This window comes from Rhamphochromis longiceps, linkage group LG5 (genome assembly GCF_057381845.1).
Source record: "Rhamphochromis longiceps isolate RC_006_pf linkage group LG5, R_longiceps_female_GT1.1, whole genome shotgun sequence".
Lineage (NCBI taxonomy): Eukaryota > Metazoa > Chordata > Actinopteri > Cichliformes > Cichlidae > Rhamphochromis > Rhamphochromis longiceps.
Genome location: NC_140561.1, coordinates 22102338 through 22346832, shown reverse-complemented (window position 1 = coordinate 22346832; position 244495 = coordinate 22102338). Strand labels below are relative to the sequence as shown.

Here is a 244495-nt window from a genome sequence, read left to right as displayed (position 1 = left end):
TATCATTATCATGCCTAGGTGTTACTAGTTATTTTCCCCTCGTGTTTCCACTATGTTAAGTCTCCCCTGCTTTCATGTATTTTATGTCTGTGGCGTATGTTGTCAGTCCAGGTTGTCATGTTTATATCTCACTGTTTCCTGTCTTATTGTGAAGAGGTCTGGTGTGTCTGTGTTCATCGTGTTCAGTTTTACTCTCCCATTGTCACGTCGTTATGTTCATGTGTGTCAGCTGGTTCCCCATGTGTTGCCACTTCCCTCATTATCCTCCTGTGTCCATTTAGTCTGTGTGCTCTCAGCCATTCTTTGTCAGGTCGTCTGCTCATCCATGTCTCATCTCCAGGTACCCATGTCAGTTCACTATGGTTAAGGTTTTTCATGTTTTGTTATTAGTTCTCCCAGTTTAGGTTATTGTTTAGTTTTCACCTATGCCCTATTATTTTGTACCCTCGTTGCTAACCTCAATAAACGGCTTGTTTTGTTAATCCACACCACGTTTTGGTCTGCGTTTGAGTCCTCCTCTGCAACACATACGGTCTGCCCCAGCCAGACCGTGACAGTACGACCTGACCACTATGGACTCAGCAGACCGCGAGCTTTACGAGCGTCGGGAGGCAGCCTTCGCCCAGCTGGAGGAGGAGCTCCGCTGGAAGCCGTGGCGTACCCCCGACTACGAGCGCATTTTCCACGGGACTCGGCTAGCTCTCGGAGGTCCCAAGAGCTGCCGAAAGTCCCCGCCTGTTGCGCTGCCTGCATCTAAGCCTCGCTCGCTTCAGGTGGGAGTCCTCCGTGTGGCTTCAGGTGCTCACGCTCCAGCCTCGGTGTCTCCGTTCTGTGCACCAAGGGCTCAGTCGCTCGCTCCGCCGGCTTCCTCCGCTCGAAGGAAGCGGCGCGCCCGTCGCCACAAACTGGACAATGCCGAGCTCACGGTGGTGAGTGAAAATGACTTTTATTCTCACGTCCCGTCTGACATTAAAAACAATCGGCTCACTTCCGATCCATGGGGAATTTCCCTTATGGATGACGACGTGGACTGGGAGGATCCGTTTTGTTTTACTCCCTCTACACAGGGAGGGATGAAAAGCAATTCCCGCTCGCCTAAGCCTGCACATAGGGTTAAAGGACAGACTGTTAATTACGTTACCAGGACAAACACACTCAGTTCCACTTCCGTCTGTTCAGGTTCTGTCAGTTCAGGTTTTGTTAAGTCTGGTTCAGTCATCCCCAAGTCAGCTCACTCTACAACTGTTAACCCAAGGATCTCGAAAACTATTAAAACAAGGACTGCTAATACTAAGACTGCAAAACATGAAGTGGACGGCGGGTTCATTTTTGATAGATCTATTTTTGTCGACCCTGAGCCTGCCGTTTCTCGGACTGTTTTTTCTGAGCCCGCTCCTTTTCCTGCTCGTGTTCCTCCTCCCGGGGCAGCTCGGGCCCAGCGTACCTCTGCACCCGTACCAGTTCCTCGGGTGGGGGAGGCTGAGGCCCAGTTGGTCCCTGCTCTGGTTTCCAGGCCGGCTGAGGCTCTGTCCCTTTCTGCACCCGTACCAGCTCCTCAGGTGGGAAGGGCAGTTGCCCAGCCGTTGCCGGTGCCTGTTCCGGTCCCCAGGGTGAGGTCAGCCAGGATACAGCCCGTCTCCGCACCCGTACCTACTCCTCGGGTGGGAGTGGCTAGTGTCCGGCACGTGCCTGCACCCGTCCCTGTTTCTGCTAAAGGCTCAGGAGAGTTCAGTCCACAACCATCACCACCATCACTACTGCATGCTTTTCAGTCTATAGCTCAGTCATTAGCTCTGTTAGCAGCCCAGTCCACAGTTCACTTTCCTGTGCCTCCGTTAGCTCAGCCCTTAGCCCACTGTGCTGCTCAGCCAGCTCCCCATTGTTCAGCTCAGTTATTTGCTCAATCACCTGCTCAGCCTTTTGTTCAGCCAGTAGTCTCGGCACCTACTGGTCCTGCCACTGCTTCTGCTGGAGGGCCCGAGGAGCCCGTCCAGCCTCATGCCTCGTCTGCTGGAGGGCCCGAGGAGCCCGTCCAGCCTCATGCCTCGTCTGCTGGAGGGCCCGAGGAGCACCGCACCAGCCTCATGCCTCGTCAGCTGGGGGTTCAGGAGAACCGCACCAGCCTCATGCCACGTCAGCTGGGGGTTCAGGAGAACCGCACCAGCCTCATGCCACGTCAGCTGGGGGTTCAGGTGAACCGCACCAGCCTCAAGCCACGTCAGCTGGAGGGCCCGAGGAGCCCGTTCAGCCTCAAGCCACGTCAGCTGGAGGGCCCGAGGAGCCCGTTCAGCCTCAAGCCACGTCAGCTGGGGGGCCCGAGTCGCCCGTCCAGCCACCTTCAGATTCTGCTTCTGTTTCGCCTGGTCCAGCTTCAGCCCGTGCTTCGCCTGCTGCGGCTCCAGCCCGTGCTTCGCCTGCTGCGGCTCCGGCCTCCGAGTCGCCTGCTGCGGCTCCGGCCTCCGAGTCGCCTGCTGCGGCTCCGGCCTCCGAGTCTTCGTCTTCGCCTGGTCAAGCTTCGGCTCCGGCCTCCGAGTCTTCGCCGTCGCCTGGTCCTGCGGCTGTGTTGCCGCCGCCCAAGCCGCGTTTTGCCCCTTGGAATCGCCGGCCGCTTTCCGGGCCGTTAGCTGGACATCGTTACCATCGGGGTCAGCCCCCTGAACCTTCGAACTATGACCTGCTATGCCGTCGGCCCCCGGGCCGGCCCCCTGATCACATGGACTATGGCTTTCTGGACCGTCACCCCCCGGGCCGGCCCCCTGATCACATGGACTATGACTTTCTGGACCGTCACCCTCCGGGTCGGCCCCCTGAGGAGTCATGAACTGTTCCCTGCACTCCTTTGCTTTTGGTGGACATTTTGGTTTTGTGGCCTTGTTTCTGGCCCTCCGTCCTGGGCCCCCGCCGCCCGCCCTTGGTGGGTTGTCTTTTTGTTTTGTCTTTTCGGGGTTTTGGGCGTCTGGAATCCGCCCTTGAAGGGGGGGCTCTGTCATGATCCTGGGTCTGCTGACCCAGCGTTTTGTGTTTAGTTTATGTAGCCTTCAGGTTTCCTAAGTTTATCATTATCATGCCTAGGTTTTACTAGTTATTTTCCCCTCGTGTTTCCACTATGTTAAGTCTCCCCTGCTTTCATGTATTTTATGTCTGTGGCGTATGTTGTCAGTCCAGGTTGTCATGTTTATATCTCACTGTTTCCTGTCTTATTGTGAAGAGGTCTGGTGTGTCTGTGTTCATCGTGTTCAGTTTTACTCTCCCATTGTCACGTCGTTATGTTCATGTGTGTCAGCTGGTTCCCCATGTGTTGCCACTTCCCTCATTATCCTCCTGTGTCCATTTAGTCTGTGTGCTCTCAGCCATTCTTTGTCAGGTCGTCTGCTCATCCATGTCTCATCTCCAGGTACCCATGTCAGTTCACTATGGTTAAGGTTTTTCATGTTTTGTTATTAGTTCTCCCAGTTTAGGTTATTGTTTAGTTTTCACCTATGCCCTATTATTTTGTACCCTCGTTGCTAACCTCAAACGGCTTGTTTTGTTAATCCACACCACGTTTTGGTCTGCGTTTGAGTCCTCCTCTGCAACACATACGGTCTGCCCCAGCCAGACCGTGACAGTTTTGCGTTGAATTCTACTTTTAAAAACAGGCCTGCAGCCTGAGAGCAGTTTCTGTTGGGATTATGTTTCTATGAATGTACCCTGAATGTGAGGGTAAAGATTTTAAATTCAGCTCTGGATTTAACAGGAGTCAGTGAAGAGAAGCCAATATTGGGTCAATATTGTGTCTCTTTCTATCCCTTGTTAGTACTTTCTCTGCATTATTTTGGATTAACTGAAGGTTTTTCAGGTAGCTTGTAGAACAGCCTGAAATAAAGGGTTTCAATAGTCAAGCCTAACTTTTTAACATGTTTTTAATTTTAGTGATGCTGCTAAACTAATAGCTAATACTAATAACTTTAGTGAATCTCTGTTTCTGCATCTCATACCATCATCAGGTGAATGTTTGATTTGATATGATAAGAGCACTGTGTTACTGTTGCAGATATTAGGACAGCCAGGCGTGTTTATTAGTTATTAATATTAAGACCAAGCGAAAAGACGCCATATATGAGTATAATTGTTATTTGTTGTAATTTGTTTTAATTGTACGTTTAACAATTAAAAAGCATCTTGTAGTGACAGGTCTTCGTGACTAATTGTGATTTTATATTTTATTTTATGGAAAGTTAGATGTGGTTTGCAGTGCTCAACTAGAGTGACTTTTGTGACACTTCTGTTGCTATAATTAAAAAATAAATAAAAACAACAAATACAATAATTTTCTTACAGACTGAATAATAAAATAAAATAAGTTATTGGCAGCTGTATGCTATTAAGTTAATGTAAAAAGTATTTACAGTAATTTTACTGCAACTTAAACTACAGCAACATAGTTACTGAAAATAATTTGCTGTCATCCAGTTGCCAGTGAGTTAATGTAAAATGTACAGCAACCTGTTCACAGCGTACAGATGAAAGAAAGCAATCCTGCATAAATGTACACATTAAGGAATGCCAAAGGATAGGTGATGGACTGACTGAAAAACACGACAAAACAGTTGAGTATGAGTGTTTTAAACAAATTCAGTCAATGATTGTGTATCCAGTTTTGGCCTCCGATGATAAAGGAAAGGGCAAAGAGGAAACACGGCAGACAGGCTGAAATTCTCTGAGCTGATGGAGCTGTGCTGGTAAGAGGTGTGGCTGAAGGATCAGGAAATACTGGCATGGCAGCCTCACGAGGAACATAATGTCATTACTTGTAAGGGTGTGGATGATAAAATGTTTGAGTCAAAGGCTTCTGAGCGGTGGCAACACTGTTGTTGACATAGTAACAGCAGTATGTTGATGGACACACCACAGGCATCTGGTTAGTCTGAGTGTTCGGGTATTGTGGTGTGGGCTTCTGGATTTACAGGTTTAAGATGCTCGGCAGTTTGAGTTTGATCCTTTGGAGATACGAGCAGTTTGTTAGGGAATGGCAGAAAAGTATATTGAGAAAATACTAGAAACAGGCAAGTGGGGAACTTATTGGACTTGTGATCATTTGTGGCCACAGGTATGGTTACAAAAACCACAGTCATGGAGGAGGGGCAAGAGGGTGAGATGGGGTTGTGGGATGGAAAATTCCAGGTCCCACAGGGAATTGTGAGAACAGAGGAAATGGATATTGTGGATACTATGGAGAGGCAGTTCACGTCTGGGAAACAAGACATGAGGCCTAAATGAGAATTCAGGGTAGGGAAGTGCAGGCACTTCTTAGTTTACAAAGCTTGCAACGGTACCTGAGGGAAGCTACGGATGTAGTAGGGAATACCATAAACATGTGTGATAAGTGTGGGAACTACGTATTGTGGAAACACTGGGAACTGAGGGTACTGAGTCTGCCGCAGGACCTGACCACTTTCACCAGGAGGTGCGATTGGTGTTGTAGTAGGGTTAATGTTGGGTCGCAAAAGGCAAGTAACCAAAAACTCACCATCCGCTCATAAAGGAAGGAGTGAATATTCTTTATCCTGCAAGGAAATAAACTGAGTAAATGTTTGTTTACAATGTTTGACCACAAGAGGGCCCATCACACCTTGATCTGTGAGCACATGCATCAATTAGAAGGTGCAGTAAATATCAACTGTTCAGAAAACTGTTTAACAATAGATCCACAGATGCTACACGTGTAAACACTCCAGTAGTTTTAATATCTGATTATTAACCATTAATCTTTTTTTTTAATCTAGTGAATCTAAATTCAATATTATCAATGCATATTCAATATTCATACACTAAATGAAAAGTGTTTGATTTAGAATAATTAGAATATTAAATATATTCAGACTTTTTGATTTGATTGATGTGGTCTGCTGGGTTTTTATGATCTATTCCAAATGAATAATTTACATTTTAAAATTAATCATTAACAAATCTTTTGTTTAAAAGTAAACAGTGAGTCGCCGGACACACCACCTTTAATAAGACAGATGTGAGATGGTATTTAGGCTATTGAAACTTACCAATTTAAGTCACTCTGATGGTCACATTTGAATGTCAGCAAAGTTTTAGGCTAAACATCAATCACACTGCTGCAGGTGTTTGCACAGCACCCACTGCATCATCATCACAAATCATCACAAAGTTTGAAAAACGATTGAGAAACTGTCACTGCAACATACAGCAAATGGAGGCAAGGCATCACACCTTTAATTATTATATAACGGTGCTTTTGTAAAATGATTTCAAAGGTAATCTCCAGAACCACCCCCTTTTCAAACTGTTGACCAATCATTCATTGCCATGTCAACCTGTAGCGGGAGAAGTCTTTGTTGTGTATGATAAGCATGTACTGGACTAATCAGCTCTGTTATCCTGTTTTTTGTGTTTGCGCACCACTGAGAAATACGACATTACGACATATGCATTGGGGCTACTGAAAGTAGAAATAAGAAGATTAAAATATTTATGGGAAAAATAACCATCGAGTTTGCGATTAAAAAAAACAAAATGTAGGTTTAAAAAAGTTCCAAATTCAGCAGGAAAAAGAAAACTCAGAAAATTTCAAATGTTTCTGAGGTTTTTTCTTGTAAATGTGCCTTTATTTAATCCTGAATTTACCACTTTGTCTCTGTACAATTTTTTTTCTTGTCAATTTATGACTTTTTGAAAATTTTGAGTTCTTCCCAATAGATTCCTTTTTTCTAACACTGGTAGTTATATCAAACAATTCAAGCTGAATAATAACACAACTAAATGCTACTAAGTTTAATTAATTCCCTTTTGTTCGGGATAATTACCCACACCCATGTCTAAAATCGAATGTTTAAATTCTATTCTTTTTTTCACCTCTTCTCAAAATCTTCTGTTTCTCGGTTTTTCAGCTTTACGTAAACCAGTTTTCAGTGATCTAAACATCTACTAAAAGATTACATCCTTACACCTCCATGCTGACTGCCATTATTATGATTTGAACACAAACACACACACACACACACACACACACACACACACACACACACACACACACACATATTTGAGGCAAAATCAATAAAAGTAAATTTGGTATGATGTAAAACATGGTTAGCACAAAATTTATTCTTTCAATTTCTAAATTTATTGTTGATCATATTATTCATATAAATTCAAATTGATTTACAAACAAGACAGTAAAAACATCCAGTCGCTGTTGGTACACTAATCAGATGTCAACAGATAAGAGATGGTAACCTGCTGAATTAAAGGTCATCTGTCCTACATACACAAATAACACTGACAGAACAAAACATATTAGACCTTTATTATTATTAAATACTCATATTATTCACTAGGAGAAAAAAATCTGACTCAACAGATTTATTTAAGTGAAAGTACCATCATCTTCTCAAAAACATAAAGATCACATAAAAAGTGACAAATTTCAGGTCATACTGACTGTATTTTTGCATTATCAAACCCACCCATAGTAAACAGTTTTTACTAAAAGAAATATGATAGTTTATGTAAAAGAAGTTTATGTCCTTAGAGGTCTGTGACATCGTCATCTGACCAGTAATGCTGATGCATCACTGCAGAGAATTCCTCTCTCATGTATGCAGCAGCTTTAGACTCACTGCTGCCATTATTTTCAGATGCAGCACTGGGTGACTGTACTGGTTCTTTGGCCTGGAAATGGTCTAGAGATGCCGAAATGGACTCTGTGTCCATCCAGCCGTAGCTGATAAAAGCTGGAGGGAAGGGTTTTAGACCACCGTCTTCATCATTGGTGCCCATTGTCCATGAGGGAGGCGGAGGTGTGAACAGACTCCCTGCTACAAGCTGTCCGTGGTGAAAAGCATTGTCAATGCTGCGCCTGAGGTTAATAGGAGATGGGGGCCGCATGTCAAACTCTATAAGTGAAAGAATACACTCACGTTCACCAACTTTTTGCCACAGCAATGCTGCCTGAGAGTCCGAGCTGCTACTACCAGGATCAGACTTGTGCTCTGATATTTGGGTGGATGTTCGATCATCATATGGGGACATTATGTTGTTGCTGATACCTGCTTTTGACAGGTTATATTTGGACCAGTTATTTGGCATCAGGTCTTCCCAGCTTTTATCTGATTTTTTTAGTGGGACTTTCCACACAGTGGCTAACACCCTATCCCAAAAGCTTTTATCCTCCATTCTTTTGAATGCCTCCACTCTGCTCTGCACATGATCACCCCTTGTGTGACCCTTAGATGGAGTCCAGAAGATCCAAGATCCCAGGACAAGCAAAGAGAATCCCCAGGCTAACTCAAGGAGTCTCGCCCAGAACTGACTCAGCCACCAGCCCCAGCCAAAGCGCCTCCAGTTTCCCAGTAGCCCATAAAGCCAGAAGAGACTATACATCTGAAGGCTGCAGCATAGCACCCCAAGGAAAGCGCACCCTGCTATGACTCGCTTTCCGCGCCTCTCGGGCCTCTGTGAAGGAGCCCACTGTGGTAAAGAGGACCTGAGAAAGGGTTGCAGATTGGAAAGGGCCTTTGTGAGGATCCCCAAGCAAAATGGGAGGCCCCAGCAGAGGGAAAGGGTCTGTAGCAAAAGAGGGACAGCAGGGGTTAAAGTTAAAGAGTATAGATCGGCTACAAATAATGCAGAGCAATGAAATATACCAAACCCTCCAACCACCCATGGGTGCTGCAGCTTTAGTGGGAAAAGTAATAAATTTAACCCTTTCAGTGTAACCAGAGCGAGAGCAAGCTGCACCCACAGAAGAAGCTGCAGAGGAACATTATGTAGCGCTGCCAGAGTGGCATGAGACAGAATCTGACGGGTACCATAGGGGTCAAGTATGAGGAGGATGGTACGCAAAGAACCACCCATGATTAGGAAGCTATTTGCCAGGATCAGGGTGTAACAGAGGGGCCGAGGAAGCGTACATGCTCCAGCCGTCCCCACAACTGCCAGGCAAGCCATCAGCAAGAAAAGGCTGGCAGACCCAAAGACGTGCAATTCCCAGGCAAACGCCAGTGTGCGCCTCATGTCGTCCCAGAGCAGACTGGTGCCATTAAAGTTTTTAAGAACAATACACGGCCCAACACCCAGCACGCAGGGGCCTCCAGGTTCTGAAGGTTTATAATTTATCATGGAAGTAAACGCACTGGTATGGAAAGGAAGTTTAGGGCGGTCTCCACCTGAAAGAAAGAGAAGATTTTATATTTTTAATTAAAAATAATTTCATGGTGAATTTTTACATACTGTACTGTTAGCCCGATTACCAGCATAGTTGCACAGCATGCAGTGTCACAGACAGCTACATCGAACCAAAAGATCCAATATCAATCACTTTTACTTTATTTGCTTTTTAAATAGATTTAAATTTGATTTTTCATACAAAAATGTGAAAAGAAGGATATAATTTTATACTAGATCTCACTGTGACCACCTGACAATTTGATGCAGTTAAAGAAAAACGTCAAGTAATGCACTATGTGCGCTACTTCACTTCCATATCACAGCTTTACTTACGAGTTGGGAAGTTGTGTTTCACAGCAGAGGTATGACTCTCTTGTAAGCGCTCTGCTGTTATGTGGCCGCCTTCCAGCAGAGCTCCCTCTGAGATTACGGGTGCACTGGGGTGAGTGTTTCCTGTAATTGAAGTATTAGCTTTGTCAGCTCTTTGGTCCAGAGGCCCTGAGTGGTGCAGGCTGGGTTCTGTCCCCACTATGATTCCAGACCCAGAGTGGGTTTCTTTGCTCAATGGAGTGACAGCCTGATTGATGAGTTGCTGCAACTCCATGCTGCCAACACTATACCGGCTGCCTTCTACAGGGCTTTCTGATTGAAAGATTACTTCCCTGGCCAAGCTGTCCAGGCTGCTGTTGTTTCTGGCTCCACTTTGAGTTGTTTGGACTGAGCCAGAGTTGGATGGTGAATGCGAAGACTGAATAAGGCTTCCAAGTGAAGAGAGGGACACGGTTAGTGTCACAAAGAGCAGACGCCCCATTTTTGACAGCCAAGATCTGTAGAGAAGACAGAGCGAAAGCACTGAAACACGTTTCCATGCATTCAGGTTCCTGATGTCCCTAGCACTAAAATTAACAGTCTAAAAATATGCTTTACAGTTTTTCTGAAGCTAACGCAAAACTTCAGCCAACCAAGATAATAAAAAGCCTCTTTTAATAAAAAGTTCCTCTTTTGTTGCCACACTTTCACAGCAACTAAATAATCAAAAACTGCTTTGGTAAACACAAACATATGTACTAAAAATATTTATTGATGTCAAGATGGCTAAAACTTGATTTTACCTTGAAATAAACACTGAAACACTTTCTTCACAGCCATAATGGGGAGGTAAATGATTATTAAATATATTTAGATTCACACAGACGAACTTTTATGTTTCAGTTCTAAATGACAATATTTTCTACGTGTAATCTGGAGGATGTGCACCCTCTACAATAAATGCACATTTGAATCAGCAAAATTACAACACAACTTTGGAAAAACTGTTCACAATATGAGTCAGTCGGACCAAAAATATAAAGTAGCCATTTCAGTAATAAATCAGGCAGTGTAAACAATAGGTATCTAAATGCAATTAGAAAGACTAGAAAATGCTGTGAATCCAGAAAAACTCTGAAAAACTGAAATATTTTACCCCTTCATAGTTCAGTTATGATTCAGGCAAACACAAGTATAAAACACACATGACAACACATCATTCAGCTGTCAAATCAGTCTAACTCATTGACTTACCTGCGATCAAGTCTTATTTTCTGCTTTCTTTTTAGTGCATCACAGGTTGTGCTGCATCTCTGGTAAAAGTATGTGTAAAGCCTGATTTCTGAGGTGATACACAAGGTGCATCACAGTGAGCCTTGAACATACTGACTGGCGCGCTCACAACTAACTAACGGCTTATTGCACCTGCTGGTTACTTGGCAACTTTCCATCACTATGTCGCTAGTAAAACAAAGACCTGATTACCATGGCCCATTTCTGGAGAAAAAAAGTTGAATAAATAATTCCTGTTTATTGTTTGCAGTGTTCATAAATGAAGGATTTTAAAATGAAAATCAAAGTTGTAAATGACCGACTGTTAATAACAACCTACAAGCCTTCTGTTTTGTTTTAATGGCAGCTGTTTAAAGGTAAATCCTTCTCAAAAGGATTACATTAAGATTCTTACAGTGGCATAAAGTCACCTGCAGTGATAAGCCAGTAAGTCACGAGCCAAGTAAGCTGTTTCATGCCAACTTACTAGCTTATTATTTTTCCAGAGTGTGCATGTGAAAGACTTACGCTTTATGATCAAATTAGGAGAGTGTTAGTCACCACTCAGATGAATCCTGTGGTCTTTTCTCTATCAATAATGGATCAGCTTTCTTTCCTCTTAACGTCCACCATGGTGATAGTGTTCGGGCTAGATTTTGCTAAACAGGCAGATTTTCAGAAACTAGAAGATGTTACATTTCAAATGAAGATTCACCGCATTATGACTTTCGTTTTTTCCATGAACCCTCTTAGTTCCAAGTCATCTTTGCTGACAGCCCCAATTTAGCCTCAAACCATAAACGTAACCCTGTATTTTGGAGAAAAGCCAGTATATATTATACTGGAAAAAATAGTTCTGTTGCATATGTTAAAATAATTTTGTCCCCTTACTGCAAAGAATTTGGACATTTTCTTTTTAAATTACATCTTCTAGGATCATTGCTTGTGATGAGAGACCTCAAGGGGTTAATTATAATAGACTCAGAATTTGGGTGTTTTAAAGTCTATAAACAGGGGTGGACATTTAACAAGAACCTATCCTTAACCCTAGATGTGTTGCCAACACCCTGGAAGATGTTAAGCAGTTAAAGAAAAATGTACACATACTACATAAACGCTGCCATAAGAGAGCCCTTGTAGAGTCAGAGATAGTCTGCAGCGAGTGTGGGAATTAACTCTTTCCAATCCAGTGTGTAGAGGACACAGCCTATGCACACAGCGCATCTGTCTAGGTCCACCTTAAGAAGGGCAAGAGGCAGTTTGTTGTGGAGGGAACAGGGGGAGGCCCTCAGTAGCACATGCCTGGCTCTTTAAGGCAGACTGGGGAAGTTAGAACAAGTTAAAGGCACATGCATTCATGTTTACCAAGCTTCAGGAGAACCATCCTGGAAGAAAATGTTTGTGTTCATTTAAAGTCACGTATCTTGATTTCCAGAGTCAGAGGAAATAAATTAAACAGTTAATAATAAAATAAAATGATTAATAATCAAAAACAGAGACATCGTAACATAAAAACAGTTTGACCGAAAATAATAATTTAAGTAAGGAATCCCTACTAAAATATTTTAAAATAAAATAAATAACCAAGGCCAATTAACCACATAATGTGGCCAATATCTATCTAATTTAAAACTATACAGATCCTACTTTTCTGTAATATTAGAACAGATATCTAATAGTATGACAATGATCAGTCATTATTTTGTCTGATTTTTAAATTAATCCTCAATGAAAGGAGTGGTATTGTAAAAGGCTGTCTATTTATTGCGATCATTCAAACTGGGTATCTGTGTATATAGGTTCTATCATTTCAATGCAAATGACCCTGTTTTAATCTGAGAGACTGTGATTATCTTGCACTGCCAGATTACGGTTGACCCACCGTTACAGATGAGACATGCCCTACCTTTAACTACACAAATGTGGTTGCACTTCTCGTCCAAATGTCATGTAAGTTTTCATAACAGTGCTGCTCTTGCTACCGGGATGGGAGCTGCAGTTATCAGCCCGTTGGTTGGCAGAGCAGTGTGGAGAGCAGCCGCGTTGTTTTCGGGGCCTATACTTCCGTCATTTTATGTCTCACTTGGTAAACAGTGTGTGGGGTTTTGTGCGTGTGTCGCTGAGTGGTGTTTTTTTGGACATACGACGTGGGATTTCGCCGCATAACTAAACCTGCGCTTTGCTGGAAGTGGTAAACTATTAACACAACCCGGAGCTCAGCGTGAAATAAGCAGACGTCAGAGAATCGGCCAATGGTTAAATTTTATCTCCGTGTAATCACGGCATTGTTTTGCGGTATTGCACAGCTGCTAAAATGTGCTATGTAGCCAAGTAAATGGTATGCTGGTGGTAGCTGTTAGACGTTTATCGGCTTTTTGGTTTTAAACACCGTGCCTTGGCGGAAACAAGAGGATTTCATTTTATTTAAGGTAGCATGACAGGATCCAGAGCAGCCGAGCTAGCTCGCTAGCTAACGTTAGCACAGTGGTTAGCCAGCGAGGTGTTGCTGTGTTAAATACAGTTCGATAGCCTCTATTATGAGTAAAACTATAGCCGTGTTGTATAAGTTACGGCATAAATTATATTGGTATTCAACAGTGTAGAATGCAGTCGGCGGTTGCTACTCAGTGAACTATCCATATGGGTTGTGGCAAAACAGCGCCTAGCTAACATTGTTAAGCTAGCATGCTAACAACTAGCTGTCACATAAACTGTCAATATAATGAAACCAGGCACCATTGTTGGTGCGTTGCTTCATTACTTCATTGCTATTAAACCCAGTTAATCGCTCATAGTAAACATTTAGGTTTACCTTTCAGCTAATCTGTGATTGCAGTGTTTCTTAATTGTAGGAAAAGTTGATTTAAGCAAAGCACAGTCATTGTATTAGCTCCAAGCCAAATGCATTTAACATAGCAACCCTAACGTTCCCAACCTTACTGACAAACATTTAAACTGCATCATTGTAGTTGTATGTAAGAGAGAAAAGCTGTCTCTCATCATTTTACATGAACATTGCAAATGCAGCTTGTTTAGGATGTAATGGATGTAACTGTGCTCTTAGAAGTGTAAAAGAAAAATCTCCTTTCCAGGTCCAGTGACGATGAACGAGCAGGAGAGTGGGGTGGTCTCCTTTGACGAATATGTGCGGCAAAAGGCCCGCACTGTGCCTCAGCACAGGATGAAGGAGTTCCTGGAGTCTCTTGCCAAGGGCCCAGAGGTGCTGCAGGAGTTCAGCCAGCAGGAAGGGGCAGCCACCAGTACAGCCATGGTGTACCATCAGCAGGGTGCCAACTGTGTTTACACAGACAGCACGGAGGTGGCAGGATCTCTCCTGGAGCTGGCCTGTCCAGTAAGACACTTTATATTGGGTGTTGAATTATGTTGTTTGGTGGTTTGCAATTACATGTAAATGTTTTATAACAGGTACAGGTGACCTCAACAGAGATGTCACCCCAGCTGCATCAAGGATCTGAACAGCAGCTTCAAGTGCAGGTTAGTTTCTTCTTGTTTCAGCTGCTCTTGTTATTGGTCGGATCATCTGCCTCCATCTCACCCTATCTCACCCTATCCTCCTCTTTCACACAAACTCTCAAAGTTTGCATCCACACTGCTCAACCTGACCTGGCCCAATGATGTATTCATTTCTAATCATATCCATCCTGGTCACTCCAAAAACAAATCTGAGCAACTTCAGCTCTGTGACCTGCAGTCCCGCCTTGTCTTACTGTCAGTGCCACTGTCTCCAAACCGTAGATCAGAGCAGGTCTCACTACCGTCTTTTAAATTCTTGTTGCTATCCTTCTGTCACAAATCACCCTGCCACTTGTCTCCATCCACTCAACCCTGCCTGCACTCTCTTCTTCACCTCTGTTGTGCACTGTTTGTTGCTTTGCATGGTTGATCCTAGAAATTTAAACTAATCGAACATGATGTCATTTGCAAACGTAGTCCACAGAGACTCTTCCTGCCTAACCTCATACAAAAACATAGTGTGTTTAAATTTTATATAGCCGATTGTCCTCTCAGTCTCAGCACACCACAATTACTCACTAGTGTTTGTGTCATTACATAGAGACCAGAATATGTTACAAATTATTAGTTACTGTTTTAAAAAGCAGTGCGTTATTTTTGCATTACTCCATAGCATAGCCTGATACACTGTCACACATATGAGAATGCATCTATGTTGACATTAAAAACCTGAGGCTACTAAGGATGTACCAGTCCAGCTTTTTCCCTTTCTGATCTGACACCACTGCTTTGACTGTGAGTCTCTGCTGATGTACTGATTTGATCTCAGTGTTGGATTAGAAAGCTGTATTTCTCACTGTGAGGAAGAGATTGAAATAAGGGTGGGTAATTATAGATTCAAAATTTATATCATGATATTTCATCAGAAAATTTGTGCTAATTTTGGTGATATAGAAAAAAAAATACAAAAATTTTAAACACTTGCAGACAGCAGCTTTTTTTGTAAGTGTAAGTACATGAAGTGCACTCTCTTACTGAAATGAAATTTGAAATGTGAATCTGTCAAAACAAGATGGCAACAGCATTACATACAGTGACACAGCATACGTCAAATGTAATCACAAAAGTAGCCGAGGTAGTGTTTCCATGTAAGTCTGTATAAACATATAAAATAACTGCTTAACATTTGAGTTTATCAATAACTAAAGTAGCTTAACCTCAAACACCTGCGCAGTATTGTCATATAATTAACCTGAAAACGTTTTTTTTTTTTTTTTTTTTTACCCGGAATGTTTTATGTTGTTTTTTGTTTTTTTTTTCTTGGGTTGAGCTGTTTAAACACCTGCAGGTGATTGATTTGGTAATTTCTACCCACCATTGGCTCTTCCTGTCGTAGTAATGCTTAGTTTGAGGCATTTGTTTACTTTTGGGTTACATGTCAGGAGCTGCGAGGCTCTCCTCAAAGTTTCTCCACCTTTTGCAGGAGTGGTTTTCTGGAATATTTGAAAGGTAGCTCCCTTTTTACTAAATCTATCAGAGGCTGACATGTTGCTGTTCCTCTCAGACATGCCTGGGTTTTTCTCCTAGTCCTACATTTGAAAATGTAAATGTGAGACATTGCTGTAGCCAAACCATCAAAATATGACACTCTTATAGCACATAAAATGTGTACTGGTGTTGTCTTTATCAGCTATAGATGTGAATCATTTGTATGAAATGAGGTCATACTCCACTTAAGTTTTCACAAGTTTTGAAAAGGGTTAGGGTTAAAAACAGGCTATAAATTTACAGAATTTATGGTATTTATTATTGAAAAAGGGAGGATATAGAAATATATTCTTGTTCATTTAATCTATTTGCACTGGACTGGAGTCATTAGGCTGCAAACTGGTGTCATTTACAGGCGTTGTACTTTCTTCATCAAGAATGAGACAGCTGGAGTGAAATTAACTTTAACTGACTTGATCACATTTTAAATTATAATTATATCATAAGTTTAGTAAACACTCCTAAAAAGTGTTACACAAAACTTTCCATCTTGCATGACTGGACAGAGCATAATGAGAGTGAAAGTAAACAGGAGGAAAGTTTCCAGTTAAATAAATGCTTCTGCAGATGTACAGATAGAAGTTGTTGGTGTAGCAGCATGAAATGACCCCAAACCTCCCTCCATGCTGTGTTAGCTGTGGCGCTAACTGCTGCTGTTATCTGGCAAACAGAAAACATTGTAGAACTCAAAGGAATGGATCCCATACTGACCCAAAAAGTTGGATCGAGTATTGGACTGATATCCAATCCAAATATCAAAGCAGTGCCTTCTGAGAGGCTACAGTCAGGCTCACTGGAAGGAATCCCTTTCCTACTGAATACAAACAGAAGATCTTTCACTTAGTATTTAAGTATGCATACAGAGCCAACAGGAAATGTGAAAACCACGCAAAGGAGCACTTTACAGAAAAATGTTGTGGTCACAATGATTCTTCAGTAGGAAAAGGTGCAGGTGGAAATGGAGGATACATTTCTGACTGGTTATACTGATTTGTACCATCACATTGTAGTCCTTCTGTGCAATAAAAATTAAAGCAATGTAAATGTTTTTAATGTAATTGGAAAGAGGGTGTTTGCTTTTTGTTTGCCTGTTGTGCAGATAATTAAAGACCTTGTAGCACAATCAATGAAATATCTGTTTGATTAGTAGCAGAAGTTAGTTCTATGAAGTATCACAAGCCAAAAAAAAGATCAACTTTCTCTCAGGATTATGGTTGCTGTTTCATGCTTGTTCAATTCACATTAATGTAATTAAAACAGGATCGGTCACCTCAGACATGGGTGTATCTTACTGAGACTTCAAATGTATAAACTTGAGACGCCTTATGACTTTGATGACTGTTGTGTTGTTCATAGCAGAAATGTCAAAGAAAAGTATTTCAGTGTGTTTATGATTCATAAGGTTGCTTACAAGTCTGTTTGTTTTTCTTACTCTCCCTCTGTGCCAGGTTCAGATCCAAGAACAGCAGGGCCAAACAGTTGGTCAGGTTCTTCAGGTGGCCCACCCCTCTCAGCAGGACATACAGGGAATCTCAACAGCCCAGCTTGTGCAGGCAGGAGAGCTCACAGAGGAGCAGCAACAGCAGGTAGAGGATTAACTTCAGTTACGTCTATCAGGTTTTTCCATGTTTCCCCATTTAAACAAACAAACAAAAAAAACATGTTTACTGTGTTTCACAGATTCAGGCTCAGTTGGTTGCCGCCGTAGCTGGAGGACAACAAATCCAACTGTCAAGTGGCCAACAAATCCAGTTGCAGGGAATGCAGCATATTCAGTTGCCTGGGGGACAGCAAATTCAACTTCAGGCCGGCCAGCAGATTCAGTTACAGGGTGGGCAACAAATCCAGATCCAGACCATTGAGACCATGACTCCTGCTCAGCAACAGGACTCTACCAGGGAGGCAGAGCGGAGGCCCAGCACTATCCCCACTGTTCTCCAACCAGCCAAGAAGCGTAAGATGGATGTCCCCCTAGCTGTTTCGTATGCTGTTCCACAGGGGCAGCAGGTGGCTACAGTTTTAGCCATCCCTCAAGGCCAGCAGCAAAGTTATGTGTCCCTACGACCGGATTTGCTCACAGTTGACAGTGCTCAGCTGTACAGCACTACAGGAACAATCACAGGTCCCCAAGGTGAGACCTGGACCATCCCTGTGTACTCCACTCCACAGCAGCAGGGTGTAACTCACATTGCTATACCACAGGAGACGTATAGCACAGTGCAAGTAACTACCGCCAACGGCAAGGACAAAATGTCCCCAAATTCCACATCGAGGTCTGCCGACGTGCATTCGGCCACCACTGCAACGCAGGAAGAGATCGTGCAGACCCTCTTCCCAGCACAGTTCATGAACGGCAACATTCATATCCCCGTGGCAGTGCAGACCGTAGGAGGGACATACAACACTACACAGTCAGTGCAAATATGGGACCCAAATCAACAGCAGAGTCAAGGGGAAGATGGACAAGACCAGCAGCTCCATCTGCAGGTTAGAAAAGACTCCGTCTTACAGTTGTACTCTGGTCCTCGATGATTATGGCTGGAACTAAATTTGCCCTGTGCAAATGTAACAGAACATAACTGATAATTGTTGCTTTGGTCATAATCATGATGGTGTTTTCAAAAGTTCATGTTTATTTTTAGCCTTTTTTTCCTTTCTGAATTAAGAATGTGAACTAGTTTAACTAGGACTAGTTAATACTACTAATCATAACAATACCATGTTACAACATAACAGTATTATCATACTATGAATTACCATCATGTAATTAATAAGATGTGTTTAACTCTGCTGCCATCTTTCTCAAAAACCTTTTTTTTTTTTTTTTTTTTTTTTTCCTTTGCTCTTCTACTGCAGGGTCAAGTAGCCACTGAAGCTCAGGGCGAAGCACCCACAGAGATTCTGGTTCCTGTGTGTCTAAAGCCAGAGGAAGGGCTGGAGGTTTGGCGCCTTTGGGTGAAGAGAAAAAATGCTGAACTAAGCAAACGGGAAACAACAAAGCTTGCGCCCATAGGACGTAAGTAGGCCTGTTACAGTTGTCTCAGTAACAGTGAGCTCTTGCTGAAACCAGAGGAAGTCACAACATTTTGCTGTTGGCACTCTGTAGTACGTACTGTTATTCTTAGTCACCTAGAAGTAAAGTCAGTTTTACACTGCTTCTCCAAACGTAGTGTTTTCTGGTATTTCTGCGTTCAGGTCGTCAGCCCCTGCGTTTTCAGGAAGATCTGGTATCCAGTGCAGTGGCGGAGTTAAACTTGGGTCTTTCCCTGATGACTCAGGAGGCACGAGGATCCGAGGACGAACAGTTTGCTCCCGATGTCCTGTATTATGTTTTCTTGTGTATACAGAAGGTTAGTATCTCCATACTCAACCACAAAAAGGCAGGAAGAATAAAACTAAGGCTGAAATTGCTTTTCTGTGTTGTTGTTTTTTTTTTCTTTTTTATAGTATCTTTCTGAAAATGGACGTGTGGATGATATTTTCAATGATCCATATTACACTCGATTTTGCGAAAGTTTACACAAAATCCTGCACGACTGGAAACCCACTGTGCATCCTTTAGGTAAGGCAAAATCCACAATTTTGTAATTGTTTTCGATATTCAGGCAGCATTTACATGTCCATTGTCGAGTGTTTACATACATCTTTGACATTTGGGATCTTTTCTGGCATGATTGTCATAGCAACAATCATCAGTCATTCACAAGATTAAAAGAGCTTCTGTTGCCTGTTTGCATTAGCCATGCTAGCTGCACTTTACTAACCTTATGCAGTTAACAGCATTTTTTTTGGCAAGGACGAGCTAAGCAGCAGATCGACGATTTAGTTCGGGATCACATCATCCTGTTCAACATGACGGAGATGCGCTGAAGCCTTAAACACATGCATGTGAATCCTGCCGTACTCATGGTATGTTTTCCTCTTAGGTTATATCATCCCAAGTCACGTGACAGAGGAGATGCTGTGGGAGTGTAAACAGCTTGGCGCACATTCACCTTCCACATTGCTCACAACTCTAATGTATTTCAACACTAAGTGAGTAACCATTGAATGGCCCTTAGTCTTTTATCCTCTCTCTAATCGCTCAGAGTCAAATACCGAATATGGTACAATGTCGTATTTGTTGCAGGTATTTCCACTTGATAACACCTGAACAGCACATGAAAGTAGCTTTCTCTAAAGTCTTAAGACACTCAAGGAAGAACCCAACTAACGCCAAGGACAAAGCAACCAGTATTCGCCTTCTCAAAGGGCAAGGCCTACACAGTGCTGGACAAAAAGGTACTCTCTTGCTCAGGTCGTGATTAGCTCAGTGTTGGATAGCAGAAATGCCCGTTGTTGACCTGTTGCTGTGTACTGCATCATTTAGGAACCGATGACATGTATGAAGAGCAGATCGAGGATCCTGCGAATCCTCTTCGTTGTCCCATCAAACTTTATGACTTTTACCTCTTCAAATGGTGAGCAGCACTTCAGCTTAGTAGGATTTATGTGATGATTACTCTTCAGTTTACACCCCCAGACACATGCTTAACTTTCTTTTCCAGCCCACAGAGCGTTAAAGGACGTAACGATGCGTACTACATGACTCCAGAGCCTGTCGTTGCACCAAACAGCCCGATGTGGTACTCCTCTCAGCCCCTCACAATTCAGCAGGTGGAACAAATGCTGTCTCGCATCATCGTGGTCAGAGAGATCCAGGAGATCATCTGTGTTGTTCCAGAAAATGTGAGCTAGATTGAGGACTTGGCTCACAGGAACTTGTTCTCCAGATTGTTGACTATGCAGTATCCATCCTGACTATTATCATCAATGGCCATTAAAATAAAGTGGAACAACTTCTGAGGAGAGTATCATGATTATGCTCATCAGATCCATAAATTCTTCTCTTCTTATTATCTCTGTTTTTGACCGGTGGGTTGGACTTCTCGTTCTCTTGGCTGCCTTTGTAAGATATCACCTCTGTAACTTTTGAACCGGCAAGTGAGCAAGACTTTAGTCTCTTCTCAGCTGGGCAGAGATGATACACGTTCATGTACAAAGTCAATCTTATAAATGATTAAACAACTGTAATCTTTTCTTTCTTAACCTCACAGGCTGTTCACGTCTTAATTCTCTAGTACCACTAGTAATAATCTTAAGACAGTTACAGGGACCAGTGCTCACAACTTTTTTTTAAAAAATACATTTTGGACCATGTATGATAAGTTTGAATCTGAAATACTTGTGCCTGTTTTTTCCAAAACATAATTACATGATATTGCTTGTGGAATAAGTTAAAACTCAATCATTCACATGGTTAAGTGCTACAGATCGGTGACAAATTGAAGGCAAAACCAGTGTGTTTCAGTAACTTGGTTGCCTGTGCTGCCTCTTTAACTCAGCTGTAGTGAAGGACACAATTTTTCTTTATCTAGAAGATATCCTCTAAATGGGTATTTTAACCATGGTAGTGGCCATGTTGGCCCAAACTCCCCCGCAGGGCACTTTTTGTTTAAGATCTGGTGACTCCAGAGGTCATAGCCTGATTCATAATTTCATAGCTCAAGTATTTCAACCCCTTCCTGCATCCTGGGAGATGCCACTCGTGTCAAAACTGAAGCATTTTAACATAGGATTAATGTGAGCTGAGACGTACTCCCTCAGCATAACTGAGACACCATATACTGTTGGATTTTTTTCCCTTTAATTTGTCACCTATATCTGTATATTGTAGTCATTCAGATTTTTCTCAGGATAAAACTAACATCTGAAACACCCATCAAGGATTTTTGCCAACGTATTCCTTCATGTATGTGTGTATAGTAGGTTATTAAACAATATATGCAGATGGAATCTTTGTAGTAAGTCATGTCAAGCTGAAACATAATGATTACTGTCTTCTAAAAAGAAAAAGTGAGCTGTGGGTCTTTTTAATAATGACGCATTTGAATGGTTCTTATTCAGTTCCATAGCATCAGTTTTTAATAATTAACACATTCTGTTCCACATCTGTCCACTATCACACGTATCGGCGCTGTAGTTACACATCCTGATGTTCTATTCCACATTTAAATTACATTTAACAGGGTTGGACTGTTAAACGCTGAACAAAGCAAGGAGATGATCACGTTTGTTTTTTATCTGGGAGAGTTATATGCAGTCGGCCCAGTGTTTGGGTGAAGTATTTCGGTAGCGGGCAGGACACGTTGACGTCAGCTTGGCTGCTTCCTGGCAGCGTCAGCTGTCGTGCATGTAAATGAAGGGGGAGGTGCCGAACCTTGCTCTGTTCAATCCCAAGTTTTCCCAACACACGTTCTGGTAATTTCTGTGGAAGGAAATGTATTATTTAGTCATCATTTGTGACAAAATAGAAATCAAACTCTTATACATGTTAAAAAAGAGACTGTAAACATCTTACCTGTGGTGCCAGTTTGCTCCAGTGGGAATATTTGTGGTCACCAAGAATGGGACACCCGAGAGCAAAGGCCATATGAACCCTCATCTGGTGCTTCACTCCTGTGAACACAATGAAGCAGAAAAATACCGAACATGTGCCCAGGCAGGTTTTTGGGATGATTTCCTTTTGTTCACATGTGCACTGTTACCTGTAAAAGGCTGGAGTTCCACAAGGCTGCAACCACTACTGCTGTCCAGGACTCTGTACTTGGTCAATGCTGGATGAGCTTGGCGATGACTTCGGACTTTGGTTACACCATCACCTTCATCGTTCAGTCTGTAAAGAGGACTCAGAGCCATCTGAAATCAAAGAAGTTGTTATGAGACTGGAAAATGCACACCATTATTTAAACAATAACTAGTAATTTACTCAAATGCTCTGGACAACAAACCCAAACTAATTTAATGTGTAATAAACATACTAACTACTAAGCTAAAAGCCGTACATACAAGGATGTTTAAAGCAATGATCATACAGAATAAGAGGCACCTTGTAGTGTGGCTGAGGACCTGTGACCTCTCTCTCTATGATGGGAATATCAATCAGACCTTCAGATGGCACAGGAACACCAACCGTGATAACCCTGAAAAGGAACAACATAACTAACATGCAGTGGGAATATTAGCATGTACATTATTTAATTAATCCTTATCAGTTTCCCCTACTCACCAGTACTTCCTCTCCACTTTGTTATTTCTATTCAGAGCGAGTACGTGCTCCACCACTTCATCCCTCCTGGCCAGCAGGAGAGTTCCCGTTGAGTCCTTTTCTAGACCCAGACAGGGAATGAGCTGAGAATCAGACTTGATCTTCATCCCATCCATCATTTTTGAGAGAACAGGAAGCACAGAGGTGATGGATGTGACGTCGGAGTCATCTGGGAGACAGCAGCAACATTACATTTGTGGTGCCAGTTAGACATCCCAGCTTCAGTGTGATAGCTGACATTTTTATGGTCATTCCAGCTGTTCTCAGTAATGATACTGCATGTCTCCTAACAATAACAACAACAATAATAATAATAATAATAATAACAACAATACTGAGCCTGTTTAAGAACACCTTAATATGTACAACAATAAAATATAGTCTCACCACATAATTTTTCATACACATGTTTAACTGTTCATTAATACAAATATCTAATTAGATAATCACATTAATTTAGCATGCAGGCATCAATAATGGTCAATAGTTCAGAGCCATGATCAGAATGGGAAAGAAAGGTGATTTAAAAGACTAAATGTGGCATGGCTCTTGGTGTCAGACAGGCAGGTTTGAGTATTTTATAAAGTTTCCCAATCATCTTTCGGGTTCACACAGAACAGTACAAATGGATGATGTCAGACGATGTTTTCTTGGCACACTCTGTGCCCTTTAGTACCATCGTTTAAACACCACAGTCTACCTGAATATTGCTGCTGACCATGTCCATTGTAAAACACCATGTTACAAAGATCTCATATTGTTTTTTTTCTTAACATTACAATGAGTTGATTTTTATTTTTATTTCAAACTGAAAATAAAAACTTTTTCAAACTTCTTGTCAGTGTAATCAGATTAAAGAAGACAGCCCAGTGTTGGTTTACCTGCCACAGGGATGCCGTAGGGTTTGTTGACGATCACTACATCCTTGTCCTGGTACAGCACGCTTCTGTGGAGGTGTTTGGCGAGCACGTTGGGGTGCACATTTTGTAACTGTACACTGAACCGTTTCAGCTCCATCACCCTCCTCTGCTGGGCAGACATGGGAGGCGCTGTCTCTCGGGTCTTCGACTTCTCTCCTCGGATCTTACGGGCCAGGTCAACGGCTCTAACACGGGGTTTGTCATCTGCGTCGGAGCCTGGAGTGTGGTTGGCAGCGGTGCTCTGACCCCGGGCGAGGGGCGGTGTTGTCTGCGGACACTGGCGGCAGGTTGTCCGGGGTTTGGCCAGACAGAAGAGCACATCCAGGCCGGAGCTCCGGTCAAACACACGCGCTAGTCTCCCACAGCTGTTCATCACGGCACTGAGTGAACCTCACAGACCAGACGGCGCACACGAGCTTCAAAACACAAGCATGAACTCTGAAGTTATTAAAGAAGTTCCGGGCCAAGCCTTTCAGAATAAAAGCATAATTTCATCCATTCATTCAAATTAAAATAATTCCGACATATTAGACACTATATAGATAAAACCAAACGACAAACGATATAACTATCCGTTTAAATGCTCTTAAACATAACAAATACACACTGCGTAAATGTAAAAAAGCATTCCGGTAATTTCCGCCTTTCTCTCAACGGGTGTATTTGTTAACTACGCTTACACGGCCCGCCAGGTCACAACTGCAAAATATTATAGCTTCTGGCAAGCACCGCCCGCCTGGTAGATGAATAAAACTAAGTCGATCATAATTTCCGGTTGTTACAAAGTTGCATGTTGTCTGCTGTGGATTTTTGTTGCCATAATGCAAATACAAGCACCTTAGTGATCTAATGGACAGCAGATGCGCATAGCTCAACCAAACCGAAATAATTACCAGGCTTCATTAAATCTCAGACAGGAAGCTGATGGAGTGTTTTTTCTCCTAACGTATGCTTTCTTGGTAAAAGCCTGCAGCTATGAAGATCACAGACGGTGTATTACGATGTTTCAGAGTGGCCAGGACTCATCGGAAAAACGAAGAGAAGGTCAACTGCGTGGACTACAGCCCAAATGGTGAAAATGTGATAACAAGCAGCGACGATGACCGCATACTGCTGTATGACATGCGAGATGGAAAGTAAGTGGCAGCCACTGTAGACAGTATACTGTATATGATAAATAAGATCCTTAATGTGACTGCATTGTGTTCTTATGGTGTCCTTGTGCTTTTCTCAGGTGCAAAAGCAACCTCTTCAGCAAAAAGTATGGAGTAGACCTCATCCGCTACACGCATGGAGACACAAATACAGTGATCTACAGCTCCAACAAACTGGATGGTAAACACTTGACGCCATGCACAGCAATGCGAATACAGTTAGTGGTCCATTTTGGAAAATGAAATATATTTTGGGATATTTTTCAGATACCATCAGATACCTTTCGCTCACTGACAACAAGTACATCCGATATTTCCCAGGTCACACTAAGAGGTGCGTAAAGCAAACACACAACCTTAATCAACCACAACTGTAAACATGTAGACTGGTATTCAGTGAAAGCAGACAGTTATATAGTATGCACCCTATATGCCTACTAAGTAAATGGACATGCTTTTATTTACTGTAACCAGACTAAATAGAATAAAATGTAGTTGAGTGGAATTCTCATTTTCTACCTTTCTGGAGCTTTCTCCAGTGTGCTCATAAAAATACAGAAATATACACTCAATGGTGACTTTATTAGCTAAACCTGTTGAACTGGATTTTAGTGGAAATATCTAATCAGCCAGTGTCATGGCAGCAACTCAATACATTTAGGCATGGTGAAGGTGATGTGCTGAATTTCAAACTGAGCATCAGGATGGGGAACAAAGGTAATTTCAGTGACTTTAATGTGGCGTGGTTGCTGGTGCCAAACGGGCTGGTCTGAGTACTTCTGATACTGCTGATCTGCTGGGATGTTCCCACACAACCAACTCCAAGATTTACAGAAAATGATCTGAAAAAGCAAAAAATTCCAGTAAGCAGCATTTCTCTGGGTGAAAATTCCTCGTTGGTGACAGAGGAGAATAGTCAGACTGCTTTGATCTGAAAGGAGAGAAATAGTAACTCAAATAACCACTCGTTATAACCAAGTTATGCAATAGAGCATCTCTGAATGCTCTCCAGACATTTCTGTAGCAGATGTGCTAAAGCAGCACAAGATCACACTGGGTGCCACTCCTGTCTGCTAAGAACAATAAACAGTAGTTACGGTTTATATCGCTACAATTAGACAACAGAAGAAAAACGTTGCCTGATTGAATGATTCTCAATTTCTCCTGTAAGTTTGAGATGTTAGGATCAAAATTTGGATGAAACAAAGCGTTGCACTCAAATGGCCTCCAGAGTCACAGATTTCAGTCCAACAGAGCACTTTTGGATTGCAGAGGAATTCAGATTCTCATTGTGGATGTGCATATAGTGTGCATTCCTGAAAAGCTTGTTCCTGTCTGTCTTTCCTTAAAGTAATTTTACATTCAATAAAACATTAGCTCAATCCTGATCAGTTAAAACCAGTTTGTTTGGGTTTCAGGGTTACTGCTCTCTCCTTGTCTCCGGTGGATAACACATTTATCTCTGGGTCACTGGACAAGACTATCCGGATCTGGGACCTCCACTGTCAAAACTCTCAAGTAAGTAGTTTGTCACTTGATTGAAAAGTTCCATTTCTTCTGCCATTTGTACACATTTACAAATGTGTAATAACAGCTACAGTAATAGAATAGTGTGCTTTATATTGTGACACAAAATACTGCCTATTAAAGTGCTGTTGATTAGTAGTCCCTGAGTAGTCTTGACCACCAGAGGTCTCCAAATCTCTCTTGGATCTGCTCAGACATAATAAATCTATGGGTAATACCAGAAACATAACCTTGCAAAAATATAAGGAGTAAATAAACACCAAATGGAAATAAACACATAAATATGAAAACATGTGATGCAGAAAGTGGTCATTATTGAGGATTCTTTTGCATATTTCTTGAAAGTTACCAGTTTATGTTGCACAATCTCTCTGATTTTCAGGGTTTGATAAATCCACTGGGGACACCTCTGTGTTCGTTTGACCCCGATGGGCTGATATTTGCTGCAGGAGTGGATTCAAAGACAGTTAAACTCTATGACTTTCGTGCTTTTGACAAGGTACAGCTGAGTCCATTAAGGGTTTTCTGTTTGTGTTCACATGCATTCTTTCCAAAAGCCTTAAATGAAATTCTTAATTATCTGAAAATCTTCCCGTTGAAGGGCCCGTTTGCCTGTTTTGAAACGAGGTTTAATCGCGTTTGTGACTGGACTGGACTCAAATTCAGTAGTGATGGGAAGCAGATCCTCATATCTACAAATAAAGGGATTATTGGAGTCTTGAATGCTTTCAATGGATCTGTTCTGCACACTTTTTCCGTAAGAGACATATTGGAACAAAAATACGGAATTGCATCTGTTTTTATGTTAATATAATTATTTTCAGATTACATGCTGAAGCCATCCCTGTCTTTCCTCATTTTAAGGGCTACAACAACAGTAAAGGCATCTCACTGGAGGCCTGCTTCACACCTGACTCGCAGTTTGTCATGATTGGTAAGCTAAAAAAAACCCTCAAACTTTAGATTTGAGCCTTTTCCTTTAAGCTTCCTGTTAACACTCTGGTTTTTCCAGGCTCAGAAGACGGGAGAGTTCACGTTTGGAGCACAGAGAGTGGAATGAAAGTGGCCGTGCTGGATGGGAAGCATCCAGGACCCATCAGTGCGCTCCAGTTCAACCCCAGATTCATGACGTTTGTTAGTGCCTGCTCTAACACGGTGAGAGCAAGCCTATCTTACCAGTGTGTCATTGATCTCCTGCTGGAAAAACTGCTTATTGTTCTCATTTTGACTTTTTAAAAATTATTTTCTCAACAGACTTTTTGGCTCCCGTGTGTTGATGACTTGTAAAGGCACCAAAGGTCACCATCATGGAGTGAAGTTGGACCTTCCTTTACAAACATCATGACCAAGGAATATTTTGGAAAAATGTTATGTTGTTTCTACCTTTTTTTAAAAAGATGTTTCATTAGCTTTTATTTGCCTGTGTTTTTAAAAAATAATAATTGTGCTTTTATTGATGGTTTTATAATAAACTGGTTTAAAGTTATATAATAAAAAATCTTGTTTTTTAAACGTTGTCCCTCATCCCTCCTCAAACGTTTGCTAGGAATTATCTGAATTCCAACAAGTGCTTTTATTATTATTATTTTTCCTTTGTATTAACGAACAATATTAGAAGTATAAGTGTAAACTGACAAACACTAACAAGTGAGAGTTTTCTGTGTGTGTGTGTGTGTGTGTGTGTGTGTGTGTGTGTGTGTGTGTGTGTGTGTGTGTGTGTGTGTGTGTGTGTTTCCAAATCCTGTGCTTCTTTACCCTAGCTTAGATCCTCGTGGCGCAAATTCAACAAGGTGCTGGAAACATTTCTTAGAGATTCTGGTCCATATTGACATGAAGACACAGAAGTTGGATATCAGTTGGAGATGGTTTACGCTTCGTGTCACGGCACATTATCCTGATTGAAGCAGCCATCTGAAGACCACTACACTGTGGTGATAAAGAGATGGACGTGGTCAGAAATGAATGACGATGCAAGTACCAGTCTACTTCCTCAGCCTGTCTGACCGATTCTGATGCTCGGTTTCATCGTGTAGATGATGTACACATGTCTAAATGCCTGGAATACAGTGGGGCAAAAAAGTATTTAGTCAGCCACCGATTGTGCAAGTTCCCCCACTTAAAATGATGACAGAGGTCAGTAATTTGCACCAGAGGTACACTTCAACTGTGAGAGACAGAATGTGAAAAAAAAATCCATGAATTCACATGGTAGGATTTGTAAGGAATTTAACCGTAAATCAGGGTGGAAAATAAGTATTTGGTCACCTCAAACATGGAAAATCTCTGGCTCTCACAGACCTGTAACGTCTTCTGTAAGACGCTTTTCTGTCCCCCACTCGTTACCTGTATGAATGGCACCTGTTTGAACTCATCATCTGTATAAAAGACACCTGTCCACAGCCTCAAACAGTCAGACTCCAAACTCCGCCATGGCCAAGACCAAAGAGCTTTCGAAGGACACCAGGAAAAGTATTGTAGACCTGCACCAGACTGGGAAGAGTGAATCTACAATAGGCAAGTAGCTTGGTGTGAAAAACCAACTGTGGGAGCAATCATCAGAAAATGGAAGACATACAAGACCACTGATAATCTCCCTCGATCTGGGGCTCCACGCAAGATCTCATCCCGTGGGGTCAAAATGATCATGAGAACGGTGAGCAAAGATCCCAGAACCACACGGGGGGAGCTGGTGAATGACCTGCAGAGAGCTGGGACCAAAGTAACAAAGGTCACCATCAGTAACACACTACAACGGCAGGGAATCAAATCCCGCAGTGCCAGACGTGTTCCGCTGCTGAAGCCAGTGCATGTCCAGGCCCGTCTGAAGTTTGCCAGAGAGCACATGGATGATACAGCAGAGGATTGGGAGAATGTCATGTGGTCAGATGAAACCAAAGTAGAACTTTTTGGTATAAACTCAACTCGTCGTGTTTGGAGGAAGAAGAATACGGAGTTGCATCCCAAGAACACCATACCTACTGTGAAGCATGGGGGTGGAAACATCATGCTATGGGGCTGTTTTTCTGCCAAGGGGACAGGACGACTGATCCGTGTTAAGGACAGAATGAATGGGGCCATGTATCGTGAGATTTTGAGCCAAAACCTCCTTCCATCAGTGAGAACTTTGAAGATGAAACGAGGCTGGGTCTTCCAACATGACAATGATCCAAAACACACCGCCCGGGCAACAAAGGAGTGGCTCCGTAAGAAGCATTTGAAAGTCCTGGAGTGGCCTAGCCAGTCTCCAGACCTCAACCCCATAGAAAATCTGTGGCGGGAGTTGAAAGTCCGTGTTGCTCGGCGACAGCCCCAAAACATCACTGCTCTCGAGAAGATCTGCATGGAGGAATGGGCCAAAATACCAGCTACTGTGTGTGCAAACCTGGTAAAGACCTATAGTAAACGTTTGACCTCTGTTATTGCCAACAAAGGTTATGTTACAGAGTATTGAGTTGTATTTTTGTTATTGACCAAATACTTATTTTCCACCCTGATTTACGAATAAATTCTTTACAAATCCTACCATGTGGATTCATGGATTTTTTTTTTCACATTCTGTCTCTCACAGTTGAAGTGTACCTCTGGTGCAAATTACTGACCTCTGTCATCATTTTAGGTGGGGGAACTTGCACAATCAGTGGCTGACTAAATACTTTTTTGCCCCACTGTAACTGTTATACGATTGGCTGATTAGATATTTGAATGACTTAGCAGTTAAACATAAATGTAGGCCCCCTCACACATGTGTAGCTCTAACTGATCCATTTCCAGTTTTCAGACTTTTTCCATTTGTCACACCCCTAAAAGGATCAGTCAACGCTAATGCACGATTCTCTTGAATCTTGAAAGTGAGACTTTGCTTAAGTTTTATGTTTCAGTTATGGTGAACTATTCTTGAACTCTGTTATCTAACTCAAACCTGTTGCCTCATCTAAATACAGGGAGTCATGTTAAACAAAGCTCAGTTTAAGTTATCCAGCTTTTCTTAAGTAAAGAAGCTTTTCTTAAGCTGAATGGTGATTTACATCTTAACAACATTCAAATTAAATAATGCTCTGAATCACACTGAATTTATTTACATATTTTATTATATAATTTGCCCCTGTCGGAGGAAGATGAGGCTATTCTTGTCAAGGCTCAACTGAAGAAGCAGCACACTGGTGTTGGCCAGAGGGGCCGATGGCGCGATATGGCAGCCTCGCTTCTGTCAGTCTGCCCCAGGGCAGCTGTGGCTACAACTGTAGCTTGCCTTCACCAGTGTATGAATGTGAGAGTGAATGAATAGTGTTGTAAAGCGCTTTGAGGGGTCCCGAAAAGCGCTATATAAATGCAATCCATTATTATTATTATTATTACAGTCGTTCTTCCAGAATAACCCGAACCGCTTTCTCTTCTTTCTCAGACTTTTCTCATTTCCTGTAGATTTTTGTTCTGAACTCTGTCATCTCTCTGAAAAGTGCTTCATGCTGCACATCAAGTTTCTTGAACCTTTTCTCTCGTTCTTTTAGTGTTTCCTGCTTTTCTTCACATTTTTCTTCCAGTTCTTTGTTTGCCTCATGCATGTGTTTCTTTGTTGTTCTTTATGATGGGTGGCTTGTTACTCTTCATGTCTCTTCTGTAGTAATTGAAATGAAGACTGTATGTCTTTATGACTTTTCTCCTGCCGTTGCTTCTGCTTCTGCTTTTTGGTGTTGGCTTACTGGACTTTGTTATAGAGTGCTTGTAAATGGCTGTTTTTGGTCACCACTTCGTGGATTCGTCACTCTATATCTCTGCATATTTTCTCAAGTTCAATTTTATTTCCTTCACTTCATTGTAAAATACTTGTAATTCTGTATTTTGTGTTTCAAACTCTTGGAGAATGTGCTGCGTCTCTCTTTGGGTTTCTTCCAGTTGTTCCTTCTCTTTTAGCAGGTCTGAATTTTCTTTGTGCGCTTTATCAATCATTACTTGTAATGCTTCCATTTTTTCCTCTGTGTCTTCAAGTTTGCACTGCATCTGTTGGTGACCTGCCTCCTGTTCTTCCTTGTCTTTAAGCATTCGTGTGTTTCTTCTCAATGCTTCATCAGACGTCACTTGGAGGCTTTCATTTCTCTTCTCTGTCTTGGAGCTTGCACTACATCTCTATGTATTTTTCTTCTGTGTCATAGACCTCGTAAAACATTTCTCTATGTTTGATTTTCCATTTTTTAAACTCTTTCTCCAGTTGTGTATTTCTTTCAAGTGCTTCATCAAACATTACTCGCAAGCCTTCATTATTTTCCTCCATATCTTGGAGCTTGCAATGCATTTCACTGTTCTTCTCTTCCAGTTGACTTTTCTCCTCCTGCATTTTTGTGATCCTGTTTTCAAGGTCTTGTTTTTCCTTGTTACAATTATTAAAATCTCTTTTGAGGGCTGGAAATTCACTCCAAGGAGGAGTGATGAGGTGTTCCGTTTGTCTTGGGTGACGTTGTCTCTGAGACAGTTTGGTACCTTGATGCAACGACTCTGTAGTTTTCTATTTTATTTTACTTTATTTAGGTACAAGAATTACCAGTAAAGTTTCAATCTCTATTTTATCTTTATCTTTACCACACTCTTGGAGCAGGAGGCTCAAGCTTTATTCCCACCTGGTATCCAGTAAGGGTCCTGGCTAGACCCCCCATGCTAAAACCAAGCCCTGGAATGGCACAACTATGTCCGCAGCTCGTACACAAGCATTTCACTACATGTTGTCCTCTGTATGATTGTGTATGTGACAAATGAAGGTTGTTTGTTTTGCTGAAACAATAATGGAAATAGATATTTGTTTTATAATATATAAATATTGGTTTGTTGGGGACTATTTTTAATGAGTATATTTATTGTTAGTGTATTTTATTATATAACACACACACACACACACACAAATTCTAAGCTAACTTGTTATTTAAACACAAAGAAGCAAGTTTCCCTTTTCACCAGCCATCTTGTGACCCATGTTAATGGTTGGTCGCATATTTATTTTCAGGGATCATCACATCATAGAAATGGAAAATGTAGAATCACCAGTCAAATCTGCTGAGAGCAGGTAAAATGTGACTTTGCCACAGAACAGGAAGTTGAAGTCCTGGTTCCACTGCAGTAGTAAGTAGTATCAGAGGGTCGTTCATGGCTTTTTGCTCTGCTTGTGTTAAAGTGGTTCCTGTGGTTTTCCTGTGACGTTCCTTAAACTGGAACATCAGCCTTTACAAAGTCAGACTTTCACATGTGTTCTGCACAGTCACAGTAATCCTCTTCATCATGGCTGGACACCTTCTGTCAGTCATCCTCATGTGTAAGTTAAACCTCTTGTAGCTTTTCGATTGAAGATGCTAAATCTGTAGGTTTTACATTTTTCATGGTTGTGGATTTTACGTTGTGTTCTTACAGCAACTTTTGTAACTTTGTGGTGCTTCTATTTTTTTTTATTTTTAATCAATAAACTCACGTGAGGAGTCCCAAACTAAAACTTTCTCAGCAGGACAAATTCCTGTGATCTTGAAAAGACAGTTTGTTTGTATTAATGAGCCATTAATACATAATTATAATAATGGTTATTAATACGTGCATTTAGTATGTTGTTAACAAATTTTCTTTCCAACAGCTTTTGTTCATGAGATTCAAGCACAAGGTGAGTTCCTGATGTTCCAGTGTTCAGATTTTTCTGTGACTGCATATTTGTTCTTTACTTAAACCAAAAATTACCTATTAGATCAAAAATTTCTTTACCTCTGATTTTTCAGCTCTTCTTCCACCAACACTGACAGTGAACACAGAGGTGATCTCAGAGACGGACTCGGTCACGTTACACTGTCAGGCACCAACATCTGTTTCAGTTCATCAGTGTTTTTTCTACACGGTGAGCAAAAGTACTTCCAAAGCCTTCTCATGCCTGCAGAATTTCACTGCAACAGAACTGCTGTTAATGTCACATCACAGTTCACCTGCTGAAGTTAAAGTGAGATGTTTTTACACTGGAGACCTTAATTCAACATCTGCTGACAGTGAACCATCCTCCATCACCATACAAAGTGAGAGACTGCTCTTCCTGTGACTGGATAAGTTATCATACAGTGTGTTAGACGTTATTATCTTTATAAACCTTCATGTTTTCTTTCACAAAACTTTTTTAGGAGTGTTGTTCTTACATATTTTCTTACACCACCAAAGACAGCACGCAGGAATCTAAACATGACCAGTTACAGTTAATTACAAAATGTGTTGCAGTTCAGCTTTTATGAACACCAGTATTGTTATTGTTGTGCTGGTAAAACATACAATATTCTTGTATATTAATGGGACTTGATTAATCTTCATGTAGGTCAAACACCACAGATGAGTGTGCAGCATTTTAATGGGGAACATGTTCGGTTTGTTTGCTCTCTGCCTGGATCTGTGAAAGATGATACAAGATGTAATCTGTACTTTGGAGAAGCAAGTCGTTTAATCCTCACAGTAGCTGTCGGGAAGAATAGCAAGACAAAAAACAAACAGCGGTTCTGCCAGTTTTATGTCTCAATTGATGATTTTTTGAGACATCTACATTTTGTTCAACAAAAAGATGCCAGCTGTGATTACACTTTGAAAAGGGAACCCAGGTCTTTGTCTCCTCGCAGTGATCGATACAACTTAACAGGTAAGTCAAAGATAAACAGACTTTATAGCACAGATGCTACTTTAATACATTAAAATGATGAAAATGACTAAAATAAAAGCATTCAAAGTATTTTTCTCTAAAAATGTTCTGCGTTTGTTACTCGCAAAGTTTTCATTTCGTTTCACTTTGTTTATTTGGACCCTCAGTGCAAATAAATAGAACTGAGCTTTGATGTGAAAAAGAGTACGTCCAGACTTGCAGTCTCTTTGAGCTTTGATGATATTGTCAGCATAATAACATGCTTACAGTAGAAATGGGTAAAGGTTTTTACACTGGATACTCTTCCTGACACAAAATATTTTGTTTTAATACATAGATATAAAAATATGAATATTTGCTGATAAATGATCAGAATTATAATATTTTTCACTGTCAGATTCAAAATTGAATTGAATCGAATCGACTGGAATCGGGGATCAAATCGAATCGGGACCTTGTTTAATCAGAATTGGATCACTTGTAGAAATCAGTGATGATACCCAGGCCTAGACACTACCAAATATTTCAGTATAGGTAAAAAATAGTCCCTCGTCTGACACTCCCTTTGGGACAGATTTAACATTTAATAAAATAGTAAATGTGTTTTCAAAAATTTAAATCACTTTTGAATTGATTGCAGTATTAACAAAACTTTTATTTATACACAAACCCATTTCCTTTTACTGTAGCTATTCTGGAAAGTGAATCACCAAAGATCAACAAACCGTCATCTATCATGTTTACAGGTAGGACACACTTAACAAACAACCCAGAGCATCATCACACATCACTTCTTTTAAATGTCTTTAACATTTTATTGAACATTTATGGAACAGAATCAAGTCTCAACAAACCCAGTACTTTAACTTCTACCACTTCAGTGAACTCACTATCAGGTAAATAAATTACTCACGTGGTAAAATTAGAAAATATTTTTTCTGTATTAAAGTAAATCTGCTCAAATGAAAGATGAGACGTTTAATTTTTGTGTTATATGTTATTTTTCAAACTAAATATTCTGAAGACTGGAGAGTGAAACGATGTCTAACAGTTCAAATGCTGTTACAATACTATGTTTAACATACTTCTCCTTTAAATTATAGAAAAGTACTTTGTAAGCAGGGCTATAGCTGGTGTTGAAAGGAAGTTACTAACTTTGCAGGCACTTCATTATAAACCTGATTGATGCAAATGACCAGATACATTTTATCTGTAGATATTTTTGTGTGTTTAATATTCATTATTATAATTGTTTCCATTCCCTAATAAGTACTAGTTTACCATTGCATACCAAATAAAAACTAATACAACAGTGTAATGTCAACTGACCAGCTGATGACAACATTAGGACAGAAGTGTTGATTGCATTGCTAAACAGAAAACACAGTTTTTAGTTTTAGAATTATATGTTGTAGTGATTGTGCAAATACCAAAAAAGATGCAAAACCACTCAAATTATCTAAGACATGGAAAATATACAGTGGGTAAAATAAGTGTCAGACATGTCACCAATTTTCTAAGTAAATATATTTCTAAATGTGCTACTAAAATGAAATTCTCGCCAGACATCAATAACGACCCATTAAAGCCCCGCGTGGAAAACATCAAACCAAAGATTCCATAAATTAAGTTCAATTAAATTATGAGAAGTGACACAGGGAAAAAGTACTGAACGCGGTAAAAACGGGAGGTGTAAAAAGGCATGGAAATTCATGATGCCTGAAATTAATCAGTAATTAGAAAACCAAACAGAGATGGTGTGTAAAGAAAAAGTGTCTTGTTTAGTAAGGTGTCACACAAGAAGCATCTCATGGTGGGTAAAACCAGCGAGCTCTCTCAAGACCTTCAAATATTGGTGTTCAATAGTTATTTTACCCACTGTATATTATTTCAAACTGAATGTGCAGAAGCACAGAACCTGAAGAATTGAAACCATGCTGTTGCAGCTTTAAGTGACTGAACACAAATATACACCTCTACATACAAAGCTAACAGGCCCAAATCAATTTTCTTTTCCAAACAGATTCAAACAAGAATGATACTACAGGGAAAGTCGAAGGTAAGAGACACTGCGTAGACTTCCATAATATTACTTATACTTTCACTCAGTCCATGGTTACTGCTGCAACTTTGTCAGATAGCAAAGTATCTTGTGTTTGAGTTACAAGTGAAATTTGTTTGTGGCTTTCAAAACAGAGTCATTATGGAATTTGGCAGCAGCTGTGACAAGAAATGGAATAATTATGGGCATGATCCTACTGGTACTGGGGCTTCTTATACTCAAAAGAACTGGTGAGAAATACTTACTTCATGTGCTTAGAAAAACAATTTTTCAGTGTTCAGGTGACACATATTGAAGCACGATTATAGCATTTTCCATTTTATTTTGCCTTCAGCGTATCAAGCAATGTCAATAAATAAACAAATATATCATTAGATTGCTTCAGAATCATCAAAATTAAAATAAAAAACAACTCGGTTTTACACCCACTACCAGTGTCATCATCAAAACTTGTTAAACATAATTTCTTGTATTATCTCTGAGTATGACCAATGTGGAATATGTCATGTCTCTGTAGCAAAATTGCATCTATGTATTATCTAGATCTAGAGTAACAGCACCCTAGACAGACCCTGGATTCTTAAAGATTCAGTTCAATTCAATTTTCTTTACATCATATCAAATCACAACAAGTCACCTCAGAGAATAATTCAGAGAAAAACCTGACAGTCAGTTGACCTACACGGACTTACAAGAGCAATGTGTGTGTGTGTGTGTGTGTGTGTGTGTGTGTGTGTGTGTGTGTGTGTGTGTGTGTGTGTGTGTGTGTGTGTGTGTGTGTGTGTGTGTGTGTGTGTGTTTGTGTTTAATGCTGAATGAAAGCAATAATTGTTGAATGTTATTTTCTTACCTGCAGTTGAGGAGAACCTAAACGTGCAACAGATGAAAAATGAAAATGTAAGTGAGAGCTGGTACTAAATATGTTTTCTGTTTGGCTTAATCATCGCCACAGACTTAAAGGACTCTTACATTACTGTCTTTATCTTCTAGTCTGACATTTACCATGTGTACGCCACCATCTCTGAGGAAACAGATGCACCAGATTCACAGGATACGATTTAGAGCATGCTGATGCACACTGAAACATTTTGGTGATTTTGTCAGTAAAGTGTATTTAAAGGGTTTTAATTCATGTAAAAGTCAGAAACGTTTTACAGGTAGTAGATATTTTTTGCAAATAGTTTTGTTGTAGATTATTTTTTTCTAAGGATAATTGGCATGATCATGCAGTTTTCAGCTTTTGCATTTTTAATAAATGCTTTTAGATCTTCATTATTTTGTTTTAAGTAACTGTAATTTGGAAGATGATAGTCATAACATCTGAGTCATTTCCAAACTTAGAACTGTGGATACTGTTGCCATATAATAAGATATGCTTCTTTCCAAATTGTCCACCTTTTAAACAATTGCTGCTTTTAAAAATTAGCTAATAGACAATGTGTATTTATTTTAATGGTGTCATTTGCATTTCAAATTGTGTTATTCAACTGTTTTTTAAGGTGGAGTGTATTTGTTTTGTGTTAATACAAACTAAAGGGGAAAACAACATATTAAACGTGTATCTACAAACTGTCAACTGACAACACAAAATGTTCTTCCAAAACCTGCCTGGAAAAGGTCAAAGGATTTAACTGCATGTCCTTTTCAGTTTTCTCTTGGTAATGAAAAAAATAATCCCGTTTTGTTTTTTTAAAGTTATATTGACACATTTTGAAGTAAAGGATTTTGCCTAAATATTAAAAAAGCCAATCTTGACTTCAATCGCAGGTCTCAGAAATTGTGGATTTGAATGTCCAAAAATGTATCTTCCATTTAAACCCTGTACTATTGCCATGTCACACTTTGGAATGGAAAACCATATTCAGTGAAACAAAAATATTTATTTTGTTTATATAATTTATTTTTTTAAAAAACATAAATAAACCTACTAACTGTACTCAGTAAGTACCTGTTGTTTCTTAATTTTTTAACTTTCTGCACATGGATACTGTGTTCATTACATATTTAAACATGTATCACAAACACTTGCTACTGTATTATTGATGGAGATTATACATACAACAAATCTTCCCAGACAATCAGGTAATCCACATCACTTTTCATGTTTACATGAGCAGCCTGAAATTCCTCTTTTAAAACATCTGTCACAGCCAGAGAGACTTTCACCATAGATTGTGCCCCTATACAACTACAGTATATAAGAATACAGTGGCTTGCAAAAGTATTTGGCCCCCTTGAACTTTTCCACATTTTGTCACATTACAGCCACAAACATGAATCAATTTTATTGGAATTCCATATGAAAGACCAACACAAAGTGGTGTACACGTGAGAAGTGGAACGAAAATCATACATGATTCCAAACATGTATTCAGACCCTTGAGTCAAAACTTTGTAGAACCACCTTTTGCTGCAGTTACAGCTGCCAGTCTTTTAGGGTATGTCTCTACCAGCTTTGCACATCTAGAGACTGACATTCTTGCCCATTCTTCTCTGCAAAACAGCTCCAGCTCAGTCAGATTAGATGGACAGCGTTTGTGAACAGCAGTTTTCAGATCTTGCCACAGAATCTCGATTGGATTTAGATCTGGACTTTGACTGGGCCAGTCTAACACATGGATATGTTTTATTTTGAACCATTGCATTGTTGCCCTGGCTTTATGTTTAGGGCCGTCGTCCTGCTGGAAGGTGAACCTCCGCCCCAGTCTCAAGTCTTTTGCAGACTCCAAGAGGTTTTCTTCCAAGATTGCCCTGTATTTGGCTCCATCCATCTTCCCATCAACTCTGACCAGCTTCCCTGTCCCTGCTGAAGAGAAGCACCCCCAGACCCTGATGCTGCCACCACCATATTCGATAGTGGGGATGGTGTGTTCAGAGTGATGTGCAGTGTTAGTTTTCCACACATAGCGTTTTGCATTTTGGCCAAAAAGTTCCATTTTGGTCTCATCTGACCAGAGCACCTTCTTCCACATGTTTGCTGTGTCCCCCACATGGCTTGTGGCAAACTGCAAACAGGACTTCTTATGGTTTTCTGTTAACAATGGCTTTCTTCTTGCCACTCTTCCATAAAGGCCAACTTTGTGCAGTGCACGACTAATAGTTGTCCTATGGACAGATTCCCCCACCTGAGCTGTAGATCTCTGCAGCTCGTCCAGAGTCACCATGGGCCTCTTGGCTGCATTTCTGATCAGCGCTCTCCTTGTTCAGCCTGTGAGTTTAGGTGGACGGCCTTGTCTTGGTAGGTTTACAGTTGTTCCATACTCCTTCCATTTCTGAATGATCGCTCGAACAGTGCTCCGTGGGATGTTCAAGGCTTGGGAAAACTTTTTGTAGCCTAAGCCTGCTTTAAATTTCTCAATAACTTTATCCCTGACCTGTCTGGTGTGTTCTTTGGACTTCATGGTGTCGTTGCTCCCAATATTCTCTTAGACAACCTCTGAGGCCGTCACAGAGCAGCTGTATTTGTACTGACATTAGATTACACACAGGTGCACTCTATTTAGTCATTAGCACTCATCAGGCAATGTCTATGGGCAACTGACTGCACTCAGACCAAAGGGGGCTGAATAATTACGCACACCCCACTTTGCAGTTATTTATTTGTAAAAAATGTTTGGAATCATGTATGATTTTCGTTCCACTTCTCACGTGTACACCACTTTGTATTAGTCTTTCACGTGGAATTGCAATGAAATTGATTCATGTTTGTGGCTGTAATGTGACAAAATGTGGAAAAGTTCAAGGGGACCGAATAATTTTGCAAGCCACTGTATATACAATTTGTAAGCCTGTGTATATGTTGCTCTGTGACTCTTATCTTTAATTTAGTTGTTAGTCTTTTGTTACGTGCTGTGACAATAAAAAAATAGGGCTCACCAACTACACTTTTTATGACTAACCACAGAAGACCGTTTTAGGCTAGAGGACATCATAATTAAAAGATACAGAGAAAATATAATGTAGCTGTTACTACTTGTACTTCGCAGCTGCTGCAGTTTGTTTGCAGGGCACACTTGGCTACAGGAGGCTACATTACACCTTGTACATTATACATTTATTGTATTGTTGTTGATGATACTTGTGCAGTGTATGGCTGTGCCCCTATAAAACTACAATATATCAGCCTGTGTATATGTTGCTCTTTGACTCTTATCTTTAATAACTTTAGCAGTTAGTCTTTTTTACGTGCTGTGTGGCCCAGAGGCTTGTAAAAATAGTCAACATGCAACATACAACTACACCCCACCTCACCAACCAGCTGCAGTTTTTTGATAACCTCACAAGACCATTTTAAAGAATATGATGGTGAAAAAATACAGGAAGAATAATGTACTGTAGCTGGTTGCACAGCTGCTACAGTTTTCTTGCAGGGCACATTTGGCTACAGTACAGCTGGTTAGATCCAACCAAGGTTGAACTGTTAAAGACACTCATATATTACCTAATGTCAAGCATACATCAGGTAATATATGACAAAAAGTAATACAGATTCCACAGAAACAGAGGAACGACCTGACATTTACATTTACTGACTCACGTTGTAGGAAATGTTAATTTCAAATATAGCAGAGTATGTAATCTTTCATTGTGCTGCTCTGATTCCTGCTTATTACAACCAAACTACCACAGTTGTTCCAGGTAATATACCTTCTTATTGAGAGCTTAGTACCACTTTAAAGCCAGCATATAAATATTCTCATGCACCTCATGCATAATTATTTAAAACGCAAAGAAAGAGCTTCGCAGTTTGGATAAAAACACATTAAAATCAGAAATATTTCTACATGCAAACACAGAGTCAAACACGCGCTCTTTCTTTCATTCCTGCATAAACACTGATATGCACACATTTCACAGTAGGAGAACCAAAAAATTAAAGAACAGCTAACCTACAAAAATAAGTTTTCAGTAGTCGTTTAAAACAAACCACAGATTCTGCTAACCTCAGCTCGTCTGCAAATAGTAGACAAACATTCTCATCTAGTCATCTTAATTTAACTCCCCGTGTGGTGTGTGATATTAATAATGCACACACAGGACCTTTCAAAAAGCTGCTATTTGTGCAGCTTTGTGACCTGTATGTGTTGATGAAGTACTGATACCCCCTGTGGTTTTCCTGTGAACAACTTGTGCACAACAATTCATGACCTTCTGCATAGCCAGGCACACAAAAAGATCCTACAAAAAACACACATGTAAACTAAGACCTTAAATAAAGAGGGGAGTAATGGGGACACAACACTCAAAACATTTAACACAGAAACACTGGTAACAGAGGAGAACAGGGAAACAACCTCAAGGAATCGACTAAAAGTAAACTATAAAAGTCAAATACGAATGAAAACAAACTAAGCAAAAGCCTAATATTAGACAAACCCAAACTTGTGAAACTACAACAGAGCAGGTCAAAAACAGATTAACAAACAGCAACTGAAAGTCCAAACCTGACATTTATGGGTTCAAAATCCAGGATCATTCCCTAGTGAGGACCCACTCATGGCCACACTCACTGAGGAAGCCGGCACACAAGCCCAATTTGTATACCCTTGTGATTTTCTATGTCCTTTCTGAGCCTTGTTTCAATTATTTTGTCCTTGTTCAAATTTTCAGCTTTTGTCCCTGTGGGAAAGAGGAGCTATTCCATCAAACCTACCTTTTTAAGCAGCGTGGTTGGGCTCATCTCTGATGGAGATGACACAGCGTGCACATTGGAGGTAGAGAATTTGTTGCTCAAAAATAAACTCACCCTAAAGATCCTTAAAACAAAAGAACTCAGATTTTATTTTATGCAGTGATTATTCTGTCTTAAATGAGGATACTTCGTTCCTTCCACCTAACATCTTATGAAATAATTTACAGCCTGGTTATAGTGACTCCTACAGTATTGTGACCTGTGAGTTGACCACTTTGTTATTTTTGAAATGCCCAATATTTTTCAAATTGATATTTTGCATGATGACCAAAAACCATTATATTTCACCAGGATCATTCAATTTGTACCTGTGTTTTTTTACCTGTGTTTGTACCTGGAAATTTATTGGACTTTTCAGAAATGAAATTTATTTTTTATTGAACTTTATGAATTGCTAAAAACTGTGGTCTGTTTTTACTGTGGTCATAAAGGGATTGACATGTAGCTGTAGCCCATCTGCTTCAAGATCCAATGTGTTGTGACTTCAGAGATGCTCTCTGCATCTCTTGATTGTAACAAGTGTTCAGATCATCTTGACCATGCTTTGCATTACTTGACAGGTGTGCCTAACAAAGTGGCCAGCAAGTGTATACAGACTGGAACCATTTGGTTTAAATAGAAAATGTGCAAAATGGAGACACAAACACAGTGGTCTACAGCTCCAACAACCTGGATAGTCATCTCTTGTTGCCATGCACAGCACCTCAAAAACAATTAGTGGTCTATTTTGGAAAATGAAATATGATTATAGGATTTTCTTTTTCCTAGATACCACCCGATACCTGTCGCTCACTGACAGCAAGTGTGTCCAATATTTTCCAGGTCACGCTAAGAGGTGAGTAAAGCAAACACTCAACCTTTATCGAACATAATGGTAAACATGTAGAGTGGTATTCAGTGAAACAGACACAGCTACATAGTATGTACCCTATATATAAAAAACCTTACCTACTGAATACATACATTTATTTACTGTAAGCATTTCAAGCCTAGTGGCTCCATACCAGACCAGGGTAGAATTTTCACTTTCTACTTTTCTGAATCTCTTAGTCCAAATATGCTCATAGAAATATAAAAATATATAGTCACTGGGGACTTCATTAGGAACTCCTGTTGAATGGGTCTTTAACGTAAATATCTAATCAGCGAGGATACAGTTCGCACAACCAAAAATGGACAACAGAAGAAAACGTGTTACTTGGTTGGACTCTCATTTCCTGTTGAACATTCAGTTCAGTTTAATTCAACTTTATTTATACAGCGCCAAATCGCAAATAAACACCAAATAGAAAATAATCACATACAGATAAAACACAGAAAGTCGTCTTTATTTATGATTCTTTTGCATATTTCTTGAAAGTTAAGAGTTTCTGTTTTGCACCATCTCTCTCTCTGTCACGGTCCTGGGTCAGTGACCCAGTGTTTTTGTATCATTATTGTACTTTGATTGTTTTATCTTTTCTAGTCTTTTGGTTTCTGTTTTCCGTGTTCCATGATTGCTGTTCCCTCCTAGTCAAGTCTGCATCTGTTATGTTTCCTGTTTTACTTTGAAAGTCTGTGTATGTAAATGTATTGAGTTTTGCTTCCCCTGTCTCGTCTTGTCAATTACTCCCAGCTGTGTCCTCCTTCTGTGTCTCATTCCCTCATTATCCCTCTGTGTATTTAAGCCTTGTGTTTGCCTCTGTTAATAGCTGGTTTGTCTGTGTTATTTCCCTTCGTCAACCTGTGTACTTCCCTGCGTGGTCTCCTTGAGTTTCCCTGCATCTCCCTTTCGAGTCTGTTGTTATTAGTTGTTTCCAGTTTAGGCTTTCCTCAGGTTCTGTTTCATGCCCACTGCATTTCTGTTTATTTCACCTCCCTAATAAACTCACTCACATCTGAAAGCTGCCTGGGTTTTCTGTTTGTGTTTACCAATCCAATAGTGTTAACAAAAAGATCAGGCCTAGATGAACAGATTTATGGCGTTCTTCAACACTGATCACAGATGGCTGCATCACATTTAGGACACAATAATTTACCAGCAATGGATATCAATAAAAATTTTATAAATTAGATTAAACGACTAGTAAGTCTGGTACCAACTGGTGATAACAGTGATGATTCGTTGGCCAGTCAACTTGTGGCGCACATACCTGCCCTGTACTATTGCACATTATCTTGGGTGGGTGTGTATGTGTGTGTTAGTGTGTGATTATATTATTATGAACATGTTATTACCTTTAGAGTAGTCCAAGTGTAAAACATTAGCAGCCCAAACAAGAGGCAAATTAGCTGAGGTAGGTTCTTAAAATTAAAATACCTCTATCAAGAATCATGTTAGTAGACTCTGAATCAAGGTAGAGAGGATTTTGAGAGGTGGCCAAAGTGTCATCATTTCCATTCAGTGCAGCACACAGACCCCAGGACTCCTCAATCTCAGAAGCCTTTCAAAGACCAAACACAAGCAACATATGATCAATTATTAGACAGTTGTTATCTTAATTGTCTTTTAGGATCATTGTCCTGCTGCGTAACTCAAGTGAGCTTCAGCTTCATGGCACAAACTGATGGCCAGACATTCTCCCTCAGGATTTTCTGGTAGAGAGCAGAATTTATGTTCGCATTCATTAAAAGTCATCCAGGTCCTGAAGCACCAAAGCAGCTCTCACCTTGAGTACCAAAGTCGTGCAAATGACCTCTGGTTTAGGGGACTCCCTCCTTCTACTGCTGAAGTAATGTCATTGTTTCCTGTATTGTTACTTGATTGAAAGTTACAGGACTAAAAAATAACCACTACAATCAACAGTGACTTAACAGTTAACAATGTTTTTTATAAGCTATTAAAAAACATATGTTCTTCATTTCCAAGCAAAGTAAACTTATTAATGTAAGTCAGGAAAGCATGTGTGTGTGTAGTTGAAGGATTCCCCCATTCACAGCATTATATTTTGGGAGAATATTTAAATGAATAATACAAAGTAATATTTGCTGCATGCAGTCCAACATGAAATTTAACCCTGAAAAAATTGTATTTTGGTTAACTGTGATAGTTAAAGTTTTTTATTTATTTGAATTCAAAAGGGGAAATGTTATCAGAAAGAGTGCATAACTGACGGGTGGATGGACTGAACTGAAGTCTGTTTCAGTGTTTTAGTTGTATTTTTATGTATACATCTCTTCATGTCTCAGCAGAGACGCAGGGACAACTCTCCATCTGACAAGAACAAATGTATCTCATTAGACAATTTATTAGGTACACTTTGCTGGTACCAGTTTGGACCAACTTTTCCTCAGAACTGCATTCATTCTTTGTGTCATAGATTCAGGAAGGTGCTGCAAACATTCTTTATAGATTTTGTCCATATTGGTGTCACACAGGTGCTGCAGTGTATTAACTGCACATACATGAAGAGAATCTCCCATTTCATCACATCCCAATGCTCTAATGGACTGAGATCAGGTGACTATGGAAGCCATCTGAGTACAGTGAACTCACTGTCATATTCAAGAAACCACTTTGAGGCATATTTGAGATCTATGACATGGTGCATTATTCTGCTGGAAGAAGGAGATGGGTAAACTATTGTCATAAACAGATGGACATGGTCAGCAACGATACTCACACAGGCTTTGGCATTTACACAAGGGCCAATAAGAAGCCCAAAGTGTGTCCAGAAAATATCTACCATACCATTATATCACCTGCCTGAACCACTGACACAATGTAGCATGAATGTTACAGCAGAAATCAAACCAGACAAGACTTTTTCAAACTTCTATCGACCAATTTTGGTGAATTTGAGTGAATTGAAGCCTCAGTCCATATTCAGAGTTTTCTTTTCTTCCCAGAGTGATAGCTGGTGTGGTCTTCTGGTGCTGTAGCCCATCTGCTTCAGGGTTCAATGTGTTGTGAGTTCAGAGATGCTCTCTTCATCTCTTGGTTGTAAAAAGTTGATCCGATCATCTTGACCATCTCTAAGAGCTTGAATGCAGTAGCTGCTATTGAATTAGCTGATTAGTTATTTGCTTTAATGAGTTGTTAAACAGCCATGCCAAGTTATTATGTCTGCTCTTCTCTTTCTTACTGTCTTTGGACCAGTGAAAACTCTGATATGGTTCTTTTCTCCCTTTCTAAGGAGTCCTTGGCCCCCATTTTTTTATGAAACCAAGAAATAATCAAACCATAATTGGAAAGATATATAAACAATTCTATATACTACTACCAATAATTCTTACTTCTAGTAAGATCAAACTTTCTCTAAAGTAAAGAGTAATAATAGAAATAATAATAAGATCCCAAAACTTGCTGTTTTATAATTAAGTATTGCATTACATAAAAAATTAATTTTCTTTTTTTTTTTTTTAAATCCTTCTGTCGATGTTTATTTGATGTTCATATTGGAGAGTTTAACAGTGATCATACAGCACTATAGTAATAATTTTGGATGTTATTAATCCCACACTGGGGAAACTCAGCCACATGAGGGACAGGAAGAAAAAGAGATTTAGAGACATACTCGAAAAATAAAACAAAAAAAAGAAAACTTGTGTACAAAAAAGGCAAAATTATATAAGATCTACAAATGTTATTATATACAGTAAAATACACAGAGCTTTTTATGAGTACATAAAGTGCAGTGGGAGAAGAGACGCAAACAGATATTTGTGTTGTTACTTTATTATTCTGTGAGAGAAGTGCACTCAGCTTTTTTCTGTTTTTATAAGTGGGTCATTTTTTTTTTTTTTTTGCACATTAACTGTGTCTTTCTGAAGTCGAGGAGGGGGGGGGGGGGGTGCTGTGTTAAATAATGTATAGATGCTTGGGTTCTGTACTCACCACTGAGTGAATAATGGATGATCCTATCACAGGTAACCTCACAGGTACACACTAATATTTCTCTCACCCACCTCTGTGTGTGTGTGTGTGTGTGTGTGTGTGTGTGTGTGTGTGTGTGTGTGTGTGTGTGTGTGTGTGTGTGTGTGTGTGTGTGTGTTACTTTGGTGAGTTTGTTAGTTCCTACATCCTTTTGTTCAGACCATTCAGGGACACTTAATGTTTGGATCTCTTCAGTTTACACCTCTTCTGTCTTCTCATCAGAAACCTCATATTCTCGTGTTTTAACACTTAAGGTTGCTTTATGTAGCTGCTCTATTCTCCCTGTTCACCCTTTCATTGGCTTTTGGAGCTAACCTTGCAGATCAAAATATACTGTGAACACTCGAGGCCCCCACCATCTAAATTTTTAGTCCAGGAAACAATGTTGAAGTGTTGCGGTCAGATTCTTGCTTGGTGTCACATTTCTGTGACCAGGTGGCTGGAATTTGAGATCATGCGTCTGCTGCAGCTGATCAGCCACTCTCTGATCGAGTTATCAGTTGCCATTACATGTGGCAGCATCTGAAAATGTGGCACTGACCCCCGACATCATGTGTGGTGGGTTTCTGCAGAGCCCTCCCGCAGGTTACAGTACAGGACAGTATGTGACCTGCGAGACGCTCCCCCGCCGAGACTATTAAAGTTGTGGTCATCGATACGCAAAGAGTTTTAGATCAGTGGTGAGGGTGGCATATCCCCTGACAGGCACGTTATTACTCATCAGCCACAGTTCCGCAGATTGTATTTCAAGTGTTAGGAAGCTCCTGAGTCACCCTCAAGGCGTTTATGTCACTGGTGCGCGTGGGTCCCTCCGTCTGCCATCAGCTCAGCCTACCTGCTGAGCAAGAAGAGCAAGGACACACTGTGACCTGGACCTGGTCCTTGTTGGATGAGAGGAGTGTGAAGCGGTGAAAACTTACTGCCAAAAGATGTCTCACCAAACTGGAATTATTGGTAAGTTGTTTATTTTTTTAAATGTAAACTGTGCCTTTAAGTTTTATCCCAGTTTTCCCTGAGCTCAGTTTGAAAAGCTTTTTAAATGCTTTTTTATTAACAGACTCTGAGCTACACTGCTGCTAATAACACATCTTCACATCTTCTGATGTTTTTCTGCAAAAAAAAATTAAAGATTGTTCTCAAGTGATCGCTTAGCTTCTTTAGGCTAATTTATCCTGTTATTATAAAAGTATGTGCTAACATTTTTAATCTGTTCTTAGTCATTTAAAATTTCTCTTCACCTTTGTGATGTCAGTGCTAACAATGTTTAGCACATTCAGGCTCTTATAGTTGAATCTCATGCATACATTGCTTTTTATGTGTGTTATGGCTTTTGGTAATCGGAGCGTGAAGGTGGGCAGGCTGACGGAAGCGAACCTCTCTCACCTTTCTCACCTGATCTTGCATCATTAATGAGAGCGCTGTGTTTGGTAACCATGGCAAGAGAGAAGGAAAGTACATAACAAACAGCCAAAGTTTGAGTTTTCTGTGATGACGCTCTGTCCTTAGGCTTTTCAAATTGGGGGATTTATCGACGATGGTCGATCAGATCCTTCAGTGATTCTTGGGGGGCACATGTTTGCTCTCTGAGTCTCTGCAGGTGATGGTGTGACCGTCTGGCAGTGGATCAAATTTTTTCCCTGAAGTAGAGTTTCAGGTTGTTACTTGGTCAGCTCTGTCTCACTGGCTTTCAACCACCCATCCTCAGTTTTGACTTGTCTGCCTTATATCTGGTTACTTAAGCAACATCTGAGCTGAAAGATTTTTTGGCCCGAGCGAGGGGAGGTGCCATCAGAATCCTGAAGATTATTATCAGAAACGGTAAAAATGGAATATTTGTGGCATTTTACAGTATTTGATATAAGTGAGCTTTCATTAAACATCTCCAAATCTTGACTTTGTTCACTCTTTTCTCTCTGCAGAGGAATTGGTGCTACATTCATACAAAGAGCCAGCCCGGAGCTGGGACAAGGATTATGACCAGTTCCTGCTTCCTTTGCTCACGCCTCTAGAGCCTTGCTACATCCTCTACCGCCTGGACTCCAAGAACGCGCAGGGTTATGAGTGGATCTTCATCGCATGGTCACCTGACCAATCACCAGTATGTGTGCAGCACATTTACGAAACCATCACTGTAGACTGACATAAAAGTAGGACAGTGTCCTGTGGAAAAATCAAAATAACTTCATGTTTAGTGGCAAAAATGTCTTAATATTAGTTTAAGTTGAGGCTAAAATCAGTTTATGCTTATTGTTAGTGAACACACATTGAAAATAGATTTTTTTTTTAAATATAATTTAAGATCTGTAACATATCTGATGTGTTGTTGCCTTCTCCAAAAATATTAGAATCAGAGATATTATGTTTTTTAGTTTGTTTTTACATTTTGTTTTCAATTCTGTTTTATTTAACATAGTTAACAGCAATTTATGTCTTAAAAAGGAAAAAAACAGCTCAGAGATCATCTAAAAAGTAAGAGAAAGGCTGTCTGATTTTATTCTCTTTTTAGAGAATAAAATCAAACTATTACTTTTTACTTAAATATATATATACAAATAATCATCTTTAGATTTTATTTACATTTACAGTTTCTGATTTAATGTGATCGTGGTTGTGAGCCAACATCTTAATCTCAAATTTAAATTGAGCACAGAAAGACTTTGTAGCAAATTCATGTAAAAACAGCCTCTGCACATGCTGAATATAACTGTTTGAAATGCCATACATATGTCAGATTTGTAGGTTATTATCCCAAAATTATTATATAATAACAGGTTGGTACATTTTGTCTTATGGATGTGATTTTTTCCAGTGGCAGAAACAAGCTTCCATACATAGACAGGATGTGTGCAATATTGCCCACACCATCACTTTGGAGTGCTGCAGGAAATGTTTCACTTTTATCTTAATTTTTTAACATTTTTTAATTTCTAAAAATTAATCATAATAAAAATAATAATAAAATGCTAATAAAATGATCAAATAAAAATAATATGATAATAAGAATAAAAATCATGTATTATTCCTAAACAAATTACACTATAATTAGTTCAGTAAGAAAAACAGCTGAAAACAGAAAACAAATCCCACATGCTAGTGCAGGACCTCTCCCCCACATTAACTCTGATCAAATCAAAACAATGGAAAAGAGTTTGATCGCTCAAGTTGCCCTTGCTAGTGAAGAAGAAACTACTTTTTCTAACAATGTAACTAGAACTTGTTAGAAAAAAACAATTATAATATCATTTTATTATTATTATTACGTGACAATAAAAATGACACCGTTTAGTAATAGATTTCTTTTTTCTTTTTCTTTAATTACAAATTGTAATCAAACTCAGTTATACAGGCTGTTTTTCCCCGTTCACAAATACTTTATTTTTGAAAAGAACCACTGCTACAGAAAACCAGTAAAACTGTGTGAAGGTTTTTTGTCGCTGTGTCTGTCCTGGTGTTCTCCAGGTGAGAATGGCAGCACGGTGGCACGGTGGTTAGCACTGTTGCCGCACAGCAAGAAGGTCCTGAGTTCAATTCCAATTGTGTGGAGTTTGCATGTTCTCCCCGTGTTTGCGTGGGTTCTCTCCGGGTACTCTGGCTTCCTCCCACCGTCCAAAGACATGCAGCTTGTGGGGATAGGTTAATTGGATAATCCAAATTGCCACTAGGTGTCAATGTGAGTGTGAATGGTTGTCTGTCCCTATGTGTTAGCCCTGCGACAGACTGGTGACCTGTCCAGGGTGTACCCTGCCTTTCGCCCTATGACAGCTGGGATAGGCTCCATCGCCCCCCGCGACCCTGAAAAGGATAAGCGGAAGTGAATGGATGGATGTTTAATTACAAATTGTAATCAAACTCAGTTATACAGGCTGTTTTTCCCCGCTCACAAATACTTTATTTTTGAAAAGAACCACTGCTACAGAAAACCAGTAAAACTGTGTGAAGGTTTTTTGTCGCTGTGTCTGTCCTGGTGTTCTCCAGGTGAGGCAGAAGATGGTGTATGCAGCGACTCGTGCCACACTGAAGAAAGAGTTTGGAGGAGGTCACATCAAAGACGAAGTATTTGGGACGGTGGAGGTCAGTATGGTCCTTCCTGCATAATAACTGATGGACTGCCACTCACAACCAACCCATTGGTGTCTCTGTGTTTCTAGGAAGACGTGTGTTTCCAGGGATACCTTCGCCACAGGTCCTCCTGCTCCTCCCCAGCTCCTCTCACAGCAGCTGAGCAGGAGTTACAACGAATTAAAATCACAGAGGTACAGACAGGCTGTCAAAGCTATATGACTCTTATAGGTACGTGAGTTATCTGTGCTCATCCTGTGTGTGTTTTCCTTGCAGGATAAAGTTGTGTGGGTATGTTGATTTTGTTTTCATTATGATAAAAGAATTCAAGTATGTTTATGTTAAAACTTTATTGTATAGTGATTTCAATACTGTTTCTTTTGTCTGCAGGATGAACGCAGACGAATTGGGACTCCGACAGCGAGAGCAAGGGTTTGTGAAGTCTTCGGCATAGACATAGATTGTTTTTTGATTTTGTTTTTTTGGCTGATTTAGTTGCATTTCATGTGAGGAAGAAGCAGTGCAAATATGTTTTTCCCTCCCCTGAAGGTAACAATGGAGTTTGGCTTGGACAAACGGGCACAGACTCTTCAGGGTCTTGCGTTTCCTTTACAAGAAGAGGCCAAACGAGCTCTGCAGCAACTCAAGCATAAACGCATCAACTATATCCAGCTGGTGAGCCCCCATAGAAAACATTTATAGCTCATTAAACAGTGAATATTTACATGTATACAGTAAAAAGTATACAACATATATTTGATAACAACATCTAAGGGTGTGTTTTTGCCAGTGAAACTAACTGCACGTGACTTGACCCCTCAAAAGTAATTACATTTGCTTGCGTATGTTGTGTTGCAGAGGCTGGATGTAGACAGAGAGACCATCGAGCTGGTTCACACTAAACCTACAGAAATCCACGAACTTCCCTACAGGATTCCCACAGATTCACCTAGATACCACTTTTTCATCTTCAAACATTCCCATCAGGGCCAGCAGGAGGAAGCTCTGGGTCAGTAAAAACTCACTGAGTTCCTCACGCACTGTCTGTGACTTGTAAAGCACTAATTTGGTGCTATAAAAGTGAAGGGCAATGAAAGTAGCTTACAGAGTTCACACATATTGTTTTAACTATCATCACCTCCACTTTTTTCAGGATGTTAGTCTCTCCTAACTTCTTCTAATTCTTGTTGAGTGACACCATGTGGTTTGCCAACCACAAGTTAAACTGTACATAAAGACTGGCTTTAGCTATTGTGACATCATCAATTGGTTTGGGGACCATTATTTTGAAGCTTTGAGGTCATCCAGGTGAATTTCTTTTAGCTAACACTAGCAAGTTTAGTTAGGCCTCAGTCACACAGGTCTAGAGACTGGTCAGTTCTCCAGGAGGCTGGGAAAAAATGCATACTCTCCGACAGGTTGGTTGTTGAGTGGCTGCTGAGTGGTTGCTGGGTAAAACTGGTCGCAAAGTGGGTGCTACACCAAAAATGTCCTTGTTATTGCTTTGGTCCCCCATAGTTTGCATGCCAACTCATCTACAACTACTACCTATATGCCTGCCTGCCTGCCTGCCTGCCTGCTTGATTGATTGATTGATTGATTGATTGATTGATTGATTGATTGATTGATTGATTGTAAACACGAAAATAAAAATTACAAAAATATTACAAAAATAATTAACAAGTGTGCACAATACACATATAAAAAGGGCACTGAATTACCATCAAGAACACTGCACCGCTCAGCTTATTCACTTCACAAATAAGTGTTTCTATAGATACTGACAAATCACATTTGCTGTATAATGTGAACTCTGCAGTTTCCTCAGGTCTGTGGGGGATTTTATCATCTTTCGCCTCGCTGTTTGGTTCTGTTGTTTATGTTCCCTGCTTTCACTGGCCTGATTTCAAGTAACAGGCAGCTGTGAAGAAGCTCTGATAAAGCCAGCACCAATAAGCAGACACAAACAGTTAGAATTATGAACATTGATGACCGAGCTACAGATATAGCAGCTATTTCTGTCAGCGGCTGGGCCAAAATGCTAAAAAGATTTGAGTGTTAACTTGGACTTGACTAGTCCAGTCTCCATAACAGCTGCAAATGAACGCCTGTTTTGTTCCAGTACACATGTAAATGAATTACCATTGACAGTGACAGAGGAGATATAAGCTTGTGTGTCTCCTTTTCATGCGAAACCTATTTAAAAACATTGTTTGTTTTATATAATCAGCTGCCGAGCTGTTAATCTAGTTTGAACCTTTTGTACAAGTGATTTTTATACTGAACAAATGAGCTGGAATTATTCAGTTAGTTACTCTGAAAAGCAGTGTGGGGTTAGCCTCATGTGTGCTTAATTATAGGATGTTCCAGTCGGATCTACAATATGTAACGTTTGCAGCTATCTAGGCCTGTGTCTCTTTTTACTTAAGACCCACTATGGTCTTGCGCATTTTCATGTCATGAATGATGCTTATGTACAAATGAGGAAATCAGCACAGTACGTCATCTATAACAGAAAGTAGTGAAGTAGCTAGTGAAGCTGATTGTGTGAGGCAGAAAATATCAACAGATCAGCTTCATCTATGTTTCAGTGTTTATATACTCGATGCCTGGGTACACCTGTAGCATCAAGGAGCGGATGTTATACTCCAGCTGTAAGAACAGGCTACTGGACGAGGTGGAGAGAGACTACCAGCTGGAAGTCACTAAAAAGGTACAGCTCTCCCACAGAGACGGTGACAAATAATCTGTAGTACCACTGTCACTGTGTAAACTGTCTAATGACTGTCTACTCTCCATACCTGCTTAGATGGAGATAGACAGTGGTGATGGTCTGACAGAAGACTTCCTGTATGAGGAGGTGCACCCCATGGAGCACACTTTAAAGCAGGCATTTGTCAAGCCCCGTGGCCCAGGAGGGAAAAGGGGCAACAAACGCCTCATCAAGGGTGCTGGAGAAAACGGGGAAGAAAATTAGACATTACACACATTTGCATAACACAAGCACACAACACGATATCTAAGAATTGACTTGTTATTTGATTTGAATTTATTCATGTCTCTTAATCTAATCCTTTTTTTTAAAGGGGATGCATCATCATCATGAAACTGTAAATTCTTGTTAAAAGTCATTTTAAATCATGCAGCAGACATTATAAAACTTACATTGCATTGTAGGTTTTCACTGTGCAGCCTCATCTCTGTGTAAAGCTCTAAAAATAGACAATAGCAACATACAATAACATGTAAAAGTCTTGGGCCACACGTCATTTCTTTAGATTTTGGTTGGAAGGAGTCAGGCTTTCTGCAGGTCTTTTATAGTTTTTTTTCTCTCAACACTGAATGCTTTTTCAGTTATTTTGCGTCCAGTCCTTGACCATTTTCAGGAGATTTTTTTTTTTAACTTATTTGTTAAAACTCTTAACACTGACCTATGAATCATTTGAATCATTCAAATATATAGTTAAAAAAAACTTAAGGAGTAAAACAGTTTTGTTTTACAACAACAAAGAACTGATTTCTTTAGTTCAAATCTATGAAAGACGTCAGCTCAAATAGCTTTTAGCCAAGATCTTGGCTTATCTCAACATAGTGTGCAGTGTGTCTGTAAAAACGCTGATAAAGCGGAACAAGTGGAGGATAAACGTGGCTTAAAAACTTCTTTAAAACTATCAACAGCAGATGAACAGTCTCTGAAATTCATGTCCTGAAGAAGTGGGAAAAAATCCAACAAAGACCTGAAACATGACCTGAGAAATGCATCTGGCCCTTCAGCTAACCCTTCTACTGTTCACTAAAACCTCATCACAAATGCTCTCAGTGGAGGGACGGGCATCAAGAAAGGATTCTTAAGGAAGGGACACAGGGAGAAAAGGCTGACATATGCCACATTACACAAGAACTGGACAAAAATCAGTGACAACAGGTCTAATGGAGTGATGAATGTAAGTGTAATATTTTGTTCAAATTATTGATACGTAGTAATGAATAGCATTATGTTTATTGTTATTGGACATGCATAATGAAATTGGATGCAACAGATGTAGAGAGGTCGGGAGAGAAGTACAACAGCTAAGGGTCTACAGCCATCTGTAAAACATGGTGGAGGCTCTGTCATGGTTCAGGGGTGTATTTCAGCCAATGGTGTTGTAGATGTTGTCAAAATGAATCCCAGAAACACCAGAGATGCAGTAAAAGCATACCTCAATAGAAAAACACAGTGGATCACTGCCAGTCATGGATTGGCCTCTCCAGAGCCCAGACCTGATAATTATTAAAGCATTGTGTGATGATGTTGATAGAGAACAGAACAAAAGGCAACCAACAAAGAAAAAAGCTAAATGTCCTCCAGAACTATTTCTGAATACTACTTAAAGAAAATACAGAAAAGAAAATACTAGAGTTTAGACTGTGCTGAAGATTTTCGAAGTTGGTCACATAAATTATTGACTTTCAAGCGCATTATAATCATACAGACATTGTTTTTGCCTTATGTATCGGGGCGATTGTGGCTCAAGAGTTGGGAGTTCGCCTTGTAATCGGAAAATTGCTGGTTTGAGCCCCGGCTTGGACAGTCTCGGTTGTTGTGTCCTTGGGCGAGACACTTCACCCGCCACCTACTGGTGGTGGTCAGAGGGCCCGGTGGCGCCAGTGTCCGGCCTTGCCTCTGTCAGTGCGCCTCAGGGTGGCTGTGACTACAATGTAGCTTGCCATCACCAGTGTGTGGATGACTGGTTGTGTGAAGTGCTTTGGAGTCCTTAGGGACTAGTAAAGCGCTATACAAATACAGGCCATTTACCATTTATATACCCCATTTCCGTGTATGATTGCACATTTCAAATTTAGATACACCAATTTCCAAGCAAAATATAAAGAAAAGGGGGTTGGCTCGAGATTTTTACATAGTACTGTAACTGTTGGGGGTAGCCTCTCTGACATTGGTCATTTCACTTCAAAGTCTCAGCTGCTGCCGTCTTGTTTTGTAGGGTTTTAAAAAAATCTAGATGTGTCAGTCTGAGAGGATATTCCACACTCATCTGATCGACTAACTTGTCGATCACAGGGTAACTACTCCCTACAGCATATTCTGCTTTATCGACTGTTTTACTCTGCATGTGACTATGAGCAACGTGTAGTTTCAAAGCTTACTGGAAACTAGCAATCAAGATCAAAATCTCATCAGTGGCTGCAGATCAAGAGAGCAGTGAGGTCATTTTCTCATTCGGCTCTCTGTCGCCCCCTGCTGACCATTGGAAACAGTGCAGACTATAATGAGCTGCCAGTTAAACCATATCTGTGTTGTTGTATACAGTATGAACTGGACTGCTCTGCTGGTCTCCAGAATAAAGCTGGGGGGGGGGGGGGGGGGGGGTTAAGGGTTAAAATTTTCTTTTACTCTCCACTCTTCTCCTGCCTTTTTATTTCCATCTTCTTTGATCGCCTGACTAATAATTAGTTCAGCTCATCAAGATCTGTGGGGGAAGTTACATGAATTTCTTTGCTTCAGGGTGGAGTATCCTTTACAATACACTACCCAGGCATGTGCTGTGCCCACAGACCACGCTTTAGCAGACACAAACTCATCCACATTATTTACAGTTGCCTTCATCAGTGACCTGATTGAGCTCTGACTAGGATCAAATGAGGGCTGTTCTTTTACAATGGTTCTACAATAAAATGTTTTCTGTATTTTCTAGTGTGTGTGTCCTCATTTCTTTCCCTTTAATTGTGCACATGTGTTGGTGATAAAGGTCATGCAGGAAAGCAGCAGCAGGGGTCACAGTTCAGCAGCAGAGGTCAGCTGGTTGTATGTGTATGTGTGCAGCATGTGTGTGTGGGTGTGTGCGTGCGTGTTGGTGTTTTCCGGGAATGCGCTCTACTCGGAAGCATTCAGCTGTGCGTTCTGCTGCTTTTGTATCTCATAGGAAACTGAGTTGATTTGAGCTTGTTTTCTTGGAAAACTGGTTCAGAGCTGAATAGCAGCTTTCATGAGGTCATTATCTCTGCACATGGAAACTGTGGGGTACATTAGGATGAACCTGTTTGAAGACATACTAATTTTAAGCACATTAGCTCATCTGCAAGAGGGAAGGCGTCACACCTAATTTTCTTCATGATAACATAACACATTTAGTACAGAAATAAAGAGCTGAAGAATTAAATATTAACATGCTGCAATGTTTGGACATAATCTTCACCGAGTGTCATACAATAAAATAATAACTACAGTCTGCACACTTAAAGTTGGTATTGCGTAATATCACAGTCTTGCGCAGAATAATTGTAAATAAACAATATTTCCTTCGCGCATGACAACAGCACTTATCAACAGCAGCACTTATCAACAGCAGCATGGTAAGCTGAACATAACCGGAAGCTTTCAAAATAAGAGGTTGACTTTGTCAATACACGCTTTAATGCAGCCAGTGTAGGGTGTTGGAAAGGTTACTTTTAAAATGTATTCCACTACAGATTACAGAATATATGCCCCAAAATGTATTTTGTAACGTATTCCGTTACGTTACTCAATGAGAGTAACGTATTCTGAATACTTTGGATTACTTAATATATTATCGTGCTTTTTACAACTACATGAATGTACTATTTCTGTGTGATTTATTACTATTACTGGAGGTCCGCGGCTCCTAACCATAGTAAAGGGACCTCTGGCTAATACGTCCGGTTCCGTGTTGGGCTCATAGATGAAAAATAGCTTTACTTTGTTATCTGGGTCAACTTTGCTTGCGAGAGACAGAGAAAGGCGTTGAAAGGCTGCTCCAACGGAACTTATTGTTTCGGAGGAAAACACGAACACGGTGTAGCCTACAGTCGAGTCTTAATAGCATACTTAGAACTGGGCTTGTCAGGCACTCTTCTTGGCTGCAGTGATTATTATTATATTTACATGCTTCCAGCTCCCGTTTCTGCTGAATGACAACTGTTACTTTTCCACTCTCCTTTTTCTCCCTCCTCGCGATCACAGACACATAACGGGTATGGCGGTCCATTCTCCCTGCAGCACGGACTACACTGCCCATGAGGCAACATTCTTTAGGGCGATACCTGTAACACTCTGCCCATTAGCTTAGCACAACAACAACAACAACAACAACAACAACAACAAAAAGGCGCTCTCTCACCCAGGAAACACACACTCGCAGAGAGAGCGGCACCCTGTAACCATGGCAACCATAACTTTGCCGCAGAACATAGCTGTCAAACAAAACCCAAACAGTCCTGACCCGCGACAATATAAAACAGGAAAATACCGCTGTGTAATCCATTTATTTCAACAATGTAACTATATTCTAAATACCACATTTTTAAACGGTAACTGTAACGGAATACAGTTACTCATATTTTGTATTTTAAACACATTATCCCCCAACACTGACCAGTGATCTGTTGTAATAAAGGCTACCTTTAAAATAATTTTGTTACTATGTATTATATGATAACTTCCACAGACTTTGTTTAATTCTCAACATTTTTATTATTTACAAAAAAATATTATTTATAATATTATAGGGTATAATCAAATTAATCAATTTTCCATTTAAAATCTACAACTTTATTTATAGTTATTATTATCATGGTACATGTGGTGTTATCTTCTCAGCATTTTGAGTTAGAAGTCTCAGACCAACCCTAACCCTTATGTAACTTGAAATTTAGAAATTCTAAGTCCATTTTGACTTACGGGCACAAAAGACAGATATACAAACAAATATGTGTTTTTCTAAATAAAGAAAAGAAAACGTCAGTGGCAGAAGCAAACTTCTATGGCTGTTATTTCTTAGCTTTTTTTTTTTAAATTGCACCTGCAGTGTTAAAAGATTAAAACTAACTAATTATAACATTAAAAAAAGAATCAAAACGAAAACTAAATCCTGCAAACGTGACAGCAAACAATGAGGCCATTTAACAGCGCCCAGCTCGTTGCGGTTCCGATGCAATTCATCCCGTTTAGTTAAGAGTTGAGAGGGTCTTTTACATCTTATTTTGAAAGGTTTGGCGGAAGTTGTGCTTATTGACGGAGCCCGACGCAGAGGTTGCCAGCAGCGGGCGGCTCTTGCGTCCCTGCGGGCGCTGAAACACAAAACCTTTCTTGGAAACAGATTCCGGGAACCTCTGTCCGGCTGAACAGAGCTGCTGTCTCCTCTGCGCCTCACTCAGTGAGGGGAGCGCTTCAGTCGCACATCCAGCGCTCAGCACGCTTATATATATTTGAATCATTTTGAAGGACTGAACCGAAAACTTTGGAGGACCGTTTATTATTATTTTATAAATAATATTATAAATATTCACTGCAGGGCTGTTTTTACACTGGTTTCAATCCTTGTGGTTTTTCCTGATTTGAGGTAAGAACATTTCTAATATGATTTGGGTAATTATGGGTATTTTATTGCAGTATGCATGATTCAAAGTAAGGTACAAAATAAGGTGAAGAGACGAGTTATTATGAACTGGCGCAGTATAAATAAAGCTGGATTCAGCGTAACTGAATTGGCACATTTACTTGAGTTGTGCGTGTGTGTGTAAATATAGATGGGTGTCTTTTTAAAGGTGCTCTTTAACCCTGTGGTGAGGGGACTCTGTTTGTAACCTTAGCGGCAGGCTTCACTGTAAATAAGCACAAAGGTTTTCTGACTGATCACTTTTCCCGTTGTCCTGATGGGAATGGTCACTTTCATGATTATAATGCTTCCATCAGTAGGGTGGTGGAGTGTCGACAGATCTCCAACCAGCTAACACTACGGGGAGATTTGGGACAGACATATTTGACATAAGCAACTCAATTCGCATTAATTAAGGGAATATAGTTCAGATGATCTCTTAGTTCCTACATGGTCATCGTCGTCTCCACAGGTGTGCTGTCAGTCAGCAATGGTTGTACAGGCGGTGACCATTTTCCATCATGAGGAACAAAGAAAGTCATCCTGCTCGGATCCTGCCCCTTCATCCTGGGACCCAGCAGATGACCTCCGCTGCATCACCACCACCTTCCAGTATCTGCAGACTTCTGGTACGCCAGCCACATTTAAACACTTCTAGTGTCAGTGTCCATGTGGCTATTAAAAAACAAAAAACAAAAACACTAATAACTGAACTGTCTTCTTCCACAGGTTGGTACTGGGGTCCCATCTCAGCAAGTAAAGCTCGGGAAGCTCTCCTCACAAAGTCTGAAGGCACATTCCTGGTGCGGGACAGCAGCCATCCACAGTACATGCTGGCTCTGTCAGTGAAGACTCGCTGTGGACCTACCAGCGTGCGTATAGAGTACAGCAAGGGCTGTTTCTGGCTGGACTCTGTCTCCCCTGGCCTGCCTCAGCTGCAGTCCTTCCCAGATGTTCTCAGCCTTATACAGCACTACACCAGCTCAGGCCACGCAGCACAGGACCAGACATCTAGTGACATTCACCCCCAAATGGAACCTGACCCTTCCCAGCACGCAGCTAAAGACAGAGGAGTACCCCTGAAGCTGAAGCACCCGCTTCACAAACTGGAGGTTTTCCCTTCTTTGCAGCACCTGACACGCCTCACCATCAACAGGCACACTAACTGCCCCAACCAGCTGCCCCTCCCAAAGCCTCTGCTCTTCTACTTGCAGGACTATCCTTTCTCTATATAATACCTGCCCCTCAGCGACAGGACAGTCAGACTGGAATATGGTCGCGTCGTTGAGCGGATACTGTGAATCGGGGACTCTTTGATATATTTATGTATAATAAACCACTCTTGACCTCACTGCTCATGAATGAGCTTATTCTTACTGCACTGCTGCTGGTATTCTTCAATAAATATTCAATTATTTTTACATGCCGACCCCAGCTACTGTGAAATGTGCAATGCCAATATGTGAGTTGTTTTCTTTCCTTCTTTTTTTGATAATGTGGCCCAGTGAGAAGAAAGCAGCTCCTAAACCAGCTGTTTCGAGTGTTCTTCAATAAAGCAGCCTCCGCTTATAAATAATAAATCAGTGAAGAAAACATCTACTCTGTGCTTTGTTGCTCTAGCAGAGATGACAGTAATAATTTGGGGTTTCGTAACTTAAAAACAGTTTTTCTCCAGTGGAAGAGATTAAAACTCCAAAATACACACAAACAGATGTGTAAACTGCAAAACAAGACAAAACAACATGTGAGACAAATAAAGGAACCATGCAGAGTCTGTACCCAGAGTTCTGCTGTCAATTCAGTGTTTGCATATAATGTGATGTGGACTTCTTTAGTATTCACAATCCTGACAGAAATCTGATATCTTTCATTTCCAGAAAGGAAACATAAACAAATCAAATGCTCTTCAACGAATGCAAAAGCCAACAAAGAGGGCCTGTTTGTAGCTTGTAGAAGAGGATTATAAATACCATTTCTGAGAATTAAATCTCGGAAATGTTTGTTTTTCCAGCTGTTGTGTGTGTGTGTGTGTCTTTCCCTCCCTCCCCTCTTCTGAATTACTGGTCACTTGAGCACACAGATAAATGTGAGGTATTACTGTTTTCATGGAAGCGCATCTGAGCTCGTTTCCACGAGTTGGAACTGAGCAGCACAGAAAAAGCCTCTTATCAGGATTAGAGTAAGTGCTGCGGTTATTAATACACTGCTGCACTGCCAGCTCACGCTCTGTTTGTGTGCCTTTCAGCTCCAACCTGCCGCCGAAAGGCTTAAATCGTTTCTCAGGCCACAGTTAAATGATCGGGATAAGCAGAATAAAATCTCTATCGAGATCACATTGATGTTTATCAGAATGAGGCTCCTTCATTGGGATTTACTGCAATATTAAATGAAGCCATGTGCCATTTAAGAGCTATATGCTGATACAGGAGGAGAGCTCAGGTTGAAGTAAATGTTGCAGCAGCTCAGTGTAGAAATACTTCATTACAATTTAAAAGTCTATTTAAGTAGTGACTAAAGTAAATGAACTTAAAGGATCAGACCATTAATACTCATGAGTCAGTCTACAGCAAATTCTTACTGGCAGCTGGATGTCAGTAAAGTTACTGTAAAAAGTGACAGTAAAAACTTTTTACAGTAAAAAAAACCCTTCTGTAAATGATGTAATTGCATTTACAATAAAGTTGCTATAATTTGATTTTACAGTAATTTTTCTGTCATTTCTATATGCAACATTACTGTCATTGAATAAAGATCAGACTTCTACTATACTGTACTCTATAATCTCTTAAATCAGACTTTATAAGATGCTCATGTTTTTTGTAGTCTTTACAAAAGTGTATAACAGCATGAACACAGTGCTGTCATGGAAAAATGAGACTTCATCCACTGACATGAAAGCACTGATGGGCTGAACTTTATCTATGGATCTCAAAGCTGTGAATCAGATTTATTAGAAGTGATCACAGAAAACATTTTGGCACGTCACCCTTTTTCCTGCTTCAGTTTCACGCTGTCAGGCGTGCCTGTGGCCTATTGAAAAGGACATTTAGTCGATGCATTGACTTTCATGGTGCGTACGCCTAAAATAGTTTAGGATTATTTAAAAATGTTGCAGCGTTACCTATCAAAAATCAGTTAGCAGACTAAATCCAGGTAATACTCTAGAAACAAAACTGAAAGCCAGCAATTGATTTTTACTCTAAATCCAACAAAGGTAAAAAAAAAAATTAAGACTGATAAGGATACCGATATTTGATCATTTTAAAATTACGATATTCGGAAATATCAGCTGGGATTGTTTTCATTTCAGACAAACAGATTTCCACAACACTTACATGTAGTTATTATTTACTCATTTAGGCCTTGATTATTCTCCATTGCAGACATGAACACAGACAGCTGGAAACCCGACAGCCAACTAGCCATTATTTATTATACTTCTCTGAAGTCCACTTAAAGTCCATGACCTTGGGTGCATGCATAGTTGATGCGCTGTAATATAAACAAAAAACAGGCAGGTACACAGACAACCACACTGACTCTCGTATTCACAGTCTGATGAGGAAATTTACGTCACGCTGACCCTAGTGGCTCATGGACATGGAAAGTGTAATCCCACCTTTACTCTTTGCCCCACTGCTCGGATCACTTTGTTGTCGTTGTTTGCAGACTTCAAAACAGGTGTTTCCAACAGGAAGTTGCCTCTGGTGGACAAACTATGAAACATCAACACTCAGAACCAGGTTGAAGGGTGTTTCTCGTGTCTGTCCTTTAATTTTTACAGTGTGTGTGTGTGTGATCATTCTCTCTGTTCTTCCTATCTTGCATTTCCATATTCATTATGTTATGGAGTCCAATATATTCACTATCCCCCCTTTACACCTGTCCAGAGTATCTCAGCTTTACCTCTAACTTTTTTCCAAAATGTTCAATCTCAGCTGACCCACTGATGTACTCCTTTCTGATATTGCTCATCCATAAATACACAAAAGAGGTAGAGGGGAAAATCCATGCAATATAAACTAATACACAGTTTTTATTTCACTCCCTCTAAACTTCATAGTATGAGTGTAACATCCAACGACCTATGTTGGACATGCAATCTAGACATGCAAACATTAGCACATGCTACTTGGAAATATAAGCAGGTATAGAGCTCAGAAGCTCAGATATGGATAAATTTGATAATACCCTTATTACCAAAATTATGTGTATTGGTAGGCTGATCAGTCCCACCCACAGCATCGAAATACAATTTAGCGGTGATAAAAGTAAGGGCAATCACAGTTGCAAGAAGAATTCTTAGTGCATGAAAAGACACATCCTCCCCAAACTTCAAATATTGGACCAAAGTTATATTAGAAATTGTATCACCTGGAAGAAAATTGTAAAGAGTCGATGATGATGATAATGACAACTCAGGCAGATCTTTGTAATAAAATGTTATTAACAATGTTGATGTTGCAGTTTGAAGATATAATTGCAGGTGTGAGTGTCAGTTCCTGCTTGAAATTTTTATAATGATGCTCTCTATTCAAGTTTAATACAGGAAATGCAAATTTCAATAACAGAAAGTAAAATACGAAAAAAAAAACCCCAATAATTATATGGTACTCTGTCCCTCCTTATATATAACATATGTGTTTAATCTAATATATAAAAAAAGCTAATATATATGTTATTTTTATGTTGCTGTATACAAGTATTGATTAAAACAGTGATATTATTATTGTTGTTGTTGTTGTTGTTGTTATTGTTATTGTTATTGTTATTATTGAGAAGAGTGGTGTTGTACTGTAGTACATTGTTGTGCGGTCCCCACCCCCTCACTTCCCTCCTGTTAATCCTTCATAGCGGCGCACAGTAAAGAAGCAGCGGCGGAAGCTAACAAAGCACTACTTGGGCTTCATTTGAGTAGATTTTTAACTAATAACTTGGTGAGTTGGAAATATTTTCAAGAATCCTGTAGCTGTTATATTTTCTAACACTTATTGTGGGTAATTATACTATTGTTCTGACTATAAATCTGTGTCTTCAATATTTCGCCTAGCCTAGCTAGTGAGCTAACGGACCGATAAAGTCATATAGACTTCCGTTATGCTAAGCTAAGTCTAGCTATCTAGCCTAGCAGGCTAAACCGGTACCGGTTTGTTACTGAAAGGAGAAGCAATGATTCCGGCTCAGCAGCTTGAAATAAACAACAAACACGACCTGAGTACATTATATCACACGTGTTGTACGCATTTACTGTAGCACCCCCGAGTTATGTTGTAAACATTCAAATTGAGCTTACAGGACACACACATCCGGCTAAGCTAACGCTCGATGATTAGCTAGCTTCAGTAAACACAACATCCTCCTAGACTAAATCTGGGTCAAACACCACTGCGGGGGTCCAAGTTATATTTCGCTGACATACATTTGCATGTTAATACGGCCAGTGTTGTAGTGATGGAATAAATGTTTGACGGGATATGTATGTGTATTTTTTTGTTCGAGCTTGATGCCGGAGAGGGTCAGAAACACCGGAGCGGAAACGTAACATCACAGTAGAGGGCTTCACTGTATGACTCTTAATTTGTAAGCCAACTATGTCGCGATGGGCCCTTGACAGTATGTACAGTATGGCTGATCAGGGGACCATGAAAAGCCGTGATGGTGGTGATATTGTCGCAGAAAGCTGCACAGTTAGCCCCGGTGTTATTTTGTTTGGACTTTGACAGCACAGCTGAAGGTTGCTGGCAGTTCATCGTTTATCACAGGCATAGTGTTAGAAAGTTGGACAATGCTTCAGTGTAATAAAATAAAATTACCCACTCTGATATAGATGACGTTCACGTGTTTTAATCAATCTTCTATATTTTTTCCTGAAGCTATGGCAGCAATCAGGAAAAAGCTGGTCATAGTGGGAGATGGAGCCTGTGGGAAGACCTGTTTGCTCATCGTGTTCAGTAAGGACCAGTTTCCAGAAGTCTACGTGCCCACAGTGTTTGAGAACTATGTTGCTGACATTGAAGTCGACAGCAAACAGGTAAGCAGTATTTATTTCTTCCCAGAATCGGTGTTTTGTAACTGGAGGACTCTAGTGGCTGCACTCATGTAATGCTAAACCTATAGACCAGGGTGGGCAGTTAATTTTCACAGGAGACCTACATGTTAGATCTAGTCTAACCTGCATGAGTTTGAATTATTGAGCAGATTGAGTTCTGCTTATTGGCAAAATTAATTGTCTGACCTGCCCACCTGCTACCGACTGTGCACTGCTCGAAGATATTTCAGCTTCTAAACACTTTTGGCAGGTCGAGTTAGCACTCTGGGATACAGCAGGTCAAGAGGACTATGACAGACTGCGCCCGCTCTCCTATCCAGACACTGATGTCATTCTCATGTGTTTCTCCATTGACAGCCCTGACAGTCTTGGTAAGTAAAAACAGAGGAGACTCAGCAATGTTGCAGCTCATTTTTAATTTTAAATTATTATGACTAAACCACCAAAGGCTTTGTGGGAGGGGGAAAAAAGACTATTAAAAAAGGGAGGGGATAGCTCAGTAGTTAGAGTGTTCGCCCCATGATCAGAAAGTCGGGGGTTGAAATCCACCGAACGGCTACCTGAGTAAGGTACCATCCCTGCACACTGCTGCCTGGGCGCTGGATTGATAGCTGCCCACTGCTTTACTGAGTGAATGGGTGCAGAGAAGGCTCTCCTTGAGTTAAAACCTCTGGAGATTGTTTTGAAATCTGAAACTCTTATGTGGGCCAGTTCTTTGTGTTTTCATTGGTGGTTAAAGGTGATTTTTGAACACCTTCTAGTTACTTCCACCACCTAGTTACCCCTACTCTATTTAAGGTCTTTGCCTTGTGTAGCACATAAAAGACAAATTCAGGATTCAAATATTGGCCTGAAAATTCAGAGTAAAATGTTTTTTACTTTCCATTTGTTTGTTTTACCTGATCAGCTTCTCTGTTAAACCTAAATGTTTAAATACAAGGGTTTCCATTAAAAAACTGTATTAGAAAAAATAAGATGGTAATACAGAAGAGGCAGGAGTTACGCGCTATATTATTACTATATATATTTAACAGTAGCGCCTGCGTTTTGAACCAGTACCTGGGTAAGAAGGAGTATTGACAATAATGTCACAGCAATCTTGCCAGGAATAAGACGAAGTGTACTAGAGGATACTGGCTTTTAGCTGCTCCCTCATTCACATGGTGTCACCACAGTAGGTTGCCCCCCATGTTTGATTTGGCAGATTCACCGGATGCCCTTCCTGATGAATGTGTAAACCAGGGCTGCCCAATCCCAGTCCTCGAGAGCTACTATCCTGCAGCTTTTAGATGCATCCCTACTCCAACACAGCTGAATCAAATGAATGGCTTGTTATCAGGCCTTTGCCAAACACGATGGCATGCTGAAGAGGTAATCAAACCATTTGATTCAGCTGTGTTGGAGTAGGGATGCATCTAAAAGCTGCAGGACGGTAGCTCTCGAGGACCGGGATTGGGCACCCCTGGTGTAAACCATAACACTATGGAGCCACTTTTTTTTTTTTTTAATATATGTGTATATTTATTGTAAATAATGGCTTGAGCACTTGCAATACCATTGGTAATGAGAAAAAAAGAGTTCACTGTAAACAGACCCGATGGAAATTCTTGAGATTTGGTCATAGCTTGAATAATCTAATATTAAGAATCAGAAACATAGAAAACAGCTGTTGGACACGGAGTAATGTTATGACTGTCTCCCACCATGAGTCTCAGTTTGCTCTCCTCTGTACATCACAGTGGACGCACATTTATCATGTGATCTGTACCATTACAGCACACCTTGTTCTCAAGTTTCTCCATCTAAAGTATCTGCTCTTCTTGATTCAAGTCCACACCACCTTATCTCGCATACAGCCCAGAGCTGCAACTTTTACAAGTTAAAAGAAAAGTCACTAGCAGTGATTTTAAGTTAAGACAAATAATCGTTTAATTTCTGCTTGCTGCCAAATGTCAGCATTTTATTTATTTTTGCATTGTTTGCACTAGGGCTGCTCGATTATGGCAAAAATGATAATCACGATTATTTTCACTGAAATTGAGATCACGATTATTTGACGATATTTATTTAACCCTTTAAGACCTACCATAGAACCAAGTCCACCAGAGCTTATATTATTTTTTTACATGCTGTAGTGCCATTTGTGGGAGCATTTCAAGTTGCTATACATCAATACAACTGTTATAGCCCATATTTTAATAATATGTATGCATTAAGTCCATAGTAATTACATAAATTGCAAAAAAGTGCAATAAACTACAAAAAAAATTGAAAATCGTTTTTGTTTTGTTTACATATATTTCTACTTGGAGAAATTTAAGAGGTTTATCCCTCAAAACTTTAAATACAATAAAGTTGCAAAAAAATAGTTTCCCACCACAGGAAATTTATTTTGAGTGTCTTCATAGTTTTATTTTGGAGATACAGCAATTTTTATATACTGCAGGAAAAACAAAAAACAATCCTATGATGCAAATTTGCAAAGAAAACAGCATGTGCATCATTTCACTGTGGGAAGTGTTACGAACAGCTGATAGGAACGGCAAAGCGTGTTTCTGGAATATTATGTTTTTGTTCCTGCAAGCGCTTTTTATGCAATTTTTGCAAAGCTATATGTGGAACGAAACCGTGACCGAGGACAAGCTGATGGCATCAGATGTAAGTACAACTCCTCCGGTTTCATATGCAAAACAAATTATTGCGCTAGCTTACACGGTTCAGATTCTACAGGGATTTAAAAATAGTTACGCAAAACGGAGCGTGCTGCTCTGACCGGCTTTAAAGGGTTAACAATGACTTTAAAAAAATAATATAAAATAGTGTGCAACACCACTGAAGTTTTTTTTTTTTTTTTTAAACTCTCTTTTCAACCAACGGCAGTCACTCTCCTCTCCAAATAACTTCTGCTTAGCTTTCCGAGCTTCCCTCGGGTCCTCTTAATCAGCGGTCTCCAACCTTTTTTGCGCCACGGACCGGTTTATGCCCGACAATATTTTCACAGACGGCCTTTAAGGTGTCGCGGATAAATGAGGGAGGGGCTAATAATCGGCTCAGTCATTTTTAATGATCGTTGAAAGCCCAGATCGTAATCGTGATTAAAATTCGATTAATTGAGCAGCCCTAGTTTGCACAGCAAAACATGTTAAATGACATCCTCTTAGCCTATAGGAGTCTGTGATCATTAGTGTTTTCCTGCTGGGTTACAGAGCAACAGTACGGTAATCCATTAGGAAAATAATCAACAGCCGTGTGTCTCTGCTTTGAATGCTGCTATATTTGTCTCCTTATTCAGAGAACATCCCTGAGAAGTGGACCCCTGAAGTGAAACACTTCTGCCCTAATGTTCCCATTATACTAGTGGGAAACAAAAAGGATCTGCGTAATGATGAGCACACTCGGAGGGAACTTGCCAAAATGAAGCAGGTAAAACTTAACGCCCTGAGCAAGAAAACAAACAAACTTTGTCAGTGAAAGATTTTTTCCTAACATTGCTTCTTGACCTTTATATTTATTTTAGGAACCCGTTAAACCTGAGGATGGGCGGGACATGGCTAACAGGATTGGTGCCTTTGGATACATGGAGTGCTCTGCAAAAACAAAGGATGGTGTGAGGGAAGTATTCGAGATGGCTACCAGGGCTGCACTACAGGCCAGGCGGGGAAAGAAGAGTAATAAATGCGTCCTACTGTAAAAGGAGGCATGAGGACTGCTTCCTGGAGGGGGAAAGAAGGAGAATTAGGTCAAACCTACCCCCAACACACCCACCCAAAAGACTGTTCTCCCCAGTTTTTACTAAAGATGTAATGCTTTTACTTTTCTTTTATTTCTTTATTTCTTTTTGGTCTTAAGCAAAACTAGTCAGGTTCTGTCAGTATTCAACTTTGAAGTTATGGAAAATACTTTTTTTGTACTTAAACATAAGTAAATTTGCCATAATAATCAAACCTCCTTTATCCACACGTTCTATGTAATCAAAAAGGTCAGCGGGGGAACCGTAGTGTCAGCCTGCCAACTGCAGTTAAGTGCTAAAGCCCTGCGAGCTGATCAGAGGAATGTTTCCACAGCCAACTAGGGTTGAAGTACCTGCTCACTGTGACCCGTAGTCCTTTAATTATTGACAAACTCGTGCACACAAAGTCAAAATTTGTTTGTGTTCTTCATAAACAAATCTGCATTATGATCACATGCACAATGCGAGACTGGAAAATCTTTTTGCTAAAATGCAAATGGAAACTTAGTGTTTTGTGTAATAAATTACTTTGTAAGAATCTGGATAACTTGCATCACTTGATTGAACACTGAATTAAACTGAACTAATGAATTAAAGCCCTGCCTAGGAACAGAATTCAACTTTATGCAGTGGTGAGGAAAATCAAAGGCCAGCCTATGCTTTAGGCTCCTCAGTTTATGGTGAACATTTTGGATTAATGCGGGCCACTCTTTGGCCGTTCCCCTGTGAGCTGAGCCTGAGTGCACACAAGCATGTCAATGAATCCCATTAATAGTTGTTAAAAAACTGACAGCCGAGATGTTTACTGATCAGGACAGTGAATGTGAAAAATAAACCTGCCCAGACTTTCTGGGGGTCAAACTGCCTCTACCTTCACTTTTTGTTCTAAGCACATATCAGTAATCATCTCTAGTTGAAGGTGATCTTTTTCCTGAATGAAAACATGAGCCAAAAGTAGTTTCAAACTTTTACTCAACATTTAAAGCAAACACAATTGAGAACCCCACTTCTTTGGTGTCTTTTCTGTTTTACATGTAAGAACTGAATTTTTGATTACAAATAATAATTATTAAACCTACTGAGCTTTATAAACAGTGAAAACAGAGGTATGTAACAAATATACAGTTAAACAATTCATTGGATGCACATAGCTAAAACTACTGCAGTTTCACTTATCAGTGTATTAAATCCAACCTTAATAATGCAAAGTTCTGAAGAGTGTTGAGCACTTAGTTTTGTCCAGGACTGTTGGATTCGACTGCATTTATTTTTAACTGGGTGAAAAACATTCAAGCTAAAAAAAAAACCAAACATATAATGGAAGGAACAACTTTGGTGAAGTAAAAATCTATATATTGCCAGTGAAACTGATGCATGCTGGATTAAATTTATTTAACCAAAAAACAAACCCATACACTCAATGTTTGTTTAAATCAACAACAACCCTTTGTGCAGGCTGTAACAAACTGGGGGAAAAAACTGGCAACACAAAACATCTGCAGCTCACCATCAGAAAATCTATAATCATCAGTTCAATAGTCATGCGTTCTTCTTGGCGGGAAGTCCTGAGCGGGCGAGAAATATCGGAAGAACAGCCAGCGCTCCTAGAGCTACTGCCACCAACGGTCGGTAATAAAGCCAGCCAAACCCAATAACGATAAGAGACAGCGAGCAGGAGACGCACAAGGCGAAGATCTTCAGTCCAATGGACACGAGCTCTCTAAGGACAGGAACCCAGTCCACTGCAGGAACACAACAGACAGGAAGTATGAATAATAGAAGCAAGGAAGGAAACTCACAACTGTACAGCAGCAGGGTTAATTTACCCAGCGTGTAGATGATTTGCATGCTCAGCTGGATACCAAGGAACATGAGGGCCCAGCCTGCAGCCCGGAGTCCCCAAGTCTTCATGCTGTTAAACTGGTGCTCCCTCGCAAACACCTCCTACAGATAACACAGAAATACGCTTTACCCAGATAGACACACAGAAAGAGAATTTAAACCAACAAATGGAAATGAAGCCCACGCTGACCTCCGCAGAGAGCTCCTCCAGATAAAGGATCTCCAGAGTGTCTCCTGATCTGGTTTTAAATGGCAGCAGCTGCTCCCCTCTCTGCATGGCAACAATACTGACCTGAAAAACCGCATGTGAAGCAGAGTTAGAGACTTAGTTTTAATCTAATATAAATACATAAATGAGCAACTCTTTTGACAATATTTGTTCCTGCTCATATTTCATGGTAAACTGAACATTTGTTTGTTTGGGGCTTTTGGTTGGAATATAATAAACGGCACATTTGGCTGAAGAACATACATCTTTTTCCTCAACAAAACAAGTTTTTTTTAATAATCCCATAAATGTAAGCAGCATGCCAAAGGAGACCAGAACTGTCCTCATGTTGATCTACTAAACTTTAAAAAAAAAAACAGCTGTGAAAAAGTTTTACCATGATTATTTGGTGCCGTGTAAATTTACTCATTTAACAGTATAGTACATTCTATATGTTTACAGTATACAATTTTTTATTTCATGTGCAGTTTTATAGTAGTACACAGGTACATTATAGATAAAAACAATCAAGAAAATATCCCACGTCATTCTGTTATGGATAAAACTTAAAAACAATATTAAGTTTCCATACCTCCACCAAAATATTCTAATAACTACTCATAAACAGTAAATGTTTGAAATACTTGATCATATATTTGACTATCCAAATTCTATTTGTATTAATAATCATTTAAAACACTACTTAAATTGATTTTTATGAAAGTTAATGATAAAATATTTTATTATTGAATGTTATAAATAGCAACATAAGAACATCATGTAGGTTGTGACCAAAGACAGTACATAAAAGATGGACATAGCTGTAGTGAAGTCAACCTCAGGAATAAGGGTTAGAGTTTACTGAGAATATTGCATGCTCATGACTATTATGTTCTACTGAAGATTTGATGCTAGCAACTGAGACCATAAACTTATTAGGAAAATGTTTACTGGGTAACAGTGAAATGAAAAGTAGGGTCACTTTTCCATAAACTTCTACACAATCAGACTTTGTTTTTAACCAGGAGTCTCCCCCTGGTGGCCATCAGAAAGAATGCAGGTTTAAGGCACTGAATTCACTTTTCAGATCCTGAAGGTACATCAGTCTCCTATAAACAGACTACAGTCAAGACCCAGTGCAAATGTAGGCAGAGAATGTGTTAATCAGACATTTGTAGCTTGTACCGTCTGAGCAGGGCCGTGGCGTGAGTTGTCACTGCTCAGTCCAGCGAAGGAGAACCTCACCCGCACGTCACCCACCTCATGAATTCAAACAAATTCAAAGTCAACAAGTGTGGAACGCATAACATATAACAGAGTGCAACACTGAGATTATTTGTGAAGCACTCACGACTAGATGCTCACCTCTGGCCTGCGTGGATTTGGAGTGTGATAGAAGTAGTCATCATGAATAGAGAGAAAAGGGTCCAAGTTAAAGACAGGAAAATCCCCCAAACTCAGTGTCTGGAAGTTATTTATCTGCTCCACCAGGCCTGATGATAACCAGGAAATTAACTGAGTACTAAAATCCAAACACATGAAACACAGCATATGTGTAGTGGCTGTGTGTTTGCTTAGACAAACCTTTAGACAGAATGAATGGCCCAGTTCGGACTTCAGGAGACACCACCATCACACTCTCAACAGCCATGGCACTGAAACACAAAGACTGAAGTGAGCATGGACTGGATGCACACACAAACACAAGAAGACCATATTAAATATGTTTTAGTACCTCGGGTTCTGGTGACCAATCTCCTTATCAAAATTACGACTGTTCACCAACTCTGGCTTCCACTCAGTGTCTACAAAAAAGGAGTTATAAAATATAACCTCTATGCACAGGCTGTGCTGTTACCAAAGATTACAGACTGCAAAAAAGAAACTCACTGTAGGTGTATGTAGTTTCTGTTTTGGTTTCACCGTTCTCCTGGTAATCCCTGAATTAAAACGTACAGTCAGCTGCATTCTAGCCAACATGTCCACACCCAGTCCCACCCTGAGTGCTGACAAGCCTTACCTGCTCTCATGGTACTCCACCCACTGATACATCTCCACCTGCCGCTTCAGCTTCACTGCATGCACCACCACTTTGTAGTTGGGGTCATACAGGGGCTGCACAGACACATCAAAATTTAACAGCAACAAACCAGATGAAAACACTTACCTGAAGACAACAACACTTCCACCTCTACTAATAATTATGATCAGCTGATTGGTGCATGCAAAATTCTTAATGCTGGATTATTAAACACGACAATGTCAAAGTCTGACAATGTAATGAGTACAATAATGCATTACTATAAACACAAACAAAAGAATTCAAGTGAAACTATATGAAGCTTCAGTATACAGATTAAACAATAAAACATTAGCAGAATCAAAACAAGGAAGCCAACTGGTGGCACATTTAAGTCCACAAAAAATAAATTAAAAATAGAATCAAATACTAGCAAAAATATTTACATGTTGTACAACTCCTGAGGTTGTGTATTAATTTAACATAGATAAATACAACACTCTTTCTCACTGTCTGAGTCTCTCTCAACATTACCTTCTTTTGTCCTCCTCTGCAAAGATATGAGGGTAAACACAGCCAGATAACAGGCACCACCGCCTGTTTATCTAAACAAACTAAGGCAGCCCTGAACTTTTTAGACATCACCCAACAGAGATGCACGTGAGAAGGCAAACAGCCAGAGCAGAAACTCTTTAACCTGCCAGCCCCATGGAACAAAGTCTGCGTGATGTCCAATTGCATCCATGCGAGAAAAACATACATAATCGGTCACAGAGTTCAGAGCAAGCAAGCGGTCGTCCGCCCGAGCTGATTCCTCACCTAAACTGAAAGGAGTATGTTCCGACCCGATTCCCCCAACATTGCTCAGTTCTCTGCAATGGATCAATGGATGGATGTTCTTTTACCAAATGTACATACAAAGGTTATTAGGTTTCTATCACATATTTAAACAAATATGTAAATTGAGCTGTAGGGAACAAATAGTTAACTGAAATGACAATGAAAACTAGACTTGGAAAAAAACTAAAGCCAACTAAAATAAAAATAAAACATCTTCCAGAGTTGTCCTTTATTTTTAGTGTACTTGTCAGTTTGGTAAAATTCTGTTATCACAGAGTGCCTGATGGGGCATGAATACACATGTTGAGCTACACTCTGGATGACATTACCGTGAGTCAACAAAGAGTTGTGTTTGTGTAATTCCTACACTGATTTTAATTCATTACATGAAAAGATTAAAAAACACTTCTTATCAAATGCAGTGTGCTACACACACTGCATTTGCTTGAGTGTGTAGCTCAAGCAAATGCAGAATGATGGAAGTTCTTAAAATATCTGGATGTTCGATATCTGAGCACAGTTTCGGAGGCCTGCAGAAACCATAATTTTAGGGGTAGGGGACGCTAAAACTATACAGAAGGCACAAGTTTTGAAGTGCATCTCCACCTGAAATTTTGTCATGCAAATCTGTGACAGTCAGGTTAAAGGCTCCAGACAAATATCCTCCATATCTTAATAATTAAAAGACTGAAACTAATACAGAACCTTTGAACTTCTCTGTAAACTAACAGAAACTGAACTCAATAAAAAAATTTAAAAAAAAGCTAAAACATAATAAAAAATATACAAATCAGGGACACCGACACATACACGCTAGGGCAGACCACTGTTCAAAATACAGGCGAGCTCACCTCTGCAGTATGCAGCTTCGCAGACAGGTGAACTAAACGGCCGTTGTTTTGTGTGTCGAAGCTGATATACGGCCCCAGTGATACAACCTGGGAGAGACCTTCATCCAGGGACTTTGCTGTTTGCAGAGTCCGTCCCTGCACGAAGAAACCATCACAGATACAAAGTGCTGTCTTTAGTCTACTGTTAAATCATCGTGACCATGATGATCTGAGCTACTTAGAAGGAAATGTTTCCTACCTCATTGGTGAAGAGAACATAAATCGAGAGGAAAAACAGTCCCACACCAACAACTGCTCCTCCTGTAGTTTCACTTAAACGCTCCAGAAATCCAGGGTTGGACTTTGCAGACACTCGCTTGTGTTGGTCTGGAAACTGGACAAACATAAGAAAAACCTGAATAAACACGACATCAACAATTGGGCGACAGAACCAAGTTTTGGCTTCTCATTAGTTATTTTCTATATTCAATCTTTTAGTAATGACATGACCGTAACAAGACATAACCAGTAACTTAACAATAAACTGTCTTTTTAGTTTATATATATAATTATACACCAGGTGTTTATCTGAAAACATATGATGGTTTAAATACATGAATCTTAGAAAGCGAAGACACACATTCCTCTGATTTATTACCACTAATCCGGTACCAGCCAACTGCAGTTCTGGTGAGAAGTTTATATCTACTCATCATGGACATGAATGTAATTTTGAGCTTTTTGCTACGTATTTGAACTGTTCTGCTTTCAGGATGTAATCATTGTACAACATACATCTTTACTGACTTTAAAAAACAAGGATTGGGTGAACAAAGTTGGAATTTATTTGGGATTTTCTCTAATCCACACAAGGTCAAATATATACATAAACCCCCACCAATATTTGGTTAAATGTCTCTTGGTGTGTTGCACCTCAACCAGACACTTTTGATTACTCAATAAGTTTGTGTTATAATTCTGGCTGGGTATTTGACCATGCGTTTTGACAAAATTGGTAGAATTCATTTGAAACAGTCGGTTTCCTGGCATGGACATGGTTTTAAGCATAGTCCACAAATTTTCAATAGGGTTGAAGTTGGGGCTTTGGGGAGGCTATTCGATAAGATTAATGTTAGCCTGCTTTATCCATTCCAAACAGTCTTTGGTGTCTGCTTAAGATCATGCAACTGTGTCCAAGTTTAAACCATCTAACTGTTGATTTTGAGGTAAAGGTAGCCCTCCTCCTTTACTATTCCATCTACTTTGAACCAGTACTGCTTGCAGCAAAATTTGTTGTTTAGAAATGAGTTCAAGAGGCCTTCTTAACTTGTGTAAATCTGCAGTTCTTCTTAGATCATTATCAAGCTCCCCTTTCTTCTGGTCAATCATTGGATCGCTGTCCATTTTTATGCTGAGAAACTAGCATTTGTAGTTGATCTTGATAACCAGTGTAAAGTTAATAGGCCTTGGTTTATCAATTTAACAGACGCTGAAGATTCTTCAGTATCAAAATACAGTGAATGTATATTTATACTTGAGCCCGTAGAAAATCTAAATTATTTTCAAGCTTGTGCACCTAGTTCTTGGTTTTAAAGTCACCACCCTGGAAAAAAAAAAGAACAGTTCAAAGAAATCATTAAAAGCCCAAAATTATGACGTTCATGCCCGCGATGAGTGGATGTAAACTTCTGGCAGTAATTGTATGTGTCCCTACATGCAGCCTGTGGTCCCAAGTCGACTTAGGCGTGAAAGTGACACGCCCCTTTCACACTTCCTAATTTAATTTTCATGTCTGGGCGAAAAAATTAAGACTAAACGACGACTCACCGCTGTTGCCATTGTACGTACCAAATTAGAGCATTAGAAATGATTCGTCAGATTAAACTGACTGAAAAAAGGCGGCAGTTGAGGGTCTAACGCTGCAGCAAAGTTGTGTTAACTGCACACATAAATCCGGAAGGAGTTTACATTTATAAAGTAGAACCAAAGACCATTATTCGAGCCACCTACTGTCTGTGCTGAAGACATTTCTCTACTTTCTCGACCGCCAACTTTCAAGGAACACGAAGATGCTAGCAACCACAAACTGACACGCCAACGGCCAGTAAGCTTTCACTTTACTCTGGAGTATCCCGAAACTCGCCCAGAGAGGCGGACTATGTGAGATAATAAACTGTGGTTCCCGCCCAACTCGTCGGTTGCCCAAGTGATATTAAGCGATTGCTTTAAGGAAAAAAAAAAACAGTTCCGGCACCGACCCGGAAATCTTTTTTCTCGAGGCTTCATGGGAAATGAAGTTGTTTTGGTGACTGTTGTCAATAGAGACGTGAGAAAGAAAAAAAATACTAGAAATGTATTAGATATTTATTGATATTTAATTTGTTTTAACAGTTCAGAGGAAATAGTATACTGTAAACATATATAGAATGTACTATACTGTTACTGGAAAGAAAAACAAGCAGGCTCACTGAAACCCACATACAACATAAAGGAAAATATTGAAAAATATTTATTATATTTTAGTTTTATACAGAACATGAAACTTTATGGACGGATGTTGTTCATATTATGACACCTAGTGGTGATAAACAGAAGTACCTCAAGAATATGCACATTTGTACTTTTTCTCCACCACCTGGCATTTAGTTTCTTTTCAATTTATAACCACGATAGCATATCATTAATATAGCTGTTTGTTTGTTGCTTGGTTGTTTTACAGATTGTAATCATATTACAAGAAAGCAGCATACTCTTTTTCCTTCAATAATATAATTTTTAACAAAATAAAAAAACAAAAAACAGAAAAACAGACACAGTAATTTGAAAATGTGACTTAGTATCATTACAACAGTGGGATATATTATATGTATAATAATACCTCAATCTGCAGTGACTGAGAAGCTCATAGAGCCAATCTCTCTCTATCACACACACACACACACACACACACACACACACACACACACACACACACACACACACACTGCATAGATGGGTCTTAAGAGGATTATTGCAAAGGGGAACACCAAGCAATTGGTGTCACCTATCATCATCACACCTGTTTCTGTCTTACTACACACAGACCCACACTCATAGACTGTGACAGGCTGCGGAAACAAAGCACTGGTACTCAGTGAGGATGGAGCAAGAATATGATATTATCGTGCTTGGAACTGGACTGAAGGTACGAAATTTATATTTGCTGTAAAATCTAAAATGAAATAATCTCTTTTGAATCTCTCTATATATATGATTCTGTTGGTTAACAGGATTTTATGCCTACTTTATTGTCAGTACAAAGCTTGAACCCCGTGAACTGAGCAGGCCATCTTTTGTCATGTGGTCTGAGGTGGAAATGTTCTGAGCTGACCAAAACCAGAAACCCCGCTGTGAGCAAGATATATATTTTCTGCAAAGTGCTAAAAAAAAAAGATGCCTCACAATAACTGCGACCTTACCAAAACAGTTCTCAAGCAGAGGCACAGTCCTTTTACTGAGCACTTGCAATCATGACTTCTTTCATTTCCTCTTTTCGCTCTTGATTCAATAAGTGATTAAAGTCTGTAAGTGACTGGACTTTCTGCCATGTTTTTCTCGCTTTTACTAATGATCCACGTGCAGACTTGTTAAGCTCTTGCTGGCTGCTAAGGAGGATTTATGGCAATTACCTCTTTAGTCTAGTCCTGATCTGTATACCTTAAACTACCAGCTGCTGATTCGGACACATTTGCCCCTCTGTTTTCTTCCTCATCTCTTTCAGGAATGCATCCTCTCTGGTTTAATGACTCTAAGTGGGAAAAAGGTTCTCCACATTGATAAGAATCCTTATTATGGAGGAGAGAGTGCATCCATTTCTCCCCTTGAGGAGGTGCAGGCAAACAAATACAAAACTCATGAGCATGCATGCACGTACCTTCATTTGAACACTGCTGATAATAAGGTGTTTCCTTTATTTGCAGCTGTACAAGAAGTTTAAGACTCCTGGTCCTCCAAAATCGATGGGCAGAGGGAAAGAGTGGAATGTTGACCTCATCTCCAAATTTTTTCTTTCCACCGGTGAAAGTTTACTGTTTATTGGCAGGTGTTTGTGCAATGTCTTGCTGATTGTTTTGATAGAAATGAGCATGCTTTAATTTTTGGGTGCTGTGGTTTGTGCAGGTCAGATGGTAAAAATCTTGTTGCACACCGAGGTTACTCGGTATCTGGACTTTAAAGTCGTAGAAGGCAGCTACGTATACAAAGGAGGAAAAGTGCACAAAGTCCCCGCCAGTGAAAAAGACGCAGATGCTTCAGGTGCCAAATCAAGTCATTCCACTTTTTAAGACAAGTTTTCAGACGGCCATAGCTTTATAACGCTGAAAAAAACATATTTTCAGATCTGATGGGCATGTTCGACAAGAGGAGGTTCAAGAAGCTGCTGCTCTTTGCTCTGAACTTTGACATAAGAAACCCTCGTACCCACCATGATGTGGATCCTCACAAAACGACCACAAGGGAATTGTTCCATCGCTACGACCTGGGACTTGATGTCATAGAGTTTATAGGTCACGCCATAGCCTTGCACAACAGTGAGAGGTCAGTTATAGGAACTTAAGTGAAACAACACTGAAAACAGATTAGTAGGCATGATTTAAACCTGTCTACCTGCCGTCCTCGCAGTTACCTGGACCGGCCCTGTGTGGAAACCATCAGTCGGATCAGGCTGTACTCCGATTCGCTGTCCTGTCGAAACACCAGTCCGTACCTCTACCCACTGTATGGTCTCGGGGAGATACCACAGGGTTTTGCCAGGTCAGGTTCTCACTAGTTCTTTGATTTATGTTCATCAACAGTTTAATTAGTTTAATTCGACTATTTTAATTCGAGTGCAAAAATCCTAGATATTTGCACTCTAGGATTCAGTGCAAGTATATCATCATCAGCCTCCAGCAAGCATGACCTTTAGTGGATGTTCTTCCACTGAAAGTTAAAAGTGGCCCCTTTTTTAAATTTCCATATTATCAGTCAGTCAATCAGTCAGCCAGTCAGCATGATTCACAATTCAAAATTAATCTTATTTATCATATACCAAGCCCCTCAGTTCATCCTTTAACAAAGGCTTCCTTCCACGTCCCTTTAAGAAAACTTTCTTCTGATTGGTTGCTCCTGCAAACAAAAGGTTTGAGCAGCAGGTGGGTGGGGCTTATCTTCTCAAAGCTAGAGCTGCGTACCTGAAATGATCACATTAGGGAAATCCAGTCTTAATGACAACATTCAGAGCCAAGAGTGGGAAAAACTTTATAAAACCAAATATTCAGAGATGCTGATGTCTTTCTTTTAAACTTTTCTCATTTTTAATGTGAGCATGTGCCATTATAGCACTTTCTAGCACACATAAAGAAAAGCATAATAAAAGCTGTTTAAAGGAAACGTTCAGACATTCATGCTTGCACTTATAAGATCCAGTCCTCTTTGTGTTTCAGACTGAATGCAGAGTATGGAGGAACGTTCCTGCTGAACAGGGCAGTGGATGAAATTGTGATGGATAGTGGCAAAGTGAAAGCTGTGAAATCTGAGGGGAAGGTGGAGTAGACAAAATTAAGCCCTGCAGTCACTGTCCAGGAGGCATTTGTACTCCCACTGATGTGGTCTTTTTTTCTCTCCTTCTAACAGCTGTTCCACTGCAAACAGTTAATCTGTGATCCCAGCTACGTTCCCAATCGAGTGAGGAAAGTGGGGCGTGTCGTTAGGGCGATCTGTTTTCTAAATCATCCAGTTAAACACACTCATGATGTCAGCTCCTGTCAGATCATCATCCCTCAAACTCAGCTTAACAGGAAGTCAGGTACTAAGTTATACTACCACAATATCTAACATGTACAAAGTTGAACCCTCTGACCTGCTCTTCCTGGATTTGCTCCTCTACTACTTCCTCCTCCATGCAGACATTTATATATCTGTAGTGTCCTTTGCGCACAACGTGGCATCAGATGGGATGTACATCGCCACAGTCAGCACAACTGCAGAAACCACCAACCCAGAGAAAGAACTGCAGCCAGGACTCGAGCTTCTCGAACCCATCGTGCACAAGTTAGTGACACTCTGAAGACTTAAATCTGACAGTTTGTGTTTTTGTGGTGTGATTTAATTCAGTGCAATTCCTTCTTGTTGAATTCAGATTTGTGTCTGTCAGCAATCTGCTAGTTCCAAATGAAGATGGAAAAAAGAGTCAGGTAATGATGGGGTTTCCCCAAAACTAAAGCAATGACACGACTGAAAATAGGATGGTGGCCTTAATTTTTTTTAAAATCTCTTCTGTCCTTTTAGATATTTGTGTCCCGCTCGTATGATGCAACAAACCACTTTGAGACTGAGTGTGAGGACATCAAAGACATGTACCAGCGACTCACAGGGACAGAGCTCAGCTTTGCAGGATCCAGGCACCAGTCTCATAACTCTGATGACGACTGAGGACAGCTTGATGTCAGCAGCTGGGAGGCCGTAAATGTATGTGGTGTATAATCATCATTCATGGATGATTATATGCCACAGCTGTAAAGCAGAGGGTGTGATGTAGGGTGTAGACTGAACAGAGAGTGTGCTACGTAACTGCCTGACGTCTCTTTTGCCTCTTAATTTGTTTGCTGTAATTTCTCTCTCGTGTGAAAATCTGCTAAATAATGATGTTGCTACTTTGTTATGAGAGAAGGTAATACACCAATATGACTTTTCTGCTGGATAGTTTTTACATCGGTTGTTTAACTTTTTATTTTATTTTATATTACTTATCAAGTTATATTGACTAAAAAACAGAAAATGTCGTGAAAGTATTGAATGTAGTGTCTACCTTCACATTCAATGTTTGTTTGCTCTTCAAATTCACTTATGTATGGCTGAATAATTTCTGCATAAGGAAAAGAGGTCGCCTAACTGGATGTCAGTCAATCAATCAATCAATCAATCAATCAATCAATCAATCAATCAATCAATCAAGGCTTTATTCGCCACATGCAGGTTGCCCTGCAGTGAAATGGCCTTACACACACACACAACACAGACATCACATGGGGATACAGGTCAGAGATCGGTAGCGTTACAGAAAAAAAAAACAAAAAAAACACTGAAATATACACTACAATAGGAAAGTACAAGAGGGGAAAAAAAGAGACCTCTACTCATACTGGGCTCCTGGGAGGACAGCATGAGAACAGGAGAAAAAAAACCTCCTCTGCACAAAAAGCACATAAATGTCCACAGCACAACATTATGGAACACGTGACAAGCAACAGGGATGGGTAACTTTAACCAAAGTTAAAGTTAATTAGATAGATTTTTTTTAAAGTGTTGATCAGTGAGAGTGTTTATGAGCTGCAACATGCAGCTTGTGAGCGATGAGGGTTTAAAGTGTTCAGCCTGACGCTGGGCATCTTCACCGAGACAGATGATTAGCGATGAATCACACTGATGTGTAAAGGATTACTGGACTCTCTTATCTGTGGGGCTTATGTGTGAGAAGGACAAAGCCAATAAATTAGATGCTGCACAAACAGCTTGTCAGTGGCAGCGTGCTGGATGCAGAGGACGGACAGACGCACGGAGTAAAGAGGCTTATCCAAATGAAGGACACCAGCACCTCTGGTAGCCACATTAAAATTATTTCTTTAACAAACGATCCCCTTTAACTGCTGCCCAGATCACATTCAAAATGAAAACACTGCATGCTGAGGTGATCTTACAACTGATTTATTGTAAACAATAAAAATACATTACACTTATGCTGCGGTAAAGCATTTATATTTTTATACAAGCAAAACTTGTGTTTATATATAAGAACATGCTTACACTTTATTACAGTCTAATTCTGGATTCCTTGACTTGAGTCTTCTTTTAAACTCATGCACACAGAGCTATAAGCAGCTATAAGCAGAATTACAACGGTGATGTGAGACATTTTTATGTGCAACCACATGCTGACTGAAATGTGTGACAGGAAACCCAAAATCAGCATTCACTGGTACACAAACCTCACAGAGATCACTGGGTGAAGGTGGCTGCTACTGCGCTCGTTTACAACTCTGTATTTATAGACTGTCAGATAGTTATGTTACACTGGGCCTTTGTGCAGCCCTCAGCTGTACGAATTAAGCTTTTAGCATTTTAGCTCCTCACCCTTGAGCTAGCTTCTCCTGACTGGCTGATCCTTCCAAACAGGTTTGAACAGCCAGAGGTGTGCGCCTTACTTAGATGACCACATTAAAGGTATCAGCTCCCACTGACATCATCCAGAGACAAAGTTTAAAAAGAAGTTTTAAATGAACATCTTCTGGTACGACACTATAAATGTCAGGAAAAGCGTAAAAGAGTCACTTAACTTTGTCTATAAGGAAATAAGTGTTGTAATAAAGTGTTGGAGCTTGTTACTACTGGAGTTTTGTGCACAGGCAGATCATCAGTGAACTGCTGACCATTTGTAGTGATCACCTTCTACATGTTGTTGTTGTTCCCAAGGACTTCAAGTGCTGTGCTGGGTGATGGAGGGATCAGGCCTGCGGCTACAATTCTTCGCTCGCTCATTAGGAAGTTGAAGGTTGCACACGCGTTTGGCTGCAAATCAGAATAAATGAATGAAAAAAGACATAAAAGAAGACAATAAGAAGTATTCCAGTGTCTGTTAGCTCATGCCATGCTGTCAGAAAGAGAACAGGATCACTTGTATTTTACCGTGTCCTGCACCTCCACAGAGATGCCTTTACTCTTCAGAAGTGCGAGCACCGAGGGGTTGATTCGTTCCAGTCGTGCGCCTGTGCCCAGCACGAGAATCTCTTCACAAACCAGGAAGAACAGACAATGAGGCAGATAACATTAACAATAACATTTCAGTGGACACATAGAAGAGAGTGGACACTCTGGCAAGGACATTAATGTACCTCACTCAGTGGAACACAAATGATTCTCATGTACAAAGACTGAGCTGAAACAGACTGAGCTGAAACAGACTGAGCTGAAACAGACTGAGCTGAAACAGACTGAGCTGAAACAGACTGAGCGCGCTCGCTGCCCGACTGTTAAAACAGGCAGACACATGAACAGACGTTTGCCAAAAGACAAGCGACTGTGCCAACAGTGTGGTGGAGCCATTATACAAACGGAGCTGCACTTTCTCACTGCCACTGCTCAGTTCCTCACACTTTCACAAGTCCACATACAGAGTGTTGGTGGTGCTGACTAATGAGCCAGAGCAGACTTTCAAGACGGGAACCATGACAGATAACCCAGCAAATGCTTTGGTTTTTTTAATAACTGTGGACCAACTCACTTTTCTCAGTATTTAGTTTTGGTTAAAAACTAGCTTAGAAAAAACAAACAAACAAAGAAAACATGTGCTAGTTCTGCTTTGACACTGTTGGTCATAACATTTTAATTCAAAGCCTTCATGATGCAGATGGTTTAACAGGTCCGGTCCTCGATTGGTTTTCATCACAATAATGAATCTTACCTTACAATACAAAGTGACCTGAGTCAACTGTTGTCGTTGTTGACTGTAGAAATAAAATTGAATTGTACTGAATCACACCTCCAAAAAAACTCCAAAAGTAAAAATTAATCAGGGGTTCCTCAGGGGTCTGCCCTTGGTTCTTTACCTCTTTAACCTTTAAATGTTCCTGTATGGTTCCATCTTTAAAGAAGACAGAATATATATTCTTATGCAGATGATACATGGTTCTACCTATCATTTCACATTGATGATCATTTTACTCTGAAAAATTACTGGATGTTTAGAACATTTTAGAACTAAGCAGAACAGACACAGATATTTGTTGTTGGTTCAGAAAGTCAGAGACAGAAGATTTGTTCACATGAATCAACTCTGTCTCTGAAAGACCTCAAACAAGTCAGAAACCATGGCATCATTTTGCAGTGAACTCAGCTTTGATAATCAAGGTTACCAGAACTGCTTTGTACCACTTAAAAAACTCATCTTTAACTGAATCTGTGAAATCGGTCCATACTTTCATATCAAGCAAGTTAGATTATTGTAATGTTCAGTTTGCAGAATTGACAAAATCATCAGTCATCTGTTTAAAGGTCTGCTTTAGTGCGTATATTGGTACCTATTTTTGGTTCAAGCATGTGGAAGAGTGAAACACTTTCTTCTGTGATATCTTTCGAACTTCCAATCTGCAGAGAGAGAAAACACACACATATATAGTTGTTAAAATAAACTACAAAAAAAAAGAAAAAAAAAGAGAGAATTTCATAAACTTTCACAAACTGCAAGGACAGACTGGAAAGCACTTTCACCTTCCACTGCAGGATAGCAGGAGGCAGCACGGCACAAGGCCCATACACCCTGTTTCCATCGATATTGAATCCTGCAGAGCTGTAGCTGTGGATGAGGACCCCATTGTCTACATCCTTCTGCATGACAGAGACTGTGGTGCGCTGGTACAACTCGTCATCGGAGGGTTCCAGTCTATGAGCTCGGGACAAAAATGGGCTAAAGAAAGACAACAAGACCCCCACAGTAAGTTAGAACCAGAACCATAAACAGTAGCAATTGTTTTCTATAGTACTGAAAAACTGTGGGTGTGAAACAGATAGAAATCTTTGCACTTTGAATTTCAAAAAACAGGCTGCACCACGGAGCTGCTGCCCAACGGCCCACTTTACACGCCAACCCACTGATAAGGATGTGAGCCAAAAGCTTTAGGCCTCGTTCTGCAAGCCAGGAGCCAAAATATCTGCTCGTCTAAGGAGCTGCAGCAAATGTTAGCCTGCTGTCACACTTTCTTTCCAGGCTATTCCAGAAAACTGAGCTAGATCAGCACTTCTTTGATTCTGAGCTTCTCTGGTCAGATGGAGTCTCACCAGCAGCTTTTAGCAGTGCGACTGGCAATATAAGCCCGGGAAACAGCATGTATGACAGGTAGGTATGAGATAGTAGTAGATTAGAGGTCTGCTGCCTCTGTTGTGTGGAGTGGAGCGGGTGTGGTGGGTTGTCCACGTGCAGTTTCTTCAGTGACCTCCTGTCGCTCAGTGACTCAGACAGCTCCAGATTCTGACCAATGATGGTTCCAGCCTTGTGAATTTGTTTGTTGGTCCTGCTGGCATATCTGGCACTAATGCTGCCAGCAGACAACAGGCTAAGAGAAGAGCTCCAGCATTCTGTTGCACAAATTGATCGTACCCTTCTTGCACAAAACATCAGTGTTGGTCCTCCATATGATGAACAAACGCAATAAATAAATAAGAATAATCTCAAATTTAAACCTGGATGAACTGCAGTTTAGGTTGATCTAAATTTCCCCATCAGCTGCATAGTTACACTCAAGTCAAGTGGCTTTATTGTCATTTCAATCATGTGTAGTGGTACAATACACAGTGAAGCGAGACAACGTTCCTCCAAGACCATGGTGGTACATATAACAGACAATCAATACATGATTACATAAAGTGCAAGTGTGCAAAAATTGCAAAAAAAAACAAAACAAAGACAGTGCAATACCACCATCATCACATCCCAAAAGTGCTCTAATGGACTGAGATCTGGTAACTGTGATGTTTAAATGATGCTCAGCTGGTACTAGGTGGCCAAAAGTATGCCAGGTTCGACATACTGTGTACTTACAGATGCCTTTCTGCATGCCTCGGCTGCAGTAAGTGGTTATTTGATTTACTGCTGCCTTTCTGTCAACCACAAAGTTGGCCATTCTCCTACAATTCTCCTGCAACCTCTGACAAAAAGAAGGGATTTTCATCCAGAGAACTGCTAGTCAGAGGATTTTTTTTTTCTGGACTGTTCTTTGCAAACCTTAGAAACGGCTGTGTGGAAAAATCCCAGTAGACCAGCAGTTTCTGAAATATTCAGACTAGCCTGACAATCTGACACCAAGTCACATTTCCTCGCCATTATAGTGCTCAGGTTCAGGCTTCATGCTGTGTAACTATAAAATATGCTGCCCTGTGATACCATATCAAAGGGTCCTATAAAGCAGTCAGTTCATTCATGACATAAGCTTGCATAATTTCTATTACCTTTTTTTTTAAATCATTTTAGGCATGACAAACATTAAGCCGCTAAGCTTCTTTAATATAAGGATATGATCTTTTACCTTATATATCACAGTCAAATTAGATTTAGATGGTTTGCGGGATAAAAAAAAAAAAAAAAAAACTTCTTAAAGAAACTTGGTGACTACTTGGTGTTGAACAACTAATAATAGTCAAAACAATAGCAGGTTGTATGCTCATAAATACTTTGACAATGTAAGTTAATGAAACGTGAGCCTTAAAACGAAACACCGCCCTACCTCCTGAAAGCGGGCACCGCTCTGGAGGAGAACAGAAAGCCCTGGGTTGATTTCTGAAGGAGAAATCTGGCAAAAACCGCAGCAGTGGCCATGTTAACAGAGAAATGGAGAAATGACCCAACCGGTGGCAGGCTGGGGGGCATAACACAGTGTAACACCAGGCACTCGTTTCCGGTGCTGTGTAATGCAAAGTCGAACATCTTTCATTTATTCCTTTTTTGTTTATTCTTTAAAAAAAACATCGCGTTATCTTGTTTACATCACGCATTTAAGTTAATCAGATGCACAATAATAATAATAATAATAATACGTACTGAAGGAAAAAAAGGGGAGAGGGCGAAATTAACGGGATAACGGCTAACAGTTGGTTACATACGCATGGAGGTAACTCTTACGTAAAAGTATAGATATTAAAATATTAATGTCATTTTTATTTCCGTTTTTGTCGCCTATATGTCGGGTGTTATCCGTATTTAGCTGAAATTTCAATGAAGTTGATATAAAATAAAATACTAAGTCAGCTCTGTCTTTGATTAAAATGTCTGGGGGGCGTGTTCGGTGGGATGTGACAGCGCCCTCCTACGGTGTTTACGGTAACAGTCGGGTCAGATGATCCGAGCTGCATTGTAAATAGACATGCCTTCGTAGCCGCTTTAAATCATCCCCAGCAAAGCAGATTTCGGCACTCGGGCACTGCTTATCTCCAGATAACCCTTCTCTGTCGTTATCGGGTCGTTTCGCTGTCTTAAAGTGTCATTAAAGTATGTACCGGTCTTTGTACGCCTTCCGATCCTCGGAGCCCAACTCGCTGCACTTCGCGGCCGGAGAAAGCTTTTTAATCCTGGAGAGGAGCAACAAACACTGGTGGCTGGGGTCCCACTGCAGCTCGGGGGAAACCGGCTACATCCCCGCCTCGTATATCGAAAAAATCCAGGTAAAAACAATGTTTGCAATGCTCACTTTCCCTCTTTGGTTTCAGTGAATGGCATCAGTGACCGAGCTGCACCCTGGGGTGACGTGAAATCCAGGGAATGCGTAGTAAAGCGGCTGAATTGATGCGATCAGACGGATTCAGTGTACCGCTATATGTGCTGCAGTGCAAGCCATGTTGAGGGTGTCAGGGTGGGGGAATGCATGCTTGCGAAATAATAAGCCATAAATTATTGCAAAGGTTGCAGTATGGAGGGACACGGGGTGGCTTTTTTTCTCCCTGCACTGCAGTTGCTGACTGCGACAGAGAGGAGCTTGCAGGAGGATGGGACAGGAAAAGAGTCAGGAAAGGATGCAATATAAGAGGATGACAAGGGGAAATACTGAGTAAGGATGAGAGATAGAGCAGATTCAAGGCCACCACCTCTGCCACACAGAGCCATTGTTTCTGCTCAGATGAACTAATCTCCTCCTGTGACTGTGTATCATTTTCCTTTTCTGCTCTCTCATTGTTTTCAAAAGTAGCTGTTCCTTCCACATAACTTTGATTCCCTCTCAGTCACACCCAGATGAGCTCAGCAGTCTCCAGACTCATAGTGAACTAGTCAGAGCATGTTATTTAAAAGAAAAAAAAGTGTCTCACAGGAGAGGAGCGCTGACTGTAATTAATGACATTGGCCTGAATGTGCAGCCTCAGTGAGCATGTGTGACTCTGGTTAAAAGGCTGTTTATGTTAGATAACCGTCCCAGTTTGTCTCACCCTCAGAGCCATATGGCTTGCCCGGTTTTGATCATTTTGTATGCCACTTAATATTTCATTGAGTTTATCCCCCGCCTCTCTCTCTCAGGCTCCAGAGCAGGATGAGGTACTGCAGTCCATCGACAGAGCGATCGAAGGAATCCACAATGTGGCCTTAAAGAATGGAGGCAAATACAATCTGGAGCAGCGGGATGTTCTGCAGTGAGTGAAGCTCTTTATGGAGATGGTGCAGCTCAGGGTTTCTCTGTGTGCTGTGTTTGAATCGCTGCCCTCCTCTGTCGCAGAAAGCTCATCCATCACAGAAAGGAGACCCTCGCTCGGCGAAGTTCGTCCTCCGCCAGTCACAAACAGGGCCTCCCATCTTCCAGCAGTGAGATATCGCTCAGTCAAACCCCTCCTCCACCCAATGGCCTTAGCAGAGACTATCAGCGACAGGGAAGCGTGCCGTTATCAGGAAGCATGGACAGTATGCAAGGACAACAGGGTTTTTATCAGGTAACAAGCAGGTGCAGTTTTTCTTACCTCATGCTCCAATTAATCTGTTAATATAAATGTGAATTATTAACATGAAAAAGCCTCGGTGCATGCAAGAGGTGCAGGGCATGGCAATCAATCTGATATATACATATAAATATTATTGTTTATTATTGTCTGCTCAGCTGTGATGCTGCTCTGGTGCATGTGCTGCGAAAAAGGAGTTTAAAGAGTGGAGTCAGAGCCGCTCTGTACCTGTCGGGTCGCATTTCTAAACAATGTTCTGAAAAAAAATGAAGAAAAGTTTCATGCTGGTGTTTGTGTATCATGCAGCACTGTGCAAAAGTCTTGAGCCACTCCTCATTTCTTTATATTTTGCTTTCAAGATGTCAGACGAAGTTTTTTTAAGTGGTCTTAAGCAATAGTTCTCCAGGCTTTCTAAAGGTCTTTTAGAGTTTCTCTTTGAACATTTGCTGTTTTTTTTAACTTATTTTTAGTTCAATCCTTTTACCTGTAACCTGACTGTGAATCATTCAGGCATACAAAAGGCACCTAACTCACAGGATGAACCACCGTTGTGTCTACATATAACAGACAACACAGGAAAGAACCAGTTAGTGTGTACTTAATAAATATGAGGAAACTGGACAGGTGAAGAATAAAAGAGGAAGTGTCAGGTATTAAAAAAATCTATCTACAGCTGATGAACAGTATCTGAAAGTCATGGCCAACAGAAATGCAGCAAAGACCTGGCACAGTACCTGAACAATGCATCTGACTCTGCAGTTGATCCATCAAAAATCAGTGGCAACAGCGGAGGGAGCGATGAATCCAAATTCAGACTCAAAATTACTGAAGCTGTGTGCGATCACTTTGACAGAATCAAATAAAAGGCAGCCAAAAAGAGCTCTGAATGTCCTTCAAGAAGCCTGGAGAACTATTCCTGAAGACTGCTTAAAGAAACTAGAAGAAAGTTTGACTAAGAGAGTTCAGGCTGTGCTGAAGAGGCGGCTGTGGCTCAGGACGTAGAGCAGGTCTTGTGCTAATAGGAAGGCCGGTGGTTCAGTCTGCATGCCAGATATCCTTGGGCAAGATACTGACCCTGAGTTGCTCTGTAATGCCTTCATGGGAGTATGAATTTGTGTGAATGTCAGACAGAAAGCACTTAACTGTAGAAAAAAGTGCTTGTATGAATGGGTCTGTGAGGCATGTTGTATAAAGCAGTTTGAGAAACTTGCTGTATTAGAACCATGATACCAAATATTGACTTTCAGGTGCATTTCAAGCACATAACGAATGAGGCGTTCCTCAAGACTTTTTGCATTATAATGCGTGTCCCAGTACTGATCTATTTGTGAAAGGCGATGATATTAGCCGGAGTGTAAATGAGTTTTCATGAAGCTCAGACAACAGGTTGATCTGCTCATTGGTTCCTCCACAGCGTGACCTGCTTTCAGTGTCTGTCTTGATTTTATACACAACATTTTTTTAACCCAACAATTTTTTATTATTTTTGTTAGTATAATTGTAAGTACACTTGGTCGTCTTTGTGATTGTGCCATTAATCTTTTTTAATATGTGCTGTTCAGGTTTCACAAGGGACCTGAAATGTGGGAGCTTTGTTTGTGAGCCCTTTTTTTTTTTTTTTTTTGCTACTAGTTGGTAATTACTGTGACCCATAATTATTTTGTAACAATAGACAACACGTTAATACCAATAAACCGCATTAGTTACTTATTTTTATCATTCCTGCTCCTTTTCTCACGCAGTGCTTCACCATCTGTTCATGGATAAACTTTGCTGTAAACACATTTTTTGTGAGGCATGTCTGCATGTGGCAGCAAAGATGAGCAGCAACGTGAATCTGGATCTTTCTCCTCTGTGAAGAAAAGATGAAATGTTAATTTGAGAATAAGAATAATCTGTGCACAAAAGAAAATATCACCACATCAAAAAACACATTTTTTTAATACCTAATTTTATAGAAAAATAGGAACGCGAATGCATTTTTTCTGTGGATATTTTTGAGTGTTTGATGAGATTATTTTATCTTAAAAAGATTAGTTCTCTGAGTTCAATGTTAATGCTGAGCTGTGGAAGTTAAATCTCCATCAGCCAGCTGTGCTCCTCCTGGACCGCGAGATGACATGTTTGTTGTCTCCGTCCCTTCCATCAGGTGCCACCTCAGGCCCGGCGTGCTGCTCTGATCACTCCGCCTCCCCCTGAAAAGCAGAGGAACCACCGGCGTCCAGGTGACTTTAAGCCTTGCACTCGTCACCTAAAAACAGATTACGCTCTCAGTGTTTTCGCTCCTGCAGCTCTATTCTTAGTCATTCCTGTTTGCGCTCTCCTTTCTGTAACTGGAGCTCTCTTCCTCTCTCTCAGCAGAGCCAGAGGTCCCCTCCAGAGTGTCCTCTCTTCCCTCGTCCCCTGCTCCCTCCCTCTCGATCAGCACCACTTCCATAGACACGGGCTCCTCCCTCTCTCCGATCTCCTCTGAAGTCAGTCTGCCAAGTATTTCCAGCACCCCTCCTCCTCCTGTGCCGTCCCGTGTCAAGCCCCCCGGGCCGCCTCCGGACCTGCTGCCCTCTGACTCGTCTCCTCAGCCGGCTCCTGCAAAGAAAAGCCCCGCACCGCAGCCCCCCCAGCCTACCCCACCCTCCCAGCGCAGCACCCCTCCACAGCCTGCTTCTCCTGCTGCTCCTGCTGCTCCTGCTGCTGAGGAGGACCAGCGGGAGCCTGAGTGGCCCGTCACCCCCCCGTCTGTTGCTGAAAACCCTCCTGGCAGCTCCTCGACCTCTGAGGTGGTTCCCATGACCATTGGAGCTGAACTGATCGAGCTGGTGCGAAAGAACACGGGCTTGAGCTACGAGCTGTCGCGGGTCGCCGTCGGCGTGGTGGTCGCCCATCTGCAGACCACTTTGCCGCAGGCCTCCCCCGCTTTGGAGCAAGTCCTCGTCTCGTTGGTGGAGAGCAAGGTCAGATTTGTTTTCATCACATGGCGTGGCTCCAGCACACTGGCGCCCAGCCAGTTTAAGAGCAGAACGCCGCAGTCGTTTAGAGTTTCAGCTCCCGCTGCATTTAGCAGCGAGGGCAGTTCACACAGGATCACTCACACATCTTTAGATACAAGCGTCACGCTTTTCTGTTTCCACTGCTGTCAGGTGGAGATTGTGGTGGAGTGGGTAATGTGACCCCAAATCCCAGTAGATGCCAACTTGTGGCTCCATCCTGTGTTTACACGCTGACATGTGTGCACACATCCTGTCGAAGAGCTCGAATAGTCTGCGGTCTCATCAGGTTGTTTTAATATGTAAAACACTCAACTTAGAAGAAGAAGTTCAAACAAAATCAAAATTAGAGTCAGCCACAGTGTTAAACAGCCTGCCTTGTGTTGCTATGGCAACTTCGAACTCTCAGGACGTGAGTAGGGTGCTGTCCTGTGGTGTTTGGCAGCAGATCAGCTGGACTCAAGGGGGTGGAGCCTTCGTGGGTCTGGTTTGTTCTACTCCATGGCTTTGATTGTGATCCTGATTGGGAATTCCAGAAAGCAGGTTTAACAAACTCTGAATCAAACATTTAAATCGGAGATGGGAAACTTGAGTTCTCACTTCCAGAAAATCTTATCAGTCAACTCAGAGTATGTTCACCCCGAGTTAAGCACATGCAGGATTCACCATGGCAACAGGTAGATGAAGAGCGTCCAATAGAATCCAGTGGAATGTTAATTTGTGCCGATGCGGACCGTGATGAAGAAAGAGCAGGGGCAGAGAAATGATTCAGTGTCAACGCCCAACTTAAATGTTCATGATAGAAGTATTAAAGCCTCGGATATCATTATTCAGCTGAGAGGGACGAAGAACGTGGCAGATGAGACGCAGCTCATGTACCTTTGAAATCAGGAAGACTGATTTTGGTGATTTGTAGTGGAAAGGATCTTAGGGTTTAAAGTAAATATTGTTAGATTTTTTTTTATTGTTCTCAACAGCGTTTAAAATTTTTTCTTCCAGCCTGTCATCTGTTTTATGATGAAATGCTGCCACAAAGGTTCAGACCACCTGCAGCCTGGATTCAAAGTCCCACTTTAAACCACATTTCTTCCCATTTTAGAGTCTCAGCGCATCAGTGCACAGTCTTGACTCAAATATTTATATAAATTGTAACAAGTTGCCATCTGTGAGCTGTGATATGAGCTTTGATGTGGACCGTGTGAGTGAGGAAATGAAACTGAATGTCAGACAGATGTTTCAGGTTCAGCAACGGAGGGGAGGGAGCAGACACAAACCTGCCAGAAAGCTGGTTAGATTCAGAGTTAGCTCAGAGTTAAGTCTCATACTGTGTTTAAAAAAAATCAAATTTCACTAAACCTGCTTCCTGGACCAGGACTCGCGGCAGTGCCATTACCACGGGGGGATGGGGGTCAGTGCTGGTAAAATCCAGATAAATACCAGTTTAATTTTGTGGCTCATCAGTTCATGCTGGCTTTAATGCTTTCTTAATGAACTGCGGAGGACAGCCTCTTTATAAAACAACCGTCAATGTGCCCAGCTGTGCTGCCCGCACACATCCAAGATCTTCATCGACTTCATTGGATTCTTCCTTTATGGGTCACCACATCAGGTCATCTGCCTTCCTATCATCCTCCTCTGGCACACCACTGCTCTGCACGTCCTCCTTCGCTGCATCCATGAATCTTTTCTGAGGTCTTCTTCTTTTCTTCAGTGTCTTTTGTATCCATCTCAGCCTTGCCTCCAAACCGCTCGACCTGAGCCGTCCCTCCAATGGACTCGTTTCTAATCCCGCTTAACCTCCAATGAAAATCTTTCAACTCAGCCACCTCTAGCTTGGCCCTGTGTGTTTCCGTTAGCGCACATCCAAGATGATTAACACAAACACCAAGAAAAAACTCTGGTCTTCACCTTTAAAGCTGCTCTGATAAATGTTTTTATATTTAAGGATGACATAACTAATAATTGTTTGGAGATACGTAATAGTGATGGTTTTCTTTATGTTACAGCAGCAGTGGGGAATAGTTTTTTATTTGGGTGTTTTTAGTCAAAGGGTTCCAGTAAATTCTTTGCTCGTGTGTCTCTGATCAAAAGGAAGAAGGAGGCTTCTCTTTGGAAGGTTTCAAACGCAGTGAAACGATTAGAAAATAAATGTTTTTCTCTCTTCATGGAGACAAGAACATAGAAACATGAGAGCGAAAGCCAGGTGACCTGAAATACAACTCCAGCCATCCACTAAACAGAAAACAAAAGTGTTGTTTCGTCTGTCCTTTAGTGTGAGCCTGTGTGTTCGCTGTAACGGGTTAAACAAACGCAGGCGTGTGCTGATGTTTCTTATCCGTCCCTGTAGGACCTGAGTGCGGCGCTGCCGCAGGGCCAGGTGTGTCACGATGAACAGCGGCTGGAGGTGATCTTCAGCGACCTGGCCCGTCACCGGGACGACTCCCAGCAGCGTAGCTGGGCGCTTCATGAAGATCACGCTCTCATCGCCTGCTACCTCGAGGAGCTGCTGAAGATACTGGTATGCGTTTCTGTTAAATATGCCAACGGGATTCATTTATAAAACTGTAACAAGCAAGAAGAAGAAGAAGAGCAAACATCCAAGGAAACTGGAAGGAAGTGGATTTAGGTCAGGAGAGGGAAGCTTTTCAATGTGTTTTTACATACCTAGTAGACAGGACTGATCTGTTGTTATGATTGTGATGTGAACATTTCCTCTGATAAGCCTGTGATGCGAACCCAGGACGCGTCCAGATGTTGTGTAGTAAATACCAGACGCGTCTGATGGGATCAGAGCGGCTCAGACGGCTCCCAAATCCAGCGACGCACTTAAAGACTGAATCTGGAGCTTTGTTGGCAGTTTGTGCTGAGCCACAGTGGGATGCCCAGATGAGCTGTTAATGGCGCTCCTGCGATGTGTGGGAGTCTGATTGTTTGGGGATTATGAAGTTTCATTGTTATGTAATGTGACTGCCTTTGCTTTGTGTCCTCAGACCGATGCAAATCCAGAGGTGTGTAAGAGGATGTGCAAGGCCAACGACTTTGAGAACGTGCTGTCCCTGGTTTCCTATTATCAGATGGTGAGATGTGATGTGAACACAACAAAGGATTTGATGTTTGACTCAAATAAAAATAAAGCATCAACCGTAAAATGTCGCGATGCCTCAGAAAGAACTGCGGCAAATATTGTGTGTTTGATATTTTTCATATTTTTGGTAAGAAGTTACACTGAATGTCATCATTTTGGGCTTTTAATTATTTATTTAAACTCTCCTTTTACCAGGATGGAATGATTGTACAGCATACATCTTTAATGGCTTTAAAAAACAAGAACTGGGTTCAACAAGTTTGGATTTATTTTGTATTTTCTCTGAAGGTCAAAAGTATAGATACACATCTGTAATCTTTTAATAAGTAGTGCTGAAGGTCCTACAGTGCTTTTTAACTTGCAAAGACCAAGGCCTCATAACGTGATTGTATCATGACTGATACGACTGGTAGTTTCTCTTTGCCTGCGTAAAAATTGATTCGTTTGACAGCGTTCGCTGGATTAACTCAGAACAACGGGAAAACCTTCTAGAGAAACGTTTGATGATCAGCTGTCAAACATGGTGGTGGTAGCATCACGCTCTGGACTGTTTTGTTTCCAGTGGTATTGGTACATTGCATAAAGTGGATGGAATAACGAAGGAGGACAATATGTCTGTGAAGGTTCTCAGTCATCCAGGTCATCGTAGTCAAAGGAGCTTGCAAAGAAAAGCGTCTGGACTTCTTTAAGTTGCTTGAAGACGTTTCACCTCTCATCCGAGAAGCTTCTTCAGTTCGAGAAGAAGGAGGACAACTACCTCCAAATTCTTCAACTTCACCTCAAATCAACAGCTAGATGACTGAAACTTGGACACAACCGGGTTTTCGGACAGGACACTGATCGCTGGTTTTGGCTAAAACAGGCTAGAATTAGTCATGTGGAAAAGCTTCTCAAAGGCCTGACCATAACCCTATTAATCATTTGCTGCACCTAAAAGTTGAGCCCATGCCAGGAACCAACCAGTTTAAATGAACTTTATCAATTCTTCCAAGAAGAAGAGCCCAGAGTTGTTCCAGAAGCTTTTTGATGGCTTCCAAAAGTGTCCGGTCTGTGCTGTACAATCATCTGACTCTGGACAAACAGTTCAAAGAAACTATTAAAAGCCCAAAATCAGCACGATGTTCGTGTTTGTGTAGTTGGATATCTGTGTGAAGCATCTGTCAGAGCCGCCCTTGTTCAGCCTGGCTGACCTCAGTCAGAGCTTTACTGTTGTTGTGCATGTTGTGTGGTGATCCGGTCTCGTTGTCGCCTTCGTGCAGGAGCACCGTGTGTCTTTGCGGCTGTTGCTGCTCAAAGTTTTTGGGGCGATGTGCAGCCTGGATGCTGCTCTCATCTCCGCCCTTCTCAACTCCATCCTCCCCATGGAGCTGGCAAGAGATCTTCAGACTGACACACAAGGTGAAAATGTCACTCATTGCAGTTCCTCTTGTTTTATAGTTCAGTTAAAAGTTACCCACGTTTGTCTGATTCACTCTTTTTTTTTTTTAATGTTTTTCCTTCAGAACACCAGAAGATGTGCTACACAGCTTTGCTGCTAACTATGATATTCTCAATGGGAGAGCAGGTTCCATATCATCACTACGGTATGTCTGCTCTCTCATCATTGGATGAATCTGCTGTGTGACACAAAGCAGTGCTTTGAGTTCAGCTTCCTGGCTGTGCTTTTGTCATCATTTCCAGCACATTATGAGAGGCTTATTCAAGCTAAACACATCAAGAAGTTTGACACGTGTGATTTAAAAGCTCAGCCTAAAGGCTATTGTGTGCAGTGCTGCGAGATCGATCAACTTCAGACCAGACAACAAACGACGGAGGCTCCGGAAAAGTGCAATCAAACGATGAGTTTTATTATCACAGGAGAACAACCAACCATCAGCATACGGATTGTTTTGCTCTGACAAGAATACACTGGGTTCTGGTTTTATAGGGTAAAATATCACACCTACGTCAATACAGTTCAAAAATACATGGTGACAGACGGGCAAAAGTTCAACCCGTGCAGACAAGGGTACATCACGTACACTTCTAATAACCATACACCGACATATAACTTCCCTTTTCTACATTACTTGCCTTTTAGGGTAATAACTTCAGGTCTCAGCATCTCTGAGAGCTAATAATGGACCCTCGTCATTAATCACTAAGTAGAGTACTTTGCAGCCAGTCTTAAAGAAGCAGAAGACGCTTAGGCCTTCGCTCAGACCTGCTACTAGATTAATATGTGTATCGTAAGCGTGCATGCAATTAACCTGCTATGTTCTCATCTCCCCTCAGCATGTATCATCTGGACACTCTCACCAGTGAAGCTTAAAACCTTCTAGAATGGAACATCAACTCTAACCAAGCACATTTATGCATTGTGTATAGAATGAACTCAACCTGTAAAAATAGAAAGGTCAATGTGATGACAGACATATTCAATGCAATATAAACCCTGTAGGAAATATTACTGATAAATGATACTGTAAAACATGTTATTAATACATTCTTCATAAGGCAAATTATATGGTAGCAATAAAAGAATCTCTGAATCCCAACATTCCCTCTTTTGACATTCCAACAGGAATGTCACCATACTTCATGTTGTATCACTCTAATAAAAAACACTGGACTCTTCCTGCTTGCAGAACACTTGAATGCCGAGTTTGTTCAGTTTCTGCTGGGTGTGGTGGAGGACGGGCATCCCTCTGATCCCACAGAGCAGCTGCCTGACATCTTCCTGAACCTCGTGCTTTCCTTCAACCTGCACCACACAGGTGAGAACGGCCTCCACAGATGCCTTATCAGCGTTTTTGTACAAATCATAGCAGGAACCTGAAGGAGTTGGTTTTATTTGTAATTATAACAAATGGAGCAAGGCCATAATTTCAGTGTTCTCTGGATCATTTTTACCTTGAAATGGGTTTACGTAGAAAGAAGTTTAATAGTTGTGCTGCTTGATTGTGTCAAGCTCCCAGCAACAACGTGATCATGAACGAACTGAAGCAGAAAAACGTCAAGATCCTCTCAGAGAAAGTGCTGCTGCTCCTGAACAGAGGCGGTAAAAGAAACTATTTTTGGGAGCGTCCTCACTTTATCCTTCATAAATATTCTTCATGCGTCTTCTTTTTTTTTTACATTTTTCATGTCCTTTCCCGCCCCCAGACGACCCCGTGTGCATGTTCAAACACACTCCGCCTGCACCGCACTCGGTGCTCAAGTTCCTGCAGGATGTTTTCGCCAGCCGAGAGACTGCCGACATCTTCTACCGCACCGACATGATGGTGATGATCGACATCGCCGTTCGACAGATATCTGACCTTTCACCTGGTGACAAGGTGGGACACTGAAAGCTGCTGATGTAATTAAGTTGCTGATAAGGAAGTGGGCTTTAGTGGGCCACTGTGGCTCTGGAAAGAGAGAGAGGGGTGATTCTGTTGTTTGCTTGTTTGGGTTACGGGATTCAAAGGCAAAACGTTTAAGTCAAACTGTCAAACAAAAGGAGGAAATCATATTTCATGGATGCATTGCATCCATATTTGTCAGGCACATGATTATTTTTTCTCCTTGTCCCTCCCTGTGAAGCTGCGGATGGAGTATCTCTCCCTCATGCACTCCATAATGCGCTCGACGGACTACCTCGAGCACCGGCACCGCCTGTCGGATCTGCAGGGGACGCTGCAGAGGATTCTCAGGGAGGAAGAAGATCCCGGCGAGGATGAAGGGAGCGCTACGGCGAAACAGATGGATAAGCTGATCGTGCAGCAGATCTACAAGGAGTTCCCACAGATCTGCGAGAACCAGGACTAACCGGTGCCAGTATCACAAACTGTAGTCTGCTCCCAGCTACTGCGGCGAGGTACGGTAAAGATTAAAAGAGGAAGAGCGGACATTTGAAGACGACTCGTACCCCGCGCCGGCCCGTGCTGAGAGAAGCCGGTGTTTACTCCAGTGCTGCAGCGTGCGTGGGATGCTGAGTGTTATTTGAATAATGAGTGTGTGAGAGTGTGTGAGTGTTTAAGAAGGAAGAAATCTGACAAATGCACAAAAGGTTTGTGCCATATTTGGTGAATTAGTAAGTGGCCAATCCTTGAAGCTCATCTCAAAGCGAATCCTTAGCAATAATGTCCTTGTGAAGCTTACGTGGACTAACTGCATGCACCTAAAAGTATTGTTGAAATTAACTGACTAATAACCACAGGTAAACTCTATTCTAACCAAACTGACTGCAGTTTACAGATTTATAGCAGGAAGGCAAATCAGTGCTTACGTTAGATGATTTGAGGCCACAGCTTCAGCGTGGAGAGAAAGCTTTGAACCTTTACGTGCTTCCCTTTTAGTGGGACCAAACTACTGTGTGTTACTGACAGCGATATTTTCTCCACAGGTCACCGCACTCTTAAAACTGACTTCCTCTTTTATTCATATCCTCCATCCTAATTTAAGACGAGTAGAACAACTTGAGCAAGTTTACTTCTCTGGCGAGAAAAGCACAGTCTGACTCGCGCGTTGCCGATACTAAGCTTTTTGCTGATTAAGCTGCCGCTGCTTATTATCGAGTCTCTTCTCGCTCTGGTACTTTCCTCACAGCTTTTCGCTCTGTACCTGCAAAAGCGAAGCTCCTCAAGCATCACGCCTCATCGACCGTTTACAGCTTCTGTGCTGCAGTAAAGCAAAATTCTGACAACTGGCTTGTGAGCTGTGGCAGGAGTGTTATTACATTATCAGTGTTGTTGATTTCCAGCTTCTCATGTTCATACTTAAAGTCAAGAAGAAGAACTGTAATGCAGGACATTTATTTGATCTCACTGTGGTTTAAATACTTTCATACCTTCCCCCTGATTGTTTTTTTTTCCCCTCCTCTCAACACTGTAGTGATGATGTTGTTCATTATTATCTGATTTTTAATCTCTGGCATTGCTTCTCCTGACACGATCCAGAGGTGATATCAGACGTTTAGTGTGAGTGTTTCATTCTCTGGTTGACTGTGTGTGTCTCTTTACGGTGTATGTGCGTTCCTTTGTGCGCGTGCGAGTGGTGAACGTCTCCATGATTCACTTTGTCTGCAAATGTGCTGCGGCTGTGTTATAATGAAACTAATAAAGCTCTATTTTAACAGTGAACTGTATTTTTGAGAGTGTGATTGCGGGGCAGAATATCCTCATTCACAGTCTTCACTGCACTAACGACACAACAAATGTTGAAGTCAGATTTGGCTGTTTGTTTGTTTTATTCAGAGTTCAGAATCATTTAATTATTGTATTTGTTTTATATTTATTGTATTCAATTTATTTTAAACATTATTGCACAACTGAGGTGTTGGAAACATTGCTCTGAGATGTTGGTCCATACTGACATGACGGCATCGCAGAGTTGCTGCAGATTTGTCAGCTACACATCAGTGGTGAGACTCTCCCGTTCCATCACATCCTCAAGGTGCTCTGTTAGATGCATCTGGTGGCCATTTGAAAACAGTGAAATATTCATGTTCAAGAAACCAGTTTGAGATGATTTGAGCTTTGCGGCATGATGATCGTGGTAGAAGCAGCCACTGGATGATGGGAACACTGGGGTGACAGAAGGATGGATATGGTCAGTAACAATACCAAGCCAGGCTGTGGTGTTTAAACGATGCTCAGTTGGCACAAAGGGATCCAAAATGTGCAAAGAACATTTTCCCTACACCGTTACAGCTTTTATGCTTTCATTATATTCTGACCCAACCGTCTGAATGTTGCAGCAGAAATCAAAACTCATTAGACTCATTAGACATTTTTCCAATCTTCTATTGTCCAGTTTTAGTCAGCCTGTGTGAACTGTAGGCCGGTTGGTGGTGAGGTAACTAAGTAGGACAGATCAAAAGACACGCTGGAAGAAAAGAGAGCGAGAGGTGGCCACACTCTGTTTCTTCCCCATTCTCACGCTCTGTTTGAACTTCAGCAGGTCATTTTGATCATGCCCACAGGCATAAATGGACTGAGTTGCAGCCATGTGATTGGCTGATTAGATAGTTGAATTACGGAGCATCTGAACACTTGTACCTAATGAAGTGGCAGGTGAGTACACTTAGAAAACACATTTACCATGTTTGAGACTCCAACACTTCTCACTTCACTGAAATACAAGACAAGTGTATCATCTTTGATCCATCAGTTTTTGAGACTTCTACATCATCAATGTAAAAAAAATGAAACAAAGTGTACATTTATAATACATTTTTTAAGGAATAAATAGCAAACATTACACTCAAATTTTGTCAGAAGATTCCTTAAACACTTTTTAAGCCATGTTCTGACAATTATTTCTTTAAAGGGTTACAAAGATGTCAGGAGCTTGAATACTAAACGGCAGAGGGCAGGAGTACTTGTGTGCATCGAGTAGTCAGTCTGATAAAAACCAGTAGAAGAAGAATGCTCACCATTTCCGCCGGACAACAAACAGAAACGCACAGGAGTGCAGCAGTGTTGCAGTCAGATCGGTCCGGGTAAAGTGGGTCAAAGGTCCAGCAGACCGGAGCGGCTTCAGCTCTCGTAGATATCCGTCTCTCTCCCTTAGGAAAGCCCGAGCAGGTGAGGTGTTAGCGGCTGGCTCCGGCACCTCTGTGTTTCCTCTGCGCTTCATTCATTCCGCTTTCCTTCCTGCAGACTGTAAACATGTCCAAGCAGCCGCAGCCGATCAGCCCGCTGAAGAACTTCTTCGCTGGAGGCTTTGGAGGGGTTTGCCTGGTCTTCGCCGGACACCCACTGGACACGATCAAAGTAAACAATAAACAGCTGCGTGGGTTTATTTGCCACCGTGCTGTGCATGTATTAGACACACAGCAAGGGTGTGAGGTGTATGGGACACTTTGTGCAGGCCTCGGGGGTGTTAGTGAAACACAACCGTGAGTTCAGTGTGAGTGTTTCTGCAGCTCAGAGATTACCTTTGACCCACTTTCAGGCTGTGAAGTGACTCGGCTCACCTGGATACATGCAGGAGGGCTTGTCACTGCGTCAGACACTCAAGATCAGATCAATACTGCTGATAATTCAATCAAGCCTGTGTGCTGTCCAGTTTCAGCCTGCATGAAGTCATGGCTTATCCTTGCAAAGACTGCTGAAACAAAGTCCTGTGGTGTTTGGCTATAATGCACCACACCATGTTACAAACAAGGCACAAACACCACATAGCACCTGTCAGCACGGTGGTGGAGGGTTAAAGTTTTGGTGTAAGCTACGTCATAAATAAAGCTTTAGCTCGTATGATGGGCTGATGTCGCGTGCGAACCGTGAACATCTCCATAAATCAGTAACAGCCCACCTGCATGCTTCCAGGTGACCTGAGTCACTTCACAGCTTGAAAGTGGGTCAAAGGTCATCTCTGAGCTGCAGAAACACTCTTGCGCCCTTTAATTGGATAAGTGGTTCCTGCAACGGTATTGCTGTCACCTCACAGTAGGTGAAGGTGCTGGGTTTGAAGCCTGGCTGTGTGGAATTTCCTCCAAGAGCTCAGCTCCTGAAGACATGCATGTTAGGTTAATTAGTGATTCTGCACTGGCCATGGAGGGGAAGTAGATAAATTGCTTAAAGTGTATAGAACAAGGTGATGTTAACATGTGACTTGTAGTCTAAAGACTAGAAAAGCGCTATATAAATGGGAGTGCGCTACATTACAAAATGGATTATCAGTTAAAATCAAAAAAAGTAATGCGTACATATCTAACATTCAGATTCTGATATGAATGAAAAATCTCAAGCTGCCCTAAACTTGCATTTAAATTCAGTGGAAACAGCCTGTATGTAAAGTGTGTAGAAAAAAAATTCCACCCATTGCATGTCCTCTGTTATGCTGTAAATATTTTGGGTGTACATCATCTCTTTCATAAAATACATGTTTTCAGGTAAAATGGGTCCTTAGGGAAGTTCCTTTCTACTCCAACATGCTATTTTTGGCTGCTCCTTTATTCACGAGGGGCCGTCACAGCAGGTAGCTTTACATGTTTGGCTTGGAGGCGTTCACTGTCGCAGGCAGAGAAGGGGGGTACACATGGGACAGGTTGTCGCAGGGGTAACACATTCACACCTATGGGCAGTTTAGAGTATCCCGGTAACCAAACATGCATGTTTTGGGGAGGAAAAGACCCCACACCCCCTCTTGTTCAAGAGTGCACACCACAGCACTACCCTGTCCCAAGTGTTTTTACCAAACAATCACACACAGACTGAGATGGAGTCCTCAGGGGTAATTCGGGCTTCTTGCCCAAGAATAATTTGACAAGCAGTCGAGGAGAGCCACAAATATACAAATTAGACTTAATTCACATAACCTCTTTCTGTAAAGATATGAAAATAACCAATCACTAAAAAGCAAAACCTTTCATTATATATGCCGTCACCGCGCAGAAGGTGACGTATTTGTCAATAACCTTCTGAAGTAGGGCTGTGCGATATGACCAAAATCTCATATCCCGATATAAGACATCTATCGTTCGATAACGATATAAATCACAAAAATGTAACATTTTCTGTAAATTCTGTGAATCTTGGGCAGCTCGACTTGCGTGAAGTGTTTCCAGCTGCGCGTCATGTAGCTGGAGTCGAGTGTTTTAACCGATGCATGAAACGATACATTTTTAGACATAAGTTGTAACAGCCGCTGTTTTCTTTGTATTTATTACACAGCGTGCTGCGGGGAAAAGTCTGTTCTAATGTTTGAGTCTAAGGTTTATTTTTTAGCACCTGGCGGCTCTTTTTTTTAATTCTCATCCGTAAATAATCTGCTCTTTCACGTGATTCAGTTTATTTTGAAAAGTCTCAACAGGATCTTGGGCTTTATTGTGAAAGGTTTATGTGGACCATAAACAAGCGGATTGTTGCTAACCACAACGCATAAAAACAGGTGCTTGTCTGTCCATAGTGTGGTTATATAAAATATAAGAAAGAACTTTACGAAATTAATATAGCCACTACAGTGACCATCAAAACAATGAAAAAATATTGCCGTAAACAGTTTATTTTGCGACACCACGAAACAAACCATAGCATAAAATGAAACAATAGAGTTCCGATAGATATATGAACAGCCCTATTCTGAAGTCTCTTCCAACTATGAGGTCCATGTTCCCTGTTCTGTAGAAAGGCAGGTCAAAGGCAGGGTTTCACTTGTTTCACTTGATAAATGACATCTTAGATTATTAAGAATGGTTTTGTAAACAGGAGACACTGGAGTTGTTTTGGGGGGTTTCTCTCAGGGTGGCGTCCACCCGACCTCCCCGTACAGGATAGAGTGATGGGATCTGAAACTGTTTCCAGTGTTAAATCCAAGTCCTGAGATTGTGATACCCAGCAGAGCTCTGGCAGCAGCGTGCATGCAGATTACATTTGCATATTCAAAAACTGGTCAAACCTGCTGCTAAACCAGAGCAGCTGCTTTTTTTCTAAAACGAAACCCAACTGAGCTTTCAGCTTCCTCATCAGTTCCTTTTAAAGTAAACCAGGCAATTTTAATATTTCAGCTCCCGTTATCATCACGATAGTAAACCAGCACATCTAAGTTACCTGGGGTTTGGTGGTGTTTAGTGTTAAATGCCTTTAGTTAAATGATAAGTCTAATCAGACCCTTTTTAAATAGCTAAAATAATCAGATTTGAAGTTAGGCAGGGCTTTTTCACTAGAGGGCGCTGTTCCAGCTGAGTGCACAGTGTCAAACTGCAGCCAGGTGAAGAATATGACGTGAAACTACTATGAATGAATCGATTTTTTTTTTTTAAAGAAAAGTAAACTGTTTTGATTGTTAATCATCTTTTCAGGTTCTGAAGTGCGCCCTGATCATGATACATGTTACACAAGTGATTTCATTGTTATCTTGGTCAGTGTGTCGTACTGATAGTTACTCTGTGATTCCCACCTTTTTCTTCCACTCATGCTCTTGAGCAGACAGTATAAGGAGGTTCAGAGGAAGACAGAGGTCCTTTCTAGTGCTCAGATTTGCAAAGGAGGCTACAGAAATATTTATAAATAAAGCAGATGCACACCTTAACACATGAGCGAAGAAACGACATGAAAGGAGAAGGTCGATGAGAAGTGTAAAGTCAGTCAATGACCAGCTACATGTAAATCTGTTGTGTACTTTGTGTATCTGGTGGTCGTGTTTGGATTAAATCATGCACGCAGTCCACAAGAAGAAGAAAAGAGCACGTTTCCATGGAAACCTCAGGTTATTTGCACACTTCACATCCTTTTCTCGCTCCCTCTCTCTCAGGTGCGTTTACAAACTCAACCAAAACCCAAACCTGGCGAGAGCCTCCTGTATGCTGGGACCATAGACTGTTTTAAAAAAACTTTAGCCAAAGAGGTGAGCATGCACACTGATGCAAACTCTGGCATTTATTAACTAAAATATTGTTTTTGAGTCCTCAAACTGATGTTTCCTCCTCCTCGTCTTCCTTTACAGGGTATTAAAGGACTCTATAAAGGAATGGCAGCCCCCATAATCGGAGTCACGCCCATGTTTGCTGTCTGTTTCTTTGGGTTTGGGCTGGGAAAGAAACTGCAACAGAGAACTCCCGATGATATCCTTACGTAGGTCATTGCTTTGTCACGGGTGGCGACAGTTTGGGTTGATCCTGTCAGACGCTCTGTGGTCGATTTCTGAGAGTATATCAGCCCCGTTCTCTTGTCTCCTGCAGGTATCCACAGCTGTTTGCTGCTGGGATGTTGTCTGGCGTGTTCACCACAGCCATCATGGCTCCTGGAGAGCGCATCAAATGTCTCCTACAGGTCAGAGGTTAAACATGCATCTGATTGCTCTCACTTTGTTACCTGAGTAGTTGATTCGACGTGTGGAAACGCCTAGTATTTCTTTCAGCCCCTCCTGTCAAAGGTTAGAAGTTATTATTTGGAACAAATCTTCAGTAAGTGTAAAATTATGCGTGTGTGTCTGCAGATTCAAGCTTCCACGGGGGAGGTGAAGTACGCAGGACCCATGGACTGCGTCAAACAGCTGTACAGAGAGTCTGGAATCAGGGGAGTCTACAAAGGCACCGCTCTGACCCTCATGAGAGGTGCTGCTTTACTTAAATATTCATTATTTGCTCTTCATTTCTTAGTAGATCAAATATTAACACTTCATGTCATGTCTTCACAAACTTTCTGCTTACATTTAGTTTTACTAACCAAATCCCTGGAGGCCTGACAAACATGCTCATGTAACCTTTCCCAAGATGTTTTTAAAGCTATTTTAAGTCCTCCATTGTTAATGTCGCTGTGTCTGCTGCCACATTGTTGCAGTGTTTGGTTCATGACCAGCACCACCATCAGAAAAACTCCTACCACATGACATAGAATGAGTGAAATTGATGTTTTTGCTTTGCCAGCAAGAACAAAGTTGCTTTAGTTGTTCTGTCGCACTGTGTGCATCTATCCACTCATCCACACAACATTAAAACCACCTTCCCAGTACTGTGTAAGATCAGATCGACTTTATTTATCCCAAAGTTGGGAGATTCCTCTGTTAGAGCCGATGAAAAAGTATAAATGGATAACATAAGAAGAATGGTATGAAACTCATTTTTTCCTTCTGATGCAAATCCAGTCATTTTGTTCTAAGAGCAAGCATGAAACATGACGGAAAGTGCTAGTTCAGAAAAGAGCTTCAAGGTTTTCTATATATAAGCTTTCCTGGGGTAAAGAGTTCATGTGGATGCCACTCAAAAAAGCAACAACACAATCTTGGAGATACAAAGTTGAACTTTCTGGATATTATCTCAAAATTCTGCAGTTATTTTCTCAGTTTGAGTTGGTAAGTTTTTCACTTGGCAAAAAAAACTAGATCTTTGTACTGGTAGAAACAAGATTCTATAGCACAATAAGGTAAAAACGTATCAGAAAGATTACAATAATGTAAAACTAAAAAGTATAAATGGGGTGGGGGTGTCCCGTGGTGTCTTCCACTGAGGCGTAGGCCTTTGATGCTTCGGGTCCTGTGGGTTGAGGGGTGGGGTATCTGTGGGGCAGGATTGTTTGGGTGCGGCCCACGGATCCTTGATGGGGTTGTGGTCTAGGCGGTTTGCAGGACTTGGGCTCTCTGTTGTGCATTGTTTATGGTGTGGTGAAGCGCATTGTCCTGCTGGGTGTTGGTCTGCGACAGTGTTTAGATGGGTCGCGTTTGAATGCCAACACTCTATTCGTGAGATACTTCTGGAGCATGCAGAGAAGCAGCTCGAGGCCACGTTAGCTGCTAACTCACACGAAACTGTCAGCAGCTGAGTCTCGCCGTGAGTGACACAGGCACCACGTTTTCATGAGGAAGAACAAACCAGCACACCCGAGGACGTGGAATTTAAAAAAAAACAAAAAAACAAGATACTTCTGTATTCAAGTTCAGTGAAACTCATTCTGATTATCACCATGTCTCTGATGTGTAAAGATGAAAACCATCACAGGGCGATCTCTGCCTGAACGGCTAACTAGGGCTACCCTCCAAAAAACCCGAGATCTCTTCTAGTTTTGGTCAAACCACATCTGAGGGCTCAAAACTGAAGGAAAGGGTTAAACAGCTCTTACAGGCTTTCAGAAAACGTCAAACACTTGATCTTTAAATTAAAGTAATTATGACTTTAATCCATTTTATTAAATGTCATTGGGTAAAGTAGTCATATTTAAGTTGTTTGGGGTGTTAAAGTGGAAAATTATGAAGTTCAAACTGTGTGTGTGTGTGTGTGTGTGTGTGTGTGTGTGTTTGTTTTGTAACTCAGATGTTCCAGCCAGTGGGATGTACTTCATGTCTTATGAGTGGTTGAAGAATCTCCTGACACCTGCAGGAAAAAGGTTCATATTTGCTCTGCCCTGCAGCATTTGCAGCTGTGTGTTTATATAAAACAGGCCGTCTGAGCATTGGGACTTGTACTCTTGTCTTCGCAGCCATAACGAGCTCAGTATTCCCAGCGTGCTGTTTGCAGGAGGGATAGCCGGCATCTGTAACTGGGCTGTCGCTATTCCCCCCGACGTACTCAAGTCGCGTTTCCAGACAGGTTGGTGTTTGTGATCAGTATCCATCCTAGTTTAGTGCTGCAGATCCTGGAGTTTGTTTTTTTTTTTTTTTCAATTCTGCTGATTTATATTTGAAGATTTTTGCACTTTTTGTATTTTAAGATCATCTTCAGTTTAATTTTGTTCAGTGATTTAAAAAAAAAAAATTACATTCATGCTAAATGTAAGGATGCTCTGTAGCCTGTGGAAAGTTTGAAGCTGATTTTTCATCAGTCAGAAAAACTGAAGATGAGTCCTGTTTCTCTGTCCGCTGCCTGACCTCCTCCTGGTATAAGCAGCTTTGTCTTTTAAAACGTTGTCTGTGACCAAGTTAATAAAGTGTCTTTCTCTCAGCTCCTGAAGGGAAGTATCCCAACGGTTTCCGTGATGTCCTGCGGGAGCTGATCAGAGAGGAGGGCGTGGCCTCTCTGTATAAGGGCTTCAACGCTGTCATGCTTCGAGCTTTCCCTGCAAACGCGGTGAGTCTGCTTCACTTATTCTTCAGGCATGATTGATGCAAAAAGAGATAAATTACACTGGAATGGGAATAAAGTGATTTAAAAAAAATGTAGAACAGCCAGTTTGTGCGTGCTACTCTTGTTCGTGCCGTTTGTGCACTTCAGCCTTCTGTAGAGGCGAAGTGACAGCAAACAAAAGCTGAAGCAGTCAAAGCAATGAGACGTTTTCACTGCAGCCACTGTTTGTGCTTCTCATGCAGCTTGTTTGATCTTTGTAAATCATGGTGAACTCCTCCATCACTCCCTTTCCTGTTCGGGCTCCCTGTGGAGCCGTTTTTCAGGACAACTGCACACAAGCACATCTGCTGCAAGTCCCTCATTCTTCATACACATTCATAAACACGTTTTTTGATTGTTATTTATGTTTTTTACCTCAGCTGTAAGAGGCTGATGGGGTATTGTCAAGGACATCAAGTTTGATAATGCGATAACTGCGATAAACAAATTTGAATCTCAGTGACTTCAATTTTAAGGTCACAGGTCAAATTTTCTGAAAATACTGTGAATGTGATAACTCAAGAACAAGGTGACAAAGGAATTTGAAATTGATAGTCTAGATGTGTCCACTGGGAGGCTGAGGTGGTTGCCAGTATTTTTCTACATATCAGCCCACTGCATCGTTTTAAATACAGTTTACAGTTTAACTCTTGGACCATAAACAAAGCCCAGATTCACTGTATTCATTTCCAAAACAGCAAATCTGCAAAATATCTGCCTACTGGCATCTTTAAAGATGATTAATTGGCACATTTTATCTCATACATGGAAAAACTACGTCTGGATACGACTTTTTTGTAGTATGAATAGCCTTTGGGGAGGTTGATATCAGCAGGAAAAGTTGTAAAAGTTATGAAAATAGAGTTAAAGTTTACACCCTCCTTCACATTTTCCAATGCTAACAAGTATCGGCTTACATGCAGATGACTGCTAACAAAGTGACACCACTTTAAAGTACACAGTAAGCATCTGGTGTTAATTTCAACAGGGGAAGCACAGCGAGCCTCACTGTTCCACATAAAAATAACTCGAATAAAAGCCAGCTGATTATTTCTGCGTATCTGTGGTGAGCTTTACTTCCTCCCCGCTTCGTAGACTAAACAGTTTTTGTTTCTCGTCTTTTTGTTACCAGGCTTGTTTCTTAGGATTTGAGCTCGCAATGAAGTTCCTGAACTGGTTGGCACCAAACCTGTGACGGAGGCTCGGCGTCACCTCGTTTGTGATCCCTGGGAAACGCACGCACGGATCTGAAGAGATTTTAAAGAATTTCCAACTTTTTGATTGTTTCTGAAACATTTTGGTACAGTGCAACACGTGGATGGTTCAGACCTGCTGAGAGTCGACTGGAAAATGTTGATTGGAAAATCGTGATGGCTTGGCTGTAACCATGCCAACACACACACAACACACACACTCAGTCGAATGTTCTCACTCCTTTTGTTTTACTTTTTTTTTTTTTTTTAAATTGAGTTTTTTATGTTTTAAAAAAATGGAGTGAAGTGAACATGTGCCTTACCTTTTATCTGCGAGCTGGTGGACATATCAGGGAAAAGGTGCATTCTCTCGTGCTTTGTGTGCCGGGCTCTCAGCAACACACACCTCTGAACTGTCTGCATCCTGTACGGTCACGCTTCACTCAGTGATCGATAACACAACCTTCACTTTCTGTCTGACTAATGTGAAATTATAGGAATAGGCATAATGGCTGTGATCAAACAGCACATGAATGGCAACATCTGTAAAAATAAATAAATAAATCAGAATCCATAAACAACAAAAAAATTCCTGCTGTTTTTTTGTTGTTGTTTTTTCTGTCATGTCTCCAGTTTTTTTCCAGTTTTTAGCGGTTCAGTGTGTGATTACTGTAGTTGGAGATGTTGGAAAAGCCCCAACTGCTCTCCTCCTGTCTGCATGTCTTTATTCAGGCTGGCAGCATATCATCAATTTCAAATAATCCTAAATAAGCAATTTTGATATTTTGAGTTTTTTGAGGAAACCATACTGGGGTGGAGCAACTTCTATGTCCTTAAAATACATAAATGCATACAAATCAATTTTTTGGCTCATTTATATCTAAAAGTTGTCTTTGTTTTCTTAGAAGAGATAATGATACAATAAATAGTTGTATGCATTAACATTTAAACACGAGGACGGGGGCAGAAGAGTTCGAGCAGCCTCAGCAGAATAACTAAAGGCAGGTTTAGGGTCACCTGATGGAGCCAGAAGTGTGAACTTTCTGACAAAGACAAGTTTAAGCTTAATCTCAAAAGCAGGGAGGCTCCAGTGTATGAAAAAGTGTTTCCCTGCTTTTCATAATTTTGCTTCATGGTGCTGCTTCAACTACAACAAAAGCAAAGCATAAATATAAATTACTTATAATCATTGAAACAAATGTAAACAAGTAAAAAAAATATGAAAGTATTATAAATCATCTTAATTAGTAATTGGAGGTTTTTCTTTGCAGTACCTGCTGCTTTACGTGTGAGATTCACCATCTGAAATCATATCAGCTTGGACTTTTGCGACATGCACACCCACAATCACAGTCGTCAACTTAAAGTGTATTTCTTCCTGGAGTAGAAACTCCTTGAGCCAGAAATGGCTGCACAAATTGCCAGATCGAAATTTAAACAATGATTTGCCTTATCGTCTTCAGCAGCTGCAGAGTCCCTTTAAGAGGTTAGAATAAAAATAAAAACCTCAGGCAGTTTTTCCCAAAAATAAACTCAGTGTAACTCTAAATTCGAGTTTCTCTTCTTCCTTCATCCATTTAAGTTATGCATGCAAAAAGTTCCCTTTTGTTTGAGTCATATTACCAAAACCATTTTGTACCATAACAGGGTTTTATGTTTGTACCGTGATACAAAATGAGGACAGGAAGAGGAAGATCATAAGATCATCAGAAGATCAGAATCATGTATCTTGTAGAATACAATAGTCAGTGTTGTAAAAGGAGGACAGGAGCAGAAGATCACAAGATCCTCAGAAGATCAGATATCAACCTCCAACCCCCCACAAACACCCCAGCCCCATCACCCGGGGAGCAGAGGAGCACAAAAGACTAATCAGTGTGTGTGAGGACACTTGCATTGAAGTTATTTTGTACTGTGATAGTTACTTTTTATTTTCCAGCGAAGTACTGCGTTTTTCATAACTGTGCTATATATTTATGAATATAAATGAAGACATTTGGACGTGAACACCAGCCTGACTTCCAGGATAAACTGTTAAAATCACTCTGCGTGTGTTGTTTCTTTGCCAGATCATCGTGCTCTGAGGCTTGATCCAGTGGACAGCCTTTAATTACATGTGATGTGAAAAGACCTGGTCAATACTTTCCGACAGGCTGTGCTAAATAAAAGAATCAATACAAGGCAGACTGGGAGAGGAGGAGGAGGAGGTGGAGTCACTATGCTCCAGTGATGATGCTTCAGACAGAAAGTGTGTTTATCACATGCTGATTGCTGCATTTTGTTATTCCTGCCATCGTAAACTGAGGTTAATGGAAAAGAAGCTCTTATAGACTTTTTTTTTCCTCCATTAAAGCTCCTGACCTTTGAACCTGAATGATGAGCACTGTAGAGATACCAGCTGGTTTGAAAGAGCTGCTGCAGGGATACACGGTGGAAGTGCTTCGTCGCAGGCCTCCCAACTTGGCCGAGTTTGCTGTGCAGCATTTCACACGTATTCTGGAGAGCCAAAGAAATGACCAGCAAGACAAGAAACCCAACACTGAGTCTGTGCAGAAAGAAGTCACTTTTGAATCAGACACAGATGAACCCAACAAACATGAGGAAGAGGAGGAGGAGGAGGAAGAGGAGGAACCGGTCCCCGTTAGTGAGTATCTCACTATTAACACTGTTACGAGCACTTCTGGAGCTGTTACAGTGAAGTGTGCTAAGCCCTGGCTTTAAAAACACTCAGTGTAACGCTCTGACCTCTCTCTCTCTCTGCAGAGCGCCCCTCTGGAAAAACCAATCGCAGAACTGCAGGTCAGTAAGTGGAACGGCGTGAGTCAATGTGGCTACATGACTCCACTTTGTTCATTTGTTTGTCTTGCTGCAGTTTGTGCAGAGGCGTACAACCCAGATGATGATGAGGACGATGACACAGAGCCTCGGGTTGTGAATCCCAAAACAGACGAGCAGCGTCGCCGGCTTCAGGACGCATGCAGAGACATTTTACTGTTCAAGACATTAGAGCAGGTATAGCAGCTTAAATCAGGTTTTAAAAGAAGACGTGGTTCCCCTTGTGATGATCATAGACAGAGACCTGCAGGAACAATGTCCAAGACCAGAAAGTGCTGCAGACCACAGCACTCAGGTTTTAAATGTCATGTTACTGGCTTACTGTAGGTGACAAAGGGACTTTTTTTTTTTTTTTTAAAATGCAAAAGTCTGCTTCATTTTTCAGTTCTTTCAAATCAAGTTTGGCTTTTGCTCTCTATAATTTTGGCTTCACATCCTACACCGTGCCTGCCCTTTACTATCCTCTCTCAACTGTTCTTATATTTAAGCTTAAGCTCCACTTTTATATATGTTAAATCAGCTTCAAATGCCTTTTTTAAATATGCATTCTTAGAATTTGTTTCATAAAAAGAAACCTGTCTCGTTATGTTTTCCTCCAGGAGCAGTTCTCTGAGGTTTTAGACGCCATGTTTGAAGTGTTGGTCAAACCTCAGGATCACATCATAGACCAAGGAGAGGATGGGGACAATTTCTACGTCATAGAGAAGTGAGCGAGGTTTACCTTCTTTTCAATATTTAAACTAAACCTGCTCAAATCAATTTAATTTAGGTTATAATGCCAAGTCACAAGACAGAACTTTATTTTATAAGGTAAAGAACTTACAATATTACAGACAAAATCCCAACCATCAAGCACTTGGCAACAGTGGGAAGAAAAAACTCAGTTTTAACAGGAAACCTCTTGCAGAACCAGGCTCAGGGACAGGCAGCCATCTACTTTAACCAGTTGGGGTTGAGGGAAGGAAGAGAGGATAAAAGACACTGTGGAAGAGAGCCACAGATTAGTAGTAATTAGATTAATCCTGAATCCAAACTGGGAGCTGGTTCCACAGAAGAGGGGTGCGAAAGCTGAAGCCTCTGCCTCCCATTCGTCTTTTAAATATCATAGGAACCACAAGAAAGTCAACAGTCTGAGAGTGAAGCGCTTGAATGATGTGATACGGTACTATGAGGTCTTTAAGATAAGATGGGGCCTGATTATTCAACATGTATGCTATGCCTTCTAATGATAGTACCTAATGTATAATATATGCATAATGTAAACAGAATTAGTCCTAGTATAGAACCTTGTGGAACTCCATAATTAACTAGTATGTAAAGAGGACTTGCAATTCACATCTGCTCCCTCTCTTTCTCTGTCCAATCACTTCCAGAGGTGTCTACGATATTTTTGTACAGAAGGACGGTGTGAGCATTTGTGTTGGAAAATATGACAACAAGGGCAGTTTTGGAGAGCTGGCTCTCATGTACAACACGCCTCGAGCCGCCACAATCGTGGCGACACAGGACGGAGCCCTGTGGGGCCTGGTGAGTCTGACAGAAGAAGATGACCTTCATCCTCCGTAGCATTGTGCTGTATGTGACAGAGTGCGTGAAACAGGTTGTTCTTTGGTTGCTTCCCTTTCAGGATCGAGCCACATTTCACAGACTGATTGTGAAAAATAATGCAAAGAAGAGAAGGATGTATGAGGCCTTCATTGAATGCGTTCCTCTTCTGAAGTCTCTTGAGGTTTGCAGACACACACACGGCATTTAAAAAAAACAACAGGATATAAGAACATAGCCACCTTTTATTCAACGTTTATTTCACCTGCTTCGTTTTAGGTTTCTGAGAGAATGAAGATTGTTGATGTTCTGGGAGCTCGAGCATTCAAAGATGGAGACCGCATAATTACACAGGTATAGGCCTGCTTTATCTTGGGTTGTTTTTAGATTCAAGTTTATATATTAAGAACACTTTGGTTAAACTTAGTCTTTTCTGCTGCTTTTTCTTTTTGCAGGGTGACAAAGCTGAGTGTTTCTACATTGTGGAAACAGGAGAAGTGAAGATTATGATAAAAAGCAAAGTAAGCGCACTACTATTGCCAAACCTCTTAACCATTTTATCTATTAATTTTTTTAATAATGTTTGTTTTACTGTATGTCTCAGATGTATGAAATGACTGACAAGTTTCTTTATTGCAGACAAAGGCGAGCCAGCAGGATAACGCAGAAGTGGAGGTAGCTCGCTGCTCCAGAGGGCAGTACTTTGGGGAGCTGGCGCTGGTCACCAACAAACCTCGTGCAGCAACAGTTTACGCTGTGGGAGAAACCAAATGTTTAGGTACATTAAATGCCCACAGATGTTGGTAATGTTAATTGAGTTTAGCAGGCATTTATTTATGCACAGCTCTCCTAAGGTCCCATCACAGCAACTTTACAATACTTTGGTATACAGACGAGTTCATGGTCAACTGAATGACTGCAAGGTGCTCAGGCCCTGTGGCTGAAAAAACAAGCCCTTCCACCACCATGCTTGATAGTTGATATGAGGTGCTTGCGCTGATATGGTGTGCTTAGCAGCACCTGGCTGCTATATACTTACTACTCGATGCCTGTGGAAACAGTGAGTTTTCAGTGTGTGATGGTTTGAGATCTGTGAAAACGTACTTTTTCCAAACATGACTGTGGGAAGAATGATGCAGCAGCCTGACACATGTACCATGTAAAACGCAAAAATACGAAAATGTCTGTGACATGAATCAAAATGTCTTTTTTTCCTTCCAGTAATTGACATCCAGGCTTTTGAGCGTTTGCTGGGTCCCTGCATTGACATCATGAAGAGAAACATCTCCCAGTACGAAGACCAGCTGGTGGCGCTGTTTGGCTCCAGTGATGATTTGAAACAATAGTACACATTTAAAGTTGCCAGTGTTTTATAAATCAAAAATAGAACCAGTGTATGTGATACTTTTATCTTCCTCTCGAGGTAAATACGGCTGCCTCAATTTGAAGTCATGTTTTGCTTTTTTAATGTGTTCAAGTTTAAAATTCACCATTTTTCATGTGTGATGATGTCAATACTTGTCCAAACAAAATTTGATGCATAAAATAAGATTCAGTCAACTGACTCACGAACAACCCATCAGACTGCAGCCTGGCTGGTGCATCATCTCTGTGTTGGTCAGATTGACATGACCATACAGGACACGCATGTAAATAAGTACCTGAAGGTAAACTCACTGCTTTCTGAACCACTCTTGATGTTATTAGTAACACTGTATTTGCTATGCCACAATATAATATTAAAAAGATGGGCAAACTTCTTCTTCACTTTGTTTTAACTAAAGTTATTTGATTAACAGGTGGAAAAACTTGCTGTACAACTTTTGAGGGATTTTTCCCACCTTTGTTGGATTGAACAGTGAATATTAGAAAAATAGGGAGAGATAGCGGGGGATGATGTGAAATCAAATTTAAATTATTTGATTAAACGATAATTCTTATTTTTCTTGGCCTTCAGGCAATTACTCCGATTGATGCAGGCCAAAAAAATAATTCTAATTAAAACAAAACTGAACCTTTATTTAATTCTTCATATACTCCAAACTTGCATTCAAGATTTCAGCTCCTGCAGGGCAGTTAGATTTTCATTTAGTGAGCTCTTCTTTTCCTTTTGTATTTTCTGTGTAATGGACTCATTGTTCAATTGAATTTTTCATCTTTCTGAGCCTTCTTTGTACTGCTATGTGATATATTCAATTTACTAAGCTGTGTCATGTTCTGCGTGTCATTTAGCTCATACACCTGTTTCTGCACAGGAATGCATCTTCCAACTCAACACTGACAAATGAAGTGTTAAAATGGGGTTGTGCAAGCAGCCAAAAAACACAGGAAATATAATTTCAGTCTCAGAGTTGTGATTAAAACCTCAAATTTACTCATCCGATTTCTAAAGTTTTAGGTTGTTTTTATGTCATGAAGTACAAATGAACCCAAAAAAAACAAACTCTTGAGGTCTTCAGTATTAGAAGAAAGTGAAACACTTCAACCAAACCGAACCTCTTCAAGGCAGTGCATGGGGGGAAAAAAGATACACATCTTAGATATCCATGTTTCCTGGAGTTTATTTGAGTTACAAAATATGAAGTGCCATTAGCAGACTCCACTCACAAGAGCGTGCCAACCTTCTTCTGTTACAAGTATTTACACCCAAAAATTAAGAATCTGTCCATCTACATTTCCACACTCTGTGTTCTGGTACGTCCCAGAGTACCAGTCTCTCTGTTAAGCTGTCCATGTTGGGTCCGTGTTTTTTTTTTTTTTAAATTCCTTTTAAATATTTAAAATATTTACAAAGTCCCATGTTCAAAAACTCCCAAATCAAACTGTAGCTTGTTCAATGCAAAGGCAGGTGACAGAGGGGTAAACTGCTTCAGTAGTGTGAGAACATGAGCAGAGCTGGTGGAGTTAAACGAAAAGTCTTCTACAGGGTTAATCCTCCTTCCTCTAAAGAAAAGGCCTGGGCGAGGAAGTCTGTACAGAATTATTTAAAATTACATGCTGAAATGTCTGATCTGGTGCTGAGGTACCTCAAAGATCCTAATTTCTGAACCAATGATTAACAATCAATCAGGACAGATGAAAGAAACAGGCCCCTCAGAGAGTCGTTCATCAACCATCCTGACTTTTTTTTCTTCCTTCCTTCCTTCTTCAGAGCATCTCCGAATATTAAAATAAAACTCCAATAAATAGAAATACAGCAGAGAAATGGTCAAGTAAGACTCATTCTGGTTTGATCCATCCCTGAGTTCTTTTGAGAAGGACAAATATACCAGACAGGAGTGACAAGAGAGGGGGAAAAACATAAAAAGAGGAAAAAAAAAAGACTGATGGGGAAAGAAAAAACAAAAATGTGTTGATAGGACTTATCCTACACATTCCCACTGTGTCCAGGAAAAAAAAGAAAAAATATTCCTCTGGCTTCCTGAGGCTCATCAACGAGAAGATCCATCCTCCCAGCAGTGGACGTCACACAGAGGTGATGACTATCATGAGATGTGGCGAGATGCTTGAAATCCTGTTGAGAAGGTCGGGGGCGAGCTGGGATAAGTGGCTCTCTGAAAACTCGCACGGAGGGAAAATCTGAAGCACATAGGCGGGCTGGGAAGTACAGAGACACATATCAGTTGCATGGAAATACTGAGATGGGCATGACTTTTTAATATTCAAAAGTGTCATTCAGTAACAAAGAAGTCAAAAAGTTTTTAATTTTTTCTGTCTCAAAGAGTGAGTGTGGGACTCAGTCCCCAGGTAGGCCACAAAAGTTTATTTTTTAAAATTAAATTTGTTTACAAAAATTATTCAGTCTTGTAAGGATTTCAAGATCTATTTATATCTATTTTTTAACAATAGATTGATCAAATATGACAGCGTCTGTTAAACAAAGAACAAAGAGATCCACAGGATACAATTCTTAGAGAATGAGTAAAGTCATTTAAAACTTTAATAGAAAAAAATCTATTGGACATTTCAGGAAAATTTTGTACAAAAAATAAATAAATAAAAATAAAATAATAAAAAGCCAATGATTAAAAAAAAACTGCTACAGGGTGTCAGACTTGTGAAGTGTGTGCTAGAGATGCTGCTTTATTGAAATGAAAAGAAAACCTGTGCACTTCAACTCCTTCGGGTACAATATGAAAACGGGTAATATGCAAACGGCACCAGGTAAAGACAGTATGGCACAGGTCATGTGATCAGTCATTCACATGAACTGTGTGGGGCAGTTTCTGTCTGACAAGGATCCCTACAATAAATATGTTTCACGGCCTGTGAAAGTCCCATGTGAGTTATGCATATACACAAATGCACTTCCAAAGAAGCCTAAACCCTTTACTATATGGTAAGGACTCCACAAGTACTTTGGCCAAGTAAAATGTATGCCATCAATCCTGTAGAACCAGTTCTGTGTTTAAAATGAAGCCATCAAATGGTATTGAAGATCAGAAGATGATAAGCATCAAAACATGTTTGTTTTCTCTGTGCTGCATACTCCAGGAAAAAAAAATTAGGGAAGATCAAACCAATGGCCTGATATGCAGCTGAGAAGCCCCTTCTGTGTGTTTAATACACTTAAACCAGCCTTTAAACTGTTGTATAAGCCAGCGTGAAATGTATGGTTTTCAGGGTTTTTAAATCGGTTTTCAGCGTTATTTTGTTATCGTTTTTATTGTTAACTCTGTTTTCCTGGGTCTTTTCACGTGTGTTATGAATAAATCTTTTTTTTTCGGTACCGGTACTAGTTTTATTTTGTTGTATTTATCTGCGACACCTTAAAGGCCGGTCCGTGAAAATATTGTCGGGCATAAACCGGTCCGTGGCGCAAAAAAGGTTGGGAACCGCTGGTATAAGCCACATAGGACAGACAATTAATAAAACAGTGATGACTCACCTGATTGGAACCTGGGTTGGGGATGTTGATAATACCAGCAGCCAACTTTGTCTGCAAGTAATTGATGAACGCTGCCTTAAGAGCTTGGGTCTGGTTCAGGACGTCATCTTGATCTCGTCCACAAGGCAGAGCAAGGAGGAGACAGTAGTCGGTGTCTCCCTGTGGAGAGCAAAAGGTTCATGTTATTAGCAGACAGAAACTTGTTTAAAACAGGGAAGTAAAGCAAAAAACGCACGTACAGTCATTCTTCTGGCTACACTCTCCAGTTGTGAAGCCTCCAGTCTCATCCTCTGGACAATCCTAAGCAGTGCACCTCCTTCTTGTAGGGGCAGTGATCGATGAGCCAAAGCTTTGTTGCCACAGACGAAATGCAGCTGGACTGCAGCGGTGTCGTTTTTAAGTGCAAGCAACCCTTGCCACACAATAGGGTATTTCTATTTAAATGAGGCAAAAACAAAAACAACAAATGAATGAGACGAGGCTAGCTCTTGCTCAGACCAACCACCTTGTTTAATCTGTTGGGAGATTTGCCTTACCGTGAGTAACTGCACCATATTAACAGGCTGTGTCATCTTGCCATCTTTTGCCTGGTGGTCCGCACCCTACAAATTCAAGAAACAGTTAAGAACAACAGTACAACTAATCTTTGCTTTAAAAATGTTTTCGTTTAAGGTTCAGTTTTCTTTCCTTCAGTTCTTATTTTAATTCATAATTATTCTGAAACCTGCAGTTCATGACAGTGTTAAACTGCTTTCTTATATTAAATGATAGGTTCTCCATGTAATCCACAGCCATTATGAGGCACTTGCTGTTATTAAGCTGTGCTTTTATTGTATAAACCAACTGCTAGTTATACACGTCCTTTGTACCAACACAGATCTGTCAATACTGATTATGTTGACTGTCTTTTTAAACATCACGCACTCACCGCAGCAGGTGTGACATTCATTGGCGGCTGGGTAAGTCCAACAGCAGACGCTTCTGGCATTTGAGAATGGATTCCTCTCGGGTTTGAGTACATCCCCGGGTAGTCTGTGAATGAACCACTAGGTCCAGGTGGCATCAGCTGAACCCTGTGGGGAGATGCCATTGCTTGTCCGGATTGTCTGATTCCCATCATTCCATCCTTAGGAAGTGGAGAGTGGGGCCTCTTTGCCTCTAAAGACTTTGTTATATCCTTATCGGACACACCTTTAGACAAAGCATGTGCTCTTGGAGATAGAGAGGTCTCCTGAATGTGTCCAGAATGAGAGTCTGCGGTTGAACGATCCCCCTGTTGATGCAAAAGAACACGCATGTCTCTCTGTGCTATGTATGTTTTGTCCAAATGGCCACTACTCCGCAAACTCCCACGAGGATCGGGCTGCAGAGTGTCCAGCTTCAGCTGTGCAGGAGATGACTCATGACTCCTCAAAGAACCTGGGTTTACTTTGAGAACCTTGTCTCTGCCAACAGCCTGAGGTGAGGTAGGCCGTGGCTGCATGGCACTAGACCAAGAGGAGCTGAGCGACTCACTGTGCATGCCGTAGCTCATCACAGAAAGAGGTGGAGTATTGACTCTGACATCTCCCTGGACCAGATGCCCCACTTGAATTGACTGAGTAACACAATGTGGAGACATTCGTCCCAAGCCTCCAGGCACACTATGAGGTGGCATGATAACAGACTGCTCGGGATGATGCACGCCAGCAATAAACTGTTGCATGGCAGGATGGCTAGTGGATAACATAACTGGAATACCCTTGGGTGATGAGGAACCAATGGGTGAAGACACAAATGGAGAGTGTGCGTGCCCTGACTTACGTGGGGACCGTGGTTCCTGCTTGACCCCACCGAGATGTGAAGGAGTTCTATCACTAAAACCTACGTGGTTTCCAGGTGGAGAGGGTAAATGGGGGCTTATTGCAGGGCTTATGGCAGAGGTCCAAGGCGGTTTGGTTCCATCTGTACCATGAGGATCAGCACTATCCATTTTCTTTGGATGTTTTAAAGGCATGTAATCTTGATGGTAACCTATTACCTGCTGGTTGCTTGGTGGCAGACGCTTCACTACTCCTTGAGGTCCAGATTGGTAAGCGGAATCCATCTTTTCCAAACCAGTGTTTTCTTGTTTGATTGAAGACAATCCTGACTGGTGTTTACTGGGATGCCCATGATCCATCTGTGATGAAGGCCCTTTTTGAAGCCCTGGCTGGGAATACAAATCCTGCTTGGGTATGGATACCAGTTGCTGAGATTCCATCTCACTTGGTGTTGCTGATGGGATCTGACTTATCTTTGCACTAATTCGCTGGGGTCCCTCTGTTTTTTGACCAGAATGGCTCAATACCACCACTCCTTCAGATGTATTTACTCTCAGACCTGGGCAAGATCCAGTGCTAAGAGTGGGGCTCTCAATAATGAAGCGTGTGGCACTTCCTCCTTCATCACCAGCAGGCAGCACAGGATATGACTCAGCATCATCTTTGCTGGGCCTATAACTTGGTTTGGCTATAGGAATGTCAACAATGTTCATGTTCACCTTATCCTCAGGCTCAGAAGGATTGCAAATACGGCTGATAACAGATGTGGCAGTGGATGCAATAACAGAGATCACAGACTTTGTCTCAGGAGTCGTTTGTGGAGGTCTAACAATAGGTGGGGCAGAATGCACTGATATTTTACTATCAGACAGTGATGACTTATTTGACACAATGGCTGTGAGCTGAGAATTACTTTCAGATAGGTTCTGATCTCGAAGGTTTGGCAGATTACTTGAAACAGAGCTGCTGCCTGTCTGTGAACTAGTTGTATGTTTCTTTAAAATCTGTCTCAAGTCACTTGTGCCATGATCAATATCCTTGTTTTCAGACTCTGATGGTAAAGGCTGGTTTTCCTTGGTTGGTAATGGCATGATTGGTAAGGAAGAGGCACTGGTATCTTTAGAATGATGGCGCCAGTCTGGTGGAGAAACAGGATTTCTGCTTGTTTGAGGGGGTCTGACATTTGGGTTGTTAGCTCGTGGTGACAGAGAAGGAGAGTTGCATTCAGATGGCAAGTGCTGTGGCTTTGTGCATATTGGACTCTTGGATTGCGGGTAAACAGACTTGAAATGCTGGATGTGTTCTTCTGAAGATGACTCTGTCTCTGCGTTTACATCTGTAGCTTTGACTGCTGAGGTTTCAGGCTCTGTCTTCCAAGTAGCAGGAGTAATAACTGCAGTAGTTGCAGCAGCAGCAGGTGTCTCAGAAAAAACCTTTGCATCAGAAGCTGTACTATCTGCTAATGGGGTTGCCGATTCCTCAGTTAACGAATGTCCATCTTTCAAATCCTTTCTTAATTGTTTCTGGCCTTTAGGAAAACGTTTAGGTGTTCTAGGTCTTCCCTTGGGGCCCTTTTTGGGTGTGTTTGGGAAAGCGGGTTCCTCCTGGACAGAAGATGTATTTGTTTCATCTTCCTTGATGTGCTGAACCAAGTCTTGAATCTCAGGTTCTGAGACTACATCTAGATTTGCTGGAGGTGCCTGAGTTATTGAATCAATAGCAGCCATCAGTTCTGACTCACTGGCAGGATTAGATGTTTTTTCTTCCTCTGGGTCACTTTTTACATCTGTATGAGGGACAGGCGGTGTTGGTTCTGTTGGAAAGGTTGGATCTGTTAGTTTAGCAATGTTCTCCACAGCTTGCTCCAGTTCCAGCTCCTGTGAAATTACATTTTTTGATGCTCCCAGGAGCTCCTTTTGGTCTGAAGCTGCATTTTCATTGTCTTCATTGCTGGAGCCTCCTTTGTTAGCATTTGTGCACTTTAAAACCTGTTCACTGTGGTCACCATGTCTAAGACTTTTTGACGAGTCTTCTGGAGTCCCAGGCTCTTCTTCTCCTAACTGAAGAAGGTCTTTCACCTCTGTTGCATGCAGTCTGATTTTGAGGTTCTTGAGGACTGGTGACTTGGAATTCCCTGCTTTTCCTCTAAGAGTTTTCTCTTTTTCTGACATGGTTTTCTCTTCCAGGTTGGAGGCATCTGCCTCTTTTCCATTTGATTTGTCATCATATACCTTTTCATGGAGAACATCTTTACCTTTGGCCAATTCTATGCCTTGTTTGACCATCTCCTCTTTCTTTTCATCAATTTTCAGCGATGGATCTTCTTTACCTGAAACTGATGACTCTTGCAAAGGCGAGGTATCTTCATACGTGAAATCATTTTCCTGACCATTATCATCAGCTGCCTCAGTTTTGTCCCCCTTCCTTGTTGATCCAGATCCTAGTGATGTGGGCATCTGATTTGATGAACCCTTTGTGTCATACGGTGGCGTTCTCCCTTTTGACATTCTTGGAATACGTTCACCACTTTCTGATTCATTTGAATCCGTGTCTTTACCATCCAGTTTAGATTTTTCTACTTTAGCAGTTGCAGTATCATCACCTTGCCTGCGATTCTTGGGAGGCCGACCACGTTTATTTGCATGTGTTGGAGTTGGTGGATCTGGTTCAGTATTTTGTTGTATGGCATCTTTGTCTGTACCACGTTTTCGGGCAGAGCGTGGCGACTCTGCAACATCCTTTCCGGAACGAACTGGTGTATCATCTTCAACTGGGGTGGCATAGACTGATTTAACATTTCTTCGTCTTGCTCTGCTTACTGGTATGCTGTGCTCAGAGGTATCGGGATCTGATCCATGGATTGGAGATTTGCCTGTGGACCTCGACTCACCTCTCGGGGATGAGCCACGTTTCAGCTTCTCTCTGTCAATGCGCTCACTCTTGCGTGTTGCTTGTTTCTCAGTACCTGGTGCAGACGCTACAGGAACAGAAGCAACTTGTGCAAGAGACTTATACTTCTTATTTTTTATTTCTTTTGTTTTATTTTCTTTCTGAGATAAGACTGGTTCATCATTTCTTTCACTGTCAACTGGTACCTGTACTTTACCAGCTTGAGATTTTATGTCACCTTCATTCTCTGATCCTAATTTACAAGTGGATGGAGTCTCTTTCTTGAATACTTCCAACTGCTCAACAAGACTAGGCTGTACTGGACTACTGGCTACAGGTACTTCTGGTTGTTTTGCCTCAGGATTCAGCTCTGGTTCAGAATTGCTAACAAGCTCATTGTGAGACTCGTGGCAAAGTTCTGTGAATGTAGGTTTTACATCCTCAATAACAATATCCAGCTTTGCCTCAGACGGAGAATGTCTCTCTCTATTCGCTGAATAGTTGGATTCAGATGCTGTAATGGGTACAGGCAGAGAATCTGACGTCTCAATTGGTGGGTGCTGCATGGAAACAACATGTTCCTGATCCGTTTCTTGTTCCTTTTTGACAGACACAGGGGGACATGGATCATGGGGTGGGTTTAGTAAAACACATATGTCATCAGGTGGAGGAACGTCTTTGATCACAGTTTGAGTGACAGACGCTGGTTCGAGTTTGGGTTCAGGAACTACATTTTCAGCAGGGGTAATTGGTTTAATTTCTGCCTCTGTGGTAGTTTCTGTTGTTTCAGGTGACTGCAGAGGTTGTTGCTCTTGAACAGGAGCTTTTTCTACTTTGTTTTCATTTGTGGGCATAGTGTCTTCTTTTGCCTCCTGTAGCTGCTGAGTTTTATTTTTCTGTTGCTGTAGTCGTGTTAGTTCCAAAAAACGACTATGGAAAAGGACAACAGGCCCTGAGTCAAGTTCACCATCTCCTGCTGCTTGCTGACTGTTTTGCTCAGGTTCCTCATGCTTGCGTTCCAGGTGCTGAAGTCGTCTCGAGTCCAGCTCAAAGACAGCGCTGTGAAGGAATCGGGAGGCAAATAGCTCCCTGCGTTCTTGTTCCTCTGGCTTAGGTTCCTCTTTCCTGTCATCAAGTTTATCTTCCGATCCAATTCGAGTCTTTTTCTTTTTCATATACCAGGAAGGTGTTGGTCTTGGTGCTGCTTCCACCTTTTCAGTGTCTTTTCTGTTACGCAAGTTTACAAAATGAGAATCGTAGTCTAAAAATGACCAGTTATCTTCTCTGGAAGATGACAGAGATTTTGCACGCTCAAGCAGAGCCTTTGTGTCAGGTGTGATAGTCTGGTCAAGTGCAAAGGAGTAGAATTTATTCTTCTCAAGCTGTGCTTGTTTAGGGTCTGAAAATCTGTCAGCTCTTGGTCTTTCAGAAAAAGGCATAGATGTGGAGGGCACAGGAGAGTGGGGTTTGGGCTCTCTGTCCTCTTCGGAGTCGGATCGTACTTCCCCAGGCTCCAAGTCATGACAAATAGCGTACTCCAAACGTTTGCGATTGTGAATGTTTTTATTTATATTTTGAGAAAAGTTCAGATCAGGTAACAAGCCTTGTTTAATTCTGCTTTCCCATCTCTTTTGTTTCTCGTCCTCCACAATGAGTAAAGGAGTGCCTGTCTTGTTAACTTGTGTGTTATGTGTCCTTTTGACTAATAACTCCAGATCTGATTGAGATTTTTCATCATTTCGGCTCAACTCTTTCTGAGGAGGATCTGCAAAGTCCTCATCTGGACGATTCGAGAAATGTCCTGGAGGGGAGCTGGTGGTCCAGTCTAGATCTTCACTTTTTTGTTTAAAGCTCCTGTACACACGCTCTCTCTTTATCCCTGACTCGGAGTCAATCTGGTCTGGTTTCTTTAATTTGTGGGACGGAAAATTATCTGTGACATCCTCAGGGGGTTTACCAACTTCATGCACGAGGCTCCGATGCTCCAAGTCCTCTGTTTCAGTTCCTTGGGGACTAGCTGGTTTGTCAGTTTTCTCAGACTCGCGCTGTTGCTGCTGCTGATGCAAACGTCTGTTTTGCTCCATCTGTTTGCGATAACTTTGAGAGGTATCAATGTCAATGTGGTCTTCTTTATTCTTGGCACTTTTGTTAATTTCAGAATTTTGACCAATTTTTACAGAAGTATGGTGGTCTGGTTCTCTTGTACTGTTTTGGTCTGCAATACCCTCTTGTGAAAATCGTCTGGAGGAAGGGTGCCCTAGATGTTGTTTGGACTCCAGTGGGTCCAAAGATCCCTCTGATTTCTCTCTTTGTACTTTAAGGTCCTCTTGACCATCTTTTGGAGTTCCACTTTTTTCATTTTTAGGTCTTGAATCTTTCCTCTGGGAATCTTTGTGTTTGTCTGTATCCATTTCTTTCAAATATGTTGTACCTGCACCAAAGTCAGAAGACTGATTACCATCCTCCTCCTCATGCCTGCTTCTCTTCTGACGAGCAGTCCTTCCTGCTCCAGAGTCACCAAAACGCCTTTTTCTTGCAGCACGGCGATCCAAATCTACTGCAGAATCTTTTCCATCAGTTTCAGACTTAACATGCTTCTTGAGTCGATTCCTTCCATCCAAGTCTGAACCATCACTTTTACTCATGTCAGATCGTTCACTTTTTGCTAACAGAGTACTAGTAAGAAGGTCGCCATCCCCTTTACATTTCTGTTTTTCATGGACATCCTGGTCTGATCCTCTTCCCCTTCCAGACCCTCCATCAAAACCAGTCTCAGGCTCTGTTTCAGGTAGTGGATTTGATGGGGATTGCCCCTTTGCTTTTCTTGATTTGATCTTTTCAGCTTTGTCGCCTTTCTCTTTCCGTTTTGCACGTTTGGGTTTCTCAGTTCCAGATAAACGATCCGACTGACTGCTCTTCTCGCTCTTGGAGGGATGTTCTAGCAGGGTCTTTTCAGATTTATCAAAATGTGGTGGTGACACTGAACTCACGCTGTCACTTCGTTCAGATGACTGGCTGTAAACTCGTCGTTCTGAGTCTCTAGGAACCCGCTCAGATGCTGAAGGTGATACTGTTGGACTAATAGGTCGCCTTGGATGGGAAGGGCTCCACCTGCTGCGATCAGCTTCAAAACGTTCTCGCTCCCTTTCTCGTTCCCTTTGAATATATGTGTACTTCCGGATGTCTTGCTCAAAGGGGTCTCTGTAATCCCTGTAGTCTCTAGGGTCTTCATGATAGCGTGGGTCAAAATGATCCCCTTGATAATGTTCAAGTTCAGGAAACCGGTCTCTGCTGCGGGCAGCATACTCTCTTCGAGTGTCCTCTGTATAGAGGCCAGGGGTTCGTATATTCTCATAGTAAGCCCTTTCTGCTGCAAATTCATGATACGGAGCTCTGCGATCCTCTCTATAGAGTTAAGGAGAGAACACAAAGTGTAAAGTATTGAATCTAAATAATTAATTTGTAATTGAAATATTGTCACTAATGGAAGAGAGATTCAAAATATCACCACTTTCACTAGCAGCAAACATTTTCTATCTGCTTAATTTAAAAAAAGGCAAAGCAAATAAAGTCATTAAACAGAAACAATAACTGTATTCAGATAACAATACTGGTCGTTTACCGTCGTTCAGGAGGGATTTCATAGAAGTCTCTAATGTCTTGTCCAGATGCCTGCATGGATCGGTAGAAAGCCATCTGACTCTCTTGACTTGCAAAATCCACCTATCATAAGTGAATAAAACACAAAAAGATTTAAAAAGGGGGCCAAAAAAACATTAGGATTACATTTTATTAGTTAAACCTTCACTTGATTTTTACCTTTATTTTATTGCCACCAATCTTCCAACCTTTGGTCTCTCTTACAGCTGTCTGAGCAAAGTCGGTGTTGTTGTACAAGATGAGAGCCATCCCCTTCAATCTATCAAACACCACCTTCAAAAAAGAAAAAAATTAAATCAGATTTATGGGAGTACTAAAATCAAAAGTATCAAATCTTAAGGAAGAGAAAAACATCACCTTACCTTAACTACATGTCCGTAGCGGCAGAAATGCCGCGTGAGGTATTGCTCTGTAATATTGGCTGATAACCCATCAAGCCAAACACATGTTGTAGGCATACTCTTTCCAAAACCGAGCTGCAAGGAAACAAGACACAAATATAGATATTATAAACACTCTAATCTATAATTTTGAAAATATACACATACACAGATGAGAAATGGTAAGATTGCTTAGTGTACAAACACTACCTTTAGTCTGTTGGCTCCCAGATACTCTCCATCCATCTTCTTTATAGCCTTGCAAACACTGGCAATATCAGAATACTGGACAAAGGCATACTGGGGAACTCCATTTACTTTCTTGATGTCAATGTCCTTGAGACAAAAAAGAGAGCAAATACAAAATGTTAAATGTAAAATATACAAACTTACGTGTGTAATTCAAAGTCAGATGGATGCTTACCACAATTTCACCAAAGCGTTGGAAAATGTCGAGAAGCTGTTGGTAACTGGTGGTCTTCTCCAGGTTCCCTATAAACAGTGTCCTTGTGGCCTTTGGATGGAATTCATCTATTCGCCCATCCAAAGGCCTGAACTCATTTTCACTTTCTGTTTCTGGAGGAAGAAACGGATTTATCATTAATATTACTCACATGCTATTTGAATTTTGGTTCAAGCCTGTGGAGGGAATTAATGTGTCTGCAAATCTGCCATATTTATCAGAAAAAATACAAATTTCTGTGACTTTTGTTGCAACCTACCTGGTCCATTCCAGGCAGTGACTTCAATAAGCATGCCGAAAAACAGCTTTCCTTTGGAGACACTAAGGGCTTTTTCTTGATCCTCTTGCTGTCTGAAGAATACCAACCCATAGCGGTCTTCTGATGTTCCATGGATCTGAACTGAAGTCACTTTCCCATGTTTCTTGAATTCATGGAAAAGTCCATCTTTCAAACTCGTGTCTGCATTGGAAAACAGAATTACTACAACACTACTAAAAACAACAGAATTCCCAACGACCTAAAGAAGAAATGACTCCCACTTTAATCTGTTGACAGGAAGAGGCTTTCATCTGGCTCAAATTATTTTTATTTCACAGCTTAGTTTGGTTTGCATACCACGAGCATGCTAAATGTGTAATCAAAAATAAAATTAGAAAACATCTGTATGTAAATGAAACAATAACTAATAAAGTGATCAATCTCTGTCACCACAAATCTATACAATGCCCTGCAGCAAACAGTAAAGGAAATAGTAATTTTATTTCATTAAACAACCACTCTTTACCATCAGAAACTCCCTTTTACAAGAGCCAAAAATTAAAGTTTTTAAACATGGCTACATTTAACTACCTGCAGCTAGTCCCCTACCTGCAAATAACTACCTCCTCATGTTTCAGATCATGTTGCCTGTAGGAAATGTACTTTCTAATGCCATTGAGGCAATAACAAATTCAAGGATATGGCAAGGTTATTGAGCAGAGAAAAGACTTAACTTGGTCCACTGAGAGGTAGATGAACATTAAAAACTCACCTGTTGAGCGTACTGGTAGATTTTGCACTTTAATGCCAAAGCTCCTACGGGGCTCTTCAGAGTCAAGCGCCATAGAGGACTGAGGTGGTGCGTGTGTAGCTGATGACTGAACAGAACGAGCCTGCGATCCATCACTTGAGCTGCTGTTTGAATCACTGTCAATGAAAGTGTAAAACGATTAGACACTTCTGTTTACACAAGTCTGAGTAAACGGATTATTTACAAATTGTCCAGCATAATCCCAATGCTTTGTCCATGGACAAATATTCATCCATCATTTGTAGATTAAAAAACGAAAAAAATTCCCACCTGCCACTGCCTGTGCTGCTTGTGCTGCTGACTGAATCAGAGCTTGAAGATCTGCTGTGAGATCGAGATCTCGGGCCTCTCCCAGGGGACAAAGGTGCTTTTTTAGGGGAATGAGGAGTTTTGAGGGGTTGCCCCGTGGTACGCTGAGGGGAGGGATGCCTTGACTGTGAGGAGTGAGACGATCGACTCCGACGGTGATGGTAAGTCCGATCGACACGCCGTCCTCTGTCATCTCGGTACAGGTCACGTCGTGAAGAGTTAGTAAGAGTAAAAGGGTCTCGGATTCTAGAGTCAAAGTGTGGGTCTGACGCCTCAAAGCTTCCCCCAACAGAACTGCTGCCTGGGCCAGCAGCAGTAAACACAGAGCGATCGCGGTAATAATCGGCGTTGTAGTGACGCTGTCTGTCAAAAGTACCACTGCGGTCATGATGTCCATATGGGCTGTGATCATATGCACGTTCACGGCTTTCTGAGCTACTGTAAATTAAGAACAGGACAGACATGAAAATAAAAAGTATTAATCAGACTCTTAACAAAAAAAAGAAAATAAGCATTTCACTTAAAAATGCACTACAGCAATAAATGGCCCAAATACTGGCACTGTCTGTAAAAACTCTGAACAAAAAAAACCAAAACAGATTACATTTGTCACGCTTCTCCAAATCTAATAACCTATACATCTATGATGTAAATTCACAAACAGTCACAGGAAAACAAGCTGCCCACAAACTTTCAGAACTTTATTTCAGATTTAAGCTATGTTGCTCTTAGTCTCCAATTGTTTTTACTGGCACAGCAATAAACACTGAGGTTTCAGAGGTTGACTGTTCATGAATTATTATGAATATGGGGAGAAAATACAAATCTACATAAAACATTTCTCCCAAATATTCAAGTGGACATTTGTTCTAATGATCTATGTGGTATGGAGAAATGCCATGCAGGGTTTGGATCAGTGCATGAACTGGAAATAACAAGTCATAAAACTCAAAAAAAAAAAAAAAAAAAAACTGAGCAGATACATACATTTAATAAAATTTACTTTTTTCCCTTTCCCTAAAAGCAGTGCAAAACTATGATTAAACAAAGCACGAAGGAAGATTAGGAAAGAAAGTATGCAGAGGGCAGAGAAATACCAACCTTTTAGAAAAGAAGTTACCGAAACTAATCCAAATAAAATCTAGGTGGTCAGAATGTGAGAGACCTAGGCAAAAACGCTTCACGTATTCTCGCATTGCATGTTATGTTCATGTACTGAGCACCAGGGCAGTAGATTGTTGACGTATAATCCACAGTTGGGCTTATTTAATTCTCTTCACTGGATGGAAAAAGGAAGAAAAAAAAATATACAGAAATGGACCTTTATGAGTATTGCAACATGTAGAAAAAAAAAAAATCATAGGAACATAAAACCTCAATAAATAAATATGGAATAAAATATTTTTTTAAAAAGATGATGAGCTTCAGGGTAATCGGCAGATTCCAGGTTGACTACTCAGTAAGTTGGAGCCTGAGAGAAAAAATACATCCAATGGGATCGGTCTCATTTCACTGTAATTTTTTAAAAGTTTTATAGTGGCAGGGGAAAAAAATATTCCATGGGTTAATGTTAAGTTATTTAACATCACGCAGGTCAGTAGACTCCAGACAAGTATCAGAGTAAATAATATCCTCCTGGACTGGTGGGCCGGATACAACTCCATAATCAGTGGGTGTCATCTTTGTTTACTGTCATGTTACTTAAAAAAATGTCTTCAGCTTCCTCTAAGATACTTGGAGTGCTTTTTCCTGATTGAGGTCTCAAACGGCTACATCCATACTTGAGTAATCCAAATGAATGGCAGCTACACCTATCCACATCAGTACATCCAGCACAGGGTATAATATTGCGTACATCCAGGGGGTTACATCCCAACTATCCACTCTTCATGTCTTCATGGCAAAAGCAAGAATAGCTCCACAAACGTTGTTGGTGGCCAGGTGGTTGGATCCTCTGTGTTCTTGTGAAATCTTCTCGGTGCAGCGTCCATATGCGGAACAAAACCTGTTTTTGATTAAGTTAATCTCATCCTAACATGACAATGATACCTTGGAACTACACCAGTCTTTCTTCTAATGTGTGATGACTGTAAGGTTTCTTCCATCCACTCGGTCAAAAGTTAAATCCAGAACAGGCTGTATCCACAAGTGCAAAGCGCAAAAAAAGAAAAAGGAAAAGTAATGAACAGTCCAGCAATTAGTCGTTGCCTTGAGAAAAAAAAAATGATATCCCACGATGGAAGATTTCTTCAAGTGAGTGTATACCTATATAGATACTTCCAAAATACGTGTATCCATCATAACAGTGATGTACTTCCAGCTTCACGTGATTCCAGATTTTTTTTTTTAAATTAAAGATAGATTCCATGTTGATTATAAAAAATATCCGCAAGCTCCCCAAGGTAGACTCCCACAAAATGTAATAAATCCACAACTCACCAGGATATTCCACACAGATGTAATATCCACATCAGATGTCAAACTCTCAATATATAGTTACCTTACCAAATGATAATGTGTAGTTAATTTACTTAGATCCAATGGGCAAGGCAAGTCAAATAGGATGAAAAGTGGAACGATCCCTAGATTACCTTTGTGTAACCCCTTGAGGCATCAATCCCTTACGGATACCCCCCACTATGTGTTTAGGTTTAACACCTGTGTGATACCTATGTTTCCCTGGATTCGAAGGGGACGCCGTGTCCACTTACCCATCTATTCTCCGTTCATAACGTCCCTCTCTGGAGTGAAGGGACACAGGTGGCCCAAACACTGGACCAACCGTTCCCCTAGAGAATCCTGTAACATCTCGACTGCTCGAGGGAGAGCTGTCTTCCAGGCCCCGAACAGCACTTGGGACTGACCCGGGTTCATTGTAGTCAGTCCGAAGGTCTCTGTCCCCCATCTTGTTGACAGCATTGTGAGCCTTCTGTGCACTTTTGATATCCACAAAATCCACAAAGGCTGCAACACCCCCCTCTGAACCGCGCTTTCGCAGAACTTTAACACTCTCCACACGACCATACCTGAAATGGAGACAAAGAGGAAATTACATATACACCGGCCAAGAATATAGAATGTGCCAGTTTTTAATCAGCAAGCTTGCAAATGGCACTGACTTTGAAGGCAGGACTTTATGATAACGAACCAGAGACCACACATCAGAGGTGAACTCTCTGAACTTAAAAGTGCTAGCAATTGATTATACTGGATGATCACATTTGGGAATACTTGGAAAAAGAGGAAGTTCTAAGCAGTATTGATGACATTTCTATAGGACGTAGGATATGTAAAAAAAAAAAACGCACCATGTTTAAACAGCAGACCACTACATGGGGTGTGCAGCAATAAATCCCATTAGCAGGAATGTTTGTTTTCCAACTACTTAAGTAGTGTTTACGCCGCGTAGCAAGAGATTAGACACCTAGTGTTAGCTACAAAGCTACAAATAACTCTTATGAACCCCGGAAGGCAGTTTGTGGTGTTGGTTTGTTTTACATTTAAGCACTAAAGGGTAGCAAAACCTGGTTTGCAGTTTACAATTTCACAAATGAACCCCAACAACACTGACTAACTTAGCTTAGTTTAAGCAGCTACACTTATGGGACCGGGCGTGAGGCAGCTCTCGTAAATTTCCTTCTATTAGCAATCGGTATATAACACTCTGACGACCAGATAAACAACAGAGTATGAGGTTTTTCCAGTGGCTAAACTAACCGAATGCATTTAATGCTACTCTGTGGTTAACGATAGCTGCCGTTAGGCTTGTACACATCGTGAAAACGTCTCGACTTCCCACAAAATGGTTGGTTGGGTGGAAGCTTGGTGGCTAGCGAATCCAGCTAATTGCTCCTTGGCGTTCACAAAAGTTCGAGGAATGTTATAAATCGTTCACCTTGAGGCCCGAGCGGCTCTGCTTCACATATGACTTCAATTTCCATCACCACGCTGCCAATAATGTGCATTCAGCACACGAGAAATAGCAATACTAGTAAAACGTAAAATGCTAACATTAGCTGTGTTAGCATTGATAGCAACCGCCTACCGTTCGTAATGTTAGTGAGACAGCTAGCGCGCGCTGTTTGGAAAACACGTAACCTACCGTTTAAAATGCTCCACGATTTTCTCCTCTCGAACGTGTTCGGGTAAATTTCCCACCCAGAGGTGTCTGGTTTCCCGAACCATCTTGCGCTACTCTTTCCCCCTCCACACACATATGATCTCGCACGTTTCTAATCCCTGCCGGTCGGAGGTCCGCCTGAACAAAATGAACGACCCGGGCCCGATGGCCCTGCTAACCGTTTAGCTCTAGCTGCTGCGTCCTCGATCTGTCTTGCGTGGACGCGCATCAACCTCGCTCTGGATGATTTTGGTTGCGAGACGCGCGTCCCCGCGATCCCTGTGAAGCAGACGGCAGGCAGCGGGCGATTTTCTCCCAGGGGGATCAGGTCGTGGAAAAGATTAATTAAAACAGCGAAAAGTAGAATTTTTAATCACTTTAACACGTTTATTTAAAAATTTGTAACAGTTGTTGACTTGTTGAATTAAAGTTAAACGAATTCTGTAATAACTACTATGTGAAATAGAAAGTCACCAGTTTCATTCTTTGCAGCGCTCTATCGCTCTGCCAAACCGACAGATAAAGGCAGTGAAAAAAATAGTCTGCTTTACAATGCAACGCCTTGTGAGTCCCATGCAGTCAGTGTTTTTCAGTTATTATTGGAATGTTTAGTGAAAACAAGGGCAACGCTAAAAATAAATGAATCTATTATATCTTATCGTAATCAAACTACTGTTTTGACCGTAAAAGGCCCAGAGGGTGCCAACAGAGGAAGTACTGCATGAGGAAGTCAGGACTGGCCGAGGAATATGCGAGGATGGTCCTGGACATGTATGAAGACAGCGGGACAGTGCGCTGTAGGAGTGACAGATGGGTTCAAAGTGGGGGTGGGATTACATCAGGGGTCTGCTCTTCTGGTTTGCTGTGGTAATGGAGAGGTTTGGTAGGAGTCTCAGTGGACTATGATGTTTGCAGACAACATTGTGATCCGTAGTGAGAGCAGGTAGCAGGCGGCAGAGAGCCTGGAGAGGTGGAGGTATGCTCTGGTGTCAAACAGATTGCGATCCCCTAGCTCATCTCTGTCCAAAAGTGGACTAAAATGACTTAACATCCAGCCTTTTTATGGGAAAAATGATACAGAATGTTAAAACGGAGTTAAACGGTTAATCATCCTTAATTCTAATCAAATTCTAATCAAGAATAAATCAAATCTATATGATGAGTAAGAAAATGTAGTTTGAGTAATGACATGATTTTGATGCCTGACTATTTCACCTAGATTCTGGGAGCATTGTTATGACTGTGCATGTCCTTGTCTCTCTCTCTATGTGAATGAAAGCACTATGTAAACAGTGTGTAAAAGTCCTCATCGTGCATGATTCTGATTAAAATAAATTATATTAAGTATGCTGTGTTTGACAAACACATTCATAAAGATAAAAAGTATATTCACATGTGATGTGATTTTTAACTTTGCCTTAAATTATCTGGGTGAAAAGTCCGAAAGAGAGAGAGAAACAACAGCACGGGACTCACGGAGCAAGCCTTCTGGAAGGAGGTACTCACGATAGTACTCACGAGTAGTCACTGCACATTGCTGATCCATGTCCACATTAAGTGGAATATCCCCCTAAAGTGCAACAGCCAAAATACCTCTAATTTACCTCTTTCATGTCATGTCTGTCTATTCCTCCACGTACCTGTACCACTGTTAAAGCTGCTATTCTTTATTTATGATAGTAGAACATATTCTTTTTATTCTTTTGTTGTATGACTGTAGTATGACTGTTTATTTGTCTGTATAAGCCAAGTTCAGCTGTACTTCAAATTTCATTGGAAGACTTTGTATGGAGGACTGCTTCCTTATTGAATTATATCGACAGAAATAAGTGTGCCAGTGGCCAGAGTGTGCCCATTCTCCTCTCTCATTCCTCCCATGATCAATATTAGAAATCAGCATTAGCTCAGAGTACATTAATTAGTAGTATAAGTAGTATAATTCAAATGATTTGATTATTATTATTTGATTCATATTTTGCTTTCCTCCTTCTAAACTGCTTTAATAAAATATCCTGCATTCAAAAAGTCTAAATTGTGGAAGTTCCATTTTTAACCTTTTGTGAAACAGTAAAGGTAAACACTGTGTAAAAATATTGCACCTAGTTAAGGGTTCTTACAGGTTTCTCTAGCCTTAAAACTTAAGAGATCCTTGAGGTCTATTTTCCAGCCGCTTGTGGCAGATGGCTGCCCTCTCTGAGCCTGTTTCTGCTGGAAGTCTCTTCCTGTTAAAATAGTGTTTTTCCTTCCCCCCCATCACCATCACATCTGATTGTTAGGCTTTTCTCTCTAATATAGTACGGGCATTATCTTACAATAAAAAGCACATTGAGGCAACTGTTGTTGTTATTTTGCGCTATTTTGAGCTGTTGTTGATACCTGCAACATATTGCAGCCCCTGATTAACTAATGAAGAAAGTGAAGTGATAAACAGAAACAAAAATAACAAATATGTTTTTCATAAAACAATTTAATACATGTGTACGAGATATGAATTACACCAAGTTTTTTTTTGAGATAGTGACTATAAATAAAGCAATTTCACTGGAATCCGATTGAGACTTTGATACTATGCTGGATAACTTTGTTTTATTAAGGCAGAAGACAATGGTAAAAACAGTCTGCTTGATGATTACTTCGTACTTGTTAGTGGTTTGTCTGCTTGGTTTGATGATGTAGATGCAGTTTGAAGGCGAATAGAGATAAAATATATTAGATTACTTTTCTATCCTTTTTTCAAGTTAAAGTTGATTATTTATATGTTTGTATAATGACTGAGAAACAGCATACTGACTGGGGTTCCATTTATTCTCGTACATTTTTTGTAAAGTGAGTTGCAGGAATATAATTGTTGCTTTTGTAGATTGTATTAAGTGCAAAATGATGAAAAAGAAGAAGGTAATCTTCAGAAAGCATGATATACTGTAAAAATATAGTTTTTCTCTAGTGAAGGAAGCATTTAAGGCATTTGCACATTCATTCATAAAGGCACATGCGCAGTCTCCCAGCTCTTTGTTCAGTTTTTTCTTGTCTTGCTTGCTGTTCACGTGGGATTAGTGCTGACCAGAAGCCAGGTTCAGGTGACAGGGCTTGCAAAGCATCTTCCCGTCTAAAGGATAACAGCCATGCTCGTTCGGTTCAGGAGACAGTTGGATGGCGCAGACCTGCACACAATATGAAACAACATATTCCTGGTACTGAAATAATATCTGTCTGTGTGTTTGTATCCTTGTGAATGTGTCTGTGTAGTGAAGTGTTTCAGAATCAGAATACTTTATTAATCCCTAGGGAAATGATGACACACAAAACACCAACCTCACATCTGTAGCAGTTCTCATGGTAGGAACGCCCCAGACATTCAACTGTATAGCTGTCGGTACCATCTTCTTGTGGAATGATAAGCTGGTTACAGGCACTACACTTTGGAGCATATTTCCTTTACAATGTTAGATGAAAAAGAAAAATTGATTACACTTGTAGACAAAGGGGTGGTTTATAATGCAACAAAAGCATTGTAATAACATGTCAAATGAAGTGGAACACAACTGTATATATTGATCCTTTACCTAAACCCTTTAAATAGTTTTTTCCCCTTCATACCTGTAATAGTCTTGAAGGCAGTAAACTTCTCCAACTTCTCCCTGGGCAAAAGCTTGCTCTCCAATTTGCCTCTTACATGTTGTGCAGGTGAAACAAGAAAGATGGTATGCTCGCTCGAGTGCGCGGATTATGTGATCTGTGATAGCCTCTCCACATGCCCAGCAGAGCTCCAAACTGGCCTAAGACATGGAGAAAGATACATCGTTAATTACCTTAAAAATTTATGTTTTAATCTGCTTTTTTTCTTTCTTTTTTTTGCATTGGGTCTGTTTCTGAAAATGTTTGAGGCATCAAACAGTGCAAGTTTACCAAGCTTGGTTGTTTTTATGAAAACATGAACCTGGACATAGATCTAGTTATTTGTCTTCTCTCAGACCCCCCCTGCCCTCATTTTACTCATCACATGTGATAATTTCAAGTGCTTGAGCATTTATTTACATGTTGTAAATATGAAAATCCCATCTGATCTGAATTGTTGGTCCAATTTGGGACTCACGATGAGGGGCCACACAGATATCCGTTTGCATGCTTCATGGCTTTTTTATTGTTCTCCAGTCTGTTGTAACACATCACGATGACAGATTTATCCAGCATTTTATGGGATTTTATGAAAATCTGGAGCCATTTTTGTTTGAAAGAAACTTTGATTTAATTTGACTTCCACAGACTTCCTGGATTCCCTCTCTTACCCACTGTTCTAAGGGTACAGGTGTATCACCATGCAGGCTCAGTAACTCTGCTGGTTGATTAGAGAATCAGTGATCTCAAGCTGACTGGAGAGGAAATAGAGCAGGGAAATGGTTGCTTCAGCAATGAAGAACTTGCAAATAATTTGTCTTCACTTATAGTTTTAATGAATGTAGTGGAGAAAGACATTCTACTTGAATGGGGCGGCAGTGTCCAGCAGGTAGAGCAGGCTGTCTACTAACTGTAGGGTGGTGGTGGTTTGATCCCCGGCTCATGATGCATTCATCAGAGTGTGAATGTTAGACAGAGAGCGCTCAGGCTTAGAAAAAAATGTGTGTGTGTGTGTGTGTGTGAATGGGTGAATGAGGCTTGTAGTATAAAGAGTAGAAAGGCGCTGTATAAGAACCATTTACCAGTCCTGTGAAACATTACATTGAGCTTAAAATATGCATGCACACATGTAAAAAAAAAAACAAAAAAACAAAAAAACATGGCTTTGAGCTTTTTTTTTAACCACCTGAGACCCTGTGTCCTCATATGGGGATACATTTTGGGCTTTCTGCACCTTGTACTTCATTCTGCTCAGTATTTCAACACTTCAGAAATGTTCAGAAGTGGTGTCATTGCTGTAAAATAAACCAGTTTTTAAAAAATCCTTTCTGTTCAACGGTGACTCATCAGGTCCAGCTAATCTCAAAAAGCTAGAAGAAACAGGAAAATTAAACCCAAAGAAGAGCTCAGGTTTCAGGAGGTTAAAGTTTGCATGTATATTCACAGCTTGGTTAACACGCTGCATTGCGCTACCTGGTAACAGTCTTCGCAGAGCGGGATCCCGGCCTTGTTGTAGTACTGTTTACCAGCCAGGGGAATGTGACAAGATCTACACTGGAAGCAGCCATCATGGTAAGTCCTGTTTAAGGCCTCTATCGCAGGTTCAGAAGGAGTCACTGGCTTTCGACAGAAGCCGCACAGATCTGCATTGTTCACACACACACAGTCAAACCAGGTTATAATAATGTGGCACGCAGAGTGGCAAAATGTATAAAAAGAGATCAGGTTACCTTTGCTCTCTTTGTCTTGGCTGTTTTGGTGGATCCTGTGGATTTGGTCATCTGAGCTTAACCCACTAGATGGTGTTCTTGCTTTCACCTTAAATGTAAAGCGCATTATTAAACTGACAAGTTGAGTTTGGCCTACAGAGGCGAACTGCATAATTTAGCAGCGCTTGATTTTGAACACATGTGGGAGTTGTTTAAAAGTGGCTCTGAATGTGACAGGCGTAAGAAACACCAGAGTCATCCACAGCACATCATCAGGACCAAGCCACACAAACATTTTAATTTCACTGTGGTTTGAAGGTTTGGTTTAAAATGGGTGGTGAATACTATTTTTTTAATACTTCAAACATTTCAATTCTATTGAGTTTAACAGATTATTTCTAACCCTTTTCACCAGTCACATAAAGACCTTACCTTCTTTCGTGTAAAGACCTGCTGGTGATTCAAGGATGAGTTGTTGAGTTTAAGCGTTTTTAAAGGGAAACCTTTCAGCTTTTATTCAGTCAGTAAAATTCTCAGAAACCGGAGAGGAAGAAAGTAATTTAGCAGTCCCCCCCCCCAAACTGATCTTTGTCTACACAGACATGGAGCAATAAAGTTTTTGTTTATTTACGGGAGCAGTTTGGAAGTTGGTGATTTTGTGAAAGCAAGTGTGCACACTTTTAGTAAGATGGTCATATAAGAGCCCTGTTCTTTATGTTTTGGTGATGGCGCTTTACAGCCACTGTGAAAGGCTTGTGGAAAAGCTGTGGAAAGCTAATCCTTCATTGCAGACAAAATAATTACTCGTGTGTTTAAAATAATTTAAGGCATTTTTTTTTATAGGAAATTTGGCACCACGTTTTCGAAGCTGCAAACTGGAAGATTTTAAATGTCATTTGTTATAGTGACACTGTAAGATAAGTCTGCATACCTCTGGGTTGTAAACTGGCTGCTGGCCTGGGGTCACGGGGTAGGGGAAAGACGCTTGGGCTGGAGGAGGTGGTGGAAGTGCTGATTCTTCAGAGGGCAACTCTCCCGGACATAGAGGCGGTGCATCAGAGGGAGGGGGAGGAGGAGGGAAAAGCTCTGTTTGGCATGAGAACAGTTTTAGATGATTTTGTAGCAGCATAGACAGCTGATTAAAAAAAAAACAGACTAATGACAAATTAGATGAAAAAACAATGTTTAATCACATGTACTGATGCGCTGTGCTGACATAGTTTTGGTCTACTTATCCTTTCAGAGTACATGTTTTAAAATCGAGACCCCCATGGCCCTTCACTGATTTTATTCTGGATCACTCATCACTTTAAATTCCCCATGCACTTTGGCCCTCCTGGTTGATACAGCAGTCTGCACAGTGACTTTTTGTTCACTGGTTCAGGTGTTACATGTTTGAGAGAAGATATGTAGGACATACATTTTACCTCAAGTTCAAGCGTATCTGTATAGTGTATATTTCCAGCACCTGATGTCAGTTTGACACTCTTGCTTTAGTAACTCTTGTCTAACGATAAAATATTTGTGTCCTGATGGGAGTTGTCTCTTCCAGGAAAAAACTGTCCTTATCCACGGGGCAGGAGGGTGTAAAACACGGTTTGATGAATCATGGTTTATGGCCTACACGTTCACCTTATGTCATCCCAATTTCATATCTCCATGAGAACCACCATCATAAAAAAAGAAATAGATACAAATAGGGAACATCTTTTAGGAGAATCTGTTGATTCCTTCAGTAGAAGTCAAAGACTTGGAGGATCAATGCCAAGGAGAGCTGCAGCTGTTCTGGGGGCTCATAGTGACTGAAAAGCACATGGGCTCAGTTTCCCAGACATGAATTAAGCCTAGAAACTTTTCTGAGGAGATCCTCATTGATTTTTTTTTTCTTTAAGTCTAGGACAAGGCTCAATCCCTGTCTGGGAAACGGGCTGGAAATTTTTTTTGGCTCTTTTAAAAGTCTTTTAGATGTATAAAATCAATATTTTACATTTTGGGATCAGATATTTTGAAATTCAGGTCAGGAAATACATAAATTATCATTCTGATCTGGGGAGGACCCAATAAAGGGCCTTGCAGGGCCATTTTCTAATATTTTATAGATAGTCTTTTTAACTAAGAGAAAAAAATCAAGTATATAATAAATACCTGATGAACTCCTCTGGTCATTTTTTTCTTGAAGCTGTGTTTTGCCTGGTTCATGTTTGGGGGGATTGTGGCTCTGTGGGCCTGAAACCAGGGCCGAGGACCCCGCATTAGTCAAGCCTTTGATCTTTAGGCCGCCATTAGACTCTGACGGCGGTGACTTGTCCTCTCTGCTGTGCCTGAGGGCAGGTATGCTGTCACCTGGGCTGACTCTTACAGCAGGATGCAGTTTCTCTCTAGCCGGGGCACTGTGGGCTTGAAGGGCGGGCTGCTGCTGTGGGGTCACGGTGGCTCGGTGAGGAGAAGCCAGAGTGATGAAGACAGAAGAAACCACCCTTTTTGGTGGAGCTGCTGATGCCATGAATGTACAAAAGTCTCACGCAGCCTGAAAGGAAGACAGAAGAATAAACTCATGACTGCTTGCGACAGAGAGAAACACAGCATAAACCACAGGCTCAGTTTATAATATCAGGCAACAATAAACTACAAGAACTCATACTGAAGACAAAACAGACATTTATTTCCTATCATGTTGATCTAATTTAATCTAGGTATAGTTGCACAGCTGTATTCACCCGCTTACAGCTCTCATTAACCATAATGAATGGTACTAGAGTCAAAAAGCACAAATGTGAATCATCTGTATGCTGTAAAACCACTCACACCGGCTGTGTCACATACCTGGAAGAAAATGGGCTTTCTCTTTGCTTCTTTCTTCTTTCCCGTTCTGTATCTCCCAAATCTCTGGTTTATTTTCTCTCCTATGAGCTGCCTCAGAGAGAAGACTTTACTCCGGTAGAGAGGGGCTGCTATCTGCAGAAGGCCACTCCTTTTCCTTCTGTACCTCCCTCCGTCAGTCGACCCCTCCTCCTCCTTCTCTGGCTGAATGACAACACCGCCTCCCTCCCGACCGTAAAAGGTGAACAGTTAATCTCGGACAAAGTGCAGTAAAAGACATGACACATTCATCTACTATGAAAACTTGGAAGGCTGCACACACACACACAGACAAGAGTGCATGAACGTAGACACACACCCACACTGAGTTATGCAACATGTGTGCACTCATACCAAAATCACACAGCCTTTTTTTCTTTCTTTTTTTTAACAAATGCAATACACAGTGCCATAAAGTTCCTCGTAAGGTTTTTACCCAGAAGCAAGCAGGCAGGCAGAGACACACACACACCTACACACACACAAGCAAACTCCCAGTTCTTTATCTCTCTGCATGCCAGCAGGATGTGACTGTACCTGCCTTTTCCAGCAAATTTCTATCTCAAACTGCCCTCTTTTTCTCCCCTGTGCAGTTCTCCCTCATTGTTCTGTCAGCTTTATTTTCCCTACCTCCCTGGTTGAGTCTGCCTCCCTTTTTTCTTTTCCCTCTTTCCTTCGTCCCTTCCCCCACAACATTATATCACTTAAGCCCTGACTCTCTATCAGTGTCTCATGGCACTGCTTCCATTTGGGACACAGAGCAGAAAACACTGTCCGATAATAGGTGCTGGACTTCATCGGGAGCTTTTGTGCTCAGCTTTCCAGGACCAGCGGCATTACGGTGCAGTGAATCAGGGCATTGTGCAAGAGGAGATGTTGGTATATTAGGAGAAGGGGGGCAGGGGGAGTACAGAGTGATGTCTATGGGTGCTATGAAGAAGTGCTTTGTTGTGTTTGCTGTTCCCCATCACAGTCAGTCTTAGTAATATCAGATGTGCTGATCAGCAAATATTATGATTACTCTCTTGAGCCAAAGCGTGTCTTGTCCCTCCTAAAAGTCAAACAGGAAGATGGAGCAAGAGACCGAGCGCTGAATAAAACTTTCCTGATTGATATGGGTCAGCCTGGAAGAAGAGAGGGAGAGGGAGGAATGCGCAGAGAGGGTTAACAGGAGATGGCGATGCGGAGAGTGATGGGGGTCTCTGTTGTTCCAGCTCTGTGGAAAGGAATGCTGCAGTGATGTCACGGCTGCAGGAGGGAGCATGCCTACTGATGACACAATCCCCAGACCTCCACGCTCCGCCTTCCAACAGCCCAAATCCTCATTAGACCCTCTGAACCTCCTCGTTGCTTTCAGCAGCTTGACTTTTCAATTTAATCACCAACACCACAGTGTCATTTTTATGTTTATGTGATTTCAAAGGGGTGGATTTTGCAGAACAGCAACAAAAGCTGAAAAGAATGAAAGGAAGTCAAAGGAACAGGAAGAAACATACAGATGGGAAAAAACAATTGCATGCTCACAAATACACTTTACACGCACACTGACTTTGTAAGTGCTAAGGCAGAAAAGTCAAGCTTTTACTCAGTAACGATTACTTTCATTAAATCTAAATGATGTTATGGGAGAGACAAAAAACGAAGCAGGAGACGGCAGCATAATCGGGCTGTTAGTCCTGAAAGATAAAGCTTCAAAACAGCTGATTCCTACAGTATTCACATTAACCCAGTTGGATATAGTTTCCTATCACCACCTCCTATGTGTCTTTTTCTTCTCTCTCTCTTTCTGTCCTTCGACAACTCTAGTTTGCAATGTAGGATTGTTTTGTTTCCAGATTTTTAAAAATCACTCCAGATTAACAGAACTCTGATCTGATGTTTGTGTTTGGAGTGCTCGTTTAACTTTCTGAGGCCTAAGTCATAACTGACAGTGATCCTAAACCTATGGAATCAATACGTTGGCCCGAGACTCAGCAAAAGTCTTGGTTCATATTTTGCTTCCAAGGAACTAGAGTTTTATTTTTAGTGGTCTTGAGCAATGTCTCGCCAGGATTTCTGAAAGTATTTTAAAGCTTTTCTTTGGACATTGGCTGCTTTTTCACTCATTTTCAGCCCAATCTTTGTACCTGACCATCTTCACAGGATTTTTTAAAATCTTTAAACCACTGAACCTATTACTCATTCAAATACTGAAAAGCAGTGTTGTGTTTACACATAACAGATAACTTAGCAAAAACAAAATCTTTAGACACTTGTTTGACAGACATAAAATAGTATTTTTTTGTTTGTTTCTTTGTTTTTATTTCAACCAATAAGGTGATTTTCAAGCGCTATTAGCTGAGCTCTCAGAATATCTCTACACTGTGTGTGGTGTATACTTGAAACATCTAAGGAAACTGGTCAAGTGTCAGGTCTAAAAACTACATTGAGCAGCACTGTATTTCCATGTTTGTTTGCACATTTCAATAAATTGCTGCACCCATTTTCCATTGTCCTAACAAAATCTAAAGAAACAAGATGTGACTCAATAGTTTTGCATGTATATATATTTTTTCAATTGTACTTCAAAGTCTTGGTAATCAGGGGACAAAACTAGCACATTTGTTCTAACTAGCACACACTGAATAGTATTTAAACTAGTTAACCTCACTGGGTTAATGCCCTGATTACAGCCATCCTTTAATGAACACATCACCAGTTTCTCTTCAGTTCATATAACAATAAAATGTAAATAACTGAATATTTTATGAAAGAAAATCACAGTAAACTTCACTGAAACACTATTGAATTATAATAAATGAGCTGTAACTAATCAGTACTTCTACAGTTCTCCAAAGTCGTGTGATCAGATAAGTGCCAAAAGCTTCTCTGTTATAGTAGCGAGCACTTTTATTGTTTCAGTCTCTGAACACACCTGGCTCCCATCATTTAAAACACATTATGGGTGGCACAGTGGTGCAGTGGTTACCACTGTTGTCTCTCTTTATGTGGAGCTTACATGTTCTGTGCCTGTGTTGGTTCTCTCTGGATTCTTCCCACAGTCCAAAGACAAGCAAGTAGGTCTCTCTGTGTTATCTTTGTGATAGACTGGCAAGCTGTCCGCCTCTCTCCCCATAAAAGCTGAGACAGACTCCAGCTCCCACACAAGCCTGACTTGGATTAGCGAAAAAAAAAAAAAGGCTGGACATTAAATACTAAATCAGCTTATTTTTTATATTATTTCTGTTTAATATAAGACCCCAAACAACAAGAAGTCAATTAAAGCCTTTAAGCACAATATTATTTTACAACACAAAGTAATAGTGCATCTTTACAGGTGAGACAGTCAATGATAATCATTGTGGTGGAGTTTGAGTGCACCGTTATCTGCCACGTGATGATGTTTTAATTGTGGTTCCTTTGTGACCAGAGCACTCGTCACGTCTGCTCAAGCTTGATTCCTCTTTTTCTTCCTGAAAAGGAAACATGCGAATTCAACCTCCTGTCGTGTTATTTTCACAACTACAGCAACTAAAACATAACGAGGCAAAGACCAGACCTTCAGCAAAGCCTGCAGAAGATCCCAAGAAGGCAACAGACAGACTGCTTCTCCCAGAAACGCGATGAGGATTTGAAACACATCAGACCAGTATCCCATTGCAAGCATGAGGACGAGCAAGGCTCCCAGCCGCATAACTACAGAGTGTAGGAGGGCCGCTGTGCCTGTCTGCCGATGCTCATCCTCTGCAAGTACAGACAGAAAAGTTACACAATGATCCCAAAAAGCCTTGGCTTTGTGCTTACTGATTTTATAGGCTGTGTTTTTGCCATCAATTCTAAGTTTTTAATTCATATATGTTGCTTTTTACATTTATAGGGCTTCATTTCATCGCTTATGGTCTACTTTTATTTCTTAAATCCATATAATATTATTTAAATCTATTTAAATATTTTTATTATTACTTAACACTGCGTGGGTACTTTCCTCTCTGAGGATTAATTAAGTTCCACTCTCAGCAGCACTGACCATCACCTTGAATATACACGAGCAACATAATGTAACAGAGCGTCAGCAGAGTCCAGAACTTCATAGCATCCTTCTGGGACAGGAAGTGGTCATAAATCGTAGCGGTGGAAGCAACACTTGCTACAGCAAAAGCCAAGACAACCGCTCTTTGCAGTGAAGCCAGTATGGTGTGTCCGGAGGTTAGGAGAGTGATGCACTTCCCACAGTACTGTTTAGTGCTGTGCAGCGGGTAGAGTCTGGCCACATGGATCCACAGACTGTGGCTCAAGCTTGCCAGTTTCCAGCTGAGAGCAGCTGCCAGAAATAAGCTGAGGGAGCTGTGTGGAGCCCCCTGTTGGAGGAAGATCAGAGTGCCGGTGAGGCTACAACCCAGGGAGAACTGGCTCTGGATTAGGATCATGTCTAGACCTCTGCCACTGGCATCCTGCGTTAAGAGACGTGGATTAGAAATGTGTAATGAAAGAACACTCTAAAGCAGATACATAAAAGCATAAAACAATGCATAAATATAGCTGCAGTATTTGTTAAGGAGGAGCTCACCAGTCCAGCTGACGCCCAGGTAGAAACAGCCCTGAGGGAAAACTCCAGCACTATCAGGGAGAAAACCCTCGAGCCCATCAGAGAGAGGAGGACAGTCAGAATCCAGAACTGGAGGGATGATCTCCAGTTCCCTCTCAGAGACGTGCCCAGTGAGGATGACCTGGGTTTGCTTCCATTTCCAGAGTCAGAATCACTGTGTGCAGACAAAATAGAATAACTCCAACGCTCTTGAAAATCAAGCTATGCTTTCCCTTTTTCCTCTCAAAGGGTGAACTCACTTGGAATTTTGAACAAAATTGTAGACTCTCAGCAGGTTGTACAGCACTGATATTCCACATGCACCTACGAGCCCTTTAAAAAAACACAACCAAAAATAAGCCAGTAAAGAGGAGACATGACATTGAAAAGTGCTGAGAATTTAACCATAATCAGAGAAAACTTGTTATCAGACCTTGAAGAAAGCAATCAAATGGTTTTGAATCAAAAGGTGTCCATCCAGTGGTTCCCAGGATCAAGGGGAGAAACATCTTTATGGTGTTCTTGTAACGTTTCAGCAATAACACTCAAAGTGGTGCTACAAATTAGTGACTTTGCCCTTATTTCTTCGAGCTGATCAGGTTTTAGTAAGCTCCATCCACCCAAAGGTACAAAGGTGAAACGTGATATGGCTACAGCTTTTAGTCAAATCAATTCTTGATGAAAGGGGTTTCAAATCCTCTCAAGAAGAAACCTTTAACCCCAGTCAATTAAATCATTTCAAAGAAACAGAAAACACCACAGATTACAATGGTTTTAAAGCAGTGTATTCAAAAGATTCACCACCTATCCAGAGAACAAAAACAAACCAGACAGGTTTCTTACAAAAAATCTTTATTAGGACTATTCATTGCTTTTAAAGTTTTAAGTACCAGTAGGTTAAATTTCTGCACATAAAAAATTGAAATTACAAATGTCATTCTTGGCTTTAGTTACATAAGTTCAAGTCAGTGAATTTAAAAAAAGAAAATCCCATCAGGTTGTTTTTTTTAAATACAACAGACAAGGCATCTAGACAGTGTAATAAACATGGCAAACAATTGTTTGCTTTAATGATGATGACTTGTTCTTCAAGTTGACCACATTCACACACTGATGAGTTAACAAGCAAATTCCTGCGAGACTTAAGCTTGAGGTATAAAAAAAACCCTAATCAAAAAATGTATACACTCGAGACATATTTTTAGAGAAAGATGTCTTCCAGTATGTGCGTAACATGCCAGTCTTGATTAAGTGCTTTAAGTGTTCATTTTCTGTGCTAGATGGGAGAGAAAAGCTTGCACTTAAAGTGTAAATAGTTTGACATTTTGTTCATGTTTCTTTCTGGAAAAGAGTAAGATCAGATGTTTGATATGGCACCCAGTGTCCGTTGGTTAAATATAAAGCCACAGCCAGCAGGCATGTGCTTAGCTTAGCATAAAGACTAAAAATGAAAGGCAACAGCTAGCTTGTCAGAGCTACCAGCAGCTATCAGTACCTCTAAAGTTTACCAGCATTTTATATCTGTGTGTTTAATAAAAACTGTTGAAACAACAGTTTGTTATTTTATATGCAATTATTATGCTTCTAAGGAGTTACCATTAACTATTTTATTAACTTTGCCCAGAGCTAAACTAGCTTTTTTTATGCTAAGATAAGTTAACCAGATGCTAGCTTCATATTAACCATAAAAACGTCCATGAACCATCTCATTTCACTCTCGGAAAGAAAAGTAAATAAGTTTACTTCCCAAAATGTCACACAGTTGCTTTAAATTCAGTGCTTCATTAACTGAGAGAGCACCCTAACAGCTGTAGCAGAGCCCAGTTGTGCTTTCAGTGTGCAAGTATGGGTGCTTCAGCTCTACTTATCCTTCACTGCTTGTTGCCTCATCAGATCCCAGAACAGCATGCTTAGCACCGTGTGCGGGGCCAGTCGCAGGAACACGGGGCCCATGCCTTTATACAAACCCAGCAGGCCCTCCGCTCTGCACACCTTCAGCATGCAGTCTGAAAATCCATGATACAGACGACCCTACAAAACAGATGTAAAAAACACAGCAAGTCTTTCGTGAACTGAAATAAGCTGAGTTCCTTTATAGTCACTCTACACAACACAATAAGATTCAAAGGCAGTTTCTCCTTAAATACATACCTAATATGAGAAAAAGATGAAATAATATATCTATAAAAATATATAAATTAGATGATAAAGGTCAATACAAATATATAATATAGATGAAATGATTTCATATTGCTTTTTTTAATGACGGTATGCTTTTTTTTTTAGATTGTGAAACTAATGAAAATGAGGACAACTGTGTTGAAGACAGACTCACCTTACGCAACTCATCCACCGGCTGGTTGTAGAGCCGAGTACTAATGACATCAAATGGTGTCATGGTAATGGCCACAGCAACTCCACTGACTGCAGCTGCCATCAAGACTGCGAGCCAGCTGTTTGGACTGAACCACTGAAAGGACACAAAGAAAGATGATCCGACTTTCAACGCATGGCAGCAGCTTGGTCACATATGACATAAAACCTTCGGCTCTTTAGATAACATTACCTGAGAATGTGACACCCATTCCTTAGCTGAGGTGAAGGTTGCCAGCTGGGCAGCTGATCCCACCATGACTCTAGGCACAGCCCCATTCACACCCCTCCAAAGACCAATTAAACCTTCTTTTCGATAGATGGTAACAAAGGCATCAGACACTCCCTGAAATAGAAGAAAACAAAGGCACTGGTGAGTAGAGGCTACAGATAATAACACTCAAAACCAGGTAACACTTTATAACACGGCTTGCAACTAAGGGTGTAATTCCCCTGTAATTAAATGGGATTTAAATTGCATTTAATTGCATTTACCTACAAATATTCAAAGGTAGGTACACTAGAATAAGAGGGTAACAAGTCAGGTTTTTACAGGAAAAAAAGAAATAATTATTCTGTAAGTTTATTCTTTATTTAAAATCTCTTTTTGTCACGGTTCTGGGTCTTTCTGACCCAGCTTTTTGAGTTCTTGTGTTTTTTCTTGGTCCTTTGTTGTACTGTCTTTGTTATTTCCCTAGGTTTCAGTTATGGTTATCATGAGTTTAGTTCTTAAGTTTAGTAATATGGCTTCACTGTGTTCCATGATGTCTACTGTGCCTTTCTGTACCATGTTTCAGGTTCCAATGTTCTGTCTCCCCAGTCCCTGTTAAGTTTACATGTCTGGAGTTCAGTCAGTGTGTTTCCTGTTTTACTTTGAAGGTCCGTGTCTCATGTCAGTGTTTCTAGTTTTGCTTCCCTTGTCTCGTCCAGCCTGATTACTCCCAGCTGTGCTCTCCTTCTGTGTCTCATTCCCTCGTTATCCCTCAGTGTATTTAAGCCCTGTGTTTCGCTTTGTCAGTGGTGTAGTCTCCCTCATGGCTGTGTGGCCATGTCCCTTAGTTAGCCATGTCCCTTAGTTAGCCATGTCCCTTAGTTAGCCATGTCCCTTAGTTAGCCATGTCCCTTAGTTAGCCATGTCCCAGTTTAGTTTTTGTGACATTCTGCAATAAAGCAGCTTTTTGAGTTTAATTCCTGTGTGGTAAGTTTTGCGTTTGGGTCCTTCTCCTGCCTGCACACAGCCAAAACATGACACTTTTACTAAAATTTGTGAACAAGAATTTGCGAAAATGAATACCTTAGTAAAAGTATTTGTCTAAAGCCAGAAATAAAGGTAATAATATTCAGGCAAAACATTCAGGCAGCCTGAAGTAACTTCATGCAACCCATTTAAATTTGCCTTGAATACATTAAGTCAGACCATCACTTTCTGTTTTTGTTAATTCTGCAGCTGATTTCAGGAGGAATTAGCTGCACATTTGAACATACACATGTATGTATGGAGCTGTATTTATTAACCTTTGATAATGCATTCATTTTGGCACTGTTTTTGATACGCTTTTCAGTTGGAGCCTGATCAATCCTGGCATTGCCAACTTAGAATACAGGACATGCCACTGATAGCTGAACCTGGCCATTCAGTATATTCAGGTGACCTCATTCTTTGGGCACATATCACTGGTGTAGACTTGACCAGCTGAAGCATCTGCAGATTATAACACTGCCCCTGCAGGTTCTTGCAGCAGGCCCTGAGCAGGCATGATGGGTGCATCACTTCATCTGCCTCTCTTCTTACGTTGATGGAGACATCACTGGGGAAGAGGATAAATCTGGACTATTTAGACCACACGATCTGTTTCTATTGTTCCTGCCTTTTTTCCCCTGAGAGCACTCTTAGCACTTTTAATTTTAATTTTTATGTTTATTTAAGCATTGTCTGACAGTATGTTTGCACAAAATACCGCAGCAATTTCCTAATGTTGTAAACCTGCTCAACATTTGGCAATAAAACCCTTTCTGATTCTGATAAGCCTTAAAAAGATTCAGCGATTTGTTTTTAGTCCACCGAGTTTGCTTCACATCATGTGTGTTTGCAAATGTACTTTCAGTGTTAGACATATCCATGACTTGTGCTGATGACTTTTTTTATGATCTGATTTTACCAGATGTTTAAAGGATCTCCAATCACGATCACTTTTTTCCAACCACATTTCTTCCTTTTTTGATGATTCATCACTATCCTCCGAGGTCCTTTCAGCCCCTTTACAGCCTGAACCAGGAAATAACTGCCTGAAATTGCATGGGGTTTTTTTTTCTTTTTCTTTTTTGAAAATTGAGTGTTTAATGAACCTTCTGAATAATAATAAAAAAATTAATATCAATTAGCATATTTTAGTTTTAATTTGCTAGCTCTGGCATTTCGGACAGCTTTTATCCAGGTTTTGGTAGTTTCAGTAATCACCTTAGTTGTCTTTGCTTGATGAAGGCAAATAATTTAACCCATCTTTTCCACAACCACATGATGCGTCTTCTGATATGGTTGTTTGAGAAATGAGAAGCAGCTCACTACATCAGTTAGGTTTAAATAACCTGTATCCAGCTTAGCCATATTAATTATTGCAGTAAATATCCAGTGGAAGGCTCTTATTGGTTTGCTTAAGTAAATATAGGTGGAGCCTTTTTCTTTTGGCCAGGCAGATTATATGATCTGATGGTTAAAGGGCAGACACGTACTGTTTAAACACCATGCGTCTGCAGTTTTACTGTGCTTCTCTATAATTTAACTTATACTTTTAGTTTTATACTCTCACCACACTGCATTTTAGAGAAAAATATTAAATACATGTCAAATACAAGTTGTATCCATTTTTTGTTGAAAACACAGGTACATAATGTTATTGATACGCAGTGCTTATAATGACCATTTTCTCCTCAGGTGCCAACAATTAACGTTTTCATTATCAGCTTTCTATCTTGGTATGTCATATTAATGGGAGTGTTATGGGCTTCAAATTTTAATTACCAAATGAACACCTGATAAAAAAAAAGCACAATTATTATACTATAGCACATAGTTTACACCATCCTGGCCAGTTATTGTACTTTAATACACCTGTACTGACATCTTTAAACATTGAAACAGCTGGTAAGATATTCTTGTGTTTTATGTGAAATGTGTCCGTCTTACCAGGTGGTTATGCTGGTGACCTACTGCAATGGCTGCCACAGTCTGAGCCTGCAGATGGGTTTTCACCTATGAAGAAAACACAGCAAGCACGTTTTAAAATGCATTCAGGCTTATGGTTAGTGTTCAGCAGCGAGTTTCACTTAATGCTTTGCTGAAACAGAGTTCAAAGTGCACAGAGCACCAGACTTGTCACCAAGTCATTTGTTAGAATGAGTTGTGTGAGGATACCCGATAACCCTGCTAATATTCACAGGAAGGAGTTACACAACGTGCAGATCGTCAGGAGCTGGTCAAATACAGGATTCGGTGATTCATTCGCACTTTCCTTGAAAAGGAAGTTTTTTTTCTTCTTGTGAAATCATGATACATTTCATGTAAAACAAAAACGCCTAAATAAAAAAGGAGAAGAAGCTTCATCGTTTCCTTCTTGATATCAGATATGGTGTCAGTAAAATAACCTTTACTGCCTGCCGGCAGCACACAGAAGGACCCACAACATACTGTATAGGTTTGGCAGCAGCAGGCGGAAAGAAAAACATTCAGGATATATTTAGTGACCGTGATATAAATACATCATCAGACAGTATCGTCTTTCCATGACCGTCCAGAAAGCTTAAATGGACTTGGATGTATTGACTGGCAGCTGAGGCAGAAAAACAACAAAAAGAGTGGTACAGTTGTAGAAATGCAGAGGACATAAATCGAGTGATGGTGAAGTTTGACACTGGTGTGAAAGTGATGTTTTTTGGAGAGCATGTAGACGGACTGCTAAGAAAATGCACACTCTGATTTAAACTGGAGATCATACTGCGTTTTGAAGACTTTCTAAATGACCTAGATCTATGATCTATGAACATCTATGTGATCAAGCAAACACTGGGCAAAAACAGCTTGAAGACCTTTGAGGTGTCTTTGAAAATGGTCTGGGGTCTCTTTCTTTGCCCTTCAGTTCAAATGCAGACAGTTGGGTCTGTATTTTAGTTTTTCTTTTCTTTCAAGTTCATTTCATTTTACTGTCCTTTCATTAAGCCACTGAAATTTATTTTCCCCTCTTTAACTTTCCATTTAGTCAAGTTAGTCTGAAAGCGTTGCTGGTCTCTCACTAACCAGATTCCACCACATGATTTCAGGGGAATTTCCAAAGTTAGTCTTTTTGGAACACAATTCCCTAGTTGTATAATTATTCTGCTGCAGACATTCAGGAAGGAAACAAAGGGTGGAGGGTGGGGGCAGATTTTATACTGGAAATACTGGAAAAACAATTCTTTGGAAGAATTTCACATCATTTCAAATGCAAGCTCCTAGAATTTTCTTCGAATAAACAATTTTTACAGCAACTGAAAATTGCTCCAATATAGACTTACTAGCCACTTCAAGTACACCTTGCTACTACTGGGCTGCAAACCTGTTTTGCCTTCTGAAGTGTCTTCATTCTTGCTTCTTGCACTGCAGGAAGCAGGCATAAGAACATGTCTACAATGTGGTCATAAAGGGATGGACAAGAGAAGCAACAACATGCAGGCAGGCTGTGGTGTTTAAATGATGCCCCGTTGGTATATCCTCCACACTGTTACATCACCACCAGGTAGGATGAATCCACGCTTTCGTGTTGTTTGCATTAAATTCTGACCCTACCATCTGAACATTGCAGCAGAAATGCAGTCTCAAAGACAAGGCAATGTTTTTTCAGTCTTCTGTGATTCAGTTTTGATAAACTTGTGTGAATTGTATCCCCAGAGATGCTCTTGTGCATATTTTGGGTTTAAAAGGTGGTTATTTGAGCTATTGTTGCCTTCCTTTCAGCTGAAACCGGTCTCCATTTTCACACAGAGAACTACAGCTCACTGGATATTTCTTTTTCAGACCATTCATTTTAAAGTCAAAAGATGGCTATGTGGGAAAATCCCAACAGATCAGCAGTACTCAGACCAGCTCGTCTGACACCAATAACAACATTCAAAGTCATGTAAATCACTTTTCTTCCCAATGCTGAGGATCAGTTTGAACTTCACTCGGTCATCTGAACCACATCTACACCTACAGACCATGATGTATTTGAATGTTGAATGTGACTATTCCTTTAATGTATAAATATCCTGTTGCGTAATTAGGAAGTGAGCACAAAGGATGGGAGTTCACTTTTGTCTCTTCTTTTTTAAATCTATGGGCGAGTAGATGGTAAATATTTGTCTCTCTCCCTCTCTCCCCATATATGTAATTTAAAATTATTACATACATTTGCAATGTATGTGATTCTGTTCGTTTTTTGTTTGTTTTGTTTTTGTGCTAATAATGAATAAGAACTGTTGAATATCAAAAAAAGAGAGAAATATCCTGTTGTAACATATTACTCGTGTTTATGGAAAATCCTTTGTGTTACACTGTGATACAAGTTTAGAAGTGTGTTGATGTTTTTTTGCTGCGGATCACAGTTTAACAATGAGTGACCTAGTTAGTTCCTGAGAGTTTGTCATCCAGGCCACACATCTAGTGGGAGATCTAATGCTTCTGTTACTTCTGCTTTAACGTGATTAGAACACACTGTTTTCAGTCACTTTGAATAAAAAGACCTTTCTGGAAAAAATATCAGAGGACTGAATAAAAAGGATTTAAGAAAGTGCCACACATGAAGCAAACATGATTGTTTCTTCTCTTAATTCTCTCATATTTGGCGTCAGATGCCCAGACCACCTCAGCATTGGATAGATGGATTTGGCCTTTTCTTTTCATATGTTGAGACTGTACAGATTTGTCTTAAAAAATCATTAATGCAAAAGATCCTAAAAAGTCAATTCATTTACATTAATACATATTGTAATGGGGATGCTCACAGGTAGACACTTCATTTGAATTAAAAGAGTCACAAAAAAAACTTAACCAAAACAAAGCAGATATTTTAAATTAATTTTAATGATGCACAAAAGCCAAATCAGTGGCAGACCACTAAAGGAGTTTATCTCTATGGAGCTTCATGTTTTATTGAGATACCTTCCTCTGGAAACAATGACTATAGAAGAAACTATAAAAAGGAGAAACTTTAATAAACTTACCAGATAGGCAGGAGAAGCTATGAAGGCACCCAGAGCTCCAGCACCTGCCCCTGACAGCAGACTCCCCCCATGGAAAGAAGTGATCCCCAGAGCTTCACAGTAGGAGTACGAGCCCAGCCTCACACCGTTCATCACACCCTGGTAGATGAGCCCAGCTGAGAGCCCCTTCTGCAGGCCCCGTAGCCCATCCGTGCGGCCCACCACCCAGAGCGCCTGCAAGACCCCGCGGTAGTGTCTCTGGTAGGATCCCCGAGCACAAAGCTCCCCCTGTAGCTGCAGACGGGTTTTCACCACCTCCAGAGGATTGGTGAACACACAGGCTGCGCAGCAGGCAAGAGCGCCCAGGGCGAAGTCTAGTGGAGGCCAGACTGCAGGAGGCGGCGGCAAGGGGCCAAAGACCCCACAGGGGACCGTCAACACGGTGGGTGAAATCCTCTGGGAAGGCTGTGGAGCAAACACAGACTCTTCGGGCGAAGTGTTCAGCAGCTGAGTGCTACTCATCGCTGAGAAGTGATCTTCACAGTTTGCCTTAACAGTACTCATGATGGCTTTCCTCCCCTTGCCTCGGTGTGATAGGAGCAGGGAAAGTACTTGGTAGAGTACAGTAAAGTCAAAGACAGAAGCTACCGACTCCTGCGATTACTCATTTAGCATCTGCTTTACACGTTCGTCCTGTGACTCGCAGGCTCACAGTGTCCTCCTGGACTCACTTTCATTAACTTTCTTCACTGTCATTCTGTTCTAATGAGGCACCATCTGCAAGAGATCATGCAAACATTTTAAGCAAGCTTCAGGTATGACACCCAAATCCAGCCTTGCAAGTCAGGAGAGTGACTCTCCTTTTTTTCCAGGAAAGAAAAAGCTGTCAGATATATTTAGGTTCCTCCTTGCAGGACAAACATTGTAAAAGCCTCTCTCTTGTTCTTTGACTCTGGGAGCTTTCGGCACACTGAAGTTCATTCATTCAATACTACAACTGACCCAGAAACAGATTTAAGAGTAAACACACCAGATAATCTGACATTCATAAAACATACAAGCACACAAAAATGCTCAGAACAAGTATCAGAGACAGCCACGTGGAAATATAAAACTTTTCTGAGAGTCTTTTTCTGTGGTTATAAAAATCTTAGTTGATAATGACACTCACAGTTTTCATTGATCCCGTGCAGTTCCATTCTCCCTCTCTGCTCCATTCTTGTAAACATGTGTCTCAGCACATTCATTGTCACAGTCCCCTCCTTCTGATTCTGGTCAGAGCCAATAACGTTTCAGGCCTTTGTGCCACCTCACCATTTCCCTGAGTGCGCACGAATGGGTTGGCTGTGCTGTGAAACTGCCCCTGCTCTGGTCCTATAGGAGCTCTCTGGGTAAAAGGTTATTGTTGGTCAGAGAGAGGGAGAGCTGAAGCGTCTGAGGCCCAGGAGAGCAAATGCTGTGTGTGAGCTATCAAAACAAGGTTAAGCTGCTAAAGCCCACATGGATAATCTTGGAAGCAAAACAAAGGGACATATGCACTGCTTTTACTTTTGCGCTTCTTCCATCTTATATTTATCTTTTTATTTGTTTTAGAAAGTTTTTCAGTATTCAGATTTATTCAGTAGAGGAAAACTGATGTGGTTGATCGCTTTAAAATTGACGAACCCTCTGAAAAAGAAAAGAAAATGAGCCGTAAGTGCTAATTGGAGAAAGTTTTAAATCAATTATCTGCCGACTTTTTTGTGCTGTATGACAAAAACTCAGCCACTAGAGGCCGACTTTTTGTAAAGTTCAGATCAGACACCTGAGGTGGATCCAAGTTCCCTGTTCATCTTAATGAACCACCTGCCACCTTTAGTAATTTTTGGACCTTTTGTTTACATTAGTTTATGTAGCAGTCAGAGAGCAGCAGGCTTCTTCTTATAAAGGCTAAGAAGGGCCAACATTTAGAGGTTGTGATATCAGAATCAGAATACTTTATTGATCCCTGGGGGAAATTATTTTTTTGTTACAGTGCTCCATTATAAACAAACATTAACAAGACAGACAATACGCTAATTAAGAATAGTACAATATATATATATATATATATATATATATATACATAAAGTCACTTATTAATAAATAGCTGAAAAAAGTTGTAGCAGTAAACAGTGTGTTAAGTGGATGCGTTGTACAGGGAGATGGCCACAGGCAGGAAAGATTTCCTGTGTCGTTCAGTGGTGCTTTTTGGTAATCTCAGTCTCTCACTGAACGTGCTCCTGTGACTGACCAGCATGTCATGGAGTGGGTGGGAGGTGTTATCCAACATTGTCTTTATTTTGGACAACATCCGCCTCTCCGACACCACCTTGAGGGAGTCCAGCTCCATCCCCACAACATTGCTGGCCTTACGGATTAGTTTATTGAGTCTGTTGGCATCTGCTACCCTCAGCCTGCTCCCCCAGCATGCAACAGCATAGAGGATCGCACTGGCCACAACAGACTCATAGAAAATCCTAAGCATATAAAACCCACCTTATTTAGATGTGAAACCACTACTGAATTCACAATGTTGAAATGTATACCACTATGTTTTTTTGTCCACCCAACAGACACTTTATCAAGTACACCTTGCTTGTACTGGGCTAGACCCCCTTTTCTAGCCCAGTACAAGCAAGGTGCCTTTATCATCTTTGATATCAGGTAGGATGGATTAATGCTTTTATGTTGTTTGCACCAAATTAAAGCCCTACTAATCTTAATGTCCCAGCATAAGTCCACAGTCAACAGGCCAGGTAGTGTTTTTTCCCCAATTTTCTATTGTCCATTTTTAGCGAGTCCATGCAAACTTGTGCCTCTTCTTGGGAGTGATGCTCGGTGTGGTCGTATGCTGCTGTAGCCCATCTGCTTTAAGGTTTGTGCATTCATCATGTGTAATCAGTGGCTATTTGAATTACTGTTGCCTGCCTATCAGAGGAAATAAAAGTTAAAGATTCTAATTTTGACTCGACTTCTAATTAAAGTGAAGAAGTATTTAACTATTAGAAAAAAAAAAAATTAAACTTCACATTAATGGTTTCAGCTGTTTCCTTAGGTTTGTGTAACTTCAAAGTTTATTCTCCAGTTTGATGACAACTGCTGAAATGATCGAAAGCTTCAACACAATTATGACTGCAAGCTGAGCTTGTTTAAGCTACAACAGCAGCAATGTTTAAAGACAAACAAGAATTTTGAGACTGTCACTGAGCAGACATGGAGGCCTTTATTGTTTAACTATATTCATAGTACAGTGCCACATCTCTCATCCACTGTAGCCCCCGTCACACACATTAATCAACAACTTTTAACCACCATCGTGCACACACATACACATACACACACACACTCACACTGTTTTCAATGTAAACATTGCAGGCTTAAAGAGTGATACAAAAAGCAGGTAGACAGTTTCTGTCAACAGCGTCCGCTCTTCCAGACGTACTCTAAGAGTTCAGAGGATGATGACACAAAAAATAAAAATTTTCTGGTTGTTCTTCTAGGGAACAAAAAAAAAAAAAAAAAAAGAAGTCAAATTTTCTCCCATCACTGTGGTCTCATACTCACACACTCACAGGATTCTCATTCAAGAAAATGGTTTTATCAAAGTGTACTTAAAGTGTTTTCTTTTGAATGCTTGCAGTAGGCAGAAGGGGGAAATAGTGAATTTCTGAAGTGAAATATCTAGCAATGATTATGTTCTTTATTCATAATCCTTCCTACAGGAAAAAGGCCTTGTGTGTCAGTTCCCTTGTGTGGTCACAGGATGAACATCTTCTCAATCCCGTCTGGAGCTGCATTACCTTTTAGCGCGTACAAAGTACAAGGCGTTGGTTTTAGGGTAGTATTTCACATTCTGTTTTTTGTCCATGAGGCCTCCAAAGATGATGAGCTCTCCCCTGCCCTGTACCACAGTGTGAAGGCTGGTCTCCGGTGGTCCTGTGACTGCAGGTGGAGTCCCGTTCCCATAAACTCTCCAAGACACTACCCCAGCAGACTTGGCTCGGGACACATCGAGCACATACATCTGCATGGGCTTGCAGTTGAGAGACTGGTACAGAGGTTTGCCTACGTTCAGGCTCTGCGGCGGATGATGACCGAGACGCCTCGCAATAGGCGGGATAGCATGTCCATCGGCTCCAGCCACCTGAGGAGGACTGGAGGAGGATGACGGAGGGGTTCCTGGAGGACCTGCTCCACCTCCAGGAGAAGGCCCCTGTGTCTGAAGGGAAGACGATGATGATGAAGACGGTACAGATGAGGAAGATTTGTTTTTCACTGCCTCCAGCCCTCGTCGTAAGGCAGCAGGGGACACTGCACCTGGTGGGGTGCATGGGGAGCCTGAGGGAGGTGTATGCAGGCCGTTGGTGCTGGGGACCTCAGGATGGTGAGCAGCAGAGGGGGGAGACTCCCATCCATAGTCAGTGGAGGAAGGCAGGTGAGGACGAGAGGGAGGAGATGCAGCCTGGGCTGGGCTGGTCCGTGGGGAAGGGGAGGATCCATTTATTAAGGGAGGAAGAGGAGGGCTTTCTGGGCCTTGTGAAGGAGATGGCTGCTGAGAGGAGGACGGGCTCCCGTCTCTGGCACCACCTCTCGCTGAAGGCCGAGGTCTCAGAGTGCCCCATCGGCCATTTACACACGGAGCCTCTTCAACAGCTCCCAGAACAACACCGGCAGCACCGCTCCGAACGGGAGACTGAGAGCGCAGGGAAGGAGGTTCAGGGCCCAGAGGGGCAGGTGTGGCACTTATGGGGGAGGGCCGAGAGTTAAGACTTGGGCTTAGCGGTGCCCGCCCAGATGGAGCCTGTGAGAAGACCACCACACACTGGCCCACCTTGTGTGTAAAAAAAGAACAAGTTGGGAAGAAGAAGCATTAGTGAACACTGTTTACAAGTATTCACAAAACTCAGGAGTGTACTATAAAGAGACATACTGGGTTAAGGAGGTATTTTGAAGGTAAAGTCAAAGAATGACTTTATGTTTTTTGTTTTTAACCTGGTCACAACAGTACCTTAAGATGAAGGCAGAACTGACCAGGGAACGTTTGTTTTAGAGTTTTCAAAAAAAAAAAAATCAGTTTCAAATGTCTCAACCTTTACAGATTACTTTCAAGGTAACCTGTTCCAAGTGCCATATAGATTATCTTAAACATACACCGATCAGAGGCATAACATTATGACCACCTGCCTAATACTTAGGGCTGGGTATCGTCACTGATTTCTAGAATCGATTCAATTCCGATTCACAAGGTCCCAAATCGATTCGATCCACGATTCGATTTAATTCGATTCGATTCGATTTAAATCTGGGAAATTTTGACAGTCAGAAGTATAATTCAGATCAGAACATTTACATATTTTTGTATCTATAAAAAGGAAGCTGACACTCGCAAGACTTTATCCAAGGTGTGAGCATCACAGCAGATGCCTTTGTGTCAAAGTAGCTGAAGATAAAACACAGAAAAACATGAAGGTGATTTTCCTGGCCTGGGATTTTATAAAAATATTCTGCAGTACATCAAAAACGAAAGAAAACCATTAATTAATGAACATTACCTCTGATGTTACAGCGGTTTTATTAGACACACGGCTAAGCATTTTGCATTTTGAATAATATTAAAAAGTTTAAATTTGTTCAGTATTGAACAGCAGAAATGAGGTTTTCTTTTCGGAAGAATGTAAAAGGGAAAAAAAACAGCGGCCGACAGCGCTGTAAACAACAGTAGACTTGTGCATAACAAGCAAGCGAATAATGAAGAAAGCGAAACTGTTCGAGAGAGAGAGAGAGGGTGGGAGGGAGAGAGGGAGAGAGAGAGAGAGAGCTGCGCATCGCAATGGAAGCAAAACAGTAAAAGAGTGAATTCATGACGATGTTTATGTGAAGCGTTTGGATCTTCTTTAGCTGCTGGTTCGGTCAATATTGTTTGGAGAGAGATCAAACTAACAGCTTTAGAATCAGCGCATAAAGGGCGTGAACACAAAGCGCGGACCCGGATCAGCGAGCTGTCGGCTTTCAGCCCCGACTGTGAGAAAGGCGACATCTAACTGATTCTGATCCGCGGGTCGCGCTGTGTGTTTAAGTCTATGTGCAGAATCCCTGTACCTGCTCTCATTTACTGTTTGGTGGTTCTTGAAATTTTGTGAGATGTCACCAGAGATTCTGGCATTTCGGACAAAATAAATTTATATTAAAAAATCGATTCAGGATTTTAATGAATCGATTTTACGTTATCCAAGCCAGAATCGATTTTAATCGATGAATCGATTATAAAAACCCACCCCTACTAATACTGTGTTGGTCCCACTTTTGCCCTGACCCACCCACAGGCATGCACTCGACTACACCCGTCCTTTAAGTCTTGTAAGCTGTAAGGTGGGCCACCATGTGTAGGACATGTTTGTCCAACACATTGAACAGATGCTCGATCGGATTGAGATCTGGGGAATTTGGAGAGCAAGTTAACACCTCAAATTCGCCTTTTAGCTCCTCAAACCATTCCTGACCCATTTTTTCTTTGTGGCAGGGGTGGACAGGGGTCAGCATGAACACATTGACTGGTCTGCAGCTATACAGCCCCATGCGCAAAAACTGTGATCCTCTGTGTATCCTAACAACTTTGTCAGAACCTGCATCAGTGACCATAATATTATGCAGTGTATATTATACATGCAACCTACGTGCTTTGTAACACACACCTTTAATTGATGGCTAAGTCACACACACTCACCCTACATGCTGGGTGACACCACAACTCTGGGGCCCCATGGTCCTCGTTTTCCACCTGCAGCTGCTGCCACCTCCATGGTAGTGCATCCATGTGGAGAAGCCAGGCATCTTTAAGAAGCTATGATTAGGGGGAAAAAAAACAAATCAGTTCTCATGTTTAAAGGACCCGTTTTAAAACTGGAAAGAAAGAATAAAACTTACTGCATTCGGACCACCACATCCTCCCAAGATGAGCAGCGTCTGATCGTCTATCACAATCTAATGAATAAACATTTGAAGAGCATCATTTATTTCACATATAAAACATAGATGGACTTTTCTGGCACCTTTAGTAAATGCACAAAGAGACAAGTCAAAGTCAAAACTTCCACAGGGCTGTTAAAATGATTAAGCATCCCTGTTTAAATACTGAAGCCTTACTTGTGACTGGCCGCCTCGTGGGTGTGGTGATGGTCCAGATATGGGCGGTTTGGACCAGGACCACTGCTCCAGGTCGAGAACCCACACTTCATTACTCCTGTCATAACCAAAAGAGGACCAGTGGAAATTTTCATTCAGTAATACATCCCTGTTCATAACATCTAAATCTAAAAGGATTAGTAATCTATATTGAAATATAATTCCTGAGAGTCAAGTGTGGGAAGATTTACTGTACTTGGGAACAGTGATTACTGCCGTCTAAGATCACAGTCTGTACAACACATTGTTTCAGATCTAATTTAATTTGTTTCACATGTGTTAACCAACCAAGCGAAGCCTTTACAATGGCAACCTATTAACACCACTGTAGTTTAAATAAGCAAAAATTTAGACTAGTCTTTCTAATTGCATGCAGTCAATTACAAATAAAACCTTCTTACATCTGACGTGCTCCTAAAGATCCCCCGAACACTATCATGTTGTTTCCTATTACAGATGAAGAATGGCCTGCCATAGGTGGAGGTCCATGTGTCGTTACTATACAGTTCCACCTGAGACAGAGGAAAAAACAAAGTATATGGAAAAAGAAGACAATAATAATGAAATGTTTAAACTAGTTCATATTTGGCCACCATGTGTCAGTCACTCCTTCTCACCAGTTCTTTGAAGGAGAGTAGGTGTGGATTTCATCAAAAAAACGTTCTGGTTGGTGTAGTGGATAAGGGCTGGGGCGAGTCCATCCCCCAAACAGCACTAACAGATCTTTGTGCATCACTAGAGTCGCTCCAGCTTTAGGAGATGGATAAGAGCCTGTTTAAAGGAAATAAAACAATAATTATTGGAAAATAAGTATGCCAGATTTTTAAATAAGTCATCAATTACACATACATATCAGAAACTGTTTCCTCTTTGCTTTAACTCATACATTGTATAATTAAATCTGCTATTAAGCATCTGACTATTGTTCTCTCTAGCATGTCCTGCTGAATATGGGTGACTGGTCTTCAAAGATTTTTGACAGAAAATTGTGAAAGAGTGGAGTTTGACCCAAACCGTGAGATGAGATGTTATACCTCAAGGATGTAGCATTAATTATACAATAATTACATTTAGGAAAATAAAACAAATATAAACAGGCAGATCTGTAACCTAAACTCATCCAAACCAAACAATTTACCTGGCATCTCAACATGAAAAATCAGTTTTAAGATTAAAAACATGTTAACATAATGAGAATTATGGGAGCAGTAATTATGAGAAAATTGCCACCATGGATGGGACTAACAGTTTTGTCAAACTTTGTGCTGTAGCGGGGACACTTTAAATGACCATTAAAAACATGTTGAACTGTTTACTACACTCTATAAACCAAGGCAGAACCATTATGTTGCCATAGCAATACATCAAATAGGTAGGTTGCACTTTAGAGACTGGTTGGAGAACTATCCCCGTCCCCCACCCACCCACATCAACAGTAACCAGACAACTATGTTGGATATCTAGGTAAACCAAACTGTAACTACCCAAATGTATCTAAAAATCATAGCTTGTGTTCCCCAGGTTGAAATTCTGACCCAATCACATTTTCACCCAGATGTTGCTGACTTTTTCTCTTTATACTATCTCACTCCACTTCCTACAAGTATTTTCTCAGAGAGCCAACTCAACCTTTCAAGGAAACTGTCCCCACACAGCTCCCCTTACATAAGAAGCTACTTGTTTCCAGAACAGTTGTAAAAGGGGTTACAACCTCTGATTTGTGTTGTTCTTACCAGCCTGTGAAATTGTTACCTGAGGCCAAAGGGCGGATCCACTCCTTGCTGTTGAGGTCAAGTCTCCATAGGTCATTGAAGGCAGCATTGCAGCTACTCTGAGTGCAACCCCCAAACACATACATGGACTGATTTGAGTCATAATAACATGCACCTGCAACCCGCAAGAAGAGAGAATAAATACCCAGGGTGTATAGTTAAAGTCTCTGCACACAATGCTTTAAGGATCATCCTGTTCTTTATGAGATGGCACCAACAGCTTGTCTGACACTACATTTAAACCACTGTAATTAAAAGGGTTTATATTTGTATTACTCCAAGTGGCCTATTATGACAGTGACATAGCACAAATCAGCATTTTAAGATTTCAAAACAAAACTGATGAAAGAACATTTCACTTCAAATGCAGCTGGTGAAGAAAGAAAATGAAAAAAAATGAAGTTGCTAATAATCTATTTTAAGACGAGCAGTAGTCTATACGTGGATTAAATGTCTGATGCTGCTCTTTTCATGAGTCATCTACCACAGACTGAAAGCCCTTTTTAATTGCTGTACATTAAACTTATAATCTGATCCATACCTTAAATTACATCCAAACATTTAGAGGCTTCAGATCCATAAAAATGAAGTGGCATTTTATTTTGACTTGTAGGAAATAGACACACCAACCTATAAGTGGGACAAAATGCTTTTGACATGAACCATGGTAAAAGGGTCATATACTAACTGTGTGAAAAGCGCTGAGTGATGGGAGTTCCTGGATATGGGTATGTGCGACTTTCCCACTGGATATTACCCTCCTGGACAGCTCTCAAAAATCCATGGTAACACTGATAGGCAACACCTAGTTAGCAGAGAAAGTGTTCAAGAAACAGAAGGCAGAAAAGTGGAGAAAGCAGATTCTAAGCAAAGATAAACAAGCATCCACCTTATGATTAAATATTATGCAAACATGAGCGGCGTACCTTTAATGAGACGGTACCACTGCTTACAAACGAGTGCAGCGGTCTTGTGCTCCTGGTAAGGTGAGAGGAAGGACAGAATATACTCTAGAACTTCCTCCGGCAGCTCCACCATTGTCCTCCCTTCTCCTTTGGCACCACTGTCCATGTTCCCTTCTTGACAGGAGGACCCCATCTTTGCTTCCACTTCCTCCGTTATCCCAGCAGGCTCTGAACCTTCATCCTCTGTATCCATGGCAACATGTCCTCCTCCATCTTCATTGTCAGGGGAACGGGACATTATTGTCTGTTGAGACATTGGGAGACAGGCTATTGATGCTAAGGGGACTATTTTGAATCAACTAGATTTAATTGTGCTCTACACATTCTTACTGGAATCCACATTTTACAGATGCCTGTATGACTGATTCACTCAGCCTAAACATAGAGAGGGTGAAGGCTTTAAATTGGAAGAGATCTGCTCCTAGCCAAGAAACCCAATGACACTGCAAAGCTGCAATCAGCATAAAATTAGCGCTTGACGACCTTAAGTGTGATATCCACTGTTTAGAACGGTTGGAGTCCTTTCTTTGAGTATCTGGTCTGTCCACACCGGACGTTTCAGTTATATCATTAGCTACATCTAATTAGCTGCCGTTAGCCATCACATTATAATGCAATACTGGGTAGCTAGTGCTAATTATCGCCTAAAGCTAACTCACGATATTAGGGGAAGTAACGTCATATTTCATAAGGCTAAATGAGCTTTGATTTTTGCTACAAACTGCAATTTATCCAACTAACCAACCGGCTAATGGTACCGTATTGTGACCAAGAAAAAATATTTTGTGCTAGCTTTGGCTAACGCTAGTCAACTTGTCATGAGCATCCAAGCTAACGTTAGCTAACAGAAAAAGAACCTTTTGGCTAGCGGTGTCAAAGAAAAGGTGCATTTTCTCGACAACACCTCTGCTTTAAACAGCATAAAATCGCTCACTTCTTAGCTGTCTTGTCGACACGACATCCTCTCAGGTCAGCAGCCTTATTTGGTGTTACCACCCTCCTAACTGACGAGCTAGTCGAAACCTTCAGTCTTCTGCTAATAATCTTTGCTAACGCTAGCTCAACCACAGGCTATGTGTAATGTCAGTTTCCTTCTTTATTATACGCTGTCAGCTTCTCTCGGTGACTACGCCAGATTTGTCTTGTACCGTTGTTTAAGACGTATTCTTTTCAGGGCTCTGAGTGTGAAGCTTTCCTCTCCTCCTCCTCCCCGTTATCAGCTCCAAAGATTCCTCTGCAGCCTCCAAACAGTCGCCATCTTCCGCTGTGAACAGCGACCTCCTCCGCAGCTCAGCGACGCTCCGGTAGCCGCTAACCGTCTGTGGTACCAGGGTGGGTCCTCAGCCCCAAACAGCCGCCCAGGGCAACACGCTGTGTGTGACCGTGGTATGGAAGCCTTTTTCAGCCATTCAATTATTAATTACTTTTTTTTTTTAATTAAAAGCTAAGTTGAAATTTTGAGTAATTAAGTAAGAAAATGGAGAGCCATAACTACAAAAGTCTAAAATTTAAAATGCTAACTCAAAATGTAGTCTTTAGTCTAAAAGAATGTTCAGTTGCAGAAAAACCTTTCCATACCACTGTTAAGGTTTTTATAGTTGTATATTTATGTATTTTGTATATATATGTATAGTTTATTGAAGCAAAAAACAAAACAAAAACAGAAAACAAGAACAGAAGTCTTACCAAATAAGCCTGACATTCATAACAGCAGCATTATTAGATACACAACATAATGTAAGAAGATACCCAAAATAAAGTTTGAATTAAAACATATCTGGGGGAGATTTTCCTCAAGAGAAAAATAAATATATAAATATATGAAAAGATTAGAGATTAGATTAGATTGGATTAGATGAAACTTTATTAATCCCCTGGGTGGGTTCCTCCGGGAAATTCAGTTTCCAGTAGCAAAGCACAAAAGAAGTTGCATGTTACAGATACATTAAGGGGAATGAGAGTAAGGATATAAGCATAAATACACCATATATACACATATATAGATACAGAATATACAATATGGATAAATAGGATTACTCATTTGAGTGAGTATATTGCACAGTGATTATTGCACAGTCGAATATAAGAAAAAAAGACAAAACAAAAAACAAATATTTCACAGTGTAGAAAAGCACCTACAGCTCAGTTGTTCCCGCCCTCCCTTGTCCCCCTGTTTCTCCTCCCTCTCCCCTCCAGTGAGGAGTTAAACAGTTTGATGGCGTGTGGGACAAAGGAGTTTTTAAGTCTGTTGGTTTTTGACTTTGGGAGAAGCAGCCTGTCGCTGAATAGGCTCCTCTGATTGTTTACGACCGTGTGCAGAGGATGCCCGGCATTGTTCATAATGTCCATCAGTTTCTTTAAGGTCCTCTTCTCTGCCACTGTCACCAGAGTGTCCAGCTTCATGCCGACCACAGAGCCCGCCTTCCTGATTAGTTTCTCCAGCCTGGATGAGTCCTTCTTTGCTGTGCTGCTCCCCCAGCACACCACGCCATAGAAAAGTACTCCTGCGACCACCGACTGGTAAAACATCCTCAGGAGCTTCCTGCAGATGTTGAAAGACCTCAGCCTCCTGAGGAAGTACAGTCGGCTTTGGCCATTTTTATACAGGTGCTGTGTGTTGCATGACCAGTCCAGTTTGTTGTCCACCCACAGCCCGAGGTACTTGCATGTGTTGACCACCTCCACCTCCTCTCCCTCTATCTGAACTGGCAGTGGACCTGGTCTGGACCTCCCGAAATCCACAACCAGTTCCTTGGTCTTTGAAGTGTTGAGTTTCAGGTGGTTTGTGTGACCACTGGCTGGTCTGAAGGTTCAACAGACCCATTTTTCAGTCTAGCTTTCCCCTGTGCATCTTCACACAGGATGACATTTTTCCGTGGGCTCGGGAAAGAACAACTCGTCCCACACATCTGTAAAAAAGAAACCTCTCCCCCAGGGTTTATACTGTTCACTCCAATGCAAGAGTTTGGCAGTCTTCGCAATCTGGGAAGCTTACTGGTTTCCAGCACCTATTGTATCTTGTATTTATTTAAAACAGTGAAAGGATAAAATGTGTCCTGTTGTTGTGATTAGAAAAATACATTTATATCACCAAAATACGAACATTTCCTTATTAGTGATCATTACATGTAACCTGAATACTTTTATCCTTCACAATTCACAATTAAACCTTCTGTATCTAAGGTACAATTAAAGTCACTGAATGACAGTAAAACATCTGTCATAGAAAACAGTTGATACCATTCTCTGTCAGTAGAAGGTGAAGGCATAACTATGCAGCAGTACTTATGCTGTCTTAGGTCAGCATTAGTACTGCTGTCAAGGCAAAGTACTGAATCATCCAATGAATAAAGAAATTGGCCTGTTCTTGTCTCAGGGTGATTTGGGGCATATTTTAAAGATATTAGGTATAGAAATGTCTGCCTTTTCTTGAATGTAATGGAAATAAATGTTTTATCATGTTATGTTTTCTTCAGAAGATTGAAACAGGAGATGGGTGATGTTTAATAAAAGAGAAAAGAGTTCATATGTTCAAACAAAGAAGCAAACAAAACTTTACCAAAAGCAGTCTGCACTTGGCTGATGAGACTTTGATTGATGTATTTATTGAGACTTTGGATGTCTATAAGGCTGCGAGTCACTGTTATCATAACGTTCTTTTAATTGTTATGTATGTACTTTTCTTCCCAAAATTTTCCCAGAGTACAATATTAATTAATAAAGACTGAAACCAAGACTATAACTAAAAGAAGCTAAACTAAAACTAAACACTTTCAAAAAGATAAAAAAGTAAAACAAGAAAACTCACGCTGGAAACTAACTGAAATGAAACAGAATTAAAAGCAAAAAAACGTCCAAACGATATAAAAAATAAAACTAATTATGAATAACAAAATTATAATAACAGTGGTACAGACGCCTTCATTTGTTAAACCACTCCATTTGGAGGCAGCCTGTGGTTGACGTTACCTGTAGCTTACGTTATGACGTCATTTCCCTTCTTCGATTTGACGGTTAAACTTGAGAGGTGTAGTGAAGCTAAGTATTAAAGCATTGCAGGGACAGCGGTTTATAAAAACATAACGTTCAAGGGTGTTTGTTTTCCGTGTGAGCAGCAGCGGTGACCGGGGTTCATTTACTGAGGATTTTAAACAGCAGACAGCTGGTGGCGTTTGCTCCGAGTGTAGCTTTAAGCTAGCAGGCTAACACGAGGCCGGGGTAAAGGTTTGGGAATTTGTTTATCCAGCTTTTATCTCATCATAAAAAGGGACCCAGTGGCGGAGCTCCCTGTGGTTTGTACTTGAGCGCTTGCCGTCGTCTCATGCCCACTGTGGGGTACATTTAGCCGGTGAAGCGAAGAGAGCCAACCAGCTACCCAGCAGTCCCGTTTAAACATGGAGGATGAAGAGGTTGCAGAAAGCTGGGAAGAGGCGGCGGACAGCGGGGTGAGAGACGCTAACATACTGTGCTAAACAGGGATGTAACAGCACCCCGGCTTTAGTCTGACAGCCACCCAGGCACAGTGCAAGAGCTGTCGATAGAGTAGAGGCTTCCTGCGCCCAAAAACATTAGCGTTTTTTTTCCAGCCGAACTTCCTGGTTGAGTCTTGCAGGCCGTGCTGACACGGGACTGAGCACACCATCACATCAATTAATTTATCCAACTGTGGAAATAATCTGAGTAACGTCATTGTAGAAACAATATCGTAACATGTTCAGCTTTTTCCAGCAGCCCCCCCCCCCCCAATGTGCCCTGAAATGAACCGTGTCAGCACCTTCGCAGTCTAGTGTGTGCCACTGATTGTAGAAAATAGTTTTATAAACAGCCGCTGGTTTGTACACATACATTTTTCTGTGTTTCCCAAAAAAATGAACCCTGCTAGATTTGATTGTGCTAAAGTGTAATGTGTCACTTGTGATCTAATTTGAGGTTCTCTGCAATAGCACCTAAGTGTCCTCGAAACACTGAGTTTGTGACTGTAGGGGGTTTCAATTAGTTTAGTAGCTTTTTTAAAAAGTTTTTTGTTTTTATCAGCTAAACACTACCTATGGATCTCAGCTTTATTGGTAAGCCTTTTTATGTGTTGTTTAGAAGAGTTTTCTGCCCTACTTTTGCATATTTGTTACACTCACGTAGAGTGTAATTGAGAAATTAATTTTTAATATTAGACATATTCAGAGCTGGAGTTGTTTGTGTATTTTGGATCATTGTCTTGCTGCATAATCCAAGTGAGTTTGAGCTTTGGGGCATGAACTGATGGCAGGACATTCTCCTTCAGTCTTCCATGTTTGACTGTTGGTGTTATGTTGATTTTAGGAAGTGTTGTTAGTTTTATGGCAGATGTAACGGGACTCAAACCTTCCAAAAACTGAACTTTGGTCTCTACAGTCCACAGAATATTTTCCCAAAAGTCTTGGGTATCGTCAAGATATTTTTAGGCAAATGTGAGATGAGCCTCTTTGCATTCTTTTTGGTCAGCAGTCATTTTTGGGGGCAATTAGGTCACAATCAAAACTGCAAGACAACATATATATGCATATATTAAGACTATCTTTAGGTTCTCCTCTACTGTTAAATACACATCCAAATTTCAGTTATCTCCTGTGCACCAACATGTTTTGGATACTTTCACATTTGTGTACTTTGTCATCTGGTTATGTGTGTATTTAGTTAGTTTATAATAATTATCATACTGCCAACAAAAAGCTAAAACACTGCACATTTACTATAGCAACAAAGACTTTCCCAGCATAAGGTATTTGATCAATTGCATGTGAGGCTGTCTTTGGTGATGAAGGTTTAATAAAGTCTGAAACACACAGAAAAGTTTTACCTGCTCTGCTGCGTTTGGTTGTCACTTAAGAGTGATTGTAGTAGGGTAATTGAGCCAGGATTGGAATGATATCCGGTCCAAATACCTGATAGGTGTATCTCTACAATGTGAACATGTTTGGTATACAGGATGATGTGAGGACAAAAGTAGAAATCGAGTTAATTATTGTATATATGTATTATATTTCCTCCTTCAGGAAATTGAGAGAAGACTTGAGGCAAAGCTGAAAATAAATCAGGAAGCAAAGTAAGTAACCAGAAGACAAAGTTACTGCTTTCTGCTTCTTTTTTCCCCAACAATATCTTTGTGAATATTTTTTTAAAACTTTATTGGCAAGACTAAAACTAAGGAAATGAAATTAACTTGAAACATGCCCAGACCTCTTCAAACACTAATGATTTTCTCATCTTTGCAGAAAGTCCAATTTGAAATCAGCCAGTTCACCTATACGAACTGCTGTCGTAGTCCAAGATGACTCTCTCCCAGCAGCACCACCACCTCAAATCCGAATTTTAAAGCGCCCTACAAATAACGGCAACACAGGAAACCCCGCTGCCTCGTCTCGTCCCGCTCAGCAGATGAAGTCTCTGGCCCAGAGAGAGGCAGAGTATGCAGAAGCCCGAAGGAGGATTTTGGGTAGTGCTTCTTCAGAAGAGACGCCTCAGGACAATCAGTGCAAGGACAGGTGAGTTGTAATGTCTGCAAAATCAACTGTGACAACAAAATGTTTTGAAGAAGACACCTAAAAGAGAAAAACACTGTTTTGTAATGTATTCTAATTTTTCTCTTACCATTATTAGGCCAGCTTGTATGAGTGTGCAGCAACCACTGGAACCAGTTCGTTCAAACAATCACGTGATCCGTCAACCCAACGGCCCGGATGGCACCTCAGGCTTCCGACTGTGCAGATAGGCAGGAGCTGCCTGATTCAAGACACGGATGTCTTCCTGAGAGGGCACAGAGGGTGCAGTGAGGAGTGTTGTGTGTGGTATGAAGAGCAGAGCGGTGGGACGAAATAAAATTTGACAGACGTTAGACATTTGAAGATGTAGCATGGATTTAGATGAACTTCTCCACCCTCTCTCTTCTCTGCTTACTGGTGTGGTCTTTGCCTTTTGCCTTGTCTTTTCCCTCTGTGGAAGCTTACAAGGGGCTGGCAGAGATCAGCCAAAGATCCGAAATCCTTTGTGTTCCACACTGTGAGCAGGCTTTCGCCTCACATTCCTACACACTGTGTTACTTTGACGTACCATGAGGTGCCCTATGATTTTAGGTCTGATTGGCCGGCCGAGTGCCAGGACATCAGGTGTCTGTCTCTTCAGGGAGAATACGGAGAGCTTGCAGATTTGTGGGACCTCCCCAGAAAAGGCAAGCACACGAGGTGGCCTTTCCACTGATGAAGCGTGGGTCATGGCTGGGTATCCACCGGGGTACTGGCCTTAATTTGTCGGGTTCATTTGGAATGAAATGCTTGACGGTGCCATAAATTTATTGCGTGTTCAGCAGCTTGAGTGAGCAGCAATAAAAAAAATAAAAAAAAATTGTACTGATGGAGCCTTTTGGTGCCTAGCAGTGTGCTTTTAATACTGTAGTCGATGGCAGTGGCTCAGGCCACAAGTGTCCACAATCCTCTGTAAGGCACAAGTGGCCCTTAAAGAAATGCCCGGTGGGCACACAGCCTGTGGCCAAAAAGAATAGAGCTGAAGGACAGTATCACTAAATCTAAGCTTATCTAAGCAATAATGATGAAATTACTCCCTTTTTTTCTTTCTCTTTTAAAATGTTGCCCTTTTTCTGTGCCGTTTCTTTTTGTTCACATATGGTTTTAAACACTTCATATTGTTCATGTGTTTCATTTCTGACACATAGTACGTATAAGTCAGGTGATCTGTAGTGTGTAAGAGCCTAGAAGATGTAGTCTGCATAGTCGTGTCATATTCAGTTATATCTAATTGGCAGAAGACATGAACTGAAAGTTTAAAGTGTGTTTAAAAAAAAAAAAATGTTCCTGTGTTGTTCCTTTGCTGTTTCGGAGCAGCTCAGCTCTGGAGTTGATGATGATTTTGGTGGGTTTTCGTACCGGCTGCAGTTTGCTGATTTATTACCTACAGTTAAGAGTTGTATTAATTATTCAGAAATAATTATTTCAAGCTCAGCCTAGATGGGGATATCATCTAAAGTTTTGTGTTGGCAAATATTCTTCCAGGGCCAGGAAACCTTAAAGAAAATGGTGTTCTTTACCTAATATCATCTTACAGTGTGGTCTGCTTGTTTGGGACCAATTTAAAATAAGAGTTTGCCTGCAATAACATGATAGTATAGGCAAATCCTGATGAATAACCAGTGCTGACACTTGTAGTAAACAGTACATGAGCCTGCGGCAGGTTTTCAACCTTTCTACGCTGTTATGCCTTAAAAGATAAACAATCCTTGGTCTCCATCACACGCTCTCCAGCAGGTAGTGCTCATACATATTTGGAGCTTTCTGTGAAAGGTTATTTATGTCACAAGTAAACTGCAGCACAGCACAGGAGCACATTTATCAACATGGCTGGAAGTGTTGCATTTGTGCCACTTATTCCTGCTTCAAAAAGTAGAAGTTTTTGTTTTAGGAGATTATCTACAATGAAAAGGAGGACGTTTGGACCTACAACATCTAGATGATGTGCTACTAATACAGCGTTCCCTGGGATCCTATTCAATTATTGTAACAAAATCAGTTTCTAATCAGTTTAAACTGAAAAGGAGAAATAGTCATCCTGTACCTGTGTGATGTACCCATGATGCTTTGCTGAAGTCATTCATAGCCACCTGTCTAGTGTGAAGCTCATTTTATGTCATCATTGTTTTGAAGCTTTAGGGGGAAAAAGCTCATTAAATTTGAACACCCTTTAATAAACACACTCAGCGGTACAACTTGCTTCATGTGTTGTTATTTTAGAAAACACAGTAGTCTTTCATATGCTGCTCAGAATAATGAAGGGGGCACTGGATCAGCACAGTCTAAGATGGACTTCAGGGATATCAGTCTGCGTGTGCGGAGGCACCAACAATCCATGATCAGATCCATGATCTGTTTATAACTATCCACTGCATCCGGTGAACTTTTGGGAAAACATGCAACAAACATGTGACTTTTTCTGCTCTAGCTTTTCACCCTCAATGGAAAAACAACCCACATGAAAATAATTTGCTACTATGACTGTCTCCATGGTGACAAATTAATCTAATATTAGAGGGAATGCAGGAAAATTTGCTTAACACTTCAAAGATTGGGTCACCAGTTTGTCTTCAAACAATCACTGAAAAAAGTTTAGTTTGCTGTAATATTTCCCATTTGTACTGGGCATGAAGAGATGAAAATGATTTTTAGGACAAACCTCACATAATGCATATTTTGTGTTATTTAGTACTGTGTAGTAATGTATTGTATCAGGAAGGAAATACATGAATTCACTGGCTTCTAATACATTTCGCACAGTAAGAAGGATTGAAATACGATATGTATCATTTTTTATAAGAGGAGAATAATTTCAGTGTTCTTATGGAAAACTTCCTGTTCTTTATTTATATACATTATACTGTTCTTTCTAGGCTATTCTAAGTTCTTATTGACAGACTGTGACGTACTCTTTAGGCGCTTATACATCCTGGCCGGAGGTGGCGCTGTTAAGGTCCGGTTAGCCTGGTTCAGCAGGACAGAGCCGAGGGTCCATTGAAAGTCGGAAGTTGGTTTTGGGTTAGCGAAACTTGACAAGATGGCAGAAGACAACAGCTACGAGTCAATGCTCTGTGTAAAGCCAGAGGTCCATGTTTACCGGATCCCGCCGCGGGCCTCTAACCGCGGATATCGGTACGTGCTAATGTTTTTAACTGGCGAGAGCAGCCAGACTTTTGATAGCGGGCTAATTTTGCAGGTATGCGCCCATTATCGGACAGCAGTTTGTCAGGATAGTTTGTTAGGTTTTTGTCATTCGATTACTGCTTTTACGGGTAGCCAATATATACTTTTAATATAAAAATATAATTTTAACTGTATCAGCTCACGGAAATGGGACTTCAACATCCTGTCGTCTTACCTGCGACTTGCACCTGTTGGCGTTTAAAAGCTTACTTCTCACGTCGATGACACGCAGATGTAACGCTGTAGCTTTGGTCTGATTGGCCGGCCAAAATGTTGATTTTAAGTATCTGTCCAATGATAGATGCAGATGCTCAACTTTAACGCTAGTAGAAAATTATTCTTGTTTTTAGTGTCTTAGTTTGAAATGTGTCGTTTGTTTTAGTGGAGTCACGTCTTTGCTCCTAAACAATTTGTTGAAAACGTCTTCTTACAAAAGGGAAAATCACACATTAAGTTCTTTTCTCAGTTAATTAGTTGTATAAGTACACAGTTTTAATGCCGTAGACACAACAGTTAACAACTACATTTTAATGGCTTTAACATCTGTAAGAGTAGATAGAGCTCATGTCTCATTTTAGTCTGACTTGAAGCTTTCATTTCCCTTCCTCCATCAAAAGTAGCAGCTGGCAGTGACTGGGTCAGCTGTTTTCATAGAGGATTACACCACTTTCACAAGTAGATATGTGTTTCCTGTTTTTCTAGTGCTGCAGACTGGAAGCTGGATGAACCTGCGTGGAGTGGAAGGTTGAAAATAACTGCCAAAGGAAAGATGGCCTACATTAAGTTAGAGGATAAAAATACAGGTAGGCAGAAAAAGGACTGCTTTAATTAGAGAAGTAAGAAAGAAGACTAAGAAGAAGGAAAAAAATTGGTAGTAAACCCCAAACTAGACTGTAGTAACTAGTTAACAGTTAGGTTTGTGTCTTCATAGTTGTGTCTTACAATACGTTGACGGTTTAAATATATGGTTCAAAACCAGTATTTAAAGTGGGATTTGGCAAAGGGGATCTGGTAAAGTGTAACAGCATGATTCACCTAGAAAGGAGTCTCATAGTTACTATAGTTTTCTATGCTGAGGTCCTGTAGGTTTGTTTTCATTGCGAACAGGCTGTGATTAGCTGACCTGTCCTGCTTTGGCTCTGACGTCTTCTGCTCTTAGTGGATTTATCCAACTGCATTTGACGATATACACTTGTGGTCACAAGTTCACGTAAATCATGAGTGTTAATGTCATGGTAATCTGGGGCATTTAATGATTTCTTTGAACTGTTCGTGTTCCAGGGTGGAATGATTACACAGTATACATCCTTAATTACTTTAAAAAACAACCTTAGGATGTGCAAGCTTGAATATAATTAGAATTCTTTTAAATATGTACATGCACCCCTACTAATAGGCTTGACCTCGGGGCTTTGGGAAAATCATTCCAGAAGCTTAATGTTAGCCTGCTTTACCAATTCCAAAACCAGTTTTGATGTGTGTTTGGGAACATTGTCCTTTTGGAACACCCAACTATGTTCACGTTTCGACCCTCCGGAAAGAAGGGTGGAAACTTGATCTGATCTGAAGTGATCCGAGATAAAGTTGAAGAATTTGGAGGTAGTCCTCTGTCTTCATTGTTCCATCTACTTTGTGCAATGTACTGGTATCACTGGTGGCAGAACAGCTCCAGAGAATGATGCTACCACTACAGTGTTTGACAGCTGGTATAATGTTCTCAGTTTAAAAGTCCCAGCTTTACTCCTCTAAACATAACTCTTGTCATTGTGGCCAAACAGCTCAGTCTTTATCTCATCTGACCCCAAACCTTTTCTCCAGAAGGCATTTTACTTGTCCGTGTGAGGAGCTGCAAATTTCAGTCGAGTTTGAAAGTGCTGATTTTGGAGCAGGGGCTTCTTTCTTGGTCGGCGTCCTCTCTGTGGTGATGTAAAACTGGTTTCACTATGGACAGCAATGCTGTTCCAGCAGATGTCAGTTCATGGCACGCTTGAACATTGGGGCTTTCTGGGTTTTTCCTGAACATCCTCACCAATTTCTTCTCATCTGAGGGTGAAAGTTTGGATTTTCTTCCAGTCCTTGGCAAAGTGGTGACACATCCAAAAAACTATTCAATTGCACTTGCATACAGTTGTTTAGTAGAGACCTTCCCAATGTGTGTAAATTTAGAATCCTCACATCTTTGCTGAGTTCTTTGGACTTTCCCATTATTTTTAGTATTGGTCAATACAATGAGTCTATAAAGGTCTATGTTGTACAATCATTACCCCCTGGAAACGGAACAAATCAAATAAACCATTAAAAGCCATAATTACTGTGACGTTCATGGCCACAATGAGTGTGTGTGCAACCTTCTGACCATAGCTGTGTGAACAAATGTTATTGACTTTCATGGTTGCTTTGCAACCTGTAGCCAATGAGTGTCAAAAATGCAAAGGAGTAGGTCCTGTTATTAAGAACTAGCTTGTGTCTTTGAACTATTTTACTTGGATTACCTTTGTCTTTGTTGCGCACTGAGATATAAAGCTGCACGTATAGAACCACAAATTACATCCAGCAAAAATAGTTTAAAGGGTTTTGGGAATACATTAAAACAGTTTGCAGTTTCGGTGATTGTTACCAGGTCAACCTTTTACATTACAGCATGACATATTTTTACAGGGTTATCAAAGCTCCTTTTCAGAAACCTTGCTGTCTTGTTTTGTTTTATTCAGTCATCTCAACTTGACAGCTTGTTGGTAACAGAAAATAACCCTGGGGCTTTGTTTGGTGTAAATTTACTCTTTGCAGGAGAGCTGTTTGCACAAGCTCCAGTCGAACAGTATCCAGGTTGTGTCGTGGAAGCAGTAACAGACTCCAGCAGGTATTTTGTGATCCGGATAGAGGATGGCAACGGTAAGACAAAGTATTTGGAACGGCATGTTTTGTTTCGTTAAGGGCATGCTCCACATTTTGTTGAGCTTGACTTAATCTCAGTATTTGTTTTGTACAACTTAACTTTTGTAATCTCATAGTCCCAGTTTCCTGTAAACTGTGTGCCCTGTAGTATGTGCGTTGTGATTTATAGATGTAAGGTTGAACCCGTGTGAACTAACTGTATAAATATCCTTTTTTTCCCCCCTTAAAGGACGTCATGCTTTTATTGGTCTGGGTTTTGCTGATCGTGGAGACTCATTTGACTTCAATGTCGCTTTACAAGACCATTTTAAGTAAGTCGCCATCTATTACGTTAGCTTTTTATTTTAATTTTATTGTCCAGTTTGGGCCAAGCTTTAGGTTTATTTGAGTCCCACATCATCACTCCTCTACCTCCGTGCTTCACAGTTCAACTGAGGTGTTTGATCTGTTGTGTTTGGGGCTTTTGCCACACAGCTCCACTTGTGTCTCTTATTTCCAGCAGACATTGTTCCAGAGGTATTGGGGTTTGTTTAGATGCAACTTTACAACCCCAAGCTGTGTTACTAAGTTCTTTTTAAAGGGAAGAGGCTTTCTGACATGTCTGACATTTCAGTCAACCCTTATTGACTGAAATGGTTCAAATGTAACTAGAAGTTAAGCATCTTAACTTCTAGTCTAATTTTTGTTTATGTGTATCAATAACCAGATTGATTTAGCAATAATAATTATTCTGCTTTCAATTTTTAAAGGTGGGTCAAACAAGAAGGTGAGCTCGCAAAACTGGAAGCTTCTCAGAGCGCAGCCCCTAAACTGGACCTGAGCTTCAAAGAGGGACAGACCATCAAAATCAGCATCGGGGTGAGCACACAGCGGAAGATTGCAGATTGAATGATGACGCGACAGGTTTCCCAGGGATTTAAAAAAGTTACTCGTTTACATTAATGAATGTATCATGCCTCAGCATTCAAACAGGCTTTTAAAGCACTGTAGGGGAAAAGTCACCACTCTGATTGTCAGCGTAGTTTCTGGATTATTTCCAGTCTTTAGGAATCAAAGTTGCTCAATTACATGAAAAATCATAAACTTGATTATTTAACTCTGTCTTTTAAGAAAAATAGTACTTGTTGTACCTCACAGACTCCTGTGTTTCCAAACAGATAAAATGGTTTTACGACTTTTGTTAATCAAAGTTTGAACCTTGCACAACTGAGTGCCTAAGAGGTCAAATACTTAAAAATACGACTCTCTGTTACAGAACATCAAGAAGAAGGACGCAGGTGGTGCCAAACCACGGCCCATGGCTGGTGGCCTGCTCCCTCCTCCACCTGGAGCAAAGGCTGGAGTTATCCTGCCACCTCCGGCAGGAGCACAGACAGTCCCGCTTGCACAGACGAACACCGGTGATCACGATGCTTCTCAACCGCAGCAGCTTTTTACACAAATACGTGCTAACTGTAACGATGTTTATACCAACACGGATTTCTTTTTGTCTCCAAATCCAGCTCCTCTTCTAGACTTCGGCTCGCCCGTCCCTGCACCCCAGCCCAGCTCCGACGTGTGGGGAGATTTCACATCCGCGGGTTCCAAGTAAGACATCACCTACACCTCTGTGTGCCTCAGCGTTACATCCATCCATCTTTGTTTGATTTCTTTATTTTATTTCTGTGTGTGTTCATCAATCTCCCATCCTTTACCCCACCCCTCTCATCCACAGCTCCAGTACAGATGCTGTCAAGTCAGGATGGGTGCAGTTTAGTTGAGCTGTAAGAAAACGTGCAGACACTCAGGTTCCAAACATTCCACGGACAGGACGATTGTGGTGAAAGATTTATAATTTTTCAAAAAAGAAAGTAAGAGGGGAACTGTTAGGAGACTCATTTGCTGCACTTACTCTCACTCCCTCTGACAGCACACTCTGGAAGAACAAACGTTAAAATGTGTATATTTTTACAATCTCCTGTTTCCCCACACTCTGCTATGCAGTAGGATCGATATTTTTAAATAGTCGGGTAACCACTGAAGTGTAAATGAAGTGTCCAAAAAGGTCGTCTCTTCACACTAACTTGATCAGCTGTTTCTCTATAGCTTTAAATCAGATGCTCCCATGTTTTCATCTTCAATCTGTCTATAATTATGAGTAGATTTGATTGTGCCTAGGTGCTCTTGCGCTGTCCTTTAATGGTCTGATTTCACCAGCACCGTTTAGCTTAAGGTTTTTTGTTTTTTGGTGGACATTTGAGAAAATAGTTGGAATGTCCCTGTTTTGTTTAGCTGTTTACAAAAATGTGTTGTTTTTCTGCTTATAGCTTCTCCCATCTTTCTGATTCTTCTTTTAGTACACCTGTTGAAGCTTTATTGAACATTTATAGTTAGTTTTACATTAACTTTCCTACGCCCTCATTATTATTTTTTTTTTAATCATATGTCGGGGTAAAAAAAATCATTTCTGTCTGTCGTTCAAAGCGTCTATGTGTCTTGTTGGTGTGTTTGTCCTCCGTGTGTCTTTACCTCACGTTTTAAATTGTGCCTTTTACCCAGCTGAAACTTCCTTACCCCTGTTGGCAATTGCATCGACTGTTTGATTAAGTGCCTTCCTGAAAAAAGTATATTGTATAAAATATAAACCTATGTCTTCTTGTAAATAAACTATATATATTTCAGTGGTGTTGAGTTTTTGATTTTAAATAGGAAGGTTGGTGGTTCAGTCTCTGGCTGCTCCAGTCACAGAGCCTGTGAATGACACATGCTGTATAAAGTGCTTTGGGTAAACAAGTACAGTAGGAAGGTGCTTTATCGATGAAGTCGAGACCACTGTCAGGGTTAGGGATAGTTGTATAATTTTCAAGGTCTACAATCAAGAAGCGCTTTCATGTATGTAAACAGAGGATTTACATTAAGCTCCAAACCACTGTTTACACTCGAGAGCAGGAAGGACAGATAAGACTTTACCAGAAAACGCATAAAAGAGCCCGCACAGTGCTGAAAATGGATAAATCACTAGATGGATGAAGCCAAGATTAACTTGTGTCAGAATGATGGGAAGGGAAAAAAAACATGCACCAAACCTTACAGACACCAAACTGAAACAGATTCAGCTGAAAAACATTTAGACATTTAACGTTTCCTGTGAAGTAAGTGTGATCGGGATTTATTTACTAGACTACAGGTGTCTAATATCAGTTCATTAATACAGTTTGGCACAACACATGTCAGGGGTTGGTTTTAGCATGGGGGCAGCCAGGACCCTTACTGGATACCACCGGCATGCAGGAATCGAACTTGCAACTCCTGCTCCAAAGGTGTGCAGTAACTACGCTGTCCAGCTGCTTGTTATTTTATATGTATTTATTTTTGTTATTAAAAAGTCGATGAATGGATGGATTGGATGTTAGATATTATTTTGATGCTTTTAAAAGATAAATGTCTCTCATTTTGGTTACTGAATTTTTTTAAAATATTTTATTTAAAAATAATATTGTTTTTATTAAATATATGGGAAAATGGATATGATTGGATGTTAGATATTAAAAATGTGAACTGAAAAAGTAAATGTCATATTATTTTGTTCATTTGAGATGATTATTTAAGAGAGGTTATTTAAAAATATTAATTTAATTCATTTTTTAAATTAAGCATTGGATATGATGATATGACTGGATTTTAGATAGTTAAAAGTGTTATTTTGTTCACTTAAAATGATTATTTATAAGATATTTTGAAATAAAATAATGAAGTGGTTAAATTCTTTAATTTAACCTTGGATAAATGTATATGCTCGGATTTTAGATATTATTTGAACGATAAACATCTGCATCACTAAAACATAAAACACTAAAAAAACACTAAAAACTAAAACATAAAACACTAAAACATACACACACTTTTTTTTAAGATACTCGTTTATTTGAGTGAATAACAGCGTTCATTCAAAATGCCAGCGCGTTATGGAGCTCGGTGTGATCATATGATAGACCCGCCGCTGATCTGTATGAACTGGAAGTCCCTCCCCGGAAAAAGCATGGAGAAGATTTCGAAACAAGGCGACCCTGCGTGCAGGGAGCCGACGGTCCGTTTGTAAGTGCCGGGATGAGCTTCGTGCCTGCTTTTGCTGTGTAAAAAGCCCACGCAGAGGAGAAATGGAGAGACGGCAGGAAAACGGTGAGCAGAACGAGCAGCCGAGGAGAGATGTTTATCAGACAGGGAAGCGGATGTTTTCACTGCTAAAGCTGCAGCAAACACGACATGATGTAGGTGTAGATGGTGTTTATATTCAGCCTCTTGTTTCCACAGCAGTCACGATCTCCTCCTCTGATGGTTGGGTTGCGAAAAAAGTCTCCGTTTAATTTTGGTTGGATGCTGCGCGGCTTAACGTGCAACCATCTCCCTCCAACTCCAACTCCTCAGACTTTTGAAAACTTGGGCGTGTCTTTGTGGATGTCGGTGGTTTCTGTGCTTAAAGAGGATGTTGGCGATGAATCGTTTGGCCGTGTTCTCCTTTATATGCACATAATAAACGAGAAGCGCAGAGGCATCTGCTCAGGAAATCAGTGATTTAAGGTCGGTGCAGAAGAAGTCCCGTTTGTTTAACGTGTGGGGAAGAGCGGACAGTTTGGGGGTGTGTTCGCATTTGGAGATTCAGGATGAACAATTGCGCAGACCGACAGATTTTTAAGGTTTAATTTCACTGAAGTCAGTACCAGTTATTTCCTGTCACACCAGTAGGGGGCGCCAAAGATATTAATAAGTTTAAACTGAACTTTTCGTTCCTGGGAAATGAAAATCTTTCATTTATTTCAGATTAGAATACTATGGTTTTACGCCAGCCACTTTATTAGTACACCCTGCTTGTGCGGGACCCCCGCCTTTAGAGCTGCTTTAATTCCTAGTGATCTTAGCTGACAGCAGTGTCTCCTGTCTCCTTCTGCATGTCTTGGTTGGAACAAGTAGTTATTGGAGGTACTGTTGCCTTCCTGTTATTCACCTCCGAGCTCTGGCATCTATGAGGCATCTTCTCCCAGAGAAGTGCTGCTCATTGGATATTTTCTCTTTTTAAATCCTAGAGATGGTTTTAAGGGAAAATCCCAAGAGATCAAAAGTTTCTGTCGCCACATCCAAAGTCACTTTAATCACCTTTGTTCCCCATTCTGATGCCACGTTTGAACATCAGCAGGTCGTCTTGACCGTGTCTATGTGGCTCAATAAACTGAATTACTTTCATGGGGCTGATTAGACATTTGCCTTAAAAGGTGTGCCTAATGAAGTGGTCGGTGAACGGGTGTCAGGCGTGACAGCATGACTGATGATGTCACAACACATCAGTGTTTTGTTGTTTATTCCTGTAAGTTTAAATTTCAGTCATTCAGAAATTTAAGTCAGCATTCACCAAAGTCATTACAGTCCAATGAAACTGTTGTTAAAAAAACAAAATAACTTTTTAATTAAAGGAAATAAAATCAAAGCTAGAGATTTTTTGAGGGGGAAAACCATCTGGAACAATGTTATTACCGTGTTATTACAGTCTACTGAGCATTGGGATGTCTAACACACTAAATCAACATCCTTTGGGAAGTGCTGTTTGTATTGCAACATCTATTCAGAACTTCTGAAAAACATGCCCCTATCAAATACTCTTAAAATTATAATAATGAATGTACAAAATTAAAAGTAAGAGTCAAATTACTAAAAGCTAAACTAAACAAAAAGACCAACTCTGAAATCTAACTTGATGAAAATAGAAAAACTCAGAAACTTGGGGGGGAAATCCCTGTAATAATAATAAAGCTGTAATAACTTTGAGTTTTGATGTTTATTCCTGTAAGTCCTTTTGTATTGGGCCTTTTTAAGGACATTTAATCTGGTAGTACCTGCTCCCCCAGGGCCCTGTGTGGTTTCAGGGGTTATAGGGTGGAGGGATGGTAATGTGTACTGTAAGAGAAAATACTCAGAAGCATAGAAATGCAAATGGAGTGTGAGCGGGAGAGCTGGGTTAAGGCAGAGTGGGGGGTCTGGTATTGACACAATGATCCTCTTGTCTGTAACCTTGACAATTCAAACGCCACACAGTGCAGCACACACCCCGTCATCTTCAATGCCTGTGTCACAAAGCAAACAACAAAGCAGATGCTTTGTTTAACTTTGTGCTAAAGTTGCTAATGTATTAAAATTAAAAATGTTTAAACGCTAAAAGAAGAAGAAGGAGAAGCAGAAAACAAAGTCAAGTGTAAAGATACGAAATATTTGTGATTTTGTGAATTATTCCGATTACAGCTGCTTGAATGTAAAGATATAATAATGGAGAAGATGTCACCTCTTTGCTCCCCCAAAATTCCTGAGCAGGAACAATACCCTTCCCACAGAAAATATTTATCAGAAATGAATAAAGTGAAGAAAACTGTGGATACACCATAATGTTGTTACAATCCACGTATTCAGTGGGAGAAATGTTTTGTCACTCATCCAAGTGACTACAATAAATAAATAAAAAATAAATAAAATAAAGTAGATCTGTGAAACGGTACTTTAGTAAAGTATTTTAGTAAATGTACTAACTGTGCATGCTCTCATCCAGTGCACGCTGTGGGTTTTACAGTATTGTAGTCTGATTGCATTGGTGGGAGGGGGGTATCAGTAAGATTCAGTCATGCTGCCCCCTCTGGATGTACCCCTGCCCTTCAGAAATGAAGAAATACCCCAAACCCACTAGTGTAAAGCTATATCAAGATAACATTTTATACCTTCCCTTTTTTGATTTTGCAAACACGTATTCATAGTTTCATGAAGCAGATCCAAACTGTGATGACAGTCATCACCCTAACACCAAAAATACTGAACAGCACTAAAAGGAAAACTGAAACTGACTGAGGCAGCATATTTGGTTTTGTCTGGACTTGTCCAAACACTTTTTTAAAACTACTGACCTTAAATATGTTTTATGTCGTGTTTAGACTACTTCACTGCATTTCAGAGGAAAATATGAAACCCTTATTCTACCATTTAAGTGACAGTCACAACTTTTCAAAGACATAAAAAAGTCACACACACACACATCCATGTGCAGAGCACTTAACACGTAAAAATATAATACAAGTGTAAATGGATAGATCTGATCCTTTTTGTGTCATTAAAACTAAGAAGTGGCACAAATTATCTGGATTAATGATAATAATAATAATAATAATAATAATAATAATAATAATAATAATAATAATAATAATAATAACTATCTGAATCAATATTAACATACTGACGTCACAAAAATCAGGTTAATTGTTCGGTATCTTCTCTCAACTGCGAGGCTCGAGAGTAGCTGGATATCAGTGACGTGTGGAGGGCTCTGAATGTGAGAAGTGGGAGTGTGGTGGAGGAGGTGGGGGTGTGCATTTTAAAACCTGCTAATCCTGCTGTCCTCAATCTCTGCCTCCCGGAGGAGGAGGCGACGGGACGGACGCGCACTGCTCCTCTGCGACTAAACTTTGTCGGCTCATACCAAATAAGCAGCTAAGGCTCACAACTGTTTCATTTCCCCGCTCCTGCTGCAAAGCAACAGACCATCGCTGACACCGTGAAGACGTAGCATTTATTCGGAGTTAATCCTGTTACCCGGAGGATTTTAAATACCTGCCGGTGCGATGAGCGCTGCGGAAAACTCCGCAGAAAGCGACTCCAGCAGTAAACTGGAGTCTGTGATCCAGGTGAGGCTCGCCGGGCCCGCTCCAGCTCACTTGATCATTTCATTAAATGACACAGGTGTGGGGCAAATAATAGCGGCTCATCTGGGGCGTGCATGCGCTTGTTTCTGTTTGGGAGCAGTTTTGTGTATCTATTGCGCAGCAGTCGTGGTCCTGTGCCTGTCGTGGCACCGTTGGGTTTGTGGCACTTTTCAGACACATTATTGTGATCACTCGGTTTCTGTCATGTGTTGGGATTTTCTGTGTTTACAGCCTTATTTCATAGTTTCTCAGCTCTGTGTTGCTGATCTTTCTCTAAACGTCACAAACTAAATAAAAACGGCTGCGCCTGTCCTCCTCCACCAGAGGCTGGAGGAGAGCGTTCTGTCTGAGGAGAAGAGGCTGACAGTCCGGGGTCCTTCACCTGATGCCCCCCCTACATGTCTGCCAGCACGAGTGCGAGAGATTGTGACAAAGAACCTCAGCGACAACGGTGAGTTGCCACAGTCCTCTCTCCTTCACATCAACTCAGTGCCGTCTTTGCCTGACTTTGGCCTTTCTTTGAGCAGCAGGGGCCATGTCCTCGGTCATGTCCCTCCAGGAGGAGAACCGAGTACTGCAGGGGGAACTGGCGAGGTTGGAGGACCTGCTGGCACACAGCAGAGCCGACCGAGACGAGCTCGCCATCAAGTACGGTGCAATCAGTGAGAGGGTAAGGCAAGTCTCCAGGATGCCTGCAAACAGCACTTAGTGGTCATTTTGGTAGAACAGGTTGAGAGGTGGATGGAATCATTATAGCCTGTTAATCTCTTGCGACAAGTTCAAACACTCTTCAGGTGCTCTGGCTTTACACACATTTAAAGCTGAGGACCGTGCCACATTCCCTTTTCCTCATTTATGTGTTTTTTTGGGTCCTTCCTTTGTCTGAGATTTGCTCGTCTCCCAGGTGATGGGGGCTGGAATCAACTGAAGTGGAATGTTGCCATGGCGTCTGTCACCCTGGGTGACTGTAAACAGGGGCTTCAATGGCGAGGGGAGATGCAGTGTTGGGTGGGTGGGTGAGTTGGGTGCTACAGCTCATTTGGGGTGGGTTGAACATTACAAAAGGAATAACTGCAGCCTGCTTCCTAAAGCACGAAGAAACTGTGCCGGAGATCGTCCAAAGGAATCTTTTCTCTTTAAAGAATAAATAAATTTATATATGTATATTTTACTCTTGTAGGCTGTTGAGATGCCTGCTGCTTTAATGTCACACATAAAACAACCAATTTAAAGGAGAGTGTCCACCTTTTATAACTTAATGGACTCATTTCAAAAGTGTATTTAAAGTAATAACTGGTCTCCGCTTTGGGATACAGACACTCTGTAGTACTGAGCAGCTGGAATATATGTTAGTATGTGAGTCAGCTTTCTCTTAAATATAACGGAACTAAATGGCGCTCACCCTGTGCTGTTCAAAGTGCCAAAAAATGATTTATAAACTCAGCAGATGTGCCTCTGTCCAGATGTCACGATCAGGTTACACAAAATAATCCACAAACCTTCTTGTGAAGAGTTTCATTTAAGAGTGAACATCTATACAGCATAGAAAGAAAGATGTGGCTGAAAACAAAGTTAGTATTTCTTAAGTACTATGACCTCCATTTATGTAGTTTAAATGTAGTATTTTCCTTCATTTTATGCATTCATGTGAGGTTTCACAGGAAATGATCAGGATGTGTTTTGTACCAGTGCCATCAGTGTACGCACAAGCTGTCCAGAACAGCTGTTAAATGGTGAGATGGTTTGGGGAAATTCTGTTTTAAAGTCTGGAAAATAGTTCCCATCTCAAGTACTTAGCTCATTGAGAACATGTATATAGGTATTTTTGGATGCAGTCCAAACTTGGCAGTGCCATGCAGATCTGTCGTGAAGAAGTGTGAAATTAAACCCGACCCCTTGCCTCTTACCTTTCATTAAAACCACAGCTGGAGCAGGCGCTGCGTTTTGAAACAGGGGACGAAGACCACGATTCACCAGAGTCACGCAGCCTGGCTCAGCAGAATGTGGATTTGCGCAGGCGGCTGGACGAGGAACAGGCGGCCTACAAGCGCAAACTCACCGCATACCAGGAGGGGCAGCAGAGGCAGGCGCAGCTTGTGCAGAAGTTGCAGGCCAAGGTGCGTCTGTTTTATTTCCCTCTTCTGTTAAGTTGTTATTGATGAGGTTTGACTACTGGTGTTATTTCCTGCTCCTTCAGGTGCTTCAGTATAAAAAGAGGTGTGGTGATCTGGATCAGGCGCTGCAGGAGAAGTCATCTGAGTTGGAGAAAAACAGTGTAGGCGACCTCGAGTTTACTGTAAACATAAGGAAGCCGATTTTTATGCACAGGTTAAAAATAATATGTCCATGGTCATCTTTTGATTTTAGGGTCACAGCGAAACATCGAATGGTCGCCATCAAGATGAAGCAAGCAGCAACCTGGAGGATGCTTTAATCCGTCTGGAGGAGGAACAACAAAGGTGATGCATCATGAGAGAAGAGACATAAAATGATTTAGCTGTAAACCTGTAACGTCCTCAGACTGTTGAAAAGTATCAGTGCAGACAAACCAGAGATAACTCAGAGAAAATTCAATATTATTTATATAGTGCCAAATCAGAAAAAGGTAAAGATCCTGCAATATTAGAGAGAAAAACCCAACAATCAACCAGAGTAAACATCTGGTTAGACACCATGCTTTTAAAATTATTAGGGTTGAGTACAATAACCTCAGTTTTATCTGAAATTACAAGCAGAAGAGGTCATCCAGATCTTTGCTCCTTTAAGACATTCACACAGTTTAACTAATTGGTGTGTGTTATCTGGCTTCATGGATAGATAAAATTGTGTGTCATCTGCATATCAGTGAAAATGTATGCTATACCTTGCCTAAGGGAAGCATGTATAATGTAAACAGAATTGGTCCTAGCACTGAACCCTGTGGAACTCCATAATTAACCTTAGGGTGTGAAGAGGACCATTTACATGAACAAATTGGAGTCTATGAGATAGATATGATTCAAACCACCTCAGCACGGTACCTGTAATACCTACAGCGTGCTTTAATCTCTGTAGTAAAATGATGTACAATATTAAGATGTCAAATCAGAATCATTTGTAACCTCCACTAAAGCTGACGAGCTCTGAAACCTGTCAGGAACTCTTCAAATAAGCCATTCCTCTGCAGATGATCAGTTAGCTGTTTTACAACTACTATTTCAAGAGTTTTAAAGATAAAAGTTAGGTTGGAAATTGGCCTTTAATTTGTTAAAACAGCTAGCAGTGGTTTAATAAGTGTCATTGTAAAGAATTGTGGCACGTAGCCCATAAATAGAAACAGAAACATTAAAACCTGCACTAACACCATTTTTTTATGTCAAACTTTTTTTTTTAATTTTTTTTTTTTTTTTTTAGCAAAGTCTAAGAGGAAATTATTTAACTGGTATTTAAATAACACATTTACACTGTGACCCACATTTATGACAGCTGTGGTTGTGGGGATAGAGTGAGATGTCTGCTAATCAGAGGGTCAGGGTTCAGTCCCAGTGTTGAAATGTGTCTAAATTAGTGTGCCTGCTAGGTAAAGCTACTTTTGTCTGCTCCTTTATTCACAAGGAAGCAGCTTAGCAGGTTTCTACACGTGTCTCATTAGGCAGATTTGTTACACCAGACGCCTGTCCTTAACCCAAAATGACTTGTGACTCCTGCTGGGATCAAACCAGAGACTGCTGCACTATAGAGGCACTGTGTGTGTCTGTGTGATTGTTAAAAAGTGTTTAAGAGAGCGGGACAAAAAGCTTTATTAATGTAAGTGTGGCCTATGATGTAGCAGCACTTTGAGTAGTATGAGCAGAAGACGACTGTATAAGTCTGTTTACCACAAGCATTCATACAGTGCTTTATTTTGTGCACTTCAAGCGTGTTGTCTCTATCACACTCACACTTCAGTGGCTGTATCCAGGACAGTTTTCGGTTCATTTCATCATCTTGCCCACATCTTGCCTTCCAATTATTAGTTGAACCTCCTGAACCACAGCTAGGGTTGCACTGACTCTACAATGCTCTCAGTGCAACTTGAGCACCGGCAGTTTATTTAAAAAACTTAAATTCAGCAAGGTCGTCCTCTGAGATCAAATTCTGCTTTTGGGAACATCACACTATGATAGCTCCCTTTGAAGCTGCAAATAAATGTATATGGATTTATTACTTTAATTTTACATATGCAACAGTCTTTAAAAATTAATTTAATCAACTTATTCTTGTTTTGTTTTGTTATTGTAAGGATTGATGGACAGAATTGATATAGATGGTATTGCACTCATGCAGGAACAGCGTATTTTCATGGCCTATGTATAGCAGATATGAATAGTTATCTAACTGCCAACATAAGCTGTTGGCCAGTTAGTCCACTGAGTTATTATTTTTAATTCTTTTTATTTAGGGACTGAAGATTTTTGTGAGACATTTTTGCACATGCAGCCAAAACTATTTTTACAGAAATGAGTCATGAGCTCATCTGTGATTGTGCTCCGTTGTAATTTGACTTTAACTTTTACACCAAAAACATAGGGAATATGAGAGTGAGCAGCCTTTTTTTAAAACCACGCAGACTCTAGTTAAGGAGGATTTCATGAATTCAGTCATGTATTATACCAAACATCTGCAGGCCTGATCAATCTTCTCCTTTGCGTTTTATTTAACCACTTTCTTTGTAAACAGCTTCAGCCTGAACTGCGTGTGTTATATTTGAGTGTTTCCATGTTGTGACTTCAGGAGCAGCAGTCTGTCTGCAGTGAATGCAATGCTGAGAGAGCAGTTGGAGCAGGCTGGTTTGGCCAACGAGGCTCTCAGCCAGGATATCCGCAGGCTCACTGCTGATTGGACAAAAGCCAGAGAGGAGCTAGAGCAAAAGGAGTCTGACTGGAGGAGAGAAGAAGAGGTGGGAGAGGGATGCTTCTTAAATATTAAAAGGAAATTCAGGAAAGTCTAAATTCAGAATAATCATTACTCGTTTTAATTTCCTTTGGCCTCCTGTTCAGTCTTTCCACAGCTACTTCAGCAGCGAGCACAGCCGACTGCTGACACTGTGGCGACAAGTGGTCGGGTTCAGGAGGCATGTCTGCGAAATGAAGAGCGCCACTGAAAGGTAAACTTTGTTCTCCTCAGTCTTATTTTATCTTTTGACTCGTGTTTTGTCTCTCACTCCTTCCCGCCTCTCTCCAATCTCCCGCAGGGACCTGTCAGATATGCGTAATGAGCTGGCTCGGACGTCCCACTCTGCTCAGGTGTCCTGGGCCGGTCTGTGTGCCACGCTGCAAAGTCGGGAGGGAGGAGCAGTTGTGGCTCTGGAGCAGGAGAAAGCTCTGAGGGTTCAGCTGGAGCAGCAGCTGAGAGGTCGAGTGGCAGAGATGATGAGCTTTCAGAGCAGGATGGACGCAGAGAGAAGCGAGCTCAACGTCAGGTCAGGGTGCTGAGCCGTCCTGCAGGCTTACAGTCGTATAAGTTGTTTTTAATCGAGCTGTCCAACAGGAGGAGCTAGTAAAAGTCCCCATTGTGTAACAGCAGGAAGACTTCCAGCACTTTTCATTTAAAACAACAAGAACTGACTCAAAGTGCAAAACTAAAGGTCCTTTTTACCGTCCGTGTGAGTTTAATTTCATATTGTCTGTTTTCGTTCTCAGGTTGTCCGATTTGGTGCGAGAAGGGGAGAGACTAAAGGGACAAATTGAAGAGCGTGACAGAGAAATTGCGACACTAACGAGGAAGCTCGAGGTGAGACACCAGTCACGGAGGCCATAATGGTTTCATACTGGTCTGCTTCATGTGCTTCATGTGAATCATTTCCCTTCAGGAGCAGAGCGGCAGTGATGAGACTGACATGCAGATGATGAGGACTCACACTGAGACGCTGTTAGACACACTGCGGGACATCGCTCAGGTAAACAACACACACATTTTTACATCAGCTGATTTCTCAGTGGGAACCCAGATGGAAGGGCTTCATTTTAACCTGCGTTTACAGACGGTTTCAGCAGACGGAGAATCGTCATCGTCAGAAGCAGATCAGGACAATTCTGGGGCTGGGATTCGTGACTCTTTCCCTCGAAGGCCGTCCTCTCCCACTCGACCCTCCTCGCTGTCTCCTCTCCCAGAGGCAGCGCTGTCTGCTCTCCGCTCTGCAGTCACAAACAAGACACTCCAGCTGCAGGTGACATGTTAATCTACAAACACAAAGGACCACACACAAACATGGAACTCTCTGACAGAGGTCACCGATTTTATTTGCCCCCCTTTTCTGGATGTTTAAGACAAGCTAAACGACTTAAAAATCAATGAAGCTCAGACATTAAGTGCTAAAATCTGTGGTGAGACTTTAAAATCTTTCATGTTGTAGGTGCTGTATCCTTGTAACACCGTCATCATCATTCCCTCCACTTGTCCGGTTGTGTTTGCAGGATGTTCGAAGCCGTCTGCTCTCTGCTCAGTCGTCTGTGCAGCAGTTACGAAAACAGCTTTCTGAGTCCGAGTCGGCTAAAAGAGACGCAGAACAGAGAAGCCAAACTCTGCAGCGGGAGAGGGACGCCGCTCAGAGAGAGAGAGAGGCCGCGCTGCGAGAACGGGACCGTGTGAAGCAGGAGAGAGACACGCTGGCCAGGTTTGCCAAACTTCACCTACAAAACTCGCCTCGAGACCCAACAGTGTATTTATCCTCAACTCTGCATTATATTCTCACATGCACACACACACATGTGGTGAATGTTGCAGCGAGAAGGTGAACCTGGAGAAGACGGTGCAGGCAGCGCAGAGCAGCAGCCAGCTCCTGCAGATGGACTGCGAGAAGCTTCAGCTGACCGTGGCGTCCGTGCAGCGAGAGCGAGACCACGAGAGGGAGGAGAAGGAGGCTGCCGTGCAGGAGAGAGACCGGGCGAAGGCAGAGACGCTGAGGGTGTAAGCTGGCTAATTCGTAGAGATTAAGTGAATGTAATGTGGGCACTAATCCACACGCTGCACATGCTCACAGTGTGCCATTCAAAAGATCTGCATCAGCTTCCTCTACATAAGCATCTCAGTCATTAACAAACTCCTCCCTGTACAGCCCCAACATCTCATTTACAGCTTTTGTGTAAAAGTTTGACTCTGTTCACAACTATTGTGCTGTCCAGTCGTCCCTTCCTGCAATAGAACAACAAGCTTCACACACTAACAGATACACACCAAGAGTCCTGCCTGATTTTCAGTGAACAACACGTGTTGCCTCAAACAGACAGAAGCAGTTTGATCAGAGCGAGAGTCGAGCCTCTGCTCAGCGTGGCGAGTTGTCTGCAGTGAGGGAGACTCACCAGCAGGGGGAGGTTCAGAGGCAGCTGCTGGAGCAAGAAAAAACACAGCTGTCTGAGGCGCTGGCTCGGGTAAGAAAATAGTAATAGTCTGTGTATTTGTCAGAGGTGAAACGCTACTAGAGTACTGCCAGAGTGCAAGGGAGCGACACTCTGCCACTTTTTTGTTTTGGATGTATTTGTTGAGATGAAATTAAAGTTAGTCCATTAAAATTCAGTTGTCAGTTTCAAGGTTTTTCATGCGAGAAAGTTAATGAAGGCAAAACGAGTGGTGGAAGTGTTCATGATATTAAGGTGCAGATTTAGTAGCAGTGTCCCAAAAACAATAGAGCATGCTTCTTTCAGCGCTAAATGTAATGTTAGACTGTGTGTTGCAAATATCAGTAAATCAAGTATTTTAAATATTTTCCCTCTGGTGTTTTGTGGAAAGGAAAATCCTACAAATACATTTGCAATAAGGCCACTAAACAACCTGCAGTGTCTACGGCTTTCAGCTCCAAAGCTGATGCTGCACGTCTTCAGACAGCAGCTTTGTAACGCCAAAAGGGGGAGTTATACGATTATTTTTGCAGCTGACCTCATAAATATATTTTTAGGAGTTTCCCTTTCGAAGCGCTGACTGTACGACTGTACATGTCGTCTGTGACACAGATTTCAGCTTTTTGAATAGTTTGTCATGAAGCAGCACTCCTCTGGAGCTCCTGCCTCCACGTGAGCTGTCTGATGTAACTAAAACTCAGAAGACTTTATGTTTTTAAGTTTAGTCAGACATTCTATTCAGTTATTCTTGAAAACTTTCAGATAAACTTGTGGTGCAATAGCCCGACTGCTTAAACAAATAGCACCTGTTTGACTGATTCTTCCCTCCAGGCTGAGAGCAAAAACACGGAGCTCTGTCTGCTGCTTAACAAGCTCCAGTCTGAGGATGCAGCTCTCAGAGACTCTCTGGCAAAGATGGGCAGCATGAACGAGGGTCTGGCACAGGACAAAGCAGCCCTGAACACCTACATCCTCAAGGTAAGGGAGCTGCAGTGCTATTTAAAACCTCCACATATGTAGTTTCAAGCCCATTTGATATGAAATACTCTTGTGTCTCTGTGGACGAGAGTTAATGCCAGTGTAAACAGAGTAATGTAGTTAGATTCAAATTCAGGTGTTGCAAAACTGTGATTGGTGTGCGTCATCACCCTTTTCCATCCCAGCCGAGTAAAATAAACAAACCTGTTCTAGATTTTAAGAGGTTTTCAGGCCTTTAATGTGACTTGCTCTCACCTCTGTGTCTAAGCTCGAGGAGGAGAAAGCCTTCCTGCAGACTCAGAAACGCGACGCTGAGCAGGAAAAGCTGACCATCAGAGATGAGCTGGTCCGGCTGGAGCAGGACAGGCTCGAGCTGGAGTCCGCCCGCATCACACTGCAGCAGTCGCTGCAGGACGCCGAGCTAAGCCGTGTGGGGATCGAGGTTGAGCTCCAGAGTCTCAGGGCTGAGAGACTTAAGCTGCAGGAGAAAGTCACCCAGGTACAACTACACATTACAGGGAGTGCAGAATTATTAGGCAAGTTGTATTTTTGAGGGATAATTTTATTATTGAACAACAACCATGTTCTCAATGAACCCAAAAAACTCATTAATATCAAAGCTGAATGTTTTTGGAAGTAGTTTTTAGTTTGTTTTTAGTTTTAGCTATTTTAGGGGGATATCTGTGTGTGCAGGTGACTATTACTGTGCATAATTATTAGGCAACTTAACAAAAAACAAATATATACCCATTTCAATTATTTATTTTTACCAGTGCCTTGAATGATGGATGTTGCATTCCTGTGCACATTGTCTTGTAAATAAGAGAACACTGGAAGATATTTCCTGTTTGGAAAACACCGGTCTATTACCAAAGCTTGGTGAAAAAGCAGTCGAAGCAAACAGAATTCAAAATCTGGCATTTTAACTATGACTGTTCATTTTGATAAACCCCAAAAGACGAATTTAAAATATTTAAAACACCCATTTTGGCCCATGTTGTTTGCAACATGGGCCTAAAGCGTTATTTTGAATGACCCAAAAATAAAGGCAGATAATACGACCACATGGCTGATTTCTCGCCTCAGTTATTTTAAAAACACATTTAAAAAAGGAAAGGAAAGTTTTTAAATCAGACAAACTGTTGGTTAAACTTTGAAACCCAGAAGAACGCAGCAGAGGAGAGACGTGTGTCCGGTGTGTGCAGGTTGGTTTTTGCAAGGTTGATGAGAGACCGCTCACATACGACACTGTGACATGCAGTACCTTTTCTGTTTTTGAATCATCATGTACTTCACACTAATTATAAATAAAAGTGGGCCTTGATATAAACCATGAAGCTGTCTGATATAACAGTATGAAGGTGTTTCAGCTCCTCTCTTTTTAAGGCTTTTGAAAGCCGTTCTCTGATTGGCTGAACTTTGCAAAGAGAGCTGTGGGCCTTAAATGACAGTGACAAGTACATCTCTTATAACTGACATAACAGAAACTGGGTGTTTATAGGACTCTGAAGTCTGAGCTTTTGGCTCACAGAGGTCACTTAACTGACCTCATCATTTTGTACTCGACAGCTTTGTGGCGAGGTGACCTCTTTGGGTTCTGAGTTAAGTCTCGCTAGAGGAGAAGGCCAGAGGAACGAGGTGGCCTTGGAGGAGGTCGGCCGCAGTCAGGCAGAGCTGGCCCGGGACAAAGCGGCCCTCGTGGTTCAGCTGACAGCATCTGAGAGGGAGAACGCCATGCTGTCTGAGGAACTGGCTGCTTTCAGGTATGTTTGGTTTCAGACTTGGTTAATTACTCAAAAGTGCTCAGTGCACGTGTGTGTAAGTTGTGGTTGTAACCTGCAGGTCGGAGCGTGAGTCCCTGGAGACCAGCCTGTTCGAAGTGCAGCAGCAGCTCGTTCAGGTGGAAACTCGCAGAGAGCAGCTGGAGACAGAGAACCAAACCCTCAGAGTCCGCTGTGAGACGGCTGCAGGTGAGAGGAGACGTGTTTTTTATAATTAAAGATAATAAAAGTTGGTCAATAACAGGAAAGCGTTGTATTTGTTTTCCTGATTGTGATTTCCAGCTGAACTAAGGCGCGTTCGCTCAGACGGGGAGATTGCGTTGGCCCAGGCTGAGCGGGAGAAGCAGACTCTGAGTCAGACTTTAAATGCGGCACAGCTGGAGGCGCAGCAGGCCTTGCGCAAGGCCTCCTCTGAGCATCAGGAGGAGGTGGAGAGACTGGTCTCAGAAAAGGTGAGTGGGTTCAGTGGATCACTGTTAGTTTAAATGCTATTTGTATGAATGTTTTTACACTTGGATGAATGTCATCATGGTGTTTTGCAGGAAGTTGTGCGGCACAGCTTGCTGATGGAGCATGAGGTCACGCTGAGAAAGCTCAGACAGGAGATGGAGGATCAGCTCAGCAGAGCAAAGAGAGAAAAAGAGGAGCTGCAGGATGAAATGCGGACTCTGCAGCACGATAGAGATCAGTGTCTCCTCCAGGCTGAGACGGAGAAACAACAGGTCTGATCCCAGCCTGTGAAACTATTCAGCGTCTAGAGCTGTATTTATTCATCAGATAGCATGTGTCATTTAAATCTTTGGTTTAAAACAGATTTCTTAAAATAATGTCTTTGTTAGAAATGCCAGCATGGCTCAGGCTGTTCCTTCCCCCCTTTTTAAACTTTGTTTTAGTGTTAACCAGACATTTTCTGTCCTCCCAGGCTCTTTCCTTGAAGGAAGCAGAGAAGACGGTTTTGTCTGAGCGGGTTTCCAGCCTGCAGGCTGAACTGTCAGCTGCAGCCCTCGAGACCGAGCGAGTGGCCAGAGAAGCAGCTCATTACAAAGAGCAGGAACAGGTGACGGGAGGAAACGTGGAGGGTTTCACTTCTTCTCCTGATTTGTATTTTGTTGCTGTTGTCGAGGCACGAATGAAAGATTAACTACAGCATCACCCTGTTTGTTTTCCTCAGATCAGAGTCGGCGCTCTGACCAGCGAGGTGCTGGAGCTTCGCTCTCAGCTGGAGGATGCAGCCTCCGCTCGTGAGAGGGAGCTCCACAGTCTACAAGAGACATGTAGTGATCTCCGCTCGCGTGCTGACATCGCTCTCAAAGAGGTAGATCATCCTCTACAAGAGCCAAAATGCATAATATCAGATACCAACATCCCAACATATACCTGGTTTCCACTGATGTGTCGAACCATGACTTGATGGCCCACATTTGAACGGATTTGAGAAACAAGAAGTTAGAAAATAAATTGCTATAAGAAGAACATCAAAGCGAGGAGAATCTGCCACTGACCATCAGTGTTTACAACTTTTTTGCATCTGTGGAAGGTTGTAGATATGGGCAGAGGTCAAATATGAAAACATAAAACAGTTTAATTAATTTGTTTTCATGCTGGAAACAAACAAATGTTCTGTCCAGTGACCTCATTTCATCTGATTTTCACCCACCAGCTGGAGCAGTGCAGAGCCGCCCTCGCAGCCACAGAGGAGAGCCGAGACCAGCTGAGGCGGGACTTGTTGGAGACTGAACGCCGCCTGAACCAAACTCAGGACTCAGCAGAGAGCTACAGGAGAGAGGGCACAGAGCTGCGCCGTGGCTTCAGTGATGTCACCAAGGAGAGAGAGGCTCTCAGCCAATCAAATACTTACCTGAGAGAAACTCTGCGAAGTGCAGAAACTGAAAGGATCAGGTATGCATGAGATTGGCAAAGTAACCAGGGACAGAGACACAGAGTAGATGAGATGTGTAAGCAGTGTGTGTGTGTTTTGTTAGTGTGAAGCGACAATGTGAGGAGAAGGAGCAAAAGCTGTCTGTGCTGGAGGAGAATTTGTCTTCCACTCAGAAGGAGGTGACAGAGCTGCGGAGCTGCCTGAGAGAAGTTGAGAGATCACGACTGGAGGCTCGGCGAGAGCTGCAGGAGCTCCGCAGACAGGTCAGGCATGCAGTCATCTCTCTCACATCTGAGCAGAACCTGGGAAATATGTTGCACACAGTTTTGCCTCTAAATGTAAATTTTCCTTTTGTCTGGCTCCAGCTGAAGGTCCTGGATGGAGAGAAGGAGCAGAAGGAGAGGGAGGTGGCAGAGCTGCAGACTCGCCTGTCGCTGGAGGAGCAAAGAGACGAGGAGAGAGGAAAAGAGGTTTTCACCCTCAAACAGAAGCTGGCTGAAGCCGAAACAGCCAGAGAGTCCCTCAAGAAAGAAGTGAGAGTGGAGCAAAGTGAAGAAATTTCCAGCTCTTTGTTAATCTTGCTGTCTTCAGTGTGTCACTGCTGTCTCTTCTGTCTTTTTTTTATGTTAATGCAGCTTTCCATGACTCAGAAGCGTCTGCTTGAGTCTGAGTCGGGCTGGCGCAGCTGCGAGAGAGAGCTGACCGCTCAGCTGCAGGAGGCTCGAAGCTGCGAGAAGAAGCTTCAGGACGAAGCTAAGAACTTGTCCCTGCGTGCTCAGACGGCCCAGGACTCCGCCGCTCACTGCAGCCTGCAGCTGAGCGAGGCGCAGGGCCGGCTCGCCGCCACTGAGTCGGAGCTGACCCGAGCCGAAGCCACGAGGAGGGACCTGGAGTTTCGTCTGAGCAGCCTGCAGTCGGCGCTGACGCGGACGCTGGGCATTGGAGCGAGTGGCAGAGGACCCAGGGGGAGGAGCCCAGGAGGGAGCTCCACATCACCTGGCAGCATGTCACGCCACCACAGCGTCTCACCTCTGCGCTCCTCGCTGTCGCCTCCTAAAGGTGAGAAGCAAACACGAGGCCTTTGTTTCATTATTGTTGCAAAGTGTATTTAGCTCTGAGACAGGATGTTTCATCACTCTGATAAAAAATGACTCCAAGACTCTTCAAATTTTAGCATAATTATAGAAAAAAATTACTGCTTACTGACACTCATAACGAATAACATGAGGAATTACTTTTTGCTGGTCTTGTCTCTGTAGCATTATAAGAACCCTCCTTCACTCCTTCAGCTATCTCAGCGTAACATCTTTCTGTTTCTCCTGTACAGAAATTCGAGGAAGCACCCCTGACAATACTTTGGGCTCAGGCGCTGTATCTCCTGAGAGAGGGGATACACCGGTGCCTCTTCTTCAGTCAGAGCTGGACTCCGAGACTGTGCGAAGCGGTCTCAGAGACTTCCTCCAGGAGCTGCGTGATGCACAGAAAGAGAGGGTAACGGGGCTGCGCGGCACGAAAATGACAGTACATAATAACTCGAGGATAATCTCTTTGTTTGTGTAGCTCAAGTCTTTGTTTATTGCTAATTTTGAAGGATGATGTCCATTGTCAGCTGGGGGCCGTGCAGCGGGAGCTGGAGGAGCTGAAGGTGGAGCGGGACTCTGCTATGAGTCGACTCACTCAGCTGCAGTACTCCATGCAGGAGTACCAAGAAGGTTAGAGAGTTTACCCAAGTTGTTTAGAAAGAAGGAGATTTTAGATGAGCTCAGGGAAACTTTTCGCTTTCAACAGTCCGCTTTCAAAACTCTGAAATAACCTTCATCTGCACAATGAAGGCAAGCTGCCCAAAACCCATTTCTGAGTAGAATTAAAATGAAGTCCGATAATCTACTGCAGGCTGTGTTGTTTGGATGTCTCATTATAGGGAAGCGTGGACTGGATGAGCGCCTCACCACCACCCAGATTTTGCTCCAGCAGCAAGAAGAGGCGGTGAGGAGAGGAGACAGAGAGCGGCGAGCTCTCAGCGACCGGGTGAAGGATTTAGAGCGAGCGCTGCAGGCCTCTGAGACGGATAAGAAGCACATACAGGTACTCCATGTTTTGTGTTGTCACTCACACAGCAGTGATCCCAGCTCGGCTACAGTCAACATATGGTAGCGCAACAGAAGGACAATAACGGGAAGCGTGCACTGTCGACAAATGTAATAACAACAGATGCTGGCGCACACTCAGTGTTGCACCACCTGTGGAGTCCCCTGCCAGCTCTCCATATGTTTGTTTTTAATGCCAGCACCTTTCAAAATGATTCACCTTCTGGGCTGTGTGTGCTACTGAGTGAATCTTTTATCTGTTGTATTTTTTAGAACAAACGTATTGAGAAGACAAGGAGATTGTTGAGCTGTGGCTCCTCTCTGTTTCTAATTGTCTGTTCAAACATAAGTGAACGTAGACTTAATATGACCCTTCTCCTCCATCCATCTCTGCAGGATCAGTTAAATAAGCAGCGTGCTGCCGAGATCCGCCTGGAGGTGGAGAGGAAGCGCCTGCGGGAGGCGCTAGAGGCAGCTGAAGCTCGCGCCACCAGGGTGGAGCTGGGGAGGCGCAGTCTGGAGGGGGAGCTGCAGAGACTCAAGCTGAGCCTGGGAGACCGAGAGGCTGAGAGTCAGGCCTCCCAGGAGCGCCGCGACTCTCTCGTCAAACGGGTACAGAGCTGTTTATTTATGACTCATGATCAGCTTAATGCGATTAGTTGGGCCTGAGAATTTCCTTCTAATACAGGAGATTTAATGTCACTGATCAGCTGGTGAACATTTAATTATGATTTAAGGCTATTATTTATTCTTATAGTCTGCCATTTAGCCAGACTGATGTACACTATAGTGTTTACATATACAAATAAAGCAACGACTTAAATACAAAAACATCAGAATTAAAAACTTAAAATCTAAAGAAACAAAGCAATCAGCGTCAGTAAAAGTTACCTTGAATTCATAAAAGTCCCATTAACTAAATATAAGAGATATAAGATGGATTTAGATTAACAGATTTTGCAGAAAGCGCACCAAGAAATCTTAGAAACAGTGCTGCTCTGTCTCCTCAACCATAGTCGACATCAGGTGAGATCTGCCGGGGCTGATGTCCTTGAGATAAAAAGCTTTGCTGTGGGGGGCAGCCTCTGCTCTGTCGCACCGTGGATATGTGAAAAATAGTTTCAGTTAATCCACCACTCACTCCTGGTTTCTGTTTCCAAGGAAACATTATTAGTTGTAGTGATTATTCACTAAAATAAAAGCATTATGCAGCAGCTGCACTTTATAGTTGCGGTCCTGGTCGCTGCACTACATTTGACAAAAAGCAGCACTGAAATCTCAATTTGATTAAAAGAAAAACAGTTTTTTTTGTTTTGGCCTGAAATAAACTGGTTTTGTACTAATTGCAGGTTACTGAAGGAGAAGCCCGCGTAGCTCTGCTGCAGAGAGAGGTGGAGATGCTGAGCCAGACTCTGCTCAAATCTCAAGAAGGTGAAACTTTACTCAGAGAAAAAATCACTTCTCTCAACCAGACGATTCAGGAGGCGGCGGCCCTTCAGAGCAGCACGCAGGGTCGTATGGCTGCCCTGCAGAAGACGCTCAGCATGGCTGAACAGGACAGAAGGCTCCTGCAGGTGAGAGAGAAAACAAAGGGCTTCAAACAGCGTGGCTCAGATGTGAATGTTGACGTGAGAATTATTCTATGCCGTTAAGGAACAAATGGATGCATCCCGAGCGTCATTAGCTGAGGCAAGGAGAAACACGGCCACCCTCACTGAGCGCGTGCAGAACCTGCAGACCGAGCTGACCGAGAGTGAGCTGCGGCGAGAAGAAGTAGAGTCTGAGCTGAAGAGCGCTCAGGAGGTTAGAGACAAACAGATCGCCAGAGACGCTCGTCCACCTGCAGGGCTGCCGATCTGAAGCTGTAAAAGAGTAGATTCTGCACAATGCTGAACTCAGGCCGGTGTTCTTGATAGATTTCTGTCTTCCTCCGTCAGGCTCTGCGACAGCGCTCAGCCAGTCTTGCGGAGGCTCAGCGCAGCGCCCAGTCGGCTCAGACAGAGCGGGCCGCTGTGGAGGAGCGGCTACGTGCGCTGCAAAGAGCAGTCGCCATGCTGGAGACGGAGAAAAAAGATGCAGAGAGGCAGGCTGTGAGGCTGGAGAAAGACAAGAACGCACTGAGAAACACACTGGACAAGGTCAGCGCTGTGTCAACACGTGTTTGTTTCTTTGTTTGTTTTCTTTGTGACCATCTGACATTAAAGATATTAGATTTATATGCCAGTTAAGATTCAAAATGACCTGCAGAGCCTTATAGCTACACCACACACGCTGATGCATTAAAATTACTTTTAAATAAAATATCAAAACAGCCTGAGAGAAATAAAATGTTAAAAACGTCGGATAAGTACGAGCTCCTCTACAAAATTGCCTCCAAGCAAATTCTAATTGTATGATATCATTTATATAAATCATTATAAAAACATGAGAAGTTGATTCTTTTAGTATTCTAATAAATATTTAATATTTACTTCCCTTCATTTAAATAAATGTTTCCAGAAATTCTGAATAAGATATGACATTTATACACATATAAAGTGTTTCCTTTGTCTCTTAAACTATAGAACTGCACAAAAACACCGCTCACATACTGTGTTCACCATCTTGGATGAGTGTTTTAGTCACCACACCACCACACCAGCTCGCGTCCCTGTTTTGAACGGCTTGCTTCGCTGTTGTTACATGTCCATGGTTACATTTTTCATCAGGTTGAACGTCAGAAGCTGAAGTCTGAGGAGGGCACGATGCGGCTGTCTGCAGAGAAGAGTCGCCTGGATCGCTCTCTAAACACAGCCGAGCAGGAGCTGCAGGAAGCACAGCAGCAGATACTGATGCTGCAGGTAGGGAACGGCCGCTGATGGAGGCAAAAGACGACCAAACTGCTGCCGAATCCTGCTGAAAGATTTTGTTTACTTAGCTGTGGCTGGATACGTCTACTGGAAGTGAGGGTTTGTGCAGAAAGAGCGGGCGAGAAGAAAGCCAAGCAGATGTTTCACAGTGACAAAATAAACCTGAGTTCTCGACTTGAGCAATGAGCTTAAAAAGACTTTAAAATGATTTTTTTAACATGCAAGGTGACATAAATGTGTAATAATCTACATTTTTCCCGTGGATGTAAAAAACAAGATTAGTTTTAATGTTATATTGTAAAGTTTAAGTTCATAAAGTGACATCTGAGTAATTTTCACAGATAACCAAACGATTGGACCAAAGACATGAGATAGTTTTGGGAAAGCTTCATTTTAATGATGCTAAAGTCTTAACTATGTTTTTCTATTTACCACAGACATGCCAAAAACAAGCAAATAAATTAAGCTGCAGTGGGTTTTGGAGGAATTTTGAAACGCTCATTAAAGTTGTTTATTTCAGGCCGGTTTAACATTTCAGACTTCTCTTTTCTCCTCATTCAAGCCAAACTTTTCCCAAGCTGCAGAAATGTGCTTTAACCGTCGCAGTAAATCCCAAAGCTTTAACGTTCGCTGCAGAGTTTTAAAGACTGTGAGGCTAACGGCCGTGTTTGGAGTCTTTTTTTTGTTGCGTATTCTTCGATTGCTGAAGTCTTAAAAAGAGGAAAACACTTTGTGTTGTGTGACCTGATTCCTGCTGCAGGTTTGTTTGCGTGAACCATCACTGATTTGGTGGAGGACTTTAAAAGTCCCAGGTGTCACTAGATACCAGATAATTTCATTTCTTTGAATTTACTTTTTCTAGTTCACAGATCTGGAATCAGATTTGGACATGACTTTATTAGACTATGTGACGTCTTCTTTCATTAGGATGATTCACTTTTCCCGCATTTTGTCTTGCAAATGACACACAGCTTGTAGTTGACCTTGTTGGACAGCTGTTTTACATGTTCTTAGACAGGCTCGCTGCAGCGCTCCAAACGATATGCTTTATTATTATTATTATTAATTTTTTTTTTTTACTCTGTTGTAACTCCATCCATAAAACTCCAGTCGTGTTGGCTTACCTCCAGATGTTCTGTTCCTCTCCTTTTACATTTGGTTGTCTTCCCGTGTGTGTGTGTGTGTGTGTGTGTGTGTGTGTGTGTGTGTGTGTGTGTGTGTGTGTGTGTGTTTCATGAGTAGACTCAGCTGGCTGAGATGGAGCAGTCTCACAGTTTGTGCGAGAGTTTGGTGAGGCAGCGCGAGGAGGCCCAGCGGGAGGCGGAGAGGCTGAGGACGAGCTTTCGGGATATCGAACGGACGCTGGGCACTAGAGAGCGCGCTCACCGGCACAGAGTCAAAGGGCTGGAGGAGCAGGTGCTCACATTGTGCTGTGTTAAAAGCTTTTTTTCTCTTTTTTACCAAGTTCACCTGTAGACACACCTGATGCTGGTGTTTCTGTTGCTTTTAACAAAGTTGTTCAGAATATATATATATAATCCATCCATCCGCTTCCGCTTATCAGGGTCGTGGGGGGCGCTGGAGCCTATCCCAGCCGTCATAGGGCGAGAGGCGGGGTACACCCTGGACAGGTCGCCAATCTGTCACAGGGCTAATACACAGAGACAGACAACCATTCGCACTCACACCTATGGGCAGTTTAGATTAGTCAATTAACTTATCCCCACAAACTGCATGTCTTTGGACGGTGGGAAGAAGCCGAAGTACCCGGAGGGAACCCACGCAAACATGGGGAGAACATGCAAACTCCAAATGTTACTTAGCTGGATCCAAGTTTCATTGAGTATAATAGATATGATGGATCATATCTGTGGCACAGACACATCTGTGTTTCTTTCAACATCAATAATGTTGCTTCAGCACAACTGCTTAATCAGTCTCATTGTTTTTTACAGGAAAAAAAAACTAATAAAATGATGGTGCTTGGATTTTTTTTCAACAAAACTTCATCTTAAAATGTTGTGCAAACACAGATGGAACAATGCGATCATTAGTATGTTGAGGTGGGAAGTAACAAAAGTACAAATATCTGTAATTTCTGCTTCTTAGTTTTTAAAAACAGGCACGCTATTTTATGTTTAAAGCATCGGAGGGACGTTTTTGTTTCCCAGCACCACACGACTTCAAAACAAGGAGAAAACATATAGTTTATGTGTCATTTTTTGCACTATACTCAGTAAGTTAAGTTAAATTAAATTAAAAAGTAAGTAATTAAATACAGAACCTGTATTGGTGATACAGGTGCATCACTTCCTGAGCAGCCTTTCTGGTGTGCAAGTGTTCCTGAGCCCATGGAGTGATTTCAATGACTGAATCAGTTTTGAAGTTTTGATCAGTTTTGATTCCTCCAGATTCTTCAAATGTTTTGATGATATTATGTGCCACAGATGATATTTGAAGGTTTATGTTGAGGAACATCACATTTGCATTACATGCATTTGCAGACTGGTGAACCTCTGCCCATCTTCACTTCTGAAACGCTCTTTTTATATCCAGTCACATTAATAATCTGTTACTAATTAACCTAATCAGCTGCAAATAAGTTCCTCCAGCTGTTTGTTTTTAGCATCACTTAATTTTCCAGCCTTTTGTTACTGCCTTCAAAATCCCACTCTTCTGTCCACATCTGTAACCTGCGGACTGGATTTAAAATTGAATCATGTCATCAGATTTAAAAATTACATGTTTAACTTCTGTTTGTTGTCACCTTTATCATTACTGCAGGTGTCTACTCTAAAGGAGCAGCTTCAGCAGGAGATGAAGAGGCGGCAGCCGTCTCTCCCGTCCTCCGTGGTGTCGGCAGGGAACCGAGACGCAGCTTGAAACCAGAAACACCAGCAGGAAACTCCATCTTGAATGTCTCATAGCAACAACGCTACTCCACGGTTACTGTACTGTTTCAAAGATGTTTTATTTTGTGACACTGAATGAACACTATTGTAATTTTGAAGCCTTGTGTTTGTTTGTTTTTTTTTCATTTTGACTCAAGAGAGAATAGGTGGAGCATTATGATTCAGCCAGCTGTGCTGAAAACACCAGCGGCCGGCCTGATTACTGGCAGCCATCTGCACTCGATCTTTGTCCAGCATATTCCCAAATTTCTTGTTCTTATTCAAGAATCACCACAGGACTCTCCTCCAGACAGGCTGGAATGAAAATCTGCAGATTCCTCCACGTTCATGTGAACAGATGAGGACAGAAAGGGAGGACTTGGGTTTGTTAGGAAACAAACAAACTGAGCATAATGAAGGAATTGTACTGTATGTTCTCTCTGAAACAGATTTTACTGATTATCTGATATATATATATATATATATATATATATATATATATATATATATATATATATATATATATATATATATATATATATATATGTATATATGTATGTATATATATATATATATATGTATATATATATATATGTATATATATGTATATATATATGTATATATATATATATATATATATATATATATATATATATTATATATATATATATATATATATATATATATATTTAGACACTATTTTACCACTGAAGTCTGAGTGCTGCAGTGATGGTGCAGTTTTTTTATTAGGTTAGTTTTACTGCTTTTTACTTTATGTATAAATACTGACACTGGTGATTAATAAGGACAGAGTCACTCGTTTGGACAAAGGGAAGCCATGTTTCCTGGAAAATAAACTTGGCTGTGTGTCCTAACTCATGTCTGCTCATTAATACGCTTCAATACGCTGAGCTGCAGCCGGGAATCACACCTGAGTCAATGAGCTGATCAGCTGTAGTAAAAAAACAAAACAAAGTTTATTTTTTTTCTCAGTCTCTATAGTGACAGTTTTACAAAGCAGTAGTACAGAGGTCATTTGTGAGGTCACTCCTCATTACCTGTTTCATCACATATCTCATGATCTTGGATAGCGAGACAGCTGGCGGCTGGATATCGATTAGTTTTGTCTGATGTCAGTGCACTGCGGCCACCATTGATGAGCTAATCATGACAATGACTGCTTTTCAACACAAATACAGTAACGTACCAGTAAACACGAGAAGATTAATGTGATACGATATGCAAAAAATTAAAAAATAAAAATCGAGGATGTTCTGTGGCTTTATGTGCACCTCTAGAAGTTTTATAGCACCAGTGATTTATACAGTCATCAACGTCCTTTGGATTATACGTATCCTTACACACAGGATCTAGTGAGCAAACACACATGTGGAACATTTTAGACGAAGAGAAACATGCTGAAATGCAGAAGTGCTTTTCGCACAGGGGTAGCGGGGGTGTACAGAGGGAGAGGAGAGAGGGAGGAGGGCAAAGTAAGACAACGTGATGAGGGAGGTGAAAAAGCGGCAGTATCTGGGTGGGTGGTGTCCCTGATCATCAGCAGCTTCCGCAGCTCTTCCCACAGCTTCCTCCTAATGATGCACACTGGCCACTCAGCGCCGCCACTCCACAGCGAGAAAACTGATCGCGACACAGGTCCGCTAAACACACACAAGCACACACACACACACACACACACACGGAAAAGTCCGTTAAAATCAATCTCATGATTCTTTCTCATATGAGCTATTGTCCAACACAGACAATTAAAATCATTAGAAAGTTATTTTCTATAAGCAGGCTTGTAGAACATTTTGGATAACAAGCCAAATTTATACCATCACTTTAGAATTTGTGTATACTTTACACGTGTTTCTCTTTCATTTATATTTATATTTATTTATATGCCTTTGAAGATTTGGTTTTATTCATTAATTTATTAACCTGCAAGATGAAAATTAGCCTGGCAAACCTGGCATATTTACAGGATGGGTTTAAGTGCTTGTGTTAATTAATATGCACTGCCCCTTTTAAATTAGTACATAAAATATCAAGGAGTAAATGCATGAACACAGGTTACGCGAATCCCACCTCTGAGCAGCTCCTCGTGTGCGCACACAGTCCTCACACAGACCTCCTTGTTGACGACGTACACCCGCCGCAAACTGAACAAAAACACATGCAGAGGTCACACGTGCGGAGCCAGGAGCAGCTCACAGTCATCATGTCGGTCTTATCAGTCACAACTGCATCTACAGGCAACAGTCTATAGCCGATCTATACTGAATCAAATCCACTGTTGCCTATTTAGTGAGACACTGCACTTCATGGTGTTTCCTCATTACTGCTGAAGTTTATTTTGAGTCAGCACCACATACGAACTCATAAGAACTAAATAAGGGTTGATCCACGGCTGGATATTGTTCCCAACAAGTACACTATTTAGTCCTGTTTGAATAATGGAGTCTTTGAAATGATTGCTGAGAACAGGCTGTACAATCTTTATCCGGTGAGTTCTTGGAGAGCAGTTTGGCTCCTGGTTGCCTTTTTGTTAGACACCTTGAGACATCTGCATCGTATAAAACCTCATTCCTTTTGTTTTGGATCTGCATAAATGCACTATAGTTCCAGCACATTGTTAACATCAGAATTAACTGTGCTTCAGTGATATTTACATTAGAATAACAGACCAAAACTAGCACAGTGCACGTGAGGTAAATATCCATTCATCAAGACGAAATGAAGCCATGCAGTATTACTCGTAATCACTGCTTTCTGTTGCTATTGTGCTCCTTTAAAAGCACTTACCTGTAGAAACAGAGGCTGTTGAGACACTGCTTGCATGGCTTGTGAACTGAGTAGAGTCGGGTGCAGAGGTACTGCTCCTCTCTGCAATCTGGGAATCAAACAACAGAATCTTTTCTCCACTCTACGTAAAACAACTGGCTTTCTGTTCTCGTCTCTCTGAATCACTTACCGAGAGGTCCAGGCTCCGTGGGCTCTGTCAGGAATTCGGGATCTGTTTTTTTCAAATAGTATGAGACATGCGGCAATTTGCATTCATTCATTCAATCGTGACAGCACTGGGAGTAAATCTGTGACCGATGGGAGGAGAGCTAAGCAGACGTACCTGATTTTCCAGGACGGATCACGGGGTTGAGCTGAACCTGCTGCTGATAGCCTCCACGAGGAGGGTCTAAATAAGAGGAGAGAAACATTTTCCCACTTATACACTTGGCATAACATTTAGAAAATGAGGAAACTGAAAAAAAGAAAAGTAAATGTCTCACCTGTGGTGTACTCATACTCTTGGAATTCTTAAAACAAGCAAGAGAGAAAAATGTTTCATGAGATCAACTGTTAGTTTAAAAAAAAAAACCACAGAAAGTGCTGCACCATATAACGTGAACCACCTGCACGAGTTCACAAGCTTGTGAGTCAGTAATCATGACTTCATATGCAAGATGTTTAAAAATAATAAGATGCAGACTGGTCAAAGTGCTATTTACACTACAGTTCAGTTGCTATGCGAATGACAAACATATGAATCAGGAGAAAGACAGAGAGAGGGGGAGGGCGAACTCCTCGAGGGTGGGTGATACAGCAGAGGATAACGAGGAATTGAGAACAGATGTGGAGAGCGCTGATGTAAACCGATGCTGAGCAGGAACAATGTAGGCCAATATTCCCTTAATTAACTTACCGTTAAAGATATATGGATCCTGGTACTGGGGCTGGCTGAACAGCACAACTGTTGACATCGTAGACAAAGAGAGGAATCACAAAGAATGATGAGAGAAGTGCAGTCGGTGAAACACAAACAGCTCTATCACTGGTGTTTCCTAAGTCTTTTAAGATCACACTCATCTCCTTTAATAAGGCAGCTATGAAGTATGAAACGTTCGCACCTGATAATTATGTGGTTTTTACATCTTCAAGCTCTAGCTAGCACTACTGCAGGACCATTATTGCAAATGACAAGTCACAATCCCATCAAGCTCGGGAACGTGGGGAGAAAGACCGCACATGGCGTGAGGGGTTTGGGCAGGAAGCCTTTCTGCTTAAGCCTAACCATTAGTGAGTGAACACTGAGAAGAATAACACCATTACACCACTACCAGGAGCCTGAACAAGGATCCATGGATTCTTTGCGTTCATGTTGGTTATGCCAAATTCTGACCCTAACCTGAATAACACAGTAGAAATCGAGACTCATCACACCAGGCAGCGTTTTCCGATCTTCTCTTGGCTAATTTTGGTGAGTCTGTGAGAACTCTAGTCTCAGCTTCAGCCATGGCACGTTCACCTATCTTTCTCATTCTGATGCTCGGTTTCAACTTCAGCAGGTCGTCTTGGTCATGACTACACGCCTAGATCCATTTGATTGGATGATTAAGTATTTGGGTTCAAGCAATGGAACAGGTGTACTTAAAAAATGCCAAGTGAGACTTTGTGCTGCTGTATCTCACTATTATTCAGAGCAGCATACATGTGTTATCTTTGCAGCTTTTTCTCAGTTTGACTAAATTTTGTTGCTATTCGAGGAATAGTGAACATAGTGAATAGTGAATAGGAATAGTGATCTTTGTTTTTTACAGTGGGCAGCAATTTTCTGTTAAAATTTGAAAAGTTTCGGGAGGTTTTCGGCATTTTTGGTCGAGAGCAAGGAGTGTGTGGGACTAAACTGGACAACGGTGATAACAGGTGCTGTTGGGGCTGTTTTGTTGTTGAGGTCTGAACATGAAATGAATAAAGGAATAAATAAACGAGTAGTTTGACATTTTTTTAAATGTTGGCAGGGCTTTGTTGTTACCTTTAGACTGAACTATTTATCTGTCATTTAATCTTATTTAAGTTGTTGATCGAGGAGCTTTTCATGCATGATACAGACATCAGAATGGTATCAGTTTCCTTACCTAACTTGAAGCAAGAAAGCAAATAAATCTATTATACCAAAATGTCCAAACATTTAGTATTGAGCCTTTGGTGTTACAGAGAACCGATTTGTTTTTTGAAGCTGTTTCAGCTGGTAGAGGCCTGTGGTGCAGTTACCTGGCATGCAGAGTAGCAGGAGGACTCTCATGGTCGCTCTGGGAGGTAGACTGACTTTAACACTGGAGGGAAAATGAGAGTATTAATCAAGACAAAACAACATGAGGGGGATAAAGTGCTCAGTGCTGGACACTGCTTTGGTCTCCTGAAAACTCGTCTCTTCTCTTTCCCCCGTCCTCCGTCACCTTTCCACCCCCCCATACTTCTGCCCCCCTTAAGCCATCATCCCCACTGTGACCAACACCACCACCTCCTCCACCGGGGAACTGTGGCAGCAAGAATGTGGCACGTCTTCCTCAGAACAAACTTTCTGTTTTACAGCTTTTCCTCGCAGCAGCACACAGTCCGCATTCCAGGAAAAGAAACAGAGGACCCCTCGACCCCACCCCACTCTCTTTCTCTCTGGGTTTTCTTCATACCTCCCTCTTTATGCCTCCTCATCCTTCATTTCCCTTCTGTCGCTCTCACTGGTCATTTCCTACCAGCCCCCCCTCCTTTCCCCCCTTTTCTTTCTTCTTTACCCGACCAAGCAACAGAGCTTTTTTAAAAAATAAAAAAACACTCTGAATCCGTCAGTGACATTCATGAAGTCACACTGTTACATACAGTAAAACTCATTACCTTACACTGACTAAAGTACTTTTCCACTTTGTGGAAAGTATGAACGCTCCTCCTCCACAGCTGCTGCTGCACTGTGGGCCACTTCATGCACTAAACCTGATTGTGTGGTACATACACAAAACCCACTCTTTTCTTTTCTCCCTCCCCTTTGTTTGTGTGTGTTTGTGTGTGTGTGTAACTAAATGCAGATTTTCTAGGTCACATTTGGACACAAAATCTGTGAGTAAAAGTTGTGCATTCATGCCAATTTGTGCATCTTTGTGTGACACTAAAACACACACACACACACACACACACACACACACACACACACACACAGTTCTTGGTGTGCATCACAGTGGCTTTGGGAAACCATATGTTTTCACATCACACATCTGGGAGCCATTAACCCCCCCCCCCCCCCCCACACACACACACACACACACACACACATACACAAAAAAAAACCCACGATCAGGAGATGCTCTGCTGTCATCCATTTTTGCACTATTTGGTTTTTTATAGTTAAAAAAGGGAACACTAATGAATCATTTCTGCATATGCCCTCATCGACCCCTATTCTCTGGAAGCAGCTCAATTTCCCCCCACTCAATGACAGAGAGGCTGGAGAGAGGGTTTAGTTTTCACCCTCTCACCAGTGCCATCGCTGCAGTCCCTCCTCCTCCTCCCTCTTCTTCTCTCCAGTGAAAACACAGGACCACATGTCAATTCTCAACAGCCATTAATATACACCCAGAATATCCTCGGCTATTTTTGGTTTGCATTAAGCAGACTGATAAGCGCCAGGAATGCTTTGAAGTCCTTTTAAGACTCACCGCACTGCATGAAGTCTGTGCACAAAAAATGTCTCCTGATTTTTTTTCCCTCCTCCATAACCTTCAGCATAAATGCAGTTTAGATCAGGTAAAGTCTATAACTCATTTCATACTTGCATTTAGTAATAGTAATAATAAAAAAGAAACAAGAAAGTCAAACTAAACCAGTCGTGCGACTTTTTTCAGAGATCTTACCCAACTTTGACTCAATTCGCTCCGACTTTCTGCCGCTCTCATGCGTCCTGTGAGTGCAGGAGGACTTCCAGCGCCACATTGTACCACCCCGCATCTGCAGTCTCCTCCCCGTCCAGTCCAGCCCCGGCCTCCAGCAACGACCAGCAACAACCCTGTCAGTGAAGAGCTATGCAGAAGTGGAAGCTATAAACTCTATGAAAGTATGAAATCGAAGGGTAAGTTCACATGATCCGTAGTGCTAATTTCCAGCTCCGTGTTTTATTCTTGTGCTTCCAGGATAGTTTAGCATGATTTACATTTCTAAAAATAATCCTCATTTTTCTTAATATGGGCACTGGTGCAGCCCTTTCATGTAGTTCATCTACTGCTTGAAACAAGACTTTTAGCTATCTTCCCATATTATTTTTAGATGGCTTTCTTCTGATTGGCTGGCCTGTGCAAACAGAAGGTCTGGACAGCGGGTGGGTGGGGCTTCTATGCTCACAGTCTGTGATGTCCCCCTTTCACTGATAAAACAAGTGACAAAAGTACAAAAAAATTTTTCACCCAGAGCAACTAATTGTTTATTACCTTGAACCTTTGGCAATCTTTAACACACATGTGAGCGCACACAAATGTACAGTATAACACTCCTAACATATCAGGGTTGAGTCACACCAGTTTTTTGGTCCTTTTTTCCTGGCATTGATGTCTTGTATATAATGTCAGCACATATAAATACCAGCCATGTTTTCCTTTATACAATACAACTGCATGTGGGTCCTTGTTAAATTCTGTACACATAGAAAGTTTTTAAATAATCAGGCCTCATCACATCTTAAAGACCTCGTAGATCGCTCCCAGACTGCAGGCTTAATTGTGGCAGAGCCTTCAGCTTTAAGGTCATTCTTCTGTGAAATCAGCTCCCAGCTTGGTTTTGGGAGACAGACCCCCTCTAAATTTTTAGATTTTAAGCTTTTTGGTAAAGTCAGGGCTCGATCAGGGGACCCTGCTGCTGCGATAGGCTCAGGCTGCTGGCAGACTTCCCATGATGCACTCTACTCCACTTTTTTTCTTCTTCTCTCTCCCACAGTTTGTTTCTTCTCTGTCCCATCATCCCACAGCTGGTCTCTTCCAGATGGCTGCCAGAGGCTTGTTGGGGTTTCACTCTAATATCACATTGTATGAATTTGCACTTTATAAAGCTGAACTCCTTTCTTGTGTAAATAAACTCCAGTTTATGCCAAAATTAATTTTAAAATGAGGTTTGTGGGCAGCGATAGCGTTTTCTGTCTCTGTACATACCCACAGCACTGAAAGCAAAGCTCTGCATTGAGTCCTCCAGAGATTAGTCTGCTGTACAGATGACAAACTCCATTTTACAACATAAAGCAGGATTTTAGTTCCCCTTTAATTACAGTCAACATACAATAAGAGTTTTATTGCTGGTTGAAAAAGCTTTGAAATGCTTCAGATGGTTCAACTCATTTGGCTCTGCTCAACAGTGACACCCAGAGGACACCGAGTCAACGTAGTAGGATGACAGGAGAAATAATCACAAGTGAAAGACCGCAACCAGAATTTAAACTTATTTATTTCCATCAAAACAAAGACTGATGTCAGTTTGCTGGAAGATCTGAGGGAACGTGCCTGTGAACCAGCTGCTAACATGAAAAGCAACGAGCTAAAAGACACACAAAGAAATGCCTGGATTTTACTCTGCAGCATCAAGTACACAAACACACAGTAGAGTTGGAGATAAACACCTATTTTATGGTACATGTAAGACTCAGACGCTCTCTCTCCTTCATACTGTACATGAGTGTTTATGTCACACCAAGTTCTCCAACCACACACACACACACTTCTGCTACAGCTGACTGCAGGATGTCGTGGTGGTGGTGGTGATACATGGTGCACTGGCCCAACAGACCTGAAGAAGCATTTTTTGATCATTATATAACTTAGTCATGGAGGGATAAGAAGATCCAGAGGATAAATGAGGTTTCAGACAGCAGCTGCTGTCTTCTCCTTGTATGTGGCCATCATCTTCTTGATCTCAGCGATAGCTTTTCCTGGGTTCAGGCCCTGACAGGAAGAGCACAGAAAACACAAAAGCTTATTCACACATCTGAGTAGACTCTGTACGAAGCTGCTCAGATGTACCTGAAGTGTCAGCAGTGCAGAGAGCTTACCTTGGGACAGGTCTTGGTGCAGTTCATGATGGTGTGGCAACGGTAGAGCGAGAAAGGATCCTGCAGCTTGGACAACCGTTCTTCTGTGCACTCGTCTCGTGAGTCAATCATCCAGCGGTACGCCTGAAACACGACAAAGGTTTACTACACAGCCTTGCTGATTCAGACTATAACAGACCATCCTGCATATTAAAGTGCTCAAACACACACCTGCATGAGCACAGCAGGCCCGAGGTATTTGTCTCCGTTCCACCAGTAACTTGGGCAGCTGGTGCTGCAACAGGCGCACAGAATACACTCATACAGCCCGTCCTACATGGGAGAGAAGCAAGTAAAGATATGTTTCCTTAATGTGCTGGAAGCCTGAATGTTATGGGACAGTGAAAAAACAAACAAAGACAAATGTACCAGCTTCTGCCGGTCCTCCACAGACTGCAGGTACTGTTCCTTCCCTTCCTTGGACTCATCCTTCTTCTTCAGGTAGGGTTCGATGGACTTGTACTGGGCGTAGAAGTTACTCATGTCCTGCAAACACATTGCTACACTAATGAATCCACCAAACTGAACTGTCTACTCAGGTGGCTGCGGCTCAGATGATAGAGGTGGTCGACTACCAATCAAATGGATCAGCTGATCGATCTCAGGCTCCTCCAATCCACGTGTGGAAGTATGTGTGCGAATCACTCACATTTTATTGTAATTATAATTTTGGCTTCCAGTGACTATTATAGCAAGATAAGACCAATAAAACGTTTATTATCAGCCTAATTTTTATTTTCCTATTTATTTAAACTTTTTCTAAGTCTATCATCTTTAATAATCATTGAAGATCTTAAACAATATGAATGTGCAATTATGATTTATTGCTGTAATCAAGCAGCCTTACGTTCAAATGCTAAAAAAACCCTAAAAAACCCCCAAACTGATCTGCTATTATTAAACAAAATCTGCCTCAATTTACATTTTGCTGGCTTTTAGCTTCCACAGAGAAGCAGTGAGCAGTAGCTTCTTCACACCCAATCAGTTCAAAGCAACATTTAACAGTCGGGTCTACTGATCATTAAAAAGGGATGCCCAGGATTAGTCGACCACACAATTAAGCATTGCTGTCCTTGCTAGCTGGCGGCAGAAACACTAGTTGGTTAAACAAATTATTCAGATTTTATTTGTGCACGTCGCTGGTTAACAGCAGGGTTTTACATTCATCCAGCCACCCGACAAACAAGAACCACCCCTCTCCATCCCTCCTCCTCTCTGTGTTGGGAAGGTGTTAACAAGAAAGACGGAATGTCAGACAATGCAAATTCAGCCCCTTTATTAATCTCTTGAGTGTTTCTGATTTTTAGAACAGTCTGATTGATTTCTCCTTCTCCTGTTTAATCATCTAGAAAATTAAGAATCAGGAACATCCGCATCACATAATCTACAGCACCAACACTCCTAAAAAGACATCCACGCATCTGATTCATTAGATCTGGCTTAAAAAAGGTTGGAAATAAAACGAATAAAGAAAAATGTAACGGTTTTCATGAATGCTAATGTGTTTTTTCACTGTTAAAAACAAAACAGTGTAACATTTGTTATTGCAACACTAAATTTTGCACATGCAAAATAAAAAAAGCAACCAGCTGTTAATGACTTTAAACTCTTAGCACTTGTGTGTGATAATGTGATGGCTGTGCTAGCTTATAAAAGAGGACTGTGAAGTAAATGCTTCGTTCCAGATGTTCACAGATGTTCGGTGAAGCTGACTTACAGGTACCAGGTCCTTGACGACGTACATGTGTGGCAGAGGGTAAATCTTAGTCGGCTTGCTGAGGCTGGAGTCGATCTTGTTGAGGCAGGCGAGTGTGTTTCCTCCATTGATGTTCATCGCACAGGACCCACAAATACCTGGTTAAAGCAGAATAAAAATTATAATAACAACATTTATTATTGACATTTAACTTTTGAGGACAACAACAGATGTGGTACAACCGGTCTGTGTGCAACTCTTGCTTGTGGTGTTGTTGCTCGTCAACCAAACAGTGAAACTGAGTAATAAAAACAATGACAATGCTGTCTCTGCTTTTCATACTGTATTTCGTTTTTACCGTTAATGTTTTTTGGGGGGTTTTGCACTTCTTACTTTGAGCTGAAAAGATGGGCTTCTTAAAGATGGGCTTTGTCAGTCTTCAAGAGTATAAAAGCTTTGACTCAGGTGCTCTAGACTCTGTAAACCCCTTTTAAAGGTGCAACTCCAGCCCCTGTGTTACTGACCTTCTCTGCAGGAGCGACGAAATGTCAGAGTGGGGTCAATTTCATTCTTGATCTTAATGAGCACATCGAGAACCATTGGGCCACAGCTGGATGAAAAAAACAAACAAAAACACAGTAAGTTAAAAAAAAAAAAAATCTGTAACATGAAATTGTCAAAGCAGCTTGTCTGATGTGTTTACTTGATCAGCTGAAACCCAGACAGATCATACGGCTGAGCAGCATTACTCAGCATTGAGCAGTGTCACGCTGACAAACATGAGCTGAGAGAGTTTAATAAAGCTGATTAGAGAACAGGTGAAGGAAGAGGACTGAAAATATGCCCGGCTGTCAGGGCCACCTGTTACTGTTACTGAAGCCACCAGAAAGCATTAGTTAGGCCATTAACAATGCCCTTTGTTTAGACCCGAATATATTCTCAGCAACATCCTAACCAACAAACATCCTAACCTGTGAAAAATGAAGACTCTGCTGGGATATCTGGGCTAAAATGGAAAGCTGCTGGACTGTTGGGTTTTAATAAAACTTTCTCTAATCAATGACAGGAAATTGCTCTGCCTGGATGCCAGATGTCCAAATCTATGACACTCACGTGTTGAGGTCAATCTCATAGGTCTGCATTCGGGGTTTGTCCCCTGGAGTGTCTGGATCCCATCTGTACACCTGGAACTTCTTTACCCTGGGCTGCCCTGCTGGAGCTGCTGCTGTCTGTGCATACCGTACCGCCTGATCACAGGGAAGACAGGCGAGAAATCAAATATAATAATAATTTCAAACAAACAAACACACACACAGACTGTCCAAGCCGGGGCTCGAACCGGCAAACTTCCGATTACAAGGCGAACTCCCAACTCTTGAGCCACGATCGCCCGAAGTCCTCTTCAATCATGACCAGGATGAAGTACCTGCTCCAATCACTAAATTTAGCGTTGTCTAAATAACCTTTAATCAATACCAATAAATATCCTGTATTAATAGCTGTCAGACATGGTTTCATAAAACACAAACTTCATTGCAATAGAATAATGCCATCATTTTTTTCGGATTATCTTTTTTTAATATATTTTTCTGCACAAAGCTCTATTATTATTTACTTTTAGTGTTAGACATACATTCCAACACATTTAGCGTTAACCAGCCGAACCATAATTAACTTAAGTTTAGCTAACAACTACACTATGTAACCCGGACTTCAGAACATAGACGGAACCCTCACGTAGAGAGCTGTAACCGGTCTAAACGCTGACACCGGGCCGGCTGATGACAGCAGCGGTTCACGATGAAACTATTTACTTTTCCATAATAACCGTCAACATACCAAGAGTCCTGCGGGAGAGCGGAATGCCAAAACACCGCACCGAGTCAAGGACGTAAAACTGGCGACCGACATTTTGAATGGTCTCTCCTTTGACCTCCGCAGCTCGCTAGCCCAGCATTCAACTCAGTGGGTGCGTTTGCTTTGTACACCGACGTGTTTCGCACTGACGCAAACACGTCCTTTAGAAAGTGTGTATTTTTACGGATCTGTAATCTAATGTTTGACATCTTATTTTCAGACTTTTGTTTTGTTTTTGTTTTGTGAACCGTAGCCGTCTGGTGCAATTGATGAAGTTGTTTGTGTTAAATTAGCCCGCGCGCCGCCTCTGACAGAATTTTAAATTGAACGTACCCAGAATGCGCCTCGGTTTGTCGACGTACGGCGTGCGGAGTTATTGAGCTCTCATAACACCGAGAGTGCTTGGTTGGAGGTCACTTATTACGTGTTTATTCGTTTGAAAGTGGTCACTGCGGTGAGGTGACGGGGGGACTGAAATGGTGTTTTTGACGCTGTCTTGTTGGATCAGAAGCCGAGGACCCGACAGATACTGGAAGGTCCAGGAGGTCCTCAAGCATGCACGGGTACGTCTATTGCTATTTCCTGGAGTGATAGCTGCTAGAGCTCATTCATGATGTTTGTAGAAGCTGTGGTGTTTTGTTTATTGCATCCTCGTCGTGTTAAAGACTTGTAACAAGTGTTGTTGTCACGTCTCTGTCATTTCTTCCAACAGCACTTCAGAGGCAGGAAGAACCGCTGCTACAGCCTGGCCGTGCTGGCTGTCAGGAGGGCGTTCGTGTACGCCACCAAAGCTCGGAAACTTAAGAAGCGCAACATGAGGACGGTAAGAAGACCCAAATATTACTGCATGGCATTTGGATTTTTTTCCTGATAGTAGCAATCGTAGTCTAAGTAATAGACTTTTCAGCAGATTCTGGGTGCAAATATATTTAAAACAAACACTAATGATTGCTTTTTGCTTATCAAATGATTCCTGACTATATAATATTTAAATAGAAATTAAATAGAAAATAAAGCTTTGGGCTAGTTCCGCAGCAGTGTCTACATTACTAACAGGCCACTTCATTAGGGACACCTGTTCAACAGCTTGTTAACGCAAAATATTAGTAAGCCGATCACTTGACAGCAAACCAGTACATTCAGGTGTCTTGACATGGTGAAGATGACCAGCTCAGGTTCACACTGAACATCAGAATGGATGAAGGAGGGTGATTTCAGTGACTTTAAACATGTTGTGGCGTTTTGTGCCAGACAGGCTGGTCTGAATATTTCAGTTGAGCTGCTGGGATTTTCCAACACAACCATCTCTAGGGTTTACAGAAAAGGGTCCAAAAAAACCCAAGAGGAAACAATGCAGTGAGCGGCAGTTCTCTGTGTGAAAGTCTTTCGCCTGAGGCGATAGGAAGGCGAGATTAACTAAAATCACCTCGCATTACAATCAAGGGTTAGAGGATATCTAAATGAAGATGACCACAGGGGGTCCTGTCCACTAAGAGCAAGAAACTGAGACTATAATTTGCACAGGTTCAGCAAAATTTCACTGCAGAAGATCAAAAACACCTGGTCTGATGCATCTTGAATTCTGCCATGACATTTGGATGGTAGGGTCAGAATTTGGTGTGAACAACTTGGAAGCACTCCTTCCATGTCCACACATACACTGATAAACACAGTTCCACCCCCCATTTCAAGGATAAACCACCACTGTGCAATAACCCAAACTGTATATACATAACACTATTTTTTTTTTTTACCAGATTGTATTTTTGTACACTTTATATTTTTTCCTGTAAATACTGCTCATATGCATATAGTGCTGCAGAAACTGTGCACCCCCCCCCCCCCCCCCCCCCCATGTATCTCATTGTACATCTGTATAATGACAATAAAGTCATTCTATTCTATTCTAAAACCTCAGTTCTGCTCCATGCTGCTGACTTATTTTGATTAAATTGGGAGAATTTGAAGTCAGGTCAGCACTTTGGGCTCTTTGTCCTGATCATCGAGCTGTTCCTGAGCAATTTTTGTAGTGTGTTGGGGGGTGTTCTCTGGCTGGGTGAGGCCACTGCTGTGCACTTCCCAGCAGAACTTTGCAGTATAACAGGATGTTGTTCACTTCCTCTCTTTGGATTTAATATTGCAGCTGATTGGTGTGTGTGTAAGATTAGAAATCAGTTTGCTTCAGTATAATTGATCCTGTGTGTTGTCCCCTTGATTCATCAGCTCTGGATCTCACGGATTGCTGCAGCAACACGAGAGCACGGCATGAAATATCCCGCCCTCATGCACAATCTGACTAAGGTTGGCTTTACTAGATAGTTTTGCAGCTCATGTATTTTTAAAAATTCTGTTGGCTCACTCTTCCTTTTTCTCACCATATAGAGCAGCGTCCAGCTCAACCGTCGCGTCATCAGTGATCTGGCCGTTACAGAGCCTCGGTCGTTCCTCTCACTTGCAAAACTGGCAAGGGCTCGGCAACAAGAAGGCTTCAGGGCAGCACTGGGTGACGGCAAAGAGCCTTCTGGTGTGCTCTCCCGTGTAGTTATGCTGCAGTAAAGGACTTGCCACAGTTATGGATAAATGATTGTTTTTTGGGGGGGGCGGGGGGGTTAAAGAACAGCGTTTATTTAAAAAAAAAAAAAAAAAAAATTGAACTGACACAGACACCTCATTTTAGGATTTCATCAAAATGTGTTTCTTGTATGATTCGTTTAAAGAATTGCATTTGTGTGTGGTGATTCATGATCGCTCGATCAGAGATCCGGCTTGAATTCGAGCTGTAACACAGGTTGTCTGTTTGGGGAAAAACAGGAATTTTACAGGCCGATCAAAAAGTAATCGGTTTTGTGACACTTCTGCTGGTCCTGTGCTTCTTGTTGGCTTTATATTTGAACAAGTCAATAAGGAGTCTCATGTTAACGAGCTTTCCACTGGTCTCTCGTAGAAATGATTTTTGGAGAGATTTTTAAAATAGTACCAACAGTGTATCATTCCTGAAGTAAACTTGCCTACAGCAGCACAGATCATTATGTGTGCAGTATTTTGACTCCTGAACTTCGAGATCAGTATCTCTGATTGTGTTCTTCATACGAACTTCATGTATAAAACCCGTAAATCCAACTTTCACTGGTATTTATCAATGGCTGCAGGAGGTAAACTTAAACTTCCTAAAACAGGAATGTGTTGCCAACATGTGGTGTCACCTCCTGATTACCTCCAGTGTCTTCACACATGGTCTTGTTATCATTTCCATAAACCTGTTTATCATATGCAACCTTGAGTTATGACTGAAAGTTTTTCTTTTTGTTTGTTTTTTAAGGTTGGCCTTTTTTTGTTTCTGTGTAAATATGTGTTTTACCACCTTTTGTGGGTCGGTTGTCCTCTAAATGTTTAGCTCATTAAACATTTTTGATATATATTCTGGTTTGCTGTCTTTCGTCAGATTTTTTTATTTTAAGGATTTTATTTACTTTTGTCCTGATCAACAATAAGCTGAACTCGGTTCTGCTCAATATTTATTTTATCTTCTTACAACTTATTGGTGTGGGCCTGCACAGCAGCTTCTCATGTAGCCCCTTGGGAACATAAATTGCCCACTCTTGCTCTGGAGCATGAAGTTGTTGGAAAACAGAAGGTTAAAACTGAAGTGAGGAGATTGTTTTCAGTGCAGAGTGTTTGCTTTAAATTTTTAGATTTGAAGTTTAAGTAAATCAAAAATAGATTTGATATAGAAAACCTGGAAACAATCCTCTGACACTTCAATGACTTTCAAAAACAGAAACAGCCTGATGAAACCGGGGTAAACGTCCTTTCGAGTGAATTGTATGCTTTATGATCCTTCGGGGCTACCGTATAGAGTGTGGGCGGGGCTACGTCAATGACCTCTGCTGAGGACTACTACGTTGAGCGCCAATCAGAAGGAGAAGTACTTGTTCTGAGCCAATCCTGGCTGCGATTATTCAGCTAAACCTTGAGCTGTTTGGTGCGCATGCGCAGAAGCTTTCGGCGTGACACGCGTGTGGAGGAAGCGTAGTGACAGACCTGCGGCTGCTATCCTCTGTCCAACAGAACCGGTTTAACGGTGCTTTATTTGTTCTCGGCGAAATGTCGTGGCTGTTCGGCCTGAACAAGGGACAGCCGGAGGTGCCTCCCGGTTTACCGGCACAGCCTCCACCGCCGCCACCTCCGCCGGCCGGGGGCTCCAGCGGCGGTGGAGATAAACCCAAGGACAAATGGAGCAACTTCGATCCCACCGGGCTGGAGCGGGCTGCTCAGGCGGCTAAGGAGCTCGACATGTCCCGTAAGTATTCAAGGGCTTCGGGTGGGTCTCCTTAGAGGAGGTGTGTACAGATTATACAAACACGGCTGCTGTTGGAGAGCAGAGCTGCACCAGCATCTGCTGCTCTCTGGCTCACGGTGATGGTGGTGGTCGCCTCAGTGTAGCTGAAGAGGCCCTCACCGACATCCAGCACCGGTATAAATACTAAAGGTTTAACTCACGTGAAGTTAGGCTTACGGAACTGAGCTGCATCCACCTTCATCCAGAGAGAGAACAGAGTTCAAAGGTCACGGACGTTGCAGTCCGGCTCAGAACATCCAGACCTCACCCTCTAACACACACACACGTGTGCAACGATGCAACACATACTATTATTTGATTATTGATAATGATTTCATTCATTCATTCATTCATTCAGGGCTGTTGTTTGGTAGTTAAGACTCAAAGGTGGATACAGTCAGTCACAGGGATCAGCAAAGACAGCAGGCCTCACAAACATAACGCTTTGAAGCAACTACATGCATCTTCATCTGTGTGTGTGTGCGTGTGTGTAGGACATGCCAAAGAAGCTCTGGAGCTTGCTCGAATGCAGGAGAATACCACTCAGCTGGAACACCAGAGTAAGATGAAGGTACAGTGAATACCTTTACTCACTATGTACTTCAAAAAAATGTGTTCATCACACAAATGTTAAACCAAGAAGCAACACAACCAGAAGATAAGTCACACAAGTAAAAAAATGAAAAAGAAAATCTGTTAATAAAAATAAAAGCAGAGCAGTGGATCACTCTGCATCTGCAGCAGGACACCGGGTACATCAGTCCGTTTCTATCAGCTTGATAATTCCTAGGTATTATAGACCTGCATTAGATGAAGCCGCAGTAGCCGTATTTTTCAGAAGTGGTCTTTATCAAAAGTTCTCCGGGCTTTCCAAAGCTCTGTCAGAGGCTGCTTTTTCACTCATTTTAAAATCAGTCCTTGTACAACTTGCCAAATAACTAATTTGAAGTTACTCACAGCTTACATGCATTAAATGGTATTTATTGTTTGCATCGTTGAGGTGATTCCTAAAGAGCTATTAGCTGAAAGCTTGGCATATTACAGCATGAGTCAATGGGTATGGAGAAGGTCAGGAGAGATTAACAACAGTGAATATATAACATGATGGAGGCTGTGGCATAGCATGCACACACTCTGTATGTTTGCATGTTACAGTGAATTACCGTACTGCACTTTTCCTAGCAAAATACAAAGAACTGTGTGATGTTGGCTTAAGACTTTTACACAGTACTGTATAAGAACTTGACTCAGATATTTACAAAGATGAGTAAGCACCACTGTAATGACCTTCCTGAGTATGTATAGGTGGAATAAGGCAGGGAGACCAGCACAGAGCAGGCATCAGAGATAGCAGGTGAGACCATAAAGATGAGATGTTTCAATGTGATGACTAGAAGAGTAGTCTCGAACTGGATCTGAAGTCATCTGATTGGGCGTTATAACAGCCGTGCTCTATTTAAGTAGGTATTCTTGCTCCTTTGATACTCGAGGACTTTGGTGGCATCTGTGTTCTGTGCTGCGATGAATTGTCGCTGTTCTCCAATGACCCAGTTGTGCTCTCACCTCACGCTTTAGGAATATGAAGCAGCAGTCGAACAGCTCAAAGGCGACCAGATACGCATCCAAGCTGAAGAGAGGAGGAAAACTCTCAATGAGGAGAGCAAGCAGCATCAAGCTGTAAGAGGGGAAAACATGAGCTTCTTTTCTTTTTCTTTAGAGGGAAGAGCACTGTGAGTATTACAGCAGTGAATTGTACCAAATTGTGTTTTTGTGGTTGTGTCCCATCAGCGAGCTCAATACCAAGACAAGCTGGCCAGGCAGCGATATGAGGACCAACTGAGGCAACAGGTGAGTTGTTAACCTCCAACTCCAGCTGTAACGTGCTGTGAAGTGGGATACAGTACTAAATGTCTTGTGCTTGTTTAATTAACAGCAAGCCATGAATGAAGAGAGCCTTCGCAAACAGGAGGAGTCTGTACAGAAGCAGGAGGCCATGAGGAAAGGTAAAGAAACGAGCGCGGTTATTGATGGGATGCTTTTAAATGTTTGACACGATGAGCTGAGGTTTATGTTTTTGTTTTTTCCTCTTTGTTGTTTAGCGACCATAGAGCACGAGATGGAGCTGAGACACAAGAATGAGCTGCTTCGTATTGAGGCAGAGTCCAAAGCTCGAGCCAAAGTTGAGAGGGAAAACGCCGATATAATCCGAGAGCAGATCCGCCTGAAGGCTGCAGAACACCGACAGACCGTTCTGGAGTCCATAAAGTAAATTGTTTTGCTCTGAGCTGTTTATAATGGTGTATCGCTGGTTTTTAAGGTCATGAATGATAATAATTGTTTTTTAATGCAGTTTCTTGTAAATGCATTTTCGCACCTGAGCTGCAGCCCTGAGCTTTTATAGAATTTACTCGACTGAGCTGTACGCGAGCACACAAATGTCTGACACGGCTGGATTGGGCATTAAATTGTCTTTAATATGTCAGCTTGTGTGTGTAAAGTCCAATTGTACTTATGTGAAAGGAGTTTAAATGAATTCACTGCTAGCGTGCGGCCGCCTGTATCACATCTGCAGACTGTATAAAAGATCGACTTATCTGTTTGACTCAGAAGACCCGGTCGCCATCTTTGTTTTTTGTTTTTAAAACAAGGACATTGTGCGTAACCTTGATAACCTGAGTAAATGTATTTATTTATTTTTTATATCTATCTATCGATCGATCGCAAAACTTCAGTACAGCTGGAAATCCCTTTGCAACCTGCTGGCTGTTAAAAGAATGCAGATTTAATGTCTTTTTCAAAGTTAGAAGCTGCGTCTGTCTTTTATACAGTCAACGTTCCTGCTTCCTGCACGCTCTACTCGAGTAGCACCCTCATCCAAACCAAACAGAGTATTTACAGTAGCGCAAATTTCACTGATGCTGACTTTGTCCTGCTGTGTGCTGATTGTGAGAGAAGCAAATTTTCCTCCATTTTCTGGAGTTCATGCATGAAAACAGCTTAAGTTCAGTAAATGTTTAACAGTGTCAACATGGGCACTGTGACAGACTCTTAAAGGCGTGCTCACAGTTAACACGTGTTTGCTTTCAGGACTGCAGGTGCTGTGTTTGGAGAAGGATTCAGGGCCTTTGTGTCAGACTGGGACAAAGTGACTGCCACGGTGAGACACTCTGCTCCCATTCAAGGGAGAATTTGTCACTGAAATTCCAATGAAAACAAACATGAATATGCCTAAGGAGTACACTAAAGCACAGTTAGTTATGCTGTGTTCAAGTAACATAAATCAAACATTAATGTTTCTGTCGAAGTCAGACAAACAGGATTTGTTTTGCTTCTTAGCAAGATGGCAAAACAGAGCAATACCTTTTTGTGTGTGTGTGCTTTGAAATGCTGCTGCAGCACGTGCATGGATAGAGCCTGGTCTGTGAATTATATGCCATGCCCCGAATACATAACAGTGGCAGTACACGTTACACCTTTTACAGTTTTACTACCGTTTATGTTCACTGCCAACATCTCTGGTGGTAAACTCATTCATGGGGCTGCTCCAACTTTCTGAGTTGGAAATCCAAGTTTAGAGGTTATTCCAGATGAAGATTTTGACTGGAAACTCGTAAATACAGATTTCTAATTTAATCTGGAACGCAGCATTAAAAGGCCCAACATGTATGCATTCACAGATGTGCTAAACATTTCAATTGACTGTGTCCTTTTACTCCGTTGTATATACATCAAAGCAAATACTGCTTTTATGACACCTGTGGGTTTTCAAACACTTCCATTCTCAGAAACTCTATCTTAAAGGTATTTTTTCAAATTGTTTTTGGCTATAACTATGAAGATCTTATATCCCAGATGTTACCTCAACTATAAATATTATCTTCTGGGAAAAAAAAATGCTCTGCTTATCATTGCTCATAATGGAGTGTGAATTTAGTCTCCTGATCTATAATGGTTTCCTCTCTTCCCCAGGTGGCAGGGTTGACCCTCTTGGCTGTGGGAGTGTATTCAGCTCGAAATGCAACAGCAGTGGCCGGACGTTACATCGAGGCCAGGCTCGGAAAGCCGTCACTAGTCCGGGAAACTTCCCGATTCACTGTCGCAGAGGCAGTCAAGCATCCAGTCAAGGTAGCTAATGATGAATTCATAATTTTGCTATTTTTAAGCTGCAGAGTTTGTTGTACTTATAACTGCTTTGAAATTATTTAGACGACCAAGCGGCTGAAGAGTAAACCTCAGGATGCCCTGGAGGGAGTTGTGCTCAGTGTAAGTGGACATGTGGTATAAAAGTGCAAATCATTGCCGTTTTGTCTCAACTTGAAATAACAGCACTTTCCCATCTCTTAGCCTTCCCTGGAGGAGCGTGTGCGTGACATTGCCATAGCAACAAGAAACACAAGGCAGAACAACGGCCTGTACAGGAACATCCTCATGTACGGTCCTCCGGGGACGGGCAAAACGCTGTTCGCTAAGGTACGCCAGAGAGCTAAAGCATGCTCAGGTGTCCAAAAATATAAACCAGTGCTTTGTCTGACTGGAGGATTTCTGTGTATGTGGAGTAGAAGCTGGCAGTGCATTCTGGGATGGATTACGCCATTATGACCGGTGGTGATGTAGCACCAATGGGCCGCGATGGTGTCACCGCCATGCACAAAGTGTTTGATTGGGCCAACACGAGTCGACGAGGGTATGATGCTCAAAATATGTCACCTAACATATTTGTTATTATATTTGCACCAATATCACGAAGTGCACCAGATGTAGCAAAACATGTCCTTTCTGCCATGTTTCCAATCACAGGCTGCTGCTGTTTGTTGATGAAGCCGACGCATTCCTCCGCAAGAGGGCCACCGTAAGTCTGCGTTTATTTCATTACTCAAAAAACCTGCCGGTTACATAAGAAAGAAGCAACTGTTCATTGCCTTATTTTGTTTTTACAATAGGAGAAAATCAGCGAAGACCTCAGAGCCACTCTCAATGCCTTTTTATATCGCACTGGAGAACAGAGCAACAAGTAAGAATCTATTTCACATGTTTACAACTGAACTTTCTTAATCACTGTGATTTACTTCCTACCTTTTATTAAGCTGCTTGACTCTTGTGTTTTTGTGTGTGTGTTTTTATGCAGGTTTATGTTGGTGCTGGCCAGTAACCAGCCGGAGCAGTTTGACTGGGCCATAAATGACCGTATAGATGAAATAGTGAATTTTGCGCTGCCGGGTCTTGAGGAGCGGGAGAGGCTGGTGCGGTTATACTTTGACAAATATGTGCTGGAGCCGGCCACTGGAGGGAGACAGTGAGTACACAAGAATAGAGCTGTTAAAGTGGCAATAGACAAGTCTCCTAGTAGCATGTCGGTGATGAGAGAGAACAGAGCGTGAAAACGAAGCTGTCAGGTTACCTCACCTATTACAAACAGCAGAAATTATCTTCCTCCAAAGGGTGGCGTGGCTGTCTTATAGTTGGGGTTAGGAGCTTGATCATTCCGGAGAGGATCTGAGTAGAGCGGCTACTCCTCCACATTAAAAAGAGCCAGTTGAGCCATCTGATTCAGAGTAAGATGCCTTATACTGGAGGTGTTTCTAGCATGTCCACCAGTGTAGGAACACTATACTGTGTAACAGTGGAAATTTCCTTCATGGCCTTTTCATGGTCTTATTCTGCTTTGTGTTTACAGGAGGCTGAAGCTGGCGCAGTTTGACTACGGGAAAAAGTGCTCTGAGATAGCGAAGCGGACAGAGGGCATGTCTGGACGAGAGATCTCCAAGCTGGGTGTGGCCTGGCAGGTACGAATCATCATATTATCTTTGCCTCCATAGCTGAAACCTTGTCATACCACTGGAGAGTGTATCTTAATTTCAAAATGAAAATGTTGTTTTCCTTCAGGCGGCAGCATATTCCTCTGAAGACGGCGTCCTGACAGAGGCCATGATCGACGCTCGGGTCGACGATGCCGTCAAGCAGCACCTTCAGAAGATGGACTGGCTGCGAGGAGAGGAGGCGGCGAAGAGCCTTACACCCCCACCAGCTGGGGTGACGAGCAGCGGAGGAAAAATGGGTTTTAATCTGCCCCTCAGCGAGACGCCTCAGGCCCAGGAGGTGATCGCTCCTGTCCTTGAGATTAATGAAAAGCAAGCGCCTATGAACCTCTCGGCAGAGGGCCAAAGTGCCGACCGAGCTGGACACAACAGCACAGCAGAGAGTTCAGGTCAACCTCCTGCCTCCACTGACGGCAAGATGAGAGAAGACTCTCCTCCTAAAGATGGAACTCCAGTTTGAGTTCATTTTTCCCAGTGGTGCTACCTGGATAGGAAAATTTTAGCTTTCTGCCTCTTTGACTAGAAAGTTTCAATCTAAAGGCCTGTTGGGATTGTCTTTACGACAGAAGATGAGTTTCTAGCGTTAACCAATTAACTACAAAATACAAATGATGGCTGAGACTCTTTCGGTCTTATGCATCATGTACACAATGTAAACATTTACTTTACATGGAAACCAGTCGCTGTGTCTGTAATTACACTATATAAATGTACTAATTAAAGTGTCTCTGTTGAAACAATGAAACTGATCCATGTTTTCATAAAAAGTAAAGATTGTTACTACAATTGATGATTTGTGGTGTTTCTCTCAGAAGCCAGAAGTCTGAAAGGCTAAGAAAGAGTCGTACTGTGACACCTCCAACCTTTAAGGCAGAGACTTTAGAACCACACAATGCATAACGAATAGAAGGACAATGATAAGACGAGTGGGTAGTTGTGTTCGATAGGAATCCATCTGGGATTTCAGTATTTCACTATAATAACAGAGTTCCCGTTGAAGCTTCATATTCAAAGGAAAGTCGAGGGCATGAAGCTGTCCATGGTTTGGAAAAGGCTGCATGATTAAATGCCCTGTCACATTTTATGGGACCCTCTTATGTAGCGTGATGTGCAGGTTTGCATGAGTAAGAAATCAATCTGGCATTCCTGACAGGGAAAGTGAAGGTTGTTTTAGACAGATGGGGATATGTTTGACTGATTTAAAAAAAACAAACATCTGGTTAAATCTTTTGTAGTATCATGCTGGGAGAGCTGTTTGAGCTACTTGCATAAGACCTGGTTGACCAGAAAAGTGGCCCTGAGCTCCTAAGAATGGGCTTAGCTCACACAAGCTGACTCCTTACCTCTGCTTTATATATATGTATTTATATTTTTATTAGTAAGTAGCAAGCACAGAAAAACACTGACAGTTGCAGAGGCAGTGTATGGCAACCAGTGTACAGTACATGTGTGTATAAGTAAGGCTTCTTAACCCCTTAAATGTTTCCATATCACAGAAACAGAGAAAACAGGCTGAGAAATGGCAGATCTGCTTCTACAAGATTTCCCTGAGGAAGTGTGTGTGTGTGTGTTGTTTTTTTTGTTTTTTTTTACATGCTGGTGGTTCTACTGGCTGCTAAAATATCATTATTACAACTGTTATTACATTCTGTTATATTTCAGTCAGAACTACAGTTTTATGTCAAGTGCTTCCATTAACTTGTGGCTCTATCTGCACCATGCTCCCGCTGGATTCCTTCGAGGGTTCAGGATGTGGACGCCTGAACACGTTCCTTATATTTCTGAATTTTGGCATCCATGCACTGTAAACCCCAACAGTCTACCTGACTTAGAAAGTTTGTGGATATAACAATTAAAATTCCTCACAAAGTTGAAACAACTTAAAACTTTTCTGTTCGGTTAACGATTCAAACAGTTATAATTGTACATGGCTTAGAAGTTAAGAGTAAATACTGCTTTCTTAATTATGATTTTTGAGTAAATGTTTTTTTCCGAGCTCCGCATGTGGACGTCTTCTCTCTAACCTGAACGACGTTGACAGAAAATTCTGTTCAATATGGCTGCCCTTCTCGAGCGACTGGAGAACACATTTGGAGAAACTTGTAAGTAAAACGGAACCTTCGTTATGTTTATTTTTTCCGTAAAAAAGCAAGTATATTAATATGTTGCAGCCAATAACTTGTTTTCGAATGCGCTGTTGTGTTAAAAAGCACAGACCCAGGTGGTGAATAGTTGTTCGCGGTTGTTCGCGCTCTTTTTCAAACATAGATTATGTCGTCAGTTTTACAGTTTTAACCGATTAAAACACAACGCAAGAAAGTTGGCGTTTTTACAACAGCAGCCTCATTGTTCGGCAGGTTTTTGTTTTTTTTTTCTTCTCATTAGCATCATTCAAAAGTGACTTAGCTAGCAGTGGCAACTTCTATCTAAAACAATTGAAATATAGCAAGGTGTTGTATATTTAGTGTGCTGATAAGGTTTTCAATATTTTTATTTTTTCTTCCAAGGCTGAAGGCCAAAGACAAAAAGACAGAAGAAAAAAAAATTCAGACTGCAATTAATTTCAGGTGGAGACAGTAAACACAGGTGAGTTGAAAGATCTATTGAAGAAACCATTCATTAAGTCCCTTAAGGTGAAGATTTCATATATTGATAATGATAAAATTAACACAAATTAAAAGTTTCACTGATAAACACACAATTTTTCCTTGCTTTGAACCCCATGTTCTATATAGATCACAGCTCTGATTTGGAGAACACTATTTTAAAATACTGTGTAGGGTTTTTGTCAAATGATTAAGAAACATACTCTCTGTCACAAGAGACAGAAAGGTTGTATCTTAAAAGAAAAGTCTCCAAAATTTAGTAGAGTCTGATGTCATGCAGTTTCATAAACATGTATTCTCCCCAAAGAATGACACCTGAAAACTTTGCGTTAAATGAACTTTTCTTTTCCCTTTTTAGGAGGCGCCTGATATCAACGTGAAACGCACTGCAGTACTTCGTGCCCTTCCTGTATACCTGCGGGAGGAGGACCCAGAATTCTTTTAGGCATGTAATGTAAGTGTATTTTTGCATTACTTAAATTCTGCCAGTAAGATAAAATGCTATGGATTTTTTTAAATACAATTTAATACCCTAGCAGCTACCAAATTGTACAAACAAAATACCCTCTCTGTAGAAAACCCACACACACACAGGTCAGGAGCAGGGCACAGGCGTATCACAGCACTATGGCTATGCTGCAGGTGGCCCAAAAACCAGGCTGAAGTCAAGATTTAGTTTCTTTTTGAGATAAAGTCATGAAATAAAAAATTACTTTTTTTTTTTAGAAAAATAATAAAAATACAAATTATGTAATGCAAGAAGCTAACACATTAATGTACATTTTTCAAAAAAAGTAGAGTACCCTAACTCGTTACAAAGTAACCCACTACACTGCTGAATGTTTTGCTAGATTACAGGTCATGCTTGTCACATTCTCTCAAACCAACCTTACTTATTTAATTGGGGCGATCGTGGCTCAAGAGTTGGGAGTTCGCCTTGTAATCAGAAGGTTGCCGGTTCGAGCCCTGGCTCCGACAGTCTCGGTTGTTGTGTCCTTGGGCAAGACACTTCACCCGTTGCCTACTGGTGGTGGTCAGAGGGCCCGCTGGTGCCAGTGTCCGGCAGCCTCGCCTCTGTCAGTGCCCCCCAGGGTGGCTGTGGCTACAATGTAGCTGCCATCACCAGTGTGTGAATGGGTGTGAATGTCTGGATGACTGAATGTGTAAAGCGCTATACAAATACAGGCCATTTACCATTGATACTGTGTCTATTCCAGGCGGACGCATTGGATGAGTCGACCCTCATTGACACTCCAGTTGCCCTTCTCACAGTGGTTACCGACGGCGCTTCCCAGTCCAGTCCATTTTACTTCCTCAAGCATGGCTGTTTTGGTGAAAGGCGACTAGGTGATGCGTGATATTCCCAGATTTGCAAATGCATTTGCTTTATTGTTTGGCTTGATCTATGCTCTGCATTTAGACTACCCCAGGAAGCTGGTTCACACATTTGCCTTAGTCCAAAATATCTTCATGGGGCTTGATGACGGCAAACCCCTGAAACCCCTGCCTACATGCTGTTAAGGAATATAAGGCAATGTTTGTCAGGACACGCACTCTGTTACTGAGCACTTTGTTTGAAGCACTTCAAGCACTTTAAGTTTACTACAGGCTTTGGGTGGATTTAACTCCATCAGTTTACCTAATTTTCCTATACTTGACTGCCTTATCTGGTTATTTGGAAGCTGATCGTCTTTGTACCCATTTTAAAAAATTGTTTTTCATTTCTATTTAAAAAAAAGTGATTAGTATTTGACTTTTTGTTTTGCATTTTTGTGTATTTTGAGAAAGATGCAATTAGGACTGATGTCGTCCTTTGTGAGTTTATAAAAAGATAAATGTTCTACACAGAATTTATAATGCTCACTTTATGGTGCCGATGTCCATGTTAGTTGTTTTATAAAAACATTTGTGATGTTTTTAAATTTTCATGAAAAAATGTTAAATAAACAAAATGTAAAGTAACTGAATTTCCGTACTTTTTTTTTTTTTAGTAGTCTACACTCACAACATAAATATCTTTTAATTAATAATCAGATAATTTGAGTTTAGGTTGTAATATAATTGCATTGTGTTGCATCAAAATAATAAACTACAAGAAACACAAAAATATTGAAATTAAAGTATACAGTCTTTGAGTAAAGATCAATTAATAAAATATAAAATATAATTTAAAATTTTTAGGTTAACAATAAATACAAATTTTGAGTACCCCATACTTAGAAGATATGAGTTTTTGTACTTAAATCTTTTGAGGTAATCAGTTTCCACAAAAGTTTTAAGTTCAGTCAACTTGTTCGGGTTTACAGTGTGGATGGAAACGATCACCTGGAGATAAAAAATAAATAAAATAATAATTAGGAGTTAACACATTAGGAGTTAGGAGTTAACACACACACAGTAAAAAAATTTCAAACTGATAACTTAAAATAAGAAGCCTGTTTATAAAATACATTAACTACATTCTTACACGGTTTTGCACATAGACGCAAATAGAAATTGGCGCCCTCACTGCTTTTGAAGCTCGCATTACCCGACAGGGAGAAAATTACAGAGGGGTAAAAACGAGTTCGCCGTGGCAGCAGGATTACAGCCACAGAGAGCCAACAGTAATAGAAGAAGAGCTGAGGTTCAGTGGGCTGCGTGGATGTTACCTCCCGCAGAAGCACGGGCGGTAACCAGTCATCATGGTTACGGTCAGCATGCAGCTGAATATCAGCTGGACCTTATTTTCTTTCAACTCTGTGGACTGTGGGCAGTCCTAACATTTTTGTAATATTTATATTTTCTTCCAAAACTCACAGAATAGTTGAAATACGACTATCACTATCCGCAGTGGCGGTCCTAGCCTGTTTGGCGCCCTGGGCGAACACTCTCTCTGCCCCCCCCCCCCCCCCCCCAAACACACACGTAAAACATATTAAGGATTGTACATTAACATAAAACTGTTGTCGGAACCATACTGAATTTCACCAGAGAAACACACACACATATATGAAGAGAGAGAGTATGCATAGTATGCAAACGGCTACCAAACAGCCATCATAATTCGTCATACAATGAAAACAGGACAAATCAACAATTGGCAATGACTAATTAATATTAAAATCTGCAACATATTGTTTGGAGTTTAGTCTGTTACTGTTACTATTTTTACCATTTCTTCTTGGAGCAACTGTAACCCACATAATAAAGGGATTAATAAAGTATTCTGACCTGCCATTATCCAATGACACATCTGCTTACCTGTATCTTTTGCTCGTTTCTCCTCCTCTTCCTTTCTCTTTTTTCTAAACTGAGCACCTGATGACTTTGAACTTTTCTTGTCCATCTTCCATTGGTTTTAATTTTGCACTCCAGTATGAACATAAGTCCCCCAACTCGAGGATCACATCACAACGTAACCTAACAGACCTACACCTTCCCTCTTTTATATTTTCACTGATGAGCAGGGGCGTGTCTAAAATGTGTTTGGCCCCCAATCTAACTGTTATTCTCACAGTTTAATTATTTTTTTAAAATCTTCATCCACGATTTATTCATCCATGTATCCATGTCATTATTTTTTATATCTACTGAAATCCTTTATCCTCCTTTTTTTCTAACTGAGCTCTTAGCCACCTGAGCCATTTAATTCTGTGATAGTGCATTTCAGTGGACTCGTAACCCTACCCTTAGGGCGAGGGATTAGGGTTAGGCCTCCAGTGTGGGCCGGGGCCCCCTGGAGGGCCGCAAAGGTACTGCAGGTGGGTCGCATTAATAACAGAAATCCAGTTTGAAATTACTCACATGTACAGTCACATTTATATATATGTATTTATTTATATGAAAAGTGAATTAAAACAGGTGATTAATCATTACATTGAGTGATTTTTTAAATGCAATTTTCAAGTAAATTTATGAGGCTCTCTGTTTGACTAGAGCGAAAATTTAAGATTAGGTGGGCCCTGTGAGATTTTCTGGTTTCAGTGGGTTGCAGTACTCTTAATTTTGGGAATGTGTGTATTATTTTATTTTATTTACCTACTTTTTTAAAGGTGGAGTTTTGGCTTCTTTAACATGAATTTCCCCAAATATCCCAACTTCTGTATTATCTCATATTACCACTGGATTAAAGAATAGTAGTTGGATGTACCCAAGTATGTTAACTTCAGTACTTTACTCAGGTACACCTTCATTGTACTTTATATGTTATGCTGCTCTCTACTTCACTATATTTTGGATGCAATGTTTGTACTCCATACCATTCATGTTTGAACTTTATTAGCTTTTGCAGATTTCTAATTATAAATATACCAGTATTTCTACAGATCCACCACTGGGAGTATCCTCACTGCCATGCTGAAGGACCTACACCTTCAGCATGTGGTGAAGACATGCCCACCCTTGCAAATAGTATACAACCCACTCTACCACCCGAGCCTCTCCATGTTCTGTTCTGATATTTTAATATATTTGCTTTAGTCAAACTGAATCAATAATTCAAATCTAAATAAAGATCAGCCCATATTTTATATCCAATTCTGGTAATTTGTCCTCATCACTCATAAAACAGTCCTAACAGCGCTGTTAGTCTTCTAATACCCATTTTGTAATTAAATAACTCAGCAGGAACTAAATACTGATAAAGTCAAAAAAAGGGTCATGAACGATTTCTTAGAGAGGCTTCGTTCTTTAGTAGATTCATATGTACATACAGGAAAAAAGAAATATCAGGCACTCTGAGCCGAGCTCGCAGTTTGAAAATAAGTACAATGCTTCAGTTCAAGAAAAAAAAAAACTCAAAACAAAATACTGTGGCCAGAAATACAGCATCGAGTTTAAATATCAACACATATCTGAAACACACCCGATGAAAGCCTCAGAGGTCTAGGTTTGGTTATTCATTATTAATTAGCCCACCCACTTAAAACTTAATCCTAACTAAATCTACAAACACATGGTCGCACAGAAACAAGCATACACTTCAAATAATTCTCCTCCAGCATGTAAACACATGTACACCCTCCCAAATATTAAATAAATCTGGCATATATGCTTGAATTAATCATAGATCTAAGAAAAAAAACAAAAACATTCTGTGCCAAACAAAAATGAAAGTAACTGGAGGAGCTGTTGAATCTGGCCTGTGGGTGTTGTGGCTCTCCCTGAGGAGACATAGTTGAGTGATTTGACTGGACCTGTGATATTTGGAGGGATTAACCTTGGCCTGACCTTGATCTGGAGGAATGAAAGGCAGAGCAAGAGCAGCGAGTCCATCCTCTGCTTAGAGGAAAAACCCATTATCAACAATATGTCCAACAGCAGCCATTTGTTAGGTCCTGACCCAAAGCTATTTATGTGTGTCTGTGGTTGTGTAGGCACACAACCTGTATGCACTGAGTCATGGATGACTGAGGAGTATGATGCATGTGTGTCCATATACTTCTGTGTGATTGCTTCTGATCTCGGTCTGTGTTTATTGCAAATTGTTGCAGAGTCTTAGTAGAAGCAGACAGTGTGAAGGAAAGGCCTGTTGCTTTTGTCCTCAAACTCTTGTAGGAGCTCGTCGATTTCATTCTCCATGTCGTCGGTGTGCTGGATCTGCAGGGGTGCACAAGGGAAAGCTATCAAAACACCACCTGTGCACGCACACGCCTCATTTCCACCACTCACAAAGATCGTTTAACCTTTCTTTAGGTGCCAACTGAAACAGTGTTGCACATTATTTACGTGTATATTTATTAGTAATTTGTTTAAAAAAAATAAAATTGTAAGAAAACGCCTCATCAAGAAGTTCTCAGATGCTGTCACTCACACATTGGCACAGCTCACAGATGAGGAAGGCGCCCAGTGTGGCTTCCTCGTGGTTATCCTGAATGTCTACATTGATTACATGCACGGGCTGCAGCGTCTCCTGCTCTCTGGAATTCAAATCTAGGAAACACATTAAAGACCAGGTAAAGGCAGGTAACAGTTGGAGAAGCAGCAAAGCGGTGGGTTTGTGAATGACTCCGAGTAATGTTACAAAACCTCACCCTCCACCACTTGGTCATAGACTCTCTCTTCACAGGTGATGACCAGGTCAAACTTGTCCTTGCAGTTCTGGAAGCGCTCTGGCTTTGATTTGATCCGCTTGTTGCGGTCCAGCATGTGCAGGATGCCGTTTTGTGTGTATCTGAAGAGCGAGGAGGGTCAAGGAATACACAGCACGAGGCAAGAAGGGGAAACCCCCCAAAACAAAACACTCAAAACAAAATAAAACTGATCAGAGCAACAGAGAGAGGATTTCAGTGTGCACCCAATTAGACTGAACTCACTGGTCCAAGCAGCATCTATATAAAGTGCATCTCGATCAAACTACACAAGGGGGCACGATGCACTTTTCAGTGACGTCTAGTTACATGAACTACATCGCCCTCTAGTGGTGCAGACTATTCACCAATGAGGGGTCAGAAAACAAGCTGAAAGGATGGATTTTCAGGAACATTGTTTACTTTTTTTTTTTTTTAAACAGCATTAAATCCAGAGTTTTAATATTAACAAGCCACACTGGTACTGCCAGGCTGATGCAGACAATGTCACCATTGTTTGTTTTTTATTCTTTCAAAAAATTTGATTATAAACTATACAACCCACTCACTACAAATGGGAAGAGATTGTCTAAATAAATAAATAAAAGTAGTTGTTGTGCACTACATCAGTGAGATATCCATGCAAAACAGCAGAAAATACAGGAAAAAAATACAAGCACAGTGACTTAAGTTAATCATGTGTCACAGGGTAATTTTCTTATTTAGGAGAACAGATTTGTTACTTTACCTTAATGCAGGCTGGGAAAAAACACCTACAATACAGGACCAGCAGCAGCACAACAGTAAATGACACCTCAGAGAAAACTTGCCTGACCTTTGAACATGCAGGCCTCTACAACCAGATGAATTAAAGGCAGATTTCTGTTTTTAGCACATTTAAAAAAAACAAAAAGAAAGAAAGAAAATAAAAAAGTTGAACTAAAACAAAGGAAGGTTTAAATAGAAGGACCATGATTACTGGTTACTGATAGAAAATATGTGAACTTTATCATTAAAGTAAAAATAAATAAATAAAAGTCCTATGCATGCACAGTTAAAGTGCAGCCACTGAAGACTAACACACTTGTACTCTTTGTTGAACACCACTAATTATCTAATGTGTCTGAGTGCCTTGCATTAGCATAAACATCCCACATGCTAATGAGGAGAAACTGATAATCTTTAACTTACCTTGGGGCACTCAAGCCTACAGCTTAAAACAACCTCTTAGATTCATGGCCCTTATGCACCCCCCTCCCCCCCTCTGGAGTTAGTGGGTGTCATCCACTTGGGCAAACTCAGCCTCTTTGCTAATAGTTCATATTCTGTCCTTATCAAGTTTTACAATTTTGATAACTGAGACAATACTTATTCTCTACGACTAACTACAAAAGGCGAGTTTGTGTTACTTCAACAGTACAAATACTCTAAAGTATTGTTAAAATGCAATAATTGCATTAATCATTACACAGTAACGCTAAGCAGCCTCATCAAATTCACAAAAAACTGGTGTTTGTGGGGTAAACCCCCCCCCCAAAAAACAAAACACCCTCAAACCTTTTAGTTAACAGAATTTAAAATAAAACTGAACCAGTTTTATTAACTTAAAAGCTAAAGTAAACTTAAAAAAGAAAAAAAACAAAACAAAAAACGTATACACAGGCAGACTGAGTTTTGTCTTTGTCAGTTTGGTAAAAACCTGCCTGACGAGGCTTCGCTGCACATTTATTGAGACTCTGGATGTGAGTTAACCCTCCTCAAAGTGTTGGGTTTGCATTTTCACACCAACTCTGAACTTATTTAAATGTTGCCTAAAACAAATATTACAATAACTAAAAGACTGAAACTACTTGAACTAAACATGTTAAAAAATAAATAGAAACAAGCAAAAACAGGAAACTTCAGTGAGCCAAATTACACCAATTTCAAATAAAAACAAATAAAATCCTAGCTCTTACCAAAGCAAACTTACTGCTGCACCGCTGCTGTATTGCAAGGCGTTTCTCCACACCCTACATGTTAAAGATTTAAAAACAAACCTTTTTACCATCATGGTTTTTTTTCTTTTTAAATCCCTGCACGTGGTTTCATCTCCTTTCACTGCCCAGTGTCCAAAACAACTATCTAATCAAGACAGATACACGGCCCACGTTTACTTATCTGGCTCCTAGTATATGTGAGTGTAAGGATGTGTGTGATGTTGTGTGTGGGAAGGGGATACAGTTCCTTGTCCTTGCGGACCAAGTCGTTGTACATCTGTTCATATGTCGTTTTGAAGTCATACACATTTGGCTTATCCGGAGCAGGACCGGGTAGCTTCACATGAGACCCTGTCCCAAATGAACGCACATCAAATCCACGTTTGCTGCAGAGAGGAAAGGACAAGAGAGTGAATTATGAAACAACTTTGAGAAAATATTACGAAAGCACAAGGAAATAAGTCTTTCCACAGCAGTCACGTAACCTGTAAACCCAGCCCTGTAAACTGCCTCCTCACATATTTAGAATAAGACTTTATGAAACCCAAGACACCTCAAAATACCAATTTCCACCTCAGCTGACCATTTTAATTTAAAAAAGGAAATTAAATATAAAAAAAATAAAATAGGTGACAGTTTGTCACCCTGGTCTGCAGATCTTTTTAACCCAGCCTGTTTTTCTAATCCAGTGCAGTTAGTAATATATCTAAAGAGGGCTGAAAGGCTCTTTTTGGTAGTGACATCTGATCGACACAACACAAAACTCCATAAAATGTGGTGGATGAGGCAGCTGACGGAGCCTGCCGTCGCTGTGAAACCTCCAGACGCTCCCTCTCGGAGGATTCCCTACAGGGGGCGCTCTTGTTAAAATGTGGGGGGAGAATACAACCCAACAACTTGGGCCTTGGTGTGACTTCTCTAAAAATCAGTTTGACAGCAGAATCTTAGTTAAGACCATTCTAGGCGACCCTAAACCTGTGAAACACGGTCAGAAAGCTAGTTTTAGTCGAGCTGCAGCCTCGGTGTGGCGCTCTGAGCTCGAAGTCCATTGTTAAAAAGCGTCGAGGCCTGACGGGCTGTCACCGCATCGACACGGCTCAGAAAGCCGCACAGATTTCGATCACTTTTTGGCCGCCTTCCTTCTCTCTTCTTCCAGCCGTCTCATCTTTACCTGAGGATATTGTGCGCTTCCATACTGCGGTTCTGGTTGCTCGAGCACACAACCGCTACACGCAGCGGGTGGCTCGGCATCGCGACTCTCCGGCTGAAACTAACCGATATGAACTCAAAACCTAACTGAGGCTGTTACTTTTATCTCTATGAGAGAAATAAAGAATAAAAAACCAGTTGTTTGGATCAACGAAAACGCTTTTCGAGTGTAGATACAGCGCGACAAGCTCGTCTTCTATAGAAGCAGGAAGTTAAAATGGCGGAGCGGCACCTTGCCCTGGATACGGCTTTAAGTGATGTCATGTTGAGGGCGGAGCTTCGCAGCTCTCAGCGCAGTGAGGCCACGTAACGTCAGTAAGGAAAACATGCCGGAAGAGCTCGGCCTTCTCTTTTCGCCACAGTAGAAGTGGCTAAAATCTCTCGTACCATTAAAATCTTCAGTAAGCAGACACAGTCAACGGGCTTTTAGCAGCAGGGCATACAAACACAGGGACCATTAATTCCACATTTCATGTCTTACAACGTTTACTTTGTATTTAATATGTTCGTACAGTGCTGTGTTTTGGCTGCTGTGTACGACATTGCAAGGCTATTTCCAAACTGTTTTAAGGCCATCACTCTACAGCAGGATAAATCATTCACAAGTGGAAAACATTGGAGAATGCCGCAAGTGTTCAGGGTGGACTTCCCAGCAAAATCAAAGTCCTACATTTCAAACTCAGATATGTCCAGTTAGAAAAAGACTGAACAAGTATGGGCTGCTTGGGAGCCGGTGTTGTGCCAAAAAGTGATTGTCTGCCAAAAACTGATTTCCAATGTTTCTGTGTATTTTTTTATGTGTAATATCTTTACGTATGTTCGTAAATAGACTTCGGTGAACAGGGTTTACAAAGGGGTTATATAGAGAATTAAAACAATATCTGTTTTTCAAGTATCTTTACAACTCTCTGCTATTGTACTTACATTATAACCAATCCGGTCCTTTATCCCCACTTAAAATATTTTTACAGAAATATTGTAATATTTGCTGCCATTTCTGCTGTCCTCTTGGCCAACTTACTCTTACAAAAGACATTTTTAATGTTAATGAGATTTTTTTTTAACTGGATAAATAAAGGTTATATAAAAGTCACTGCCAAAAACTGATTGCGGCTTCTACCTTGTTACACGAATGTTGTTTGTGGCTCAAGATGACTTTATGTCATCCATGAGGGATGCATTTGACATATGTTTCACCTATTATAGCCCAACAAGTTACTTATAGCAGTTTAAATACGAGCAATCAGTTTTTGGCAAATACCGGAAATCAGTTTTTGGCAGACAATCACTTTTTGGCACAACACCGGGAAAAAATGGTCATGACTTAGGTTTGTAAAATTGTATCTGAACAAGCCACAATAATCCCAAACATAGCAGCAAATCTAAAATAGAATAGCTGAAAAAGAAATCTGTCTGCCTGTCTACACATGAAAGAATGAAACTTAATAGCTAATCTTTTTGTAATATTTAAGTCACCATCTTGTCTTTTTCTGTAGTTTTCATGCATTGTAATGTTTTGTGGGTCAATTTTATTTTTAATTTTTTTGGTTCTTGTTTTGTATGTGCACGCATACACACACACACACACACACACACACACACACACACACACACACACACACACACACACACACACACACACACACACACACACACACACACACACACACACAGAAAAAGAAGAAGAAGAAAAAGGACAGCTTCTCAATATTAAAAATGACCTCATAGTACTTTATTCACTGACAGCAGGACAGAAAGGTGGTTTAACTGAAGATGTTTGGCACAGTATTTGGAGATTGTACACCAGATTGTATTGCCCTTCAGAAAATGACAAACAAAGCAAAAACAGTGCTGTTGTGACTGACTCGAGTGGAGAAATGTGTTAACTGGTAAAGTTTCATTTTTCGGTGTCCCATTAAGGACACTTTTACCGACTGTCCATTTAGCAAAACTCTTGTTTCTCATGTACTCAGAGCCATTTCATTATTGGTATTGCTGTAGACATGCTGCCCGATTCAATCCCCAGACAGCCTTGACCAAACGTGACACAGTAAACTGCCGTATTTACAAACTGCAGATAACCAGTAGGCTAATTTTGGTTCAGTGCATCCTCGCGAGGTTCAGAAGGCATGTTATTAGCAGAGCCACAGTAGATTGTGCTTCAGTTAGGTCATAACAGGATGAGTGTGTCATACTGGAAAAACGGAAAACAGGACTACTATAGATATTAACTATGATTGCGAGATTTATGGAAACTTGTTTCAGCAGCTGAGAAAACTCTTTTTGCCACTGAAAAAACAAAATTTTGGGTTATTATCGCAAAAACTGACTCAAAATTGAGAAAATAACTTGAAATATTGATACATGGATTACAAAAAAACCCTCTGTTCATTTTCCCCCCAGGGGCAGAAACAAGTCTCCACAGAGATAACACAGATAACCGCGGAGCGCGTTCATGTGGGTCATTTTAGTGCATCAGTGATGTGAGTGAGCGCGGTAGGAGTACGTATGCTGTGCCGCGGGGCTCATGATGTTTTCCGTGATGTACGCCACCAGCAGGCAGATGATGACCAACATCACGCAGATAGCCCCGCCCACCGTTGTCATGGCGATCACAATGTCTTGCATCCCGGACGGCGGCAGCGTGAACTCCACGCAGTCCCGCTGCTCCGGCCTCTCGGCTGGCTCGGAGCGGCCCAGGTTGCGCAGACAGATGCGGTACGGGATGTTCTCGTGCAGCTCGGTGAGCAGAAAGTCCCTGCAGCCCGACCCAAGATGGACACCGGCGCACTCAAACTGAGTGTAGCTGCCATTCCACCAGCAGCTTACCTCGTAGCCCCCGCGTCTGTGGCGTCGACCCCTGAAAACAGAGTCTGATCGCGGAGTTTCCTCCTCTGTCGCATTCGTCCCAGGACTGCTGGCCTCTTTAGTCTTTGTGGATTCGGACTCGTGGGTCCACTGTAACAGTACGCTGCCGTTGTTGAGAATATTTGCCACCAGCCTCCCGAAAGACACCGCACTCCTGCATTCTCCCTTAGAGCACTTGTACCCAAACAGAGTTTGCCGAAAGCACAGCTGCCCCCCAATGCCTCCCTCGATCACTCTGTAGGCGCACACCGGCGATGGCACGTCCTCTGGGCTCCATCTCGGTGCCCTGCCAGGGCTGTCAGATATCACAGTATTATTATTATTATTATTATTACTATTGCCTCGACTTGTGTTGAACAAGGAGCTCTTCACGTGGCCTGTTACCTCTTCATGCTTTGATGGTGGCCTGCTCTGATCGCTGGGAGTCACGTTAGTCTGTTTCAGCCAATTTTGGGTCACATTATTTTTGTCTCTCACCTCTGATGAGGGCGTCGATAATGATGATGATGATAATGATGAGCTATTGAGCTGATGAGAGCCAGCTGTCTGGGGTAGCGTGCAGAGCAGCAGTGCCGATAAGGCGAGCAGGGATGGTCGCTGCGGGTTTGTCATCTCACCGAGCTCTCGTCGAGTTATTTCCTCTCACAGTGGATCAGATGGGCGATGGCTGAAATGTCTGCCATAAGATGCGATCCAATTCAGTGCACGCGAAGAAAATCCGCGTGAAACGGGATCCATGGGCGACAGAAATAACATTGAGTCATGCGCCCCGTGCAGTTGGTGAGAGATCCGAGGGTGACCTTGCAGGATGAAGTTAATGCACCAGAAACGGCGATAAAAGTGGCCTCAGTGCAGCTCGCTGCTCCCGGACAGTTGGAGTGGACCGGAGGAGCAGGCTCGTGCCATCAGATTGGATTTCTTCTTCCCGTCTGGCTTGACGTAAATGGCTTTGATGCCTGCTGTGTTAGAGTGCACGTGCAGGAGCGCGCCCCACGGAGTGCTGGGCAGCGTGGGTGCGTGCACAAAATATTTCTTGTCATCAGTGCTCGGTTTGTGAGTCATCAGCCCACACAGCGCTTCAGGTAGCTGTCAAGTCACCTGTGCGGACTCCCGAAAACAGCACTGATGGAGGGATTGAAGTCTGCCCACCTGCGCTGAGTGTATCCTTTATGACTTATGGTCGGGTCGCTGGAAGAAAATGTGCTCAGTTACAACGTTACAGCATCGATGCTCTTTTCATGGCTTCAGCCTGGAAAATGGTCAGATTGTCTGAGATGAAGTCAAACTGAGTTCAAAGCCAGAGTGTTGTGACCCTGTGTAAAATTAAATAAAAACGGAAAGATTTGCAAACCTCACAAACCCATATTTTTTCCACAACAGAATAAAGAAAGCATATATTTGAAATGAAAGTATGTACACCTTTAAGAAAAAAATATCAGCTCATCTTTTTATTTGATGGTAGTAACACATATCAAAAAAGCAGAACAAAGCCACGTTTATCACTGTTTACATCCGCTCCTCTGCCTCTGTTAACAACAGCCTGGGAACATCTGGGAACTGAGGGGACCAGCTGTTCGAGTTTTGGGAGAGGAACGTTGTCCCATTCTTGTCTGATGCAGAAGTCAAGCTGCTCAGCAGTCCTGGCTCTTCTTTCTCATATATATATATATATATATATTAGGGGTGCAACATTTTTAAATGTAATGTTGCTAAAACAACAAAATTATTAAAAAATAAATAAATCTATCTGATCGAGAAATCACTCATCTTTGGAAAAGAGAGTTTATTAC

The 244495-nt window shown here is 41.3% G+C and overlaps 28 protein-coding genes and 1 long non-coding RNA gene across 44 annotated transcripts; 16 read left to right on the top strand and 13 right to left on the bottom strand.

Annotated features, from left to right (window-relative positions):
• Nucleotides 1-7144: 7144 nt before the first annotated feature.
• LOC146669981 (proline-rich transmembrane protein 3) lies at nt 7145-12801 on the bottom strand. Of its 2 annotated transcripts, XM_085406649.1 has the most exons (3): nt 12665-12801; nt 9511-10004; nt 7145-9176 (listed from the first exon to the last, which is right to left on the bottom strand). In XM_085406649.1, exons 2-3 carry the CDS (start codon nt 9986-9988, stop codon nt 7537-7539), a joined length of 2118 nt encoding a protein of 705 aa, XP_085262775.1. In that variant the 5' UTR covers nt 9989-10004; nt 12665-12801; the 3' UTR covers nt 7145-7536. The 2 variants fall into 2 exon arrangements, with proteins under 2 accessions (XP_085262775.1, XP_085262774.1); XM_085406648.1 differs by lacking the exon at nt 12665-12801 and having other exon boundaries at nt 9511-12465.
• On the top strand, nt 12577-21553 carry qrich1 (glutamine-rich 1). Of its 5 annotated transcripts, none has more exons than XM_085406645.1 (12): nt 12577-12708; nt 13851-14110; nt 14185-14253; nt 17229-17366; nt 17461-18267; nt 18637-18796; nt 18976-19130; nt 19228-19342; nt 19707-19815; nt 19910-20061; nt 20150-20240; nt 20328-21553. In XM_085406645.1, exons 1-12 carry the CDS (start codon nt 12702-12704, stop codon nt 20515-20517), a joined length of 2253 nt encoding a protein of 750 aa, XP_085262771.1. In that variant the 5' UTR covers nt 12577-12701; the 3' UTR covers nt 20518-21553. The 5 variants fall into 5 exon arrangements, with proteins under 5 accessions (XP_085262771.1, XP_085262769.1, XP_085262772.1 ...); XM_085406643.1 differs by lacking the exon at nt 12577-12708 and adding an exon at nt 12739-12844; XM_085406646.1 differs by lacking the exon at nt 12577-12708 and adding an exon at nt 12794-12949.
• Nucleotides 21554-21732: 179 nt separating this feature from the next.
• Nucleotides 21733-24377, bottom strand: rpusd4 (RNA pseudouridine synthase D4). Its single transcript, XM_085406650.1, has 6 exons — nt 23809-24377; nt 22889-23096; nt 22709-22802; nt 22368-22518; nt 22181-22278; nt 21733-22087 (listed from the first exon to the last, which is right to left on the bottom strand). Exons 1-6 carry the CDS (start codon nt 24218-24220, stop codon nt 21887-21889), a joined length of 1164 nt encoding a protein of 387 aa, XP_085262776.1. The 5' UTR covers nt 24221-24377; the 3' UTR covers nt 21733-21886.
• Nucleotides 24378-24608: 231 nt separating this feature from the next.
• On the top strand, nt 24609-28008 carry LOC146669978 (WD repeat-containing protein 82-like). The gene is made up of 9 exons (XM_085406642.1): nt 24609-24983; nt 25082-25182; nt 25269-25335; nt 26420-26519; nt 26911-27027; nt 27130-27285; nt 27393-27462; nt 27541-27683; nt 27783-28008. Exons 1-9 carry the CDS (start codon nt 24823-24825, stop codon nt 27813-27815), a joined length of 948 nt encoding a protein of 315 aa, XP_085262768.1. The 5' UTR covers nt 24609-24822; the 3' UTR covers nt 27816-28008.
• A 4784-nt stretch (nt 28009-32792) lies between these two features.
• On the top strand, nt 32793-37291 carry LOC146669977 (uncharacterized). Its single transcript, XM_085407946.1, has 10 exons — nt 32793-32826; nt 33136-33162; nt 33275-33562; nt 33853-34167; nt 34857-34913; nt 35004-35063; nt 36191-36226; nt 36364-36459; nt 37086-37126; nt 37220-37291. The coding sequence occupies exons 1-10, from the start codon at nt 32793-32795 to the stop codon at nt 37289-37291; spliced, it is 1026 nt and encodes a 341-aa protein (XP_085264072.1).
• Nucleotides 37292-47621: 10330 nt separating this feature from the next.
• On the top strand, nt 47622-56170 carry twf2b (twinfilin actin-binding protein 2b). Its single transcript, XM_085406641.1, has 11 exons — nt 47622-47730; nt 48517-48594; nt 48696-48874; nt 50752-50847; nt 50925-51029; nt 51112-51126; nt 51226-51267; nt 51385-51510; nt 51694-51844; nt 53427-53548; nt 53645-56170. Exons 1-11 carry the CDS (start codon nt 47706-47708, stop codon nt 53810-53812), a joined length of 1107 nt encoding a protein of 368 aa, XP_085262767.1. The 5' UTR covers nt 47622-47705; the 3' UTR covers nt 53813-56170.
• A 2792-nt stretch (nt 56171-58962) lies between these two features.
• Nucleotides 58963-61739, top strand: cishb (cytokine inducible SH2-containing protein b). Its single transcript, XM_085407945.1, has 3 exons — nt 58963-59195; nt 59704-59860; nt 59961-61739. Exons 2-3 carry the CDS (start codon nt 59722-59724, stop codon nt 60464-60466), a joined length of 645 nt encoding a protein of 214 aa, XP_085264071.1. The 5' UTR covers nt 58963-59195; nt 59704-59721; the 3' UTR covers nt 60467-61739.
• A 2306-nt stretch (nt 61740-64045) lies between these two features.
• LOC146669974 (rho-related GTP-binding protein RhoA-B) lies at nt 64046-69557 on the top strand. The gene is made up of 5 exons (XM_085406640.1): nt 64046-64168; nt 65105-65262; nt 65531-65651; nt 68573-68703; nt 68798-69557. The coding sequence occupies exons 2-5, from the start codon at nt 65107-65109 to the stop codon at nt 68969-68971; spliced, it is 582 nt and encodes a 193-aa protein (XP_085262766.1). The 5' UTR covers nt 64046-64168; nt 65105-65106; the 3' UTR covers nt 68972-69557.
• Nucleotides 69558-69965: 408 nt separating this feature from the next.
• Nucleotides 69966-76973, bottom strand: tmem43 (transmembrane protein 43). The gene is made up of 12 exons (XM_085406639.1): nt 76761-76973; nt 75010-75144; nt 74772-74906; nt 73081-73175; nt 72951-73000; nt 72796-72865; nt 72645-72715; nt 72426-72553; nt 72246-72320; nt 71043-71144; nt 70837-70954; nt 69966-70752 (listed from the first exon to the last, which is right to left on the bottom strand). The coding sequence occupies exons 1-12, from the start codon at nt 76776-76778 to the stop codon at nt 70550-70552; spliced, it is 1200 nt and encodes a 399-aa protein (XP_085262765.1). The 5' UTR covers nt 76779-76973; the 3' UTR covers nt 69966-70549.
• A 736-nt stretch (nt 76974-77709) lies between these two features.
• LOC146669972 (rab GDP dissociation inhibitor beta) lies at nt 77710-82310 on the top strand. Its single transcript, XM_085406637.1, has 11 exons — nt 77710-77934; nt 78511-78618; nt 78710-78806; nt 78909-79043; nt 79127-79325; nt 79410-79541; nt 80213-80312; nt 80403-80574; nt 80675-80819; nt 80908-80962; nt 81057-82310. The coding sequence occupies exons 1-11, from the start codon at nt 77890-77892 to the stop codon at nt 81198-81200; spliced, it is 1332 nt and encodes a 443-aa protein (XP_085262763.1). The 5' UTR covers nt 77710-77889; the 3' UTR covers nt 81201-82310.
• A 146-nt stretch (nt 82311-82456) lies between these two features.
• On the bottom strand, nt 82457-87198 carry ndufaf3 (NADH:ubiquinone oxidoreductase complex assembly factor). The gene is made up of 5 exons (XM_085406638.1): nt 87041-87198; nt 85032-85227; nt 84842-84908; nt 83451-83551; nt 82457-83333 (listed from the first exon to the last, which is right to left on the bottom strand). The coding sequence occupies exons 1-5, from the start codon at nt 87181-87183 to the stop codon at nt 83214-83216; spliced, it is 627 nt and encodes a 208-aa protein (XP_085262764.1). The 5' UTR covers nt 87184-87198; the 3' UTR covers nt 82457-83213.
• A 399-nt stretch (nt 87199-87597) lies between these two features.
• Nucleotides 87598-100402, top strand: nckipsd (NCK interacting protein with SH3 domain). Of its 2 annotated transcripts, none has more exons than XM_085406636.1 (13): nt 87598-87974; nt 88819-88931; nt 89015-89225; nt 91381-91456; nt 91593-92182; nt 94563-94733; nt 95206-95292; nt 96560-96698; nt 96803-96883; nt 97928-98056; nt 98251-98340; nt 98445-98617; nt 98865-100402. In XM_085406636.1, exons 1-13 carry the CDS (start codon nt 87804-87806, stop codon nt 99087-99089), a joined length of 2256 nt encoding a protein of 751 aa, XP_085262762.1. In that variant the 5' UTR covers nt 87598-87803; the 3' UTR covers nt 99090-100402. The 2 variants fall into 2 exon arrangements, with proteins under 2 accessions (XP_085262762.1, XP_085262760.1); XM_085406634.1 differs by having other exon boundaries at nt 87599-87974; nt 91590-92182.
• A 1308-nt stretch (nt 100403-101710) lies between these two features.
• slc25a20 (solute carrier family 25 member 20) lies at nt 101711-110583 on the top strand. Its single transcript, XM_085406633.1, has 10 exons — nt 101711-101848; nt 101924-102037; nt 105519-105611; nt 105711-105838; nt 105946-106036; nt 106203-106320; nt 108013-108085; nt 108179-108288; nt 108641-108765; nt 109934-110583. Exons 2-10 carry the CDS (start codon nt 101933-101935, stop codon nt 109994-109996), a joined length of 906 nt encoding a protein of 301 aa, XP_085262759.1. The 5' UTR covers nt 101711-101848; nt 101924-101932; the 3' UTR covers nt 109997-110583.
• Nucleotides 110584-112253: 1670 nt separating this feature from the next.
• On the top strand, nt 112254-116260 carry prkar2ab (protein kinase, cAMP-dependent, regulatory, type II, alpha, B). The gene is made up of 10 exons (XM_085406632.1): nt 112254-112638; nt 112758-112793; nt 112867-113006; nt 113429-113535; nt 114203-114356; nt 114457-114558; nt 114654-114728; nt 114830-114895; nt 115014-115152; nt 115596-116260. Exons 1-10 carry the CDS (start codon nt 112368-112370, stop codon nt 115718-115720), a joined length of 1215 nt encoding a protein of 404 aa, XP_085262758.1. The 5' UTR covers nt 112254-112367; the 3' UTR covers nt 115721-116260.
• A 650-nt stretch (nt 116261-116910) lies between these two features.
• On the bottom strand, nt 116911-134194 carry LOC146669967 (msx2-interacting protein). Of its 4 annotated transcripts, none has more exons than XM_085406628.1 (15): nt 133938-134194; nt 132547-132861; nt 129797-130273; nt 129488-129642; nt 128716-128916; nt 128418-128569; nt 128204-128329; nt 127976-128089; nt 127773-127886; nt 127576-127676; nt 120191-127358; nt 119799-119864; nt 119502-119696; nt 119263-119421; nt 116911-117971 (listed from the first exon to the last, which is right to left on the bottom strand). In XM_085406628.1, exons 1-15 carry the CDS (start codon nt 134018-134020, stop codon nt 117840-117842), a joined length of 9558 nt encoding a protein of 3185 aa, XP_085262754.1. In that variant the 5' UTR covers nt 134021-134194; the 3' UTR covers nt 116911-117839. The 4 variants fall into 4 exon arrangements, with proteins under 4 accessions (XP_085262754.1, XP_085262755.1, XP_085262756.1 ...); XM_085406629.1 differs by having other exon boundaries at nt 129797-130270; XM_085406630.1 differs by lacking the exon at nt 133938-134194 and adding an exon at nt 130937-131114 and having other exon boundaries at nt 132547-132680.
• Nucleotides 134195-136741: 2547 nt separating this feature from the next.
• On the bottom strand, nt 136742-142315 carry fblim1 (filamin binding LIM protein 1). Its single transcript, XM_085406627.1, has 8 exons — nt 142103-142315; nt 141425-141806; nt 140211-140365; nt 139301-139388; nt 139044-139213; nt 137553-137731; nt 137268-137388; nt 136742-137116 (listed from the first exon to the last, which is right to left on the bottom strand). Exons 2-8 carry the CDS (start codon nt 141780-141782, stop codon nt 137006-137008), a joined length of 1182 nt encoding a protein of 393 aa, XP_085262753.1. The 5' UTR covers nt 141783-141806; nt 142103-142315; the 3' UTR covers nt 136742-137005.
• A 2867-nt stretch (nt 142316-145182) lies between these two features.
• Nucleotides 145183-147410, bottom strand: LOC146669965 (transmembrane protein 82-like). 4 transcript variants are annotated; one of them, XM_085406625.1, is made up of 6 exons: nt 147136-147410; nt 146963-147035; nt 146685-146877; nt 146145-146568; nt 145677-145861; nt 145191-145590 (listed from the first exon to the last, which is right to left on the bottom strand). In XM_085406625.1, exons 1-6 carry the CDS (start codon nt 147209-147211, stop codon nt 145501-145503), a joined length of 1041 nt encoding a protein of 346 aa, XP_085262751.1. In that variant the 5' UTR covers nt 147212-147410; the 3' UTR covers nt 145191-145500. The 4 variants fall into 4 exon arrangements, with proteins under 4 accessions (XP_085262749.1, XP_085262750.1, XP_085262751.1 ...); XM_085406626.1 differs by having other exon boundaries at nt 145196-145590; nt 146151-146568; XM_085406623.1 differs by having other exon boundaries at nt 145183-145861.
• Nucleotides 147411-147581: 171 nt separating this feature from the next.
• slc25a34 (solute carrier family 25 member 34) lies at nt 147582-156548 on the bottom strand. Its single transcript, XM_085406621.1, has 6 exons — nt 156460-156548; nt 155310-156065; nt 152260-152325; nt 149269-149421; nt 149038-149172; nt 147582-148733 (listed from the first exon to the last, which is right to left on the bottom strand). Exons 2-6 carry the CDS (start codon nt 155850-155852, stop codon nt 148563-148565), a joined length of 1068 nt encoding a protein of 355 aa, XP_085262747.1. The 5' UTR covers nt 155853-156065; nt 156460-156548; the 3' UTR covers nt 147582-148562.
• A 1947-nt stretch (nt 156549-158495) lies between these two features.
• fbxo42 (F-box protein 42) lies at nt 158496-166564 on the bottom strand. Of its 2 annotated transcripts, XM_085406618.1 has the most exons (11): nt 166377-166564; nt 165190-165472; nt 164952-165068; nt 164244-164378; nt 163109-163262; nt 162893-163003; nt 162453-162549; nt 162234-162290; nt 162034-162150; nt 159110-160140; nt 158496-158805 (listed from the first exon to the last, which is right to left on the bottom strand). In XM_085406618.1, the coding sequence occupies exons 2-11, from the start codon at nt 165464-165466 to the stop codon at nt 158724-158726; spliced, it is 2178 nt and encodes a 725-aa protein (XP_085262744.1). In that variant the 5' UTR covers nt 165467-165472; nt 166377-166564; the 3' UTR covers nt 158496-158723. The 2 variants fall into 2 exon arrangements, with proteins under 2 accessions (XP_085262744.1, XP_085262743.1); XM_085406617.1 differs by lacking the exon at nt 158496-158805 and having other exon boundaries at nt 158817-160140; nt 166377-166562.
• A 2644-nt stretch (nt 166565-169208) lies between these two features.
• LOC146669962 (SUZ RNA-binding domain-containing-like) lies at nt 169209-173989 on the top strand. Its single transcript, XM_085406620.1, has 4 exons — nt 169209-169673; nt 171258-171307; nt 171477-171746; nt 171862-173989. Exons 1-4 carry the CDS (start codon nt 169623-169625, stop codon nt 171971-171973), a joined length of 483 nt encoding a protein of 160 aa, XP_085262746.1. The 5' UTR covers nt 169209-169622; the 3' UTR covers nt 171974-173989.
• A 767-nt stretch (nt 173990-174756) lies between these two features.
• necap2 (NECAP endocytosis associated 2) lies at nt 174757-180520 on the top strand. Its single transcript, XM_085406619.1, has 8 exons — nt 174757-174914; nt 175668-175768; nt 177753-177857; nt 178090-178171; nt 178610-178718; nt 179116-179260; nt 179363-179447; nt 179575-180520. Exons 1-8 carry the CDS (start codon nt 174820-174822, stop codon nt 179618-179620), a joined length of 768 nt encoding a protein of 255 aa, XP_085262745.1. The 5' UTR covers nt 174757-174819; the 3' UTR covers nt 179621-180520.
• Nucleotides 180521-181857: 1337 nt separating this feature from the next.
• crocc (ciliary rootlet coiled-coil, rootletin) lies at nt 181858-205914 on the top strand. Of its 3 annotated transcripts, none has more exons than XM_085406614.1 (37): nt 181858-182107; nt 185894-186020; nt 186097-186239; nt 187495-187686; nt 187767-187844; nt 187937-188028; nt 190322-190487; nt 190588-190694; nt 190782-191009; nt 191230-191320; nt 191400-191486; nt 191571-191756; nt 192004-192203; nt 192314-192496; nt 192813-192957; nt 193756-193902; nt 194171-194401; nt 195472-195665; nt 195745-195872; nt 195966-196135; nt 196226-196405; nt 196606-196740; nt 196855-196998; nt 197344-197582; nt 197666-197825; nt 197928-198095; nt 198198-198621; nt 198890-199053; nt 199154-199274; nt 199484-199647; nt 200046-200261; nt 200999-201223; nt 201303-201452; nt 201587-201787; nt 202358-202489; nt 203741-203914; nt 205283-205914. In XM_085406614.1, the coding sequence occupies exons 1-37, from the start codon at nt 181997-181999 to the stop codon at nt 205379-205381; spliced, it is 6102 nt and encodes a 2033-aa protein (XP_085262740.1). In that variant the 5' UTR covers nt 181858-181996; the 3' UTR covers nt 205382-205914. The 3 variants fall into 3 exon arrangements, with proteins under 3 accessions (XP_085262740.1, XP_085262742.1, XP_085262741.1); XM_085406616.1 differs by having other exon boundaries at nt 181861-182018; XM_085406615.1 differs by lacking the exon at nt 181858-182107 and adding an exon at nt 185264-185551.
• A 428-nt stretch (nt 205915-206342) lies between these two features.
• Nucleotides 206343-212192, bottom strand: mfap2 (microfibril associated protein 2). Its single transcript, XM_085406613.1, has 9 exons — nt 212073-212192; nt 210442-210503; nt 209093-209140; nt 208680-208706; nt 208520-208585; nt 208367-208408; nt 208198-208285; nt 207481-207554; nt 206343-207050 (listed from the first exon to the last, which is right to left on the bottom strand). The coding sequence occupies exons 2-9, from the start codon at nt 210470-210472 to the stop codon at nt 206947-206949; spliced, it is 480 nt and encodes a 159-aa protein (XP_085262739.1). The 5' UTR covers nt 210473-210503; nt 212073-212192; the 3' UTR covers nt 206343-206946.
• Nucleotides 212193-213627: 1435 nt separating this feature from the next.
• Nucleotides 213628-217980, bottom strand: sdhb (succinate dehydrogenase complex, subunit B, iron sulfur (Ip)). The gene is made up of 8 exons (XM_085406611.1): nt 217821-217980; nt 217095-217228; nt 216506-216591; nt 216003-216139; nt 214655-214771; nt 214457-214558; nt 214247-214369; nt 213628-214139 (listed from the first exon to the last, which is right to left on the bottom strand). Exons 1-8 carry the CDS (start codon nt 217890-217892, stop codon nt 214059-214061), a joined length of 852 nt encoding a protein of 283 aa, XP_085262737.1. The 5' UTR covers nt 217893-217980; the 3' UTR covers nt 213628-214058.
• Nucleotides 217981-218159: 179 nt separating this feature from the next.
• Nucleotides 218160-221256, top strand: mrpl20 (mitochondrial ribosomal protein L20). The gene is made up of 4 exons (XM_085406612.1): nt 218160-218401; nt 218551-218661; nt 220062-220139; nt 220221-221256. Exons 1-4 carry the CDS (start codon nt 218315-218317, stop codon nt 220392-220394), a joined length of 450 nt encoding a protein of 149 aa, XP_085262738.1. The 5' UTR covers nt 218160-218314; the 3' UTR covers nt 220395-221256.
• Nucleotides 221257-221827: 571 nt separating this feature from the next.
• atad3 (ATPase family AAA domain containing 3) lies at nt 221828-228779 on the top strand. The gene is made up of 16 exons (XM_085406610.1): nt 221828-222138; nt 222672-222748; nt 223753-223854; nt 223966-224025; nt 224111-224180; nt 224277-224442; nt 225265-225334; nt 226147-226302; nt 226384-226440; nt 226522-226647; nt 226737-226861; nt 226975-227026; nt 227118-227188; nt 227303-227470; nt 227852-227960; nt 228061-228779. The coding sequence occupies exons 1-16, from the start codon at nt 221943-221945 to the stop codon at nt 228451-228453; spliced, it is 1998 nt and encodes a 665-aa protein (XP_085262736.1). The 5' UTR covers nt 221828-221942; the 3' UTR covers nt 228454-228779.
• A 1214-nt stretch (nt 228780-229993) lies between these two features.
• Nucleotides 229994-232561, top strand: LOC146669955 (uncharacterized). Its single transcript, XR_014911864.1, has 4 exons — nt 229994-230095; nt 230501-230579; nt 230958-231053; nt 231817-232561. It is a non-coding gene; the product is annotated as an uncharacterized LOC146669955 (long non-coding RNA).
• A 2687-nt stretch (nt 232562-235248) lies between these two features.
• ssu72 (SSU72 homolog, RNA polymerase II CTD phosphatase) lies at nt 235249-240081 on the bottom strand. The gene is made up of 5 exons (XM_085406609.1): nt 239800-240081; nt 238871-239014; nt 236614-236753; nt 236394-236512; nt 235249-236179 (listed from the first exon to the last, which is right to left on the bottom strand). Exons 1-5 carry the CDS (start codon nt 239877-239879, stop codon nt 236078-236080), a joined length of 585 nt encoding a protein of 194 aa, XP_085262735.1. The 5' UTR covers nt 239880-240081; the 3' UTR covers nt 235249-236077.
• A 1507-nt stretch (nt 240082-241588) lies between these two features.
• On the bottom strand, nt 241589-243608 carry fndc10 (fibronectin type III domain containing 10). The gene has a single exon (XM_085407944.1). It carries the CDS (start codon nt 243315-243317, stop codon nt 242313-242315), a length of 1005 nt encoding a protein of 334 aa, XP_085264070.1. The 5' UTR covers nt 243318-243608; the 3' UTR covers nt 241589-242312.
• Nucleotides 243609-244495: the final 887 nt, after the last annotated feature.

Bases quoted from the DNA above. Each gene is read 5' to 3' on its own strand.
- LOC146669981 (XM_085406649.1), bottom strand. From the start codon at position 9,988: ATGGGGCGTCTGCTCTTTGTGACACTAACCGTGTCCCTCTCTTCACTT. The intron at 9,177-9,510 runs GTAAGTAAAGCT...TCTTTCTTTCAG, and splicing joins GAAACACAACTTCCCAACTC to GTGGAGACCGCCCTAAACTT.
- qrich1 (XM_085406643.1), top strand. From the start codon at position 12,745: ATGGGAGCTGCAGTTATCAGCCCGTTGGTTGGCAGAGCAGTGTGGAGA. The intron at 17,367-17,460 runs GTAGAGGATTAA...TGTGTTTCACAG, and splicing joins CAGAGGAGCAGCAACAGCAG to ATTCAGGCTCAGTTGGTTGC. The intron at 19,131-19,227 runs GTTAGTATCTCC...TCTTTTTTATAG, and splicing joins TTTTCTTGTGTATACAGAAG to TATCTTTCTGAAAATGGACG.
- rpusd4 (XM_085406650.1), bottom strand. From the start codon at position 24,220: ATGAACAGCTGTGGGAGACTAGCGCGTGTGTTTGACCGGAGCTCCGGC. The intron at 22,803-22,888 runs GTGAGTAGGGGA...GTTCCTTTTCAG, and splicing joins AAAGTGGAGAGGAAGTACTG to GGTTATCACGGTTGGTGTTC. The intron at 22,088-22,180 runs GTAAGATGTTTA...TTCCTTCCACAG, and splicing joins GGAGCAAACTGGCACCACAG to AAATTACCAGAACGTGTGTT.
- LOC146669978 (XM_085406642.1), top strand. From the start codon at position 24,823: ATGAAGATCACAGACGGTGTATTACGATGTTTCAGAGTGGCCAGGACT. The intron at 25,336-26,419 runs GTGCGTAAAGCA...TTTGGGTTTCAG, and splicing joins TTCCCAGGTCACACTAAGAG to GGTTACTGCTCTCTCCTTGT. The intron at 27,028-27,129 runs GTACAGCTGAGT...TTCCCGTTGAAG, and splicing joins ACTTTCGTGCTTTTGACAAG to GGCCCGTTTGCCTGTTTTGA.
- LOC146669977 (XM_085407946.1), top strand. From the start codon at position 32,793: ATGGCTGGACACCTTCTGTCAGTCATCCTCATGT. The intron at 32,827-33,135 runs GTAAGTTAAACC...TCTTTCCAACAG, and splicing joins TCTGTCAGTCATCCTCATGT to CTTTTGTTCATGAGATTCAA. The intron at 33,163-33,274 runs GTGAGTTCCTGA...CTGATTTTTCAG, and splicing joins TCATGAGATTCAAGCACAAG to CTCTTCTTCCACCAACACTG.
- twf2b (XM_085406641.1), top strand. From the start codon at position 47,706: ATGTCTCACCAAACTGGAATTATTG. The intron at 48,875-50,751 runs GTATGTGTGCAG...GGTGTTCTCCAG, and splicing joins GGTCACCTGACCAATCACCA to GTGAGGCAGAAGATGGTGTA. The intron at 51,511-51,693 runs GTGAGCCCCCAT...GTTGTGTTGCAG, and splicing joins GCATCAACTATATCCAGCTG to AGGCTGGATGTAGACAGAGA.
- cishb (XM_085407945.1), top strand. From the start codon at position 59,722: ATGGTTGTACAGGCGGTGACCATTTTCCATCATGAGGAACAAAGAAAG. The intron at 59,861-59,960 runs GTACGCCAGCCA...CTTCTTCCACAG, and splicing joins CCAGTATCTGCAGACTTCTG to GTTGGTACTGGGGTCCCATC.
- LOC146669974 (XM_085406640.1), top strand. From the start codon at position 65,107: ATGGCAGCAATCAGGAAAAAGCTGGTCATAGTGGGAGATGGAGCCTGT. The intron at 65,652-68,572 runs GTAAGTAAAAAC...CTCCTTATTCAG, and splicing joins TGACAGCCCTGACAGTCTTG to AGAACATCCCTGAGAAGTGG. The intron at 68,704-68,797 runs GTAAAACTTAAC...TATTTATTTTAG, and splicing joins AACTTGCCAAAATGAAGCAG to GAACCCGTTAAACCTGAGGA.
- tmem43 (XM_085406639.1), bottom strand. The intron at 73,176-74,771 runs GTGAGCTCGCCT...GTGTCTGTGCAG, and splicing joins CGAAGCTGCATACTGCAGAG to CCCCTGTATGACCCCAACTA. The intron at 72,716-72,795 runs GTACTAAAACAT...TTTGTGTTTCAG, and splicing joins ATTGGTCACCAGAACCCGAG to TGCCATGGCTGTTGAGAGTG.
- LOC146669972 (XM_085406637.1), top strand. From the start codon at position 77,890: ATGGAGCAAGAATATGATATTATCGTGCTTGGAACTGGACTGAAG. The intron at 78,807-78,908 runs GTGAAAGTTTAC...TGGTTTGTGCAG, and splicing joins CAAATTTTTTCTTTCCACCG to GTCAGATGGTAAAAATCTTG. The intron at 79,044-79,126 runs GTGCCAAATCAA...ACATATTTTCAG, and splicing joins AAAAGACGCAGATGCTTCAG to ATCTGATGGGCATGTTCGAC.
- ndufaf3 (XM_085406638.1), bottom strand. From the start codon at position 87,183: ATGCCCCCCAGCCTGCCACCGGTTGGGTCATTTCTCCATTTCTCTGTT. The intron at 84,909-85,031 runs GTGAAAGTGCTT...CTCTCTCTGCAG, and splicing joins CTGCTATCCTGCAGTGGAAG to ATTGGAAGTTCGAAAGATAT. The intron at 83,334-83,450 runs GTAAAATACAAG...TCTGATTTGCAG, and splicing joins CTGTGGAGGTGCAGGACACG to CCAAACGCGTGTGCAACCTT.
- nckipsd (XM_085406634.1), top strand. From the start codon at position 87,804: ATGTACCGGTCTTTGTACGCCTTCCGATCCTCGGAGCCCAACTCGCTG. The intron at 88,932-89,014 runs GTGAGTGAAGCT...CCTCTGTCGCAG, and splicing joins GAGCAGCGGGATGTTCTGCA to AAAGCTCATCCATCACAGAA. The intron at 91,457-91,589 runs GTGACTTTAAGC...CCTCTCTCTCAG, and splicing joins GAGGAACCACCGGCGTCCAG to CAGAGCCAGAGGTCCCCTCC.
- slc25a20 (XM_085406633.1), top strand. From the start codon at position 101,933: ATGTCCAAGCAGCCGCAGCCGATCAGCCCGCTGAAGAACTTCTTCGCT. The intron at 106,321-108,012 runs GTGCTGCTTTAC...TTTGTAACTCAG, and splicing joins CGCTCTGACCCTCATGAGAG to ATGTTCCAGCCAGTGGGATG. The intron at 108,766-109,933 runs GTGAGTCTGCTT...TTTTGTTACCAG, and splicing joins GAGCTTTCCCTGCAAACGCG to GCTTGTTTCTTAGGATTTGA.
- prkar2ab (XM_085406632.1), top strand. From the start codon at position 112,368: ATGATGAGCACTGTAGAGATACCAGCTGGTTTGAAAGAGCTGCTGCAG. The intron at 112,794-112,866 runs GTCAGTAAGTGG...GTCTTGCTGCAG, and splicing joins AACCAATCGCAGAACTGCAG to TTTGTGCAGAGGCGTACAAC. The intron at 113,536-114,202 runs GTGAGCGAGGTT...AATCACTTCCAG, and splicing joins AATTTCTACGTCATAGAGAA to AGGTGTCTACGATATTTTTG.
- LOC146669967 (XM_085406628.1), bottom strand. From the start codon at position 134,020: ATGGTTCGGGAAACCAGACACCTCTGGGTGGGAAATTTACCCGAACAC. The intron at 127,359-127,575 runs GTAAACGACCAG...TTAACTCTATAG, and splicing joins GAAATCCCTCCTGAACGACG to AGAGGATCGCAGAGCTCCGT. The intron at 119,422-119,501 runs GTACGTGCGTTT...TGCTCTCCACAG, and splicing joins GTGTAGCCAGAAGAATGACT to GGAGACACCGACTACTGTCT.
- fblim1 (XM_085406627.1), bottom strand. From the start codon at position 141,782: ATGGCATCAGCAGCTCCACCAAAAAGGGTGGTTTCTTCTGTCTTCATC. The intron at 139,214-139,300 runs GTAACCTGATCT...TGAACAATGCAG, and splicing joins CCAAGACAAAGAGAGCAAAG to ATCTGTGCGGCTTCTGTCGA. The intron at 137,389-137,552 runs GTATGAAGGGGA...AACATTGTAAAG, and splicing joins TGCCTTCAAGACTATTACAG to GAAATATGCTCCAAAGTGTA.
- LOC146669965 (XM_085406623.1), bottom strand. From the start codon at position 147,211: ATGTTTCTCCCCTTGATCCTGGGAACCACTGGATGGACACCTTTTGAT. The intron at 146,878-146,962 runs GTGAGTTCACCC...GTCTGCACACAG, and splicing joins AATTTTGTTCAAAATTCCAA to TGATTCTGACTCTGGAAATG. The intron at 146,569-146,684 runs GTGAGCTCCTCC...CTCTTAACGCAG, and splicing joins CCTGGGCGTCAGCTGGACTG to GATGCCAGTGGCAGAGGTCT.
- slc25a34 (XM_085406621.1), bottom strand. From the start codon at position 155,852: ATGAGTACTGTTAAGGCAAACTGTGAAGATCACTTCTCAGCGATGAGT. The intron at 149,422-152,259 runs GTAAGACGGACA...CTTCTATTTCAG, and splicing joins GTCACCAGCATAACCACCTG to GGAGTGTCTGATGCCTTTGT. The intron at 148,734-149,037 runs GTGAGTCTGTCT...TCTGTTTTGTAG, and splicing joins CGGTGGATGAGTTGCGTAAG to GGTCGTCTGTATCATGGATT.
- fbxo42 (XM_085406618.1), bottom strand. From the start codon at position 165,466: ATGTCCCGTTCCCCTGACAATGAAGATGGAGGAGGACATGTTGCCATG. The intron at 162,151-162,233 runs GTAAGTTTTATT...CCCTAATCATAG, and splicing joins GATGTGGTGGTCCGAATGCA to CTTCTTAAAGATGCCTGGCT. The intron at 160,141-162,033 runs GTGAGTGTGTGT...TTTACACACAAG, and splicing joins GGTGTCACCCAGCATGTAGG to GTGGGCCAGTGTGTGGTGGT.
- LOC146669962 (XM_085406620.1), top strand. From the start codon at position 169,623: ATGGAGGATGAAGAGGTTGCAGAAAGCTGGGAAGAGGCGGCGGACAGC. The intron at 169,674-171,257 runs GTGAGAGACGCT...TTCCTCCTTCAG, and splicing joins AAGAGGCGGCGGACAGCGGG to GAAATTGAGAGAAGACTTGA. The intron at 171,747-171,861 runs GTGAGTTGTAAT...TACCATTATTAG, and splicing joins GACAATCAGTGCAAGGACAG to GCCAGCTTGTATGAGTGTGC.
- necap2 (XM_085406619.1), top strand. From the start codon at position 174,820: ATGGCAGAAGACAACAGCTACGAGTCAATGCTCTGTGTAAAGCCAGAG. The intron at 175,769-177,752 runs GTAGGCAGAAAA...TACTCTTTGCAG, and splicing joins GTTAGAGGATAAAAATACAG to GAGAGCTGTTTGCACAAGCT. The intron at 179,261-179,362 runs GTGATCACGATG...CTCCAAATCCAG, and splicing joins GCTTGCACAGACGAACACCG to CTCCTCTTCTAGACTTCGGC.
- crocc (XM_085406614.1), top strand. From the start codon at position 181,997: ATGGAGAGACGGCAGGAAAACGGTGAGCAGAACGAGCAGCCGAGGAGA. The intron at 192,497-192,812 runs GTAAGCTGGCTA...TGCCTCAAACAG, and splicing joins AAGGCAGAGACGCTGAGGGT to ACAGAAGCAGTTTGATCAGA. The intron at 193,903-194,170 runs GTAAGGGAGCTG...TCTGTGTCTAAG, and splicing joins TGAACACCTACATCCTCAAG to CTCGAGGAGGAGAAAGCCTT.
- mfap2 (XM_085406613.1), bottom strand. From the start codon at position 210,472: ATGAGAGTCCTCCTGCTACTCTGCATGCCAG. The intron at 207,555-208,197 runs GTAAGTGCTTTT...GTTTTTGTTCAG, and splicing joins AACAGCCTCTGTTTCTACAG to TTTGCGGCGGGTGTACGTCG. The intron at 207,051-207,480 runs GTGGGATTCGCG...GTGTGTGTTTAG, and splicing joins ACACGAGGAGCTGCTCAGAG to CGGACCTGTGTCGCGATCAG.
- sdhb (XM_085406611.1), bottom strand. From the start codon at position 217,892: ATGTCGGTCGCCAGTTTTACGTCCTTGACTCGGTGCGGTGTTTTGGCA. The intron at 217,229-217,820 runs GTATGTTGACGG...CCCTGTGATCAG, and splicing joins GCTCTCCCGCAGGACTCTTG to GCGGTACGGTATGCACAGAC. The intron at 216,592-217,094 runs GTGAGTGTCATA...TTTTTCATCCAG, and splicing joins TATGAGATTGACCTCAACAC to CTGTGGCCCAATGGTTCTCG.
- mrpl20 (XM_085406612.1), top strand. From the start codon at position 218,315: ATGGTGTTTTTGACGCTGTCTTGTTGGATCAGAAGCCGAGGACCCGAC. The intron at 218,402-218,550 runs GTACGTCTATTG...TTCTTCCAACAG, and splicing joins AGGTCCTCAAGCATGCACGG to CACTTCAGAGGCAGGAAGAA. The intron at 220,140-220,220 runs GTTGGCTTTACT...CTCACCATATAG, and splicing joins TCATGCACAATCTGACTAAG to AGCAGCGTCCAGCTCAACCG.
- atad3 (XM_085406610.1), top strand. From the start codon at position 221,943: ATGTCGTGGCTGTTCGGCCTGAACAAGGGACAGCCGGAGGTGCCTCCC. The intron at 227,027-227,117 runs GTAAGTCTGCGT...TTTTTACAATAG, and splicing joins TCCTCCGCAAGAGGGCCACC to GAGAAAATCAGCGAAGACCT. The intron at 227,471-227,851 runs GTGAGTACACAA...TTGTGTTTACAG, and splicing joins CCGGCCACTGGAGGGAGACA to GAGGCTGAAGCTGGCGCAGT.
- ssu72 (XM_085406609.1), bottom strand. From the start codon at position 239,879: ATGCCGAGCCACCCGCTGCGTGTAGCGGTTGTGTGCTCGAGCAACCAG. The intron at 239,015-239,799 runs GTAAAGATGAGA...TCCTCTCTGCAG, and splicing joins GAAGCGCACAATATCCTCAG to CAAACGTGGATTTGATGTGC. The intron at 236,754-238,870 runs GTATCCCCTTCC...CTCGCTCTTCAG, and splicing joins GTCCGCAAGGACAAGGAACT to ATACACACAAAACGGCATCC.
- fndc10 (XM_085407944.1), bottom strand. From the start codon at position 243,317: ATGACAAACCCGCAGCGACCATCCCTGCTCGCCTTATCGGCACTGCTG.